This window comes from Gavia stellata, chromosome 4 (assembly GCF_030936135.1).
Source record: "Gavia stellata isolate bGavSte3 chromosome 4, bGavSte3.hap2, whole genome shotgun sequence".
NCBI classification, from domain to species: Eukaryota; Metazoa; Chordata; class Aves; order Gaviiformes; family Gaviidae; genus Gavia; species Gavia stellata.
The window spans coordinates 1,503,044-1,790,269 of record NC_082597.1 but is presented as its reverse complement, the minus strand read 5'-3'; the positions used below and the strand labels follow the sequence as shown (position 1 = coordinate 1,790,269).

The window sequence follows — 287,226 nt, the reverse complement described above, 5'->3', positions numbered from 1 at the left end:
CGGTTTAGCCTCGAAACTGAAACGGGGCTCCCAGCTGCACAGGGCAGCTCTGCCGCTGTCACTGTCCCCTTCCCTGTCCCTGTCTCCATCCCTGTCCCCATCCCAAGCCTCATCCTCATCCCCGTCTCTGTCTCTGACTGCATTCCCGTCTCCATCCCTATTCCTGTCTCCATTCCCATCTCTATCCCCATCCCCATTCCCGTCTCCATCCCCATCCCTGTCCCCATCCCCATTCCCGTCTCCATCCCTGTCCTTGTCCCCATCCCTGTCTCCATCCCCGTCTCCATTCCCATCTCCATCCCCATTCCCGTCCCCATTCCCATCCCTGTCCCCATCCCCATTCCTGTCTCCATCCCCATTCCCATCTCCATCCCTGTCCCTGTCCCCATCCCTGTCTCCGTCCCCATCTCCATTCCCGTCTCCATCCCCATCCCTGTCCCCATCCCTGTCCCCATCCCCATTCCCGTCTCCATCCCCATTCCCATCTCCATCCCTGTCCCCGTCCCCATCCCTGTCCCCGTCCCCATCCCTGTCCCCGTCTCCATCCCCATCTCCATTCCTGTCTCCATCCCCATCCCCATCCCTGTCCCTGTCCCCGTCCCCGTCTCCATTCCCATCTGCATCCCCATTTTTGTCTCCTTCCCCCTCCCTGTCCCTGTCTCCATCCCCATCCCCATCCCCATCTCCATCCCCATCCCATCTCCATCCCCATTCCCACCTTCCTCCCCATCCCCATGGTCGTCCCCATCCCTGTCTCTGTCCCTGTCTCCATCTCCTTCCCCTCGTTGTCCTTGTCCCCATCCCCGTCCCCGTCCCCGCCCGGGCTCTCCCCAGCCCCGCGCTGGCGCTGCCCGCGGAGGGGGGACCTGTGGCCGGGTGAATCGGGGTGTCGAGCGTGGGCAGGCGCCGGCCCCCACTGCACCCCACAGCGGGGAAGGCGTCGGCGGTGACCACGGCCCTGAGCCACCCCGGTCCCCGTCCCCTGGCGCGGCGGAGGCAGTGGCCGAGCGCCGTCTCGGTGCTGTTGGTGCCATGAGCATCCCCGGGTGACGCCAGTGGCCTTTTGGGGTTGGGGACGGGTTTTGGCCCCGCTGGGCCCCTAAAGGGTGCTTGGGAACCAGGGGACCCCCGTGTCCCCGCGCCGAAGGTCTCGGGCCGTGCGGCAGAGCCTGCCGGAGCCCTTGGAGGGGGCGGCCGGGAGCGGGGCCGGGGGGGGGCCCCGGGGGGGGCAGCATCCGCAATGCGGCAGCTCCCAACGTCACGAGCCGGGGTGCGGCGGCTCTGCAGAGGGGCAGGCGCAGCCCCGGGGCCGGCCGGGCCCTGGGCTGCCGCAGTGGCCTTGGGCGGAGGCAGGGGGACAGGGACAAGGGGGGCACCCCCAAAGCTGCCACCCCCTCAAGCCCTCTGGGACGCGGCACCCGCAGGCGTGGGTCGGCGGGGAAGGGCCAGATCCTGCCTGGCGCGGTGCCGGGGCCACGCGGGCCGGCCGACAGCGGGGATTAGGCGAAGCCGTCGCTTTCAAAGTCACGCCAAGGATGGCGGCGGGCTTGGCCTCGCCCGCGGACCCCCGGGGACCGGTGTCCCCACGCCACCGCGGCGCCGGGGTGGTGTCCCCCAGGTGAGGACGGTGCCGCGGCCTCGGGGGCTCCCCTTCCTTTGGGGCTGCTCGGCTGAGCGCGGCCGGGCTTTGGGGGGCTCCTCCAGGCTTTCGGGGTGCTTCGCTGCGGGGCCGGGGCTTCGCTGATGGAGCCCGAAAGGCGGGTGCAGACGGGGGGGCACACGTCCGTCCCCGCCGGCGTTAAACCCTCCACGCTCAGCCCTCCTCAAATCATGGGGATGGCCGAGCCACGCGAGTGCCGCTGCTCGTCTTCGGCCCCAAATTCGAGGCCGGACGGGGTGCAGGGGGTCAGCGGTTGCGTCCTCGAGGCGGGTCAGCTCTCGCCGCCGGATTCGGGGCGCCCCGAGCTCATCCCGGGGCCGCTCGGCTCATCGGGGCCTCGACTTCGCCGACACAAAGGAGACTTTGTGCCTTCCTCCTCCTCCTCCGCCATGGCCGCTTGGCACGGCCCAGCGCTGCCCCGCGGGGACGGCGTCGCGGCCAGCCGGGGGGTTCGCAGCCGTCCGGGGGGGCTTTGCAACCATCCGAGGGGTTTGCAGGCTTTTGGGGGGATTTGCAGCCATCTGGATGGTTTGCAACCGTGAAGGGGACGTTGCAACCTTCCGGGGGGGGTCTGCAACCATTTGGAGGGCCTGCAACGTTTTGAGGCGTTTGCAATGGGGTTTTTTTTGGGGGTGTTGCAGCCAAACAGGGGGTCGCAACAATTTTTAGGGGGTTTGCAACCATTTGGAAGGGCTGCAACCTTGTGGGGGGGGTTGCAGCCATCCAGAAGGTCGCAACCTTTTGGGGGGGGGGTTGCAGCCATTTGGAGGGTCTGCAGCCATCCAGGGGATTTGCAAACTTTTCGGGGGTTTGCAGCCATCCGGGGGGGGTTGCAACATTTTGGGGGGGGCTTGCAGCCATTTAGGGGGTTTGCAACCTTTTGGGGGGGTCTGCAACCGTCAAGAGGCTTCCCAAGTTTTTGGGGGATTTGCAGCCATCCAGGGAGTTTGCAACCTTTTGAATGGCTTGCAACCATTTTTTTTTTGGGGGGGTTGCAACCAATTAGGGGGTTTGCAACTTCTTGGGGGGGGGTTGCAACCATTTGGAAGGTTTGTAGCTGTCCAGGGGGGGTTGCAACCTTTTGGGGGATTTGCAACATTTTGGGAGGTGTTGCAGCCATCTGGATGCTTTGCAACCGTGCAGGGCAGGTTGCAACTTTTTTGGGGGGGTCTGTGACCATGCAGGGGGGCAGTTGCAACCTTCCGGGGGTTTTTGCAACCATCCAGAGGAGTTGCAACCTTTTTGGGGGTTTGCAGCCATCCGGGGTGTTTGCATCTTTTTTGGGGGGGCTGCAACATTTTAGGGGGAGGGTTGCAGCCATCTGGATAGTTTGCAACCATGCAGGGGGGGGTCGCAACCTTCTGGGGGGGTGTGTGCAACCATCCAGGGGCTCTGCAACTATCTGGGGTGTGTGACCATTTGGGGGGTTTGCAGCCGTCCGGCAGCATCCGCTCCCTGCAGACCCGGGGCTGAGACACCCGCGTAACCTTGCAAAGGCGGCGGCTGGGAAATGGCTTCCAACGCCGCGTCCCGGCATCGCCTCGGCCCCATCCCGCTCCGGCGCATCCCCGAAACTCCCCGGTGCTCGACCAGCCGAGCTGGGGACCAGATTTCTTTTTTCCCATCCTCCCCAGAGAAGCGACATCGGGGCGAGCATCTCCCTTCGCTTGGCGGTTTCCGAAGCATTTTTGCCGGTTGATAATTTATTCCCTTTTTTTTTTTTTTTTCCCCATCACTGGTTGGAGGCTGGAGCCTGTGCTGGGGTCGTTCGGCTCCTGCTTATGGAGGATTTGGGAGGAAATTAAGGGAAAAATAAAAGGAAGGTGCGAGCTCGCTACTCCTGTTCTGTGTATGGCACTGGTAGAATTCACTGTGCAACCCCGCGGTCAGTGAATTACCATAGGGCCATAAACAGAGCAGAGAAAGACCCGCGAGCCCCGGCGGGGCCGTCGCCGACGTCGCCTGGCCCGTTTTGGCACTAGCACATTTTTGCTTTTATTTGTAGCTTTTGAGCAATTATGTGTAGTGCCAATATGGGAGGAGGTGGAGAGAGCAGCGCCGGGGTGGGTGTGGGGGGCGGATGACCACGGGCGCTGGGGATGGGAAGGTGGAAACCACCCCGAAGTCGCTGGGGTGATGGAGGGATGGCCCTCAGACCCCACCCATGGGTGCCATTGAGGGGGTGTCCATCCCAACGTGGTGTCCCAGCCCGTGGGGACACCTCGGCCAAGCCGTGTCCCCGTGGTGGCCATCACGAGCAGGATGGGACGCCCCCCCCCTTGTCAATTCCTGGACCACGGCGGTGGCATCGCCCCGGGGTTGAGCCAAGCATCGCCACGGGAGTCCGCAGGGGCCACGCGTGGACTTTTCTGGCTGGACAGGTGAAATTATATTTTTTTTTTTTCCTATTTTTTTGCAGCTTTCCAGGTCTGGCAACGTGGCTGCACACCCCCTCCCTCCCCTCCCCATCCCTGTGCCGGGGTCTGGCTGCTGAGACGGTGCCGGTGGTGCCAGCGGTGCCCGGCCCCGGGGCTGCCTTTGGCAATGGTAGAACTCACACTGGTGCGGTAGCAGGATCCGGTGGTTCTAGACTTGCCAACTACAGCCCCGGGGAACCACCACGGACATGGGCCCCTGGCACCCATGGGTGCAGCCGGGCACCCTGTGCATCCCCTCCCACCCACCCAGGGCTCTGCTGCCGGGCTGGGAGGGTGCTCATGGGGGTCCTGCTCCGTCCAGTACGGATTTGGGGTGAATGTGGTGTGTGTCAGTGCACACGCGATACCGGGGGGGGACGGTGATGGTGAGCCCCACCCTGAGGAGGGGGGTTCAGCACCCCGGGGGGGGTCTCCTTGGTGGGGAGGACGGGGACCTGAAGGATACCGGTCATTGGAGCAGCGCGGCCGCTTGTCCCCGGGTGACTCCGGGTGTTAACGACTGATCCGGCCCCACGATGCGGGCAGGGCATCTGGGGGGGGGGATTAGGTGTCCGGCTCCTGCCCCTGGCCCTGGATCCAGCCCATGGCCCTGGATCCGGCCCCAACCCAGCCCCCAGTTTCTGGGGAGGGGGGGACACCGGGGCCCCGGTGAAGCAGCTTGTGGTGGCGGCTGCCGCGTGTCCCCTGCCTGTCCCTGGGTGCAGGAGGGATGGTGACAGCTTTTACGGGGGACAGGGGATAGCATGGGAAGGGGGCAGCTCTGGACTGACCCGTTGCGGGGTGGGGGGCTACGCATACCCCCTTCACCCCCCCCCATCACCCCTGGGGCTGGGGGGGGCGGCTGGTCGGGATATGTAGGGCAGCGCTGGGTGATTACGGGGCTTTCGGCGTAAGCCCGCGGAGATTGGATCACGCTGGATTAGGCTGCACGCTCAAATCATCCTCCCTGCGCCGGCGGGGGGGTGGGGAGGGACGGATGGGGGTCCCCATCGCCCTCCTGGGGCAGGTGGGGGGGCTGGGGGTGGGGGCACAGACTGTCCCTGTGTCTATCTGTTCATTCATCCATCCGTCTGGTCATCCAGCCAGCGAACATCCGTCTGGCCATTCATCCAGCCACCCATCCATTGTCTGTATGGCCATCCAGCCCTCCGTCTGTCTGTCCAGCCGTTGAACCATCCATCTACCCATACAGCCATCCATCTGTCTGTCTAAGCAGCCAGCCATTGCTCCATCTACTGGTCCATCCGTCTGTCCATCCCTTCGTCTGTCCATCCATCCAGCTATCCATCCACCCATCCGTCTGTCTGTCCAAGCAGCCAGCCATTGCTCCATCTACCAGTCCATCCATCTGTCCATCCTTCCGGCTATCCATCCACCCATCCATCCGTCTGTCCAAGCAGCCAGCTATTGCTCCATCTACCAGTCCATCCGTCTGTCCATCCATCTGACTATCCATCCATCCACCGGTCTGTCCAAGCAGCCAGCCATTGCTCCATCTACCAGTTCATCCGTCTGTCCATCCACCCATCCATCTGTCTGTCCAAGCAGCCAGCCATTGCTCCATCTACCGGTTCGTCCATCTGTCCATCCATTCATCTGTCCATCCATCCATCCACCCATCCATCTGTCTGTCCAAGCAGCCAGCCATTGCTCCATCTACCAGTCCATCCGTCTGTCCATCCATCCGGCTCTCCATGCATCCATCCATCCATCCATCCATCCACCAGTCTGTCCACCTATCCATCTATCCATCCATCCATCCATCTGTCCAACCAGCCATTGATCCATCCATCCGTCCGTCTGTCTGTCCAACCAGCCATTGATCCATCCATCCGTCTGTCTGTCTGTCCAACCAGCCACTGATCCATCCATCCGTCCGTCTGTCTGTCCAACCAGCCATTGATCCATCCATCCGTCCGTCTGTCTGTCCAACCAGCCACTGATCCATCCATCTGTCCGTCTGTCTGTCCAACCAGCCATTGATCCATCTGCCACGCTGTCCGTCCATCTGTCCTTCCCTCCCTCCCCTCAATGCTGGGCTTCCCCCCCCAACCAGCTCAGCAATGGGGCCCTGCCCTGAGGGGGGAGCAGGGGCGGAGCACCCTTCCCACGCCCCACCCCTCCCAATAGGTCACACCCACACAAGAAGCTCCACCCCTCCCCAAAGGCTCCACCCCCAGCAGGCACCCAAAGGGGAGCTGGTACCCCCCCAGGACCCCCCCAGGACCTGCACCCTATTGGGGATCACCCCAAACCATCCCTGCCCCCCCCTCCGGCCCTTCCCAGCCGCAGCAGCCAGGCTCATCCTGAGCCCCCCGCCAGCACTTTTGGGGCCAAATCCTGCAATTTGGGGCCAAATCCTGCATTTTGGGTCCTGCCTTGGGCAGAGCAGTGCTGGGATGGGGTGGGGGGTAGAGGCAGCAAACCCGCTGGGCCACACACAGGAGCCCCACGCTACGGGACCCCCCTGATGCCCGGGGGGGCCCCCCCACCCCACAGCGCCCAGGCTGGGGAGGGGAGCAGGATCCGGCCCCACCAGCCTCTCCCCAGCCGGGAAACACAAAGCGAAGCTTGCTGGCGTGCCGGGGGGAGCACGAGCCGCCCCAGCGGGAGGTCCCGACCTGCTTATTAAAGACCGATTAGCAAAGATTAAAGCCTGGTGGCAGCGTCTGCCGGGCCGAGCCGCTTCCCCCGCGGATGTGCTGCCAGATCCGGGGCACCTTCGGAGCACCCCAGCCCAGCCCGGGGCTGTCCTGGGGTCCCCAGGGGTACCCCCACCCCGGGTCACCCTCCTGGCAGACGCAGCGTCTTTCACGTCTGGGGACATTGATCTGCTCCCAGCTCAGCCGGGGATACCCATGAGCATCCATGGGTGCTCCAATAAAGCAGCCACATTCCTCCTTTCCTTCCTTCCGTCCATCCTTCCAGCCTTCCTCCGCTCTTTTTCTTGCCCCAGGCTCCAAGAATCCCGCCGGATTCACCGCGCCGGAGCCAGCGCCATGGCCATCCCTTACCAGCGTTCAAATAAAGCTGCTGAAACCCATCGCTGCGCTTCCCTGCTCCTCCTTGGGTTTGCACCCCGGTTTGCCACGGCTGACGGAGTCCCGGCTCGGCCGTGGCTGCTGCAACGGAAAACGGAGGAATTCAACCCAAAGGGCAGCTCGGCCCCTGGGTGGGAGCGCGGGGGGGATACTCAAGCACCCCCATGGTTTCTACCCAGCTCCAGGTTGCTGCTGGAAGAGTAAAAAGGAATGAGATAAATTGCACAAAGGACGAATTAAGCCCCAAAATCATCCTGCCTCGCGGCAGGGCAGAGCGAGGCGGTGCGGGGAGGGCTGGGGGTGCAGGACCGAGTCCCAAAACACCCACTGGGTAGGGAGGGATGCCAAAACCCCCCCAAAATACCCCAAAACAGGAGAGCCGGAGGCACGGGTAGACACATCTGTAACAATTTATTGAATGAGGCAATAATAGACACTGGGAAAACAAGGGGGGGTCCATGCTCTGCTACTTGCCTGGTTTTTGTCTTTTTGGGGGGGTGGGAGGGCAGGGGGGAACCTCTCGGACTAAAAGAACGTCATTTCACCGCCAAAGAAACACTGACTTGAAAGCCACCGACATCTTCACGACGACAATTAAAAAAAAAAAAAAAATTAAAAAAAAAAAGAAACAAACCAAAAACGAATTGGAGAACCAGGACTGTTTCTATGGAAAGATCTCCCTCCCCTCTTTAAAATACAGAAGAAATGTATACAAAGAACATCTGATATTTTTTCCATATAAAACAAGTAAATACAAGAATCTGAAAACTTCCTCGAAGGCGGAGCGAGATGTGGAAAACTTCGTTAATGGCCACTTGGAAATAATAATAATAATAATAATAATAAAAAAAAGAATTAAAAATTAAATACCATGCACAACTGCACGCGTGGCGGGGCTGCGGCTGACGGAGGGGTCGGCCGGGCGCTGCCGCTGGGGCGCAAGGGTTTGGCCCGCGGGAAAGTCAAGTAAAATTTGGCCCCCCGAAACACCCCCCGAGGCCTTTGTTAAACCCTCCTGGAAAGGTTTTTTTGGGTGATGGGGACCGGGGGGGGGTGGCTTGGAGGGTTGGGCGGTGCAGAGGGGTCCCCCAAAGGGAAGGGTCTGCGCTCGCATGCCCCCCCCGCTACCTTCAAGCGAAGCTTTCCTGCAGGAACCGGACTCTCCGGGGATGGGCAAGGGAGGACGCGGGGACCGGGACGAGCCCGAGGCGGCTCTTTGGCAAGGGAAGTCCTGGGAACGTGGCGGGCGAGCCGGGATGGGGGGGGGATGCAGCCAGAGCCCCTCTAGAGGCGTTTTCACTTCGGTCTAGATCCACAAAAACGGGAAATAATAATAATAATAACAATAATAATAATAATAAAGAAAAAAAATCTAAAATGGCAGGTACATTTCAAGAGCAGAGAAGTAAGAACAGGTCTCCAGTGTGCACCAAGGGGAGCCGAGCGGCGCGCGGACGGGATTCTCCGCGGCAGCGCTTGCGGTCGTCAAAGGCAGAGGTGGCCTCGCTCGCCGGCGCGGGGAGGGCGGCAGTCGCGCGGGCTCCTGGAAGAGCATTATCCCTTCAAGAGGTTGCCAACCCCCTGCAGTCACACATGCATTTTTTTTTCCCAGGAGAGGAGCCTTTTCCAAACTCTTTTCCTTTTTTTTTTGTTTTTTTTTGTTTTGTTTTGGTTTTTTTGTGTGGGTTTTTTTTTTTTTTTAATATAAAAGTCCACGTTAAAATCTTTGAAACCTAATTTGCCAAGTGCGGACGGCGGAGGGCCGTGCCCGGGAGCAGCGGAGGAAGGTGCCGGCGCAGCCCGGGAGCGACGGCGATGCTGCTGGAGCGGTTTTGGCCAAGGGTGTCCGTGCTCCCCCCGTGCCTTGGCCCCCCCCAGGCCTCGCCCTGCTCGATCGGGGGGGAATGGGGGCTAAAGGCTTGCTTTGCTTTGTTTTAAATCTCCTCAGAATGAAAGTCCCATCACAATTTGGCTTCTCACTCTTACGAGAGCAGAGTGGCGCTATAAAAATGCACTTAACACACATCCTCTGCTAGTATTATTTTTTTTCTTTCTTTTTTTTTTTTCCTTTTAAAAAAAAAAAGGTTAACAAAACCCTTTGCTTCCAAAGCTGGGAGACTCAATGCCACCTGATTGCATCTCTGGAGAGGCGTAAAAAAATTATTCGCATAAGAGACGAGAAAAATCACCATGATCCTGCTCTGGGCATCGTCACTGTTCCAAGGTCACCACTTCCACTGCCTGCCCGTCCATGGTGACGGCACTGTCCGCTATCCTCGTGGTAACGGGTGCCATCGCCACCTGAACGGGGCCGTTGCCTTGGGCCAGGCTGGTCACCACGGTCTGGTACATGCTGACGGGGATCTGGACGAGACCTGTGGAGACAAAAAAATAAATAGGAGCAGGGTTGGGAGGGAAGGAGCGGAGCGAGACCGGCACGGGGGATGCAGTTGGCGTGGAAAAGCCGGCGATCGGGGAAGACAACTGCTTCCCGCCCGGCAGTGTCAGTGCTGGTGTAATTATTCGTGGCTCGGTGGCCTCGCGGTGCCGGACTCGCCTGCCGTGCCGGACTCGCCTGCCGTGCCCCCATCCCATGCGGCACCAGGAACGGGATGGGGTAGGGTTAGGTGGCAGCACGGTGAGCTCAGCCTGCACCGCGGGGCTGTCCGGCGGCAGGGAGAGAGAATGAGGTTAAGGAGGGAAGAAATAAGAAATCTTTGGTGGAGGAACCCAAAGATGATGCTGGGATGGTACAGCAGGTACCTGCACAGCTGACATTGTCAAGCCTTGTTTTGCATTTCTCCCCCAGCCGTGAGCGTGCCACCACGCAGCCCGGCAGTGGTCACCCACAGACGAGGAACACACTTCTGAAACGTGTTTTTCCGCTCGATTTGCCCAGAATTGGGAATCCTGGGGCTGAGGAAGGGATAAATTTGGCTTCACCCCTCCTGTGACTCCTCCATCCCCTGTAACTCTACACGCCACTCGAACACGTTCCCACTTTCGCGGCACGTGAGAAGGATCCCGTCGCTGTGCAGACCACAGACCACCGGTCCTGTCCGCAAGCCCCGGTACAGCTGCTGGCTTCTCTCAAACACGATTCGCTTCCTCCAGCTCACTCTCCATCCCAGCCTGGTCCTTCCGCCTTCGCACCGAGACGGGCAAAGAGCAGCGTGGGACCAGTGAGCCCTGGCTGAGCCATACTGGTTCCAGGCACTGGCTATAGGCACTCACACACACACATATATATATATATATGTATGACATACAACAGAGATAAAGGAAAGCAAACCGAGTTTCTCAGCCCTTCCCCACTTATGGATGGGTCTGGCAAAGTAGGAAACGCCTTTTTCCCAAGGGTGGCTCAGCTACAGAAAGGGATCAGATGCCCCCGAGCTGAAGCTGGAGCTGGCAAAGCTTCAGGCACGTTTTTGGCCACGGAGGAAAGCACCGCTGTGGCAAACGTGGTGAGTCCCAGTTAGCTAGGTAACACCAACCAGGGCGACGACAAAACGAGGCCCCCTGAGAATATTGTGATGTGAATGATGAAAAGAGGTTGAAAAAAATAGCAAGGAGCAGTGGTGCTGCTGGATACAGTCAGGCAGGGGAGGGGGAATAGCAAATCCTGCAGGCTGGCAAGATAAACTTCATCCTTCTACTCAGATATTATCTGCCTGTACCCACCACTGCCTTTTGGCTTGGCAAAGCATGATTCAGACAAGCAAGCCTGTAAACGCTACCTTGCACACGACACTTCTGAAACTATCTGCACCTCTGTTGGGGAAAAAAAAAAAGATTTTAGAGGTCAACAAATCCTTTCAGCCAGCAGCACAGGATGGCCAGCCCCTGAAACAGCATCCAAATGGTTAAAGATAGCAGGTTCCTGACCCAGGCTTTCCCAAAAAAGCAGTACAATCTCTTTTGATTCAGGTTTCTGTGGCAGGGAGCAGACCTCTGTCCTGTCAAGGGCACTCGTTTAATAACACGAGGCGGCAGAGCACAGCTCGGTGTCCTCAGATAACTTACTGTACAGACAGGAAAGCTTACGAGTTAATCGTGCTGACCAGGTGGGTGACCCCGAGGGAGCGCATCGTGCTTTGCAGTCCTCCGACATCCCTCTTCTTGGGATCTCAAAGCGCTCGCAGGGTAGGAATGTTTTGTGATCCCCCCAGCCAAAGGGCTGCCCCACGCCAGAAGGGTTAGGTCCACGTTCCTCCGGTTCACGGCCCAAGCAAGGAATCGCTTTCCTGGTGCGATGGTTCAACACCGATTACTACAAACGGTGTGGAGTCAGGAGAAGGTACAAAGCTCCCGGGGTGCTTTCTAATAGACAAGAGTTTTAGGCGACAAAACACTGAAATGAGAGCTCACGCTCAGCCCTCTTGAAGAAAATCTCCTAGCAGACCCTTCAAGGAAACATAGCACATCCCAGTTTAAGCAGGTGGTGGCACAGACATGGAGATCTGGCCTGGGATGCACCTAAAAATCCCCGCTCCAGACCAACAACCCAACTAAGCCCTTTGGGTTACTTGGGTTGCTAACCCGAAAGAGGTTGCTGGAGCTCTCAAGTGATACTCTGCTACCCATGGCCAACCCAAAGACCAGAGCCACCACTACCCTTAGCGACGTTAAAAACCCGATCCCTCCTTGCTGTTCAAATGTGCACGTTGGCCAGGCCACGGCTGCTGCCAAAAAACGGTGAGATGTGAAGACCCAACCGGGATCTTCTTTGGAAAGGATGAGTTCACGTCACCCAAGGCTTGGCCAAGGCTGGCCACATCTTGGAGCGCGCGGAAGAGCAGGGAAGTCTCCGTGAGAGACGGCGACATGCAGATCCCTTTCTGCATGGGATTAAACTAAATCGCCTCAGCATCTGACGTAGCGGCCTTCCTGCCAGGGGTGGTAACAAACCAAAGGAGGAGAGGGCTGGAAAGTCTGCTGTGCATTAAAGCAGAGATGATCGCCCTTGGGAGAGAGACGATTAAACTACTGAGATACTGTAATCAGGTCTAGGATTGGCCCTGCGCTGCATCTGCTCAGACCTGCACCCTGATTAGCCCTAATCTAGCTGGCATATGTTAATCTAAAGCATGGATTTCAGACCCTTTCAATTGTATTAAAACCAGGAAATCCATTAGACAAAAAACCTCCAACTTCGAGTCTTTGAAAAATACGTATCTGCAAAGAAAGCGGAGCCGTGCCGGGGTGCTCTGTGAGGAACGGGACACGCAGGGAGAGTCCCAGCTGAGTCAGGGAAGAGGAATCCCGTCGGATCCCACACGCAGCTCAGACCTGCTCCTGCCTGGGGAGGGACGGCAGTGGAGGTGATGAATCACGCACCAAGCGACGCAGACAGTGTCCGCGGGCTCCCGGTGAGCGGGAAGATGCGGCTGGGCTGTGCGTTTGCTTTCCTTCTGTGAAGCCACCCAAAAAGTCCCTCTGGAAGGAGCGGTGGGTGAGGCACAAAGCCCAAGCACCTCCATCCCCCTGTGAATCACCTCTTCTTGGCCACCAACCTCACCTACCTGCCAGCACCTCCCGTCCTCGGCACGGACGAGGAGCCCGCTCCAGCCGGACGGGCGCAAGGACAGCATCTACGCAGGAAGCTGGGGCAGAGCCAGCACCGAGGTCCTGCCTCTCACTTACCGGCAGCATGCCAGGGAAAGATTTTTTTTTTGGTGGAGGATCAGCTGGCTTTGCTAGGAAGGAGGCTGACAGCCATGGAGGGGAACGGGTGCTGCGGCAGGACACGAGGGCGGCCAAGGGAGAAGGAGAACCACGGCAGGCCTTAGGGATTGAGATGGCCACCATGAATCAAAGGATTAAAGCCGACCGACTCAGAGACGGCTGCGGCTGTACTCTAATGCTGGGTCAGACTATATTAGCGGCTGCATTTTAGCTGGGGGACTGTGACAGGCCATAGGAGATAATGAAACTCCTGCTGTTTCAGCAGAGAAGAGGTTACAGCTTACGGAAGAAGAAGGGCAAGGGCTACGCTCTACCTGTGACCAGAGAGCCACGGGATTCAGAGGCCAAAAGTCATGCGACGGCTGATAGAGACATCTTACCTAGCATGGAGGGCAGATCAGCAGCAGCATAACAACCACCTTTTTGATCCTAAGTTGCTGGTGACTGCATGAAACCATGGCAAAGGGCTTTGGGGGAGAAGGCCAGGTGGGTGGGACGATTCAGTGTCCTGGGAATTGGTGTCCAGGTTCAGCAGTGCCCTGGACATCCAGGACAGTCGATGCTCAGGGGACTGGGGTCATCAGTGCCAGTTTCTGCCTTGCTTTAACACCTCTTCACCCTTGAGATCAAAGCAAGTGCAGCACGAGGAAGAGATATTACCGGAGTCTCCAACTGTTGGGCACATTCCCAATCCTTCAGGATCTGGAATACTGTCCTACTCAGCGACAAAACACGCGCCTTTTTTTCCCCTGATATCTAAGGTTGAGTCCATTCCCCAAGGTGCATCCTTATCTCCTGTTCAGTGTTGAGTAAAGTGGCTCAGGCCATCTGCTAAGGTGCCCAAAGTATACAGATAGCCAACCAGCCAAGCAGATCCACTCCTCAATGCCCCAATTCCACGAACTGGTTCTTTCCTGACCGTAGATGAGGTGAGGTTTACACTACCCTGGCTGCTGATACAGCCCGGCGCTGTGTCCTTTGACCACACCTGGAGACCAGTGCCGAGGACCCATTTGTCAGCATCCCATAGGGTTCCATATCCGATAAAGCTTATTTAGTGGATATCTCATTCCAGGTATGAAGCAATCATACCAGATGTGGATGGAAGATGGGCTGGAATGCGAACGCAGAACCTACCACCACAAAGGTACCGTCAGTGAAGAAACCGTAGCAGCCCAAGGCAACCTCGGACAAAGCTCTGTCTGAAGTTGGACTGTAAGCATCAGGTTGTGATCTGGCAGCAGATGGTATGAGCGGCTTTGCTGTCGTATGTCCTGTGAATGCTTGGTATGCTCTCATTACGGCGGCAGCGTGAGTTTACAGCTGGACAGTCGGGTTCTGCAATCCTTGAAACGCACCCTGGAGTAGAAAGGTCTTCACTGACACCAAGACAGGAGTTGTCTCAACTGTATGGACAATATGGACATTCCGTGTAACGCTTCTGAAAGCTTAGTCCTCACGTTAAACGCCCAAAGACACGCAGGATGGCTGGGAGAAACTGAACAGTGTGTAATCTCGAGGGACCCCTCAGCTGCCAGTCACTCAGCGAGAGAGAGGTGTCCTCTTCCCAGCTGAGATGGGCTCCTCCGGTGAATGTCGTGGCATGGCCCTCTACACCACGGAAAGACTGAACGGCAGGACCTCACACGTAACGTTTTCTGCATGGAGCTAAACAGGAACACGAGAGCAAAGTCCGGGAGGGTCAAGAGACAGGAACCAGCCCCATTCTTGACCAGACAACAGCAGCCACTGTCATGTGTGGAACATCAACTCAAGAAAGGAAACAGCTTCCTGTTCTTTCAAAAAGTGCAAAATCCTCTTCTCAACTACAACAGAGAGCTGACCTCCTGCCAAAGCAAACTCCTGTGGGAACAGCCTCTGGGAAGGGAGGGTTGTGAGTAGCAAAAGGCAAATGGAGAAGCATTACCATTTGGCTCCTGCATCAGGGAGCCAGGAGCCTGAAGCAATGCTCAGCCCTGCTCCGCGGTACCGAGCCAGCCTAACCCCAGGAAGAGTGGGAAGGGGAGATGGTGCAAACCTTTTCAACATACCTTTGGGGAGGCTGATGAAGGAAGAATTTAAGAGGGATGCTGTTAGGAGAGTTGAGTTTACGGTTGTAAAAGCTGTGAAGCCAGAAGAAACACTGCTCTGAGTGCTGAGCACGGACGAGTAAGGAGCACAGGTCTGGAGACACCAAGTAGCACAGAAGTATTTGCTCTCGGGATTTCTTTTATGGGGCAAAACAGAAAATGCACAATGACTTCAGCAATCACCTTGGAGCCCTTGACAGAGCATAGGATATCATCTGTCTTTTTAGCTAGGCGACATAATCTTATAAAAAAACCAGGACCTCGACGGAGAGCTGCATGTCCCCTTCCAAAAGGACTCCACAGCCTGCTTTAAATCAGCATATGCCACAGTCAGCCGCAGCCGGCGCTGCTCTTGGGGATCCATGGGCACCAAGGAGAGAAAGCAGATCCAATGCGATGGATGCCAAAGTTGATACATCTTGGTCTGTTCTCTTGGACACCATGAAGGGGGTAAGTGTTGAAAGTTGTCCGGTTTATCATTTGCTTTGAACATCTGCAAGCACTGCAGAGTCAGGAGACGACTTTTAGCAGCCTTACAAGTCTCCCAGATCCCTGCTAGTGCTCTGAAGGCCTTACAGTGCTCATGCCAACAATGGAGAAGGCTAAAAAGAGTGAAATTTTCCATTGGATTTTATCGGCCGTTGACCTCCAACTCACTCAGAGGGTTTTGCTTGCTTCAGTCTTCTCAGCTAGCACGGAGGGAAGACTAGTAGAAACTTTGCTTAGGAGGATCCTGCCATAGCATTTCACAGTAGATATTTCTGCAACTTCTTTTTCCCCTCCTCCGGAGGCACGGGGCTGAGCAATCCAACCGAAATTCCTGTGCTCAGGAATGCACTACAGGGCCCTAGCACACAGCTTAGCAGATACCATCTCATTGCTACATTTTGTTCAGAGCCAAAGGCGACTTTTGAAGACACGATGGAAGAATTCTCGCAGACAATTCAAAATGACCAGTGTGTGGATTTTAATGCACAAAACTCCAGCGGGGAAATGCATCGCTAGATGAAACATTTGCCCTTGATGGGCAGCACAATGAAAGGGCACTGGGCATGCTTTGATCTATATACATAGGATAACCTGTAAATAGATCACGACTGATGCAGATAAGTAGGGAACAACCTGATTGTCTTTTCCACAGTAGGACAGAGCAAGATACGAGCTTGAAGTGCAGCATGGAAAGTTGCACTAGATATTAGAGGGAGGGTGGGAAACCCAGACAACCACTAAACATAAGGTCAGCGAAGCTCTGGAGCAAAGTCTCCATCACTGGAGGTCTTTTAGAGCCAGCTAAGACTGATGCTGGCTCAGGCAAGGGGCTGGCGTAAGTGATCATTTGTATTCCTTTCAGCCTGGTATGTGAACAAGATTTTGCAGGCTCCATTTTATGCAAAGAAGCTTTGGTCCACTGATGGTAGAGTCACCAACAAGCAAATCCAACACAGCAGTAGGATAATACTGGACGCATCGGTTGGCACTAGAGGTATTTCTTGACAGTAAACTTGGTTTGTAGTCAACCACAGGACATACCTCATTCTCCCAGCCATGTATAATTTCTTTGAGCAACATGGCAAAACGGGAGGGACTCTGTTACGCTTCACTGCTACCGGTTTTAAAACGGACAGTCATACAAACAGGATGTTGAGCAGCTCTGTCCAGCTGTTCGCAGTCACATATGTGTTCTGGCAACATGGCAGGTATCGTTGCCTACAATAAAGGTAGAACAACCACCAGTACTTCAGTAACTGCAGAGCAACTGTGTCCTTCAACTGAATCCTGGAGCAATGACCATTCCTACCCTCAACAAGACAGGGAAGTGCAGTGCTGGAGACTACCTGGTGTGTTATTGTTAACACAACAGAGCACTGTTCAGCATGCACATTAGAAGCTCCCACAACAGACTTTTATTAAATCCACATTGCTTTGCATGGGAAACTGGCTTGCCAAGATTTCCAGAAATTATCATCTTGACCACCTCCCTTTTGGGGGACTAACTCGAGAGGCCTTCAAGAGGGGGGAAGGACAGGCAATAGGCATGGCCATGTATCTTCAGAAAAACAAAACAGATCTCTGTAACAAGTTTAAATCACACCAGCTAAAATGAGTGCTCTCAAAGTCATGTTACCCTGAAAAATCCTCTGACCGTAGAGAAGAAACATCCGCAAACTAAACGTGTCCCTTAAGATACGAGGTGTTGACATGACACCATGGATGGGATTTCACCCAAAGTCAGCTGCAGAAATCAAGCATTTCAGGAATCCTACCACACTCAATGGTGACAAAGGAAGCAGAAGACATCTCTTAACACAGGCACCTACTTTAAGATAAGATGGACTGTCTTCTGAAAGCATTCCCCCCTCTCTCTCTCCCCTCCAACTACTGCTACAGCATCAATGACTAACTCAAATTAGATGTCTCTTAGGACAAGATGATAACTGGAAGGAATTTCACCATCAGAAATGGCTTACTGACAAATCACAAAAAGCCCGTGCAGTGATTTAAGCTCTGTGAACTTTCTAGGCACACAACAGTCACAGCTCTTCCCTACACATCCTCTGTGCCATTCATTTCAAAACACAAAAATTGTTTCACCAAATGATAATCTGAAAAAAGCTGCAGGCCTTATTCTGCTTGCTGACCATAAGCATACCTCAAGACCATCCACCATCTGTCTTTTCAAGAGCCATTGTGGTCAAAACCACAACAAAGAGAAATGTAACAAGGCACCTGAAGTTTTGACAGCAAAATTGAGTCATGGCAGCTCGCAGACGGAGCGCTAAAGCGAATGTTGCAATCTAGCAGGTTACATCATAGCCTTGACTTTTCCTTAGAACAGAAGATAAAGCACAAGAGACAAAACAAGATGCAACATTTCCGTCAACAACTGCATGGGAGGTAGGAAGGACAGCCCTGGCGCCATGATTTCCTTCCCTGCATCCAACCCACCTCCATGACCACATCTCAGTCTCTCAGACTGTCCAGACTGTCTCAGACTGGGCATCACCTACCTTCTTAAATTGTCAGTGACTTGTTCTTTCCTTAGCCTCGGCTCCTCTTGTTCTGTTTCAGTGAGCTTTCCTTCCCTGCTAGTTCAAAGCAATGGGAGCTGCTGTCTCAGTGACCAATAAAGCCTGGTTGATCTGGGACCTCCAGCCCTATGCCATCAGAAAGGCACGGGCCAGGATGCAACACCATGCTTATTTACAGGGCTCATGCTTCCTTCCACTCATTTAAGCTTCAAAGACTGCTAGATGCTTGGCATTTTGCATCAACGTGTTGTTTTAAAACTCAGTTTTGGATGTTCGTTTTTTATTTATCCTCAAGTCTCGCTTGGAGACCAACCTTCCTTCTCTAGCTGCGAGAGGACAGCTCATCCCACTAGCATCTTTGATATGTTTCTATTTTCTTCCTCTCTACAAGGAGGGGAAGATCACAGCTTAGCCAAGATCTGAAACACCTTTGGCTTCATCTCCCTTATTTCTTGGTCTTTTACCTTCGCCTCTACGGCAGAGGAAGGCAATCCATCCTCACAAAGGGACCACCCACTTACTTGTGGCTCCTTTCAGCAGACCATGGCAGGGCAGGTGTGTCTGCACCTCCCACTTTGTTCAATAATTGTTTTGTTTTGGGGTGTTTTTTTCAGAGTTCTTTTTAAGTTGCAGTACTTTGAGACAAAAACACTGGGGCTGGGATTCCTGATTTACAGGAGTCTGTTGCTGGAGGCAACAGCCCAACCTATCAAGTGACATGCAGACCGGGACTCAGCTATGCTCATGGAATTATCTCCTCTGAAGCCCCAGTATTTCATGGAAAGAGGAAGACCCCAGTGAGCCAACCTGATACCCAGACTCTTCCTTGGCACAGCAAAGACTCATAGTCTTCACGTAGTGGTGACAAACGCCTCCTTCACCGATGACACTTCACAACTGCCATGCACCTCTGTCTTTGCAGCCCTTTCCTGACATACCAGAAGTCTTCCATCTACAATCATCTGCAGCGAGGATAGTAACATAAGGAAAAACTTGCAATTATTTTTAACATTGGAAATGATTAATCTGAAATCCAGGGTCTTCCATTTCATCCTCATTTGATGTAGCTGAAAACTCCCATGGAAAGGGTGTTGGGGAAAGAAGGCAAAGCAGCAGTCGGGTATCCTGAGAGCAGATTAGCTTCATGCCTTCGGCCCTTGTGTCTTACATAAGGTTACCTGTCCCTCCCTCTCCCCTTCGTGGGGTGTTGAGGATGAATTTAGAGCTTGATAACAGGACCTGGACATCAGCTGAGGCAGAACAAAGCTGTGTCTGTTCAAGCTCCATTCTTACCTATACCTCACACACGTGTGCTGGGTCCCCTGGGTAAGTCACTCTAAACCCAAGCCAATCTGGGGTGTAGGAGAGTGGACAAACACGCGAGGAGTATATGTGTCTACCTGTGAAAAGAAAGGTTTTTACTGGACTCCACAGATGAAAGCTTAGCAAATAACCCTTCTAAGCTTCCTTGATCGTCTGGCTTTGCTGTGGAGTGAAGGGCACGCCTGATAAGATTAGCAGTCTATCGTGGTCAATCATGTATATAGGAAACATAGTTAAAAATAGAGAAAGTACAGCAACGCCTAATGTCTGCTCAAGTTGGGATTCGCTCTCCTTACGATCTGTTTTCTAGACAGAGCAGACAGGCGTTATCAGCGCAAAGCTTCTCAGAAAGTAGAGACAGGCAACACCTAAGAATAAATTAGAGTCTCCTTCTCTTATGAGAAATCAGATACTAAACCGATGATTGGACAGGCGGGCAATATAGCACCTTAAACTTTCTAGACAATCACCTAATAGGGATCCCTATTATATTTTGCCATAAACACTTTACTGACTTGCCTGCTATGCTCTTAACATCCACTGGGGCTCTTCCAGAGGAAGAATTGCGTATCGAGACTGATTCTTATCCCACCTTTAAAAACCATCTTCAGGGTCCTGTATTTTCTATATCGTTTTAATTAAAGGCTACTGTGAGAATGAAGGCAGGGTACCATCTAAATTTGATAAAATGTTATATTACTGGAATGACAAAAGTCCATTTTAGAATAAAGTCATTTGAATTGAATTTTTTTTTTAAGCACTGAAATATCACATATTCTAATGAAGTAGATAACTATTTGGCAGAGTTTCTGCAGGAACAATACTCTGGGCATCCTTGCAAATCATAAATAGCGTGCAAGGGGAATGCAGTTGCATGTCAAAAGACAAGTGTGTCCACAGCCCAAAAGCTGGTGGTCTTCAGCTGGCAGAAGTGTCCGTGGTCACACACACACACAAGCTCTGGTATCTACCCTCCCGTGCTGTGCGACACGCAGGACAGCCTACTTCTTTACTTAGGTTTCTGCTACAACGTTCAGCCTATAGTTTCTTAAAGCTGATGGATGGTGAAAGTGTATTTGTGGGGTTTTCTCTCCTTTGCATTGCTGCTTTAACTCTGCATCGTGTCCGTGACCTTTAAAAAGCCAAATTTTACAAATCCAAAAATCACAACATCCCCACAACCCCACCCAGCACCACAGTACCGTTGCCTGAGTGTTATTAAAATACAGGCTCTGAGCCCAGCTCTGTCCTGCTCCTCACTAATTCTTTACTTAAGTAACAATTACGAGAGAGCTCGGCTTGCGTAAGGCTAACAGGATTGTGCTGTAAGATATTAGCACACCCCAGAGGCATGCGCATCTCTACCCACCCCCCCTGAAGAACAGTGTCCAGGGCTGAGATGGCCATTACAGCATGCCTGGATGTAAATATATATCCGACGTCTGATATCTTCCCCTTGAAAGTGTGAAAGGAGGGGAAAAAAAAAAAAAAAAGACAGACAGATATAGCCCCTTTAACCCCAAGAAACACCACATAGTCAGGAACCTAAAGGAACAAGTGGCAATACCGACGACAGCCAAATCCCGTTATTCCAAACTACCACCACAAAAATCCACTCACCTGATGAACTCTCTGCTAGGCTCCACTTGCAACCTGAATAGTCTGCTGCTAGGAAGCCTGACAATAAAATGCAAGTGTAAAAGGCTGAACAAAGGCCAAATACTACAGTTGGGGAGGGGTGTGCAAATAAGTGGGGTAATTACTGTATTCATAGGAAACACATCCTTTTGCTTACTAAACGAATTAAAAAATTCAATGTCCACATATGAGTAGAAAATTCAATGTCCACATACGAGTAAGACCCCAATATTAGGCAGAGTAACTTAAATATTCCTACCTCTATACAGAACGTTACGTGCATAAGTGGGAGGTAGAGTAAGTGGGAGGCAAGTATAAGGTACTTCCAGATATTTGTTCTGTATTTTGCAAATATTTAGATGAATGGCTTAATTGGACCAGAGAGGCCCGATGAGAAACGGCTGCACGGAAGTGAGAGTAGTAAAATCCATCTCGGAGAAGCTAAGGCCACCTCCAATAAAGCTCTCCACTATTCCCCGAGTAATGAGGGATGAGAAATGAATGAGAAGCAGAAATGGCTGCCAAAGTGGCATTTCTACGTATCCCAAGAGCACGAGGCTAGCAAGTTCATGAAATCCAGGCACTTGGCCTCATTGGTCTCTGGAAGGAGCTCAATGTATTTTTAAGGCTACGACAGACTCAGATCTCAATGAGTTTCACAAGTTCGTACGCTGCGCAATAGATCACATGTGAACACGGACATTAGCATATACTACAGAGCATTTAGCACATGGAGATATAAAGCAGCTATTGTTCTGGCAGTAAGGTAATCCGTAACCAGATAGTCTCTGGCTTAATCTAAAAACCATTTTCCCAGCATTTCGCTGACTTGTTCAGCGGGAGCCTCTCTGCTACAACAGAGCGCACATTCATGGCCAACGAACGGGTCCAAAGTGATGGTTCTCTCCCCAAGTGCCCCACTCCCGGCCCCTGCACCTCTTCGCTGGGGGAAATCGTGGTCTTAACCCAAGAGAGGTGACATGAACCCACAGCCAAGAAAGGTGCGCGGCTTTTGGAGGAGGACAACGCCTTGGGAAGGCGTTCAAAGCTTTACCTTGCAGATACAGAAAGCTGCAACTCTGGTGTCTCTGCGGGAGCCTTACCTTACGCTAGTTCCCGCACTAGCTACAAGGAGGTAAGCACTCTTCTTTTTTCCTCGGGGGAAAAAAAAAGGCTAGACACACACCTTAAGGGTCCTTTTTTCTCTTCTTCAAAGCAGACCCTGCAAATCTAGCTATAAAAGCATCCCTGCTACAAACCAGCACACACCCTTGTTGCAATGGTGTTAAGCGTCACAGTGCTTTGGTGTCTGCAGCCTGTCTTCTGTACAGGACAAGGGACCCATTCGGCACAGATCCCTTCCTCCCTCTGTGTAGGACCCGGCCCATCCTCAGCAAGGTAGGCAATAAATCACGGCGAATACACGACTCAGACGTGGAACGTATCGTGTAAAGAGCAAGTTTTTACAGTCCACATTCCTCCTTTTTTCGTACACCACCGTCTTCCACTGCCCGGGCTGCGCGGCAGGTGGGATGGGTTCCCACCTCTCTCTCCCAAGAGTACTTATTCTTGGTATGCTACTGCCTCTGGCAGATTCCTGCCTTTTCAACTCTGCACATCTGTTGATAAAAAAAAGGAGCTTGGACTCTGGCCTGGTAACTGAAGGCACAGAACATTTGTGCATCTGGGCAGAGCCCGAGCCACGCAGGCTGGGTGGTAGGAAGCCTCTCCGCACGCCAAGAGAAGGCAACGATGGGCGCAGGGAGAGAAATGATCACGCGCTTTGCAGAAACCAGGGGTCTTCCAGGTGTTTTCTCCCTGCGGGTCTCGCCCCGGGAGCGCAGGGGCCCGTAAAGGGGAGACTCGTGGCACACGGACCCGCGCGGACAAAAACTGCAAGAAGAATCAAGCAGCCGCATGTGTAACAGCCTGTCCTGTCGCTTCCCGGGGCAGGACGGAACAGGTCGGAAACTGCTTTCCGAGAGCAAAAGGAGCTGCGGCGGCTGGAGAATCCCTTCTGCTTTGCAGCTGTTGTGGATGATTCAGACCGGAGTCCCGCTTGCTGGCTGCGGGAACGGCTGCTCTGGCTCAGACCGCAGGTCCATCCGGACCAGAAGCGAGAAAGCACATCTCTGACAGCAGCAAACAAGCAGAAAGCCTAAAATCCGGCCAAGTCCAAGTCCTGTTAATCTGCCGCAGGACTTCAAACCTTTTAACGCTTAACTCCGATTTGGAAGTGCGACTCGGACCCTTTTTTGCAAAGAAAATGTACCAGGAACCTGCGAGAAGATCTGGCAGAGGACATCGTAAGGTATCTGTGGGTTAGAGCAACAGGAGACAACTATGGGCCAAATTCACTGACGGTGTATAATTGAACACAAACACCCCCAGATGCTGATCCCTGTGACTTCAAAGGAGTTGAACACACTATATTTATGCCAGCAATAAAACTCAGCTTCCATTAGCTATACATTCACCATTTAAACGCAGTGGTCCTGTTGTGCACACACCAATTAGAGTCCCCTAATGCTTGGGAGTACAAAGCTTTTTTTTTTTTTTTTCTTTTTTTGATGGGAAGAGGTGGAAGGGAAGAGATCAGCCGGCTCAGGGGAATAGCAGAGAGCCTTTCACTGCGAGGTCTCGCATTCAAATCTGTCATAGGCCAGCGGCAACAGATGGCCACTTCTGAAGGCTGTTCTGTAGCTTACATGAAATGCAGGATTGTCTCAGGCCACCGGTGGACAAGGTATTGAAGCCACAAATATGCTGCTAGTGGTTTCTGGCAGAACTGGTAGAGAAACCGAGGGATTACACGGGTACAAAGCAACTGCTGCCTACCTGATGAAAGGCACCTGGAGGGAACTGAGGCAAATCGCTGGCAGCTTACAGCTGCTGCTGCCTGCACGGGGCAGGAACCTCTGGCTGCACAAGCCTGGATCTCGGGCTAAGACTGCCTGCTTTAGCTGTCATCAGCTCCTCCGACTCATCAGCACCAGCTCCCGTTCACTGAATGTCCCTTCGGACATGCTTGAGGTTTTGAAACTTAAAATCACGGGGGAAAAGGGAGATGAGGGAGTTCAGGGATCAAGGAGGCAAACCCATAGGGACGGAAAGTTTACTACGATCTGTAAGCTTGATATGGGAATAACAAATAATACCGTGATTATTTTTAAACCAATTCCAAGCTAATGCTCCCTCAGTCTTTCCCTTCCCAGAGCCTCTGTCTTCTCCAGGGCACACTTTAACTTTCTGTGGGCAGGTGGCAAAAAGCCCACCAGTGACTGAGGGCCACTGGAGCAGAAGGGGGTCCCCACAAGCCATCAGAAAGTGTTACTCAGAAAGGAATTCGTACACGTCAGGGAATAAATGAAGCCAAAGGATATAGGGGGGTGGGAGGAACAAGTCAAATTCAGGCTTAGAAATGCCACCTCTGGTTTTGGAAAAGATTCCGAGGAAACCACTTCAGGAGAAATTGCTTTTTTTCTTCTTGGAACCTGTTTCGCAGCTTCACGTCGACTCCCAGAAGCACATGTGTGCTCCTGACCTGGGGAGCATGCTTTGCAGCGGTGGCTGGTGTGGCTTCAAAAATACCAACCTGCTAATGGACTCGTGCAGCCAAGGAGATAGCAGCCTCCCACAGCAAGCAGAAGCCACCGTCCTGCTCTCGTGTGCTGGCCTGCCAGGGTCTGCAGCGCGGGGAAAATAGGGCGATTCCCCTGCAATCTTCCTGCACAGCTGTTTACTAGCTGCGGATTACCGCTGTCACATGAGCTGCTTTACAGCAAAGCCAAGCTGTCTTCATGAGCTGAGAAGGTCACTGGGAGACAGGGGCCTCCGGGGACAAACACACCGCCCTCTACTGCGACTGTGATTTATTTCCCAGGGGGACACCAGGCAGCAAGAAAAGCGTTCCCGACTGGTCAGAGGGCAATGAAAAATGGTTTTACCTTCAAGCTCTTTGCCCAGCTATCGTTAGGACTCACCCAGTGAAAGGGGAGAAGACGGATATCCCCCGGGGTTAGTCTCACGCTGTCCATTTGCCAGGCTGCAATCAAGGTGCTGGAAGGCTGGAACGGTCCTTACAGTGACAAATTTACCTTCTCTTCCTTGTGTGCCCACAAGCAAGGGCGTCCCACCAACCTTTTGGACAAGGCCACCCAGTGTCACCAGCCAAGGGATGCCAAGGTGGAGTTGCATCTCCCCAGGCTCTCGTGCAACCTGCTGACGCCTCAAAGCACAAATGAATCAATCCTATAGCACGAGATGTTGTCCTCTTCAAACCCAAAAATCTAACCGCTGAACGTCAGGGCCAATGAAGAGGAACGAGTTCCACTTGGAAAAACAGACGTCTGAAGGTCCAGTGTGTGGCCACTCGGGAAAATGAATTAAAACCTGCCATCTTCATCATTCTGCCATAGGCAGGTCTGGTGGACAATGAAAACATTTCTGCAAGTGAGATCGCTCACAGGCTCAGTGGTTGAAGGACGAGGCTCTTTACTATGCCCCAGAGGCAGAAGACAGATGGGGTTGTGCTTTTAGGCTTTAAAATCAGTCCCTGCTACAGAGAACCATACGAAGAGGATAAATACAGCCACAGAATGATCCTCTAGACATGCTCAGAAAAAAGCAATAGGGGAACTCAGGAGGTCAGACCCTGCTAAGAAAGCAGCTGAGGCTGTTTTCAAAGAGGGGCAGAGAACTTTTTAAGGCAAAGAAAACAAATAGCACCTTGAGCAGTTGGGAAATGTCTCTTCGGCGTCGCACACCCGGGAAGTGGGAACGCACAGTCCGAAGAGGAGCACAGAGTGGGGGAGGCTGTGCCGGGAAGAGAAAGCGCAAGTAACTCCGCAGGGATGAAACTTTGGTCTAATACACAGGACTATGAGCTTCGTAAATGGAGAGATATGCAAACCATGCCTCAGTGCGCTGAAGAGCTGTACTTGGGGAAGCCCCAGCTCGTAGCTTAGCTTACAGGGTATTTCTCCTTCTAGTGGGGTGCCCGGCGGGGGGGAGAGTTCACAAAACCCATCTCATTTCATAAGATGCCTCACACAGTAACAACAGCTTGCTGGGATTTCAGCCAGCTTCCCATTTGGATCAGATTGCACCCTACGCCCACTGACAGCCATTAAGAGCCTGGAGCTCACAAACTGCCCTCGGGTCAGCCGAGCCTCCATCCATTCAAAGCCCAGCAACATTTTCCACAGCTCTCCAGTGTACAGCAGGAGAGGGTGGCCTGATCCAGCCGAGCTCACAGCCACAAGGGTACCTGCTAGGGAAGGCAAGAACTGTGCCCTGCTGTCATGAAACAGCAGATTGCAGCCCAGTTCTGCTGTGACGCGGGGGCGCAGGGGGATTAGGAAGCCCCTCTCCATCTGCCCTGATTCAGTGTAATCACAGGCTGCTCTTTCAATTCCCCAAGCCCTTGAACGGTGCAAGGGGTAAAAGTGGCACGGCACAGGTAGAAAAACAGCAACGACATCCCCAGCTTTGTCTGTGGTCGCAGCACTCACCCGTCACTACATAGATGGGGACGAGGGGATGCTACTTCTCTAAGCGGGAGGCCAGTCACTTTGCAAGCTAAAATCTACACTGAAAGATGCTACAGCTGCTCCACAGCATAGACCATTGCCCATCCTTACCCCCAGGCAGCAAGGGGTCAGCTGGGATCAGCCGCAGAAGAAACGGTGCCCTACAACTCAAGACGCAAGTCTTGCTCCACTCCGGGAAGTGGCTCGCCACGCCAGTGTGCAAAGAGGGTGAGCTGGGACGTCTCGTTTGGGATTACCTGGAGGAGCAGAAGAATGAGCAGAGATCGTGCCAGCAGGGTGAAGTGAGGCAGCTCTTGGTTGTCTCCTATCTCCTGTCAAGATGGAAGGTCTTCCAGAAATGGGCTACGATACCCAACATCTCACAGGGCTCAAAAAGCCGAGGTATGGCTGCCACACTCTCAGCATAGGTTTGAATAAGTTGTTATTACAGGCAGAATCCATCACACATGAACTTCATCCTGGGAGCACTGAGAAAGGAGCAGCAAAGCAGAGGCTGGTTTCGATCTCGGCTTAATCTACCATCCACTCAGTTCAACACTTAAGGGTTTGAATGCTCAGATCCACAGTCAAGCTCTGCCAGCATAGATGTGTCCAGCAGAAGTGTCAAAAAGCTGCCTTCCCCAGCCTGTGGTCCTTTCACGAGTACCACCACCCTATTTGCGAAGGTGGTAGGAGCCCCATGAAGAAGCTCTCCTGGTACAGCTCTGCCAACCACGCCTCTGACCTGGGTTAGGCACGGAGGAGGAGGCCTGGAAAAATGACTCACCAGCATCTGCGATGGGTCAGAAGAGCGATGCAGAGCTAGACAGCTTCACAGAGCTGGTTTTCTGACTCCACCTGTGCCCTTTTCTTTAGGCCAAGAGCTATAAATAAAACAGCATCACACTGAAGATGTGCAGCTTGTCAGGTGAGCACCTCCCTACCCCAGCGTGGGGCCAAAGCACCGATCCCCAAACGGCGGCACTAATGAGGTCTGCTTGCAGACAACACTACACAAATACCTCCATCCCTTCCCATCCCGATTCTTGGACTGGAAACAGTGGCAAGCAAAGAAACCGTCCATCCAGTTTTGTGCTTCCAGACACGCTAAGTATACTGACTGCCATTCCTTTCCTGCCTGTATTCAACCTCATCTCTTTTAGACAAAAGCTTGTCAAAGGGTTAGGATACCCGTCTCTTGCAGGCACCCCAAAACCGTTGTTGTAACCAAACTAACTGGTTTAGGTCCAAAGTCATTCTCAAATATCTCAGTCTTACAGTCAGGGTGCATATACATTACGGGGATTAAAAAGCCCCACAATATACCATCAACAAAAGACCCACCCCTCTCAAGCAAAATCCTATACATGTCTCAGTCATGCATTAGTTAAAATGAGGACTGTACTCCATAAAGATGACCAGGCCCCTTCCTTCTCCTGCTGAGCCTCCACCACAGTTGAGCAAACGTGGAGTTGTGCAGAGCTGCCCATCCCCATCACCTTACACAGCCATCAGGCAGAACGCACCTTCTCCACGAGCAAAGGTGATCTCCCACCATCCAGCGAGCTGAGAGCCATACGCCCTGTCACCCCCCAGATACCTGGATTCAGGGATGTAAGCATGAGGGGACCAGGAAAGCTCAGGACCTCAGTAATGCGGCTCTCAAAGCCAAGTTGTTGGGGACTTCATCACCATAAATTGAAACAAACATCTGGAATTTAAGGTGAACATTGGCAATGGTAAAGCCAAATGAAAAGTCTCCTTTAGAGATGGAGAAAAGCAAGATCCAGTGAATACAAATACATGCCACATATATCACTTCACCTGCCAAAAGGCTTGGCCTCTTTTCAGTAAGTGTGGCTCCTTCCGAAGCCACGTGGATTACTGAAGGACTGTGAGATGAAGATGCAGAAGCCTGGACAAACATCATATAAATACACCAAATAAATAGGCTTCAAATTCAACCTAGAAACACAATGAATTTCTAGTCAAGCACCACATTCAGAGCATTCCCAGCCAGATCGACTTATTACTCTTTTGTGATGAAGGGTCACCATGGGAAGGAAGCTCAATCTTGGGGAATGTGGGGAAGCAACAACCCTAGGCAATGAGAAAATAGGGTCACTGCTGCAGGAGGAGAGAAGCAGGAAAGCCATGCCACAAAGGCGCTTGTTGAAACACATCTCCGTAAGGAAGGCTACGGAAGACACCAACCCTGTCTGCTTCCTTCAACCCATGTTCATCCCCAGCCCATGCCCACGCTGCAGCTAAGCCAGGGCACGGCGGGAACAGCACCTCCCGCACCCAACACGCTCACGTTTCCATCCTTCCATGAGTGAAGCAACCACGTCCCCTTTGCCTTCTCAGCCCTGAAGATCTCGGGCCAAACATTCCTTAAAATCCATCTGACTCAGCGAAGCTGAGCCTTTATAAGGAAAAAAAAAAAAAAGAATGTTTTCTTCCCGACTGCTGCCCCCAAGACAGCTGCGTTTTGGCACTAGAGCGGATGCATGTGTAAAACGACTGGGATCCCTCAAATACAAAGCTTCCCAACACAACAATTCAGAAGACAGATCGATGAACACAGTGTCAGTAGATCTGAATTTTCCAAGAGAAATTCAAGATCTTAAAATTAAAGCAGAAAGAACTTAAGCTTTCTGTTACGATCGCAAAGATGGGAACTGCTTTAGGCAGTAAGACCAGAACTGCTTTAAAGTGTTGCAGCAGACATCAGGCAGCTTCTCTTTTTAAATTTATGGATAAAGAAGAAATCCTGCCCAGCCTGAAGTCGATACCAGTCCTGCTTCCTCCTCCAGACCAGAACAAAAGGGAACATATTGCAACTATGCTGAGAGAGAAGGGCTGCTGCCTATTTCTTTAAATGTAATGTTAATGCCTTGTAATCAGCTTTAATTTTTAAACAGACCCAGCCCTCCTGTCCATTTCCCCTAATTCAGGACACGTGGAAGGTAAATGGCCTATGCTTAAACCGGGACAGCATCAGCTGTGACAGCTGGAGAGCCTGTAAGTCTCAACTGCCTGATAACAGGAATGGATGTCAAAACTCACCAGGGGAGGGGAAACGCGGAGGGCGAGGGAGGTGCTGGAGATGCCGTAAGGTCATCGAGAAGCTGGGAGATAAGGCCAGATGGGGCATGGCTCGTTTACTGGATGGAAACTCACTGAAACCAACAGGACTTGAAGAAATGCTAGAAGTGATCAAACAGCAAAGGACTTGGCAGTGACACCCTACCCCTAATGAAGTCGGCTTCCCTTTCTGTTGCCTTTCCCGTCACAAACACACCGAGGAGGAAAGACAAGTGTCTTTTAGGGGACAGCAACAGATCAAGCCAGGAACTCAGCAACTCCTGGTGTCTCCCCAGGATGTTGCCTTCTCTCTTTGCGATCTCAAAGGGATGTTTCAGAGCTAAAAAGCAGCCTGTAGCCTTCACGTGAGACTTGGACACAGAATAGGAGCACAAAACCACCCAGGAGACTCTCCTTGCGCTCTTCCGACACAGCTGACTTTGCAAAGAGGAGGCCTGCGGTACATCACGAGTACTCATCATATAAAAACTTTTTCCCCCAAGGAAATCAAATGACAGAGCCATAAGCCTCCCTACCCCAAAAGCCAAACTGTACCCAGAAATAACCATTCTGTGTCTCCATCAAGGGACTTACCAAGGTCACCCAACAAGCCAAGGGAAGCCCTAAAGCCAGCAGCACTCAAGTGCCGCGGCGTCCACCTCCGGCCTCCTGCTCTACTCAAACAACCCAGGCAAACTGTCTGCGCTGCGTTGTGCGAAGCTGGCTCCTCATAACACAACTGCACGTTGGCGTAGGTAGCGCCTGGTTAGTTGGATCGAAGGGAAAATCTGGCCACCAACGCAGTATGAGAGGGACTTGTTTGAGCCACTATTTTTAGCCCCGGCTGGTGGGCAGACAAATCCTAATCGTCAGCCGCCTCGTCATCAGTCCCAAGATGTCAAACCAAAGCCGCACAGCACCCGTGACAGCCCAGCATCAGAAGGACAGCCTGAGCCGGCTGCACCGCCAGCGCTGCCCAAGATTAGTGCCCAAGAGTAATGTAGGGCAGCAGCAAAAACCATGAGATCCATCATGATGGGTTTAAAGCGGCAAGGCAGGGCAAGCCGTGCCAAAGAGAGCAGTAATCATCTGTGCTGGTAAGGTCCAGTGCAAATGGAGCAGCCGTCTTGGGTCTTGGAAACACTGTTGGCACTCATCGTGCTAGAAGAGACCTAGCAGCACCACGCTGACTGTTGGCATCAAACCTGTGGCTGGTGTCCCACAATTCCAACACCGCATATTCCTCACCACCCACACCGGGGTTCCCTGGACAGCCAGATGCTGACATGGAATGGGTGCAGACGCAGAGATGGCTGAGCTGCAGTCAAGTACCCCCTAATCTACAGGGGACACGCAGGGAACTGCTTGTACTCGACACAGAATAAGCTCGTTTTAACTGAGGCTTACGCCAATGTATTTTACTCAGAGTGCATCACGGCCCTGTTGCTGACAATAATTCATTTATGCACAGTAATTCGTCCTCTAGCAAACACCTCTCCCTGTTCCTGGACCTGCTCAGTGCATGCACCCAGGAACTCACACTCATCCACTTCAGCTCTTCTTGCTGGCTGCCACCGGCCTCTCTTCTCCCCTGTTATCTGAAACACATCTACAAAAATTATTTTCCTCACTTCCCCTTCAGATTGGGATTAAATCATACCTGTTTCAGGGCAACACTTCATTAAAAAAATCTGTTCCCACCGGGAAGACCCTACAAAAAGCTCGACTCTTTCCTTCCTGTCCGCTTGGATGCAAGCAAGCTGATCTGCACTTTGCCAAGTTGCTAGCGACTCGTTTGGGTCCATCTTCCCTAAAAAGGGGATCCAACAGGAAAAAAAAAGATTTATTTTAAAGACTGACATTTGCAGCAGATCAGCCTCCAAGCCTCCCCCCCATTTTTTTTTTTTTCTCATGCAAAAAAGCCACCAGTTACCAGCAGATCAGTGTGCCGCACCTCCCTGTCCCGAGGCATCCAAAAGCAAGAACAGGCAGTTCCCTCCGCTGGGTTTGCCCGACACATTTCCCTCTGCTTTCACGCTCTCTACGAGACGTGCACAGCCCAGAGAACAGGATCTCGACTCCCACCTTCCCCTCCTGGATGTGCTTTCAACTGTAAACAGCCTACACAGAGCCCGACGGGACCGGCAACCGCGCTCCAAGCCTGGAGGTCTCTCTGCTGCCGAGAAGAGGGTTCCCCATCTCCCATCTGCGCAGCCGAGGGTGGAGACAGGTTTCCACCTGACACCTTATTGATTTCGTGTGGGAAGCTCGGCAGCCTCACCCAGAGCTGAAGGCTTTTCAGCATTTAAACTGCTTCTGATATAGAAATCGCCAACTGGAACAGCTCTTCTGTGCAGCAAGTGCCCCATCACCCTAAATGCCGCTATAGGCTTGTTTATCCTACGCTAACTTGCAAGATATGCTCCTGTACTGACGCCTTATTTCCTCTGTTTGCGAAAGCAGAGAGCTTGCTAATCCTCCTTTGCCCACGTCAGAGTCCTAATGCTTTCCACGGGCTTCCATCACAACTCGATAATCCTGGCTCGCCTCCAGCTGTAAGCACGGCTCCCTTTGGTCGTATTGAGAATTGGGTTTGAATTTTTTGGATGAGCAGGGGGATGGAGAAGGGCAAGACTTGCTGTAGGCTCCTCTTAGTGCCAACCTGTATGGCTGCCATGCCACCACCAGGCACATCAGTGCTCCCAGGAGCCTCTCCAGCAGCACAGGGAGGAGATACGTCAGTAAAGGGTGCTTTGGGGCCAGGAAAAAGAGCAGCAGTTGCCGCACGTGAGGACCAAGGCGGACAAGCAAGGATCCACTGAGTCTCTGCAGTGCCTAGCTCAGGTCTGTTAAATCAATTCCCTGATCACAGCTTGATTTCACATCTCCCACTGCCACTTCTCCTCTTACAAACACCAGCTCTTTCCACCGTGCCTCTTTCCGTGCACTATTTTTGAACCCCAGCTGGGGCTTCGAGCACACCACCCCTCTCGCCTTCAAACCGGCTCTTCAGAATGCCGCACGCTGCGCACAACCACAATAACCCCAGTCTTGTGACGACACCGAGACCATTAAACCAACCTTCCTTGGGCAGGGAGTCTGCTCTGTCCTTCAAGGGCAGCACTGCGCACTGCTACAGCCCCGCGCAGGTACTGCTTAGGCAAAAGCTTCATCAATATTTAAAGATGAAGCCAGGAAGCCCGTAGCCCAAGCAGCTCTCAAGCCCCCGATCAGATCAATGTCAAACAAAAGGCTGCGGTATGAGGATGCTCCAAGCGAGCGAGGCCCAGACTGCAGGCTGGCACTGTCACCTCTCCTTCCCAACGCAGATTGAGTTTCTCTCCTCCGGCCCCGGAGGGCTGAGACGGCTCCAGCACCAGCCCATCACTCGGAGCTGCCCATTGCGCACACCGAAAGCAGCCCCAGAGTGCACAGTTTCCTCTTACCGGAGCGTTTTCAGTTTCCAGCTAACTTCAGAAATCGGTGCTGCTACAATCTCCTTCACTTGCTTTGAATATTTCTTTGCTTTAATGCCAGCCACTTAAGAAGAAAACATCTGAGGCTCAAACCATGGGGTCATCGGTTCCAGCATCCCGACTCGGAGCAGATGCTCCAGAGTAGCAAGAAAACCATAATGCACTTAGCTAGTTTGACACTGCATGGGAGCAGGAGATCTTATTTCCCTTAGCTATAAATGTAACCGACCACAAGATTATCCACCGCCCTTTTGCAGTTCAGCCACGCTCCTGGGCTCCCTACTCCCTGCAAGACCGAATTCATCCCTAGCTTCCGAGACATCCACAAACATGCAGAAGTTGCCTCTTTTTAGCTGTCTCAGTTCTCTTGTGTCACTTGATTATTACTCAGATGCCAGAGAATGGATGAGAAAAATACCATATCAAGATAGAAACAAAAAATTTAAAGAGAATAATTACTTCTAATGGCTAAAATCAGGAATGAAACACCTTACCTGACCTCAGGCAATTTTGTTAAGCTACTGTCTCCTTTTTTCTATCAATAAGATAGGGATAAATTTATGCCCCTTCCAGGGAAAGCGGCATGGGTAAGGGGTTGGAACCAGAAAGGACCTACAGAAGGGTAAGAGCATTCCTAGAGAGAAGCATTTATTGGAAATATCAGCAAATTAAGACACTGCAAGCAATAGCGAGCAGGGGGAATTTGCTGGTTAATACCATTATGGCTCTGGCAGTCATTTCCCCCCTCTCATTCCTGCAACCAATTGCACCGAATCGCTCCCTGTTTCATCTCCTCCTGACAGAAGGGCACGCAGAGCGGTTTGTCCCCACTGCATCAAATAACCGAGCACCGGTGTCCAGGAGGATGCTCACACTCACACCCTGGGCTTCAGGGTACGGAGCAGGCAGACAAATCCTCCGCGACCGTGCCAACGCTGAAAATCCATCTGCTCTCCATCCCCAGACAGAGACAGCAGGAATGGATACCAACATCTCCTCCATCCCTGAGGGAGATATATTAGCTGGTTACGTAATAAAACTAACAGCATGGCGCTTCCAAGGACTACCGCGCCGACAAAGCCCTTCCCCTTAATACCACCGGAGATTAGAGCAAATCGAAGAAGAGTGGAAACAAGGCGAGGGGCTGCGGGCGAGGTTTTGCACAGAGGAAAATGCTGCAGTCTCTCCCCTTAATGCACTCTAAATCCCATCTGATTTCCAACTCTGCTGCTAGGGAAAAAAAAAAAAAGGAAAGGAAAAAAAGCCTAGCCTGCATTAAAATGACATTAATGCTGGATGAGTGAGGTAGAGTGACTCAGGAAGGGTGTGGAGGAGGAGAGTTGTTTAGGGGAAGCATCCAGAGGAATCCAGACCATGAAAGCATTTTGGAAGCAGACCAAAAGGAGCCAGGGGTGCAGATCTGCTAAAGGACGCTACCGTGCTTTTACAAATCTGATTAGTTGCTGGTTTTGAGCATCCAGGGTCAGATCCTTCCTTTGATAAACACACATCACTTATCCACCTCATGTCAGGCTGCCGGCAAAGCGGAATACAACACAACCCTACTCTTCCCTCTCAATATCAGATGCATTCCCAGCTCTGAGGACAGGGTTTTCACTTCATTTCTGCTCCCTCTTCAGGCTGGCTGACTCCACAGCAGGAGACATCAAGTCGAACACCCCGAGTAAAATTACTCTTCCCTCCACTGCCCCGGTCTTGCTGCAAACTAAATATTGATGGTTTAAAACAAGCGCGTTCCCTATGAGATGAGGATTTTGATGGAAGTCAAACTTGAGGTCTCACAGAGCCAGATTTCTGCTTTACGTGCGAAGTGACAAGGCAATAAGTCGTCGCTCTGCCACCCGACTGCAGGTGCCTGTTCCCCCTTTGACAATTAGAGTCCGAATAGCCCCATCCTCAAGGTGACGTTTCTTTACAACTTCACACTCTGCATCCGTTTTGAGCTTATTTTGACACACCGCCTTCCATTTCAACGAAATAACCAGCGAGTTTCATCTCTGAACTGGGAAAGCATAGTAAAGGCATCGGGCAGAAGTACAGCGCAACGGGAGGCAGTGGATGAGCACCAACTAGACACGTTCATATGTTCCAGTATCATCTCTTGAACCAGTTTCTATGAACTTACTGTTTTATTCACTGCGAACTTAGTTTGAGTAACTGCAAAAGTCACCAGACTTGGCAGAAGAGACATCCAGATAATAGGTGAGAAACTCTACAGAGAATCCCTGGAACTATGACTGACTATGGTGGCAAGATGGAAAATAAAGCAGGAGGCAAACAACCCGAGGCTGACTGCCGAGGGATGACTGGAAGCTGCCACCCGAGCAGAAAAGCGACAGTTGCTCAAGAGCAGCCACCAAGCACAGAAAAAAAGTCCTCAGAAAGGAAGGGAGTGAGTAATAAAATGTACTCTCTGCCACTCCACAGTGAAGCATTTTGGAGATGAGTTTATTATGGCACTGACTAGTTGTGTTAGTTGATCAAGTCCGGTCCTCCCTGTGCTAGGCACTGTACAGATACAGTGCGGAGAGCATTTTCCCCCAAAAAAACTAAGGCTAAATAGCAAGCTGGCAGAAGGAGGAAAAGAGCAGAGCCACCAGCACTACGGCAGTAAACAAGAGGTTAGTGCTACCATTTTGTTCTGGGCTTTTAACCTAGTTACTGACCATCTGCAGTGAGGCAGAACTATTTTACTAGCGAAAATTTGACATTTCAAGTAAAAGAGAGGAAAACCCCCTAGCTAAGAGCAAAGAAAAAAAACCAGAGAAAGTAAAAACTTTCCAGCAGCCTTACCATTGGCATCTTGGACTCCGGTAAGCGCTCCTACTGCTGCTGCAGTTTCACCAGATAGAACAATTTGTCCTCCACCTTGAAGAGTGGCTTCAGCAAGCGTGGCTACTGCATGGGCAGCTGCTTCACTGCGGGCACAGGAAAGGAGAAAGAAGGATTAGGAAGACCAAACACATAAGTAACTCCACTCCAGTAGCATTCATTTTAACCAGGCATCGTATGTCAAGAGAACAAATCCAGAAAGGAGGGATTCTTACTGGGCCCAGACGAAGTTATCCAGAGCAGAAAATCTGCAGTGGAGGAGGAATACACGGGAAGAAGCTGCTTCCACCGGCTTTTTTCAGCTTGCAGATCCCTTAGTCGGAACATCCCTGCCTTCTTACCTTCACATCCTTTTGCTTGGGACTTTACTAAAAGCTTTTGGACAATCCAAGTAAGTTTCTGGTACAAAACTCATTCTTTTGGCACTGTCACATTTCGAGTCTCTACAGATTTTAGAACTCTACCCTTCATTACTGATTCAGCGAGTTCACCTTGCACTGAAACAGGCCCAGAGGTTTACCATTACCAGGATCACATCAGCAGCTCTGTATTTAGCTAAGATGGAGTATTTCTCCCCAGCCAAGTAGCTTAATAATTCTTTTTAATGAGTGATCTGTAGCTTAGCACAGTATTCTTAAATTTCTTCATATGAATGAGGTCAGACCAAAGGTCCTTCTAGTGCAGCAACCCTGCTGTGAGAACAGCCAGTATCAGATATTTAGGAAGGAGCCTGTATGATCCTTCCCTTCCTACACTCTCATCTCCCGACAGTCGGGAGTGTATTGATTTCCTACATCAGAGACTGCATCTGGACCATCAGGTTTGATTTACCTAATCCCCTTTGAAACCCATTTATACTTTTTGCTTCCACAACATCCTGTAGCAATGAGTTCCACATTTAATTAGATGCTGTGTGAAGAAAAATTGCCTTCTGGTACTCCGAAAACTACTGCCTCAGTCTGGCTGAGCAGCCCTTAAGCCTGATATTGTGAGAAATAGAAAATAACTGTTCCCTTTTTGGTTTCCTCATGATTTCCTAGACTTCCAGTAATCTCTTTCCCAAGCTGAAGAGCCACGGTCCACTCACTGTGCAAGGACTCTTCTTGGCTTCTGATTGCTCCTGTCCTTTCCAGACTTTTTCTAAATGTAAGACATCTGTTTGAGGGGGGTGACCATTTCTCACACTGTTCAAGACGCAGACACACCATGGGTTCAGTCCAGGGGGCTAATCCTGGCTTGTTCTCTATGCATTTCCCTGTAATTCCTAATATTCAACTTATTCTTTTGACAATATCTGCTCAGCAGTGATAAAACATTCCTGGAGGATAGTCCCCTGAATGCTTTCTGAACGGTAACTGGTAGCATATCGTTCCTCATTGGGTATATACAGGAGATATTTCTTCGTATGTGCATCACTTTGCATTTATTGACGTCATATTTCATTTGCCATTCAGTTGCACAGAATGCTGTGCGCATCCTTCAGCAGCTGTCCAGATTTCTCCGGACCTTTTGGACAACTATTAGCTACTTCTGGTGACCTACTGCTAGTCATAAAATTATTCCAAAGCCACCTCCTTCCTGCAGCTGAATCTCCTAACATTTCTTACCTTAATGAACTAAAAAAGCAGGTATTTTCTTTAGCACTTCCTGTGGAAAAGAGATTGAAGGAGCAACGTAGGAGCTTCCCCTAGGATGCTTTTAACTGCCCTGCTCATTCTCCAGTAGACCAATTGACTCAAATGTTTTCCAAGTACTTCCTACTCATTCTTTCTCTTTCCTAATTTCCTGCTTAGATGCCGTACACTTTCCAATTGTATTCACTGCGGGTGCATTTTCATTTCTAAATAGCCCCTCTGTCTCTCAGAGTAGCTTAAACACTGTCAGCAAACAAGAATATTTTCTTGTTCTTCTTTCTTACTCCCTTTGACTAATGTCTCTTCTACACCTGCAGCAATGGGAAGGCAGTTACACTGCAGGAAGGCCAACTACAACACAGCAAACCCGGGCATACGCATGGATTTACCGGTGTAACCCTGTTTCCCAGCACTTACTTGAATCCACTTTCAAGGGCAATCGAGCATTTTAATAATCTGTTACGGTTCCATCCCTGAAAATAGTAATGATCTGCGGCATAAAAGCTTTTTCCAGTTACAGTGTGCTCCACAAACATTAATTGGTTCAAATCAATGAATTAATTACCTACCTCCACTTTGCCCTCTTTTACTAGAAGGCCTAATACTTCCCATCCTCAAACCTGACAGAGGTTGCGTCATCCATCATGTCATGCTGTTGCCATATGTGCTGCTCTATACGGGACTATGAAAGACTCTGCACTCTGTCAATAACCATTGGAACAAGATTCAGAGGTGGCAGCTTTCACCTAAATTAGGCATAAGGTTTCCAGAGCTGGAATGAGCCACCAACTTTCAAGGACCAGAGCCCTGCTGAGATCTTCCTACAGGCAGGGGAAAGACCGCAATCCTACAGCTGAAAGCTACACGGAGCATTTTGTGACAAAGGAAAAATTACACCTCTTCCACGTGGAAGGGTGTTGGAGGACAGTCACCTAGAAAGGTCACCAGCACTACCATGGTCAGCAGACAAAGAGGGCGACAACAAGCCGGGAAATAACACACAAGGCCCCTCATTCCCACTGCAATGCTGCTACAGCCTTCACATCGCTCCTGAACTACAAGCTGTTTGAACGGACTTACCACAGGGCTTTCCTGGGTATAAACAGAGCTGATCCCCGTCTTGAGGCACAGTAGAGACTAAATGACTTGTTGAAGGCTCTTCCATTCATATCTCCTGGGAGACTCTCTTTAGTTCTAACAACACTTCTTTTTATTAAAGATTCGGAATTTCTTAAGCTAATACAGGAAAAGGAACTGCTCACTGCAACCTTAAGAGCTAAAACTCGTAGTGATGGGATGAAATTAAATCAAAAGCACGCTGGTGTTCTAGTCCAGAAAATCTTCTTAAAAAAAAAAAAACCACACAGAAAAATCTATTGCTTGGAAATGTGCAGGATAAATCCTGCAAGTTGGATTCCAGGAGATGGTTTTTTTTCCTGCAACTCCATGCCTAGTTACTTTAGCTGTTCTTCTTACAGCATCCTAAAAAGATCACTTGTTTTTAAAAAGCAATTTTATAGTGAAACTATTAGGAAAAAAGCCTACTTAACCAACCTCGTACGGTAGCAGAAAAGAACACATCTGACACACCTGAATATGGACCACAAAGAGAAGAAACAGTTCTAGGTGTGTTCGTGATTCAGTTGCAACAGCAATTTGGAAGCAAGATGTTGAACATCCCCAAGATCAAGGTGGCTCCTTCAGCAATTTGTGTATATAACGAGGTCTTGGTGCTTTACTCCAACCATCAGCACTTGTGCCTTGTCCTAACCCATAGCTGCTCAGTCAAGCGTCTAGACCAGAATCCTGATTTGGATGAGGAAAGTATTTTGTCTACATCTCAGCAGTGTGAAACCTCCTATGCTGCTGGGGTTGACGCCGTGTTTCCTATGGTCCTCCTGCTCTCTCAGGGTGCAGCTGCGGTGTGCCACAGCCATTTCCAGTTTTTAAGAGCAGCAGGCAAAGTTTAAGCAACTCACCAGAGCTGAGCAAAGACATTGCTTCCTGCTGCATGGACCTGTAGAGAATTATGCTGCAGATCTTGGTAACCTGGGTACAACCAGAAACCTAAACAGAGCTTGTTCCAAGATTAAGTGGCAGCATTACTATTGCAGCTCATTCACCTTCTACTTCAGAAACACATTTGTGAGAAACCCCCAAAACAATGACCTCTGGAAGAGATTCTGACTTCTAAAGAGAGACCATACTGCTACACAACAGGGAAATTCAGCCTTAGTCTTTTAGTAAGAATTCATTAATAATACTGAGCGAGACCCGGACCAGCATACTCAAAAGGTGTGATTAGCACATCATGACTCTTGCTTGCTTAGCAAGCTCGATTCTGTAACTGGACCCTTGCGGTGCAAAGAAGATCATTTAGAGGGTACAGTTACTACCCATCTTTTCCTCTTTCAGGAAATCTCCATGTCAGTGTTCTTCTATGGTTAGAGTGGAAATCAGGAACTATCCTGCAGACACCTGGACACGGGCTGACACAGGAATTTGCTAAGGAAACGTCTCTACCGGGACTGTACACGGTGGTCTTTGCACCCCTGGAGTGAAAACCTAGAAGGAAACGTCATGTACGCGTGCTTCAAGCCTTCATCTCTCACCCATACCTGTTGAGTGCCATGGTAACAGTTGCTCCTTGTTGCATCTCCTGAGATGCTGCCACTGCTGCTTCTGCTAATGATGCCACCGCCTGCGTGGCCTCTGATGCCTGCGTCGTCTGGATAGTCATCTCACCCCCCTGTAGCGTTGCCCAGTTCTGCTCCACCTATGGGGAAAAACAAAAAGAAAGGCCCTAGGATTGGACATCATCCCATGAACGGATGGCTGCTTCCTAAAATGAAAGAGCCAGATAGTTTGAAGAGGACTTTGCAGAATCCTGCACATGCTCGGACTTTGAGAGACAGGTAAAAAAGGGAGGGAGCCTGGCATCCACCTGAGAACATTGTTGGACACTACAACCCTCTATCAGCCATGAGTGAGTTTCTATAGTCAGGCCCTTATTTTAGTTGCTGTTCTCCATATGTTCAACCTCCAAACAAAAACTCTAGTTTTCTCACACATGTGGAAAGCACACCCCATAAACATCTGCAAAGCCCTTCAACCTCCCACAAATCCCTCTTGTCCAGCCACATCTGCAACAAAACGGGACAGTGTTGATCGTTGCTGTACTTGGATCACTGCCTGCCAGCCTGGGCAGTTTATTAAGTAGCTGCGTTTCCGTGGTGCTGGAATCCCAGCGTGGATCACGTCCCCCAGGGAAACAGGCTGTGCCTGCTTCACTGGTTCCCATCCACTGCACCCATCCGCTGTCATTTTGGGGAACGGTCCATGTTCCCATTCAGGATTTATTTGTACAGCACTTGTGAACTCGGATGGGTTTGAGCCAACTGGAATTTCTTTGTGTTGCAGCAATATACTTAATAAAAGAAGATGGCAGATGGAAAGTACTCTGTTCATATATTTCAGGTACTTTCAATTCCCTTACTTCAGACTTTTACGCAGATAGGTTTCATGCTACTTAAAGTTCACCCAGTCTCGGTTGCTCATTTTCCACCTCGCCCACATTTCTCCATTTGGGACGTCACAGCTCATGAGATAATGAGTGTATGACCACAAAATCCACCAGGATGTGAGCTAGAAATACGCATTGGACCCAAAAAACTAAAGAAGTAGAGGACGAAGGCCCATCAGCTGACAAATCCTACCGGCTGCTTTGCAAGATGAAGATCTTCCCCCACCCTCCCATCATTGTTCTCATCCCCATAAATGTTTCAGGCCGCTCACCACCTTGCTGAGACACACAAATAAGAATGCCATAGAAAGTGACGAAAAAAAAAGCCCTCAATTTGTTAAGATGGAGAAAGCTAAATAGTCCGTAGAAGCAGAGCTGGCTCAAGGCTCCCCATGAAAGGACAAGTAAATTTTGTTGCCTTTGGGCAAGAAAAGGGTTAGTCCCATCACAGGATGGAGAGGGAGAGAGAACCTGTCGCGCTCTCACTCACATCTGCTATCACACACTCCTCAGCAGCTGCCAATCTGGTTTTCCAGCACTTGGGCACAGGCAAAGCTGGCGCTCGTCGTAGCTCTTTAGCCATCCCCAGCCGTCTGACGTTCAAGGCAACTGCTTCATTCTCCTGTGCCCAGAGCTGACCCTGGGCGGAAGGATCCAAAGCAGGGAGGAAGCAGTGAGATAGTGCATTGCGAAAAGGAGAAAGGAAGTTGATTTTAGAGAAAGCAACATCTTTTAGGAAAGATGCAACCAACTTTGAGTGCCCAGAGAGGAAGAAGTTGCAGATGGTAGAGATCTCGAGAGAGTTGGACTGAGTTTGTGGTACTTGTTAGCCATCCCAAAACCAAATCAAAGCAAGCCCGAGCTGGGAAAGGCACCCTTCCCACCATCATGCAGAAGACATACATTTTTTCAAATACATGGCAACACACATTTGAATGATAAGGCAGGTCTCCACTGTGACATACAGTGCCCCGCAAAGATGCTTAAGCTGTTGCAGAACAGCGACGGAGTAAGGCCTGGAAAAGAAGTGGGGATTGTCCAGGCTTTTCTCCACACTAACACGAAGGTTGTGCTGCTGAGATCCTAGTGAGCATCCCTGCTCCATGCTGCTTGGCATCCTATAAACATATCTATTTACTCAGAGCTAACTCAGATCTTCACACAGCAAGAGATGGCAGGACAAAAACATCCCTAGAGAGGGTGCCAGCAGGCTGTGGATCTATCTGTGCGGAGAAACAGCACCCATCCCTAAAGCAAGTTTACTTTTGTATCTTTATTTTACCCAAGATATCGCTCAGACGTTGCGTTCAGGTTAGAAATTAGACGCCTGCATTCCCCCGGTTTCTATTTGTGCCTTTGAAAAATTTCTTTCAGCTCTCAAGAGATACAACCAGTTCTTGAAAACCCTCAAAGCAGCTGCAAAGCACTTCAGGGTCAGGGCCCCAGAACCAGGCTGTTTCACTACGGGTCTGGAGCAGAGCAAAGCTGTTCTGTGCTGCCATCTGTCGCTGTGACCGCCCCATCCACGCACAGCCTGTCCGGCCAGAAATTCTGGCATGCGAAGGGGCAGAAAGCAACCTGCAGCCTGGTTTAAAGGTGGGTTTGGTGGTAGAAAATAGGGTAAAAAAAAAAAAAAAAAGAAAAAAATCTTTGTTGTCTTGAAGGAACGTTCCTTAAAACACACACACACAAAAAGTCATTACTTGATTAAAAAAAAAAGTGGAAAAATAAATGTATGCAAATTTGAGTGTTCAGATTTAAGGGCTGAAACGGCCTGATCGAGTCCTTAACAGAAACATCTTTGCCAAGTTGTATAGCAGCGGAAGAAACTTTCACAGGAAATGGAATCATAAGTCCGCAGTGTCTCCTGTTGTCTCTACACTACCGTGCATTTATACAGTTCTCCCCGGGATACACTTGCAAACCTCCCTAAAAGCTGCAGCAAAGGAACAGTCCCATTTTGTCCAGAGATCACTGGCCAAAGAATCACAGGATTTGCGCACAGCCATGCAATATCCTTTGCTAACCGCAGGCTCAAAATATCCCACGCATTGCTCCCAACCTTGAGCTGATGAACCAGCACCCAGGATCGACAGCACGTATGAAAGTTGCTCAATACGAATACACAAATGTGTACTTGTGTAGGTCATTAAGTCTTTATCTGCTACAGCAGATCTCATAAAATAAATAATCTATAGGAGATATCAAAAAATGTATGAGAATCAGAACTGAGGCTTCTACCATAATTGCATTCGTACAGTCCTGATTCAAAATGACAACAGTTCAGCCCTTTCTATATAAAATTTCATACCGAGTCTTGTGTTCACAGGTATGTTAACCCTTAACACTGCAGGGTGGGGAAGCAAGGCTTGGTGTTTTCTGTGACCACTTAATTCTAGAAAATACTTAGCTTTATTGAAGTTCAGATAAGACAATTCTGGTTTGTGCACCATGAGCATGACCCAGGTCCTTACCTCTCCATCAGTCACTGCAGAATAATTGACTTGTGCGACGGTAACTGTGGTAGGCAACTCGGAGGCATCGGCCAGCGTGGCAACTGTAGCACCGGTGCCAACCTACGGAAGTCAACAAAATGCAGTTGAACACCTTTGTTATTGCAGGAAGATGTCCCCATAATTCAGGCAAAAGGACACTCAAATGCTCTCAGATTAAAAAGCATCGGACCCACAGCAAATAATAGTAATTGCAGAGCTCGCAGAAAATACGGAGCTGTCTCAAAGGGCTTGGGGAGGAAATCACATGCTAGAGCCACGTTAATCTATGGCAGCTTCCAGAACGGATACGGCCAAGAAACAAGTTTTGCACAGCCCTCATCCTGTCCTCTACATTCACGTAGGAGACAGAGTCCTTGCTGTTCTCCCAGCCTCGCAAAGAGCGGCTGCGGGACACCGCTGCCATTCCCAGGCGTGAGTGTGGTGCGCAGGTGGAGCCAACACGCTTCTCCCACGGGGTGCAAGTCACTTAAAAAACCACCGAGTAGTCCTGGATGAGAAAAACCTGCACATCAGCCCTCATTTATAACACTCCTTGCTTACCATTCACTGGGTCTCTCGTCTCCAGGCGCCTGGCAAACATTAGTTCATCCTCAATAGCCCATTGCCTTTGGAAATTACCTTTTCCCCATTTAACAGCTGGGAAAAGACAAAGGCAAGGAGATGTACAGCTTTGTTTCTAAGGAGAATTAAACCTATAAATGCCAGAAAGTCAGTGGGATCTCAGGTGCCCAGCACCTAAAAGAACACTAGTCAAAGGGAAACGTACGTTAGCAAGGTGAGCAAACAGAATCAGCTTGGCAAGTCTGCCTGCCCTTGGTGGGGGGAACAGAAAGCTGTAACAATCACTGAAAAGCTTTCATTTGGGAAAAAAACCAACCAAACAAAAAAAAAACCAACAAAACAAACCCATCCACACACCATGTTTTTATCTTCATGGTTGTGAGACGAGAACAGCCAACAGAAAATGATGTTTGAGGCTTCACTAAAAACGCGATGCTCAAGAGGGACAAACCACTGGGTCAGTTAGGTACGACAGGGCAGTGGTGGTTTGGAGGCAGGGGCACAGGGGAAACCGAGGTTCAAATCCCCTGCCCACGAGGAGCTCTTGGGAATTTCAAGAGAGCACTTAAATTTTTGACATCCTGAGCTGCCAGAACCTGCCTCCCCACACGGGGAACACAGGGAAAAGAGCAGCACTGCTCAGCCACTGCCTGAACGCAGCCCCTTCTGCCCTGAATCCCCCTCTGTAAAATGGTCTAAGAGGCATCCTTACCGCAGAGGGCATCACAAGGGTAAATATCTATTTGGTGTGTGTAATATATATATATTACATTTTAGGTGTTAGATCAAGAACAGGGGGAACAGAAATACCTAATGCCGTAGAATAAGATACGTTTCATGCCATTAAAGAAAAGCAGTCCCACCACCTCTCCTCCCATCGCTCCATCCCATTGCCACCACAGGCATTGTGTGGCTGCACGATGAACTGTATTTGTTCGTAAATGGGTTTGTTAAGTCCAGGTCAGATCCCTGAATTGCTTGACCAAACAGCTGCAGAAATGCTTGTACTGCCATAACAGGAGAACAAGGGATGGGAGTGGGAAAGAGAGAGGGTGAGACTGCTTCTTTGGGTGGGAGCACTGGGTTAACAAGCCTGTGGGCTAAGACATACAGATAAAGACAAAATTCTTGAAGGACAAGTTAAGCTACCAAAAGGAGTTTGCTCTAAACCACCTCCCTGACACAGGCAACTCAATCCTGAGTCAGCCGTGCTGGAAATGGAAAAGCCGGAGGGTTTTGCTCACCTGGATGAGGGACACGGTGCCATCAGGGTTACTGAAGGTTTGTACCACTGTCTGTGATGGCACCAGGTGCGCTATACTATGTGTGGTCGTAGTCTGCTGCTGTGTCTGCTGATCCTCAAAGGCGTAGAGCAGGTCTTCGCGCCCATGCTGCTTGTAGCAGTTCTTCACGATAGTCCGCAACGCTTGGGTCCATGACACCTACCAGTAGAATCAAAAGGGGTGAAGAGTCGGCATAAAGAGATTTTCTGAACAACTGCAGTGCTGCCACTGCTACGATTCGCATGCTTCTCTTTACTGGGTTTTATTGGGTGGTTTTCAACAAATTCTCAAACAAACTAAAGGCCCCCAATTACCTAATTCCTCTCTTCTCATCCTCCACTTTACCAGAGACTCAGAAACCACCCTGGAGAGCTACTGCATTTCTGTGTACTGACACAGAATGAGCCCATCTGGCCAAGGGAAAGGGAAGTTTCTCAATGAAATCTATTTTGCCAGCTTTCAAGGAATTCCAACTAAGGGATTGGGGTCCACAAGTAGAAAACCATCCCTACCTAGGAAACACCGACTGCCACGGCACCATTTCCAGCCTCGCTCGGCATCCCTCCCCACCCAACCAGAGCTACACCAGCCTGCACAAGTCCTGCCCCTTGCACATCCTGGTAGCTTTCTTTGATTATCTTTGTGACAGGTTGGTAGAAATATCATCTGCATACAGGATCCATGGCTGTAACTGATACCCAAGACTTTTTCACCCAGTTCTCTCATTTTTTCCTGGGTCCACTGCACATCCTTGACTGCTTCCCTTTAAGTACAAAGGTCCCGGCTGCTCAGGATGGGACAGTATCTCTTCAAAGGCTTCAAGAGGCTGCGATACAGACTCTACGGTAAATGACCTGCATATTTAGAGAGTAGACTTGTCTTAGGCTGGGTAGGCTGCTTCGTAAGGCCACAGAGGCAAGCAGGTTCTGCAGCTAGCAAAAAGGGCACCCGCTGCAGAAAGAGATGTGGTTCAAATACCTGCTTGTCACACAACCCCAGCAGGGACAGAGCAGATTGAAGATTACGCCTCTCTCATCTCATCGCTCTCCCAGGTATAACGTCTGACACAAAGTCAAGAGACTACGACATCAGCCCTTCCTTCTGTCACTTGAGGGGAAAACTATTCCCACAAAAACTGTTTGCAAGCCCCTGCGCTCAATTTGAAGGCGGACAGACATGGGATACACACCCGCTGCTTCTGTTCCTCCGTGCGGACATCGCTGCGAACGTTGGCCCATGGAATGTCCTCAGGCCACCAGATGGGCTTGCAGCTTTCCTTGCCCCAGCCTGGTTTCCCACGACCCGTGGAATACTTCAGCATCTCAGGGATGAAAGCTCGCAGCTGTGCCTGGAACAAAACACATAAAAGGGTTGAGAGGTTTTTTTAGGAACTCCTATCTCTGGTAGTTTTGAGGTGCATAGTACAAAGTTATTACATTTAACTTCCATCCTGTTGGAACCATCAGCTGGAAGAGGCCTGAATGCCTAAGGAAGATGGACAAATACCATCTTCTCCCAAGACTCAGCTGAGAACAGCTTAGTAGCATGTGGAAGAGCAGAAACAAAATTAAGTCAGCCAATTGCAACAATAAGGCACAAACACACACTGTATTAACACACTTCATGGTTCAAACGCTACCATGAAGAGAGCTAGCCAACGTGAAAGGGAGAAAAAAAAAAGTATCAGAATAAACACAGAAAAAACCACACTCAATGTCCCCACAGAGACAGGAACTCAGACGTGAGCTGACGTACATTTTACACAGATGCTGCAAAGAGGATGGAGCTTCAGTGAGCTGCTTGAATGCAAAAAAAAAAAGTCTCATACATACACTTCTCCACCCCTGCAGAACATAACACACACTGGACTAATTTTCTAAATCTATTTTTAACTTTTGCCACAGTGGGAACACCTTTCAGCCTGATTTTACTTCTCCTTAGCACCCACAAAAACTGGTCAGCTATTGACCACCTTTACCATCAGGAGACAATACCTTAAAAATAGACTTGCAAAGCAAATCGAGCAGACATGTCACCAAGAGCAAGTAATATCCCTAGCGTTATCAAAGAGAATACAAACTCACACAGGGTTTTATGACACATTTGGTTTTTGTACTGGGGACCGCCTGGAGCCTCAGGAAAAGGCTGGTTCAGCTGCAGAAACAGAGCAGGAAGAGAAGCAGAGCTCACGACCACATATGTCAGAGAAAACCATGTTAACTTAAAGCTCAATAGCTGCATTTAAGAACACCTCCCTGCATCCTTTCAGAGCTTTAATAGCACGTTATTTGAGCTTGTGACAGTGCCACTGCGAGTCCTCGGGCCACCTTACAGCCCCGAGACACGGGCACGTTCAATGCTCTGGGGTGCAGCCATGGAAGAGCACGCCGGGGCCAGCATTGATTGCTGCCACAGCCACGATGTGGTCCCAGCTAGCAGAGACACGGGTCAGCTCGCGAAGGATCCTCTGCCATAAGATGTCCATTCCTCCCAGCCACGATCCTGCTTGAATGACATCCTGGTTCCAGTCTGGATATTGTATCCTTTGGCTCCAAACTGTAAATCAACTCATTTACCAGCTGCCTTTTCCACGTTAGCATTGGGAGTACGTACTAAAGTCACCTCTAACGTCTGTTGGACAAAGGAAGGGAGGAACGCTTCAGAGGAACAGGATACTGCAGATTGTCCCTGTGGTCTCTGCAAAAAGCCTAAAGCCCCTGAGCACACTGCTAAATGCACTGGGACCTGCAGCGGCTCTTTTGGACACAGGACTGCTCTTCAAAGCCACAGCCCAGCTGGAAGATGTAATGTAGGCCCTAGCTTACACAGTTAAATAGAAAAATTGAAGTGTGTTTTGGTAAAAAGAAAACAATTTCTTTGTATGCATGACTTACCCCATTGCATACAGTTTGCAGCAGCGGCTAGGGACTTTAAAAGCCATAAAAATCCCGTATACTTGTGGGTCCATATAGAGCGCATCTGCTGCACACCTTAGAAGAATCACCCCTGCTCAGAGAAGCAGCTGCATTTCAGTTCCTCCACTCCATGGACATCCTGAGCTATCTCAGAGAAGCCGTACCAAAACCCTGAATTATAAATGGAGGCACAAAAAACCACTTTGGTGCGCTTTTTCCCAGCCCAGACCAAGCCTGTCCATGACGCACCTTCCACTGCAGGGCCAGCAGTCACCCTGACGTGGTTCAGGATCCCCAGTCGAGGTCCCATTTATTCAAATAAACCTGCTAATGGCATTGAGTTGCCTGGTGCAAAAACAGTTAAAAGCTCCTTTCCCAGAATTGCTATCTGCAAGCCATGCTCCTTGTTACCAGATGGATTAATTACGGGTCCTAGGGAGTTCAGCGGCTCAAGCTACTCAAGGCACTTGTTAAGGAGGGTTTGCCTTTAATCCGCCAGGGAGACAATCAGCAGCAGCGTTACAACCTGCTCCAGCGTTAGGACTTCTCTAATTAGTACCATAACGAGACCTCACCCAGGCAGCTTGCAGGGCTCTGGCACAGGCTACGGCACTGAGACAAAGACCCCGCATCTCTCGGGGTGCAGCTGGGAGGAACCGGTGTGACCACTTGAACCACGGTTCTGCTGACTCCATCCACGAACCACCCGAAAATCAAACCTCTGCTAAAAAAGACAGCAGCACACTCCAGTTTGCATGGTTGTCAGCTCTGCAAAGGGCTCATATAATCTCGAGTATGGAAGGGCTGAGAGAAACTATAAGAAATGTTTCTTTGACACCCTTTGGTACACAGACAGAGTGTCTTCTAACTTTTAACATTAAGCTCAAGTGTTAGTGGTGGTGAGCTAATTCTGATTCTACCATAGGCAATAGCCCAAAGCACAGACGACTGCACTGCTGGGCACAACAAGTTGTCCTGCATGCAGAACACCAAGCAACTCTCCAGTCTTAAGGTTTATGACCCGTTAAGGAAAGTGATTTCTAGAAGAGAGCAAAACCTGTGGCTGGGAATTTTCTACCTGTCCCCACAGCTCAGCCTCAGGATCTCCAAAAAACAGCACCTGGAAAAAGCAAAGTCGGGTCCATGCAGGATCTTGGCTGCACCTCAAAGTGGAAGAGGGCAAAGCAACAACTGCAGCAAAGCACCCGGGTATTTTTTTCACTGGCCTGTCTTTTTGCAACAGCCAATTTTAGACTAAATGTTCTTTAAGTTTAAAAGTTCCAATTAATGTTTAAAGATTCAGATTAAAAAGCCAGGCATCTGTCAAGGTAGCAACCAAGCTGTCACCATGAATTTCCTGCTATGAAAACCCACATTGCCCTGACCAAACTCTGCAAGGTCTCACTGCCGGGTGCTTTCTGGCAGGCAGGATGAGAGCAGGCTCGCCGCTCTCATAAATTCATCACAGCAAAGACGAGGTGCAGGGTCAGCCTGGGTGTCCTCAACAAGAAGCAATAGCACTCAGCAGATGCCGCAGTTTACGCCTGGCCAGAGGAATCAAACCCAAAATTAACAACCTGGTCATCAGTGCAAAAAGCAGGAGGTGCTCTGGGTCTCCCCACAGAAGTGTCTGCTCACAGATTTACTCTTTAGGCAAATCTTTCTTCTCTTCTACCCTGAAACCGTGGTCAAGTCCTAAGAATGAGTGACTAGCCCTAATGTTTCAAAGGGGCACACCTGGGGACCAGGCTGTCCTTCTCAGGATCACCACCTCCTAGCAGAGTTTGGAGATCTGAGCACTGGACATGACTGCTTGTTCTTGCTCGAAACGAGGCGCGTTGAAGGCTCTGAGCTTAAATGCTGTAAAAGCAGGCAGCTGCCTGCATGACAGTTCAAAGTATACACTCATCCCTGCATCGCTGGAACAACCATCCAGTGCCAGAGCTCAGCTGCACGGGGGACCCGATTCCTAATTCTGGGGTGCCTCCACTGCAGAACAAGAACGATCCCTCTGCCGCATGCCAACGACCTGCTGCGAGAGCAGAAACGCAGGCTGTCCCCATACCACACCTCTGACATGGACCAGAAGGGAGCACCAGCAAATCTCGCACCCGGGCGGTGCGGTCCAACACTGCAGGATCATCCCTGCCCCTCCGTGGAGAGGATCTGACAGCTACAAACTGAGCTTAGGTACCATCTTTTGGTGCTTGGCTTCTCCTGCATATGAGCTGTCACGTACATAAAGATACCTGCGATTTGTGCTAAAGCTTTTTGCAGGGCAGTATGCAAACCGACTTCAAGACGGTTTTTGAGAGGCCCAGATAAACTTTGTTGGCTTGTATAAGCAGACTGCAAATCATAGGGGCATATTAAGGTTAAAAAAAGTCAGATTAAAGGACAAATCACCTGTTCAGAAAAGCATAAACAAATTCCAGTGACCTCGGTGAGAGCTGACTGAAGCATCGACCTCAGCATTACCCAATATTACTCCTTAATCATATCAGCGAGCAACTGAGAACAAGTTTAGGGTCAAACTCAGGTCTGACGTATACTGTCAACGTAGCCAAAGTCCACAAAGCAACGAGATTTCTCTGTGTAATGGCTGCAGGGTAAAAGCCCCACTGCAATACGATTTTTTTCTGCATGGCCAAGGTGGGTGATGCTCTCCATTCGCAAGTTTATAGAAGCATCTTTGCTCAGGCTTTATTTCCCTCAAGACCACCAGGGAAGCAGAGCAATTAAAAGGAGAGTTATTTTCATCTCCTCATTGAGGAGCTAACACTTCTACCACCTGCCTGCTGACACCTGCAGCTGCTGAAAGCAGAGGCCTCGTTTTTCCACTCCCTGTGACACACCTCTTAATTGTGCTGCCCAATTTATAAATATTCCGGTTTTCCATACGGCTTTGTGCAACTTAGTTAAAAAAGCTCATTTCTTATTAGCAAATACAAAGAACTATGTTGGCAGCTCTGGTAATCAAGGTTCCTACAAAAAGATGATGGCACTTCTGGCTGCGCAACAGGTTGCAGCAATGTAGGAGTCAGAGTTATCAACCACTTTCTCAAACAAATGTATTTCAAATTGCAATTGCGGCCAAAAAAAGCCAGCACGGTGTCCTCATCATGTTCAGCGTATCTGTGTTTTGTTTCTATTTAAAGTTTGCCCCCAAGTCTGGCAAAAACTATATAGCAGCTGGATGCGTTCAGCAGCAAAATCATCTCCTAAGCACCACATGCAGCATCTTACTCCTTGAAAATTTTACAAGACCTGCTGCGTTGTGAAAATCCACCCAGGAATCTGCTGTCCTGTCCACTAATTCTAGCGCTGTGTCCTCAAGTGGCCTGCAGCCATTCAAGGATCTCAAAATTTTTTAAAGACATTAACAAAACATCACCCCTATACGAAATGTGGGGAAACCGAGGCAGCGCAGCACTGGGTGCCCACAATACGCGCACACACTACAGCGCCTGGGCTAACCAGGACAGCGATGGTTAGCCGAACGGGGCACAAAGAGCGTGGACTCTGTCCACAGCTCAGGAGAAACCTTCTTCACAAAGCTGTTTTGAGTTATCACACTGCAATAAAAAAGACGAGGGCTACTCCTAACAAGATACTTGTTTTACCACAGTGCAGCATGAGAGGACTTGAAATAAGAGGCTCTACGTTGCTACGCTGTTGCATCAGCGGTTTGCACGCTTGCTGACTGAAAGCCCTGCAGAACACAGAGAAGAAAAAAACATTTCTCATTTAACGGAGCTACAAGAAACCTGGGAACACAGGAGTGTTGGGGGAAGGAGGTGGGTGGGTGGGGAAGCCCTGCCAGCAGTGCTGGACTGGAGAGCTGCTTCACACGTGGAAATACGGAGCGATCAAACCCCAGGGGCAACTTGGCTCGGCCAAATCTTTGTGCAAGGTTTCCTAAAGACCAAGGCCACGTCATGTTTGGAAGAAAAAAGCTAACCTTATTTTTAGCTTAGCATGAAAAGTATTAGTATTTTATTCATAGAATTCTAAGGATATTAGTATTTTATCCATAAAATAGAAGCAGAAAACACTTCAGCAACCTTTGATGTTAAAATATTCAATTTCCAACTCTATCACAAAAAATAAACAATATGCATTATAAATCCAGCTGAAGGCTTCTCTGAAGTGAGAGCTTGTCACTTTTATTGCTGCTTTGATGGCACGTGCAACACTAACAGCCAAACAGTTGATAGATCTTTTTATTGGCCCTTTTATATGTGCACATATTCTGCGCACTGCAAACCAGAGAAGTTTCTCAGATGTGTTACTGGATTGCAACAACCTTACATCCTGATCTCATTCATCCACACTCATTTCTCTCTCTCTCATTTCTTTCCACCACTCCACAAGCAACAGCTCATTTGCTTTGTTCCTTCCTCAGAGCCCACGTGCTGTGGGTATGAGCACCTCCAGCTTCACTACTCGTGCCGTGCTCGGATGGCCTCCCTCCGCCCGAGCAAATCTCCACACAGATGTCTCCTTCTCCTTGTTTTAAGTCCTATGCACTTCTCTTGCTGTTACTCAGCTTAATTACTACAATGATGAGGCCATAAAGAAGTCAGATAAACTCAAGCATTTTGTTTGCCAATACAAATGAACTCAGAGCTACATACCTGTGATATTTTGATGGCCTTTCATTTTACTTTAACAGTAAAACGTTTCCTTTTTTACTTTCCATTTCCATGGGAAACTGTTAATGATACAAAACAAAAGCTGCCTGTGAACAGCTCTTGCAGATACCACCTTTCACTGTGGTTTAAAAATCTGGCAACTAAGTTTTGCCTTATGTTGTCGCTGATTAGGAACATGATCTGTTATCAGCCAAGGCACAGCAGATTTCTTCGTAAAATTTTATTAGATGTGTGAGCTTGTCTGATTCCACCTAAGTAATGGAAATGGTGTTTTGACCAGAATGTGATCTTTCTGCAGAGCACAGAGGAAATCCACACATCTTTTCTCTACTGCAACACCTCTTTGTATGTTGCCCAAAGCCTCCGACCTTTCCATCTTGCTACTCCCTCGAATAAACTAGCTTTCAGCATTTGAAATTTGTTGTGGTGCTGACTGAGTGTATCCAGAGCCTCCTGCAAAACACGCTCGCCTGCATTCGGGTCCTGCAACCCAGGGGAAGGAGATTTTCCTACAGATGGTCCCTCCCACACCACGGAAGCTTCCCTGGGGGGTTCCCTCCACTTTCTCCTAGCAATAAGAAGGTCAGCAAAGGGCTGGACCTGGAAAGAAAGGAAGTCCCACACATCTCTAGGGCAGATGACTTCCTGTCTCCATCAGAAGTATCTCACTCAGGGTCTGATCTGGAGTTAAACCACCAGCAAAAGTTCCCTTCTGCTCCAATCCACAGCAGAAAACAGAGGAGGGAACGAACTAGAGCACACAAGAAATGTCCGAGGAGGATAAGCCATAACGGTACTCCACAAGCAACCTTCCTGACCTCAGTGCCTAAAAATCACTGCAAAGTGCAGAAGAAATAGCTACCTTGTTCATAGTTTATGGGAGGTGACAAAATCAGCTCAAAGGGGAATGCTCCCAGCAGCCTGAGCTCTGGTCCTTACCAGCATCTCCACTGTTTCATGTAGAAAATAAGCACCAATAACAAAGCTTCACTTCTAACTACTATCCGAGCTGTTACAGTCCCACGGGAAAGAAAAGATCAAATGCATCCCCTGGAGATATAGACATAAGCTCCACTGCAAAACAACAGGACGTGACTGCAAGATGCCAAGTCTCTCTCTCTGGTTCTGCCGTGTCTGGTTGCTTACCTGGGTCATCTTGTCCACCGAGACGGGAATGCCATCGATGGTGAGGGGCGGCAACTCTGAGTTAACCTCCTGAGGCGCAGGAGCATGCTCCGCTAGTGCGGACTCCAGGTCTTCCAGAATCATGCTCTTGTACTTGCGTACCTGTGGGGAATCGTTAAGCTCAGGTAAACAAGGTAAGGAGCACCAGGAGAGGCGAGGGCAAGGACGCAGGGCCAGCCACCTTCCCCAAGGTGCTGCAGAACAGAAGGAGCAAACAACGCCACAGCTGGCAAGAAAAAATACCCACTGGCCCCGAAGACTTGGCTGCATCGAAGAGCTGGTGATGAAACATCAAGTAACATTGGCAAGTAGAAGTATTTACGGGATTAAAAGAAAAGTTCTGAAGCAAGACTTATCATGGTCAGGATCTGCTCCATTTACCGTCTGGTCTGCAACAAGGTGCAAGCACTGACAGCCAAGCTGAATTCAAACACGTCATCGCTACTTGCTCCCTCTGATTTTTAATCCACGATATTCAACCCTGGTGAGATGTGCTAGGCAAGCATTCATGCAGAGAAGACGGGACCTCAGTGCTACCCTCATGTCCATACACTCTCAACTCCCGTTTCCAGGGTTTTAAACATGACCTTCAGGTCACTACCAGGCTTGCAAGGCTGCCTTGAGCAGAATGAAACCTGCAGGGGAGGTGAGCAATTTATCACATAGCTTTTCCTACAGACACCTACCACATTCTCCAAGGGTGCAGCACCAAATACTTTAAAGACGGGATTGGGTTTGGAGGGTGAGATGCACAGAACGATGGCCTGCTGCCCTACTCTGGTGGTGTACTCATCCAGCGTGGCTCGGAGCTTCCTGAAATGGAGATATAAAACAGTGAATAGCTATCAGCTGAAAATCCTGTAGAAACACAACCCTTTGCATTGTAAACTCCCTTTCTTAATTCTACCCGTTCTCAAACCAGGTGAGAAACGGAGCCCCAGCTGGTCAGATTAGCCACATATACTGCTTATTCCTCCACTCCCGCAAGCCTGCTGTGTTCCCTGCAGTCACCCTGCAGCTCAAATATCAGTTCTTCTCCCTTCTCTCCTTTTTCCATTGATGTAAAAAGTAAAGAGAAATCACCAGAGCAGCAAAGCTTGGACAGCAAGAGTCTGCATATCCACCCTGTCACCACCTAAGTGTATTAGCAATACAAAACCTGTAGGGTAAAGAACTTGAATGATTCAACAAAAGAGGACCACAAACACAGGTTATTTTACATCCAGCCTCGTAACAGTGCGTTGCAATTCTCTAGTACTAAAGTCCTGCTCAAACCAGAACTGTAAGAATTCAACCTACAAGTACAGGACAGGCAAGAACCAGAAATATTGCAACAGCTCAGCACAGAAAACACAAGTATTCAGACACCTGCTACATCAGCAAGTCCCTTCGGAACGACCTCTCTGTAGGAAGAAAATGTTCCATCATATACTTTCCGTCTCTTATTCACTTTTAAGCAATGCAAGAGAAATGTTGGCAGAAACTCATAAAGCAAGAGAGAAGTAGCGGTTATCACCAGATAACCTGAGCACTCCATAAAGTGACAGTTTAGTATCTGCCTTGGTCATTTTGGAACCTGCTGCTAGTAGCAGGCATGTTGCCAAAACGCACCAACACCAGCTATGCAGAGATCCCAGAATCACAAATTGTAACTTCCCACTTGATTCACAGTGGTGTAAAAATCAAGCACAAACATGTTAAACTGATCACAGTGCAAAGAAAAGATGCATTGTCAGTATCTTACGTGTAGTAAAATGAAGTACTTGCGTGAAGGGAGAAGAAATTATTCCTTTACAGAGGAGTTTCTTTAAAAAGATACTGTTGATATTTCAAGAGAAAATAATTTGCTCTTCAGAAACATTGCAATAAACATGGCTGGATCAGGAGAGTTGGGGGAAGGAGGGAAAACCATTATGGAGCTATTAAAAAAAAAGGGAGTCTACTCCCAGGGAATATTATTTAACACTAACCCTGCTCCACTTCGTTCCAGTTTGATCATGTGCAAAGCGTATTGTGGAACTCAGAAGATGAGTAAGCAGACTATAAGGAAACCAACTTAATTTCTCACCAACTTTACACGAGTTAGAATAGGAGAGAAGGAGAAAAGACGGAACTCTGGCCATCACTATTTCAGTGCATTAATGTGTGTGCAGGAGGAAGCCAGCAAGTAATGGGGCGACAAATACTCAACTCTTGTAAGATGAACTGTTTGGGATTTAATTGGGTTAAAAAGCAAAAACTGCCTTATTCCAAAACCTAGGAAATAGTACCAGCCAATATTTACAAATGTTTCCTGAAGATGGAATCGCAGGTGCTCCCTCCAGGCTTGCGGAAAGCCTGTGCAGTCACTTCAGCACCAGTGCTCCTAGGTGGCCATCAGGCGGGCAGACAGCCTCAGAGCACCTGTAATGCAACACCTGAAGGGCTACGGAAGTTTGTTGTCTACACAGCAAGTTTCTAGAGGCAAAGAAAGTGTTTTAGCTCTGGCAGGCATCTCCCTCGATTATTCTCCCCCAACACCACGTGCTACAGGCTGGGTCAGTCTTCAGCACGGAGCTCACACAACAGGCTCTGCTGGCAAAAGAAATTCAGGTACACACACTCTAGATTTATTCACAGGAACGTTTCATAACGCAGAACAGACTTTTTTCATTAGATAGATAAGTTCTTCATGCCACTGCAAAGCTGGGATATGGCTGTAGCTCCAGATTCTCTGGCCAGCTGCTGTTAAGCCCACTATGAATATCTTCCAAGGCAGTGTTACTACAACAGATTTAACTTGTGACCAGCTGGGGTTAAAACAGAATGGTGGATCCCGCCAGAACGGTCACATCAGTCCTGGTGATCATAAGATCACATTAAAGATGATTAGAGCTGCAATTTAACCCATTTCTGCAAACTAAGACACAGCTCTTAGGTTCCAGAAAAGATGCAACGAAAAAAAATCCCCAAGCCGGGCAACTTCTGGAAAGCACGTGGTCTCACCACGTACGGCACAGGAGACAGATCGAGGATGCAGAGAGAGGTGTCAGAGCGCAGGCGGGAGTCCTTACCGTAGCAAACGCGTCTGCTGCCTCTTGCGGATTGACGGGTTGGATTCAAAAACGTGTGGTCGCTTTCGTTTTTTACCCGTTGCCACGGCAGCAGCTGCTGCCATCCCCACAGGGCCTGGAAATCAAACCACAAAGGGTGAATCAGCGCACACAGCTCAAGAACTGGCCAGAAAGGACATTGCCATTGCCCCCCGCCCCAGGGATGGGTCCCAAGGGCTCAGCTCAAGGGCCTCCCCACTGGATGGGGGTGACCCGAATTCCCTGTTGAGCTCCCCAGCAGCCAGGCTGCCTCCTCTCCAGCATCAGAGAGGTATATCGAAAGGCTCCATTCCCCAGACTGGCAAGTCCCAGCCCAGTCCCAGGTGAAAGTCACATATTTCAGTCCAGAGTTTTCCATGCAATGACATAATTATGTATTTTGTCTTCCAAACACACTGAAAAACTCTCAAGTATGCCAAGACTTTAAATAACTGACTGCAATCGAGGAGGTCCCGGTGGCAGGGGAGAAGAGACCGGGTACAATGCCATGAATCCTGCTCAGCATCAACCTCAACTACAGCATCAGGAGTCCAAGGCTTTCCCCAGGGATTAAGTACCAGCTCTGATGTGAAAGAAATTGTAAATCCAGAGTCACCACAACAGCCCCCTGAAGAACAGCGGGGACCGTGGCAGGGCAGTGCTATTGCTTTAGTGATCAAACTCTAGACACAGAATCTATGTAAGGGGAAGTTTCATTAAGTTAATTGGAAGCAAACCAAGTAACATGCAGTGGATTGTGCTTCTATCGGTAATCTCCAGAAATGAGTGCAGGGTCCCAGGCAAAAAGCCCTGGCCCCAGGCTCAAGGACTTGCCTTTGACTCCTGAGCAGACCTCAGTTGCTCTGTGTGTAGTTTCTCTATATATCAGAGGTGAAAGATCACATCAGGGGCCATAAAAGCACTATATTTTTGTGTTTAACAAAGATGCAGCTACTGGATCAAGAAATCCTAAGCTACCCATCAGTGGAAGCTGGTAGATGATAACAAAAGTAGGGTCTGATTATATGTTTTCTCTAGGCAGCTGCTCCGGGAGACGGGACACTGTAATGGACAGAGCTCTGGGCTAAGGCTACAGAGCCAGGTTTTGTTAATCAGTAACAAACTACCTGAGCGCTACCCAGGGCGGGCACAGCAAGCACTGCTGCGTACTGCTCCAGTGATCCTGTGCTGGGGGGGCGGGGGGGGAAGATATAAACCTTGATGGGGCGGGAAAAGGAAAAAAAAGAGTATGAACCTTGCCTTTTGGGGGATTGGAAAAACATTCACTCTGGAGAAGCGAGGAAGGGCAAGCTTTGGGCTGGATGTGCCAGACCATGCCACGAACTGCAGCCGCCTTCCCTAGGGAAGAGGGGCAGCTCCCGGCTCGGGGTGCCTACCTGGCCAGGGAGTAGAGGGGCACCAGGCAGCCCCTGCACCAGGAGGGCTCGCAGGCAGGGGAGACCTCGAATCCTGTGTTCAGTTTTGGGCCCCTCACTCCAAGAAGGACATTGAGGTGCTGGAGCGTGTCCAGAGAAGGGCGACGGAGCTGGTGAGGGGTCTGGAGCACAAGTCTGATGAGGAGCGGCTGAGGGAGCTGGGGTTGTTCAGCCTGGAGAAGAGGAGGCTGAGGGGAGACCTCATCGCTCTCTACAACTGCCTGAAAGGGGGTTGTGGTGATGTGGGTGTTGGCCTCTTCTCCCAAGTGACTAGCGACAGGACAAGAGGAAACAGCCTCAAGTTGTGCCAGGGGAGGTTTAGGCTGGATATTAGGAAAAACTTCTTTACTGAAAGGGTTGTGAAACACTGGAACAGGCTGCCCAGGGAGGTGGTGGAGTCACCCTCCCTGGAGGTATTCAAGGAGCGTGTGGATGTGGCATTGTGGGATGTGGTTTGATGGGCATGGTGCTGTGTGGTGTTGGGTGGGTTGGTTTTTGGTGTGTTGTGGTGGTTTTGTTTTTTGTTTTGTTTTTTTTTGGGGGGGGTGGGGGTTTGTTTTAGGTTGGACTTGATGATCTTACAGGTCTCTTCCAACCTTAGTGATTCTGTGATTCTGATTCTGAGGTGGAGTCACCATCACTGGAGGTGTTCAAGGAACGTGTGGACGTGGCACTGCGGGACATGGTTTAGTGGGCATGGTGGTGTTGGGTTGGTGGTTGGACTTGATGATCTTACAGGGCTTTTCCAACCTTAATGATTCTGAGACCCACCAGACGCCCCTCCTGCATCCACCACTCAGGACTGAAAAGCTTGTGTGCAAGAAGGGAAGGAGGAAAAAAAAAAATCCTGCAGGAGCTAAGGTTGGGAAATTAATAAGCAAAGGGTGTGGGATGCCCAGTGGGGTGGTGGAACTTCACAGGTTCGGTCAAGCACATCAAGAGCTTTCTTCCTTAAATAAAGTCTGATAAGGAGTCAGACAAGTCTGCGAGTGCTTATTTATCACTGCATTTTTCTACTAGTGAGGTAGATCCACTACAAGGCAAAGCTGAAGGGCATTTGGCAGGAGCTTCACCAGAAGGAGTTTGTGAATCTGAAATATTTTCCCACTCCAGATATGCCAGGACCCTTGTGGCACCTCCTTGGGAGAGACGCCGAGCATGTGAGCTCCCTGGCTAAGCAGGGTTGTGTAGCAGTCCTGGGTTATTTTTGCTGTTGTTTATACGGGCCTGAAATAAATTTGCTCTTTGACATAATTCAGTATTTTAGTTTTGGTTTTCTGAGGCAGCATTTACCAGGGACCTTTTTTACTGTACAAACCAGTCTCTTGTTCCCAGTACCTCTACAGTACACGCAGACAAAATGATGTAAGATTCAAGCAGCCAGCAGACCTTGTGAACAAGCACTATTAAAGCCGGGGCAATAAGGAAGCAGTCAGAGCATCCTGTGACGTGACAAGATCACCCACCACCCTCAAGCGCTGTTTGTGACCTCTGCACAAACGCTACGTCAGGCGAACGACGCTCGGCATCCCGCTGACTTTACCTGCCGCGGCCAGGTGGGCAGTGACCTCGTCGGCAGCCGTGGAGTTGAGGATGTCAGAGTCATCGTAGGAGGTGTCCTCCGGCGAAGACGGCGAGTCTTCGTCCGCGCTTAGCATACTGTGCTCTGTGTAGGTGGCCACATGGACCTGCTGCACCTGCTGGGCCACTGCGTGGGCCTCGATGGTGGCCATGTGCTCTGTTTGGGTCACCCCGTGTTCTTCCATCAATAGCTACTGTCAAAGGAGACAAAAATCACAGGACAGGGGTTACTGACACTGATGCACTGTAAGGGGGGGCAGCCAAAGGTTTCTAAGCCAGCTAAGCGAGCAGGCCATGACCAAGAAGGAACAGAGATTACCTCCCCCAGTGGCAGTGGTCTTCTACAAGGGGGAAATAACGACTACACCAGGAACCAGAAGACGAACTTGAAGTTTAAGAGTTTTGAAAAATCCACACTTCCAAACACCACAGCATAGCACCCAGAGGCAGTCACCCTTGCTGGAGGAAAGGTCTTTAAGGATCTTGTATAACCTCAAGATTATGTGCCCCTCACCGACTACATATTAAGAGGTTTGATCAATGCTGGAACTTATTTTTGCCACTTCAAGACCTAGCTTTCAGGAGAGATGCTCAAGGGCGATAGACAGTCTCCCTCCTCCAACCTCAATAGCTCAGGACACAAATGAGGATGCCAGTATAGAAATTTACTGCGTTCTACAGACCACTTTTGTCGCATTACTTGTTTAGAGTCCGGAAGCAGGTAAAATCATTACAACCCAAGCACAAATATTACATAAAGTGTATTTATTTAATGCATCTAGTGGTAAACCACTGAGCAAAGTAGCTGCTTACACAGTCAGCAGGGCACTGGACCACACACCATGAACATAAATCTGCGCAGAAGGAACAAAACAGGAGGTACGCAGATATTTTCAGTGCGTGTCTACCATACATTTGTGGAAAAGGAACAGCACATCCTTAGATATTTTCAAATCACATTAGAAGAATCAGCACATCAACCCTCAAAACCAGACTCCCCCAAACCCTCAGGGTAGACAGCAGAAGGAAAGAGATGACCAGCTGTAGGGGGCAATAAAATATAGCCAGCAAATTCTGACCCCGTAAGTATAGCCATTGAATTAAGAGCTCTTGATTGACACCCTCTTCATGGAAACCTGTCAGCTTGTCAGGAGGGGACAGCTAGGAGCACGACTGCGGAGTGGTCTCAGATACACGGCTGGGTAACTGCTGTATGAACTCAGGCAAGCCGTGCCATCACACACAGCTTTGTCCTTCAAAAGCTTACAATAGTGTCTATTATCCATATCGTGCCAGAAAGACATGACACTTTGCAAATGATCAACACGACAAAAACCTCAGCCTGGCAAAATAATCAACAGGCTTCTACTGACCATAAAAAACCCACATCCTGATGACCAAACCATGGAACGCCATGGCAGGATTGATGAGAAACTGGGACCCAGACCAGGAGAAAGCACTATGTTAAGAGGGTTATTTTGACCAAACGAATCAACAGCCATACGCAAAGAAGGAGCAACTAATTGAGACATGGCAAGAGAGGCTATTACAAAGGTGGGATGCTCCATGGAAGAAGCAGAGAAGAATGGAGGACATCTCAGCTGAAGCTGCTAAGAGGTGGGCAAATAGGAATAGAAGATTAGGTGAGAGGCAGAAGGCTGTTAAAGGAGATGACCAGAGTGTTGCTCTGAATTCAGGAGAGAGCACGAAGGGACAAGGCATGACCAAAGCTGTGGAGGAAGAAGTATTTTTTGCAGCAGCAGAAGCTCAGAAGCAAAGAATTGGTTGCCGTAGTCCAGACAACAAACAGACGAAAAGGTAAGGTGGGGAGTGACCGGTATTTGGATGTATTTATTTCTACCTCAAATCTACTGACCAAAGAACTGAAATATGACAGATTTTATTTTTTTTTCCATCACCAGCTGTTTTTTAAAGGCTTGTTTCCACATGCCTCAAAATGTCTTCTGCAACTCAGTGAACTGAACATTATGGACATTTATAAAACAGCTCTTCCAAAGGCAGTTCCAACTTGAAGATACCAAAAATAGGGATGCAATTATTTTAGAGAGTCCTGTCCTCAAAACAGGACCCATTTGCCACATTTTACTTATGCACATCTGTTTTTACGAAACAAAAGCTGCATCTCAAAACGCAGGGAAAATATTCCCAGACAGCACTAAGAGAAAGCTTCCCGTTCAAATGCCAGGGGCATGTATTTTGTTGAACAGGGGAACAGATGAAGTTTCTGATGTAGCAGCAGGACCAAGATATTGAAAGGAGACCTGGAATGAGCCAAAGTCTGTTGTGTACGAAGTCAAAACACCCATTACCATGAGAACAACGCTGCATACATTACCGCAACCAAACCATGCTGGTCTTGCCCGACTTCAGCCACACAGAGGGTGGTTGCAATCCATCACCTCATCTGGACTTGCCCTGCGAGCCAAGACTTTTGCAAACATTGTGTTATCCCTGAGATGGCTGTGGGCAGGCAGTCAGACAGCCACCCTCTTGCTCAACAGATCAAGTTTCCCAACCATCACATCCTAGGGTTTAGGATGACTTAGCTCCACGTATTCATTTGCAAAATGAATTCTTTCTTTCTGCAGCTGCCCTAGCAGCCTTTGTCTTCCTGAGAAGCCAAATCTGACCTAGACGTTTTGGCACGGTTTCTCACTTACTAATACAAAGAGATCCAGCTGGATCTTTCCAAAGCCTTACTGAACTTTCCAAAAAAAGCCAAAACCAATCTCCAAAGCATTTCGTCCTACTCAACTCTGTCTGGTTAACTGACAAGTCAGAGCTTAAGAGGCCAAGCTCCTTGGGGAGTACCAGCCTCCCTCCGCTGACCCACAGCAACCTGCCTTCTAACACAGACATCGTGGCTTCATAGTTAAAACCCAGAAAAGGGTCCGGGTTACAGAATCCCTTTATTTTCCATGTCTGTCTATGGCTGCTTTCTCTCCAATGCTATACACGCTTCTAGTAACAAGAATCACATAAAACGAACGGCTTCTACTAAGAGACTACTATTTCTACACGTAACACCAACGTCATTGTGGAGCATCAAAGATAACTCCATTAATTTTGACATCTTCATGGGGGACAGAAGCAGAAAGGAACTGCATGTATTTAGGCAGCAGATTTTCATCCACAACATGCCAACAGTGCTCTAGCGCATAGCTATATTCCAAACGTTAGGGTGATACTGGTTTGATACTGGTTTGGGTTTCCCAGTTGGCAAGAGTCTGTTTGGTCAAAACCAAAGACCTGTACTCCCAACAGAGATGGGAGGAAGGACTTGGTCACATATTTAATTATGCAGCCGGCTGGTGTGTGATGGAGGGAAGCATGTTCTAGCCGCCAAAACAAAGAATCAAGTATCAGGATACAGGTCCAGTACTGGAAACTACCCAGATACTACGATGACCGTAGCACTAGAATCACCCTCTGTACTGGGAAGGCTGAGGAAGAGCTGCATCTCCTGTGTTCGCACTCCCACTAACGTTATGGCCCCAAGAATTTGAGTTTCTTGTCCATGAAACACTAAGAGATCCCCTAAAAGTTCCTAAATAGTATGGACGGGAAACTAAATGCAATTTGGACCGTGAACAGATGTGTCCGAGCTTCTGTTTTCTACCCAGGCATGCGCTAGAGGAACTCAAGCCTGCGGGACAGCAGAACTGCTGTTGTGAGACTGTTACAAACCTACTGAGGTTATGGCTAAAGTCAAATCACCTTCAAACTCACAATCTTCCCTAAAAGGCTGCTAGAGTTAGATGTTGCTGTTGTCCAGCCCTGTTTACAACTCAGATTGTAATATTAGAACCATCCAAAAATAGCAGCAATTCAAATACCACCAGTAAGGAAGGGACTAAGATGCTGAGGCACATTGAAGCAAACTGAAAATTTCTGGTTGAAAAAAAAAGTATCAGCCATAATCTCCTCCCAAGGAACTTATTTTTCCATCACGATAGAAAAATGGGCAAGGAAAAGAAAAATAAATAAATAAATAAAGCTCAGCAGGCCAAGCATTTCCCAAGCCACCATGCTTTTTCTGAAAGGCTATACTGCTGCTTTTCTCAATGGAGCAATACAACTTGAAGTACTTTCCATTAAAATAAAAAAATGTATTTATCCACAGAAAAATATGATCAGAATACAACTGACAAAGCGTAGTAGCCTTTTAGCTCATCAGGAGACAAGACTGCAAGACAAGGGATGCTTCAGATATTGCTTCCTTCAGACGGAAACCTGTTTGAATCAAGAGGCAGTCTACACTCGATGCCAATAAAAACAATGCTTTTTTATAAATAAAATTGGTAGTAGACTGAAAGTATGCATTTCTGAGTCAGCAAGCAGACAGCTGGGTAAGCAACATCAATACTCCTCATGGGCAACTATGCAAATTTAAACACACGTGCGTTTAATCTAGTTTTTACAGGCACGCATCCTGCTTCAGTGCACGGCGCCTGGTTGAATTTTGGCATTTTTGGAAACAGTTACCTATGAGCAATGACAGGGATAATCAATAGCAAGGTCATTGTGTTCATTTAGAGATGAAGTCCATTTGATTCAAACAAGGTCTGATAACCATCAACCTAGGACAAACTCTTTCCTCTCTCCACCACCTCCCATTGAAAGGAGGCCGAGGTACGTGCTGCAGCGTACGACGGTCACTTGCTTTCTTGGTGGCACTGTCGTATTTCCTCACTCTTAAGCTTTCCTGCCTGTACAAAAGCAAGTATAAGCTGGAAAAAAGGCAAAAAACTACTAGAGCTCTTCAGTAAATGGCACAGCCTGCCCAACTGTGCACACAACAACAACACAAGCTCTAGTAATTCATTTCCAAGTTGTAACTTGGATTAATTCTAGTTTAACCGGAGAGCTGGCGTCATTCAATGCAGGTTTTCTACTTTTCTAACTCCTGCGCTATTTTCATACCTGCACATTTTCCCCCCAGAAAATTTCCAAATGTCTCCAGAATGATACACTGAAGAGCATGAGCCTTACCTTTGAGTGTTGACACCTTGGGTAGTTATTCATATATCCAAATTATTCCCAAAGGATTCCTGATACAAGTCAGGCTTTGTGGGCAAACACCTTGACTGGGAGTTTCTGCTGGTGATTACCAACCTGTCGATACTGTTGTTGCCCTGGCAGCAAAGCATCTCTGTTATGCATCCAAAGGGTCCACACTTGGATGTGAACAGGGATTCAGGCACAGGGGATGAAAGGGAAGTTGTTCTTGATTAATTTTAGAGATAAGCATTCGTAAGTCCAGAAAAGGAAAGTTTATTCCTGTTTTACTTCAGAAACCAGAACAGTTTCAGGTGTAAGGAAACCCTAATGATATGATGATGCCTGCAAAGACATTCCCTGGTAGTTGTAGCTTAGTCTGCAAGCCTTGGATGACAGCCAGAAGTATTTTTAAAGTCATTTAAAGTGCTTAAAAAAAATATGAGGATAAAGTCCCTCTCATCACACAATGCAGTTGCTTCATCACTGTGTCAGAGGTTCCTTTGATGTACTGTCAACTATGATCAATGGCTGTTGACACCATCATTGGAAGAATACCAGATGCAGGAGGAGTAAAGCAAGCTAAAATAGCAGAAGCCATACCATTCAAACCAGCAGAAAACAACAGAAACTGAACATAAACCCCATAAATTCTACATTAAATCTAAAACCACACAGATTAAAATGAAGGTCTCGTCTGCTCAGGGTAATCTGTGGGGTGAATATGAAGAGATATAACTCAACCAATACCAAACCACGTGGGTTATCCTACTGTAGAAATTGTCCTCTACCACCGCCATCTAGTTTAATGTTGCCTCATGGGTGCTTTAAACTGAGCCAGAAATAAAATGTCCCCACCAGAAAAAATGATGAGGTACACCAGCATGACTGGAAAAACTCTTACACAGAGAGGGCCTGGATTTACTTTTGTCTTTTAGACCGCTGAATTGGTTTTATTTCAGATGCTGTAGAAGCGCAAAACACTGCCCACCGAGACAGTCTCAACTTAGGGATGAGCATCTCATTTATCTGCTGGCATTTTAAAATCATGTGGCCATTTTTACTAACTCATCCAACCCAACGCCTAATTCATCTGAAACCCTGCTCAGATTAATGATAAATAAAAGAATCACTGGGTCTCACTTCTTTGGCAGTTTAAATAATTTTAAAAGGATGCAAAATATGGATTATCTGAATGAAGACTGAAGGAAAAGGGCTGAGACCCAGAATATTTTGACAAAATCACAGAATCACTAAGGTTGGAAAAGACCTGTAAGATCATCAAGTCCAACCAAAAAAAAAAAAAAAAAAACACCACCAAAAAACCCCCAAACAAACCACACCACACAACAACAACAAACCACAACACACCAAAAACCAACCCACCCAACACCACACAGCTCCATGCCCATTAAGCTACATCCCACAATGCCACATCCACACGCGAGTCCTGATCCGCGCTCTCCCACGCGTGCACAGCTCGCTCTTGCCATGTGTGTTCAGATCCCTCCTAAGAAAGCAGCCACTGCACGAAAGATAGCTCGGGGAACACAGGGGCACAAGTTTTAAATGAAAAGAGGGTAGATTTAGATCAGACGTAAGGAAGAAATTATTTACGATGTGGGTGGTGAGACGATGGAGCAGGTTGCCCGGAGAAGTTTTAGATGCCCCCTCTTTGGAAGTGTTCCAAGGTCAGGTTGGAGGGGGCTCTGAGCAACCTGATCTAGTGCAAGATGTCCCTGCCCATGGCAGGGGGGTTGGACTAGATGGTCTTCGAAGGTCCCTCCTAACCCAATCCACTCTGTGATTCTATGATTCTACCATTCTGAAATGAGGTGGGAAGAGCTAACAGCCTCGCCATCATCCAAAACACCAAATACAAAGTTCTTATATTCAAGTTTTGCAACCAGGCCTTTCTTCTGCTTGGACGTTTCGGAGCTCACTCAATGAGCAAACCTCTCTTCCATAAGCCAACACCATACAGCCCAAGAAGTCACTGTGAAAAAGCGTGGGTTGACTTTCTTACAAAACTTGCTGCTTCTTCCAATAAAGAGTTTTGTATTTTCTTTGCAAACAATCCTGGTTGTCAGAATTCAGGCTTCATATTTTCATATCAAGAGTGAGTCACTATGGGTAGAACACCATAAGGGAAAAGTTCACCTGTATTCTGTAACAGCATCCACATAAAAATGAGTATGACATTTTATAACTAAAATGCAAGAATTAGCAAACCACCAATAGCAAACAGAGCGGCCAACTCTCATGCAACCTGCTCAGTGTGCTGTAGCACCACCCTTCCTAACTAAAAGTTCCGGGAAGAATGAAATCCCATGCCGGCCAGCTGCACGGCACTGCTGTGCAGGGGAACTAACCTTACTTGACGGATGCCCCGAGCTTAAGCAGCGGCTCTGCCTTCTACAGTGATATGAGCAAGGATTACACAGGAGGAAAGACAGAGGACTTACAGACACACATACTTTTTCAGAATCCACTTTATAAGTGATCAATGTCACCAATTAGTTTAATAGACACTTTAAACCTTTCCAGCTCAGGATATCATCCCTGTACTCGTTTCAAGCTGGTCAGGTCATCGATCCTCTTCTCCTCCTAGCGATGAGACTCCGGAGAAAGGCTGCATTACATGACCCACCTACTGGCCTTTGAAGAATTGGCTTTGAATAGCTGAAAAGATGTTAAATGTAGATGATATAGGAGCAAACCAGATGCTATGGGAAGCCACACTAACTACCAAAAAAAAGAGGCAATAAGCTTGCATCTGCTTGTGTCTCTGAAAAAAGCCAGCCAGCCAGCCTTCATCAAGCTTCTCCTCATCCTCCTTTCACCTAAACGTCAGGGGGGTCAACACCTAAACCTTCAAAGGTGCGTGCAGAGTCTAGGCTGGCGTCCACAGAGGCCCGGCTCTCCGCAGCATGGATGGGTTGTTTAAAAAGGTGCAAAACAGCCTGTAAGCTAGTGACGGACCCACGGAAACACAAAGAGCTGATGAAACAAACACTGATGAAGCCCCATGGCCTTCAGACGCTCTTGTAGCAGAGGGTTTATAAGGGCATTTTCCCCAAAGCCATGCCTTGTATTCAGCATACTGTAAAGTAAGCAGAAAGGAAGAGACAAGCCAACGTTGTGGTTGCTCGCTTGGCTCAGGGGACATCAGATGTTCCTGGGTTTTTTTTATTTTTATTTTTTTAATTTGCTTTGTTTTTTTAAATTAAGCAATTTAGAGGACTTACTTGAAGGGGCCAATTCTACACAGCCACTTTCAAGAATAATCCCTCTGCCTCATTTCCTAATTTGTTTCAAAGGAATGGAAACACTCCTGATTTTTCTTTCCCAAACCATTTTCTGTTTGATCCCTGCACTATAGTCAGTACCAATTCCTTATCGACAACCCTACTCCACACAGGAACTTGGCACGTAGTACTTTGTCTGGCACTACACAGCACTCGAGACCAGTGTAAAAAGAAAAAAGAAAAAAAAAAGGAAAAAAATATTCTGTCTCATCATTCAAGCTGGTCACCCTCCTCATGGTTTTAACTTCAATGAAATGCTACTCCATGCTTGGCAAGCGGAGTTTTTTCAAGAAAATGTGCAACACCTCCTCCCTTTCTTCCACTCTTTTTGTAAAGTTGACAAGCATCTGGAGTTTAATACGCCCTTAATGGATTCAAGCCTCCGCTGTAAATAAGTCGTTTGCTTTGCATTAAACAACCGGCATCACACTGGCACTTTTGTTCTCGGAGGCGATTGCGGAGAGTTAATCAACGGGGCTCCTGTGATCCGGGTGTGTTAATTCTCATGCAGCAGCTCCGTGGGCTGTGTGCGGGGTGGCTGCTGCAGCCATCAGTCACCGCCTGCTAAGCCCCTTCTTGCAGCTCTCCAGTGGTGTTCAGCCGTGCAGAGCAGCACCTCTGCTAGGAAATGGGCTTCTAAATCAGGTTATAGCCATTTGCTGCTCAGTTTGCTTTTCCCCTTCCTCTAGCTTGGAGGAGAGCCACGGTGCTTACTCGCTAAATGCTGCTTCTTCAACGATGCTCAGCATCACTCTCATGCTTGTCCCCATCCCTTGGCCATCACAGCGAAGCAGGAGCAGAGTTTCCCAGCGCAGGTTGCAAAGATGCTGGTGGTGGCACGCCGGGCTTCACACATGCAAAGCATGTGCCCCGCTGAGCCCCCTTCCTCACTCCTAAGAGCCCACAGTTTACGCTGTAGTGGGTAAGGTAGACCACACCACCCCGATTTATTTTAAGAACTACCAACTGTTTGCAGCTGCAACAGCTCATCTGCCTGCCTGCCACAGCGACCATCAGCACCCATGTCATCTTGTGAGATGGAGGGATCTAAAATACCTTTGATGATCCGGGCCAAGGTGACATGAAGGAGTTTTTTTCGGTTAACTAGGTTTCATACTTCATGTATTCAATCAGATTAAAAAGCACTTCCTATGCACTTAGTACATAAGAATGTTTTATTTAAAAAGCTATTTCAAACTTCCGGTTGTATGTCTAGATAAACTCCAAATCCCCTGCAAATACAGCCTGGAATAATTCGTAAGTGAAAACTGATCCAGCAAGAAATAAATCATTTGCCATTTACTAATAAAATCAAATCCTGTTTGAGTGTAATTATACCTTTGAAATTGTCCGGTACTGCTTTTTGCTGTTCTGGCAGAAAGCCCTCTATGCATTTTTTTAAAGCGAGTACATACATCTTGATACAGTTGGTTTCTAATCAGCTATATATAACCATATATACTAACCATGAAGAACTAACCTCATTCAGAAACAGCAGCAACACAAACCAAGAGATCATACACCATGATTTTCACGAGGAGCCACGACTGAAATCACTGGTGTGCATCAAACCTCGTTAGTCTTGTGAGACTTGTGTCTACCCTCCGATTACAACAGCCAGAAACGCTCCCGTTTTGATAGCTCCTGAGATGGTCTGAATTAGAGGAGCTGCCAGCCTCCAGTTGAGGGGAGGATAGAGGTCAACCTCTAACAGCGGAGAGACGGCCAGTCTTGGCTTGGTGCTGTCCTGGCTGCATTTCTCCTCTATCTGGGCCAACGCTGGCTGGTACCTGGAAGCCACATCTCGCGCAGAGATGTCCACCTCCCAGCCAGGCCTAACCCGCACGGGCACAGAGCTCGCTCGCAGTGTTTCCTGACGATGCTGGTTAAGAAACCACTTCCAGGTGAAATGGGAGATGGCAGGAGGTCTGTGCCAGCTGATTACAACGGCACTGGCTTCTGCGAGTGCAGCCTGCAACCAAAAGTATCCAAGAAAGCCCCCATCTCCCATCACTCAGCTGCGCTACGTACCGGCAAGCAAGACCCAGACCTTCTCCTGGTCTTTCCTCCATGGGAAGACAAGAAAGAGGATGTTCACGTCCTCCCTAGCAGGAGGTTTCACACTCCCGATAGCAGAGACTTGGCTCTTTCCATGATGTCCACCTGTCAGGTTGCATTGGCGTCTCTCCCTGGTTAAATATTATTCGTTAATTCACCTTCACGATAGACTTGATACCATTCTTGTATAAAATTGTGCCTAGAGGGAATTAACACTGCGGGTTTGATAAGGAAATAATGCCATTCCTCAGGGACAAGATTAATATCTTAATTATTATGACAACTCATTTAAAATGCACATTTAAATCCAAAAATCCTACTTTTCTGTGGCTACGGAAAAAGTCTTCCCTTGCTCATGGAGAGAATATGCTGGCCTATACCTCAATCCAATAAAAAATGGCTTTTTTTCTGGTGAAGCTTGTGTCACTCTGGAAGCTGTGCAAGATTTTAGCTGGGACTGACTTTCCGGGACTTGAGACATTGCCTCATGTCAGCAGCAACAACTGATACCGTGCACAGAGGCAAGATAAGACACGCTAGTTTACACCTCTCCTATCAAGACTGAAGCGAACATCTTATTTCACGCTGCCTCACAGCAGCACGTGGACAGTTGCCTCATGTCGGCAGAGATACGGTAACTCAAGCAGTAAGAGGAAATACAGAAACCAGCTCTCGTTCCAGAGCGTCCTCCTGTGGCATAGTATTAGTATAATGATCCTTTTAATTAGGATGGGAAAAAAATCCTTATGCTACCAGACTCAGCATGAAAAGACCTAAAATGAAATTGATTCTAGAAAACAAAACCAAAACCCCTTCTATTAATGTGCTCTTTTTATCAGCATCTCGCATAAAAGAGCAAACACATCATGCTGCAGGAAAAACTGCATACACAGAAAGTCTGGAAAAGAAGCAAATAGGATTTTACACAAATTTATTAGGCATACAAACTCCTTTTTGCTGCTGAAGTTTCTGCTGAAAGCCACCATTTGGCAATGCGATAGGACATTAATTTCATGACGTACGATGCAATTTGCAATGGGTCCTTTTTGCAGCCTAGCTTCAGGTATTTAGCACCAAACGCCGGCAGGAAGCTATGGGCTGAACGTAAGGATGAGGTGGTTTCTACTCGAAGACTCTTCTCAGGCTTTGGCACGAAGGTGATGGCGAGCGTGAGGAGGACTCCACCGCAGCGCTCCACCCAGCTACGCAAGGCGCGCTGGAGCAGACGCCTGGTCTCCCTCCTGCCCGGCAGGAAGCAGAAGCAGCACATCAGAGGGAACATGAAGCTCTCCAGGAAAAAAAACCCACCACTTTTAAATTACCCCAGCAGCTGAACTGGGCTGGACTGGCTGCCAAAGCAGCTTCTCTTCAGTTGCTTGCCTCAACCAGTTCACAAGGAAAGCACAGCGTGTACATGCAGAAGGACTCCACTTTTTTAGACTCCACTCTTTTTTCAAATTTTAAGCAATTCATGTAAGTTAAAAAAAAATAAATAAAAAGTACTACGTGGAATCAGTCCTCCCCATGAAGACACCAAGAAAAAGGTTAGCACACGTTTAACGTTCAGAAACCCACGGGAAGGGCATACCACCACATCCCAGCCCATGTCAGCTGGCGAGCGTAATCCAAAGCTGGAAGTCAAACTACACCGTAAAATCGTAAACCACAGGGTGGAATTCTCATTTAGCATTCCTGCGCTTCCCCCCAGGCTCTGCAGGTTTCACGTTAAGCATTTGGGGTGCAATACGCAGAGGTGACTCTCCCTTACCAGTAACACCTCGGGCAGAACCTTCTTCCCTAAAATTTTTTGCAGGATGTGTACTCTGACATGAGGCTAGGAAACATAATATATGATAAATGGCATTCTCAAAGATAATACTTTATCAACCTATATATTCTTTCATTTTATTTAAAGAACCACACAGAAATACCTATTTCAAATTATGTTACTCTCCAGGCATAGCCCAGAAGTCATTTTAACAGTGTGACACGAGTTAGTCACCTCTAGTCAATACAGCTTTTTTATTTAACACGCAAAGTGGTCTTTTAAGAATTACTAACCCAATAAGAGCAACTGACAAGAGAGCTGCTATTTGCTGATGGCCGACAGCATTCCTGGCACTGCGCAACGGCACAGCCCTCGCCCCAACAGGATTATTGCCTAAAAGACAGAGTGCAGCCCTAGCTGGCTGCATTAAGGTGCAAATGTTCTCAGTTTTAATCCTCTTTCATTGAGAGAGAGAGAGAGGATTAGTGGTTATGCTGGACTACCACAGAAAAATATAATGGAAGCGTGTTTTACCTAGAGATTCGAGCGAAAGGGTGGTGATGCGATGTGCCACGGCCTCGTCTAGACCAAGACTCAGAGGTGTAAGTATCATGTTAACTGCAATGTCCAGCACGGACAAGGTCCGCTGTCTTCAACCTTGGCTAGATGGATCACCTGAAGGACTTGGTCCTCACATCGCATTAATTCAACAGGACTAGCATATGGTAAAGGCAGATGACACAGCCCAAACCACATTTAATTATCTAACTTCCACCCTAAAATGGCAAGCCTGGCCCACCCCTCGCTGATGGTTCTGTTAACGATGCAGTCTTCAGAGGGATGCTTAATACGGTCTGATTGATCCTAAACCCAGAATGAGTTACACCAGTATGACTGTAGCTGGTTTTAGGAGGGGTGGTACCACCTTAGCTGGATGAGGAAGGGTACAGGTATTCAACCTGTGTATGCAGAAGGTCCCAGGCAATGGACTAAGCACTCATAAGCTGTCCCAGACCACAAAAAAAAAAAAAAAAAATCTCTTTCTCCTCTTGCAGTTTTATACTTTTACCCTTTCAATTCATTTGCCCTTCGATCCTGCATGAAGCCCGCTATGCTGTGAGCAAACAAACAGATTAGGAACCCAGGCCATTCTGTCTTCCAAAAAAATAAAAAAAATTAAATCCTGTAGGGAAAATACACACTATGATAGCCGTTTGTTTTCAAGATCTTATTCTACCTAAGTTTGGGTTTGGTTTTTTCCTACAGCTGTTTAAGAGCAGGGGTTGTGCATTCACAGGTCTGCAGTCAGCTTCTGATGTCAGCTACCACATCTGCATTCACACAGGGAAGAATCTGGGGATTCTCCTCCAGGCTCACGAAAATGGGTGTCTTGGGTTACCCTGAGGTGCCCTTTAGGGCATCTGAGGTGAGAGAGCACAATGAGGCTCGGTTCAGTGCCAGTAAAAAATGGGATACCTCCTCCCCTTAGCACCTGGAACTGGGAAAAAGGAAAGGACAGGTTTCCCTCCCAATGGTTTCCTGAGGTTCAAGAATACGTCTGCTTGCCTGCCCTGCGAAAGACTGCAGATGAGGAAGAAAAACTCCCCAGCTAAACCACTGGAAACTAATGAGAAAACACCCTGAAAAGGGAAAGCGTCACCTGTGTTAACAAAGCACCAGGTATGCGAGAAAATCCAGTGCATGTTACATTTGCAGCTGCATATTGTGCAGGATTAAGATTCGTGTTTTCCGGAAAAAAGTGCATCTACAGCCCAACTAGATCAAAGAGATTTGTCTGTGAGTTATTTGAGTACCTGCACACTGGATTTAAACGCTGGTTCAAACATTTTTCTCTCCGGTATTGACAAAGAGCCTGTTAAGCAGGCCACCGTGCTCTCCAAGCGTCCTGCTTAGTACTCAGCTGTCTTCCACACAGGCAAAACTGAACACTTAAGACCCAAGCCATTTGTTAAAAGATGAAGCAGGCTTACAACAATCCCACACATGAGTACATTCGCTAATACTCTTCTTACGAACCATGGTTATTTCCTTCTGTCTTAGTCTGGGAAGGGGCATGGGTCAGTATGGCTCACAGGAGTACTACTCCACCAGAATCTCAAACTTCCCACGCACATGGAGAACATCCGAGTTTGAGCCATCGTGGTTTTCCAGCCCTGACCCACCTTAAGTCAGCACTCAAGCGGGGCTGTTCCTGCTTTGAATGCACAGTACGATATGCAAATCCTGTGGGAATTCAAAGTTTTTCAAGTCCCTGCAACACACAACCATGTATCTGATATACTGAAAATGGACCACGGATTTTTATTTGCTGCTACATTTTGTACTTTAGATGTCTTTCACATTTCTTCACCACCACCTCCATATGCTTCTCATTATCAGGGTTTCAGTATTACAGCTATCACAGGAACATACACCATTTCCTTCTTGAGCAAGAGACCAAATTTACTGATTTACCTGCCCATTGCCAGGAATGCTCATCATGCAGAATAAGCCTGAAAAAAACTAACTTGCAACCCAAAGCAACTACGAAAGAGCTTCGAATCAGATAGCTCCTAGGGAGGAAAGGGATCAGCACTATTTGAAGTCCCTTCTCCTTCGAAAGGGAAACCAGCAGTTAAAGGATTTTCTTTGTGCCCAAGAAAGTGGCTGCAGGAGCAGCAGGAGACTCTAATGGCTGATGCCAAAAATAAACTTATGGGGAAAAGAATTAATGTACACACCATTGCTCTACAGAGGACGTTGCAAGGTAAATAAAGCATGGAGACTCTGAGGGTGTGGTCTTGCAAGTATATTTGACTCAGACTACGGGGAAGTTTTCCAAGCCTCGAAGTCATCCCCATTTGATTACTTTAATTAGATGGTTATGTAATAAACAGTGGGAGGGACTTAGTTTCTTTTGGGTTGCGTTTCTTGACCACACTGGTTACAAGCAAGGATGCTCTACAAATGAACATATACTTTCATGTTTTTCTGCTTATGTATTTGAAGTCAGATGAATTTTGTAACATAACAGTACTGAAAAAGTTGAGTTACCCTCCAAGTCGCTACCAGTCTGCAGCATCTGAGCGATCCATTTATTATTTATAGGCAATCCAGACAGCACACAGAGCAAACGGATAAAATAATTCACACATCTGCCTTACACACAGCCTCACAGAGGCAGAAAGTAATCAACACCCAACAAAAATAATGCCAGTGAGGAAGCAGAGGCTCAGAGCCCAGCACCAACAGCAGAACGCACCTCACCATGCTCCGTACTGAGGAGACACCTGCTTTCATCCTCCAGCACAAAAACAGGCTCTGTTACCCAGTGAAAGCAGTACTGTCTCCAAGAAAGGATGAAAAACAGGAAGAAAAGGAGACGCTGGACTTCTCAATCCTATGAAGCCAATGCTTGGATGGAATACACCTTCCATCCAAAGAGTCTTTGTACAGCTACATCTTTCTTACAGGAGGAAAAAAAGAAAAAACACAACCTACAGTATTTCCTTGACATCAAAACGTCAATGCACATCAGGATGCCTATCACTCTCCTACGTGCTCCACCAAATATAGCCTCCACCTCCCCATTTTCTATCCGTCAATAAAAGGGACGCCTTTTTGGAGTTTGGCGGGCGACTCATCCACAACAAAACCAGACCAGCCTCAGACAGAAGTCCCTGCCATAAAGCTGAATGCATCAGGCGATCTCCAAAACAAAGCCTTGATTACTTGGCCACCCTCTCCCAGCTCCCCTCTTACTAACGCTCCTGGTGAGAACACAAGGTCTGCTCCTAGTTATAAACTGTGCTATTCCTGGAAGGATAACGGGCTCCAGTGTTTTAGCGAGTGGTGCCATTGCACAGGGAGGAATGACTCCAGCCAACCTTCCCCAACGGGCCTGTCTGACTGGCAACGGGTTTAACCCCACCAGTTTTTGGGACAAAGCAAAAGCAACAGGGCCGGAATCAGCAAACCACCACAACTATCGAACCCCATTGCAATTGCTGCAGTGGATAGAGAATAGACCTGAATTCTCCCCAAAGCAGGATGGTGCCTGGATGGTCCAGGTTTAGCCTGGACAGGTGAGGGGTTCCTGCCACCCAAGGTACAAAGCCCTGGCAGCGTGCACGACTCTGGACCTTCAAACCTTTCTCCACACTCTGTTGCTAACAGTACAACCTTTACTTCGGAAAGCAGCGAGAGTTTCTGGTGAAAGCTTAAGTTTCAGGCAGAAGAGAAGAGATGATGTTAGTATGTTCAGCATTTTATGGTTTGCAATACTTGAAAAACAGGGTGTTTGCTAGGATATATTTACCTGGTTTAGATTCACACACAAAATGAGCTGATGAAGAGATTCACAACAGCTGACACACAAATTCACTCACTAAAGCAAGTGACAAACAGATGGGGGCAACGGCGCGTATCTGCATTCAACAGTGGGAACGTGAGAAACTATTAAACTGATCCTCTGACAAACAACTGCATTCAAAACCGTAAGAGGACGGATTACCTTTAAACACAGAAAAACGTTGCCCCAGCACCGAGACCATGCTAGAGACTACGTGCCGCCTGACTCCTTCACATGGAGGGTCTTCAGCGGTTCGTGAGACTTTCAGCAGGACGAGCCTTACTGAAGATCTGGAAGAGCATGATAACCAGCAATAGAGCTCTGAATCTGGTGTGAAAACTAAACTGGAGTAAGTGGAAACTTTTATCCTTAATTTTGATTTACAATTGGCTGTAGCCAGTCCTAATTTTAGACAAGCGTGCTTAACAAATGGCTATGTATCAAAACGCTAATGAAGTTCATTAGAGGAGAGCCGCATGAGTCACAATAAGTATCTGCTTCAAGTGCCACCTCAGCACCATTTTCCATCTTTCTACTACTGTAATTACTACACAGTAAAAGTAAGATCCCCACCATGCAGCAGAAGTTATTTAAAAAGACAAGGGGGTGTATTTTAAAGTTATTTTATTAAATAACTCAAGCACTGGGTAATCAGTAATACAAAAAATGTTAACTGTATTTTTTTCCTATGGCTCTACTTCAGAAGCAGCAGTAAGAAAGATGAAGTCCGAGGCTGAATTTTGCAGTACTTCTTGCATTGAAAATCATCAACACAAGCTGATTCCTACCAACAGCACACAACGCTCTTATGTATAACAGTCTGTATTAAATTTTCTTGGTAAAAGGTAAACAGGGGCATGGCAGAGTCACTGCACTCTGCTTCCTTCCTAGAGGATACTCTTCCAGATCCGAGAAGGGCAAGGCAAAAAAATAATAATTCCCAAAGCCTTCAAGAGACTGAGAAGCTGCATGGAAATCTCCCTCAGTTGGTAAATGAAGAGCAGGTGGAAGCAGTAATGGAAATATTCCCAGAGCATGTACATGTACATGGCAGCAGAAATCTGACATGATGTAGCCTAGAAGCGAGATTTATAATAAAGGCGGCCCCAAGTGCTCCCATCCTGGGCTCCTGAAGTCATTTGTGGTTCTTTATTTTCACTTACAAGGCTGAAATCTTCCAGGCTTGAGATTGCCAGAAGTGAAACTGTCTGGTTTAAATCTAAGAAAAGATGATTCAGGCTCCTGAGTGACAGAAAAATTATGAAATTCCAACACTCGAAGTAGTCCTCACGCCAAAATACCTGCAGTCTGAAAAGTTGACATCTGTGCAGCCGACCAGTCACGGGGCTTTTGTCCAGGAAAGTTGAGACTATTAATTGAAGCGCAATATTACAGCACGTAAAACCCCTGCGTGGCAGCCTTAGTCAGAAGCAAAGTGGCCTTCGCCCACCGTAGCTTAATCCTCTATGAACAAGTTTATGCCACGCATTTTCCAGATGGAGCTACAGAGAAGGGCAACATCCAACCGATACGGCACACACTAAGGGCTCTTGCTGGTATAGCTGGTTTTAGCCAGGATGGCTTATTTACTTCTGGGGTGAGGGTATTTCTTGTTCTAGCACACTGAGCAGCACAGTTGGGATGGCACAGTCCACATCCACACCATAAACTTGTGTCAGGATAACTTACACGCTCATTATACAGAGCAGAGCCAGGCCAAGTTACTTCTAAAGAAGCATCCGTGCAGCACAGAAGGTACAAAGCGAAACGCCGTGAGTTCATGGGGTCCACAGAAAGATTTCAATTCAACAGAAAGGCAGTGCTTTCACTGCTCCACGCCAAAAATCATACTGCCTACACAGACGCGAACACTGGCTCTATCCAGACTGCCAACAAACGACGCTTTACAAGACCCATGCTTCATTCCACCTATGTAACGTGAACGTACATAAGGCCACACACTTTGTAAAGCACAGATGCTATTGCTGTACGTGAAATTGTAAGAACTGCATAAAACATGTACTGGACAAGGCAGAGGGTTCCCCAGCTCGCTGTACTTATGGCACATGCCTAAGAGCCCACGCCTCATTCATCGTAAAGCCTGTACATAAATGATGCGAGACTCCTGAAAAACAACTGCGATACAATAAAATACAATAAAAACCAAATGCGATACTCCATAAAATAGTAAACACATGTGGAAAATTACATGAGCATATGACATTATTTAATTAAAAAATACACTATGACACTTATCCACGATGGGTAAGATTAAAACCCTGAAAATAGAGTTAATATAATCCTGACCTTTCCAAAGTTACCATCGCCATATACTTCCTCTTCCCCCCCCACAATGAAAAAAAAAATTATGGCTCCCAGTTTTACCATAGGCATGAAAATCTAAATTAAAAAGATGAACACTTTCTCTCTCATCTATTTCCCCAGCATTAGGGCATTAAAAGTTCAATATAACAGGTTTTAAAAGTGAACAACTATGATGCAGATGAATCAGAAGACTAGGTAACACTACTGCTAAAGTGAGGATGAACACAAGTTGCCATGATGTCACAAATGAAACTCTGAAAAATAACAACTGCACACAGCCACCACAACACTGAAAATACTCTCATGGTGTCCGGGACACGGGAAGAGGGTCTAAAACCGTGCCTGGACAGCTGCAAGGCTAATGCATTAGAGACAAAAAACAGAACAGCGATGCCCTTCCTAAGATAAAAATCCCAAATTCGGGAAATAATGAAGACGGTTCCAGTGGAGGGGGAAAAAAATAAAGCGGAGATGCAAACCTTGAAGAGGGGCACAGAAAACATCTCCCCACGTTACGGGAATTATCTGTAGCTGCGAGAAAGCTAAGGCTTAGTAACCCCACACATATGAAGACTTTTGAGCCGAACACTTCTGCCCTGTAATTATTATTTACACTAACCAGGTCCTGAGCACCTCAGTCATGAACCAGGTCTCTCCTGAGCCAGATGTTGTATAACCCAAGAACAAAGAGACACGACTTATACCCCCTTTTGGGCATATTAGGGCGGGGGGGGGGAATCCTGCTCGCGTGATTAACAGCATTTAAACTCGCTGCCCTCCCAGCAGCAGCCCCGCTCCCCAACTCATATACAGAAGGGCAGCGCCGGCCCAGGACGCTGCCACAAGGCATCCATTTGCAGTCAGAAAAATAAGAAGGAAAAAATTAAATAAAAGGAGAAAAAAAGAAAAGGGGGGGGTGGGTAAAGCGGGAAAGAAAAGAGAAGGAAAAAGCGAGAAGAAAAGGCCCGCAAACGGCTGCAGCCGCGACCCAACTTCGCTCCCCGGAGCGGGACGGGCTCAGGCCGGGGCCGGAGCAACCTGCTCCCGCTGCCTGCACCACCCGCCTCGGCCAGACGCGTGGGCCCGGGGCCGGCCCGCACCCGCCCTCCCTCCCCTCCCCTCCCGCCGCCCCGCTGCCCCCCCGGGCGGGGGCGCTCGGTCCCCCCGGGCTCCCCCGGCCGCGGCCGGGAGAGGCCCCCGGCGCCCCGCAGGCCCCGCGGCCGCCGCCCCGCCAGCACCCCCTCCCTCCCTCCGGCGGCCGGGCGGGAGCGCCCCGCGGCCCGCCACCGGGCCGCGCTCCCCCCCCCCCCGCCGCCCTGCCCGGCGGGGCCTAGCGCGGCCTAGGCGGCCCCGCGGCGGCGCTGAGGGGAGGCGCGGGCGCCGGAGCCGGGGGTGCCTGGGCGGCCGGCGGGGGCCCCCGCGTTGCTGCGGCTGCGCCGGGCTGGAGGAGCTGGGAGATTGCGCGGTAGGACACTCACCTCAGAGCGGCTGCGCTGCGGCGGGCCTGCGCCGTGGAGCCTCTGCCGGGCGGCGGCCGGGGAGGGAGCCGAGCGGGGACGCGGCGCGGCTCGCCCTGAGCCGCCGCAATGGCGAGCGGGAGAGGCGGGGACCGGCGGCGGCGGCGGCGGCGGGAGGAGGCCGGGGGGGAGAGGGAGAGAGGGGGGGAGGAGGACGTATGGCGTCATAGCCCGGCGCCGCCGCCATGATGAGGAGGGCGAGGGCCGCGCCGGGCGGAGGCGGCGGCGGCGCCATGTGCGGGAGGTCGGGGCGGCGGAGGGGCGAGGGAGGAGGCGGCGGCGGCGGGGAGCGGGCGGCCGCCGGCGCCATGTTGGGGAGGTCGCGGCGCCTCTCCCCCGCGGGGAGTGGGGGCGCCGAGGGGCCGAGGGGGGTGCCGGCGCCATCTTGGGGAGGTCGCACCCATTCTCCCCCTCAGCCGGGAGGTGCGAAGGGGCTTCGGGCGGCGGGCGGGAGAGCCCTGAGGAGGCGGAGGGACCCAGCCTGGGCTGCAGGGGACCTGGCGCTTCAGCCGAGCAGGCTGCGATCTCAAATCACGTTTTTCTGTGGAAAAAGCCCATTTAAAACCATCCCAGCCTGCTGCTGGCCGTGGCTTTTCCGCCTGCACGCCGCCACGTACCGCCCTGGTGGTTTTGGGGTAGGAGAGACCATATTGCTGAGCTAATCTGGGTTTAAAAAAAAAAAAAAGAGATCAAAATAACACGTCGGGAGGCCGGCGGGGTGTGTGAGAGGCCATCTGTTTGTAGCTGTAAATCTTTGCCCACTCTCGGCGAGGGCCGCCGGCTCGAAGCAGCTGTGGCTCCTGCACCGGAGCTCCTCCGAAACGCAGCTTGGTCTTGTGCCGAGGGGTAGGGTGTCCCTTCTGCACGTAAGAAAATGGTGATAAGACCGTTAGCAGACTGACCGCCTGCTTTCTGCCCTGAACACAAACAAGAGTCCACAAAGCCTCTCATTTCCGCTACTGCCCAGTGGGTATCAATGAACTGAACTCAGCTTTAGCCCCGCTAATTACCCTTCCTAGTATATGGAAGCTAATGATTTCTTATATTATCGTATTAGGGCTCAGAGACATCTATTAGGACCTTCTTCTGGGGGAAGGTGTTCACATTTGAAGGCTGCCCCTGTCCCCAAGCAGCCTGGGGTTTCAGTAGGAACCTGAAATATAAAGGAGGGGGATTTAAAACACAGAGGGAAAAGGAGATGAGGGAAATAATAAAAATGGGTATAAATCTGTGTTTTGTAGGAGGGAGTCTTAAGATGGGACTTGATGTCTGATGCACTGAAGCTGTCAAATTTAAGATGTTTTTCCCCACACCTAAAGAATGACATAGAAGATACAGTGAGAACAGGTACTAGGAGAAAAGTTAACAGAAGCTGGTTAAGAGCAGCCTGGAAAGCAAAATATTTTCAGTAATATTCCTTCATTAAGGATCGTATGTGTTTATTGTGCACTCTGCGCTAGATACCTGGTGGGTCAAAAATTCAGTAGACTTTTATACTAGGGTAATCATAATTTTATTTTTGTTGGCATAAAACGTATGTAATTTGTTCTACTTCAGGACATCAGCTTACCATCAGTAGATGACTTCTTAGGGCAGGAAGTGATGACCGTACTATACCCATCTGAAGATGCAAGAACGTGGAAAGCACGGTATGGAAAACAAACGCTAACTGGCGTGCCTCGTCTGCAGAGCCACCCGAGGCAATTGGCATGCGCGTCAGATCAGCTGGGGATTGACTGTCCGCTCTTCAGAGTCACGCTCCAGCTGTCGCTTCCACAGTGCCCCTGCATTTTTTTGGGATCTTTGCTACCACATGCACGCTCTCACAGCATGTTGCGGGGAAAATGACACCTCTGCTTTTCATGTGAATGTCATCTTAGCCCGTAGACTCGATCACCCTGAGTTTTGGATGCCTCTGGATTTCTGTCATTGGCCTCCCGTAGGTATCAAACATGGATCCAGGCCAAATGACGACTTAGGCCAGTTGCTGAGATGAATGTAACTTTTGCTGCAGAGCCGTGAAGGTGTTTTGGCTGGGACTTGCTGCTCTGTGAAGACCAGGGGGTGCCTTGCCAATGCAGGCAGACATGCGGAGGCAGCTGATGCGGACTGTAACAGCAGTGGAATTCCCTTGTGCTAATCAGCAGTTTTGGAGCAGGGCCACAAGCACCGAGACCTGGGACTGTGCCACCCGACAGGCCTGGTATAACCCACAGTGACCCACAATCTGTGCTGGAGGAAGGTCACTTCCAGGTACATCACAGGAAGGCAGATTTAGATGAGCCACCAAGAAAATTTTATATTGGTAGGACGTGATAATACTGGAAAAGCTTTGGGACACTCTGGAGTCTCCCCCACTGGAGGTTTTAAGAACAGGTTAGACAAAATACCACTCAGGAATGCTGTAGGTATAGTTGCTTCTGCCTCAGGGAGAGGGATGGATGACATGACGTCTCGGGGTCCCATCCAGGTGCATATTTTCAAGGCCACATGTTGCTGATCGGTTTGGAATGAGCAGAGCAACCCATGGGCTTGTGAAAGTGCACATTTATGAGTCAATGGCTGTTGAGCGTGCTGGGCCTGGGGCTGGCACCCATGCTAATTTTCTTCTGCACCTCTCAAAGTGCTCTTAGTTACATGATGAGAAGAGTGCAAACAGGACCAGAGACTCTTGGCGGGGAACAGCATGGACATTCATTTGGGATGTACCAGAAAGGTCCTCCAGAGAGGCAACAATTCCCAGCGTGAACAAACTAACTCTCTGAAAAGCTGAACATCAGCACATGTTTCCCCAGGTTCTTATGGAGATCCAGACTGCGCTGTGCCATAGACCCATAATCCTCCGTGAAAAGGGTTGGGAAAAGACTAATTGCGAATGCAAATGTACATTTGGCCAGCAGAAGGGTAGGGAGTCTGGCTTGCACACCCATAGGAATGCCAGGGACTGGTTAAGACATGCCGTATCCAGCATACAGGGAAAGACAGGGGAGGACCAATGATGCGCGGTGGGAAAAGGGAGCTCTGGTGACAGGGCAGGCCCAGAAAGGTTTACCTGTCCACATCCTGGGTCTGGGAAGAGAAAATGTGGAAGGGATAATGTGAGGACAATGTTATCGAGTTACCCTCCGGATGTGTCAGCTCAGGTGCTGCGAGGCCACGGCATAGAGGTCAGAAGACTTATGTGCAGGCTGTTTTAGCAGATCACCTCGTCTTTGGTTGGTGACTTCTGGGACAGAACAAGAAAACAGGTGAGTAACAAGGAAGGATTGTCTAGGAAAAGATGCACAGGAAGGCATAAGGGGAATGGGAGTGCCTGGGTCAATTAGCTGGCTCTGCTTTGTAACATGGGTGGATTACTACCGGCAGCATAAGTGGCTTTTGGGCCTTGGCCAACAGCCTCAGACAGGTCTGGCCTGAAAGTGCCACCAGCCTTTGGTCACAGATTTTGTGTGTTTTCAGGTGCCACGGTAGGGTACATGCACAAATAAGAGCCCTAGGTGAAGAGCCCCAGCTCCAGTGAAGACTTTTCTTCTGTGGGAGCGTGGCTACATTACAACTAGAAGGTTTGCAAGTGTGAAAAAGTACTACTGACTCTTAGGGACCACAAACAGAGATTATGTTTTTGTAAGGAGATGAGACACGTGCCCTTGCTGGTGTATTTAGCACATCTTATAGACCAACCAGGTCAATCCAACACATTGCTCCTCTCAGCTAAGCCAATGTGGGCAGGAGGGAGATTTCTCCAAAAAGTGTTTCGGAGACACAAGTGTAGCTTTAGGACTTCCTGAACGCACCAACTCTTGCTTATATGACAACAGACATTACAGCAAATAAGAATCTGTTACCTTCCTAGGTTTATATGGGAAGGCTGATCTCTGGCACGCTGAAGATGAAGGAGCTACACATGGTCGTGCAGCGGAAGACACGTTCCTGGCAGCAATTCTGCTTGCCACAGAATGTCCTAGCTGCCTCAGAGTTAAAACATCTGCTGCCTGTTGGCACTCTTGGCTGCCTGTGCTTGCAAGCGATGGAAGAGGTGGAATCCCAGACGCCTGGCATCTTGTGTCATCGGGGGAGAAGAAGTGGATGGGTCTTTTTTCTTTCATACAGAGTTTTTATTCTCATCTTCAGCCCATAGAAAAGTAACTGATTCACCATATTGTAAACAAAACACCCTGATGATTTAGCAGGGCTAACTGAGCAGTTTTTAAATGTTCGTGGTGCAGACTGAAGGGGAAGCCTACGGACACAGCTGCTTGGCCTTTTCCTTCTCTCCCTCTTTTTCAGATTAAAAAAATTGCATCCGTTGCTTTCCTTTAATGTGAGTCTTTGCAACAGGGATTGTTCAGTAATGTGCAATAAACCAGATTTGCACAGCTCATAAAGAGCCAGGCTGGTTTTCATTACTCTGGGGAGAACGTTGATAGTGCAGTGAGTTTGTTATAAGTAGCCTTGATTGGGCTCTGGCTGCCACAGCTTCTCTGGAGCCAGATTAGACCAAAGCCGAGTCTGAGTTTTGGGAGGCTTCCTGTGATGAAAAGCTCTGGTATAGTTCATGTAGTCACCAAAATCTACACAGGTGCAATCATTCTGGAGACCTGCTACTGGTAGGATAGTGGATTCCTGCGGCATCCCCCAGAGCCTGTTAGGGCTCTGCAAATACAGATTTCTGGTCTTTCATCTGAATACCCCCTCTCAAATTTAGATTCTTACACCTAGTTCTCCACCTTTGTGCTACTCTATATAATGACACTCCTCAGATATTTGCAGCTCAAATGTAGTTTGGTCAAGTTCTGCATACACTGATCTTGCCATTTTTCTGCACAAGCATCTAAAGTTGTCCAGTGTTACAGTGCAACATGGGACAGAGTGAAGCGGATAAAGATAACATGTGATTAGCCTTGCCAGGTATGGGAGAGAGAAGGAGGCATTTTCCCATATAATTCCAGTTCTCCAGGCTGCTTATTATTTAACGTATTTGATCTCTTGCCCAGATTGCCAGTAGCTCTGTGAAAAAGACACATCCAGGGCTTTTTTTCTCTTATTTCAGTTTCAGCGTCATGAGAGCCATCTCAAGACCAGAGTTTCCAGTATGGCCTCACTGGGCTATGATGCCATAACTCTAACTGCAGAGCTTACCCTTTTTTATAGTTCTTTGGCATCATCACCCAGAGCCAGCTCACGCTCACAATTGCACCAGTGAAAAACCCTAGTATGGAAAACTATCAGGCAGTCAACAGTTAATTTCAAGATTTGTTTTCCTGGACCATAATAAATGATTTTAGGGCTCTGCTGCCTATTTTTGAAGTTCTGTTTTGGATACTCACCTGGACTAGCTCTGGGGCAGCGTCAAGCCTCAATTTCCCTTAGGAGCAGGGAGGGTTACAGCAGAAAGGGGATCTGTGCTACAGACTCCGGAGACCTCGATTCTCTCATCAGCAGGGAGAAAGGTTGCATGCTGTGAAGATCTAGAAGATACCCAGCCGGGGGCCGAGACCCTTGTTTTGGCATATGATTATACAACAAAATGGGGTCTGAATGTGCAGCAACACCAGCGATACATGACGTATCTTGGGGACAGCAGCTTTACTTCTGGTTTCTTTTCTGCAGCAACTAGTAACCAAAAGCAGTCTGGATTTTGGGCTTGCACCACAGCAGCCGGCCTCTTCACTGCTTCTCATAACTAGTGATTAATTGTTTCTATTCTGCCAGGACCCAGAGTATTTAGAAATAAAAGACGGGAGTGCTGGATGAATGCCATTCTCTCATCTCTGTGAAACAGCAGTAACAACTACAGAGAGAGAATGGCACGTAAGAGCCCACTTAGGCTATTATGTATAGCTTTTCAGTGCCCATTGCAGTGTTCCTTGCAGCTAAGCACCAAACTACAGTAGGTTTTACAGCAAAAACAGTTAATGGAGAAACAAAGATGAGACTAAAAAAGGAAGAAATGAGCTGGGAACTTCTTGGCAGGAAGGCTTTCCTCTCCCATCCCCACATTTTGCCTGAAGCTTATTTTCAAACACACTGGTGAAGATTTTTATTTTTTTTAATTGGTTCTTAGGATAGAGGTACCCTGAATGGAGTATCTAATTTCCATGCTGAGGCTTGTCCTCTACCAGCACTGCGCTGCTGCTGGAGCACTGATAATCCCAGTCCTCGACTGTGGGACAGAGCTGGCAGGGGTGGCTGTGGCCAGCACTGCTCCAGCAAGCCTGGGAGCCCAGCCCCAGGGTGACACCTCCTTAGACTAGCTACCATCTTCCTAACACGGACTGTAGCATACAGTGCTTCCAAATAACGAGCTGCTGCAATGCCTTTTGTACAGGGCTGCGAATCCACTCTTTGTGAGACACTTTTTCAGGTACAATCTGTTTTTCTTAGGGAAATAAATTCCCCAAGCAGTCACTGAAGACTGATTACTCCGAGTTGGATATTTATGATTTGCTTTTCTTCATTATTCAAGGCAATTTTGTCTAAACTGCCTAACAGGCAAGGCAGTTTTCCCCTGGCTGGGCCAGCCGTCTGAACACAATTACACTTGGCTATTATTAGCGAGGGTGAGCAGGGCTGAGTTTACAACTGTGCAGGAGTGATAAGCTCAAGACGACTGCGCTTCCTTTCCAAGGAACTGTCTAGTTCTGCTCCACTCCTCCGCGTCTGAAACATCACTGTGCTGAAGTCAGGAGGTATTTTTGTTCTCTGAACAGCGATGCCCAAAAGGCGCAGGCCGTGTGGTTTCCTTTTAACGGAAGATTAGACAGAGAGTATCCCACACAATTTTACCCTCATCATCCAAGACACTAGGGTCACAGAACTTTTCTGATACCCCTTTTTATGGTCTTTAGCTCAGATTCCTTAGGACCCCCAAGCCATGGCCATATTGGTTTCCCTGGACTCATTACTTTGTGAAGAACTTATATTTCTGTATCCACACTAAATTTGAATTTGCTTTTTCAGTATAATCTTATATATCACAGAGAGTGGGATAGATCTCACTAGATGCTCCTGTACCTAAACAAGACACCCGGGGCTGCTTTAAGCCTCTGCATACGTTTAGTCAGAGGAGTCACATTCTGAACTGCTCTTACTATATGAATCTAGACTAGTCCAGGCATTGATGCAGACATTTAGATTTAAGGGAGATTAATCCCATGACTCTCAGTTTTATGACTCTCGTGTAGCAACATGTGAGAAGAAAAACTGCACGTCGGAGGTGTTAATTGTCACCTTGTGCTGATGAAGCAGTAGCATTGTGAAGTATGGAGGAAAGCAACAAGAATAACAGGTTTAAAAAATGTAACATAGGAATGAAAGGCTGAGAGTAGTGCACTTTCTTACCCTAAAAAGCTGAAAGGAAGGAATTTTAAGAGAAAGTAGACATAACAATCTTCACTTCATGAAAGATCATTGTAAAGACAGTGATGAACTGTGGCTTATGACTACTGCTAAGCTCAGGACTAGCACAGCTCTGCCACATGTAGGCATGGGAACAGTCCTGGAGCTACCTGACAGCTGAACGACCCTGGGACATTTCAAGAGACACTGAGAAGCTTGCCAGAGACACCCCCAGGAGGTTGCCAGTCTGAAATCTCACAAACTATTAAAACCACTTTGTTCTTCTCTTCCAAGTAAGCTTGCAACGCCAGGTTGTGAAGAATTTTTAAGACCTGCCAAAGCATTGCGAGAGACCCTAACTGTGGTTCTAGGCAAGAAAAGCGAAGTATCAACTGCCAATGTAAGAGCTTGAAATGTTTCCTACTCTGCTATCTGCAGAGTAGTTCTGGTGATGGCAACAGAAATTATGCAAGCCACATGCATAAGACAATGGAAAAGGATGAGGAATCAATAAAAGCATGTATATTTCTAAGAAAACAGAGCTTCTCTTTGGACAGTTACCAAAGGGCAAGCTATAATTATCAGGTACTCCCAAAATATGATACCCATTTTCAGAAAGTGCCAGGCTTCCTGGATAAAGTATCTCAGGAGCCAAAACAACAGGTGACAGAAGAAGGACTCTTGCTTTCAAGGACACCATTTCAGACCATATCATTTGAGATGAGTCGGACACCACAGCAAGCTCAACAGTTATTACTGGAATAAGACAAAGAGCCTCATGCTTAGAAAGCTCCAACATACCCCGGCAGAAGATGCCTGTTTCACTAGGTCTGGGAGCTTCAGCTTTAAGTAATAAATAAAGCATTTCTTACCTTGAAGAAATGAAGCACAAGATGAGATTACAAAATTGAGATCACTGGAGGAGGCACTTCTATCAAGAGCATTAGAAGCAGCAGTGATTTCATAATGGTCGGCATTTTCTTCCTTTACTTTCTTCAAGCATCGGATTGTTGCCAGTAAGCAGATTGCAAGTCACGTCAGAAGCTTTAAACCAACCATTACTCTCCTTCTGAAGCTCCCTCTTGAAGCAATGGATGTTGCAAGATAGTTCACTTTCCATAGAAGGCTCATATTAAGAAAACTAGGAACATGATATCATTTCTCTACTTCACTTATGATCCATGCTTCATTTCTGCTGTCTTAGGGGCTTGATAAAACCTGCTTACAACCCAATCAAACTCTACAGACATGAAATAGGCATCCTCAACAGGCCCATCCCCTTCTCTGATGTGAAAAATCCATTTTATACATGCAAAGCATTCCTTTCGTGCTCCTCCACAACCATCTCTAGTGAAGGATACATTAAATCAAGGATGGGAAACTCCCAGCATCATCAAAAGCAAATGTCACAGAACAGAAATTCTCTCCACACATAAACTTATCACAGTTTCAAGGAAGTTGGTCAGCCTACATAACATTTTGAACTGCCATGAAAAGAAACCCATAGAAGCTATCACAGACAATGTTTTGTGTAAACAAGAAGGGAGCCAGATCACTCCTGCTATGCAATGAGCAATCCAAGTAGTTGTAACTGTATTCAGCACGTAAAGTGCTACGTCACGTACTATGGTAGTACATCCATCAGTTTGCATGACGATTTGGGGTCAGATTTATTCTACAAACATTTTTTTCAGACAGAAAGAGTCAAAAAAGTCATACATGGTAAATTTTTTTTTTCCGGGAACGAAATACTTTAAGGAATGAGCGGTTTGCCATAAATGTGACAAAGAAACATCAGACCTTTTGGTCCAGAAGTGGTCGTACCTCACAAGCCTGTTTCCCATCTCCTTTTTATCTATAAGGAGATCCCAGCATGGCTAGCTCAGGCAGAGATAGCTATGCTATAGACGTGCAAAGCAAGGTGAGATGACCCACGTTTAAAATCTCTTTCAAGTGTGTTGACCATATCGCCACTGAGAAAAACCCAGCAGGAATAATTATTGTAATTAATTGCTTAACCAATACAACTTTCATTCAAACATCGGTTTTGTAGCTTCTGATTTAACATCGCATGGAGTACTCTTCTCCCAGGCTGGTTAACTTTGTACTTCACAGAACAGGCACATCCTATTAAATGATGTGTAAAAAGTGCCCCCAGGAGATGTATGACCTATTTGAATCACCCTGAGAGAAAGGAAGATTTTCTGAAGTTAAATGTGATTTCCAACTTGCACTAAACAGCATTAAGTATTTTTGCTTTCTTCATATAACCTGTGTACTCCCGTCTACCTGCTAACATTAAAAAAGGGTTTCCTTTTAGATTGTAGGAGCACTTGGCCTATCGCTCGCAATTTCAGCTATTAAAAATATTCTAACATCCAGCAGAAATTGCAGGTGACCTTTTAAAGCATTTGGTTCAAGAATTCCCACCAAAATGCAAACCACTCCCTTCGTGGCATATAATCATGGCCATTCCGAGGAAGCCATTGTAACCATGTGTTGCATTAAATATTTTCCTCATTTTTCTTAAATATTTCTCTCTTTTAGTGCCAATTACAGCTAGAAGACAATTGGGAGAAATGCTGATACTAAGCCAGTCTTTCGCATAAAAAAGATTTCATACTCAGTTTACTTTAGCTTAGTTGTTAATAGATCAGACCTTAACAGTAAATTTAAAAAAAAATCTCTTTTGGTTATGTTTCTCCTGAAGTCATATAGCAATAACCTAAAAGAAACACTGCAGACTTAAAGGACTGTATTTTATTTTAAAAGAATGAAATATTTCTTACCTTTAATAAAATTATGTGCAGCCTAAACCAAAAAAGTCAAGGAAAAAGGTATTTTCTCCCCAGGATTCTCTTATGACTAACCTGAGGGTCTGAGGCTGTTGGGGTGGGAAGGCAAAAGCATCTGCAAGAAGCAGGATTCCAGAATTCACTGAATACCTCCAGGAAACTACCAGTAACTGGATAATTATATAGTGGATAATGCACTAGGCTGTAACAAAACCATCCCAGTATCTGAAATGGAAGATACCAATACTTGCAGGTGTCATGGTACCTAGACAGCAGCACATCTCAGAGAGCAACCATTTCTGTAAGTTCTAATCTTTTGATCCTTCTGGTCTTTTGGAAGACAATTACTAGCAAAAGAGAGGGGGAAAAAATGACTTATGCCTTTCTTTAAAATAAACAGCTTGAAAGAGAAAATAAACATGGGATGGTTGGAAGGGTTTTCTCATCTGTTGTCAAAGAAATGAATGGTAACTTTTCAGATACACTAGAAAATAAACAGAAAGCTTATAAAAAAAGAAAGTAAAATTGGACTCTTTTTGTTCCTGGCAGACATCAGAAAAGGCAGTGGGGAACCAAGACAGTGAAAAACAAGCAAGTAAGACAGGAGTTAACCTACTGAAAACTTTATTTATTTCTGCTGACACTATTTAGTGCCAACATCTAATATGCCTTTTGGATGAAAGTTTTTCATTTAAAATTCACCACAGTAACCTCTTCATTATGGAGATACCATTTATGAGCAAAAGAGTCCTCAGCTGTCCTCCCCTGAAGATGGGAAATAACCGCCAGGGGATTTCTTAAAATGAGAAATGAGACAAAAGGATACATGCCACTTCTCAAGCCTTTCTTACCTGTCCTAAAGATCCACAACTGCTTTTCTTAATGTGAAAATAACGTGCTAGGAGACACCGGGCAATACAGAAACACTGACTGAAGGAAAGAGTAAAGAAGGGAAGATGCTCACATGCAGCTTGAAATATTCTAATACCAAATGTGGTGAATAATATCTTTTTTTAAACTTTTAGTGTATATATATAGCGATCACTCTCAGCACATAACAGTCCTGTGACTCCCCTCCTGACCACCGTGCCCCACCCACAAACATGCACATCAACATCCAGTGTATTTTTAACAGCGGGGCTTTGGTGTACAACTTCCTCCAGGAAACGTTAACCTCATGTACCCAAAGCAGCACACTGTGCACGACTGCTCGGTAACAGCAAAATGAAGGAAGCCCTAATACTAGAAAATTGTAACTCCCTGCAAAAGATGACACACGTAACGCTGCGAAGTTCCCTCACACTGTGCCCATAAAGCAAAGGGCCTCTCCAGCTTGTGGTTTCCCCTCAAAAGATTCTTTGCGGATTTGAGCAGAACAGGCTTTATTCATCGTAAACTCACAGAATCATTAAGGTTGGAAAACACCTGTAAGATCATCAAGTCCAACCATCAACCCAACATCACCATGCCCGCTCAGCTTAGTTGTTCTGCGCCCCAGCAGGCAGAAAAGCCCATCGCAGAATCAAACTCTTACAGGTTGTGATAAAACAGAAATATCTGCAAGTATCCCACAGCAGCAGAGACTCCCTGTAAAGTCACGTCCACCTGGGCCAAAGACTCTCCCTTAGAAGCCAGCAGCACAGCCTGCGACAATCTAAAGCAACACAAATGGAGAATCAAGCCATTTGAAGTCCAAACTTCTCTTTAGAGATGTCTGTTGGTCTTTATTAACCACCAGGGAGCCTGAACTACATGCAAAATTGAGATGATCAAGGCATGAGAGAGGTAAAAGGGAAAAAGAACAAAAAAAAAAGTGTTTCAGTTTTCAGTTTGGGATGGTTGGAAGGGTTTTCTCATCTGTTGTCAAAGAAACGAATGGTAACTTTTCAGATACACTAGAAAGCAGAGTCTTTGTCCTTTGCACTTCGCTGGTCACCATCTGGTGTGCTCAACTGCATCATGCAGAAATCAGATTTTTTCATTTTTATTTTTTAAAGAGAAAACATATAATGATATTTCACTATTTGTTCCAGTAATTTTTGCATACTAAAACTTTGCTTTAGAGTCTTTAAATCATTGTAGCTCCAGTCTATCACAGATAGAAAAATGGCTTCGCTTACTTATAACCGTTGTATCGGATCAGACCGCCTGCCTGTCTTGCGTGGCACGCTGCCTCCCGCGCTGGTCAGATAACAGCTGCTTCAGAAGAAACTGCACACGATGCTGCGATAGGTAGCTGGAGAGCAAGTTGCCAGAAGGAAGTTTCTTCCCCAAACACCTGCTCTGCGTGCAATTACTGTTAAACCACATTCTTCATCTTGGCAAGAGAGTGTACTGCCCTTCAACTTCTTCTGCAAACTGACCCTGGGACCCAAACTGACAGTGATGGTGGGGGGCTGCCCCCCATGATGTTAAGCAGTTCGTACCTCAGTGCTCAGAAACATTTGTCCCTTAAAGCTCTGTATAGTAAATATATCATACAAAAAGGGAATGATTTTTTTTTTAATTTATTTTTTTAAATGTTTCGCTCGAGATGCTAAATACAAAGGTCACAAGACATCTCTTGCTTTAGAACACTGATACTTGGAGGAAATAGTTGCAAGTATATGCTGTGACCAGGGACTTCCTGGTAGGCGATGGGGAAGGAAGAATGTGAATAAATGCTGAGGAAGACACGTTGATGCACAACATAGGACAAATTGGTACTGCAAACCACATCTCTGATTCAGCAGAACATGCCAACTGTACGTTAATTAGCAAGGAAACAGGATACCCACCGTGATTTTCTGGACATGTAGAGGAAACAAATTCAGTGTAGTGCAGTAGCCTACCATAACGACAGTAGTTGGCCTACAAGCAATGCACAAAACTATGATTTTAACTGGTCAAGACCTCTTCATAGAGGGACATTTTAAGCTGGAGAAACAGCATAAGGCTTTACAGGACTTTATCGATTTGGGTCGATCACATTATAACTGACTGTTTTGTTATCCGTAACATCAAGTTACCGGGAAGTCGGAAAGGTGCTGTACCTCCTCCTGCACCTCCTCCTCAATCAGAAATGGCCTTGAGAGCCAGCTCGCTGCTCTGCCAGCTCAGCACCGCAGATGTTCAGCCCTGAGAAACCAACTGAAATTCTGATGTGATACTTCCTGTGCACGTCACAGTGCCGCTTGGTCTAAAGAGCTGTCTTGCATGCTCACAGCCCCTCGGGCATCCTAGAGAACTGGGACATCTCCCCTTATAATAGCTCTAGCCCATTGCAGATTCTCTCTTCCCAACTCTCTCTCCAAGATTCCAACCCTTTTGTATTCCTTCCCATCTCTCCACAGCCTGCATCAGTTCAGGACACATCCTCGCCCCTCCCAGGCACTCTACTGCATTCTTCCAGTCAGCATTAAGAATCTGGGAGAGATGGACAGCTTCGCTTGACGTGCTGCTTCACAATTTACCAAGGGCTGCATTAAACACGTGTGGAGGAAACGGAGGGAAACAACTCTGAACTGTAGCACAAAGCTTGTGGTCTCTAGCCAGGATGTTTGGACTAAGACCGGTTACTTTAAGGGGAGACCTGGTGGGGGGTTCATCGTCCCCTCTAACTGTGTAACACAGCATCACTGGCAACATCTAAGGTAGATCTCCAGATTTTCACTACAGCCAAAGGAGAGCTGGTGGTACATTCCATGGAGCTTCAAGTACTGCTTATCTGAGCCGTTTCCTTTAGAACAAGGTGAGTCACCCAGATGGCATCACACTGAGGGCTGTTGACCCAGAGAGCGAGCGAGTGAGCACTGGGTGACTCTCAGACAGATAAGCTGATGTTACAGAAATCATACTTAACACTGTCAATCATATTATGGTATCCACTTTCTGAGCTCAAGTTTCTAGTTAAACCAGCTGGAGGTACACAAACGCTGTTGGGGAGCCCGTCCCATCCATAAAAGAACGGCAGCGGTATGGGTAAAGCAAACCCCACTACAAACCCCTCAGACTGCTGAGGCACAATGCTTTATTCCACACAGAACTGGAGGGCGAAGGGCCACAGCTGAAATGACAATGGTGCAGTGTCACTTAACCATTTGTCGCTCTAGGCTTGAGCTATAATAAGAGTGTCTTTGTACGGATACAACAGTGATTATGGCAAAATGTTTGAGCAAAACACTGCAGTGGTCACTACGAGTCTAATTGGCAAAAAAGTCTCTTCTTCACCAGGGAGCTTGGTTTTCACCGAGTCCTTTGTTTTCCAGCCACCCAGTTACTTTCCTTTCTTCCCCTTCTTTTTGGGGGAGCCAGGCCAGGGAAAGCCCCGGAACTCCAAGCAGGCAGGGGCATTGTGGCAGATGTAGTAAGCATTGAGCATGGCAGCTGGGCTGAGGATATCCACTTCCTTCACCACCTTCTTTGCTTTCTTTTTGGAGCTTTTGCCTTTGCCACGCTTGGGTTTGCTACTTTTAACTACCTGCAGAGAGAAAAGGACCACAAAACCACTCAGTCAGTCCTGTATCTTTATGGTCTCGCTTCTGGGTAAAGGATCCCAAGACATCCCGGAGCAGCTGTTTCATTGCATCTTAGTCCTGGCTCGCAGTATGAGCTCAGAGCCCCGCACCACAGACTCCTGTACTTTGTGGTGATTTTATATACAGACTCACAAGCATTAATACACTTTAACCAAATCCATATTTGCTCTATAGGCTGTAAGAATCTTTAAAGTCCTCAGGCAGGGCTAATTAGTGTTCCCCTGTGCTTCTCTCTGGCTAAAAAAGGTTTGTGCACAATGGAAACCATGCATTCTTTCCAATTGATTTTTTTAATTAATGCATTATGATACAATCCTAAACCAAACGAACCCTATGTTGTGTGTTCATCAATTACTGTGTGACTACTTGTGACTCTGGATCATAAACCAGGTCTCCCTTCGACAGCTGTGGCCTTTTCAAGGCTCTGTGATAAAGTTGCTCTTCTACCATTAGCGGTAACACAAATCTAGGCAGCAGCTCTGCCATTCTGTATGTAGGAAGGAGGTATTACCAAGACTCACCCAAACCCTAGAGCAGGCCAAAAAAATACTCCTGTGAACTCCAGCTGATGAGCGCTGGTGCTTGAACACCCAGCCTCTTGCCTCTGAGAGGGACTTGCCAGAGCCTGATTCATTCCCTGGATTGTTTTCTCACCCATCCTGGCCACTCCTCACAACAAGCCCGGAGCGTGTCTGCGTGGAAGACGCTGCCTCCAGGTATTGAGCAACAGAAACCGGGTCAGGGACCCAGAGGGATCTCATTGCTGCTGCTGCGTAAGCAGGGAAATGGTGATGGCAACATGGAGCCAGAAGGTGGGCAGTGTCCCAGGAACACCGAGGATGGAGCGACCGCTACTCCCAGAGAAAAGGCTGAACAGGAGTGTTTACGCATCATGAGTGACTGAAAGTATTTGATCTCTGGTCCGATGCCAAAAGCACTTTCAGTACACACTGAGTCACTTCATGCATCTGCCCATCTATTTCTGTTATTTGCCTGGTTTTGCACGCTGTAATTAAACGGATCCAAGCACTTAATTAGAAAGAATTAGCACAGGTACAGCCAGAAAGGCCACATCTAACTATCAGTTGGGCATAAACTAGGAGAAAGCAGTATACATAGCATATTTTTCGTGGTATCAATTCTAAAGAGTCCCTTTACAGCTCAGTACTCTTAAGTGCCAATGAGACAAACATTTGCGCTCTGAGGTATGAGAACACAGTCAGGGTGTTCTCTCTCTACAATCTTCAGAATCAGCCAAGACCACAATGTGAAGGAATATGTATGGGTAAAGAAAAGAAAAAGTTGAGTTCTATATAAAACACAGAGAACCACTATCCACAGAAGGAAAAAAGAAAGAAAATACAGAGTGCAAGCTGCAGCTGATGGCAGATTGTTTCCTAAACCTTCAGTCACGCAGATTGCAAACTACTTGAACTCAGGCATGTATTAGAGAAGGCGACAAGCCTTTTTTACAGACCTTAATTGGATAGAATTTGTTAAATACTTCATGTGCTGGAATGTGCACACTTCACAGAGTAGATGCTTATGTCAGATTTTTCAGCCAGGCACCTGAATCACACTCCCTGTTTACCAACTCCCAGCAGGGTCTCTGGCAGATTTTGTGAGCACAATTATGTTCCTGGTCAGAATCTGGCTTGTAGCTGATCTTTCAAAATAAAAAAGGTGCTTAGAGGTAAGGGCAAACTGTTGTCATAAGTCTGTGGCGAGAACCAGGGAACCTCTTTTTTCTAGAGCTGCCTCACTGCTCCTGCTGTCCCTCTGCAGCAGATACCTCTGACCTCCAGGCTTTAAGTGTTCTCAGTCGTTGTCAGCAACTGTCTTGTCTTCTGTTCCCTGTCTCTCATGAAACGCGGCATTGTTTCAGTCAGCTGCAGTCAGCTCACACGTTCGAGCGCAGCCGAGAGCAGGGGTTTCCAAAGCGCAGGAAGCTAACAAGCTACAGCACAGCATCGCAAACGCCATCAGAAGCAACACCTTGTGCGTGTACATGCACATACAGCGATGCCGGAGCCAACGCTTGGCGCGCCAGCTGACGACCCTGGGATTTCTTATGGATTTGTCAGGCAACCAAAGCACATGTGACGCTGAACAGAGCGCAGTTCTTTCTCAGCGTGTAGAGGCAGGACTCGCACAGATCAGACTTCCCACCGTGATCTCTTTTGAGTTTTTAAACTACAACCCAGCGTGACACCTGAACGCTCTTCAAAAGTACTGGGAAATCCATGTTTGTGCAGTATTTTCATTCACCCACAAGCAATAAGATTTGTGGCTTTATAAGATGCGTGCAAAATTTTACAGCCTGTAGCCAAGAATAGCAAGAAAAGCTAAAAATCAGAATCAGGTGCATACTTGCACAGAACATAAATTTGGGCAGGTCAGTTTATGGCCTGCAGCCTTGGGAAGGAGCCTTTTGGATATTAACTCCATTTCCTTTTAAAGCGGTATCAATACACGTCAAAAGAATCAAACCTGTATTACCATGGCCAAGTCCTTTTACTGAGCAGAGGGACTCCACATCAAGCCCTGAAGATGGACCCTGCAACACACAATCACTCAGTGGGTTACATACTGTATCACTCCCCCTAAACTTTACAGTTAGAGGGGGGAAAAGAAAAAAAATAGTGAAAGTTTTGCTTGCAAAAACAGGTCGAGGTGTGCCATACCTAAAAGCGTTTCTTTGCAGACAATCACCTGTGAAGTCATCTACTAACTCCGCCAGATTCCAGGACTCTCAGCTTTTCAGCAAAAGCCCTTGAGATTTCCTCTAACAACGCAAGACTAGACAAGGAATAAAGGAAAACTTGAACCTCAAACCGGCGTCAGCGACCTGCATAAGGCACTTGCCGAGCCCCGAGCTCACGGCAGCGCTGCCGGGCTGCTCCAGGCCCACCTCACCCACCGAGTCCCATCCCTGCTTGCAGGGCACCCCGTGTAGCATAGGCAGAACCTTACCTCCCTGACTCCACAGCACGGGCTGAAGAAACGAAGCTGTGGAGAGCTTCCCCCACACCCCCCGCCTGAAAAGACAACGAGTTCTCCACAGCCTTTCCCCCGCCGGGTGAGAGGCGCCCGTCCCGCGGAGACACAGCGCTCCGGAAATAAAACCACAACGCTTAAGCGCAGCCCACCGGAGCTCCCGCTCTGCCTGCAGCGGCCCCGAGCACTGAACAGGTCCCGGTCCCGGTCCCGGTCCCGGTCCCGGTCGTAATCTTCCCCTCACGGCCACCGCCGGGCGCGGCCTCCCCTCGTTTACCTCCCGCGCCGCGTTGCTATGGCACCCACCCCCGTCTCCCCAGCCCACGCATGCGCAGGGGAAGGCGGGGAGGTGGAGAGGGGCGGGGGCGACCGCTGACGCACCGCCCCTCGCCCAATCCGCCGCCGGGGGGCGGTGCGCGCCGCGCGCCGCCCGCGACCGTTGTGGTCGCAACGGCCGCCTCAGGAAAAGGGCGGGAAAAGCTTTTCCGGGGCTGAGGGGAGCTGCTGCCGCCGCCGTCCCGCCCTCCGCGCCCGGAGGGAGCCGGGCGAGAAACAAAGCACAAAGGGGTCTACCCCACCCACAGCCGAAAGCGACAGGTTTTTCCCCTCATAGGGAGGGGAAAAAAAAATACCACAACAACTTACAGCTGGGAGGAGGAGGGAAGGAGGTTGGGCTTTTCAAAGGTTATGGGAAAGACTGGCATTCGGTAGGCTTTTAAATGAATATTCGCGTTATTCGTGGGCAAAAAGCCTCGAGTTGGGAGATGTTAGGCCTCGGCTTCCTGCCTCTGCTGGGGAGGCGCAACCCACGCCTTCATCCTCTGTTACTGCGGTGTGAAAACGGGGGGGTTTCTCTTTGTTTAACCAGCTGACCCAGCGTCCTATACCGCAGAAATGTTCTTAAAAACAACTCTGCTTTTGGCTCCTTGGAAAGCCACAGTTTCGCACAGCAGGCACCAAAAACTACACGTAATAGCGTTTGGATGTTTTCAAGAAATCCCTGTACAGAGATTAAAGCTAAGCCGAAGTCTGAGACCCAGGGGAAGCAATGGAGGTGGAGGGGTCGGAGGGAGGAGCAGGCAGCTGAGGGGTTCATTTCAGTGCCCTGCACCTTTTTTAGACACAAGTTTTTTCACAGCCTGGGCACTAACGCTCATAAATACCCTTTTTTTTAAACTTTGGAGAAAGGATGGGAGACAGGTGTCCCCTCTGTATCCCTCAGCACCAGGCTTTCACTTGCAAAGTACTAAAAATGAAAAAGCACAAGTGAAAAATATCGGTAGGAGCTGAATCGCCTCACAGAAAAAAATAGCTCATAATTATACCATTGTCAAATCCCAACACATCAATGAGTCTGCCTAGATCATAGTTTTATTTTTATCTCAAACATTAACCTCTCTAAATCAGCTTTCTGCTTCGTAAGCCCATAGGATGCACTTTGTCATATTTTAAAGCTCTTCTTCCAAATTTTGGCATGTAGGAGCTTGGAGGGGTTTTGATTTTAGTGAGATTTCCTAAGGAAACAGGGTTTGCACTGTCACACAGGTTGGCCGTCAGCCCGTCTGCAGTAACTTCTGAGCCGGCTGGCCGATTCCAACCAATATTGGCACAGAAGTAAGAGTTCAAATATATGAATTTCCTATGTGTTTCATGAAAATCATCAGATGCACGGACTGTGGGAGAAAGGCTCTATTAATGTCTCTGCTGAGGAAACGTCAACCAGCTCAGCCTGTCTCTGGGCTGTTTGGCAGAGACATGTGGGGAGGACAGAGTGGTATTTCAGGGCAGTGGGACATGAACCTGCAGGAAGACAGCTTTGTTTCAGACGGGTTAATTTTAACAAATAAAGAATTCTCTTAATTTTGGGAGCTGGAGGCTGTAAAATAAGTTTCAAACATCAGAAAGGCTCATGATTGTAATACAATGGTAAGTACGGAAGACCAACGTGTAATTTCTTTTTTATAAAAAGCGCTTTTGGGAATAGTGATGCCTTTACTTTTTAATTTGCCTATTGGACATAACAGCTCTCCAGCCTTTGTTTTCTCCCCTGGTATGAAGTTTGTATATATTATAGTTTGTTATGTACAGACATTTAAATAAATAAGCATTGGAAGGGACTGTGGGTAGAGGATTGTAAATCTGATTCACAAAAATATCCAACCATCTTTCCCGCTCTTCCTGGCAGCCGCAGAGATCGTTGGGTTTATTACAAACACAAATTTCCATCTCACGGAATTATAATGATTAATAAGCATTCACCCGTTGCTTTGGATGCTGTGAGGTGATGCGGTGGTTAGAAGGCATGTGGATTCTGTAAAGGAGTTTTTTTAATACTAACAGAAGAGTGAACATACTTGGCTACAAATGTACAAGTACTGAAGGGGGACAGAACAACTCTGTAGTGGCGGAAATGTTTGCAGGGACAGTATTTCAGCATGAAAATAAAAGTGGATATAGAGAATGAGCCAGACCAGTGACTGAGTAGAATAAAGTGCGGCTTAATAAACAATGATCAGAAGAACTCCTAGAAATGAGAATAAAAGAAATGAGAACAACAAAGAAAACAAGAGCCCAGTGAAACACGAAGAGAAATAAAGGTATCGGTGAAAGAAGGGAAGAAGGAGGTCAGGAGGAAGCGTTTGAAGGAAAATAATTATCACTGCCTGTAGATTAGATATCAAAAGAAGGCTAAATGGCAGGAATGAGTGCAACAGCAAAATGCATGAGGTGATGACTAGAGGAGGAGCTCAGGAATAGAGAAAGCAAAGAGCAAAGGCACTCCTTGGCAAAGTACACGCCTACTGATTATCTCTTTTATCCAGAGGGAAAGTTGAGCCAGGAGTGCAGGTTGGATGGAGAAATGGGACCAGGAAACTTTGGAAATAACACCAGCTGGGTCATCACCCAACATCGTGGCTACGTGTGGGTGTTGGCAGAGAGCAAGATGCTGCTGAGGAGGATGTTTTGAAAAGCAATTTTGAAACACGGAGTGGAAACCATTAGACTGACTTGCCTTAAGCAGAAAGTGATTGAGTTAATGGAAAACACCATTTTATCTTTCCAAAATAATGTGTTTGAGTGCCTGACCAGCTGAATGCTGTTACTGTGAACACAATGCAGACCTCTTTCTCAATCCAGTGGAAAAAACTTCTCTGTTGTAATCTGGACATGTTACACGTTTTCAAGAACAAGCGATAAGACATTCAGTGTAGCAAACATACATCTCATATTATTTTACTTAAAATGGATATTTTGTTTTCTCTAGAAAATACCAGCCGCCTTGCTCTCGTGACTGTTCTCTGTTGCCGTGAGTGGGATCCAGGAGAGTGTGCTATTCAGAGGGAATTGCTTTCTGATCAGTGGGGAGTATCAAGCTTCACTGAGGCTAACGAGCATGTTATCTCTCTTCTACTCAGACTAAATGATGGAGCCGCTGAACTTCTTTGTATTTAGTGATGAAGGGAAACGAGGGATACTGTTACCCTGTCTCATAGACCAAGCTTGTCAGGGCAGCGTAGAAAACCAATTGCAGAGTAAAGAGGTTCCTTGCCATTTGAAAAGGCGCAGGGCCTTGGTCTTTGGTTGTTCTAGGCATGTCTGTGGTTTGAGTCTTGTTTTCAGTGGCTAAGTTTACTAAACCAGCTCCCATTCTTCCTTGTGGTGCTCGTTTCTCTCCCTTTCCTGTCTCTAAGAGGCCATGGGCAACTGAATCATTTAGCTACTTGAGATTAAAATAGCCCTGCCAGAAGAACATTCACTGCTGAGGAAAATCTCAGAGGAATCCTGGTACCTGATCAGAAGGAGCCAAAAAAGACAGCGAAAGAAGCAAAAGAACCAGAGAAGATAGGGAAAGGCTCAGTAGCGTGGCTCAGAAAGAAGGTCTGCAGATTTTTATAAGTAAAACTCTTTGGAGGGAGTCTTGGGAGGGATAATGAAAGAAATAATAAAAAAAAGTGATTTTTACTGTGTTTAGGGAAAAATTATTTTGTGTAATTTTTATTAACAAACCACATGGCATAAAAGAAGCAATCATAATTATACTCATTATCTCCTTTTAGCAAAAGCAACTGGCAAGAGACCACATTATACTAACTATTGAGGCTAGAAAGAAGTAACAGCAGTGACAAGCGTGTCTGAAATATTAGATCGAGGAGACAAAAATTAGCCTGTGCAGTCAACTGTTGTATTTTGTAAAGATGCTTGGACCTGGCTGAAAAACAAGCTACTGTTTACACATGCAAGGCTTGTGATAAATAATTAAGGGAAGTTTCTGCAAACTAAGAGTATAATAAACCTGGCCTCATAAAGTGACTGCTGTAGTTACAATTGGATAAATAAAGAGCGCTTTAGCTCTGGCAGCTGTCAGGCCAGGACAACTCAGTAACATTTTTATGGAAATATTCACATAAGAGAAAGGAGGGATATTAGGTTATGGTCTTTTTCACAGAGAGAGAGAAAAAAAAATGTATATACGCAGCCAGGGGACCACATCCAATTGAGAATCAAATGACTACTGAGAAATGGCGGGGGGGGGAACATAATGTCTTACGTTCCTTACGCCAACAAATTGATAATACCTTTTTTTTCAGAAGTTGTTCCATAAGCTGTGGAATCAATGAAAGCCAGCGTCATACAGATCCGCGTCCTTTCCCTGCAGCGCTATGCAGCTCAGCCTGCTTCCCCCTTGTCTTTTCCCAGCACTAACCATAAGCCTTCCCCATGTCCTGCAGATCAGAGTTCCTCTTTCCCCCAACCCCAGCGCACGAGGCAGCTGCAGACTGGCCCCACCACCTGCCAGGCACACGCAGATCCGCCAGCCATCACATGGGCGCTAACTGGCCCGCTGCTTTCTGCCAGACCAAACGGATCACGGCTGAACTCCCCCTGCCTTTGCCTCCGTTGGGGAGTTAATAGGGTCGCCCTCTACCTAGCTGCCAACTTTCACAACTCTGCAAGGAACTTCGTATCTTTGAGGCCTTTTATCCTTCACTCAAATTTGCACGAAATTAGCTAACCAGTTTGAAAGTTGCTTATAGAGGACTGAGAAACTAACAGCGTAATTGCATATGCCTTACATCCCTAGGAAACAAGGCTAAAAATAGAAGAATGTGTACTGAGGTACTGAAAAAAAATGACTTACCAACAGCAAAACTTTCAGCAACCTCCTGTAGGCTGAAAAAAATAAAAGCTCTGCATATACCATTTGCAACAGAAACTGAGAACACTCAAGCATTCCTGGAATCAACAGTTATGTTTGGGGTAAGATAACAGATGTAGTTCCTTCAGCTGTACAGAAACCATTCAAAACTTTGCTCTGAAACTTTCTTGCTGTACATCAAAACAATTTTTCCGTAATTGCTGCCTTCTAGCTTTTTTGAGATTTTTTAAGGAGAAGAAAATCCTCACTACCAAGCGAAGAAGTTTCAAACTGCTACCTGCTTGCAGTTTGAGGAGTGCAATAGCAGGATGGAGTCTTTTCTAGTACTGCTAGAGAAGCAGCATCTGGGACTGTCCGAAGTACCTGTAAGGGAGTTTCCTAGAGGGGCCTTAGTTAACATACTGCTCAAACACCTCGAGGGAAAGTCTTTAAAGTATTACGTTGTTTGAGTTACCCGCATCTGTAAGTGGAATAAACTTATTAAAATAGAGATTCCCTCTGTTCCTGCTAAACTGGCATTTCAACCCCACAGCTGCTCTGCAGAGTGCTGTGCAGTCCGTAGCGAGGTGGGCAGTTTTTGTCAGTGTGAACTGAAACCCACGTTTTCCGGCGTTCCAGAAGATACCCTCACTAAACATGGCACATCTCAATAGAAGTACAGTCTTTGTGACAAATAAATATGTGATGAGACACAAATATTTAAGTTAAAAAGTGTACCTTTCCCTAGTTATTTTTTTTATACAGAGGTGCAGGTTTTGTATAGAGGTATATCTCTAGGAAGCATAACTTTTGGTGGCAGTGGTGGAAATAAATAGTATTCAAAGATAAGTTTATATCATCCTCTACTACACAGACATTCAGGTAAGATTTTGTATTTCTATTCTCTAACTCAGTAAAAATAGAAGGCACTGAAAAGCCCTGGAAACCTTATATGAAGCACAATTTAAATATAAAATGTACATTGTGTATGTACTGGTTATTTTTTTTCTGACTTAAACGTTGTGGGAAAGAGACACTTGGGGGTGGAGGGGGAAAGTTTTGAGCCAAATGCCAAAGTCTTTTCTAAGTTTCTGATTTTTAATCATTCATTCATTTCCTTTTCCCCTTGAAGAAACACTTACCTTCATGACCTTAGTTTATTAAGACTAAAAGGATTTAGATACATTGATAGTACTTCCTTTACATTCACACTTAGTTGTCGGGGAATTAGATTGTTTTCTAAATCACTCTAAAACAGAGAATACTGGATGAATCATCAAGCAAGGGGTGTAATACGGTTAACCAGAAAAAAACATTCCATACTCTTTCAGTGTGGGGTCACCATGTGAAGGAAGGAAAAAAGGAACCAATAAAGCTGGAGAGGTGTACCTTGTGTCAGGATACGTGATACCACGAAGAGGTACAGCTAAATTCCCAGGCCCTGGCCTGAGGGGGAAACTGCACATTTGGTAGGAAAATATGAGACAAAACATCACAGAGAAAATCCTGAACTTTCCAGCTAATCCTGGGCTCTGGACCCTAGTACATGCTGAAAATAGTAGTATTTATACTACATTTCTGCTACTGAAATATTTAACAGACCCTTCAGATGCCTGCCATCTCTAGCTGGGATTTGTTAATTTATTTGTGTTCATTTAATCTTTAGTTTATGTACTACCAGTAGGCTCTAGGGAACATAGGAAAATGCTAGGTGCCATTTTTCAGAAAGAGCTAAAGTACAGATGCTGAAAATTACTTGTCCAGAGCTACAGAGCTCTCCCAGTTTTGGGATCCCTAAAGACAGCACCATGCTTCCATCATAGATTGTATGTCTGTTTTTCATGCCTTGGAGAGGCTTTATTTATTTTTAAATTACTTTTTAAAGAAGCACAAACACTGTGAAGACATCTACAGCCCATAATTCTGTTTTTCTTTTTTAGGTTTCTGTAGCTACATCAGAACAGAACATCCAAAGTATGTCAGACAGAAGGCCTTTCCTCAGCAGTGGGAGAGTGGAGATGGGCACACATGACAGCCAAGTTTATGGGTTGGTTTGTGGGGAATGTTTTTGTCCTTTAAAAAAAAAAAAACAGCAAAGGAAGTGTTTAAATTAATGTGCAGGAAGAAAAAAACTTAAGTAAATGTATGTGCTTTAAAAGTTGCTCTGGTTTATTTTAAACAAAAGCGTATTTAAAAAGGTGAGCGGGTTTACTAATGCTATTTCTTTGAAAAACACCTTTTACAAGCCACATTAAGGAAACATTCTCAGTTTAATTCCACAGCAATAAGGACAAATCCTGTCATAACAAATACTTGTCGTTTTATTACTTGTGTGCTTGATATATCGGTAACAGTACGGCCTCAGTGCTTGCCTGCACTATATTAACACATGCTTCTTTGACAAAAGCCGAACTCGTGGTTTCATGGCCGGGGGGGAAGTTAGATCCAGGATTCCCTATGCTGGACTGATAAAATTTCGTAGAGGAAGGTTATAGGTTGCAGGCTCTGTCATAATACTTAAGACAGTACTGTGAAGCCCAGCCTGCCTTTTCAGCGCGGCCCTCGGGCAGGGCTGTTGGCCAAGGAGAAGGGACTGTCAGCCTGCACGGTACCAAGGGCTGAGATTCGTTCAGCGCGTCAGCCCACAGCTCCAACCAGACACAAGGGTTTCCAGCCTGCCTTCAGCTGCCACCCTCACGCAATGCAGCTTTACCCAAGTCGAGCGTTTGCGTGGACCTTATAGAAAGTTTACAGCTCAGTATGCTATTCATTCTGAAAGCTAAGGAGCACAGTGTCTGCTTTTTCCTCATACAGTAGCAGTAAATAGTTACCCAAAGCACTCTTCCTCCCTGCTTTAAGACTTGGCATGAATATTCCTCCAAATAACCAAAAATCTGTGTAAAAATTAGGTTATTTAATGTGGCATTTACCGTCTCCTCCAGTGTTAGAAGAGCTAAAGAGCAATGAAGAAAGCTATCTGGAAACCTAACATTGCAGTAATTATCTTTCAAAAACAATCAGGTGGCGAGAAATGTAGCAATCAACCTCTACAGCTCTAAACACTGCACAGCTTACCGATCATTTTACTCTAATACAAATGGTAAGTCAATGGGGTGGTGGAGGAAAATGGAGCAGTGAAAAGGTAATGGATTATTATCCTTGGTGAATGATGCAAAAATTGTCATTTGTGGAAGCAAGCCTCTGCAAGTCGGGTTGTGTAATCCCAGCAGCAGCAATGCCAGCCCAGGGACAAGAAGTAATGTTGCCTCTGCTTGAGACCGTCACAGACAGTGCCACATATTTCTTATTTTCAGCTTCATTAGAGAAGCAGGGCAGTTTCTTCATGGCAATAGGGTGTTTGAAGCACATTATCAGACAGCCATAACTGAATAAATGAAAACAAATTAGGCACAGGGTGGGGCATTTGGGAGAGATGAAAACCTTTCACAGTTGAGATAACCTTACAGCAAACTTACATGCGTGAACCAAGCTAAGAGACAGACCTGGACGCCAATCTCTTGTACACTGCTGTTAATCTGGAGTAAAGACCAGATAAGCTCACTCTTGACACTGCCACTAGTGTGACGCCAGAACCTGGTCCGTGGCCTCTGTGCAGGGCCATTGATACTGTCTCCAAGAAGTCACAGGAAAGGGATGACCTCCAAAAAGATGGCAGTTGCATACTCGGGAGTGTCTGGGTAGATACAAAGAGCCGTGGTCTCTTTGGAAAGACTGTAATTTTTTTCCAGCTGTGCTTAAGAACACCCAGGTCCAACATAATCTTCCTTTCCTCAGCCTGTAGCACCTTGAGTCCTTACTGAGGTGGGACTGGGGCAGGTGAAGGTGTCGCTCTCACTGGTAGTGCAGCAGCTCCTCCCAGCGAATGGGCTGGGAAAACACCTCCCGCTCCAGCCAGAGTTCGTAGGAGTAGTGGAAGTCCTCGGGGAGCTCCAGCCGCTGTCCCAGCACGCTCTGCAGGCAGTTGTCCACCGGCGCAAACTCTGAGTCTTGAGGTTTGTCGTATCTCCGGCTGTTGAAGGCTTCAATGTTGGCTCTCAGGGTGCATTCTTCAGCCTGGAAATCCCATGGTCTGGCATCGATATCTACATTGAAGACGAAACAAGGCCAAAGTATTGTGGAAAAAATAACTCTGATAAGGTTTGGGCAAAAGGAAGGATGAAGATTTTACAGCAACCACGGGCCTGAATTGACCAGAGTATTAGCCAGTCAGTTATTCCTAATTATAATTCCTAATCAATTCCCATTATGTATGCATTTTCATTTAATGTATTTAAATGAAATATGTTAAAATAACTTGTAAATTAAGCAGAGTCAGAAAACTTCCTATAGAAATGCCATTATTTCTGTTCTGGAGTGTGCTTAAAGGACTCTCTATAATTACCAAGCTCCTGCTTTTTTCAGAAAGGCCCTGCCACTTTTACTGAAAATCTCCACAGATTTCTGAAGCAGAGATCAAGATTTAATGCATATAGCTAAAAACTGGTGAGCTTATGATGAGCTACTGAAAACAAAGGGTTTTTTTTAAATTTGGACAAATTTAACTACAAATGATGTTGAAAATCTAATAGCTGGCTGCAATAACCATGATATTTTAAACATGTAGTGTTATGTAAACATGTAACGTGAAAAACTCCAGTATTTTGAAAGTTGGTCTTTATGAAGTCTAAATCTATATGAAATAGTCATTTGCTCCATAAAGGTTCAGTAAATTCATTGGCAAAGCTCATCAGTGCTCAAGGGAGGAAAAGGTCCGAGCTGAGTATCAACCCCAATATACAAAGATAAAAATAAACACTCCAGGAAAAACCCTTCCAGATCGTGTCTCTGAAAGCCAAGTGCTTCCCTGGCAAACTGTCCAGGCCAAGACGCAGTCTCTGCTAAGTAGTGAATTGCGCAATCCAGCGTTGCATTATGTTGCTCATTAACTCTTTTGGGGGAAGTGGGACTCACACAACAATTTATCCTTCCGCACCTGTCTTAAAATTTCATTATTCTCACTATTGCCATGTAAATTCAGTTGTTACGGCAAACCCTTGCTCCAGGGCAGGTGACGCAGGTAGTCTTCTCCTCCTGCTATTTTGGAGCATGTAGTGCTCAAGCTGTTTAAGTCACCCAAGGCAGGCAGTATCCTGTATCCCGTTAGAGGCATAAAGAAGCCCTGCTTGCCATGTTCAATCCCACAGGGAACAATCAGCACGCTGAGAAAGGCAGCGACAGGATAGAAATCCCCGTAAAAGAAAGGAAGTCCCCCATCTTCCAGCCTTCCCGCTCTTTGGTTTTTGGGGGAACTCCACTAGTCCTGAAGTGACATTAAAAATAGCGAGTCCAGTTTTTGGTTCTTCTGAATTAGTGTCATAGTGGTATCATGACTATCGAAAATATAACAAGTCTTCAAAAATTAGACTGTATCTTTTACAGTTGAAGTTGAACACCCTAACATAATTATAATGCCTTTCTCCCTTGTAAAAAAGTTAAGATGTTAGGCTTTTACTTCTTACCCTGTTTTCTTTTGAAACAGGAACGCTACCCAGTTTTTCTACTTAATCCTCATTAAGAAGAAGATATGTGCAGAGCAAAAATTTAGGACTGTGTTAATAAGGCACAAAGATATTTTAGTACTTTCTCTTCTTGTCCTACCCTTGGGTCAGTTGTTGCAGCAACCGGGCGTTCTTACAAGGCAATAAGAGTATGTGGTCTGATGCATCCCATGGATTAATACACGAGGAACATCAGAAACTTCGTGATGTCCCTCAAAAAATACAGATTTAGACTACACAAGAGCTGTTTAAACAGACCAGCACATCTAATCTGTGCTTCAGCTTAAGTATTCAGAGTATCCGCGCTGCGGGGTTGTAATCGCTGTTGTTGTTTCTCACGTGTGAGTTCCTCATGCAACCAATTTGCTCCTTCCTGATGGTGCGGAACAGAGCCTTAAGGCTTCTGAAAAAATCCCCAATACTGGCCCAAACAAGTTTATGGGATCCTAACAGGTCATAGGACAAAACATGTCAAACCTCCTGCGTGCCGATTTCAACTGCGCACACAGAGAGGATGCTTCCCTGGCACTACTCACCGTTGCCGTAAGCCCAGTCATCGTTCATGCGGTGCCGCACCTTCTGGTAAATGGCAGACATGGTTTTCATGTTGCTCTTTCTCCACTGGCGCCCCAGGTATTTGGTCTGGATTTTCAACAGTTTGAGGACATACAGCTGCATCATGGCCTGCTTCACCTTCAGAGCTCGTTTCAGTATTGGGGCCGACTTAAAGACTACCAGCATCTGTCAAGAAATGAACACAAATTAACGCAACGTGTTCAAGAAAGCAACACAAGTACTGTCCGCACAGCTTTGGGCACTAACACCTGGGCCACAAACCCCAAGCAGGTAGAACAGGAGTGTTCAACATAACCCACACTCGCTGCAGGGGGCTTAAGAATCATAGAAATAAGTATTACTTGCAGAAGAAAAAGTATTTCTGCATTTAAGGCACAATCTGTGAAAGAAAAATGGGCAGCTTACGAAGCAGCAGAAGCTCCAGCACTGCCAGAAGAAACTCTCTGCAGGGAGGCTGGGCTGTAGAGTCAGGGACACGCTCGAGGTGCAACGCTGGCAGCCCACGGCAGGTCTCAGGGAGACGGGACATCACCTTACCATTGTCCTCGAGTGTTTCCACTTGGTCAGCTTGTTGAGGATCCTCAGCAAGTTAATGCAGGAGAATAAATTTCTCCAGCAAAACTGGTTGTTGTCTCCGGCTTCCTGCAAGTGGAGAAATAAAAGCGTAAGCCTAACGGCAGCGTTGAACAACACCGCCACAGAGACATCCTTGTGCAGAACATCTTTATTTTCACTGTCTGCACAAGCCTTATTTCTGATGGAGAGTGAGCAGTGGAGCTACCTCCTCACTTGGGCTGTCACCGTGCTGCTGAGAAACCAACAGATTCTGGGGAAAACCATTCTGAAAGATTCAGACGTAATCAGCATTTTAACTTGCATTTAGTTTAGAGGAAGAGCTAAGATAAATCACATTATTCTGGCGTGGGAAGTGTATATTGTGGTAGATTTGTATTCGTTGTTTGCAGTCAGAGAGCAAATTACAGCCTAGTGATCACCACTGCTTAGAAAACAGTTTTTGTTAATTATATAAATTAATTCATAAATTACCACATGCTTAGAGGGCATATTACAGACAAATAAAAGAAAATCACGTAACAACGCAGGATGACAAACAGCAGCATTTGTATCAGGAGGACAAGACTTTTCTGTAACAAAGATCCCCTCCGGCTTAAGTGCAGCTGATACATTATTTTAAATATTTGCTAAATGTAAGCATCCGCAGCTCCAGCTTGCGTAAATATTGCCTGTGGCACATTTGAGCAGTAATTCCACCACTACAGTAACTTGCTTTATGTTTGAACAGCACTGAGCGCAGCAGAAGTGTCCCACAAATAATCTATTCGGGGATGAGAGTGGAAACAAGTGCTACTTAATTTATCAGCCACTTACGGCAAGCTACAGCCTTAACAACTCGTGGCAAAAACTGCAGCCTGGTGCACAATCCAGGTTCTGGGCATCCTCGGGAGGAGAGTCTGGGGACGACCCTTCTGTCAGAGTGTCTAATCCAGCTTCGAAACTACATTTACCCAAGAAAATCCCACCAGCATAACGCCTTCATTCTTAAAAGCAAGCACCACACCTATCATTTCAGTAAGCCGGTAAAAATGCTAATGTACGTGTAATTTTTAGAGGCCAAAATGAAAGTGCTTCTGATTAATTTTATTTAATTCTGGGATTTGGTAAAAGCCACTCTGAGAAAATGCACTTTTCTGCCAGTAGAGGCTACTTCTGTGCTGGAGGCTCCCGCGCACACAGCGGAGCTTGAACAGCAGAGCGCTGAGGCGGGATGTCACCGAGGCGCTCACGGATGCTGCGTGCAGCTCGGGGGGAACCAGCTCAGGAGCAGTGGCCGTGCAGTTTCATATCGGTGCCCAGTCCTAATCTGCTCCCTCTTCACCAAGTGGTTTTTCCAAAAAGACCCCAGTAGAATAAGCTAATATCCATTTCGTAGGCAGCTGGATTTATTTTTGTCACCGAGCTGATGTTGTCTCTATAGCGTCAAGTGAGAGTCTTTCCATCAGATTTACGGGAGGATGGGAAGGCTAATCAGACTTTAATCCCCCTTCTACCCCCATCCTCTTACCTCCCCGTGGCACCACGACATGGTGCAGTAGGGGCCCCTGCAGCCCTCTCCCCAAACACGGGGAGCTGGTGGGGAGCGACAGCCCCATGACAGGAGGGCGGAGATGGGGATCGGCAAGGAGTCGAAGAGCCTGTCCCACCACAGGATGGGTGAAGCCCCTGCTACCTCGCTGGGACTGCAGCCACTCCTCATTTACACCATGTGGGGACAGCAGTTACCCCACTGCCAAAGGCTCCCTCCTCTGGACACGGCACTGCTGAACTCGTCCTGGTTTTCCATGGAAGTAAAGCAAACACACACTCCCCTGCGTTCAACCCACTGAAAGCATAATCATCTGTTACATCTGCTAAGAAATGTGTTACGGCTGGGTTGTTAAAACCAGTGCATCAGAGTATTTAAAAAAAAGCTAAAACAACACAGAAAATGTTGGCTGAAGAAACATAAATACGTGCACAAGCATACGCCTCAAGTACCAGGGCATGTTTAATTTCTATTAAATCCTTACATTCAGGGGTATCCTCCCAAAGACAAACACACATGGTAAAATTCAAGTTGGTTTCTGCATATTTTCTAATAAATTAGACTTCTGTGAGGCTAATATCCATGTCTGCTGGAGGAAAGCAATGGGGCACTGTCGTTTAATGCAACAGCTCCCAGACCCTACTGGGAAAGGGTAACTGGGAATATTTTCCCTAAAATAGTTCCGTCTTCTACAGCCATAAAACTTAGCGATGAGCGTAAGGATTATCGTGAGCCATCGGAGCGCTCAGCGACGTGTCGCTAGATGTCCCCATCGGGCCAGGATACGGTCAGTGGGAGCCTGGCAGGGCTGGATGGGCACCGAGCCTGGCCAGGACACCCAGCCTTCGGCAAGCAGCCCATGGACCAGCACAAAACAGGGGATTGACCCCATTGATAAGGAGGGAGGCGATGTCCTGGAGCTTTCACCCCGAGCAAGCACCCAAAAGGAGGCAAGAAGCACTGGTGGAAAGGCACGTGGGACAGCGGTGGAGGACCGAGCCAGCACGCCGACCACGCGTGACGATCCCACACCCACCCACACCCGTTCCACAGTGGGTTTTTATGTAAATTTGATTTGGCATAATCAACTCATGGCAGGAATTTGCATTGCGGTGGCATGTCAGAAATGCTGTGGCTACAGAGGCAATAAAACCAGTCTCGCTGTTCCGGCTGACCGCAGCCTTGGAGAGATTTGTGAGCAACTTTGGCTCGTAGAAACTAGGGAAAATCTTTCACTTTATTTTAATGATTTTAACCTTTACACAGCTAAGGAAAACAACATAGGCTTAAGATTTTAGCAGCCAGGCAACATGAAATCATCCCTGCCCGGACTGGTTTTGGTCAGGCTCCTTCTTAATGATTCCTGCATCACTTAGGGTCTCCCTTCCCTCTGATCCCCCTCCCTGTTAACCCAGAAGCTTGTGCCTGCTCTGCGCCCTGTCCAAGTCCAGCCGACTCTGCATTTGAGTTATTGTGGTTACGAACCTGCCAGCATTAATGTCTCATCTGTAGTCTGTATATTCACACAGCCCATCACTCTGGCCGGTCTCCATAATACTTAGGCTCCTCTCCATAGGGAATTTGGTTCGTTCCTTAAATCTACTGGCATCTCATGAAATGTGAGAGCTCAGAGCAATTTAAACCTGGGAGGCAATGGCCTCTGGGCAAATCCTTTTAAAAGCAGGCTCTCTTGTTTGGAGAAGCAAAAGGGAAAACTCTAAACCCAGCTATTTTTATGGGGTGCACAACGCCAGCAGTGCCTCCTCCCCACCTCCCCATAGCTGACAGTGAGTCAGAATAGCGATGGGAGGAATTTTCAAGTCTGGAAGGGGAAAAAAAGTCTAATTTTGGAAAGGTTGGGTGTACAGAAAAAGAAGACAGAAAAGAGAAAACAAAAATGCTTCCTCACCCTCTTGCATACAGCAATACTGGTTACAAGGACCCTTTCTGTGCTACTTACCAGGCTTTCTGCAGTGAGCTCGGGCAAATCATAGACTGTACAATGTGGATAATCCAGGACGGAGATGCTGTGGAAGACAGGAAAGAAGGGACTCGTTAAGAATGAGGTAAATATGAAAGGAACTTTTTAAGATGATCTACGTGATTATGCCCAGCAATCTGTAACATCTTCCTTCCCTGTGCCTGGGGTTTGAATTGCAATGCCAGTGCTGCCTTATGCGGCAAGTAGTTTGGATGGGTGGCAATCCCATCTCCAGCGGGCCACGTTGGGCACATGAACCAGCCCGCAGCAGGTGCTGCGCGGACCTGCCTCCCTCCTGCATTTCCGACTGCACAGACGGCACCCAAATGGGCTCCCAGCCTCACCGCTGCCTTGCGTCTCAGCTTAATGGAGCACGTCTATTCCTCTTGGCTCCGAAGCACATCCTGAGTGCATTAATAAGGACTCGAAGGATTTGGATCCATTAAGACATGACAGATTAGTTATTCATATACGTATTTTAAAAAAGGGAAAAACCTGAAACAGATCTTAGGTTAAAATGGAGACATCTGATTACCAGCAAGAAAATTCGCAATGAGGGCATCAGGTCTTTTGAAGCTCTCCAGGCCTATTGCCTTTGTAAAAGTCGCCAATAAAAAAAAAAAAAAGAAAAATGTATATATATAATATGTATGTATACATACACGCACACACACTGATGCTATCTGTGCCCTGAGACGTGCAGCATTCTACAATGAAGCGTGCACCATCACACTGCTTCAGTTCCGGCGTTCCCTCTTTTTTGCTATTTTTTGGTTTTAAATTCAGCAGCTGAGCAAGAAGCTGACTTGTGACGATTGTTGAGTCAGAGGCAATCCAGGATGAGACCCAAGGTTGGGAGATCCCCTAAAACAGGCTTTGTTTAAAGCGTTTGGCCCAGGAAGGACTTGTCTGACCACAAGGACAGATGCTCCTCGCTGGGTCCTACCCATCATAACCCTAAATCTGGAAGCGCCGTGCAGATACAAGCAGGAGAGCTCAGAAGGAGCCAGCTCGGGACCAGGAGTCCCACGGCTCATTTGCTGCAAGTCGTCATTGTGGCATCACTTCTGATACTTCCCGTTGCAGCATCACTGGACTCAGGTCCATACATCTGAACATGACAAAATCCCGTCATCCTTTTTGCAGGGCAGTGCCCGATGTTGTTCGACGCTATCTGACAAACTGGTACTCTGGGCTGGGCAGAACAACTAGACCTCCCTGGATCAGAGCATCCAGCTGCAAACCCCACCTCATTTCACAGGACCATATCCTGCCTGTGAAGCCTCCATCAGAAAGCAGAGGAGGGAGCTAAGTGCTCCTGGGCTACGTTTCCTCCTCGCTTATGTGACTTTAAAGCACAGGACCAAAAATGGAAATGTTTATCAGAAAGAGAATTAATAGATTACTTTCTATTTTTCCATGCGTGCCTTCTCACACATACACAACCATAGCGTGCAGGAGACAGACCAGCTTACACACGTGGCTCAAGAGCAACAAAAAGAGCATCAAAAGGCAACAAAAAGGTTCTTTTCATTGTTCTAACAGCAACATCCCCTGCGGCACTCCCCTCCGAACAGGGAAATCCTACCCAGTCCTACTGAGTTGTGAAAGAGTTGTGCTCTTTCAGTTCCTATGCTGACTTGCGGTAGTCCAGCCAGTCCCTATACACACTCAAAACAGGGCTAGTGTCTTTCTCAAATCAAAAGTAAAAGGCAGTGACAACTAGGCAAAACCTGAAGAAGTCAGGAAAGCTGAATTATAGCTATAAAAAGCAGAAAAGACCTAGAAGACTCTACCCCATCTAGCCTTTTTGAAGCTGTGGCCCACAGGTGCCCGGTGGCACTGGACCACTTTCCAGGAGTCCACATAAAGATGAAAACAAGCCTTTTGTCAGCAAGGGAGATGGGTCTATGTGTATATTAGTAGCCCAGTGAGAGATTGGAAAGCCCCCACCCAGTCCTCCTCATTAAGCAGAAGGGATTTGCTCCCCTCCAGCATATTGCTGTAGTGGAGAGCATACTGCCCCAAGGCCGTGCTAAGGACCAGAGGTCACTCGGTCCCACCACATATTCATGTGTTAGTGTTCCTCATGCACAAAGCCTCCCTGCTCCATCATCTCTGTTCCCCAGAAGTGGCTGTACCTGTTTTTGGCAGTGATATAAGACATGATGTTTTGGTTGAAGAACTTCAGGATCAGCGGGATGCAGTTGGCAAACACCAGATGTTGGGACACGTACTCAAACTGAGGAAGAGAAGTGAAATGGGTCAACGTTAGCTGGAACAACTGGGAGCATCACCTGGGAATGGAAACCCATTTCCAGCCAAAAGCAAAGCAGCCTTGATGGTTTGCTCCTGACACCTCGCAGACCATCTTCCCCTTGCAGAAGTCTGCCGTATAAGGCTTGCATCATATACAGTAACTCCCACCAGCTGGGAAACTCTATTTGCCATAGAGTGGACACACAAACTTTATGGCAGTAGTTTAGGAATAGCTGCACCTAACGACCGCAGCGTAGTTTTTCAAGATAAAAATCTGTGTCAAAACAGTATATGGGGAAATTTCAACTGAAAAAAGTACCCTTACCTTCATACTTGCTTTTAGTTTCTCTCTCCCTCTAAGCATTAAATGGTCTGGATATGTACAGCTGCAGAATACAACAAATCTCTACTGTCCTCTAAAGAGACAGACACAAATAGCAGCAATATCCTATCCTATCCTATCCTATCCTATCCTATCCCATCCCATCCTATCCCATCCCATCCTATCCCATCCCATCCTATCCCATCCCATCCTATCCCATCCCATCCTATCCCACCCATGCCTCTCACTAACCTGCAGTCAACATCCCAAATTTGAGAGCAAAGAAACAGTTTGTTCCTACACGTCTCATCTCAGCCTGGTACAAGCTGTCGACACTTGGTATGCCACCGACAACATGCTGCCGCCGTTATTTGCGAGTGAGTAATCAGTAGTCCCCGCTAGCTGGGATCTGAGATGCTCTCACTGCTTTGAAATGCAGCTGCCAGCAACTAGCAAATAGTGTGTTATATAGGATCGGACTGAAGACAATGTTAATTAGCTGAACTGCAATAATTTGATGGTGTTTCTCTGTTGGCAGAAGAAACACCAAATCTCAACAGAACCGAGACAAAAAACCCCATGACCTGTGTTAGTGTGTAGGTCTGTGCAGTTGCTGCCTCACCGATGCGGCAGCTGGTGAGCGCAGGGCGACCCCCAGCAAAGCCTGGACCAGCCACTCTCTCTGCCACCCTCCGCTGCCCCCGTCGATGCTGGAAGCATCAGCTCAGCCCCCGCAGCAGTTTTTGGGGTGGTCCTTGAGACCAGCTTGGGCACTGAAAGAAATTATGATGGCTCACCCAAAATCAGACACAAAAGCAGAATGGGGGGTGGAACCCCACAGCTTAGCACCAGACTGCAAGGGTCCTCCTGCCATGGAGGAAGAAATGAGAGGAGCCGGTTTGGGGGTGAAGCGAGAAAAATTAGCGAAGGGAAACGGAGAGGAATCAGAACAAATGTAGGATTGTAAAAACGTGGGGTTTTGTTTCATTTTATCCAATCCAATATATGGATTTATATTTATCCTCAGATAAATATCAGTGGACTTCATAACATAGATAGATTTGTATCATGCTGAAACCTTTAAAAAAAAAAAAAATTAGAAAACACTAATTGTTTGACTTGCAGAATGGGTGGAGAACTGGGCCCAGGCCGCAGCTCAAATCAGTCCTCAGTCTTTTTGTAATCAAGGAAAGCTCTCATGCAGGTGCAGTTCGATTGGTGCCATGCAGATGAAACAAAAATCAGATTGCATCTAGGACCCAGACCTCCAGGCTCTGTTGAAACTGGAGCCCCAAGAACCTGATCCTGCCGAGGGACAGAGGAGCGGATTAGTTGACCTCGTGAGGTACCACCCAGCACTATTTCTGGTCATTAGAGATGAGACAGAGCAAAAGAGGGTCTTGTCTGACCCCCATCCCCTTCCCCCTTCTGCCGGGGAGGCTCATGCTTGTGATATCTCCTAAATTTTAACCTGATCAGCCACAGCGTGAATTTTTCCAGAAGTCTGAAAATTCCTTCCACGTGAGTGGAAACGATCCTGTCAAAACACAGGCAGAGATATATTGCAGGCAGGTTATCCCTGCCCGGGTAACTGTATACAAATCCTGGCCTGGGGCTAGGGTTCACCACTACGGAAAAGCGATCTGCAGCTCCTCTTGGAAACCCCTCCTGCAGAGGTCTTTTAGGAGAGGGTCTGTCAGGACACACCGGCTTCAAGACCACCTTGGCAATGGCCAACCCCTTCTCTACGCTCACCTGGTAGATGTGGTTCAGCTTGAAGTGTTTGAGGAGTAGCAGCAGCAAAGCCGAGATGCTCTTCACAATGATCTCTTTGTGTCTGTTCACGTCAATCCCCAGTTTCATGCTCTGAAGAACAGTGATGCTGGGTTGGAGGGAAAGAAGGCAACAGCACAGTGGGTATGGGAGCAAGGAGGACTAAGGGACTGTTGAGTTCTTATTCATCTGGACAGGTTCTACATAAACAGAGACCTTCGCTTCCCTCTGGGACTTCCATCTCCATCTCCTCCTGTTTGGTGACACCAAAGTGCATTAAAAAAGGGAAAAAAAAGCCAATTGCCCTCCACCAGCAATCCTGGGGGAGCAGTATGAAGGACACCTACCATATGCTCACGTATCTTTATGATTTGTGTCAATTAACATGATTTTATGATTTGTGTCACTTAGCTAGCAGACCACAGGGGCTGCCGACTGCCCTCAAATTGTTACACTCCTGAAATCTGGCATTCACATCCTTGGTTTTCACCCCTCTGCCCTGGCAGCAATAGTAGCTTGCACCTATTCAAAGAGACGTCCTCAAATCTGGAGCCCCCAAACCTATTGGCAAACCCCAACTCTCCCGCTCGGTCCAAGACTTTGTGGCAAAGCTGGGATGGCTGGTGGCCACCTCCTCAAGGACTTACGGCATCTCTTCAGGCAACACGTCTGCCAGGATGTTGATGGAGTCGGTCTTGGCTTTAGAGGTGGGCGCTGCAGCAAGGAGGATCTTCAGCAAAGCTATCTGCAGGGGAGGACAGGCGTGGAGGGATGCTCCCAGGAAGGGGCATTCCTTCCTTCTCCTTCACTTGCTGAAGCTGGACAACTTCAAGCCAACTCTATAGGGTTTCACCAGCCCAAGCTCCGCTCACCGTGATGGACTGACTATGCCAAGGCTCAACCTCTCCTTTTATACCCTGGACAGACAGGCCAAGTGTGGGGAGCACGGCAGCTCTGTTTCAGCCTTAACTTAAGGCATCATGAGCCCCTGAGCTCTAGTAGTATGGATAAAATAATGCAAGGGACACCTGGAGCTTAAAAGCATTTAAATGCGTGTTTGTCTCTCCCTACAGACAGAGTGCACGTGACCCAATTAGCGTCTTAGAATCACAGAATCACAGAATGGTTTGGGTTGGAAGGGACCTTAAAGATCATCTCGTTCCAACCCCGCTGCCATGGGCAGGGATACCTTCCACTAGATCAGGTTGCTCAAAGCCTCATCCAACCTGACAACATAGCTGAATTTCAGGACGTGCATTGTATTCCTCTAGGAATCTCTTGGGGCCGTGAGAAGGCTGCGAGAGATGTCCCTGTAAGGAAGGTCATAACCTACAGACTCTCCACAGTTGAAATAGCTGTTGAGAGCACAGCCATGTTGGCAGAGACCTGAAGGCTTTACCACCTTGTTTGCTGAGCCACGTAAAGCACGATGATGGTTTAGTTTGGTTCCTGGCCCAGCGAGCCATCACGCTCGGAGATCAGCGTGATATCATAACGGAAAGTTAATCTCAGCAAGAAGGACAAAGGCTCAAGGGACCAGTGAAGTCCGTAGGTTGGTTCTTGAGGTCAGAAGTGAAGGCGCCTGCATCAATGCGCAACACACTGTTGGTAAATACTACAGCTCACGCAGCTCAAGAGAGGACGGGGGTCATCCCCAACTGGTTCCCTTCAGCAGCTGGAGGGCAGAAGCCAGTTTTGAGCTCCCACCAATGTGGAGGACTTTGTTCCTTGTTCCCATTCCTCCACACACATCCTATTTTCCAACCACTGACCTGCCTCCAACTATTTGACCGTGTCCCTGGGTATCTATACCCGTTGACCCTCGGAATCCCTCCTCTTGGACTGTACTTTCCACCCAACTCTGCTCTGGATTCCCAATAAAAATCTCACCATTCAAGTCCTGAACACACCCCAGCAGCCCCGTGCTGAGCTCTGCAGCTCACAGATCGGCACCATTCCCCACTCAAAAGCTCTTCTTTACTTTTAAGAAACAAGGGCTTACCATATACTGGGGGAGATTGTACAACATCGCTCGATACAAGATCTCACAAGGGGTTTCTTGGACTTCCTCTTCCCCCTAGCACAGAGAAACATTAGAAAAAAGGGAAAATTAAGTATTTCTAGTCCACACACTCGAGACATGTCAGTCACCTCCATAAAACCCAGCTTGAGGACTTAATGATGGACATAGCTGCATGCTGACTGCAGGAAGCTCCAGGCCTTTCTCCACTGCTACATTTGATCAAGATATGGACTTCTAGAAAAAAGAGCATCCAAGGTGTGTCCTAAGGAGAATGTATGGATTTCTTTGACACCTTGAAAATCTTCCACACATCTATCTAGTGATGGGGAGCAGCAACTTCTTACCAGAGACAGGGGGCACTTCTCCAGCTCCTCCTCATTCTTGATCTGGATGTCTGAGATGGAAACGTACTTGTGCTGGCAAAACACACAGACAGAGGTAGAGCAATGTCACAACTGAAGGATGAAACACAGTCAGCGATGACATTTGCTGATTTCGGTAATAGCCGAGTTAGATGTATAGGTCACAGCAGATAAATGGAGAACTGATCTTTGTGTGGGACATCCCTCTGTCCCTGAAGCATCTACGCATCGTGCTTTTGATTATTTCCACCTACTCCTTCTAGGATCTCTCTGTAAGTAAATGGAGAGGGACAATTGCCTCCAAAAGGCAATTCAGACCTTAGATAGGGTCAGTTGACCTATGAAGGTGTCTCACTCCACGTGAAGAACTGCAGGAGCCAAGGCTGGCCCTGCTTCCCCCTGGGAACAGCACAGGTCTGGGTGTGTATGTCCAAACCCAACTCTGGAAGTCTGTCACCTTCAAAGCACAACGTGGCAAATGCTCACCAGGACATAGCAACGTTACACCTCGGATAAAGGGAAAGTCCAAGTGTTGGACAATGTACTTGGAATTGCAGTGAGGACTCAGTTTTTTATTTTTTGCCCCAATTCCTGCAAGAAGTTCCAGAAACTTTTCCTGTGACAACTAACAAGCAGGGACCCTCTTACTGCCTCCAGTAACTGTGTTTCAGCCAGAGGTTAGACATGAGGATCCCACACTGCCCCTCTCAAGCTGTTCCGACCTTGACTGGATTCATCAGGTGGACTTCCCAAGGCAGAGAGAGCAAGAGCTCAGACCAAACGGGTTGCTATACATCAGCTGAAGAGGAGCAGAAGACTAAAGTCACGTGAAACATTTACTGTGGGCTGAGAGCGTACATCTGAGGAACGCGAAACTCGTTATAAGTGCTGTATCACAAAGTTTATGTATATGAGACTTGATGCCCTGCAATCCCCCTATGGCCCTGGTGATCTTGGCCAATGATTTCCCCACTTCCACAGGATCCCCACGGGTCTGGTCCTACCTCAGAGCATCTGCTGAGTGCCAGGGAGCAAAAATAGCAAGGGATGGGGTTAGACAAGCTGACTGCTGCTCAGCAAGGCTTTCTGGGCTGCTTCATCCAAGTGCCGTGCATGGAGCCATCATCTTACCTGCTTCAGTGTCTTCACGCTTTCATGGATGGGCCGTGGTAGCCCTATCAGGGTTTCAGTGTCTCTGTGCAGGATGAAAGAAGGTAAGTACGAGGCTGAGAAGAAGATGTGGGTTTAACCCTTCCATGTCATACAAGGTAAAAGAGGGAGCCTGTAGTCTACTGAATCTACTGAACACATCCCAAATGGGTCAGGAATTGGGAGAGGTGTTGGCATGAGCTGCCCGCCCTCCCATCTCCTCCCCAGCAAAACCTGCACAAGAGAGGGGCGATGTCGGGGTGAAGAACTGGGGTGAAATCAGGTCTCTGCGTGGAGCCAGCGTGAGCCCAACACCGTACCTAAAAACGAATATACCCTGCTGGGCCTGTGCCAGGGTGACTCTGCACCCGCAGCTTGATTTCTTCACAAACTGGGTAATTCGCTGTGGATACCAGATTGTCCCAACTCCTTCCTGCATCAAACCTGTCTCTAGCTTGGGCCAGGGGTCACTTATTCTGGGCTAGGTCTGATTTTTAATAGAAAGAGGTCCTTGGAGACCAGCATCTCCAAGAACATGTTTTTATACCACTGAGTGCACTGCTGAAGCCCCAGCAAAACCCAGCGCTGCACCGCATCGTCTCGAGCATGCCTTAGGCTGGTTGAGTTGAGAAAACCTAAGCTCTGTGGACACCTCCCACCAGTTAAATTGCACTGATGGGAGCTACGAGACAGACTTTGCTGGACCTACACATGTAACACTCACTGTCCCAGCGTGAATCCGATGAATTTGTTCCTGCTTGCTTCCAGGAAATGCTCGATGTCTTTCTGTCTGATGGAGCAGCAGAAAAGAATGAGAAGGTTGGAAAATAGATATATATAAGATCACAGCCTACATTGCTTGGAAAGGACAGCAGCGTCGGACCAGCGAGAACTTTTGAGCTTTCTAGGATTGATTTCTAGAGGTCTGAATAGCAGCAGGCTAGAGCCACCATTGCTCTCAGCGGTTGGGAGCAACGTGAACCAAAACCATTTGTATTTGCTGTGCAACACCATGGGAGTATGCAAATAAATGGAGAGGAGTTCTCTACAACCAGCACCTTTTTATCCACCTCCTGTGCTCCTAGCACCTGCATCTTCAAGTAGCATCTGCTCGCTTTGAGCGAACAAATGTTATCTCCACAGTCTGGTGGAGCACGTGCTGCTCTGAGAGAGCAAGTTGACATCTTGTCCACCTTGGGCATCTTTCATGAGAACTGGTCAGGGTCTCAGCACTACAGGTAGGACATGATCCGTGAGCCAAGCTCTCACTGGCAGAAAGAAACCCAGCTGGATTTCCAGGCACCAGCCAAGAAAAACACACTTAACCCTGTCACAGCTCCCACATCAAAAAGATGTATTTGCTCCTGTGTTTTAAAGATACTGGATTAAATCCAGCTTTGGGTCAACATCAAAAACTCACATGGATTAGAGGGAAAGGGCCAGAGGTTTTCACCCTCTTTTCCTACTGCTCGCCCATATCATGTGTAACAGAACTGGTCTTAGGAAGGGAAGGCACCAACTTCTTTATCCTCAGATGTTTTTCTCCAGTTTTTCACCTTAGAGCAAGGCCACTCAAGAGGGCTTCATCTGGCAACACGAGAGTCCCACTCAACAAGCAAGAGGCAATGTCATTAACCAGTTCCCAAGATGGTTAGCCTAGGACCTTGCCCTACTGAGATCCAGTGGTGCCAGCTGGGAAAGCTGACCCTGCTCCCACAGCGCTCCAGCACAAGCCTCCCTCCCAGTACAACCTGGGATGTCCAAAATGGAATTGCCATTTATTGGCCAAGCTTGGTTTGTAAAGCCTGGGGAAGAGCTCAGCTAACCCCAGTCCAGAAAGGACCAACTGAGACAAAAAAAAGAAGTGGAGTCACTTCAGTTCAGCCTCCCAGAGGCCAACAAACATGCCACAGACTGACGCTCAGCCTGCAATGAACTCCAGGACAGGTAGGACTGGGGAGGATGGCAATGACACCAGATGGTTTTACCTGACTTTGGGGGCCCAGGGGAGCCCTTTGGGGAATGACACCCTTTCGATAGGCGGGCGCTGAGCGGGCATCACGGGGATAATCGCATCCCGCTCCATCAGGTCCAGTTCCCCCTCAATCCCGCTGTCCACATCATCGCTTTCCTCTTCGTCGACTCCTGCTTCATCGTTCTTGAAGGGGTCTCTCTCGTTGTAGATATCCAAACTGTCTTGCTTCACCAGGGGCTGCAGCAGAAGGGGAAGGAGAAATTCAAGTCACTCCGTGGATTTCATTTTCCTCCCAGCCACTGGCACCAGACTTCTCCATCCTGGAAGGCTCAAGCTCCCAGATGTTCCTCAGATGAGGAATTGCTTCCTGGCTGTTAACACCAGAACCTGGAGAAGGAACAGCCCCCTCTGTACCTCTAACCTTGCTGCTCTAGGAGGTGTGACCCCATTTTCCATCTTAACTTTTGGAGCTACCTTCCGACATCTCTCCCCTAGCAAAAGAGGCATTTTCGTCCTCGGACCATAATACAGCAACTCCAAGAGCGGAGCTAAAAAAAGACAAGCTTGCTGTGAGCAGTTTGCTCCTCGGTGCTTATCAGCCCTTTGCCATAGGGTCAGGATGTCCTCTTGCTTCCTCCAGATCAAATGCATCATGGAGCTGATCTGCCACAACTGAAAACAGTGGATGAAAAACTGGACATGACCCAGCAATGTGACCTTATTGTGGACTTTCAGTACTTAAAGGGGGCTTATAAGAAAGACGGGGACAGACTTTTTAGTAGGGCCTGTAGCGATAGGACAAGGCGTAATGGTTTGAAACTAAAAGAGGGTAGATTCAGACTAGATAGTTTGAAACTAAAAGAGGGTAGATTCGGACTAGATATGAGGAAGAATTTTTTTACGATGAGGGTGGTGAGACACTGGCACAGGTTGCCCAGAGAGGTGGTAGATGCCCCATCCCTGGAAACATCCCAGGTCAGGTTGGACGGGGCTCTGAGCAACCCGGTCTAGTTGAAGATGTCCCTGCTCATGGCAGGGGGGTTGGACTAGATGACCTTGAAAGGTCCTTTCCAACCCAAACCATTCTATGATTCCATGAAACTGGAAAACACAGGAGCACTTGTGGGGAAAGGGAAACATGCTCCCGAGCACAGGCTGGCTCCCTGAATGGATGGTGGTCCCCACTGGAAGAGCATCCTGGGCTGTGCACCAGGAGGATGCGCCTGCTCTTACCCTCCGGCTGCGGTGACCACGCTTCTGCTGCTGCTGCTCCATGAGCTCGATGGAGTAGGTGGGAGGCGAAGCGGCGCGCATGCTGCGCATCACCTGGATGCTGTCCTCCGGCAAGGGCGGCAGCCCCAGCTCCTCCCGCTTCCTCACCTTCATCGCCTGCAGGGCTTCAAATCCACCCAGCGTGAACTAGGGACCAACAAGAGAGGTGAGAAAGCGGGGAACAGACGTCGCACCTGGACTGCATGGCTCTTCTGGGCTTCCAGGGGAGCAGCAGTTTGAGGCCATCAAACTGGAGAGTTGAGGATGACAGCAACATGTCACTGGTTCGTTCTCCAGACTTCTCCCCCACTCCCCATCCTCTGCATGGCTCAGCCCACCCTCATGCCAGAAGGAAGTTTGCCTTGTGTCAGCTTCCTGTGCCATCCTAAATAACCTCGTTACGGTTGGACTGACTAGTGGGGAACATCCAGGCTGCATCAGCACTATTCCCAAAATGACCGGTTTCTGGAAAAAGGAAGGGTTTGCACCCACCAGCAGCACCTTCCAGAGCAGGAGCAGGACCTTCTTCATGGGGAAGTGTGGAGCGTGGCCACTGCAGAACTTGGTCACCATCGTGAAGAGCAGAAGAGCAAATGGCTCTTCAGTGTGCACAGGGAAACCTGGTGGAGAGAGGGACCCGGAGCAGGTTCAGAGCAGATCCCTCCTGCCTGAGGTCTCCCCGCTGGTCCCGCATGATGAAGGGACCTCGTTAGGGCACAATGAACTCTGTGACTCACTCAGCTCCATCCTGAAGGTCTCCCGGCAGGTTTTCCACTCGGGAGGATCTGGCTCCTGCTCCACACGGATGTTCTCCACCATCAGGTACATGACACTGAGCAGCACCCTGACGGGACAGCACGGCAGGGAGGTGACACTGCCAGCCAGAGGCCACTTGTCCCCAGAGGCAGTCCCACAGCCTCCTCCCGACGTGCTAGCAGGGGGCTGAGGGCGGCTACCTGAGCTCCGTGCTGTCGGCCAGCGAGATGGCCGGCTTCCTCAGGGCACTGCTGCAGGCCTGGCTGTTGCTGCGGGAAAGGGGACGAGCTCAGTGCCAGCCACTGGGCACGGGCTGCTCCTCGCCTCGACCCCCAGCCTACGTCTGCAGCGGTGGAAACACCGCGCTGGGGGACGTGCCATGGCTGCAGCACCTCACTGGTCCTCGGTGAGGAGGAGGAGGAAGGAGAAAGAAGAGGGCAAGAAGGATGGGGAGAAAGAAGATGAAGAAAAGGAGGGCGAGGAGGATGGAAGGAGGCAGCAAGGAGGATGGGGAGAAAGAAGAAGAAGAGGAGGGTGAGGAGGGCAAGAAGAAAGAATAAAATGAAGATGAGGACAAGGAGGGTGAGGAGGGGAAGGACAGCGCAGGTCCTCTCACTCAATCTCCATGTTGAGGAGCTCCAGGAAGGCGGTGAAGGTTCCCAACCGGTACAGGAGGAAGCTGTTGTGCCGAGACCAGTGCAGGACATCGCCTTCATTATCGCAGTCTCCGAAGACACCTGGAGAGGCCCGAAGGGAGGCACTGGTTAGGGGGAAGCTGCCTTTGAAGCCCTGGAGCACACGGGACCATCCCGGGAAGGAGCTTCACTGCACCAACCTGGCACAACCCCAGAAGAAGGCTTCTGCCAAGCCCCCATGCTGAAGCCAGGAAGCGGATACACGGCTGCATCCAGAAATGGGGGATGTGGTCCTTACCCTGTGCCAGGTAGAGGATGGCCCGTGCTACTTTGAGCCGCTTGTCCCTGTTGACCACCTCCAGCCCATCCAGCAGGCGCATGACATAGGCCTTCTGCTGAGCCCCGTCCAGTTCCAGCCACCTCCTGCCCTGCACTGGAAAGGGGACACGACAACCAGCCGGGCACCTCCCCAGGGGTCCCGCTCTCGCTGGGGGGACTGCCCCGAGCCCCGGGGTGCTGAGCCCAGAGCTGGTACCTTGAGCGTGAAAATCCTCCTCGAAGCATCTCCTGTTGGTGCTGAGCTCAGGCTCCTCGGTGTAGCTGTACAGCTCTGATGGAGAAAGGGGTCAGCAGGGACCCAGAGGGGTTTCACCACCCTCATCATCACCAAATTCCTCGTGGGGCTCTGAAACACCCCTATGCACCCGAGGAGACGTGGGGCAGAGACCTGAACTTATCCCTGAGCTCTTCTGCAGTTCCGAGGGGCATCCTGGAGCCACCAGTGCTACCAAATTCATCATTTTCATCCCCATGTCCGGGCTGGGCTCTTCCCACACTCCTGCCCACAGCAACGGTGCTCAAGATGCATTTGCAATTTCATAGGGGTTTTTTGGGGGGATAATTTTCTGTCCCAGTTAAGCCAGTTTGCAAAGGGAGGGACTGCAGGAGCACCCGGGCAAGACCTGCCCTGATTTCACACCCAGCGGCTCGGATATTTTGGAACCTGCAAATAGGGGCTGGACTTGGATGAACATGTTGTGCCTGTTCCTATATAATTCCTACCTGTTCCTAAATAATTCCTATAGGTCCTACGGTGCTGAGCAGCACCATGGGGGACTGAAAAGGTCCTGCAAGGGAGGAAGAAGGATCCCTCAAAGAAAAAAATGTGTTTTAGCCAGGTCAGCTCGAGCAGCTGAGACACACGCAGCTAAAAATAGCCCCTTTGCTGGTCGAGATACGCTCGGGACCCCGAGGGTTACGGGGCGGAATCAGCCAGAGTCGGAAGATACGGGTCGACGACTCGACCCATCGTGACACCCGCAAGAAAGGGTGACGCTTCCCAGCCTGGGCTGTGCCACCGGGCACGCCACCCGTCCTCCCACCGCCTGCACGCCTGTCATCGCGTCCCGGATAATTCGGAGCGCGGGGTAATCCCCGTGCCCCCACACGTCCCTTTTGCTCGTCCCCGGGGAGTGAGTGGCTCTCTATTAATAAATCCGTCTTGCTCTATTACCGCAAGGATGATACCACTCGATATCCACCCCCCATCCCGCTCGCCCGACTCCCTGAGGGATATTTTTTTTTTTCCCTCCCCGCGGGCACCTATTAATAGCAACGCAGCACCCAAACGCCGCTTCACCTGCTAACTCGGAGCCGTGGCCGTCGGCATCCCCGTATTCAAACTCCAGGTTGGGGCAATCCACCGAGCCCTGCGGAGAGCGGGTTGGGGTTAGCAGGGGGCACTGGCACATCCCCACGGATATTTCGGGAGGTAGGACGGCTGCCAGCACTCTCAGTCTTTGCATTAAAGCTCCTCCAGCTGCTGGATCTCCCCACTCCTCCCCTGCGGATGAGGAACTGGAGCATGAAACTTCGCCGGAGGATTACGGAGAGGCAGGGAGCGGGCGGCCGCAGCCAGACGACCCAACGCCGGCATTGCATCGCGCCGCCGTGCCCCAGGGAGGGAACACATGAACGGATAATCAACTAAATTAACATAATTTCTCATTCTGAGTCCCAGCATCCCTTTTCGGCAGGCGGGCTGGAAGCGATGCGCATCGTCACGATTAATATTGATGACCCCGGAGGATGCACAGCTCCGGGCTGAGCCCGACTTGCTCAGAAACGCTGGTTTCTCACCCAATTTTTGCAGCCAAGCCGGCGGGGCGGTTCGGGGAGCTAAAGCCGACGAGGAATTTGGCGAAGCGCGTGCAGTGCTAATCCGCTTTGTGAGGCCGAGACAGAGGAGAAAAGCAAACCCCAAATTCACGGGCAGGGCTCGGGGGCCATGACTTGGGCACCGTCCCCCAGGCAGGAGGGACCCTTTTTGGGTCAGCCGTCCCCAGGGAGCCCCTCGACCTTGGCAGGGAAGCGAGGTCGTCCCGTCCTCTGCTCACAGGGGTCCCTCGGTGGCTTTACGGTGGCCGGGGACATCAGTCCTGGGCCGGATCCTGGTGACCTGAGCCCAGTCCTGCTTCCCCAGCCTGGCACCCGCGAAGCCGTACGGGGCAGAGCAGCGACGGTGACGCAGCCCAGGGGGGGTTTAGTGGTTATGTTATTTGGGCAGGAGGGGTCAGGGGTGGCAGAGGGGACTGCGGCCCCCAGACCCTGGTGAGTGGGGGGTAAGGGGGTGCCTGGAGGGTGTTGGGGAGCCCAGGGCCCCGCTGGGACCCCAAAAGCCAGCTGCCAGCCCTGGGAGTGGGGCAGAGGCGTGCCAGTTCGGGGGGCAGCCTCCCTGGGGACCTCCACTCCGGGCTGGGCACCCCTCACCCCCGCAGGACCCCACAAACCCCCAGGTCGGAGGGGGGGGGCACCCTCAGGACGGGGACCACCCCCTCCCCCGAACCTCGGATCGGGCCCCGCAGGACCCTCCACCCCCGGGACAGGGACCCCCACCCCCGGGACAGGGACCCCCCCACCCCATCTGGGCTCGTCCCCCGCCGAGCAGCGGCCAGAAGGAGCCCCGGGGGGGGGGGAGTGGCACTGCCGCCCCCCGCCCTTACCTCGGACTCCTTCCGCTGGCTCCTGAAGAGCTCCCGGCTCTTGGGCTGGGGCTGCGCCGGGGGCTGGGGCTGCGGCTGGGCCGGCCGAGCCCTGCCCGGGGCCGGGACCGGGGCCGGGACCGGGACCGGGACCGGGGCCGCGCCGCCCGCCGCCTCCATGCGCTGCGCCCCTCTGCAGCGCCGCCGAGCACGTGGGGGCCGAGCCCCGCGCCCCCCCCCGGCCCCGCCCCGTCCCCACCCATTGGTCCGCCGCTCCTAGGGGCGGGGCCCGAGGACACACCCTCACCCTGCCATTGGGCGGAGGGCGGGGCCAGAAGGGCCTCGGGGTGGGAAGGGGCGTCCCTGGGGGCTGGGGGGGACCCGGGGGTGGTGGGGTGCAGGGACGGGGGGGGGTTGGGGTAACCCAGGGGGTGCCGGCAGGCTTGGGGGGGGTGCAGGGGCGTGGGGTACCCTCGGGATGGTGGGTGCTGGGAAGAGGGGGTGCGGGGGGGGCATGGGGTGTACCTGGAGGTGACGGGTTTTGGGGGGCATGGGGTGCCCCAGGGGTGCTGGGAGCGGGAAATGCGGGGGGGGGGGGTGGTTATGGGGTGTCGCTGGGGGGTGCGGTGGAGGATATGGGGTGTCCCGAGGTTCAATGGGTTAGGGGAGCAGGGGGGGGGGGCTGGTGGCTATAGGAGGTGCCCGTGGGGCTACTGAGGGTGCGGGGGGTGGTGGCCACGGGGGTAACGGGGTGCTGGGTCCTGCTGGAACCGGGGGGGGGCTGCAGCTGCCCCACTGCACGCAAGAGCCACGGGTCCCCGTTCCCCAGGCAGCCCCCCAGCATCACCCCGAGTCCGGCTGTCCAAACCCCCGGTACCACAATTTTGGTTAAAAGCAGCTCCCGGGGGCCTGGGAACCAGGGGTGGGAGAGATGGGGACTTCCCCTCCCTGCTCCGCGCCTCCCCTCCCTCTCCACCCAATATTGGGGGGGGACACAGTTGTTTTTAGGGGCGACCACGCAGCGAGGTGCTGGACGCCTCGTCTTGGTGCCGCTCGTGTCCCCCACCATTCCCCAGCCGCTGGAAAAACAAAGTCTTGAGATCGGTATTTCCCTCCGCCGCCCCAGTGGCATTCGTAGCGCGGCCGCAGAGAGGTGACGGATGGGGAGCAGAAGAGATAACGGGATTTTTCCGGCACCGCTCAGCCCGCTTGCCCCAAGGACAAGAGCCAAATCAGCCGCCTGGAGCCCAAACAGCCCCGGCCGCCCCAAGGACACGCGGCCGCCGGAGCAGCTTTCCCAGCCGGGTTTCCTACGGCAGCGGCGGGAGCTTGGGGCTACGGCATGGTGCCGGGTTTGGGGACAAACTCCCCGTCCCTCACCCCCTCGTTGTAGCCCCCCAGCCCAAAAAATTCCCCATCTGCTCCTGCCAGACCCGAAAGAGGCTCTGGAGAAGCTGAGTTTTCCAATGTTTTATTTGTGTTTTGAGATTACAGAGTCTTTATTGCTGATCTAATACAATCACTCAGACATTAATATTTAAAACATCCTTTTGAAAATGTTACGTTTGCAAAGTTTTCGTTTCCTCACTGCAGGCTGATGACAGGTTTTGTCTCATTATTTCTAAAGTTCAGAACAGAATTAATTTCCTTATACAATTTTGCTGGTGTTACCTAAATCTCCTTTTTCCTAATTCTTTAAAAATGTGTTACATTTAAAAAAAAAAAACCAAAACAACCCATTACACGTTTAATTTAGGGATGATCACAGAATATGATTCCAGATTGATTAGGAAAATGCCAAGCAAGCAAAAAAGCTTACAGAAGAAGCAGAAAGACATGGAGAAGAGCTTTAAAAATCGAGGTGGGAAAAGCCAGTTGGGATTATATTATTAATTGTTTTTCTTTTTCTCCTATCTACCTGGAAGATAAAACGGGCTTAAAAATCGGCACGAAAGAATTCACGGATGAGGACAGCACCACCGTATGCTGCACAAGCGACGGACACGGGGGAGGTAAGCGACTGCATGAGCTGTACCGAAGGGTCATGCGGATGGAGAGGGATTTTCCCGGGGCAGAAGCGGCTGCAGTTGGGACACCCGTTTTCCAAAAGCTGCTTTGCTCAACGTGACCCCGCAACCGCGTTTCACCTCGACCGAGAGCAGGATTTCACGCTGCGCATCTGCAGAGAACAGGAGAAACTCTGGGGTTCATTGGCTGACGCAGATCAAGGTAATCCAGCGCGGGGAAAGACCCGAACGTGACGTTTCAAATAGCTCAAGGGACTCTTCCCAAAAATCTCAGGATCGGGATAAAATTAATGAGTGAGTAGAGATTGAGTTTGTGGTTAGTGATCAGTCTGTGATGAAGTCTTCTCAAAGGCCTAAGGTCTCCTCAAAGTCTCCTCAAAGCACTAACACGTCTCCTCAAAGCGCTAAAACGTCTCCTCAAAGCGCTAAAACGTCTCCTCAAGGTCTTCTCAAAGCACTAACACGTCTCCTCAAAGCCTTAACGTCTCCTCAAAGCCTTAACGTCTCCTCAAGGTCTTCTCAAAGCACTAACACGTCTCCTCAAAGCCTTAACGTCTCCTCAAAGCCTTAACGTCTCCTCAAGGTCTTCTCAAAGCCTTACTTCTAGGCTTTGAGAAATTCCAAAGAGAAACTTGGAATAAGCAAGCACACGATAACGTTTGCTCCAAAGACGAGCAGCTTGTGGGCAAGCTGACTTCAGACCTCAGCATCCAGAGCCGCGAGAATTACTTGGCGGCAGAGATCGTAATTCCACGTTTTTTCCTTTCTTGTGCGTGAACGAGCTGCCACAAAAGTTTTTTCATGACGGCAAAGAAGTCCGCGAGGACAAAATAAGAATCTGTAGCTGATGAGGGACTCGGGTGCCAAAGCAGCAACCACAGGATAAAGGCTTTTGAACTCACGGGGTCAGGCAATTTTATTTTAGAAAGACCACGTTCTCCATGTGAACCATGGAAGTGACTCCGATGAGACATGGAGACTTGGAAAGTCACCTTGGTGAGCGTGCCGTGCTGTCCGCAGTGTTCAGGCGGGACATCCTGGGCTAAAACAAGTTAACTATGGCAAATTTGTTCTCCATCGGCTCTGATGCATTAAGATTTGAGGTGACTGAAGGGTTTTAGTGATGCTAAACTCTTCCCCGCGCACAAAATCAGGGTGGGGATTACTCTGGCGTACGTCTCTCACACTCAAAGGGGATTTCCAGATTTCATCATACAAATACTACTAGAAAATAAAACTTCAAAGATTTCCAACGAGGACTGAAATTCAGCTGGAGAAAGACCTCACATGGACATGGGTCCTCCCAGCCGGGATGGCCGACGAGCTCTGCTTGGGTTTGGAAGAGCTCCCCGAGACGTGAGCAGCATTTGTCGGCGAGGTTGCAAGGCTCTTCCACCAGCGCAGGCATGCACCAGGCTGCCCTGTGGCCCCACCGGGAATATGACTTTGGTTGAACCGTAGGAGGTTGGCACTCGTAACGTAAGCAGCGGGAAAATACTGCGGAGCTGCGAAGAAGGGAGCGGCGGTGGGTCCTACCCCACTGCCACCACGTCCGTTAGGGTCTGCCTCCGAGCGGGCACCGCTCTGACCTTCCGGCTCCTACCACGCGCTAGGGGCTATCCCTGGCTGACGCTAACGACCGGACCCTTCGTTACAGCTTTCAGCAGTGCTAAGGCAAAGTTCACCGACTCGCTGGCAGAACCGTCCCTCGGGCAGTTCGGCAGAATGACGAGAGGTTTCCCCAGCGATCACCGGCGAGATTTACCACTTCGCTGCCAAGGCGGCACCTGGCTGGTCGGCAGCGCCTGGAGCAAACGAGGTTTTTAGCTGCGTTGTCAAATGGCATGAGAAATGCAAACCCGGCCGCCCTCTGGCCGGCTCTCACGGCTGCCGGGATCCTGCTCCGCTGGAAGAAGCGCTGGGATGCGAAGGACACCAAAAGCAACGTGCGACCTCGAAGTCGGATCTCCCGTCGTGCGCGTCGGATTAACGGTGATAACGAACTATTCCAAGTACATCGCAGCGATTCGATTCCACCAGCTTCTTCTTCACCTCCCCCATCCTCCCAGCCCCGAAAAAGAACAACCCAAGGAGAAAAATGAAACAAACGGAAAGAAATCCACCGTCTCCCAGTCCCGCGGCAGTACGAACACCAGTGGCAGAGGCCGCATGTACAGTATTCTAATTTAATAAATAAATAACCTAAACACACTGTCTACTATGTGAGCAAGCCCGGCTCTAACTTAGGAAGCTTGCGCTGTTTCATCCTGTACAGTAGTTGAGAAAAGACTTGGGTTCTTGTTCCTCGCGATTCTCCGGGATACGGCGGCAGGAACTTAGTATCTGGGGAAAAGAAGAGAAAATGAGGTTTTGGTGAGCCAAAGCTCCCCCAGCATCAACACGGTGTATTTTGGGAGGGGTAGACACCAAGAAAATAAATTATTTAGAAAGGGACTTGGTCCTCATCTCCTCCCCCACAAATACCACATTGTATTTAGCCGCCTGCCTGCCCTGCTTGAACGCCGCCTCCTCTTGCTTCGAGTGCGGGAAGGAGAAAATTCAATGGCGCCTGATTGACTCGGGGACCGAGTCCCAGCGGTTTGCGGCAACATCGGCTCAGAAAACGGGGAGGATGCACTGAAGGTACAAGGGTAAACGCCTTAAACACCAAAGCCTGGCTCCAACTGGCTGAATTTATTGCGAAGGCTCCCGGTTAGACTGGGAACTAAAAGTAGATAATTCATATCGCAAACGAAGCTACATGTAAGGAGAGAGAGGTGCTTGCTTTAACGAAGGAAGCTGTTGAGCTGCATGGGGATGAAGTCTAACTGCCTGTTGTATCCGGAAAAAGAGGCTACATGCACCTGGAGATCTCCTCTGACCTCCCGTCCTACGCACCTACACATCAAAATAGGGAACTCTGGAAGACTTGACTCTTTGCTTTTTGTATCTGGAGGCTTAAATTCCTGCAGGACACCAAGCCAAAGCTATCCGAGTACACCTCCACTCCGCGGTGCACGGGGAATGTTTGAGTCATCGTCCCTTGATGCAGGGGATTTGCCGTGACCCTCTACTTATCCCGATTTCTCTGCGCGCGGGACAAACCACGCTCCCCGCTAGGTTGAGACTACAGCCAGACACTGAAACCGGGCAAAGAAAATTGAACCGGAGAAAATTCCTCCACGGGAGGGCACGGTGGTGCAGCAGCACCATAATAATTTTGCACGTAGCACAGGGCAGGAAAAAAATAAAGGTCAGGATCTGGAAAAACCCACTGAACCCCAAAACTGGAGCATTTTGTTGCGGCGTTGCTCTTGCGTGAGCGCTGAAGAACCTGCGTGCCAAGAAAATGCCTTTTCCTGCAAGAAAAGGATCTGGGCTTCAACCCCCTGACAAGCTGATCTGTTTGTACAAAGCCATTTCATTTTCACGGTAAAAAATGCGTTGCGGTGTTGGCTACAAACCTAAGCCTGGAAAGGGAAGCGATCCAGGGGCTCATATTGAAAATGATTATTATTTTTTGGGGATCAGCATAGCCCGCGCTGGGGGGGGAGAGGTGGGGAGCTGAGCCCGCCCGAGCAGCCCCCAGCGCGAGGGACGAATGCTGCTCTGCGCCACCTCATCCTTCGTCAAACTTTAAAAATATAAAGCTGTCATCTGAGTTGGCCGGATGGCATCGCTCTGCCATTTGCCACGTCTGGGCGACAGCTGCTGCCAGATACAAAGGGCTCGTGTCCTGCCAAGCGCTTTGCGTCACAGCTCCAACCGTGCCATCCCCTTCCCGGCCAGATCACTTTCTACGTGGCGATGGGAATTATCAGAAAGCCTACGGTATCTTCTCAAGGGGAGCAGTGGGATTAAACCCCATCCCCTCTGTCCCCCCCAACGCGTACCCCACACTCATGGCAGTAGAAAGGGAGAGGTTGAGGAGCAGCACCTGTAGTAGTTTGGTTTGAAAGGTCCGTTCTTATTCAGTCCCAGGTATTTTGCTTGTTCATCCGTGAGTTCTGTCAGGTGGGCATCGAACGTGGGGAGGTGAAGGCTTGCCACGTACTCGTCTGAAACGATTTCAAACCTCATTAGTTATGGAGAAGGCAACGAGTCCCCTCCTGCTGTGCACCAGGTCCCTTCCCCAGCTGGGAAAGGCATCACTCCTCACGCCTTTGCTGCTAAATTGCAGGACTGCTTTTCACCCTGAATGGAGAAAACGAAGGCTCTTGTCTGTTTTGAGTTAGAGGGGAAAACCTTTCCCTGAAATACACTTCCAGCAGGACTCCTGGGTCTGCTGCTGTGTTACGCCGTACCCTTGGGCAAGCTTGGATGCAGGAGCCACTGGACATTTCTGATAGGTGACACCTAACACTCAAGCTACGAACAAGCTGCACCTGGTCTCAAAAAATATAATTAACACAAAAAAACCACCAGTTCTGCAGCAAAAGCGCGGTCAGTATAGCTTGTGTCCTCAGGAGGGGGTTCTGCTGGCAGAGCTGTTGGTCAGGGACTACGTGTCTTCGCAGCCAACGAAGGCAGCTCTGCTGGCAGAAGCCCTACCTGAAAATCCCCCGCATCAGCGCGGATGGACTCCTGCGGTCGGCCAAGCGCGTCAGCCTGTTTTCCCCAGGTGGGACCGAGAAACAACGTGTCCAATTTAGCGAAGAGCCCAGAGCCAGTGGGAAGAACTTGCCGGAAGACCCTGAGCTTGGCAGGGAGGCAAACAAGAGAGCCCAGGAGGCTGCGATGCCCTGCCGTCCTCAGCCCAGCCTAGCAAAACATCCCATCTGTTCAATCTCAAAACTGAAAAAGAGAAAGCAACGAGTACATCTTTACCCATTTTCTTAGGCAGCAAGTACACATCTTGCTTGTAGCGGCCTTCGGGAGCGTTGTAGAGCTCTATCAAAGCCAAAGCCTGGATGGAGAAGACACTTAGGTAAGTAACTGCTGCCCGCTATGGAGCGAGATGCTGCTTTCAACTCAGCCCAAACCCTACTCGCCTGCGTGGTGGCAGTGATGGACAAGACGAAGGTGGGGACGGTGGAGCAGCTCAGGTTCAGCAGGCGGCCCTGGGAAGCAAAAATGGGTTGTTATCTCAACACGGCACCAAAAACCAGTTTAGAACCCTACAGAAGGTACCAGAACCACCGGTGAAATGCGTCCCTCCTGGGATGAAACACCATTTATCACATGCACTTGAATCCCAAGATACTGGTTGTCCCTGTGACTCAGTAAAATGTTTTAGAAGTGAAAATCTGATAAAATACCCTGTGGGAGACACCCTGGAGTGGGATAAAGGAAAACACAGGAGCTTTTCTGCGTTCCAGTAACTCATGGGCCAAAACAGAGTTACACCAAGCCTTTCAACCAGAGGGACCGTTGAGCTGCTGAGGCCCGAGGACGTGATTTCTGGACGCACTTCAGCTCCACCGCTCATCCAGCCCTTGTTTTCTTCCTCCGCAAGCAGAGAACAGGTTGCAATTCCTGCTCCTTTGCCTGCAACTCACCTCCGCCAGAAGGACTATTCTCTTCCCGTCTGGCCAGATGACATGGTCCACCTGGGACCTCACCCTCTCCCAGGTCAGCTCGGGTGTACGCAGGCTTGCCTGAAACACGGTGTCAAAATAGTTAAAGCACTGGCAAAAGATCAAAACCCAGAAGCTACATAATAGGAATGAAAAGAGGAAGCAACTCGCTGACATTGTCCTGGGCTTATAGTTTCCTTTGGGTCCGGTCGCAGTCCCAGACCAATGAAACCTTTATGAATCATAACCTGGAACTATTTTTATGATTACAATACATCAAAGCTCCAGCAACAACTATTGTTCAAGCTCTTCTGGCTGAAGAGGATTCACGGTCACCAACTAAACTGTGCATGGCTGCGGTCACTTCTTTCCAGCACAGAAAATGGCTTTAAACCCACAGCTTTGGCTGAGCAATTCTCCACTGACCTTCAGACAAGACTCTCCTGTTTTTCTACTCATCTCTGAGCACAGACGAGCAGATTTCAGCACCATTCGGCACAGCGCGGTGGGGTTGAGCGTGCTGCGTTGCACCGAGCTGAACTCTTGGCTGGGTCTTAATGGTATAATAACACAAAAGCAGAGGGACTGGGCTGGAGAGGGCGATTCAGTGACTCTCTAGGGGAAGGAATGAGGCTGGTGGAGACCAGACGCTGTGCTAGAAGCTGAAACAATTTGTCTGGCTCGCTGGCATCGTTTGGGATCGCAGGAATGATGACGACATGGCTGCCAGCGTCTGCTGAGACACGGGGAGCGATGGATTATTTTATCTCCTCCCAGGTGCTTGCTCAAGCGGCACGGGTCAGACACGGCTGCCGAAGGGTCCTGAAAGCACTGTCATCCCACCCCGTGCCATCCCTGTTCCCGACACACGTCCCTGCGCTCACCACATCGATCTCGGTGTTGGAGTGCCCCATGTTGCAGACGATGCAGCTGTTCTTCATCCGATCCAGGTGTTCCCTGGTCACCACATTCTTGTTGCCTGCCAAACAGCGATATCCGTAATAAATACCCATGGTCACTTTCCCCACCTTTTTGCCTTTTCCTTTGGAAAAAGATGGACCCGATTATGGGGTGCGCATCTCTGACGACCCCTCCTCCTGCCTCGGGGACCGCGTACCTGTGCAGGTGATGACGATGTCAACTTGTCTGATGACTTCATTGAGTTTCACAAGCCGGAATCCATCCATGCTAAGAGGAGAGGGGGGGAAAAGTAGTCTGAGAAGCAGCAAAACCATGCCAAAAATAGAAAAAAACCCATCAAGTGATTCTCAGATACTCATTTTAACTTTCTAATGACAGACTGGAAAACAGCAAGGCAGTATGCGAAGGGCCGGGTACCCCAAGCCATTAGGAGGGTTTCCGGAGTCAACCTGGAGGATTTGGGACTGTTGTGGGCAGAAGTGAAAAGAGATTTGAGGGGGTTCACATTTTCTGTCAAGGCCTCCGCATCTGCAAATCTCCATTTGCAATCGAGATGGCTTTTTTTAAAGCTGCTACTCCTGCAAAGTATATCCAGAAGATGCAGATACGCCCTCCTGCTGCAGAATCCTTTCTGATATGGATTTAGATCATCTTAAAAAAACCCCAAACACTCCAAACCCACAGATGCCTGTCGTTAACCTTGCAATCCATATTTAGGCACCTCCACGGTCTTTAGAAGTGCTGAGCACTCAGCAAGTCTTTCCTGACTTCACCGAGCAAGGTGTATTCAACGCATCGGATAACAAGGGCAGGATATTTTTTAGGATTTGTTGACAGTCCTCCCGAGAACTTACTTCTGTGACTCTCACAAGCCGCAAAATCATAGTTACTATAAAAAAAAAAGTATTTTTTTTCTGCTGTATGTCCCATTTACTCTGTTTCCCACCCCCCTGCAAACTCCTTACGAGAGGGGCCGCACGGTGTTGCCTTATGGGGAGTCAGGGAAGGGGTTGCTGCAGACGACCAAATTCACAATTAAGGATGCGGGTGCTGGATGTGCCACTTGTGGAGGTTGCAAAGCAAACTGAAAGTTGATCAGCTCTGCTAATTAAGCAGGGCTCATTAGTTTTCTCACCGCGATAACCCTTTGAAAGCTTGCTGTTAGGAAGAGGCTGCGGGTTTAATAAGGCTCCGGGCGTTTTTGGGACTCTGCTTTCATAGTCACGTCCCATCTCGCACCTTGGGATGCAGAAGCAGCATCTCTGCACCAAAACAACCTTTACCTGGAGGAAATGAGGTTGGGTATGATTGCAACATGCCCGTGTGAAGGGACAGCCGTGTGCTTTCAGCCCTGCGTCGGGGTACCGGCATTAGCAAGGAGAGGTTTGTGAGGGGCAGGTGATCACAGAAACCAAAATACCCCTCGGGTGAGGTGTGTGCACAGCTCAGTAAAGCTTGAGTTTGCTCTCCAAAGGTCGCAGTTCACTCCCAACATCCTTTCAAGCCATATCATTAAACTCTTTCAAGCCACATGATTGAACTCTTGGCCACCGTGGTTATGACTATGGAAGCTGGCACGTGGGATACAGATAAACTGGGTGATGCTTTAGTGCAGGAACCCTTTTCTGGCCGTAGGAGAGAGCTGTGGGTCCCTCTGAGGGTGCAGAGAAGCCACGAACCCCTCACCAGAATCCCTCTCGGGAGGGACCACTGCCAAGTGGTTTCTGGCCATGGTTTTCCTGAAAAAAAAGCCTAAAGAAGAAGCCGGGCTCAGTGCAACTGCTTACCACGCCTGGAGGGCACAGATCGGATCGATCTCCGTCACATACACTATGGAGCCCATGGCCTTCAAGGCAGCACAGCAGCCCTTTCCAACCTGGGGACGGAGAAGAGCACAGAGGAAGAGTGAGATGCCGAGAGCTCGGAAGACGCCGAGCATCAATACGTCCGCGGGAAGCGTATAGGGGACGTACAACTCCGGGCGTCTCTTCTGCAGCCGCAAGGCCCTTTGTAACCCTCTTAGCAGCTCTGGTTGCATATACTCAATTCTTGGGTGCGTGAAATTCCTGGATTTGGAGTAATCTAGGCCCTGAGTCAGGCCCAACTTAGCTAAGAGAGGCGCTAAAAAAAATATAAAAGTGCCGTTGATTTTGGTCCCAGGGAGTTCTTTTCCCCCAAAACCATCCTGGTATCTAGAAAGCACCATGATAACAACAGATTACACTTATCTCAGGGAAAGTTTAAGAGGCTCTTGTAACCTTTACTCTATTTAGGAAGCTTAACGGTTTAATCTCTGAGGGTTAATGAGCTTCAACCTTTACACAGCACATACGGTGCAGCTCGCAGGGGAATTCAGGGGAACAGTTAAATGACCGAGGGTTCCCAAAAAATGCGATTACATGTGAGAAAATTGTCCCATTTCAGCTCTTTGGAAAAAAAATAAAAGAAACCCAGTACAGCACCCACAGCACAGCCCACCATAACTGCTTCCAACAAGAACCCTCAAAGGGTGAATATCCCCATCCTTGAGAGAGGATTCCTCCATTTGGGGGTGAAAGCACAGGGGTTAGTCAAGATTAACTTCTTTCTTGACCAGCTTCAGCATGCACCGCTGCGGCTGCACAGTACATCTGCAGAACCCAGCCTCTGAATATTTTAATATTATATTAAATAGAATATAACATATAAATATTGTCTATAAATATATATACATAATATTAACATATAATAATATCTGAATATTTAAATGGTCAGATATGAAAGATATTCAGAATACTTAACACTCATGTATTTTAAGATTCATGTTTGGTATCTGTTTAACACTAAAGAAATATACTGGAAATCATGGAAAAAAACCCTTCAGTTTTGGCAGACCCGTTGGGTTTGAAGCTACCTGCAGATGCAGAGAAAAGCCACGGGGACAGAAAAGCCCCGTCGGATAAAGCCATGCAGAGGATGCGCCCATTCTACATGCGGCACCCGCACGTAAAGTATGAACCCCTTACCTCCCCGTAGCCACAAACCACTACTTGCTTCCCTCCAAACATCATGTCTGTTGTCCTTTTAAGGCTAAGAAAAAAAGAAAAAAAAAACAATTAAAGGCCAGCAGTAAGATCTGTTCCACTGACGACGCTGTGAAGGACAGTGGTCCTCAGTTTGCTAAACACCATGGTGGTATCCTGTATCCCTGAGGACACCAGCAATTCTGGGTGCAGAGAGGACCCAAAAAGCACCTAAAACCTGACTTTTTCCTTTGGCAAGAGTGGGTGCTACCAGTGAAACGCAACAAAGAGGACGGATTTAGCGTTTGGATCCCTTTTCTGTTGGTTTTCTTTGTTGGATCCCTTTGTTTTGGTACTCGACAAATATTTAAAACGTTTTCCAAAAATATTTCTTTCTTAAGGGTTTTTTTTTAAAATCAAAATGCCCCACAGAAATAACTACAGAAGAAGCAGGAAAGTGGTAATTCACTGCCAGAATCCCAGTGCTTTCCACAAATAAAGCGCTCCTTTCCACTCGGTTTCCTTCTGGTTTCTCCCTAAGAGTGCCCTACATTAGAGGCTATTTTTAGCACATGAGTAAATAGGTTAGCAGTGCAGGGAAGGTGAAATTCCCTTACATTTCCAAGAGAATTTAGATAAAAACCACAGCAGATTTAATTGCAGCTCTGCTCAGATTTCCCGTGGCCCTGTTTTAGATGCCTGGGCCAGACTTAACTCAAATCCCAACTTCCCTACCCATGAGGTCCATCATCCATCACAACTGAAGACAACAAGATAAAGGAGATTTTAAAGATTTTGACATTTCTTAGCCACTGACAGCACCCACTACGCATGGAACACGGAGCTAAAAGTTGCATCATCGGACACTCAAAATCTGGGGGCAACTCTTGACCAGGCAGCTGACCCCCACGACAGAGGCTGCCCTGCATGTCTTGAACCCTGTGACCACAGAGCGGAGGCATGGCCATAATAAAGAAGGAAGGGCTACTTAATTAGAAGAATTACTTCATCAAGACGTTTTCATAGAATCACAGAATGGTTTGGGTCGGAAGAGACCTTTAAAGACCATCTAGTCCAACCCCCTGCCATGGGCAGGGACATCTTCAACTAGATCAGGTTGCTCAGAGCCCCATCCAACCTGACCTGGAATGTTTCCAGGGATGGGGCATCGACCACCTCTCTGGGCAACCTGTGTCAACGTCTCACCACACTCATGTTTCCCGTTATTGCTTCTAGCAAAGTCCAGTTAGCGACGCGTTGCATGTTGGAGTACGCTGCTCCACATCACAGCTTCACAGATTGTCCGTACTTTGGAGACCAGCTGATGATTTTGATTCAACTTTTCCAGTTTTGATGGGCAGGAAGAGCAAGAAACCACTGGCTGTTTGCAGTGCCAGCTTCTGTAATAAAACATCGTGGCATGGAAGAGCCAGATACCATCACTGCTGAGTTGACAAGGAGCCCCAAATTTAGTCTTTTAGAACAATGTGTGATGGAAATGTGGAGAAGAAACTGCACATGTTGCAGATCACCCAGGGAAGCGTATTCACTGGTTTGCTAACTCATATGGCACTGGTAGACATTTTAAAGATCATCTTCATGCCCGTGTGTTGGGACACATAGGTTTTACAAACATGAGTCTTCTTCACTTCTCCTGGTCAAGATGACCACTACCAAGAAGACCACTTCAAAGCCGAGGTGACAAATGAGGCACTCTACTACAAATCCCACAAAGATTTGGAAGAAAGGTGTTAGAGCAGAGTCCGTCATCAACAGGGAAGCCTAGGTCTCTGAGATCCTCTGGTACTACCGGACTGAAGGCAGTGGTAGCACAGCTGAACACCAATAGCACTGCCAGACGGACTTTGATTAAACAGAAGGAGTCATTTCTACGTCGGCAAGGAACAAGAGAACTGCAGATCTCGGGACTTGTTTAAACGTTAAGCCATACCAAGTTATCAACATGAAAGAAGTCTTTTCTCTTGAAGTAGGCTGTCTTCTCCATGGAGGGTTTCTCCTCTGCACCACAGCTACCTGGCACAGCGCAGGGAATCTTTTCTCTGGTAGTCATCTCACCAGCATCAATGCCGGTCCGGAAAGTCAAATTTGACCGTGCTTCTGTGCTTCCTTGTCTGCTGGGACCACCACCAGATGCAGTATGTCATAGTCTGAACTGTAAGAATAAAATTTGTCCTAATCTCGCTTGGCTTTGACAAAATTTGGTGGTGGAGGTGGTGGAGACACGGACACCCAATTCCATCAAAATAAAGGAAAAAAAAAAGGGAGTGGGAGAGAAAAAAACCCCAATCACTGAGATTTACACTCTCAGTGTAAATCACAGCTTCAAGTATTTTGCACTGCATCTCAAGACCAACAGTCTCAGAAGGTACATCATGTTCCTGGTGCCCACGTATCCGTCAACGACTGATTCCTGTCCGATCCTAAAAAGTACAGCACCATCAGGATGCTGCAGAGCTGCTCCCAGTCCCACGGTCTGCCTGCTGGGATTTTTTTGGGGGAAGGGAGCACAGAGTGATGCAAACACTCTTCTGCTTGCTTGTATGGCATGTGGCTGTAAATCCCACAGGATCAGGGTGGGGAGAGGTGGATAAAGCAATCATCATCCCTGTCATTCCCTTCTGCACCTATTTATTAAGCCCAGCGGAAGGACAGGGTTTAATCCTCAGACTCAAGTCTACACTTTGGACACGCAACTGTTACGGCATAAAGTCTTGGTCTACCACAACCTCTTCTGTTTTCTTTCTTTTGGTTTATTGTATATTCACAGGAGAGGATAAAAAAAGGAAACTAGAAAGGCAAAAAATGTTGTGATGAAGTAGTCGGTTGACTCACAGACACGCAAGAGACACAGATGGGTTTTATCCTGATGCCACAAAGGATGGGAAGGAGTATCGTAGCCATATGTGAGGACTTCAGAAGTCCTCACACAGGAGTACAAGAAGCTGCAGGGCTTGAAGACAGCTCCAGTCACGCTCACAGAGAAGAGAAAATGCGTGCGAGTCACCTACACATACAGAAGGGCAACATCATAAAGACACAGTGAGCTCCCTTGAAGGGCACTGGGAAGTGTCTTACATCACCATGGCTAATAAAATATTTGATGTGTCTTCCACACACACTGCGAAAAGACAAGACATACTTTCCACAAAAAGAGGAGCAGAGGCAGAATTTAAGTGATCTGCCCCATGCATACACGTAGCTGGGTTAAAAATATTGAATCCAGACTTCTAGAGATGCTAAGGTCTTTGCTGCAAGATCATTCTCCTACAAACACAAGATTCAATGTGTGCATATGTTTGTAGAGCTTTACGTACAGTTGTACAAATAAGTCTTAGGACCTTCTGACCTGTAGAGACACAGCTGCTGTCTCAAAATGCCTTGCAGATTCCCATCTATGATACAAATAGGATGGACCAGAGGTAATAAATGGTCTAAAAGGATCTAAAGTGGCAGGTAGGACAGACCCACGGACCCCGTGGGTCTGACACAACCCGAGCAAGGGACGCAGCCCCATTTGGGTGGCCATGTACGTACCCGTCTAGGATGGACTCTCTGCAGCAGTACAGGTTGTCAAACTTCTGCTTTGTGACTGAGTCATTGACATTCATGGCTGGGACGCAGAGCTTCCCCGCTTTGGACAACTGGTACAACCTGTTACAAATACAGGAAGAAACAGATGATCAATGGAAAAATATTACCCTACGCTCTACTGTTGTGTGCTCTCGAGGACTTGTTTCGCTGGAGTAAGCAGTACCCATCTGGAGGGTCAAAGATAACCGCTTAATAAGGAGCTCCTTATTTCAGGAGGAGAAATAGCACTCTTCCTTCCACAGACGTTCGCACCCGTTTCCCTCCCCTACTGAAGAACTACCAGGTTGGCCAGAGGCATTTCCCAAAAAAGCCAAATAGGAGAGATCAGAAAGTGCTCTAGACTCCATGTGCCTCATAACTGTTGATATTACAACCATCCTCTGATGTCCTCAAAAAGACAAAACCCCCAAATCCTGATTCAGATAACATAAGATGAGAGCTCCTGTAATTCCTCAAGCTCTTACAGCTCAAGACAAAGAGAAACGGCCACAGAAGAGTAACATTCACAGCAATGTGAAGCTGCTGCGATCAACACCTGCCACAAAACATCCATTTGAACAGCAGTAGGAGTATAATCACCAAGATGTAGTACAAGAAGTAACCAGAGCAGGGAAGACACCAACCTGACCTCCTGCTTCTGAGAGCAGACTGAACTGGCAGAGGCAAAACCACTAAAAATGAATCTAAACGCTACACTACGGCTATGAAGAGAATCTGAAAGTCATCTTCCCTGCTCCAGACCTGGGGAAGGAGAACCTGCTCCCTCGGTCAGTCTCTACAAACCGCCTCCAGGTTTCTCTCCAGTCTCACTTTGTCATCTGGGGAACCTCAGTCCCCACGTCGTCTGTCCCCTGGAGCTAAGGGGCACGCGTTCCCCGCACGCACGCATCGATACCACCAACCTCAGAAAACAACCTTGCTCCTGGCACGAGACCGCGGGGAACTATTTTTAACATTGCTTTGTTTTTGCCAAATGGGGAACAATTCCTAATGCTCAAAATATTATCAGGTCCTTTTCTTGACCCCACTGGCTGCAAACCTGAATCAGTCACTTCCTTGTTTCAAATATTTCGTTTCCTTGTTTCGAGGGCTGCCCACACCTCTGACCAAACTCTCAGCCAGCTCCAAGAGCTGCAGCCGAGCCTTTCTCCCTGCAAAAATAAAGAAAAAAGCAGAGTCTGCTGCAATTCAACTCAGTCCCCTATTTTCTGTCACCTGTGAAACCATTAACGCCACTGGAAAAGCACCTCTGATGATACCTTTCCTAACCCTGGGAGCCACGTCTCCCATCACAGTTCTGCTTCTGCGGCAGACCAATGGGTGTCACTCAGTTATACGGCTGCATCTATGTGGGTCTCCCTTTCTCCCAACTAGAGACTCATTTCCTCTTCCCAAATCTCACTTCTTCCCATAGATTGAGTTTAGGACTATGCTTTTGTCCATCTCCAAAGCCCACCCCTTCTTGTGCAACACCCTTACCCCGTCCTTTTTTCATCTGCAAAACGAGGTGAGATAACTATCGTCCCTGTTTCCCAGCTGGAAAACCAAGACCTTGTGTACTTTTTCCAGCTGCACAATGGTCAGTCGGTGCTTCTATTCCTCGTCTGAAATTCAGAGCAGTAGCTCCATATTGCTTTCTCTATACGAGAGATTTAAAACAGCTCTTATGGAAAAGCCAAGCCCAAGCTGAAGGAAAACCACGGAGCACCTAACAGGAGGCTCAACATTCAGCTGATTCTGTGGCATCTTACAGCTTGGGGATCTTTTGCTACCAGTGCTCTGAGGCAGAAGACGCTTTTGTCCAAACATCTCCGTGCTCACAGTCCAGCCTGTCCCGTTACCTGTGGACACCAGTCACGCTCTCCTCTACTATCCCCTTGATCTTCTTAAACATGTTGGGATATTTCTTGTAAATCCAGTGAGTCAGATCTCCTCCGTCATCCAAGATCTGTAATAAAAACGACGACAAAGTCACTGCTCCGAAGATCCAGTAGGGCCTGCTGACCCCAAAAGGGTACAAGGGATAAATCACACGCTCAAATCATTCCTAATCAAGCCCATGTTTTGGCATCTCAAATACCACATCTTGACAGCTTAGGTGAGACTACTCTGCTTGACTATTCAGCACAGGAGTGCTGCTTCATCGATATTGTGCCAGAAAGGCAATAGGTCAGACAAACACGACAGACCTTGATGTTTATAATGAGACCAGGGGAAACACAGAAAATTGCTGTGGAAGCTCCTCTCTCCCCATCGCCCCGAAGCACAGAGGGAAAAAAGGCTTTGAACTATACACAGTCATCAGCTTTTTTAATATGACTGTTAATGGAGCACAGAGGAGGACTGAGGAGAAGGAGGAGGGTGCAGAGCCACTAATGCCAATTATAATGCAACTGCATCATAAAACACTGCGTATTAAAAATAGTGAACCTCTTTTAGACAACAGCTTTGGGTCTGTGCCCATTTCATCTGGCTTTGAACCTCAAACTCAGAAGTACGAAACTCTTCTTTATCAGATCATGAGTCTCCCGAGCCACCCATTTCCTCCTAATGACACATTTCAGGGCGGTGGAGAAAGCCAGAGACTTACTGCTTTAATAAAAAAACATTAAAGATGAGCAAGTAAAGGTGCCCTTTGAAAAAATGCTGTGGAAAGGACAGACATGAAAACGATTTGGTCACAGAAATCTAAAAATTGCAGTGAAAAGAGATGTCTGAGAGCTTGTCTGTTCTCTGCTGGTGTTATAATCATCCAGCACAGGGAAATACCTGGTAATGGCTTTAGACATGAAAGTCGTTAACACTGCTAAAAGTCTAACACGTACATCCAGATACACCTTTGCATGGGTTGATGTATTCAGGAATTTTTGTGACGTGCTATAGTGTTGCCAGGACAATCAACGACTTTAAGCCAAGGCTTATTTTTTACCTCTGTAAGTACAGAAACTCTGATAATTACAGAATATGTCACTGCTCATGATAGCCAGTGGAGTTCATTAAGAGATTCGTTGTTTGTGCCCTACACACCTTCCTCATAATGAACGTGGCCACAGTCCCAACCACTCTGGGTCATCCCCTGCTACATCTCAGCACACAGCCACACCCGAGGAGGGTGCTGAGCTCTAAATGCTTCAAAGAGGGACCCACTGGGGTACCATAAAGAGGTGTCTGGGAAAGAAGGAAGGATACAAGAAAAGAGAACCCCCAAAGAAGTGCATTTCCCCACGTCCTCCTCCTGCCACCCAGGTGGTCTCAGGTGGCCCAAGTGGTCCCCAAGCAAGGTGGGAAATGTGACAACCCCCATTAGACTCAGACTCAAGAAAAAACAGGGAGCAGATTTCACTGGGTGGTAGGTAAAGTGCCAAGGGCCTGTGCTAACTGGACAGGCTGAGAGCACGTTGCCCCATGTTATTATTATTATTATTATTATTTATTATTATCATCATCCTGTTCGCGTGTTCCCTACACCAACATCAAAGACTTCTGACTGCATCATCATCATCCTCCTCCTCTTTGAATGTTTCCTATCACCATCATCATCTTTGCATGTCCCCTACACCAACGTCAAAGACTTCTGACGGCATCATCATCATCCTCCTCCTCTTTGAATGTTTCCTATCACCATCATCATCTTTGCATGTCCCCTACACCAACGTCAAAGACTTCTGACTGCATCACCATCATCCTCCTCTTTGAACGTTTCCTATCATCTTTGCATGTCCCCTAGACCAACGTCAAAGACTTCTGACTGCATCACCATCATCCTCCTCTTTGAACGTTTCCTATCATCTTTGCATGTCCCCTAGACCAACGTCAAAGACTTCTGACAGCATCACCATCATCCTCATCCTCTTTGCATGTTCCCTACCCCAACGTTCAAGACTTCTGACTGCCAACCCGGTCCTTATTAACCTACTGGTGTGGCGTGCAGGTGTCCTAAAATACAAACGTCAAACCTCGGCAGAAGCATCTCTGCTCGTTGGCCCGTGGTGGAGCTCATCAGGGACCCTCTGCCGCACGCGTCTGCCGCTCTCCCACCCAGGAGAAATTAACACTCCCACCACCCTCCTGTGGCAGAAGCCCCACTGCGGGCACAAAGACAACATTCCTGAGCTGTCACGACACGATGTGATGGAGCCACCACTCTGACATCTGTGGGCAAAGAGTTGCTTGGAAATGCTACGTACTCTCACAAACTTTTTCTCTCTAAATTGCATGATTTTCCACTGAAGATGAATGCTGTGGGTAGCAGCTGCTCCTCCACGAATGTCTGGAAAGCACATGGTGTCCTGCCAGAGCAGAGCATGCATCCTCCATGCAGATCCCACTCTTGAGTCTCCAGGGAACCCCCAGATCCACCTCCCGTTCGCAGGCTGGGAAGCGGAGGCAGGTAAGGGTTAAGAGGGCTGAGAAGCTCTCCTGGGCCAGCTGAGGTAGGAATTCAGCAGCCTGGCTCCCAGGACGTCTTCATTTCATTAATCCCCATTTAATAGGGCACATAATCCTCTTTTTAAGAGAGAATTCTGGGGGTTGGCAGTTTCCTCTTTCCTAGGAGGGCAGGCGATGACAAAAAACCCCAACAAATCAATAGAAAAACTGGTTTTTGATGGAAAGTCACCTTTGTGTGGCAGCCCTGAACGGCCAACAGCAAAGCCCGTGGTATGTGCCCCATATTCCTGCAGTTTTCTCAGCTTTACACAAGTTATTTGCCTTCATTCGAATTCTTCCCAGGCAGATTTTTTTTCTGGGAAAAAGCCTTTATTTGACATGCAAAGAATTTTTCGTACAGAAAACCAGCAGTTCTAGATGTGAGCCTTGCTCTGCCTCTCGGCGCTGCTGCCGCCTGACGCCCACCGAGAGGCACGATCTGCAAACCAACACTGCCGGCTGCGGTTCATCAACCTCCCTCTTGATTTTGGCACTTTCATCTTGGAGCAGAGAATGCTGTAAAAAACATCTTCCTATCAGCCCGTGCCTGCAGGGACATTTCTCTCTTTGGAGATGGGATCATCCTCTGACCCAAGCACTGGGAGATATCTAGTCCTGCTCCTCCACAGCAATACTCACCCTGAATTTTTATGATTTTTGATTGATTTGGTGTATCCGTTTCCCGTTGGTAGGTGTTTCTCTCTCAGTGCTTTTCTCTCCAAGTAACCAATTTCACATTGCTGTCTGCACAGAAGGGCTGTGACTTCTCACTCCCTCAGTCCTTCCATTTCATGTTTTCTCCAGCAGAAAATCTCTGTCTCTTCCATGAAAGAAACTGGTGTTTCAGGGTGTCATTTTACAACCTCTTTAAACCCATCTAAGAGCATGCCACCGAATGTCTCGCCCTGTCCCCCTTCCAACTCTGTTGGGGCAACAGCCGATACGGTGGGGCTGATCTCGCCAAAACCAAGCTGATTAGAATTAGCTAGGATCAGCTCAACAACATGATTGAAAATAACTCGCTACAGAAAATGACTGGTGAAAACACAGGGAAATAGCAGGAAGGCATGGTCGGACACAGCATCGAAATCCCACGGCAGCAGCGTGGTCCTAGATCACTTTATGCTGCACCAAACCCTCAGCCCTGCAGATTCAGTATTTTTCAGAAAAACCCCTCTGAGCCATTCCTGTCCAGACACAGCACTCCTCCAAAGGTCTGCTACTCCCACCGGAAAACCCCCTGTGTCTTTTTTTTGGAGACTCTCAGTATTCGTGGCTAACTGTTCCCATGGACTAGCGCCACACAGAAGCCCAAACATTGAATATTCAGATTTTTGGACTGTAAGACATCTCTATATATTTGCATGGGAGAGACAAAGTCAGCTCCATCACCCCTTGCAGTGCTTTCCTGGACGCAGGACTGGCGGGGGCCAGCGAAGCAATGCTAAACAGGACTCCTGGGGTGTATCCCAAGCCCTGATACTAAGTCAGCGTGACTTACAGCAAGCTGCTGAACTACTTTGACCCATTTTGCATTCTCTTAAGTAGAAATAGAGATTGCATTTCTCTCTATTGAGCTTGAAGATGCATAAGCCTGGAAATGGAGATGCATTTCCATGCTACTTTCCTCTTGGATCAACAAGTACTGGTTGGATACTTATGCTCTGAATTACTCTGCACTTTATAAGAGTCCAAATTGATTTATTTCTTGCTGGACAGAGATAGGCATGTTACTAAACCACTTTTCACAGAGAGAGAATTTCCCACCTGATCACACCGTGGCATGTAGCGCTGCACAGAAGATCTTTCAAAGCACTGCGTGGCCGCTAATAATCATCAATGACACCAAAAGGTATCGTTGGCATTTTGTTGAAGGGAAGAGAAGACAAGAGATAATTCTTTACTGTGAGGGTGGTGAGACACTGGAACAGTTTGCCCAGAGAAGTTATGGATGCCCCATCATTGGAAGTGTTCAAGGTCAGGTTGGACGGGGCTTTGAGCAACCTGATCTAGTGGAAGGTGTCCCTGCCCATGGCAGCGGGGTCAGACTAGATGACTCTTAAGGTCCCTTCTAACCCAAACCATTCTATGATTCTATGAAAAGAAGTCAGATTTGGATTTATGCAAAGGTGATGGGCTGCCAGGAGCAGCAGGTTAGAAACCAGGAGCTCGGACTCAGTCCTACAACCTGGGGACGTATCTCCTTGATTCAGGATATCAGGGGAAATTCTCAGTCTCGAGAACAGATGAGAAAAATATGATGCATGCTCTGAAAAGTTGCCATCAGCACAGGGAGCAGCGTAGGTCCATCTTGCTTCAGCCCTGGGACTGGAAGGACTGGAGAGGCTAATTTTCTCTTGCTTCTTCGGCCAAGTTTGCCAGCTCATCTCTTCTGACATAATCATATGAAGAAGATCCTTTCCACACCTGTTCTTCACCCAGTGTCCAGCATTGTATTTTTTATCTCTAAAAACGTGGACTTCCAAAATCTGGCGTGCAAATCTTTGGGAACCGCTAGATCCGACGCTTTTGGTGCTCCCCAGCAATTATTTCTGTGCTGAAACTACACTGATGGATAGAGATACATCACAGAATCAGGAAGTCTGAAAAAGACCCTGGGAAAGCATAATACGCATATTCTGGTACGCTGACTTCCTCAATTACTGACACTTTCAGTGGCAAATTATTCCTCAAAGAGAAGAAAAAAGCTATTCTTGTGTCTAGACTCAGATTCGTAGCTTGGGGGTGGATTTTTTGACATTCACAATTCTTTTTAAAGGTGACAGCGAGGAAGTGAGCAGGTGTAGACTGGAAGGGACAAAAAAACCCACCTCAAACAAGCTGATACTGGCAAACAAACAATACAGATACATGCCTACCTTCCACCTTTGATTACTTTTTCTCTAATTTAGACCATAAGCTCCAGGGCTCAAAACCTGTCAGGAAGCACGATGAAAACAGTGCATTTGACAGCTGTAAATTATTCCGCTCGCCTAGTTCAGGGTTCTCTGTTTTCCCTAGAAACAAGGGCAGAATAAACTAGCAAAGTATGGAGTTGGGCTACCTGGGGTTTTGTGTTCATACAGTGAGGACATCGCCTAAAATCTATTTTTTGTTCTGAAACAGAAGCCTTGCCTAGGTAAGAAAAATCACATCAACCAAAGCTGTGAATTTAATCAAATATGGTAAAATGGATGCAACCCCTTTTCAGAACATACTGATTTTGAGTCATGTTTTACTGGCTAGATTAAATCAGTTTGGTTTAAACTGTAGCAAGCTACTCTGGAAGCAAACTAAGCACCCGATAAACTTTGCACTAACACAGCCATGCTTATTTAGAAAATAGTTAAACAAAAACTTGCTTGGTAGGCAAGATCCACATGCTGAAGTCATTTAACCCACCTTCTCCCTGACTTTACACCTGCAAGACTGAGATAAGTTGATTTCCTGCATTGCGTAGTTAATTGTAAAGCACTTTGAAGGTAAGTGCTGTGTTGGCACCAAGCCTTAACTGCTAAGTTAGGTTTAAATTCAGGACGAAAACACAGACCAGCACTAAACCCTCTTCCTTCTCCCTAGAGGACAGCTACCCATGCTTCAACACGCGCCAAGCATTTTACAGTCGGCCCCGCCTCACCATGTTGGGCTGCCATCCTTCAACATTGACACAGCGATCGATGCACCACCAGAAGTCGTCTTCGGATTCTCCCTTCCAGGCGAAGACGGGGAAACCTGGCACAGAGAAGGAGACGGGTGCTAACACAGCCTTAGCAGATCCCTTGGGGATCGGCTCTGCCTACGTCCACGCGTGATGAACCGGGCTCCCAACGCCACTGCGGTCTTGCTTGCAGTCTGACTTTTCAACATCTACCTTCTAGAAGGAGCTTCAGAGATATACACTGAAGACACACACTGAAGGCAGCAGATAGGAGTCAGCTTTAGCCTTCCTAATTTCTTCCTCTCCCCAGAGAAAAATCTCTAGCCAACAGACAAGAGGGCAACGCACTCTCAACAATAACATTTATTTGCAAAATCAAGCTTTTGCTGAGAGCTAGATGTCCTACCTTCCTGTTAGGCACGTTAGCCACAAATTTACTTGAATGTATTCTGACTCATGAGCAATTATTATTCAGCTTCAGTGAGCAAGACCAGGTAACAGGCAAGCCAGTGGGTTTGGTTTCTTTTGGTGCTCCCAGCTGTCACGGTAAAATACCTGTCCTTGCCCAAGTAAAACAGGATTTGAATTAAGGCATCTCCCCGGTGAGCAGCAACATGGACAGCCTCTGTTCTGAGAATTATGTCCTCCAAAAATTCTCTCTTTCACCCTTTTTAACCGAAGTTATAACTCAAATTTATAGAACTGAAGTAAAATATCTTCATTTCTTTTAGGAAGATAACTTTCAGGTTTGCACAGCCCTGATGCCCAATAATATGCATCATCATCAGTTGTACTACGTACTTTTATACTCCAGAGAAAAATCATTCTAAGATTTTCAGACCAATGGAAGGGATTGATCCTGTGCTGTTTACCTCCTACAGGTTTATTCTAAATTGAAAAGAATTAAGGAAAACAACTAATGATGGAACAGTAAGAAATCTTTTTAAAACCAGAAAGAACAAAGAGGGTGAAGTTTCCTACCGCTCTCAGCAAGGGCAGCAGCCACTTCATTAAGAGTAGAGTAGATGTTGCACGCAGCCCATCGGCACTGCGCACCCAACGCGCCAAGAGTCTCCATTAGGACCTGGATTTAAACAAACAAACAAAAAAATCGGAAAGAGCAACGCAAAGAGCAATATACAGCGCAAAGAGCAATATACAACTGGGATTAGTATTTACTATTTTATGGGAAAGCTTCTGGGGGGTATCTGAAGTTGGTTTTAAGCAGCATCAGGGTCGTTAGAGAGTTGCACAGAAAACAATTTTGCAATGACTTCTTTTTTTACAATTTAAAATGGATGAAGTAAATAAGAACTTCAAAGTATATTATATTTGCAGCACATATATGTGTGGGGATATATATATATAAAAACTGTTCGGTGTCTATTTTAGAGGCTAAGCAGAGAAAAATCCCTGTCTAGAGTTTATTGACGGGCTCTTACAGCTGTCTGGGCTGTAATGTGCGTGCAGCCCACGATCTTGGCCCCGGCCAGTGGCTTCTCTCCCTGAGCTCTCTTCCTCAAAGCCATCAGCGCAGGCATTTCTGAAAGGCAAAATAAAAAATAAGTCCATCAATGCGATGGAAAGAGGGATGAGCACAGAAGAAACAGCCAGCATCACTTCTTGCCCCCCTATCTGGTACACTTATGAATTCGTACAGCTGTGGCAGCTTCAATAAAAGCAAAAACGTTGAGAGCAGGGATCAAATAAGTCATGGCACAGCTGAAAAGGACCCAGTGACCCTCTGAGGTCTTTTCCTACTATTTAGGATATAGCATCATCGCATTTTCAAATTTCTACCTGCGAATGCCCAGGTGAGGCTGGAGAAAAATCTGCTTCAGACTGAGGAGGACTTGGGACTCGCTGCTCTGATCAGCCTCTCCAATGTCCCTCCAACTACCTAAACAGTGCATTGCCTTTGCTACGGATTTTTGGAGACAATCATGCTAAACCAAAGTTGTCTAATTTATTTGATGGATTTTATCTTTTCTACTGATTTCAACAAAACGCATTTGACTATAGAGTAGTCCTTCAGTAGCTGGTTGGTTGGAGCTACACGGCACAACCCTGTAACTCCTTTCCATCCCCCACAAGATCCCATAAAGGTTTTCCCATCTCTAACAGGAATGGTGTCAAGAAATCACCAATATCCTGAACCTCGCAAGAAGAGGGTTTGGGGGAAGCAAGAACCCCACAAGACAGCCTAGGACAAGGTGGAGTTTGAGGAACACGCCCCATTTACCTTGTTCAGCAATTTCAATCTCTCGGCGCCCAAATTCTGCCTGCTTTATGTTTTTCACACAGAAATCGCTGCTGCCTTTGGAGTTCTTCTGCTGCTTGTCTCGGGGGGAGGTCTCATCATCAGAGCTGTCTGTGTAGGAGGCAGCTGGAGGAAGAAAAGGAGGTCAGAGACAAAATATTCCCTAAAGCCAAGCCACATGCAGTGGAAGGGAGCAGATGATCTGCTGAACGTGTCCATGGATGTGCTTCTCCATGTGCATGTGTCAACTCCCTCCGTCCTCCGAAGAGGGATCTCCTCTTCTCCTTACAATAACCATTTCCCCACAGTCAGCTTTTATCTGCAGTGACCTCCTCGCTCTCATCTACCTCTACTGCAACACCACACTGGAGGGAATTAGCTCCAGTATGGAGCATGTCCCCCATGGGCTCATCTCCTTATGCTTTGCAGCTCCTCTGTGGCCTTCTCCCATCTCTCTTCCCAAATGTTAACCCTTTACAGCTTTAAAATAGCCAACAAAAATGCCTATGAATGTTTTCAGTACTTCCAGAGCATTAAGAGTTATAATTTAAGACAGGATAGATACAAGACCCTATTTAATTTTAAACAGCAGCATGGTGGAGCCTGCTAGTTAATTATTCTTCAGTTATGGTGGTATTCCCAGCCCTTGGATTTGCTCAATTTCAATGTTACTCATTAAGGGCAAAGTCCACAAGTTGCTGCTTGGGAGGCTCACGTGGGATGGTAGGAAGCATCTTCTTCATCAGGAGGATAACACCAACAGGTTGCCTGGAGAGTTGGTGGATCTCCATCCTTGGAGGACGTCAGGAATTGGTTAGAGAGAGTCATAGCTAACCTGATCCTGTGCTGGCAATGTCCTTCTCTGAGTGGGTTGGGGGCGAGACGACCTTGGTGGTTCCTTCCAACCAACATCTCTGTACACCTACAGACAGCTCAACCCAGCCCTTGGATTTTCCCCTTCTTTTCTATTAGAAATAACAAACGCTTGGAGATGTATTTAATATTTTGCCTTTCTGGAACTTCTTTAACTCCTCCTCCCTCTTGCTCTTTTGATAAGAGAAGAGGAAGAAAGATGGCACCACCTCTCTCTGTAGTAAGGAGCCTAGAGGGGACAGCAAACGTACGGTCTCACAGAATCAGATTATACTTCTTGTTTAAGACGATATATGGCTCCTGGGCATGGATGTGCATGCGAACACAGAACTAATTACAGTTGCTGTCAATAACTGTCTTCCTTTCCTATCAATGTCCTCCAAACTTTTGGTTAGGCAACTAGTCTATGGCAGATGACACATGGAGATTTACTGAAGAGCCCTTCATGGAGTTAGAAATCCCCCTTTCCATTCATTTTGTTTACTAAGATCACATGTAGAGTCCATTTTTGATCCGAACAGTGATGAATTAGCCACCACTTCTGCTCCCAGTTTATCCGGATCAGCTGAAGAGACCATTTTTGCCATGTTTTCCTCTGGAATATGCCTCTATGTGGGAGACCAGACCTCTTTCATCATCTAGGACTGGCATCAGCAGTCAAAGCAACACATAAGGCTTGGAGAGGAACTAGAAAGCATCACTCCTCTTTCCTTTCCAGAGACAAAGCACCTGGAGTGCGGGGCTCTTGGTCCAGCTGAGCTCCTCACCACCACCATCACCACTACCACCACCTCTTCCTCCTCCTCTCTGGCAGGAGTCACACCTTAGGACCCAACTCAAGAACCTCATCCACATGGTCATCCCCCCTGTTCCTCATGAAATTGCCCTGAAGTTTTACTCCAAGTCTTTACTCCCCAAATCACGTGGCGGTTCTAAAGTGAACACAAGACCTCACATCAAATGAATTGTTACAGCAGAGGAGAACCACCAAGGAGGAACAGCAAAATCCATGACAGCCTCAGCGGAACTGGCTGATATTATGCATCGCTAGCAAATGATGTGCATGTGTGAAGGCATCACACATGATGATGAGCTCTCTTTCTTTCACAACACCGGAAAAGAATTGGTTAAATCTTTACCTAGGAAATGTCGCATAGTCAAACTCAACAGCTACTGGCTTTGGGTGATGTGTTGCTGCACGTGTGAGCTAGCTTCTCTCCCAGGCACAGTCTGCAAGAGGGAATGATCTACACCAAACACCCAAGGGAGTTGTTCAACCCAACAGTCAGTACAGAATCCCAACTTTCTACCCCAATTCTGTGCCAAAGGGATTGGGTAGCATGAAGGGTGAGCGCTTCTTAGTGTCATCGGAAGAATGGCATGGTTGAACCCATGGTCTTACCACCACCCACCAGTGCTCCCAAAGAGCTGCAGCTTTCCAGAGGCATCCAGACCTCAAGTGAAGACTGATACTGAGAGCCCCTTTGGAAAACTTGGAGTAAAGGCAAACCACCCCTCTACCCAGCGTTTCAATAGCTCTGTTAGCATTTTCACACCAGAAACTCAAACCAAGGAGTTAAACCCTTCCCCCCCAGCATGGCCATGGGTTTGTCTTTCCTACAGCACCCAGCAAGCTGATTACTTTCTCTTCTGGCTCACGTGAAGTGCTTGAATGAACCCAAGGAAAAAAAGCTTAGCGCTGCCACTGTCGGCGTGCCAGGCTCCCCGAGACCCGCTTGGGTCTTAATCCGCTTACGGAAGAGAATTACGCATTGCTGAAATTTCTCTGCAAAGACTCCATCCTCAGCAGGGTGCGAAAGGCAAGTCCAACCCTGCGAACGACACGCTGATGGCAATATATTTCTGAATTTGTGTTCACAATCCCACAGCAAGCTCTTGAAGGACCAGGAGCCTGGCTTAGTAACAAAAGAGCACCTTATATAATACCAAGCTCCTGTATATCAAGGACTCCAGAAGGATTAATTAGTTAAAGGAGGATTATTTCCTTGAAGACAGCTAATCTGTGCAGAGGTTTCTTTAAAACCATAGATCTTGGTTCTGGGGGCTGAAAGTAATTTTTTTTAAACCAAAAAACCCACCTAGATGTTAGCCAGATTTTCATGCACTGATGGTTCTTTACTGTTACATATGTATAATATCTAACAGTGTATATAGCACTATGGTGATTAAACTAATATTGTTAGTGTAGTATAATAGCATACTAACATATAATAGTAAATGTTGCCCTTGCTTTCCTGTAAAATGAAAAACAAGTACAGAAAGGAAAGGATTCCTAGCACCTGTAATCTAGTAATTGGATTAACCAATGGGATAGGCAATCTCCTAAATATCATCTCAGATCACCCAAAAGTTGATTAATGAAAGCTTCGTAACTAGGGTTGGCGTTCCCTACCGCCACGTAGCATTTGAATATAAACTGTGTTAGTTCAAAGAGAAAGACGTGAAAACAGCTGCAGGTCTCCGGCACTGTTATCCAGTGGAAAAATGTTGGTGGGGAAAAGGAGACATCTGCAGCCGACGTCCTAACCCAGCAAAGACCATGTCAGAGCCTAAATTCAGCAAAGGTTAGCTTTGCTACTATGTTAGATGAGGATCCACTCTCATCTGTTGTACTGGCATCGGTACAGGCAAAACAGCGGCAACCTGCCCCTGTTACAGCCCCACTAAAAAGACAAACCTTGTTTCTTTTCTGCACAACCTTTTGAAAGTTATGAAACAGCACGAGGATGAAGTCAATCGCCTTTAAGTAAAGATATTACTGTTCTAATCTCATTTCAGTGCCCGCATAACGTGTACGTGGTGCATAATACACAATGCTGAGCACTTCAGTATTCAAAGCACTGGGCTGATATAAACCGCCTGATGCCCAAAAAATCTTTGTTCGAGCAGATAACAATTATCTGAGTTTTGCAGAAAGGGAAAGAACAGTTACCAAAATTCAAGCGATTTGCCCAGCCCAACGCCAAAACATCCCCTCAACTCCAAAGCTGAGCTGTCAGGTCGGTGCCTTTCCCTGGTTTGCAAGAACAGATGCCGTTAAACATGACACCGTGTCCTTGGGTATATAAACCACTCCCAAACAGCACAGAAAACAATGAATTTCCCCGTTGAGAAAAATAACTCGTTTTAAATGAAGTGGAACAACTACAGAAAATGGGTGGCTTATAGCAAGGGTAATGAGATACGAGACTTTTACTTCTAATTGGAAGAGTCAGATCAGCACAGATCGTTAGTATTTTCATTCTTTGTACTTTACAGTGACCAAGTGATAAAGTTTTTGTGTTCAACAGTGTCTCTGATGGTTTTTCATAGAATGACAGGATGGTTTGGGTCGGAAGAGACCTTTAAAGACCATCTAGTCCAACCCCCTGCCATGAGCAGGGACATCTTCAACTAGATCAGGTTGCTCAGAGCCCCATCCAACCTGACCTGGAATGTTTCCAGGGATGGGGCATCGACCACCTCTCTGGGCAACCTGTGTCAACGTCTCACCACTCTCATTTTTCCCGTTATTGCTTCTAGCAAAGCCCAGTTAGCGACGCGTTGCATGTTGGAGTACGCTGCTCCACATCACAGCTTCACAGATTGTACGTACTTTGGAGACCAGCTGATGATTTTGATTCAACTTTTCCAGTTTTGATGGGCAGGAAGAGCAAGAAACCACTGGCTGTTTGCAGAGATTCTGTTTCCACACCCAGGCCTCTCTAAAACAGCATCGGCATCACTAAAACAGCACCGGCACCTCCCCATCATTTTAGGCAGAGATGCTGGCACGACTGCCTTCCCACCAAGCACATCTCGGGGAAGAGTCACTTGGGTTTCGCTCACTTCTTCACTCATGCCTACCACCTCCAAACCTTCGGACCTCCACACACCTCTTGCGTGTCTGGAGAAAAGTAACAAAGCTGGTGAGGGGTCTGGAGCACAAGTCTGATGAGGAGCGGCTGAGGGAGCTGGGGTTGTTCAGTCTGGAGAAGAGGAGGCTGAGGGGAGACCTCACCGCTCTCTGCAACTACCTGAAAGGGGGTTGTGGTGAGGTGGGTGTTGGTCTCTTCTCCCAAGTGACTAGTGACAGGACAAGAGCAAATGGCCTCGAGTTGCGCCAGGGGAGGTTTAGGCTGGGTATTAGGAAAAACTTCTTCACTGAAAGGATTGTCAGGCATTGGAACAGGCTGCCCAGGGAGGTAGTGGAGTCACCATCCCTGGAGGTATTTAAAAGACGTGTAGACGTGGCGCTCAGGGACATGGTTTAGTGGGACTTGGCAGTGTCAGGTTAACGGTTGGACTCAATGATCTTAAGGGTCTTTTCCAACCTAAACGATTCTATGATTCTTCCCCTCAATTATCATCTCTCTGCTCCTCATGCTGCTTCTTTTCCAGCCTTTTCACATCCCAGGAGGCCTTAATGGGTTCTTTAGACTGTGCTACTGCTCAGCCCTAGAAGGAGAATGACAAAGATCCACGCCAAGAGGTGCTAATGGGATTTATCTACCCATCCTGCAACCGTCCTGAGAACAGAAGTCTTCCGTCTTGACTGTCAGCCTAGCAGCTTTCATTAGGGGGGAAATATACTTGCGCAAGCTAATTAATTGCAATTGCTGATGCTTTAGCAGGAGATGCTAAGTGCAAGGGGTGGAGGAGAATTCCCCGAAGTTGCTCCAAGTTCTTTCAGCTGTGAATGGGGAGCAAACATGATGACGTTAGCCAGGCTAATCAGTCTTTAAAAATGACAGTCATAAAACATACCCTGATGATTAGATATCAGATGGAGTTGTAAAACCTGTACAAATGTTGTATTAATCACAGACCTGTATTAGAGAAGTCTAATCGTTAATGCCAGCTTAAAACACGCTACCAAAGGTGATAACGTTACAAACATAATCCAGGTGGCTTACAAGGTGCAAACAGAGCCCAGGCTGACGTCTCTCTGGAGAGGACGTGGCATGCGTTGTTCCTCAAGTTCTCCTAAAAGCCCTTTGTGTGGGAACGCAGCCACTGCAGGGGTGATGGTCCACCCAGATTGTCCCCAACATTGGGGTGGGCTCCTCCAGGCTTCTGGAGGAGGCTCCGGAGGTTCCTCCAAGCATGCAAGAAGCAACCCAAGAGCCAGGAAAGGAGACAGAGAACAGTTGTTCGTTCCATAGGAATGAGGATGAAGCCATCGGACTGTGCGTGGCTTTCACTGTTCATGTGTGCAGGATCAGATCACAACCTCCAGCAGTGGCATCTTCTGGAGATGGGCATCTGCCTCTGCCAGGAGCAGAGAGGACCAGATAACCACGACTTTTCCACCAGTTACCTTTGCTCTTCTAAACCAGGGTTGCTGAGGACCTACAAGCTTTTCACGTGTTTCATCTAGCGTGTTTTACACGTAGCACACAGGCAACGATCTCTGTTATAGGCAATGCACTACTGCCACAAAGCCACCTCGTCTAGATCTGCTCACGTTCGTCTTACATGGGAGGTTTCATCCCGTTTGCTCCCAACACGTACCATGACAGGACAGGCACAAGAACAGGGACCTTCCCTACAGCTTCAACAGTCAAGACCTACTAGGACTTCACACGGGCATCAACTTGAGCCGCAGTTGTCAGCTACATCCACCCTGTAAAACAGGCAAGGGACTGGTCTGCAGTGCTGGGGCTGGCCGGCGCAGCAGAGCTTGGCTCACATCCACCCATGCACACAACTGGACGGCGTGGACAGCCCTGTGTGAGCCCATGGGCTCTGTCCTGCTTCCTTCAACAGCAGACACGCAGCTGGAAGCTGCAAGTGGGATATGGCCAAAAACACCCTCATACAAGCAGATGTGGGGGAACCACCTTCAGATTTGATTTTCGGCCACAGGCTTTCAGCGTGCAGAATGAGACTCGTCCATGGCCAGCAAACTCTGCAACCAAAAACCAACCATAGCTCACAGCATATCATCCACCCCAAAACAGAATTATTTCTCTTATACACAAGGTATCCAGCTGAGAGCGTCAGGGTAGGATGCACCTCTGAGCTCTTGTGGTCTCTGATGCTCCAAACTACCAGATATCTGCCCAGATACTCCTCAAATATGCTGTGATCTGCCAAGTATCCAAAAAAACGCATCCATGTCATGGACAGGTGGATCCATGTCATGGACAGGGACTAAGCAAAGGACTGTGGTGGAGCCTCACCATGAATGCTCCTTATTCCTCATGGCTCTGGCATAAAGCCAGACCTCTGCAAGGTCTGCAACCAGACCTTGGCCACCAACCTGAATATCCATCTAAGAGCTCTTGACGGTACTCCACTGTGAGTTTTGGTTCACGTCACCAGAAAGGCCTGATCATTTGCCTTCGCAGTCATGAGGAACAGAGGAATAACACCTCCTCTAGTTTCAAGTTGCTTACATCTTCACTCTTTGCAGCCTTGTGATGGAAGCTGATTTCTTCTGCATCTTCTTCAAGGGGCCAGGACCCGTAGGGGATCAGATGCATTAAGACTCCTTGAGGGATGGGGAATTGGATCCAAATTCCTTTTTGCGATGGTCTCAGCTAGGACAGTAGCTGTAACATTTCAGGTAGCAAGCAGCATTCCCTTCAAAGTGCCAAGGATCCCGGATGAACCTGAACAATTTGAGAGCATCCCTGATGACCTCTCCCTATTCCTGGAAAGCCACTACCCTCATAACCAACTCCTGAAGTGACATAAGGTCTCCAGCACAGTAATGGTACTTAATGACATATTCAGAGACAAAGAAAAGAGGACACTGGAAGGTGAGGTATGACAGTGGTCCCACCTGGGTGTTACCGGACTAGGGTAAATTTAGCCAAAGGTGCCACTTGGGTGCATAATGTTTTACCGAACGGGCCAGTGATGTTCCTATATGCTGGGAAGTGTGGTGGCACCGAGTTTCCTCAGCACTCTGTGGTCACAGTGACTTATTTGCTGAATAAACTGATGCTACAGACTGTTTGTGAAGTGTAGGGCAGCTTCGCCTTCTTCCCTCAAAGCCAAGGTAAGTTTTAGCAGTCGTTCTCTCAAAGCTCCACTCTATCCTGTAAGGAAAAATGCCAGTTTCCACCAGGAGACTTGTTTTCAGGACTTTCTTGTGCTGCCCTTTTTGCATCAGCTCTAGATGTTAAATGTTTTAGAAATCAAACATTTAGCAACCAATGTTGAATGTTTGATGAACGGGGCACTCAATGAAATTAGTCTGGTTTTCATGGGGATTGACCGGGTTTTACAAAATCTTCATGGACTGCTCCAGAAATTAAGTTTCAGTTATCTACACTGAAAATGATGCATACTCAAAGAAAACAGAACCATTTGAGCACCTATGCAGGACAAAAAAACTGTGCTGTGCCACATTCTCAAAGGAATGAGCCTGCTGCCGGGGGGACCAGAGCCTGAAGGTTTCTGGATAGCGCTACACAACCACCAAATATTAGTCCAGACAAATCAAGCTGCCAGAACCAATCTTCATAAATACACCCGGAACTTCAGAAGAGCCCTGAAATTTAAAATAAAACCTAAAAATCCCAACGAATCCAAGCTCCCTCCCCAGTGAGTTCTCGTAAGTAGAGCTAGCAAGACCAAAGAGCAAGTCCATCGCTTGCTAGAAGTTTCATTTCACAGATTCCAGCAGGAAAAACACGGAAGACACATGCATGGCCTTCACAGGTCACCATTGCTCTTCCAAACACTCCAATTTCATGTGCAACGGGTGAGTCCTACAGTGGAATCCACATGGATTTATTCAAGAACGGAAAGGGAAGATGACATGCAAGCATGGATGCAACAGAAACAGTGTTTTGCTGAGCCTGGAAGGAAAAGGAAAGGGCAGAGAGGAGGAAAGTCAGCAGCAATTGCACACGAGGGTTATAAGGAGGGACTAGAAGTGTTAAGAGCAGCAGAATGACTTAATTTTCCATCCAACTATACATGAAGATGGAAAAAAAAAAAAGCAACAACCCTCTTTCTGTGCCTTCCCTCCAACACTGCTGACTACACAGCAGAACTGGAGATCCTTGAGCTGCTGCAAAATGCAGGACAAACTCTGTGGTCTGCAGAGATGCTGTAAGAGGATGCAGCTGATCACAGAATCATAGAACATGTTGAGTTGGAAGGGACCCATAAGGATCATTGAGTCCAACTTCCTGCTCCTCGCAGGAGCATAACTGTCCCTAACTTACATAACTGTAAAAGATTTCACTTTGCTTTTAAATAATCTTAAACTTTTAATTATGACAATAAGTAGGAACAACCAATGCAGTGATGGCACACACCTGAGCTGTAGCTATCTGTCGAGGACTGCGAGATGGAGCGGGAAAGTGAACGGCGGCCGATCTTCGTCGGGCGCTTGTTGAATTCTTGCTTTTGGTCAGCAAACTGGATCTGTTAAAAGAAATTAATCGTTAAGTCAGATGTAAAAACCCAACAGTCTGATACAGAAGATCAATCGCAAGAACCCAAAGCCTTGAGCAGACACCGACACCATCTCAGTTTCAGGCTGAATCGCAATTCCTATTTAACTGGGGACAGGGCACACGAAATTGCCTACTTTGTTTAATTTCAGCCCCTCCACCAGACGCAGCATCGACACGCTTGTCTTCTAAACACCTGAAGCTCCTCTTTTCAGCACACAAATTAAAAAGCTCTGTCCCCATTACACACAAACTTATTTTTCCAAAATGCTAACGATAAGGGTTATTCATCGTAAGGGAAGCCCCATTAGGACCACCCAACATTTGCAGAGCTGATGCGGGGACTGCCCTACCCCGCGATGTTTATTGTGGTGACCAGTGTGAGATGGTCCCTGTTTGCTGTACAAAATACAAAAGGCAAAAATAAAACCAATTCAAGTAATGAATGCCGCTTGCAGCTGCACTCTATTAAGAAACATTTGAGATTAGGTACATCACTGAAGACTGTTGTAACTGTCGGGAGCATGGATGCCGGGAGAACACAAGTATTTAAGAGTATTATATTTAAGATTAAGAGTACACACCTTTATACAACAAATCAAGAAATGAAGGATAAGGAATGTAAATGAAGTGATGTGCAGACTGGAAAAATGCAACTACCCAAATTGGAGAGGAGGAACCAACTATCATTTACGAGCAACACCTACAAAAATACCACAGCAATGGATGCAACACCAATATCTTGTAGCATTTTGCATCTACCCTCTCTTTTTAATGGAGCTCATCTCATTGCAACAAATTGTTGTGGATGACAAAGAGCAACCTGCTCAACCCAAGATGAAGAATCAAGCCCGTTTCCATTTCAATCATCACCAAGGAATGAAGAATTCAGACTCTCCAGGAACGTTTGCAAAGCCCCAAGACTTAAAACCGAGCACCCCCAGGCTCAGCCCTGCCTGTGTTACGGCTGCGACAACTGCCAAGCCGAGAGATAAATATTTATTTTAAGTCAGCAAAGCTGATCTGCTCCAAAGCATGCAGAGGACAGAAGAGATAAGTGAAGAAGTGTCACTTTTATCCAGGCACTTTTAAGGGGAAAATGACATTTAACATTGGTATTTATAGAACAGGCTCCTGTTGGTGGCTTCACGTCTTCCCTGGTCAATGCGTTGCGTGGAGGAGAAGAACCTCTTTCTCCAAGCTTCGTTTTACTCCTGCCCTTGGTTGAAAAGAACAGCAAGAAGGCCAAATAATCAGTATTTCCTTCCTATAAACTGCCCAAGTCCAAGTTTTCACGTAAACGAAACATCTGCCCTTACAGATGATTATTAGTGATTTTACAGTAGAAACTCAACCCTTCCGTGCCCCGTTGACGTGCACCTCGGGTTGAACTTGTCTCAACGCTTCTCTCCTCACATCAGCACCAGCCTTCAGCTAGTGACCCCAAAGGGCTTCACGAGCATCAGGCACATTTCAACAGACGCTAAAACTGCTCAGAGCCCACCTGCCTTGCCCAAGGGAGACGGCGCATCTCAAAACCACACCAGCAACTCAACATCCCTTTTAACCCTCTCTATGTAGCTACTGGGCCATATTAAGCATTCAGGAGAACAGGCTCATTGTTTTAGGAAATATTATTTTAACTCCCAGTGCTCATGCTTTGTAAGCTAACCACGGACGCTCCCACCTCGTTCACGATTCATTCTAAATTTCAGGGAAATTGGAAACAAAACTTCCAATTGCAAATTTCCTTGGACTTTGCTACGGACATAAACTGACTCAGTCTGATGCAACAGGGTTAAATATTTACATCTCCAAAATACTAAAAGCCATTAATTGAGTCTATTAACTAACCCCTTGGGGTATTTTGAGAAATTAGTTTCGTTTAAAGAAGTCACCTAACCATAAAGAATTTGATCCCATTCTGGGAACTCAAATTCAAGCTCAGTGGTTTAAGTAGCAGCACTTGACATTGCACTGGAGACGGGCTGGTGATGCTATAGAGCTGGTACCTGGCTTTTTGGGCCAGTAAGTGAAGGAAAAAGGTGATGGGGGTCTCAGGCGGCTAATTCTGAGTCCCCTGTAAAGCCAAGTCTGAGCTGGCCCAGGGACAGCCAGCCCAAGCTGCTGGGGAGGAGGGAAAAGGACCTGGGAGAGGATTTGCAGCAGCACCTGGAAGCTCTTTTTTCTGCCCATCTTAAACCAAACAACAGAACGACACCGGATCAGAAAACACACACAGGGGAGAAAAAAAAAAAAACACGTCAAACTTGTATTACAGTCAAGAGTTGCGCCGCAGATTAGCACCTCTGATCCCGGTGGGAACGGGTCTTTGCACACACCCCCATTTTTTTTTATTCCTTTTCTAAGAAGCTGCTGGCCCAAAATAACTTCTTTTTTTTTTTTTTTCATTTAAAACAAATCCCTCAACAGCTGAGCAGCTTCATCAAAGCGTCGGGTTATTTGTGCGAAACGATGCTCTCAGTAAAGTGAGATACGCTGGAAGTCTAACAAAGGGTGAATAATTTGTATTACAGTTAACATTTTCCTTTCCCATGTTATCTCTTCAAGGACATCCAATGCAACTATTTCAAGTGACACGGTAATATTGATAATTGCATTCACAGCTCTTGAAGTACCTCCATGTGCGACATCAATAGGCAAGAACATGCCAAAAAGCAAAATAAGTCATGAACCAAATTAGGTAGAACTAGAACTAAACTTTATAATAAACCCTGCCCTAAACCACTTCAAGGGTTTAAACCCTTTAAATGCTGCCACAAGCTGGGTTTAGCTTTAGCCGAGCATGGCTCTGATGGGCAAGAGGTGGAAGGAGGCATCAGAAGAGCAGAACGTTGGGAAGAGATGTCTGCCAGGTCAAGGCTAAGGTCTGCTTTTAGCTAGCATTGACCCTTCACCAACATCTTTTGACTTTATCCTTCGAACAATAGAGAGAGCGGGCAGGAATGGATGCTGGAATTAGATTTGAGACATCACCTTCACCCAGTGCTAAATTTTGTATCGCATGGACGTGTGAAGGGTACAAAGTGCCATCAGGAATATACCCTTAAGCCAGTTTCCACAACTCATCTTCATTTTAGAGTTGATATTTCAGCAATACACACTCAATCCAGCCAGAAGGAGAAAACCAGACCTTGCTTACCCAGCCCAAAAGTCTGGTTTAAATCCCTACCGAATAGCACAAAGCAACTGATGGCACAATACGTCGCGTTCCAGCCCGGCTGGAAAGATGGAGGCATTCGAGACTGGGACGAGAACAGTGATTTGGTTCCAGGTTGAACTTGTTCAGCTCAAACTGAAACGCCTCTGAAGGTAACAGCCAACTTTGCACGAGCTAAAGCTCAAAGAAGAGATCGTGAAGCCTTTGAGAGCTGCAGCTGCTTGGATTTAGGAGTCCAACCTGCTCTGCAGTTACACAAATGCCGCTGCTTTCAAGCTCCAGCAGGAAAAGAACAATTCAAGCTGAAAAACCTCACTTCCAGAGGTACAAGGGGTTAATGACTTCTAAATGCAGGTGTGTGCTGATTGCATTTCAAATGAGCTAAGTCTCACTCCACCTGGGGTTTCCACCACAAAGAGCCACTCTACGCTACTTCACCAAGCAAAATAGTCTCTCCAGCTGAGGTTTTCCTGGGCAATCTCCCTGCTTGCAAACTCATCGACTTCTCCGACACGGTGCTCCAAAGAACAACCCCAGAGCAACGTGTTCAGCTCAATGCTTCGTCGTTTCAAACCTCCTGCTGCCGAGAGAAAATGAAGAAACATCCTCCAGAGACTGGGATTTTCTCTAAGCAGGGGATGCAGTCAGCTCCAGAAATAAGTGATTGGGGGGAACAGCAAGGAAAGGAGGAAAAAAAGGGGGTAGAAAGAAACAAATGTACTTTTAAATAGAAAAATTATATTATGGTACTAAAGACTGCCCTCACCTGGGCTTTAATCCCTGAATCTCCGTTCACGTTGTATTTCTTCTTGTTCGGCATGACGGCATCACCGACAGACCCTCCGCACCGTCTCCCGCCAGGACAGGAGCTGCCCCCCCATTTATACCTCCCAGCCCCGCCGATCCCGATCCTGCCCGCTCTGGTTTCAGCTGCGGGGTGGAGGGAGAGGGAGGGAGGGAGGGAAGGGGAACCGCTCAGATTTTCAGACTCCCTTGTTTTTGGCAGGAAAGGACCCCAAGACTTAATGAGGCGTCCCGCCGAACAAGTCCTACTTCTGTTTTATGTTGAATTACAGCGTTTGCCTGACCTCTAGACAGTTAGCGGCAGTTTTTAACGTGGCCTGGCTTGTGTGTGCATAACAATAGCTTATTTATATAACCAGAACATTTCCCTGCTCGCTATAATTAACTTGCTAATTAGGCTCTTTTTAACTTGGGTTCTCCCCCCCCACTTTCTTTTTTCCCCAATGTCAGATGATTACGTTAACAGAGCCTCATTAGAAGAAAATTAACTAATGAGCAACTAAAACAAGGAAGGCATTTGTTAGATGGCAAAGTGTTTTTTAATTATGCTGGTCCCCACTCCAGCCCCCATGGCAGCAAGTGCATACAGTCCGTCCTTGGAAGGGTCCGGACTCCGACACCCATCCTGCTATTCCCACGTTCCTCTTAGAATCATCAAATCCTGGAATGGTTTGGGTTGGAAAGGACCTTTCAAGGTCATCTAGTCCAACCACCCTGCCATAAGCAGGAACATCTTCAACTAGACCGAGTTGCTCAGAGCCCCGTCCAGCCTGACCTGGAATTTTTGCGGGGATGGGGCATCTACCACCTCTCTGGGCAACCTGTGCCAGTGTCTCATCACCCTCATCATAAATAACTTCTTCCTTATATCTAGACTCTTCCCACCTTGCAGGTACCTACTGCAGCAGGAAAAGGGCTGCGGGTAAGCCCAGAGGGATGCTCGTGCAGCAGTAGGGTTTGGGGAGCGCGAGATGCTTTGCTACCAGTGACCGAGCAGATCAGATGCAGGACAATTTATTGTATTTTTATTTAGTGGTTGGAGCTGTTATCCAAAGAGTTCTGTCCCTGACAATGTACCCAAGACAATTCCCATAGAGAACTTCAACATCTGCTTCCAAAGAAGAGGAAGTTGGGAAGCGACGGGGCATCGCCAATTGACGTCAACACCAATTCTAACTAAATATGAAAAACAAGCTCCCCCCCAGCTCCGTGTATTATTATATACAGCTCCTTTAGAAATAATTTACCACTGATTTGATATAATATTGCTCCTCAATAGTTGTCACTGTCGTCCAGTGGATGGTACACCATGATGGGGAAAATGCTGCCAGGGAAACATTGCTTGCTAGCGCTCCTCCAAAGCGTTTCTGCAGACAAGCACATGCCATGATGGTATTTTACATGTCCATAGCAGATTTCAAGCAATCCACTAAAAGAGTAAATATTTCTGGGCTATATGAAAGCTACGCCTGCTTTGTGAAGGGGAAAAAACAGAATTCCCAATTTTAATGAATCTGTAGAGTAATTGGAAAATGGAAATATGAATTATTTTCAATATGGAAATTTGTCAGGAAATATGAGACTGGGATTAGCACCATTTGCCTCAACTGATACTACAGCCAAAGTTGTGTTTTCAAGGTAAGTTTTTAATTTTCAACATTATTGATGATCCTTTTAATGCAAAATCCTAAGGGAGTTACTACTTTAGTTCAGTGTAAGTTAGCTAAAAGCCTTTAAATGGGTATGAAGCTCACCTTGACTCTACCACCAAAGTACAAACTACTTTTCCAGTAGGCTATCACATCAAGATACTTCAATCAAATAGCTTTCCCTGGGGCGGGGAGGATGTGTGGAAAGCCTTTTTTTCAGTAAAGACTGAGTCTAAGACACTAAAATTAAAAACCTCTATTCTATAAAAATGCTAAAAATAAAGTTCTTTCCTGCCCCTCCAGTCCACAGCTCAGGTATCTCCTGCAAGCCGTATGTCAGTTGTAACCTGGCTCAATCTTCAAATAAACCCATGAAGAACCACGTTTAATCCTAGTAAAATCTGAGTTATCACTATAATTTAATAAACCATGCATGATTAACATCTGCTATTTAATCATGGTTGGAGACCAACCTTACTGCAGCCTCCCTCTGCGTTAGTTTAGCCATGCCGTGGGCTTGTAACATTTTCTACTCTTAAAAAATTGCTAAATGAAACCTTAAAATATTGTAACAGCTATAAAATCCCCCACCACTTGTGCAACGTGCAAGAGGAACCATCCTTCTACATTCTGTGGACTTTTAAATTTTGTGAGCGCAGCGTTTTCGAAGTGCTAGCGTCTTAAATTTATTCTTAGCCGTGGATATTTTATTTTTTTAAAGGAACAAAGGGATAAACCAACAAGTTTCTGTGCAACTAAGTCGCACCAGCTCTCCGGCATTGCTAACAGCTTGCAAATCCACCTGCAACAAACTTGGGAAATAAAAAGGGAGTTATGGAGCTAATTAAAATCCATCTATTCACGTGTGAAACTGCAGGTCCAGTTTGTGGTCTTCAAGAGCTGCCACTACTTGGTTATTCATGTGACAAACTGCCTGGAAAGTCTTTTCGCAGTGGAAAAACTTCTCATCTAGCTACGATGCCAAGTGATAAAATGAATTTCTAATATATTTTTTTTAAACGAAAAAGGGTAAAGATTGCAAGGGAAATAATTTTGCAGCTGTGACTAGAACGGAGGGGACCGACTCGACTATTCTGATGTTCCACCAGCGCCCAGGGCTTGCAGCTCCCAGACCAAACCTCCTCCTCCTGCCCTCTCATCCCTATTCATGAAGGAAAAGCTGGTTTCCTCCAGCACTCAACCTGCCAAGCCAGATACTTCATCTCCTGCTCCACTTTCACCCGTGAAACCGGAGATGTGTATGGAGACACCAGGTGTTGGCATCTGAAAGGCAACCCGCTCCCCCTCCGCGATATCAGTGATGCCTGCCTTCCCCTCCACCACAATGTGAGCTCACTCCGTGCTTGAAATGATCTGCAAGCCTCAGCTTCATCGTTTCTGTTCTCCTAATGTATCTCCTGAGCCTAGATCATACCGCTTCAAGAAAGGGACTGTCCAAACTTATTTATTCCATAGTTTCGCATGCCTTAAATTAATATGTAATCCTGACAATGCTGCTCACTGAGGCAAAACTTTAACTGGAGCTCAAAGTGTTTAAGATTCCAGTTCTCCAGCCAAAAGGTCACACGGAGACAGACTCCGGTATTAACACACACGTTTAACCCTTTGGCATCTTCCTTCTGAAAAAACAGGTTGAGAATGTGCAGGTTATGGCTGACTTTACCTACAGGACTTGGGACAGAAAGGATGGGAATGAAGAGTCACCCACCTGGGCCAAAGCGGTTTCCGTGCGTGTGAGAAATTCAAGCCAACGATTCCTGAAGACCACCCACCAGTGGTGGATCTGCCACGCTCTGCAAACTCTCAGCCCAGTGTATTTCTAACTCAATTTCGGCATTGGGCTGAGGTTGTGTACAGTGCAAACATCAGACCATGGTCCCAAACGTCTTAATTTATTATATTTTAATAGGACTCATACAGATTTCTGTCCTCAGACCTCCAGGACAATTGCTAATGAGGACCGAATCACGGTCCACGTCTATCAAGCCACTGCTCGCATTCTAACGGCTGAGACTCACTCTTAGTCTACCTCTTTTTTAAAAAAACAATCCTCTAAGGCCCACAGCAGAAAAGCTGCAGGTGGAAAACCTGAAGATAAAACTAAAAGAAGCTCTTCCAGCATCTTAGCGCTTATTGACATAGAGCACGCTTCCATGGTAGCAAAGAGCAGCACCTACATCCAATGCATGGCGAGAATGAGCATGGCCATCCCTACTGCTGTAACCGGCGGGAGCAGGAAGGAGAAATCTTTAAAAAAAGAAAATAACAAAACACCTAAACCAGGCAGCTCCAGTGGGGACAATGGGAAGGACAAGGAAGAGAGAAACCTTCTCCCCGAGCTGTGAAACAGACCCCTTGGTCCACCCCTGGCTCTGTTGGTCACAGTCCCGTGACAAGGCAGGCAAAAGAGGAAATGGTTATTTCCATATCCCTTCAACTTGCAACAAAGGGGCAACTTGTGTTTTATAATTTTAAAAAAAAAAATGTAGAATCTCAGAAGTCAGAGATGGAAAACACCTACTGAGTAATCAGGAGCCAGTGCTTCATCTCTAGAAGTAAGTGCATTTATACTCGGCCAGCATCCCATGTGGTCTTACAGCTCCTTCATACGCCTGATGCTACGAGACAACCCAGGAGCACAAGCTTTCCCTAGAAAAACTGTTGACCGTTACAGCGAAAGCCTCTCCTGTTAATTCTCTACAGATTACTACTAAAGACTATGCAATGAGAAATTATCTAAACCATCGCTCAATTACACAATCTGAAATCACTGAAACCTTCACAAATAAGACGCCAAGTCAAAACAGCAATTTCTGCCTCACACACTCACTGGTTGCAGGATTTCAGACAACTTTGAAAATTCAGAATTTCCCCTTCTTTTGATCCCATCCCCGCAGTGATGAGAAATTCACGTGCCACAACTGCACACAGAAGTTTTTCCCTGACTACTGCGGGTACAAGGGTGTTCAGTGTCAATGTTAAATCCAAGGTGTAGATTATTTGAAAAATTTTTACCCAATAAGGGAAATACTGTCACCCCTAATTTGGTTCGCAGCAGATTAAAGGACTTCAGCTTGCGTTGTCGCTCAGGCCTGCAAAACTCCAGATCTCCGTCACAGCTCAGGCGCAGTTCTGCAAAACCAAAATTGACCTGCTGCAGATCTCCTCCCGACCACCAGAGTCACAGAATATGGGAGAAACTGTATTTTAACTCACTCTTCTGAGAAGCACTGCAGAAGGGATTATTATTATTCACTAATAATACATTTTTCAATATTTCACAGAATTACAAAGGTTGGAAAAGACCTGTAAGATCATCAAGTCCAACCACCAACCCAACCCCACCGTGCCCATTAAACCATGTCCCACAGTGCCACATCCACACGTTCCTTGAACACCTCCAGTGACGGTGACTCCACCACCTCCCTGGGCAGCTTATTCCAGTGTTCCACCACTCTCTCAGTAAAGACATTTTTCCTAATATCCAGCCTGAACCTCCCCTGGCACAACTTGTGGCCATTTCCTCTTGTCCTGTCACTAGTCACTTGGGAGAAGAGACCAACACCCACCTCACCACAACGCCCTTTCAGGCAGTTGCAGAGAGCGATGAGGTCTCCCCTCAGCCTCCTCTTCTCCAGACTGAACAACCCCAGCTCCCTCAGCCGCTCCTCATCAGACTTGTGCTCCAGACCCCTCACCAGCTCCGTCGCCCTTCTCTGGACACGCTCCAGCACCTCAATGTCCTTCTTGTAGTGAGGGGCCCAAAACTGAACACAGCATTCGAGGTGCGGCCTCACCAGCGCCGAGTACAGAGGCACGATCCCCTCCCTGCTCCTGCTGCCCACACCATTTCTGATACAGACCATTATTTGGTTAATAATAAGAGGTGTACTGTAATAAATGTAGGACCTTGGTAAGAATGTTAAGACATAAAAGACTGCTTGAAATAATGACCTTAAAGATAATGAGCATATTAAAGCTTAAGCTAATTATTAATTGGAATGTGGTTGTTCACTCCCACATTGTCCTGAGAAACCACATAAAATACAAATCAGCCAGGTTAAAAATCCTAATTAAAAACATTGCTAAAGGACATAACCCTAAGCCCTCTGTAGATGGAGTTCGATGCCACAGCAGCTTTAAAGCATCTATAAAAATCACACTTCCACGCTGCAAAAGAAAATTGCTACGGCCATAAGAAAAAAAGGTCTATTTAAATAACATTTTTGTCACTTGGTCCCGAACCCAGCAGCACCAAATTCATAAAGGAGAAAATTACGGAGGGGGACAGATCCGTAGGGAGAGGTTTGTTGCTTGTTTTTAAGCAGAACTTCGTATTTTTACAATTAGTAGCAAAAAAATCCACATTTGAAACAATAAATGAAGTTGCATATTATGCGAAGTTTTTCACTGCTAACCCTTAAATGCAAAATTAATTTTCTCACTGTTGATATAAATATGCCGTAACTTGGGTGAAAGCTGAAAGCATTGCAGTCTATAAAAAATAAGCAAGAAGCAGAACAATAAACTGTCATTTTACAAAAATAAAATCCATAAAGCTTAGGAAAGCGATAGTGGGGGTACATAAAGTTGGATATTAGAGGGGAATAATGAAGTTTGAATCAAATCACCATGCATGGACTTCTAGATAAAAATCAAAGCAGGAAGAATACTTTTATAGGAGTACGAGAATACCAATTCTTATTATAGTGATCTAAGTATTTTTAGAACTACCAAGAGGGATGACTTCAAAAACAGAAATGGAAGCTAGGAGCAGAAACCTTGGAAGATATAACAAATATTGATACAGAATTTCAGTGCTTTTGAAGTATCATGAACATATTTGGACCGTAAGAACTGCACAGACCCTCAGGGGACACGTGAAGCCAACCTCCGGACACGCAACCTTCCGTCTTCCAAGCGCTGCCTGCTTTTTGGAGCAATGTCATTATATTTTCAATTGCTTTGGGAATTCTTTCCACCAGAGAAGCAAAGCAGAGAAAAGTGTATTTTAGTATTTGCTGGCATCTATTCTAACCTCTTTATGAGCAGCACACGCTGCCCTGAAGGGTGTCTTAGGTTTTAGAGGTTTTATTCCAATAAAAGAATCTAAATTGATGATAAAAAATTAAAGTAGCTGTAAAGACAGTATCTGCTGTGCCGATCCTGATGAAATTCAAAGGCTCCTGGAACACATTGCAGTTTCTCCTACTCCTCCTCCCCACTGGTCCCAAACTGCTATAAAAATTAGTTCTTAATATAACACATCTGCAAGACTGGGTGGCCCATGGGGGACCATTCCCTCCATCACTTGACCATTTTCAATTAGGCAGCTCACGCCAAAGAACGATGTCTAACTGTCCTTGTTAATACTGGACTTTAATGACCCTTGTTCCGGCTAAACACCATCGTATCCCAACGCAGAGCAGCGAGATCTGAAGCTCTCTCCAGAAATTAAGCAGCGATCAGCTGGCTAGGTGCTGATTAAAATAAGAAGCTAAATAACTCACCATCCACTCGGGCACGTGGAAAGCAGAGGCGCTGGCATTGCTGTTCCACTTCTCCATAGGTGAAACTCTCCACGCTCACATTTATTTGGCAGATGGGATGCAGCGGGATGCACCAGCCCAGCAGACCAAGCCCCCCCGTCTTGAGCTGCTCACCGGAGGCTTCGGTGACTGAATCTTCTCCCAGCTGAGGTCTTCGTTATGAACCAGCCTCGTTAGCCAAACGTACAGATGCGAGACGGGCAGCTCTGAAAGTTCACTCGGTTCCTCATTTCTGTTCAAAATCCCGTGCCGGGTGAAGCGCTCAGATCCAGCTCGTTTTTGCAGCTGTGATTTCACGCCGACCCCAGCTCTGCTCGACGTTTGAGCCCAGAAGAAACGAGAGCAACCTCGCCGTGGCGTGGAGGAGACGTCCATCCATCGCCTGCCTATGCCCCTAGCCCTGCGTCACCAAAACGCCGATACCCTGGTTGACACAACAGCAAGGTCAAAGAAGCACACCTATATTTAGAGCTATAGGTCTCCTGGAACGAGGACTATACCTAGCACCATCAGGAGATCATGCAACTTGGAACAAAACAGCATATGGACACTTCTAACACTGAACGGCTTTTGTCTTCAAACTCAATATAGTTGGAAATGAACTTCATTATGCCGTGGCCATGCGCAGAACCAGATAAATATTTTTAAACGATTTGCATGTAGCCCAATCTCAGGGAAAAGCAGGGCTGGAGCAGGCTGGCAGGGCTGCAGCTCCCTCTGCTGAGCACGCTCAGCCCTTGCTCTGCAGAAGGGGAAGAGGACGGAAATAAAGATTTTGTAGGCAGAGCGATCACAAAGCGATCTCTTGCTCCTGCAAAGACACACTTCCATGGCCAGCAGCTCCACAACGGCCTGGGATGCAAACAAAGCTTCGCCACTTTGCAGGGCTGAAGACTTTAAGTTGAGGTTTCAACTTAACTGAAACCTCTCCGGTTCACTCAAAATAATGAAGGATTCCACCCTCAGGAATTAATGAGCCATCTGTGACTATTTTCTGAGCCCGCTTTGGTATTTTATCAGTACATTTCCACCTGCAAAGCGAACAGGGCGAAGTGAAGGTGGGGCTGGCAGCACCTCGCTGGAGATGCTCACAGAAATCCCCCTTCTCTGCCGGGAAGGTCTGGCAGCTCATCAGCCCGCACCAACATTTCCTTGCTTTACTTCGATTTCACTCAAAGGGTTTTATTTGGGGCAATAGTTGACACAAACCTCCCTTCACCAACTTTCTCCTCCTACTCTGGTAGCCGGGCGAGGAACTTGGCTGCGAGCCACCAACTTGCACACCAGCGGTAGACACGTCCCGTTGGGCTGCCAGCACGCTTAGATGGACAGGAGAAGTTTGCAGGTTCCCTTCCTTGCTCTGTTCTCTCATCACGTAAACAATTTAAACACTGGAAATTTTGGAGTTTGCTGTTTCTGGCTAAGACGGGGTGGCAGAAGGCTACGGGTGAAAACAAGTTGAAGAGGTGTAACTCAAATCTTCTGGGCAAACACGACGCAGAACCCAAGTTGAGTAGATATATTTTGTCTGCATCACCACCTAAGTTGATTAGCAGAAACCGGGAAAAGTTTGTTATTTTTTGGGGCAATATTTTCACACTGTTGACAAGATCACCCTTCCAGATTGAAAGCAGCTTCTGTTCAGTGCTGCCTTCAAGCCTTCAGGCCATTATATTCCTATCTCCAACCAACATTAAGCTTAACTTGAGCCAGAAAAAACCTCTTTATCTAGGCACTTCCTTGAGCAGCAATTCGGCCAGCTGCGGAGGCTGGTAACGTCCCCTCCTGCAGCAGGAGGCACGGCAGTGAACAGCAGTCCCTCATCGGACAAACGTCTCGGACGTTCCCACCAGACCCAACACACCACTGGGCACCAGATGTACGGCTTTTGCACAGCACGTATGTTCCCGTATAGCCAGCAAAGCGCTTCCCAGAGCACTAGCTGCCCCTACACGCTGGGCATCCCTGCCCCAGGTGGCTCCACTACCTTCGTAGCCTGAAAGCAAACCCCGTACCAGCATCCATAATAATTATGCCTTCCCCAACTCCTTTTTAAGGATCACCATCGGATGCCGTGCACCCTACTTTTATAGTGGAGGTCGTTCCTTAAAACAGCTGCTGCCACCACCAGCCCCAGTGATCTTCAGAGCCTGCTTTGCAACACACAGTTGTGGGCAGCCTTATCTCAGGTGGTGGCTGTATCACAGAACCATTAAGGTTGGAAAAGACCTGCAAGATCGTCAAGTCCATCAACCCAGCACCACCATGCCCACTAAACCATGTCCCGCAGTGCCTCGTCTACACGTTTTCTGAATGCCTCCAGTGACGGTGACTCCACCACCTCCCTGGGCAGCCTGTTCCAATGCTTCACCACTACTGTAGCAACAAGACAAGGGGTTGTGGTTTTAAACTAAAAGAGAGTGGATTCAGACTCGATATAAGGAAGACATTTTTTACGATGAGGGTGGTGAGACACTGGCACAAGTTGCCCAGAGAGGTGGTCGATGCCCCATCCCTGGAAACATCCCAGGTCAGGTTGGACGGAGCTCTGAGCAACCTGATCTAGTTGAAGATGTCCCTGCTCATGGCAGGGGGGTTGGACTAGATGACCTTTCAGATCCCTTCCAACCCAAACCATTCCATGATTCTATAATAAACAGGGGCTCATATTACTGCAAAATTAACCTCAAAACCATATCATACATTGCTGGTGTCACAGGTGAGCCAGCTTCAGTTTTGCTGTTAAATGAAGAGGGTTTTGGTCATTTGAAAGACAGATCTAACCCTCTATGTACAGAATTTGGCTTTAAAAGGACAGGCACCACAAAACCTTGCCAAAAATACTGCACCGGCACAGCAGGCTGCAAAACTATACATAGCCTGGCTGCTGTAGACCCAAGGGACAAATAGTTTAGCCTGTTTGAGTCACCTTTTTCTAAACTAAGGTAAGAACCGCTCAGGATTCACAGTTTCATGGTCCCCAGGTGAAAGACACAGCGGAAGCTCAGTCTCGTTGACTACCCACATCTTTGGCGTAAGCCCTGACGTCTACTGACTTACTGACGCTACAGACCACGGTAACGTTCCCAGCTATTGCTCAAACACATCTTATAGCCTTCAAAATACTTAAGAAACACTGAAAATTAACCCTCCCTTTCAACAAGTTAGCAACAGCACTGATTGGTAAAGGAATTGTCGAGGCAGCTAATATTTAGAGGTTGTTGCATAAGCTGGCAGGTCTTGCACAGACGTTAGGTAAGCGGACAGTGAGGTGGACAACTGACTGAACTAGCCCAGAAGGTTGTGACTGGTGGTGCGAAGTCCAGCTGAAGGCCAGTCACCAGCAGCATGCCCTGGGGTCCATACCGGGGCCAGGACTGTTGCACATCTTCACTAACAAGCTGGGCAATGGGGCAGAGCGCACCCTCACCGAGTCGGCAGGTGACAAGCAGGAGGAGAGGCTGATCCACCTGGACAGCCTGGAGAAACGGGCAGAGAGGACCCTCATGAAGTTCAGCCAAGGGAAATGCCAAGTCCTGCTCCTGGGGAGGGATAATCCCGTACACCAGTACATCCTGGGGGCCAACCAGGCTGGAAAGGAGCTCTGCAGAGAAGGTCCTGTGGTCACCACGTTGACCGTGAGCGGCAATGTGCCCTCGAGGCAAAGGTGGCCACCATTGCACTGGGCTGTGTTGGGCAGAGCGTCACCAGCAGGAGAGGGAGGTAGTCCTGCCCCTCGGCCCATCACTGGCGTGCTGGGTCCCGTGCTGGGTTTCCCAGGACAAGAGAGACAGAAACACACTGGAGTGAGCCGAACGCAGGACCATGGTGATGGTTAAGAGAGTAGAGCATCGTTCACACGAGGAGAGGCCAAGAGCTGGGATTGCTCAGCCTGGAGAAAAGACGGCTTGCCTCAAGAGGACTTGAGCAGTGTGCACAAACACCTGATGGGATGGGATGGAATGAACAGAGGGAGCCAGGGTATTCTCAGGCACAATCTGAAATACAAGAAATTCCATTTGACCACAAAAAAACCCCTTCTTTACTGGGAGGGTGACCCCGCACTGGCACAGGCTGCCCAGAGAGGTTGGGGAGGCTCCATCCTTGGAGATATCCAACACCTGACTGGATGTGGTCCTGGCCAACCCGCTCTAGGTGGCCCTGCTTGAGCATGGTGGGCTGGACTTGATCCCCTGAGATACCTTCCAACTTCAACCATTCTGTGAAGTTTGATCCACCTCTGCTTACTAACAAAAGGTTCAGATATGTTAAACAGCCAGTTGTTCATTTTTCAATGAAAAAATGCATGCAATGCAAACCTTTAAAGTTTTGGACAATGTCTTGGATCAGGAATTTCAACAACATATTTTTCTTCGAAGAACAAGTGTTGTGTCCCCATCGCTTCTCATGCTGGGCCTTACAACCTTGTTTTAGCAAATGAAACCTAGAAAACATGGGTAATGTATTCTTGCCTGCCACTATTTAAGTTCTTTTTAAGTTTGAGATTAAATGAAGCTTTAGCTCAGAATGAGTAAGCCAGGATTTGTTTTCTCCTTCTCTAACACGATCCCTTCACTTGAGAGGTGAAGACACAGTGAAAACACATTGAAGCAAATCCTGTCTGATGCCACCCAACGTTTAGCTGCCCGTGGATGGTCGTTTCTAACATCCATGACTCAAATCAATGTTTATTATAAAAATATTTTAAAAAAAGATACCAGTACTGAGCTGCTCAGAAAGCTGTACTGTGCTAAGCACCCAGTTCCAGGAAAAGTGCGAACAATCGGAAAAAGCTTTTAAAAACCTACTTCAGCAGGGAGATGAAATCGTCACCAGGCCAAATGAACCAAGGACACTCTTTTGTTTAGTAATATGTTTCATAGCAGAGAAAAGAACCAGTTCAAACCCCAGTGAATACACAGCTTTCAGTTACTGAAAGCTAAATGGGACTGAAGCCCTGACCAGAGAACAAGAATTAGCAATTATTGCTCGAATACCCAGAAATATGTGGCTTGCCATTTCTGCTGAAGAGCTGGGTACAATTTAATGACTTGCTTGAGAGTTGTTGCAGCAGAAGCATGAAAACAAACCAGCCCTTGAAAGTGTGCCAGGCTGCTGGAAGAACAAGGAAACAAGAAATTAATGCAAGATGAAAGGTTGCAAAAGCCCTGCGCAGACACGAGGGGGAGCAAGAGCCTGCAGAAAAACCCCTAAAGTTTAAGCTTTGACATATTAAAAAAAATGGTAGAAAATTGAGTGGCTTTGAGGACCACCCAGTTTTACATTCAGGCGTTTGTAGAAACTTCTTCCAACCTGCAAGTGTGATCAGCTGCCCGGGAAATTAATGCAGATTGGCAAGAGATTAATAGGCTTTGCCTAAGTAAAAGGTGAGATAAGGAGTCCCCGAGCTGACACTAACACAAGCCTGTGTATCCCCATCAATGGCTCTAGGCACAGCTCATCTGGGACATGCCTGCAGACAAAGCACGTCCCCTTCCCTTCCTATTCCAGCGAGGTATTTGCTATCAGGTAGACTTAAACCCCACTAACTTCTTGTTCTGAAACTGTTCTCAAATTTTCTTAAATCCCGATCACGCCCTTCGCCCCATCGTGGCACAGCCCAACCAACTGGGAGATGCCAGCGCAGCAGCACTCAGCGAACGTTGGGCTGCCTCTGCTCTCCCATTTCTGGTTTTCAAAGCGATGTTTTCCCAAATGAGTTATACATTCTCTAATTTTAAAACTTTCTGCCAAGCCAACATCAGAATGGTCTTTATAGGAGTTATAGAATTTCTGCAGAACTTCTCAGTTTTATATAATATCAGTTTACCACGAATATTACTGCAGCCCAGACTGCTAAGACCACGGACAGAGGATCTTGCAGCATCAAGCTCTTCAAAGACTCGAGCAGCGGTTTCTCGAACATGTTTTCAGTCGTCCTTGCAGCTGTGCGGGTACAGTGGACCAGGGAACGGTTCCAGCTCAGGACAACAACAACCGATAGAAAAGATACTTGTTATTTCTAACGCAGAACAGTCACTGCCTGGCCCCGCAGGCAAGTGTACAAGATGCTGCATGATATGGGCAGCGTAAACCAGCACTGCCGGACTGCTCTGCTCCCTTGTTTTTCTGGTAGATACGATGTTTCTGAAACATATAGACAAGTAATCCTCTTCACCATAGGGGAAATGGAAAACAAAATAAGCAAAAGTAGATTTGGAAGGCTCTTGCCTTTACACTTTTCTGTGATATCTATAAAATCTGCTGATGTCAGCTCTTCACCCTGTTCAGCTATTAGAAATACTTACTGGGAACTCATTTTATTACTAACTTATTCCTCTCCGTCAGCTGTGTTTCACCCTTCGCCTTCCAGGCAGCCCAATTCTTGAGTATTTACAATGCTGTTGACTATCTGAACCATCAACTCAGCTTAGTTAACGTGTTTGCAGAAACTAAAGGCTGGATTTTACAGCAAGGACCATCTTCCAGGCAGGCATAGCTCCTGGCATCAAGTTTTAGTTATAATGGTGTAGGTATCGTGTATAAATTTAAATACAATGGTCTAGGAAACATGTTTATATCTAAAAAAGAAGATGTTAGATTGCACATGGGCTTCGAGAGACACAAATTATTTAACAGCTAAAAATTTGTTAATAAATCTGTTAACGTCACCTCCCTTCCTACACAGCTCTTCCTAAAAACCGCTCCTAAAGATCTGAGCAGCCTTGGCTGCTGCCGAACCCCGAGCAGCCTCCTCCCTCTTGCACCAAAGAGGACGACCATTGTGTCGGCGCTGCCACCCGTCACAACCCCGGCAGCGTCTCACCACGCCGCTATAACGAGCTCTATAATCAGCTTATGCAACCACCTCTGCCGCGTTCCCCGCAGACCACGCATACGGTACAACCTGCCTGGGCACATTCAGATGTCCACTCTGTTCACATCTAAGCCTCCTTTGAAGCCCTCTCTGCTGCTGCGCTGCTCAGAGAAAACCCATCCATTTGTCTACTTTGCTGCTTCTCCTCCGGTCATTGCCTGCTCGGCCTCCAGCTGTAAACTTCTCCAAGTGAGGTCTTCATCGTCGTCAGTTTTTGGAAAGCACAAGAGCAGGTATTCATTTCTGCAATCCTGTGAAATCGTAGGGACTTGAACTTCCAGCTCAGGCAGGAGCTCCAGGTCAATCCGTGAAGAAAGCGTTGAAGGTCTGTGCAACCAAGGGGATGAGTTTACTCAAGATTAAACATCGTTTCAAAGCACTCTCGAACGGGAAGATTGTCAGCTGCTCGGCATTAGAAGTTAAATGAGTGTGTTGGCGGTGCTGAGGTTAAAGAACAAATGGCAAATTAATTTGTGCTCTCCTTTTTCTTTCTTTTTAAATAAGGAGCATCCAGAAGCATAGCTAATAGTGTTTCAACACAGACCTGCTTCAAAAATCAGGCTGTTTACAGATCCTGCTTCTAGATTTTATCACCAGAGGAAACTTCTTTCAAAAAAATTTATTTTCCCCACAGGGCTTCAAATACCTCAGGGACATGCAGACTTCTGCAGCTGAAACCATGACCCAGTTCAAGCAGACTGTGGGTATGAAGGAGAAGGTAAGGCAGCACCATATGAATTCCTGCCATTCTTGAATTACAGCATCACCCCTGCTATAAATAACTTCAAAATATCATGTCTCTGATACTACGAGTAAAAGACAAGCTGGCTGGAGCAGCCAGGGACAAGCACCTATCCCTGAGGAACAGCCTGGAATGTCTCTCCATCCTCTTGGGAGCAAAAAGGCACCAGCAGCGCGGTCATGCCAGCCAGCCAGCTTGAATGTGTCCCCTTTTTAGAGTACAGGAAATGTAATAGATATTCCAGGAACAGCCTAAATAACGTATTTTCTCATTAACAGAATTAAAATGTGTTCCAAGCACTCCCTGAAGAATAAAATATCTGCATTGTGTAAACCGGGTGGATCCTCAAGGAGAAAGAGGCATTTTCTTAACTCACCTTTGCCTGCAGGCAAATATTCACCAACTCCTATGAACTCGATCATGCAGAGACGTCTCGCTTGAATAAAAAGCAAGGGGTAAGGTCTTCGACAGCTGGCAAGTTTCTATGAACTAATGAAGAATTACAAGAAAGCAGCCGTTTGAGTTGGAGTTTGAATTAGAAAGGGCTGAACTGGAGAGAACGGCTCTTCCATGGGTTACGCTGTGGAGCACCAGCTTTTAAACAGCTTCTTTAACAAGGAAAGTGAAGCTCAAAGCAAGATTATGAGACTCAACACATGCAAACGCAGAGGCCATCCTGCGTCTACATTTCTCGTCAAGATGGCCACGCTTCCTATTAGAGCAAGATGAACCGGGGTCAGATCCAAGCTCACGATGACATTTGCGCTCTCTCGCAGGAAAAGCGCCAAATACGAGTCGTATTTCTACTGGAAGACTCCCGGTGTTGCTTACAGCACAAAAACCCAACAGGAGACTTTCCAGACGAGTAGTGGTCTTGAGAGAAGACAAAATTTTTGATGTGTTTCCAAGTGGGCAGCCACTCAAGGAAATGACCTTCCAGGAGGCAGAAGAGGTTGTCAAGAGGCCGTAAGGAAAGAGGTGACAGATCTGTACGGTCCCTTGTAAGGGCACAGACCCAGTGGTTTTACAGGACACTCCTTGTTTTGCTTTCGTTTTTAAAACACATAAAATTGCTCCTTCCCAGGTCTGAGCAAAATGTTTAATTTCCCCACGGTAAGGATGGGTTTTGGCACCGTAGAGTTGAGCATCAGTCTACCTCCCCCAAAAAATTAACCGCACATTTTACATTTATTTTTCTTCCAGGGAGGCAAGTACAAAAATCCTAATCTGCACGAGAAAGTTAGGTTTGAATATTCTCCTCTCCCAACACCTGCGCAGCAATACCTGTCGCTTACTGAGAATTCAGAGTCTTCTGTAGCTGTACAAACAGCTGCTGCATACCAAGAAGATGGGAACCGTATCAAAAAAGAGGATAATCAGCTGTCTTCTATATGGGAGCTCTGCGCCTGCAGGAATGCCAACATCACAAACCCAGAAATAACCAAAAAATTTAAATATTTTTTTTAATTTGCTCTAAACCAGGAGAATGAAAGGGCACTTGTACCAGTGCGGTCTTTGACAGCAAGATTCATTCCAGTGCATGGATGACAAAGGGCTTGCTGTGGCTCAAACATGAGCAGGAAGATTAATGAGGAGGTCCAAAGAGAAAAGCCATTTACACATTTCCGAAGGCAACGATGTCATTCAGAAACAGAGACACCAAACAATTTGAGCCTGTATGTGTGCGGTACTTTGGAAACCCCAAGCAGTAGGTGCATCCCATCCCCTCCCATCCGTTTGCAAACCGCTCTGCATTTTCACAATACGTCCACAGGCATCGTATGGCATGAGGAGAGACATCATCTGCTTGGCTGGGAGAGGCACCGTGGAGAGGACGGTAACCACAGCAGAGACAACTCCTGAACCTTTGAATAAATGGTGTATCAAACCAGCCTTCAAATGGTCAAGTGACAAATTTTGATCACAAGCAAACTGAAAGCCAGCAAGCCAACCGTATCCTGGGCTGCATCACAAGCAGCGTGGCCAGCAGGTCGAGGGAGGGGATTCTGCCCCTCTACTCCGCTCTGGTGAGACCCCACCTGCAGTACTGCGTCCAGCTCTGAGGTCCTCAGCACAGGAAAGACGCAGACCTGTTGGAGCGGGTCCAGAGAAGGCCACAAATATGATCTGAGAGATGGAACACCTCTACTATGAGGACAGGCTGAGAGAGTTGGGGTTGTTCAGCCTGGAGAAGAGAAGGCTCCGGGGAGACCTTATAGCAGCCTTCCAGTACCTGAAAGGGACCTACAAGAAAGCTGGAGAGGGACTTTTTACAAGCGCATGTAGTGGTAGGACAAGGGCAGAAGGGATGGTGGCTTTAAACTGGAAGAGGGTAGGTTTAGATTAGATATTAGGAAGAAATTCTTCACCATGAGGGTGGTGAGGCACTGGAAAAGGCTGCCCAGAGAAGCTGTGGATGCCCCATCCTGGAAGTGTTCAAGGTCAGGTTGGATGGGGCTTTGAGCAACCCAGTCTAGTGGAAGGTGTCCCTGCCCATGGCAGGGGGGGGTTGGATGATCTTTAAGGTCCCTTCCAAACCAAACCATTCTATAATTCTCTTCTATGATTCTACAATCTACCTGTACTGGATCCACTGGAACACTGCTACAGGTCAAGACACTGATTTTTATTATTTTAAGATGATGATATACTATAAAGAGTAATTTCTATTTCAGTACACTTAGATTTCCAGTTTTACTAACTTTTTACCTTTACTACCTTGTAAATGGCACGTATTTGGAAATTATTTTAAAGTTTATCCATCTATGGAAATATTTTTGGAGCTGAAGCTTTGAACTGGAGCTTACATTCATGTGTGGGTCCACCAGCCTGTATGATCCTGTTACACAGTCCCCACCATTTGCCTGACTGTCTCCTCTCTGCACCAAATTAACAGCATCTTTCTCTCCCAGGGGAAACAGGCTAAGGGAATAGATGTGCTCAGAGTATCAACAGACATGAGATGCTCGGGGACTTCTCAGATATTGGAAAAAATGTGAAAAGGAAAAAGAACTAAATATTAAATTTTCAATGTGGAAAATACCAGGGAGTGAGAAGTCACCCGGACTGGACTGAAGCAAAATGAAGAGCTCTTCCAGAGAAACACGTGACTACAGAAAATATCCTAAAAATGCAGAGCCTGCCTTCCCAGCAAGGCTGTCAAACCTAGAACCACCGGGGTCATTCAGGAACACAGCCGATCATTTCCTTGCGGATACGAATACTAACCAGGAGAAGAGCCTGGCTGGAGGATGTGAACAGTCCCTGCTCATTGACTGGCAAGCAGGAACTGAGCGGGTTGATTTCTAATGGGGGTGTGCATATGTATCTTCACTAAATATTGGGCTTTTTCACCATTCTTTGTATTGCAATCTTACACGGGTTTATGGCAATTAAGCCATTTCATCTACATTCAGTATTACTACCAGTGGTGAGATATTATCAAGTCCAGACGGCAGATTTTACATCACTTTGAACAGTGGCCAAAACCCCCTGAACGATAAATTTCTGTTAAAATTCAATTTGGAGAAGAGGCAAGAAGAGACGAAGCGGGACAGGAGAGTAAGGAAGGCAACACCGCTGCAAGTTAGCACCTGCTTTAATTGACCAAGCACTTCTTTGATACAAAATTAAGCCACAACAAACCCACCACACCTCCTGCGTGAACCACCTCACCGAAAACTTGATCGATCAGAGGAAAAATGCTACTAGGGAAAAAAAAAATTAAAAAAGATAGCCCTATTATGTTCATTCACTTACAAGTCTAAACCAGTATTTTATATACACCACCCCGGACAGACTGACCAGTTCTTTGAAAATATGCTAAATAATTTCTGCTATCTTAAGGTTTTATCCAGTGGATGTCAGCTGAATCATTTTGTTTGTCCCCACCCTCCTACTCGTGTTATACGCAAACATTTCTACTTTAATTCTCCTCCATTAAAAACCCGGATGAAATCTGCAGTAAGGTTCACATCTGCTCCACTCCTGACTACCGTGATGCATTGGGATTATCTTAGAGGACAGATTATTTCATAGGCTTCAGATAGAACCAAAATATTATGCCTTTTAGCAGCAACCATTATATATACTATATATATATAGCAGCAGCCATTGTATATAGTGTGTCTGTGTACATATCTATAAACATATATATAAAATACCCATTTAATACCAATACCTTGTAATCTCTCACGCTCCTACTTGCTTCTGAGAGCAGTTTTAGGCAAATGAAAAAGGCTTGGTTTTGCTTTTTAAAGCATGGTGCTCATTATTTTATATGTGAAGTCAGGCTCTTCAGTAATTCAACGTACGTCTAAGTTCTTTCACAGCCTCTCGTCTTTCAGAGTTCAATGGCCTTCAGAGATCAATCTGCAGTTTATTTGTGGAGACAGAAGCCTGATTACTAACCTGTCAAAACACAGATCCTTTTAAGAGCCAAACAAAGACTTAGTGGAGCCACCCGTACGGCCAACTTACCTATATTTTTACTGTAATCTCTTATGCACTCAACGACATGACACTAATGGTTATTTAATCAATACATCTGCAGCGTACATATGTGTTTTTTAAAGTTAAAAGGGATGCAGACCACTTCCAGTTCTACACATCGTGAGAATGACTTCATGAAAGCGGGACATCAAATTCAGTATTTTGCCACAGGCACAAAGGAAAATTACTTTGAAAGCTTTAGTCTAAGCTTGTTTTCTGCACTAAAAATCCAACTATAAGACAGTTTCTACTTGGAAAGCTTCCTGTGTGGGATGGTCAAGCCAAAATGACCACAACTCTGTTGGTCAGAGTGGTAAATAAGAATAGAAAGCCAAGAACTCACAATATTTTGGGGACATAGCAACAGCCAGATACAAGCTCAGTAGCCCCTCGTGGAAGGAGGTGTAAGGACCACATACGTGTAAGGACAATGTACAGCATCTTTCCCACTGCATTAGTTCTCATTAAAATATCTTCTAGGAGGTGGGTCTTATTAATGGTGTAAAAAAAGTCCTTCCAACAGGTGATCTGAAATAGCAACGGACAGGTTACAGCTCATCTGTGCTTCCTCAGCCCTTGTCATCATCGCTTTTTAAGCTTTCTGCAGTCTGCGTTTCAAGTTGACAGAGCCCCAGCGTCGTATCATTTGGACAAGAATTAGAGATGTAAACTTGGGAGAGATCTGGAAGTTTTCTTCAGGCTTTGATGTGTGGTGGGGAAAGGGAGGTTAAGAAATAAAAAATAAAATTAAATTATCAATCAAGACTCCTGGGCTCTCTAAATATCGCTGCCTTACCTGACTGCCCCAGCGCTAATGAGAAGATGAACTGGTGATTAGATTCAGAAATTATGGGCTCCACATTTGGAAAAAAAATGAACACATACGCAGTTGATAAGCGCAGGGGGAACATCTCTCAAAATCTGAGTGGTGGGAAAAGACCCCAAGCTGATAAGAAAACCATGCCCTGATCCAACATCAAACCCAGAACTTGGGCATTTGAGATGCAAAAGCTTCCCTGCTTGCACACTAGGAGCTATCAGGTTAGCAAGTCTTATTTATTCCTGTCTCCGTGTGTCAACGGCTCAATATAAAACAAAGCCTATCTCACTGAGTAAATCAGCAATACACACAGAAACGTCACCCAGAGGCACCCGTCCCTGCCAGCAGCGAGACGACGGCAGCAGACTGACGAGGTTGTCTGACTGCAGACTCACTCCGGCTTTCAGCATCCCTGAGCAATCCCACCTCCCACGCGCGGTACCCACGGCGGCAGGGCTTCTGGGGGAACTGCCGACGTGCCAAACCGGTGCTGGAAACGCCGCTCCTCGCCTCGCGCGAGCCGCTCAGCTGTCAGCCAACTAGGGAAAATGAAGTTAATGAGCAAAGCTTTAATCAGTGGACCTTGGTGTAATCAGAAGCAGAGCCCCTTGAATATGTAATGACAGGCCGTCTCTCCCCGACTTTCTATTTTCCCATGGGAAGAAAGTTACAGCATCTCAAACGGGAAAGAAAAAGCCTTCAAACCAGAGATTAAAGATTCGTGTACACAAATGCAGCTTTTCTCTAAGCACCAGTTCATCCCACACGTCCTCCCCTGGGCAGAAAGCAACTGGACCATGGGAGATCCAAGAGCAGGATCAGCAACGTCTGGAGTAAGGAGAAGAAACATGTTTGCTCATATAATATTGCTGTTTTGCTAATAAATTTACATAGTGACACACCTCATTAACTGAGGAACAGTTTTATTCAAGTTTGTGGCAAATAAAACCAAATGCTTATCTGAAATCTACCCAAAATTACGAGGGTTTATCCCTGTGCCCTTGCTTAGCCTCTGCAGGTCAGGGCTTTCTTAGAGCAGAGCCGCGGGTGCTTTTTCCAGGCAAGATGCTCACGAGTTTTACTCCACTGAATGTCCAGACCCCACCCCAGTTTAAGAGTCTTTCTAACCCTTATTAACAGGCCTTTAAAGTTCCCTCATCACATGGAGATTACAGTGGTCAGCCAAGAGCGCAATCCCCAGCTGGTGGATGTTAGGTCTTCGCTTTCCCATGGTCAAAGCACACGGACTGAATTTGAACAATCTCGACCCATTTAGTCTCAGGGAGTCTACACTCCACCCCCGTTAGACATATTTAACAGGTATTAAAACCAACGGACCACTGAGCCTGACCTCCGTTTAGCACACCTAAGCCAAGTCTATAAACCTGTGGTTGGCTAATGCCCATCTTCCTCGGGCAATTCCCTTGACTGCTTACCCTGAAGTTTAATCCCATTTAAAATTTTGCCTTATAAACCACTAGACGATGTTTTTTTCCTGGCTTTAGTTTGGTCTGAACGGTCTCCCTGCAAGCGTACCTTGTCATTGAGCTCCTACTGAGTCTTCTCAATAACCTCAACAAAATCAGGCTCTCGGCATAAGGGAACTCCTCCAGTACCTGAACACCCTGCGAGCCTCCTGGGACGCACCGTGGGTTAACTGCTGCTATCAGAAATAAAGATATTTGCAGAAACCATGTTATCAATACTAGAAACAAAGACAAACCGTTCTCCATTCCTCCCCAGTTTGTATTCTTTAAGGCTTGAATTCAAGCTTTCCGTCACAGCATTCATTTGTAGGTCTTACCAGTTTTCTTGCCCACACTGACCCTTTTTAGAGTCACTGTGATTAACAAAATACACGTCTCCTCCCCTCCGCCCATCCATAGCTGCGGTCTGCAAGCGCTGTAGCCTGCATCAAAACTTGAAAAGATCTGGGTTTGCACACAATTCTAGGGGTGCAGAAGGAAAATGTAATAATGACAGGACTACTCTGAAATCTACCCACAATTTTGAAGCCATTTTATGTTTATTTTCGTATTTTAAACAATTTTATTTGACGATTGGACCCTTCCCATTACTTGTGACTTACGGAAAGCCCTGGCTATTAATTGCTCCTAACGTCACCGTCACTCGGTGCCTTCTTAGCTTGCAGAAATTACGATATAATTCAAGCGATCTTCATCTTCCAGCACTGGAAGCGAAGTTACAATCCAACCTAGGTAGTCCTCTTTTGCATGGGGAATGTCTTTTTGCCATTAAGGACAAAATACTCCATCACAGGAGTTAGCCCCATGAGTCATTAATTGTATGTTACCTTCTGTAGACCAATCCTAATGACATTACCTTGCTACCAAGCTTTCGGACAAGCCTGAAGGTTACCTGAGAAGAAGCTGTAAAGAACAGAGCACAGTATGAATTTGAAGTATAAACTCACTCTATTAATACAAAGTTATTGGGGGAAAAAAAAGACAACAAAACCCACTTGGTACAGAATAAACGTGCTCTGAGAGGGAGGGAAACAGTTACTGTAAATTAAACAACCTAGCGTACTTCTTTGTACTTTCTCCAGGTTAATCAGGCCTCAGTGAAATCAAGTTTGACAAGTGCTATTAACATCCGTTAATTTACGCATTTTAATCATTTAGCATCCAGCGCAACGCAGAGAGCGACGTGTGTTGGCTACGACCAGTCCCGGAGGAACAATAGCTGTTCGCGAACAATTTATTAAACGCGCCTTGGTGCCTCGCTCCACAGAAAACCATTGAAAAACTCTACCCTGCTGTTAAACATTAATTTTTCGTAACAACCTCTCGGTTCCAAGAGCTGACATGGGATCACCATACTTCAAGGTCCGAAATGTTTTACGCGGCTTCCTTCTCTCTGTATCCTAAGCGGTCATGAACGCAGCCGTATTCAGCAACGATGCCACAACGTCCAACTCCAAATCTGACTAAAATACAGTTTCATTGACCATATCGAAAATCCAACTTTAATAGCAAGTGAATTATTTTAATAATCAGATTTACACTCCTCGTTTTAAAATAACTGCATTGCTCTGGATAACAGAAACAGCAGCGCATTTCTATCGACTTTATAGTGACTTTCTACTCCGTTTTGTTTCCTACCTGTGGCTCTCAAGGTCTGGGATGCAAACGCAGCAAAGATTCACCTCCGCTGCAATCTCCTGTCCCGTTATTCAGTAAAACACATCGCAACCCACACTTAGCGAGTTATTTTAACAAAATCTAACTGGAGTCAAACTGAAAACGAAGGTGTTCTTTATACTTGGAATTATTAAAGAGCCATTATCAAAAAGTGCGTAGTCAAGAGCCCTATTAGCATTCTTGCGGAGCCGACACCCGAGTAGGAGCAAACGGGAGCTCTGACTCACACCAGTGCAACGAGGACTACAGAAAGCTCAAACGAGATGAATAAATCCAGCGTTATAAGCACAACAGAAATCAGAAGTGCAGGTAAATCAATTAGGCATTCTTCATGTGTATTAAAAGATCAAGAAGAACATTTAAATACATGTGAGGGACTTAAAATTAGACTAATGAGGGATTACTAATGATTTCTCTCTCTCAAACGAGAACACTCTGACAGTTTAAAAGGCAAATGCTTTATTATTTTGTACGTGGGCTTAGCATTTACTCCCACACTTAGGAATGGGATACACGGAGGTGACAGGCATTTGAAACACGTGAAATTCACTGCGTACGGATTGAGAACTCTAAAGGAAGCATCGAAATTCACTGAAGAAACCTTTCTTCATCAATATTTGGAAAATAATAAATTGATTTTTTATATATATATATACACACACATGCACACACACATAAAATAGCAATTGCATTGATATTTTTACCCTTCCATAGCAAAACCCCCAAACAGTTTGGGCTTCTCTTTAACAAAGCCAATGTGCCCTTGTATCAGTTAGATTTAACGAGAAATTGTAGATTTATCTCTGTAGCCGCGCTTCTGCCAGCAGCCCCCCTTTATCCCTTCTCTGTTGCCCTCTCCCCATACATACCCGTCTAAATGCTGTTATTATAGCACAGCTCTAATTTGCATCCCACTGGAGGACCAGCCAGCAAATTAAGTCAGTGCACGCTGTCCCAACACATGGCTTGGGTTTCTCGGGCTGGATTGGGTTTGCTTTTCGTAGAGACAGAGAGAAGACAACTTCCAAAGTACTGCCTGTCCTCAGCGACAGCATTGCTCCCAGGAAACAAATCCCTTCCAGAGACTCATTTTGGCAAAACGAGAACCATCGCCTCTGCGGCAGAAACAAGTTGTCTCCAGAAGCTTCGGATGATAAACTTGTTTAAAGCTTAGATGTCATTCAGACTTGGAAAGGTTTTTTTAAAAATAAGCCATGCTGTCAAAGCTAATCATCTCCCCTCCGTATTTTTTTTTTTTTTTTAAATAAACATTAGGTCCCAGAGGCATTTCATGAGCGGTTTAGGAAACACCCACTGCAACAGCAGGTCCCAAGAACACGGGAGGCTTTGGCCCTATATAACCTCAGAGACAGCAGTATCAGTTTACTATGCTGAAGCAGCAGCAGGATGACTCTTGCCTGCCCTGGCTGCCGTAATACAAAACTCAAATCGCAGCCTCTTCAAAACGGGTTTTTACCCAAAGAACGACATGTGCGGCTTCTGACTGTGGGAGAGCAAACGGCACGTCGCGTGCAGATGCTCCATACGTCGAGGGTGCTGCTGACTTCTAAGCAAGGACTCGTTTCCAGAGTGACAAGAAGATGAGATCACAGAGCTCAGACACTAATATTGCCCTTACAAAAATGAATAAACCATAAACGGCATATATTATAGACCGTGTAAGGGGATACTCCTGCAGATGAGATGTCAGCACTATAAATCTTGAATGACCCAACAGGATATTCAGTGTTCAGGCACCACATACACCACCTTGCATCTTTCAAACGCTACCACCACCCCGCAGAATAATGTAGAAGCAATCATTGGCTTAAGGGAACTCTAATGACATTTTTAAGCTATTTAACCTTTACTCTCTTGGTTTAACATAGCAATAATCCCTCCAGGTGAGCACCGCCTTGTACCTAACCTATGTGCGTTTGTTACTGCAGGCCACCCATCAGTCGTGTTTAGCTCTGGCACGGCAGCAGCTATTATTGATGTCACCGGGCTTTCATCGTAAAACGCAGAGACAATTTAACATACAATAAAAGCCGGCATCAAACCGAGCCGACAGCGCGCGTTTGTGTGCGGGCAGCAGTGATTATTAGCATAGTTATTTCTTGCTCCGCGGGACACAAGGAGCATCCTGCTTCGCAGGGCTGCAAGAAATCCTACCCTCGCCCAGGTGCCTCGTCACGCATTTCAAAGCACTTCATCAATTTTCTTTGCTTAACCTGTGACTTCGATGAACATACTGACATTTCCCCTTGGAAATCCAAGTTGACTCGTGTCCTTCGTGAAGGTATACTCTTTTAGGAAGGAGAGGCGTGGCATTCTTTTCGGAAGGAGAATTAAATTGGGAACCCAGCCCTGCCTTTTCCCTCTCTCATCTGAGTGAGCCCAAGCGCCTCCAAAACTGGGACAAAAATCTCAGTATGGACTCTGTTGCTTTTGCATTTTGTAACAAATAATTTTTAAAAGTGTTTTTCCACTTCTTCTACTTCTTGGGTATTTCTTTATTAAAAGGAGCAATTAAAACACATTCCAGGCAGGGATGAAAGGGACAGAGAATCTATCATGTGCACCTCGCAATTACTTATAAACAATTAAAACTTTCTTATCAACACAGTAAGAAAGTCTTAAACTCTTAAAACTTGTCTTAAAATTCTCCTACAGGGAGATGGACATTTCCTCAGGATCGCCGTGCTTGCTTTAACAAACTAAACTGGATAACGGGGGGACAAGGCTGGCAGGTGGGGGTGCCCAAAAACTTAAAACTGCGTAATTAAATGCAACTGAGCAGCAAGCACACACCGTTAGCAAGTCCTGAGGTACGTATAAAAGCGAATTAGCAAACATCTGTCCTGGAAACCAAACTGAGATTTACAGCACACAAAGCTTCCCACCTCCAGGGACAGGAGAGGTATCAGGATCTGAATAAGCCAGCGCTGTGCTGTCACACAGATGACTTCACACATGAATTTAGATATATAAAAAAAAAACCCATCCCAAAACCAAAGTAATTTGCCCATTTGCTTCACATTCCACAGGGGGAAGAAAAAAATTGTACCTAATAATGGAAACAACTTCACTAACCAAGCACAAAGAGTGCTTTATAACTTCTTCCTCACAAAAATCAAACTAAAATGAAGCTAAAAATCAAACTAAAATGAAAGTCTACAATTATAACACTAGGACAGAAGCTTTCCAGTCTGCAGGAAAAATTATGGTCTATAATGTTGAAATGGCACATGAGATAATACTCCTCATCAGAAAGCTCAGAGGAAAGCTTACGCTGCTCCAGATGAGAGGTGGAAACCATTTCACAGTTTGGTTTGGAAGATCGTATTTTTCTTTTTTTTTTTTTTTAAATAAACTCCAGAGATTACATCACTGGGCACCATGATTCATCAGGATCAGAAGCAGAAAAAAAAAAAAGGAAATCAAATCCTGAAGCAAGCAAGCCTACTCCTGTCCTCCGCGTGCCTTCTCTCCCATCTCTCCGTTGTTCATATTCTCTCCAAACACAAGGGCTCTGTGAACGGGTCACTGGGAGCACAATCGCCGCCTAAACCCTCATCATGAGGCCGGCAGGTCAAGGAAGACATTAAAGTAATAATTTGGGGAGTTGTTGCTGCGTTCAAGAGTTTTCACTCCAATTATTTTAATTGGGAAATAAACCAATGCACAGGATTTCTGGTTAAAAATGCAGCTATTGCAGGTTTGCTGGAGCTGCGCTACGTAGCAGCAGCACAACGCACGTAAGAAAAGCCAGAGCGTGTGTTCCTATCAAAACCGCAATGGATTTCCTCACTGTGTTCTCCCACCTCCGTTATTATTCGGGTAAAGGCTACGCACGCTGACAAGGAGCTGAGCGGAGGAGTAATCACCGCCTTCCCTTCCTCCCACGCAGGACGACAAGTCCTCCTCGCTGCCGCAGCCTGGAGCCTTGCATCATGCGGTTTTCCAAGCAGCAAAAGCACGTGCGGCAGCGTCTCGGCGAGGTGAGGTTTTGCCTGTAACAGCCATCAGTCGCTGCCTCTCGGGAGAAAGGGGAGAGCATTTTGTAGGCTGCAAGCAGGCAGAGAGTTACACATATTAACGTTTAACTGCTTTAAGGCAGATTTAGTAACGTGTGACGCTGATTGCTTTGAGTTCTGTCTCGAAGATTGCTTCTGAAAAATACTAGGTGCTAAGCATTGGTTTTTAATGAACCAATGATTCAAAAACATTTTCCTGAATACGCTACATGAGCGGCTTAATCATCAGAAAAATACAATCCTTTACTGCATCAGTGTTTCCCAATCTTTCAGCATCAATGAACCATCAACCTTCCAATTTTTAGGCCAGCAGACAAACTTACAGCTAAGCCTCTAATTGAAAACAGGAGCAGGAGCGCTCTGCCACGGATCACTTATTCGCAACATCACGACCACAAGCACAAGACCTTTGACAGCCACCTTCCATTTTAAAGTGGGGTTTTTGCTTTTTCTCCATTTGCATGATCTCCAACATTATTTCAAGGCAGGCGAGAAAAGCGCTATATAGCACTCCTTTCGATACTTAAAGGGGGCTTATAAGAAAGATGGGGACAGACTTTAATAGGGCCTGTAGCGACACAACAAGGGGTAATGGTTTTAAACTAAAAGAGGGTGGACTCAGACTAGATATAAGGAAGAATTTTTTTACGATGAGGGTGGTGAGACACTGGCACAGGTTGCCCAGAGAGGTGGTAGGTGCCCCATCCCTGGAAACATTCCAGGTCATGTTGGACGGGGCTCTGAGCAACCTGATCGAGTTGAAGATGTCCCTGCTCATGGCAGGGGGGTTGGACTAGATGGTCTTTAAAAGGTCCCTTCCCACCCAAACCATTCTGTGATTCCATGATTCAAGTTAAAACCGATTATGTTAGGTCACCTTCTGCAGAGCACCAAGAGCCTGCAAACTCTCAAGCAAAAAACAAAAACCCCACGGACTTATTTGTCCCAATAGCGCTTGCAATTTAGGTGTTACATAGACAATTAGAACTGAATCGGGGATTGCAAGGGAAATTCTGGTAACAGCAGCAATGAGACTCACCGGTCTCAGTGCTGCTGGTATTACTTTAGCCCCCAGAAGTGTCAGTCAGATTGAGATCTCACTGCACATCGCAGCAGGCAGTCGAACGCAGCGGGTACGTGGCTGCGTGACCCAGAGTATCCATTTCCACATGTCAACATGGGACAGCTACATTACACGCTTCGAAAAATCAGTAGATTCCTTCTGGCTCTTGTAAATAATTCCCCTAATGCTCCATGAAGCAAAGAATATTGTACAGTTGGTTGCACGCACAAGGGACCGTAGCTGAAAGGGGATACCCGATGTGACAAACCAAAGGTTTTGTGCTGGGTGGTACATGCTGTTCCCACACCTGCAACAGAGCAATATTCAAAGATTAAAAAGCCATACCGAGACCCAAAACACTGCGAACATATTTAAATCAGAAACTCTTTTCAGCTTTCTTCCCCACTTAAAACTAAAAGCATGTAATAATTTACGGGATAAACACTAAGCAAAGCTTCGCTGATTCTGCGCACAGTGCTTTTCAGCAGAAGTACTTTGTGCCCTTTTCCAGAGCTTCCCCTAACCCTGTGGTCCCCTCAAATCTGGTTTCCTTCCATCTGCTTTCCTCTGTGAAACTGTCCCCCCTTGTGTGCTAATAAAGATATAATCATGAAAAAAGTCACTACAAAAATCGAGGAGGTGCTACACATACCAGTTCTTAAGCAAAAAACTACTGATAGGAGCTAAATGCCTCCCTTCGTTTGCATGGTTTTCATTGCAACACATGCTTAATTTAAGCATGATTTCCTTGGTTTTATTGAAAAGATGTTAAAACCCACAATTTTTGGCAGACTTGGGGATGCACACTCTTCCAACTACAGCTAGAAGCGCTGATGCTATCACCTCTAGCCGCATACTAGTAACCACCCCAGTAGAAGTTAGCAGCCCCTCTGGTCTGCCCAGTGAAATATTTCTTGGGTGTTCCTAATCCGAATTAGTCAAAATGAGCTAGAGTGATTTCTGTAGTAGGTTATTGCTGAATTAGTTCATTCTGACAGAGGCCAGCAGGGTCAGAAGGAAATATTTACATCCCTGGATGATGTACGAGACCCTGAGCAGTTTGGGGAGACAATTTCAGTCCCTGACGGAATTTGCAGTCTTTAGAAAAAGCAGTGGATGGGGGAACAGCACACACAAACACGGCAAATTAACGTGCATGGCAAGAGTTGCAGCATTAGTCATACTCTGCTTGAGAAGGGGCTATTAACTGGGATATCTATCTTAGAAAAAAATCTGTACACAGCTGCTACTTTATCGGGCCAAAATTGTCTCGATTCTCATCTTTTTTTTAAGTGGGTATTTTATAGAAGCATACAATTCTGAAACCTACATAATTTTAAGGCTTTTCGAATTTTGAGTGTTACCGTTGATTGAATGGGTGGCTCAGTAGGATCAACGAAATAACTCAAAGGATCTACTTCTAGGCTAGGATTTTGCAGAGGGAGCAAATGCTCCCTGAGTTCTCCTCCTAGCATTACCGAGCCCGTAGGAAAAACAAGCGATGCAGCTTGCTCCTTCTAAGCTCAGCATGTCCCAAGCCTCAGTTCCCTCACCACGACCTGCACGTGTGCATGGAAGCGGCTGATCTGCTTAAGGAAAAAACCCCAAATGTATCACCTCCTCTTCTTGCATCCCCCTTTTCCTGGTGTGCTGCGGAGCTACAGCCGCTTGGACACCAGCGGGAGGGCAGAAGCAGGTATCGCCTCAAGAAAGAAGAGCTCCTTCAGGATCATACGTAAAGGGATGTCTTAAACACACATCAGGGAACAATGTAGAAAATGTATGGTTTGGCAGTTTAATGAACCCCACCAGCTGCGGCAAGCAATCCGTCTGCACCTTCCTCTGGCAAACCCCTGCCTGAGGAGGAGGGTAAGAAGCCTTTCACAATCCACGTACCGAACACAAAAAGCTTCAGAAACGTTCCTCAGCTGCACGCAAAACGACGTTTTCTCGAGCACCGATCAGTCAGAAGCATCTCTCGGTTACATTAGTTATGAATGCATTTATAACTCGTTGTGCCAGAACACTTTGTTACAGCTGTTGAGGGATAAAAAAATAAACAAAGACTCAATACACCCTTTATGACTTTCCTGATCATTAAACACTGGATGCTGAATATGACATCTTAGTTTTCTAATAGGGCATGTTACACTTAATGACGTTAAAAATACAAACCTGGATGGTGGATCATCGCCTCTATTCTCCCTAGCTCCTGTCACACACCTTCCCTTCCTAAGCCCCTTTCTCCCAGTACAAACGCACAACTGGTCTGGTGCTTCTTGGTTGGGTTGGGTTCCCCCCCCCCAAATCTGGGTTCAAAAATAATTCCCTCTAGAATACTTTTATTTTTCCCTCACCCTCAAAGTTTAAAAGATCATGCCATTAAACGAAATTTCTTCCCTTTTCCTTCCCTCACTTTTTTGGGGGGCAGAGGGTGTATTTTTATTCTACTGCTTCTAGCAGTTTTAGAGCTTTCCTTTTATAATCATAATGGATTTTCCCATCAGTTAGGTTTCTGCCTTGTTTTCTTCCATACAACCCGGTACATTTTTCATATTTCTTAGAAAAAAAAAATTATTTAAGACGCATGAGAGATGGCTGCATGGCACACTATCGATAAATCTATTTTGAGACTCTGTCTCTGGTTTTGAAGGGCAGCTAAACTTCCCCCAGGACCCTGGCCAAGTCAGTCGGTTCGCCACATTTCCGCTTCCCCATCCCTAAAGTGGCAATACCATAATAATTTCTAAGAAAGCACAAAGCTAAAGTCTTGAGGAGTTTGCAGGGCTCATCAGAGAACCTGACGCAACTAATCTCACTGCAGCTCAACTTCAGATCAGTCACCATGTTTAGCAGCACTCGTAAGAGCTTGCCTGGACATGGGATTTAACGAGTACGGCAGAAGCAAAATTGAAAGGAGCAATTTAAAAGCCCAAAATTTCTCAGTAATACCGGTTCTAACAAAGAACGTCCACGCATTTCACTGCAACCTACCGAGATAATGGAAGAACAAGTCTGAAGAATCAAATGTGGGTGGGCTTAAAGAAAAAGGGAAAGCCTAGTGAAAAGTCCAAGCTAATGGAGGATGTGGGAAGAAGGGCAATCAAGGCTGCCTTCAGCTGCCTCTGCACAAAAAGGTTAAGAGCTGAACCATTTGGAATCTCAGGAAGTTTCTGTCTATAATTTTCATGATAGAAGAGAAGGCATCTGATATTTATTAGGTCGACTAATGTTCACACTTGAGGTAAATAGACTTGCAGACTGATTCAAGGTCTTCAACTTTAAAAAAAAAGGCTGCTGAACTATTTGTAATACACAGAACAAGGCAACCATGTTACACAAATATCATCACTACGTAAATGCTAGATGAAATCTGACTTAAATGTAGCTCATGGCCCTTAAATGTTCTTCCATCGCCGGTAGAGAAGAGCAGAAGCGTCCCAGCACGCACGGCTCCAGCAGCCCGGCGGAGCGCATTGCTTGAAGGAACTCAGCTGTGCACTGCGACTTTCATCAAGATCGGGAAGGTTTGTGCCAAGAACGGTATGACGAGATATTTGAGCTCAGTCAAAATCACATCAGAGATCTCAGGTGACGTACCCTACCTTCCAGATGACTGGAAGAGACGGCCATGCCTCTATCGCTTCAAATCACCTGGGCAATCACTAGCCCTACCTGAACGCGGTTCTGCTTACGCAATATTAGAAGCTAAATTTAAATGCAGCGAATAGAGACATCACGAAAGATACAGATCCCCATCTGGTTAACCACAGTAAGACATACCATAAATAGGAACATAGACGTAATTCCCTTCAGATCCACAGAGACACTACCTCAAAGCCAGAGGTTTAATTAAGTCAGGTCTCACACGGTTCTGCTGGAGAACGGGAAGTGCAAGCAAGGCATTTGTCCCGCATCCAGGGTGAGAGGTTGGGGTATACCAACAAATCATGCCAGGGATGCCAGCGCCTCCACAGTGTACAGCTCTTCCTAGCAGGAGTTACGGCAGGCTATTTTGGGTATACTTCGTATAAAAGCTGCCAGGGTTTTCTGAACTTATTCTTAGGTGAAGTTCATTTGATGCGGGCAGATAGAGAAGCCAACTTTCTCTATGTCAAGGGTTGTCAAAGAGCTCAAATCGAGCAATCAAAATAAAAATAATCCACCCAATTTCACTAGTATTATGGCACATAATAAAAGCCAAGTGCATCACTTTGAGCTAACCACACTTTGCAGTGTTTCCATTCGCAAAGATATATGGGCCTTTCATAAGGGCTGCTTTCAAAATTTGGGATTAGGTTTTCAATATAAAACTGGACTGAGCCAGATTAAAGATTTGCCCCCGAAACACTGATCTGAACTCTGTGCAAGACCAAGCTCACATTCATGCTCATTCTTTTAAAAATTACATATACATTAAAAAAACAATAATGTATTGTTTACAGAAACAAAACAGCTGGTAGAAGCCAAAGCCAACAACAAATGAGATAAATTAGAAGGCCTTTAGATTAAAACCATCAAGAAGCTGAAGCCAACAGAAAAAAAAAGCCTAACATTTCACTTGAAACCGCTCATTAGAGCAGCAAGAATCACATAAAGTATATGCAAGAATATACCATGTAATTACTATGCAAAGGCAGACTCGCAAGACACTCCGCTGCACCGGGCAGAGGAAAGGAGAGGAGGGAGAAATGCCACCTAACTTATTTTCTGTACATACTGGTGGGATCAAAGCGTGAGCGATGCAGCTAACCTGTACAAAAAGCTTACTCTGAAACAGGAACAGTCGACGTGGATTTGCACAGCGCTATGCTGTGAGAGAGCTGTGGTGAAGATGATACTACATAATGTGCTTTACAGACACAGGTGAATGGTATACAGGCTAAGAGAGCATAGAAGGGAAAGGAAAATTAAGGGAAAAAAAGCCCAGATGACCGTGGTGGCATGCTGAGGAGTCCCTCAAGTTTTCTCCGAGCGCTAGATGCTGTGCCATCTACCAACGCAGGCACTTAGCCCAACTATAGGCTTATTGGATATTAGGAAAAATTCTTTCACTGAAAGGGTTGTCAGACACTGGAAGAGGCTGCCCAGGGAGGTGGTTGAGTCACCATCCCTGGAGGTATTTAAAAGACGTGTAGACGTGGAGCTCAGGGACGTGGTTTAGTGGTGGACCTGGCAGTGTCAGGTTTACAGTTGGACTCTGTGATCTTAAAGGTCTTTTCCAACCTAAACGATTCTACGATTCTATAGCACAAGGCAGCAGGCGGCAATCGTCTACCCTCTGCCCACTGCCCCAGGACAGCTTCAGCAGAAGAGGTCAGAGCTCACGAAGTCTCTGGCCATCTCCGAGCACTTTGTACGCACAGATCCCATCAGCCGAGCTGCGTTTCACTTCCGTGGTTTCTACCAGGCATTTCCTCGAAGTTGCATTAGTCTGTCGAAGGACCTGTAGAGCTTAGGGCTGTGTTTTCGGAAGAGACTTCAACACTTGAGACAGGTTACCTGTTAAAAAGCATAGGGTAGCTCTACCTTACAGGGAACAACGTACCCTTTCCCTCTTCTGGATTTGCAGAGTCAAAAAGCAGCTTAAACAGCCAAAAAAACCCAAGAGGAGGTGGTGTCCTAATCTTTGGAGCAAAGGAAATGAATAGTAATAACCAGCTGTTCAACAATAGCAGCACTGATTTATTATTTAAGAGCTGTGAATAAAGGCATTTCCAGATTTTATCTAACTTTTAAAAAATAAAGTAGTACTACAGTGACCTTTTTTTTTTTTTAATAAAGATCTAATCAGCAGGCCTCAACAGTTTCCTGAAAAAGCAGCTGAAACTGCTTTTCACCCCCATTGTTCGTGACTTTTCCAACAGCACTTGCTCTGGAGAGGAATCCCGGATGCAGCGCTGTATTTCAGCAGACTAACCTCCCTAATTACATCTCCCAACAGTAGCTCTTAATTACACTCCACTCCTGAGCTCTTGTTTACTCGACTGGGGCTGCAGCAAGACCCTTACAAAACCAAGCTGGTTGTTGCAAACACTCCACTGTCTTGCTATCAGCCCAGAAAAAAAGAGACCAGGCTTTGGATACGTCCTGGAACATCCTTTAAGTCATGTCTTCCACGTTTATACCCAATATAAGGTTCATATCTCAGTTTAAGTCTTTAGGATCCACCACAACGTAAAAATACTACTTCTATATTGAGAAGCACAACAAAAAAGGCCAAATCCTTTAAAAAAACCCACAAAAATATTTTAAAAATGCATTTATAATTTGTCTAAGGCACTCAAATCGTACGAATGTGCTATAATCTAGACCCCAAACTCTCTACATATGCACATACATGGAATATCAGAAGCCGGTTGCGACAATTTAGCTTCTCTGAATGGTTTCTCATTAATGAAGACGCGTTCTCTCTTCTAGAGCCACGCTTCATTTATTGCTGCTCCAGATTTCTTTGGAAAACCACTATTTCAGGGGCTTTTTACTACTGATCTCCACCTTCATCCTAGAAATAAGTTAATGTTCCAAGTCTGAGACTAACTTCATCTTTCTCACCTGATGAAGAACAATTTCTTACTTGGAGCAGTAACTTGCAAAGAAGTTTTACTGCCAGAATTTTTACTAGTAGGCAAAACAGGCACAGCCATTTGGATCATAAGAAGAAAGTCACCTCTTACCTAGCCCCAAGGTCACCTGCTCTCGGGATGCTCTCTTCAACAGCTCATTTCCTCCTCATTTGTCTTTACTCAACTAAGAAAAGGGAAAGGATCACATCTCCATGCGACTTTTCACAATCCCATATTCTTGCTAGAGGATGCTGTTCATCTACTGCCTAATTTCCCTCATCCCGTTTAACCCCTTGCTTCCAGCCAGACTTCAAGGATTTAATTTTCACTATACAAATCCTCTTTGTCCTTTCTCTGTGTCTGGGCTTCCTTTTACTCGTCACCTAGCCAAGACGCTGATCCAGTCCTTCACAGATCAGTCACTGATACTCTTACATATGTTTTTTCCTTTGATAAGCCTCATCAACTATTGCGTATGTGTCTTCCAAGACAAAAATGCTATCAGTTTAGCACAATAATCCAAATAATGTCTGAGCTATAATAAAAAGCAGCCTGTAATTGTTGTATACGAACGAACTGGAGCGGTTCTGCTGGCTCAGCAAGTCCGCAGCCTCCGGCAGCTGCAGGCACTGAGCCCCACCATCCTTTCCATTACCTGCTCAGGCTTCATTTTAGGCTCCCTCAGTCCACACCATCCTGCCCTGTACAAATTCCTCTCGGCATTATCAGATCTGGCTTGTTCACAGCACTAAAACTCCATTCTGCCCATTAAAACAGCAATGTGCCCTTGGGGCCAAGAAAGCCAACAGCATCCTGGGGTGCATCAAGAAGAGTGTGGCTAGCAGGGCGAGGGAGGTTATTCTCCCCCTCTACTCTGCCCTGGTGGGGCCACATCTGGAGTACTGTGTCCAGTTCTGGGCTCCCCGGTTCAAGGACAGGGAACTGCTGGAGAGGGTGCAGCAAAGGGCTACAAAGAGGATTAGGGGACTGGAACATCTTTCTTATGAGGAAAGGCTGCGGGACTTGGGTCTTTTTAGTCTGGAGAAGAGAAGACTGAGGGGGAGCTTATTAATGCTTCTAAATACTTCAGGGGTGGGTGCCAGGAGGATGGGGCCAGTCTTTTTTCAGTGGTACCCAGTGACAGGATGAGAGGTAATGGACACAAACTTGGTCACAGGAAGTTCCATCTAAACATGAGGAGGACCCTCTTTCCTTTGAGGGTGGCAGAGCACTGGAACAAGCTGCCCAGAGAGGCTGTGGAGTCTCCTTCTCTGGAGATACTCAAAACTCACCTGGACGCATTTCTGTGCAACCTGCTCTAGGTGACCCTGCTCTGGCGGGGGGGTTGGACTAGGTGATCTCCAGAGGTCCCTTCCAACCCCTGTCATCCTGTGATTTGTTGCCTGCATCGGTATGATGCAGGTAGATCTCAGTTGCCTGACAACACAATGCTTTACAATTTACCTGTAGGTGTATCAGCCAAACAACACACCTCAAGAACAGTCTCAGTGTCTCAAAAGAATTAACAGCCTGGCTAGTCCTTACTGTTCCAAATAGGTTGGGGAAAAAAAAAAATCTGCAAACGAGATGCAAGTCCCATTAAAAGGCAAAGCAAGTTTTTGTTCCCAACATTTACACACAAATGAGAAGAGGTTCATTGCACTGACATTTAAATGTACATACTTTTAGTGGAAAGAAAAGGAGGAAAGGTGAACGTGAACTACAGCACACCAAACACCCTGACTCTGCAAAGGGTTAAGCATGTTCAATTGCCCACTTTAAGAGCGATGCCATTAATACCCAGGCATTTCAAATTAGACTTTAAATCTTTGCTGGATTTACATGCCAGTTGATGAATCTGTCCAACTGCCCCAAAGGGTCAGGAACTGCTTCAAAGCGATATTTTTCTCTTATACAGGATTCAAACTTTGGTTAGTGTTGCTTCCTACCTCTGTGAAACCAACGTCTCCATCAAACAACATATAGGATCAAGGGCATCCTATGATAGAAGAAACAGCCAAGCTGATTATGTGTTGGAAGAAAAGTTAAACTCTGCTATATATGTTGGTCAAATACTGTTCTTCAGCACTTTCCTAATGCACTAAAACCTTTTATTTATGTAGATCTTGCAAACAAACATTATACTGATGTGAGATCCAAGAGACAACACCACTTGTTGCTACACGAATAGACGAAAATGTCAGTTTTCAGTAAAGAATTTGTACGCGTGTCGTTAAAATCCAACCTACTACAGAAGAAGTCTCCAAGAAATAAAGCAGCTGTGCAAAACTGATTAAGAAAAAAAAAGTTACTCCTTAACCCAAATGTTCCTTTCCAATCTCGGAAGTTCTATCTTCATACGAGTATCATTGTCTCTTCATACGAGTATCATTGTCTCTTCATACGAGTATCATTGTCTCTCCTTAAGGGCTTTCAAAAAAATGAAAATTAAAAGAAATGCCAAAGGCAAAGTGTTTTCTCCTCCAGTATTCAAAAACTCCACAAAAGCTAAAAGATGGCACACTCATTACGAGACACAGGATGAAAAGAAAATCACCTCCCTATTTCAGTCTGTATCAACTACACCGTTAAGTCCTTTTCTGCTCATCAGCATTTTCTCAAAGCTTTCGGTAGGAAAAAACCCCAAACCCCTGTTATCCAAGATCACAGCTGTAATAGTTTGGCCGTAAAAAGAATAGAAGAAACAATGAAAGTCTGGGAGGGCTGGCCTTGAGACAAAAGTTACTAAAGCTAATGGGCGCCACTGCCGCATTACCCATAATAATGCATTTTTCTGCAACCAAAATATTCAACAGCTTAAAACGCATTTTAGAAATTTACATTGTCGCTCCCAATTTAGACCAAGCCGCAAATCCAGATTTTGCTCGAAATAGGCTAATAACAATAAACGCATTACACTTGCCCTAGCTGCCAATGAACCAAATGTTAAAATTCTCTTTTCTTTTAAACTATTAGAAATCCCAAGCCAAGGGATCGTGCTCACAAAGGAAGGTACTGAAATCTGCTATAAACAACGGGGCTTTGCCGTGCAAAACCAAGCAAGGACAGAGAAATTAGAAAAACACTAAACTTATTCTCAAGCCTATTTAAAGAATTAGATGCCGCCAACATTTAGAAGATACCCAACAGATGATCCTAAGGTTTTACAGTCCGAGCAGAGGCTCAGCTCTGCAGCAGCCACATTATTTTCCTCCAGCAAGCTCAGCGGGTGGCAGCCTGCCATGCAGCAGGTAACAGCCACCTCACCGAGAAAGCTGGAGATGCCGTTCCATGGGCACGTCCCAGCTGGTTTGAGTGGAGATTGCTGCTGCCGGAGCAGCCACAGCCTGACCCTGGCACCAGTGCTACCCTTTGCAGAAGGGGTTGCACCAAGGAAACCGCTTTGCCCCTAAAAAAAAACACCTGAATGAGTTTCCCAAGTCCATAATTACCTGAACAGGGACCAGAGCACGCTGCCGGGTGGACAGGTCTGCAGCTCAGTGGCCAGCCTTTGAGTAGATGTGGAACTACAGCTGGGGAGATGTTCCATAGCTAAATTCATCTCAAGTCTAGACGAAGCCAAATGTGGGCTGGTGGGTATGGCCATCGCCCTGCTTCCACCGACACTGGTGCTCCTCTGATCTCCACTGACTCAAAGAGCAAATCAACGGAAAACGTGATGTTTCTGGTCACACCTTTCGTGAAGGCAATGAAAAAGGCATTGCTATTCAATAATCTAAGCACACACTGAGTACCAACTGCAAAAAAACCAGTATCTAACTCATGATATACTATCAACAGTCCTTATTTCTGTTTCATTTCTGGACTGTGAACGTGGTGCTCTCCAGCCAGACGTACACAACCCCCAGGAAGCTTTGCTAGCTCTTCTGCTAGGCTTGAACCATGCAACACATCAGAAACCACTGAAAACTCCGCAAGGACTCGATCTGTCTGCACATGGGAGTGTTCGGGATTACCCACTCCGGACTAGCTCGCCACGTGGTTATCGTTACTGAGAACGAGAACACCCCCAAATGCATCCTCAGTGCTAACGCACTTTAAAATTTGTTCTACTTTAGTAATAAGGTGGCTTAAACGCAGAAAAGTTCTAACACGTTTTTAAACTGGTTTTATTAGCCAAGCCACTGCGTTTAGTAGATGTGCCATCTTTCCAAAAACTGAACAATTCTTCAAAGTGTTCGTGAAGTAACTTCTTTTTATACCTTGCTTTTATACTTTGGCTGGTTCTTCAGAAAAGGAAAAAGCACAAAAAAAGCTTTGCAAAACTTGTTTCAACGACACTTCACATTTTGAATTTTGACAGATGTCAGATGCTTGCTATACCAGACACAAAAGACTTATTCAATTTTATGTTTTTTCTTTTGTAATTTTAACTGAATTTGGGGCACACGGCAAGGCGCGGAAGAGCAAGTCCACTGTGGGCTAAGCCTCCCAACGACGTTTTCTGTCAGCCATCAGAAGGAAAACTGCAAAGTATCACAAGCAGATTTCAAAGTTAATGAATAAGCAAATACTTCCTAAAGCCATTTACTCATGTTTGTAGATAATGATCTCACTGTGCTGGTTTCAGCTCAATTATCCTTTTGAAGATTCTCTTTGTTGCCACATAAAAAACAACCCAAATGCTTTTAAAAATATTAAACTATTTTATAGCAAAGCACAAGTTTTATGGTTAAGGCATCGGAATACACAAAGCACCATTCAGGAGAGACTGCGGTCTGTACTGCTGTGATGAAGAGCGTGCCCAGCAGTCACATTTATCGCAGAGACTCCGCACCTCGGTGCTCAGAAGGTTCCACCACTGCATCCACACGACGGTTAAGCAAGCCAATACTTGGATGAGGAGGTGAAGTAACACCTTTTTAATCCAATCGCTGTAAAGCAAGCCTCAATTAGAGTGGTTTACGTTAATACGCATCCCTGTTCTGGCAGGACTGCTAAAGCTGTTAAGAAATCCACGGGGTGAGTTAAATAACACCAAGTGACCCATTTCCCTCAAGAGGTACTTGCTTCAAGTCATCCCTGCGAAATGCCAAAGCACCAACTGTATTTTCATCACAACTGATTTAAATAAACACAGTTAAAAACCAAAACAATCTTTGGATAAAGTAATGGGAGCCAAAGCAAAAAGTTGATTTCTCAGTCTTCTGGCAAAAAGGAAAGCTGAAGCTTGTTTTTAAAGGCACTTATCTGCCTGGGCAGCAGGTTACAACACCGGCTTTACATTCAGCTTTCCAATTAATTTGGGGGAGGAGATAAAGGTCAAGACAATAATATGAAGTTAATGACAGTTTTTTTTCATTCTCAGGAATAGCTGATAATCAACTCAGCTATCAAATTCTTTGATTTCTCTTTTCCTAATACCCTGACAATCATCGGCAGGACAGAAAGTATTTCAGTTAATGAGATATATCAGCCCCAACTCATTAACTCCTCACTGCTCTACTCTCATTTATTTACTTTGCCAGCATCTTCAATGCCAAGTAAGAACTAGAAAGGAAAGCGCTCCATATGTTTGCATGTGGCAGCTGAAATAGTCCGATCAATGGTGTGAACTTAAGAAAAAAGTTAACACCAAACTGGTTTCAGAGAAAGAAATTTAAAGGAATTTCTTTTGTGAAACTGTATTTGTGAAAGCCACCTGAAGCTATCGTAAGGCAATGTTTTTAACCTGAGTCTCCACAGGGCACCGAGGGAAAGCAAGTTCTGTAATCAGGTAGTCTCACAATGAAGGGTTTGCACCGCTACTGCAAAATCTGGAAAAGGTTGAAAGTCAGCACTGTAACATCACTTTTTTCACTGAAAAACAATTCACATGCCATGTCATCACAGGCTTTTCATGCAGTTCTTCCGTGGGTACACATTTCTGATTATTACTCTTGATCTGCTTCAGTTACCACAAAATTGATTGACATTCAAAACAGCAAATTAATAACATGAATTCATTATTAATAGTTGGTTCCTTGCTATACCAGGGAAACACTGGCCGCACAGATACCAAATTTAACACTATTATTCTTAATACAACGGAGAAAACAGGGAGTGTCATCAGGGATAGCACCCCCAAAGCTCTCCCTCTCGACTGCTTGGGCAAGAAATGCTGTTTCTTGGAAGAAACAAATAGACAACTGAAGTGGAAATAGAGGACAAGCGTGTTGGAAGGTCAACCCAACCCAAGCCAACCACAATCCAAACACCACAGCAAATAATGCAAATGGATACTGGAGTAAGAAGGATTAATGGTGCTGTAGCACCACAAATCTTTAAACAAAATCCCTCAAGCTTACAAGACTAGAAAGCTTAAGATTTTTGCTCAATCACTCAACGGGACAAGTGTTAAAAATCTATCCACCGATGTGTAGTGAGAGGAGAACCCCACGGCTCTCCCCTGAAGGCCTGCTCTCACGATGTTCTACAGCTAACACATGCCTTGCATCTTCAGAAATTTGGGAATATCATCAAGCACAGACTCTGAGCAGCGAAGGTCTGCAAAACATCAAGCCTGAAGTGACTAATTACCATACTATGCACAGAATCTTATAGCAGGTTCATCACTATAGTTATGTGCTTGCCAATAATGTTAATTAGATTTCTCTAAACGTCCGTCAAGTTTGTTTTCATCTCCTTCTCAAAGAAATTAATCTTGCCTTTGGCACCATAGTTGGTTTATAGAGCAGTTCTGTAATTCAGGTGCTGCTGTGTATGTGCAGGAGTGGGGTTTTAACAACGATGCACAGGGAATAGCATGAAGTCAGATACCCAACAAGAGTCTCCCCCACAGAACAGCCATCCTTTCCGATAAAAGGATTTGACAGCACCAAAGCTCATCAAAATATTCCTTAGAGAATTGCAGGAAGAACTTTAGACATCCTGGCACCAGGCTGGGGAATGCCTTGAAGAAAAGGATCGAGACCCTAAATCTGATTTGATGTTTTATAGAGAGCTGATAAGCAAACTCAGTGTTTTCACAGCAGACTGCATTTCTGTGCAGTTGTGCTGTAGCATTCAGCATCAGCTGGAACTTCCTAGGGGTGAGGTTTCATGTCCAAATAAAACCTGTCAGCTGATAGCAATGAGAGCAAAAATTCCTGAAGCCCTGAGTCTTGCTGTGTTAGGAACACCGGGTGTGTACCTGTACCAGGCTTATTCTGCTACTGTTTTCCCAAAGAGCTTGCCACAACGCCAGGTAGCCTTTTGAAAGGGTAGCGCTGCTGAAGCGCTAACATAAATGCGGCTTACACAGCTAACGCAGCCTCCATGCTCTAAGCTCCTACTCATCATCCTTCTATTTATCATACCGACGCGAAACGTTCACGAAACAGTCTTCGGTGAACACGGCCCATTAAAAAGAACTGCAAAGTCATCACACATCCAGTGATAAATAATGTCTTCTGGCAGGGAGCTAATACAGGATAATACCTTGTTTTCTGTAGCAGCTTTCCCTCAAATAGAATATACGGTCTTGATCTGTAGAAAGATCTTGCACAATCTTCTCCCTCTAATAGTTAAAGCGAACTCGGGGTGATGCATGGCTCGAAGTGATCCTCCATGGGACAACATAAGAACCTCTCTGGGAAATAAAGAGATAGGGTTTTCCTATCTAAAGAACTCCCTCTTTACCTGCTATGGTTTTCTACCCTCTTTACATGTGAAAAAGCCCAGCAGAGGCATTCGGACAAGACCACCAGGAATGAGGCTGTTTGGGGCTATCAGTAGTTTTCAGGAGAAACACCGAGTGCTCCTGCAGACGCTGGACGTTTGCTCAGTGCGCCAGAGATGCCGATTTTCTCTTTTAGAGGCAGCAAAAGGTCATCTGGCAACAAAGCTAAAACTAGCCCTCGACCCAACTGCCCCAAAAGTGCATATATTTTTAGTGAGTGGAGTTCGTCAGCTTCAGTGGGCAACAGGGAGAGATAAAACTACGATTTCGGTTTCCTATTACACACATCACTTACAAATGCAGACAAAAGTGGTAAGGTTTATTACATACTGGTAGCTATGTATTACGATAATTTCTGCAAAATTTAATTTTCAAAGACAAAGATTTATAGAAATGTGCGTGCTGACGGAAAAAAATCCTACAACATAACAGCTCATCCTCCCTCTAAGATGCAAATGCCATTACATATGAATCCAACACAGAAGATGCTACCAAACAGAAACACGCCCTGCTCTGCTAATAAGAAGTCCAATAAATGCCAAAAAAATGCCAGTTACCACAGAGAGATTTGGATGCGTTTTGGACAACACTGAAAAATCACCTCTCCCGGCACTACATTACAATGACTTGTAGAGATAAACAAGAAAGGTAGACTTTCTACATAAAGATAAGAAGGTGTGTTGGAGAGGACCCAACCAAGATTACCCTGTTGTCATCTAATGAACGTCTCTGAATTTCTGTAGACTGCGTCTCATTCTTTGTCCTTTGCCAGCCTCCCTGAGGGATAACGCTCACTACAACACCAAACTTTTGGAACACGAGACAATTTTTCAAACCTTCTCCCTGTTCTCATGAAGAAGTATCGCCTCTTCCCCCGCTGTTGTAGCAGTTATCTTATGCAAGTTGGTTTTGCAAATAAGAATATGAGATTGCAGTCATTCAAACATAAAAACCCATCTCATCAAAATACCCCAAACCCATCAAAACCAAAACTCTTCTTGAAGGCTCTTCCAGTGGTACTTCCCACCACCATCTTCCAGAACCTTAAGTTTCCTCTGCTATTGCACAAGCAGAAGGAAAATGTGCCACAGGACACTCAGCCCGCAGCACGATGCCAGCATGGTCAAAACGCATTACAAATGGGAAGAAAAAGAACTATTAGAGAAATTTCATCACTCATTTTTAGGTAACAGGAGAGTCAAGCAGCTGATACAGTAAGGATCTGGACTCTTTAAAGGAGCAAGAGGGTCCATCTCAAGAAGAAATGTATTTTGGTTCAGAACTCCATTAAAACTGTATCTTTGCTGCACACAGAAACAAGAGACATTTTAATAAACATGCTTTTCACTCACCTGGATGTACACATGTAATCGTGCCTTAAGGGGCGCAGTTAACTGTGACATTAATTCTTTAAAGGGTTTCCAAGAATTGTTAAGCGTTGGCCACTGTGCCAGTGTGCAAGTGTATTTAAGGATTATTTAGTTTATTTAAAGGTTCCTCAGAACATGTGCTTTTCTTGGAATACAAAGGCAGAGCTTAAGCTCTTCTTCCCCTTATTTCTCAAACCTAAATATAGGTGCTGCAGAACGTAAATTACCGAGTCCCTGAGCTTTTAAACAATTGTTTGACATTTATGAGAAAACTCCAACGCTCAAAACCTTCCAGCAACACCCTTTCAAGGCTCACAGTGCAATCACTTCAATTGTATAGCTAGAATTTCTTAAAGCAGTTGATATTAATAATTCTTCTACCGTTAAATAACTCTATAGTTAAAGACCGACAAGTTTCTGTCCTTTTCTGTATTTTCACCATTCCAAGACACAAAGCTTTCGCTGAAGCAAAGATGTTCCTGGAAAGACATGGCAGAGAAACGAACATTTGAGAAACACCCAGCTCATCACCACTAGATACACTTAAAGAGAATCAGCTGCTACAAGGGTAGATAGAAACAAATAAAAATTAAAGTCAGTGTTGGCCCTTCTGTCTTCATTCACATCCTCTCTCCATCTTGACTTCTCACTCTCTCGTTTGTGGCTAAAGGCTTTGGTTACTGCTTTATGCTTTCAACGTATTTCTGTTAACGGAAAAAGTGGCTAGAGACCACAAAAAAAAGGATTACCACATATTTAGCTAGAGGTTTTTCCTTTAAAATGGAATAGGTGATCAACAGACTGTTGTGCTATATTCCTTATGATTACAAGCGTTTGACTCTGCTTGCGTTGGCCCACAACTGGCAAGACCAAGCCACAGTTTTGGGCCAGATCTTCCATTTGCAACTCAGCTTTTTAAGACCATGGAAGTTTTTCTAGCTATATTTGAAGGAAGAATTTGGTTCAAAAGCTTCGTGCTTTTTTAGATTTGCTATTGTTTAAGCGTGCAAAGGATTGCGTGCTCCATACTGACACGCTTTGAAGACAGTTTTGGGTTTTTCCCTAGCATACAGCCACCTACTTACGTAACAGTTTTTGCAAAACTAATTTTAACGCGAGCTTCAGCTACAGGCTCTAATAACTGCACCTGTAAGGCATGCATATATTGAGTGTGTAAAATAGCAACTGCACATTGAACAGAAACCTTTTACAAGAGATGCCTAATTCTTTCTTCTAAAAATTATTCCCTTAGCACGGAGAGAACATTTATGGCACACTTACAGGCTTCTGAAATTGGGGTTTACATTGGAAATACTGATTGAACCATCAGAGTCGAGACCAAAGCAGCAGACGCTGCTGTAACAAAGCTACAAACCTCAGAAAAATATTTTTCTGAAGTCAGTATCTGCCCCCCAAAAAAAAAGCCATAGATGAAGCTGATATACCTACAGAGAAGACCCATTTCTCTACATGTCTGCGTAAGCACAAAAATTTGCTAAAAATGAGAGTCTGGAGGGGTTTTTTCCTCCATTTTCTCTTCAAGTTTGTCAAAGTCTAACATTTCAGGAATGCAAAGGACAGCATTTTGTCAAGTCATCATCTGGGACAGTGAAACAAGAAGAGAAAAGAAATCTCTAGGCTCGAAAGGATTGAAATATAGGGCACGACTTTGTTCTACTGGGATTTTATAATCTAAAAATACAAGATCACTTGAGCAGTGTATCTTCTCTGAAATTTCACTTTTCTAATAAGCATATCCAGTCTGCTGGAAGCTAATTCTCCATGGATTTCCTCATCTGCCGACTGCACCACAAACACACGCCTCATGGCCAGGTTGTTGCGAATGGCCATTTTGGGGATGTCAACTGCTGCTTGAAGCAACTGTTCCCTACATTTGTGTGAAGGCTCAGGCCAGAGGAAAGCTCGGGTAATGGTTTGGGTTGGAAAGGACCTTTAAAGACCATCTAGTCCAACCCCCCTGCCGTGGGCAGGGACACCTTCCACTAGACCAGGTTGCTCAAAGCTCCGTCCAACCTGACCTTGAACTCTTCCAATAAGGGAGCATCCAAAACCTCTCTGGGCAACCTGCTCCACTGCCTCACCACCCTCACAGAAAAGAATTTCTTCCTAATGTTCAAGAATCTTTAAGAGCAGCTTTCTCTGCAGGCCTCAGAAAACCAGAACAGCTCAGAAGTGTCACGTCTCAGCACAGCCTCAGGGAAGGCAGTGGACTGCAATTTGGAAAATGGCACTAACAGAAGAAAGAAAGAAAAACCCGTCAGAGATGGCACTCCTGGTTCCAGTTTTTCAACAACGTACTCTATACAACCACCTCTTTCCCAATACCAACTCCTTCCTACCATAGCTCTATTAGGAGAGACTTACATATTTTCTTTTCTACGTTAGGAAATAAAAGCTTTCCAAAGGCCAGAAAATCTTGTGCCTATCTACTGGTACTGTGTCCATCTCAAGCAGTATCACCCACTTCACAGCCTCCATAAGTCTAGTCTTAAGTTGGCTCTGGAAAAACAATGTCGCTTTCCTGAGGAACACAACGATTTCAGAACACAGATGGAGCCATTTTCTTCGGGAAACCATAATGTGATTATTTCCAGACACCTCTGCTTTGCATTGTAATTACATCCCCAGCTTTTGACACTCCAAATCAGAATAAAGGAAAAATAAATAAAGGAGGACATACAGTTTCACACTGAGCCAGCCAGCTTCACGTCTTCTGTAGCATCCTGAAGACTCAGTGCTGCCCCAGCTCCAAATAAAATATTCCCTTTACTCCTCCTAGTTTCTTTAATAAAATTTTAATTACCCTGAAGGCAGTTACGGCTGCATACGAAGATGGATGCCTCGTAATTAGTATAACAGAACACCAGGACTATTGTCTAGCCACATTTTGTAAGTCTGAGAAGATTCTATTGGGCAAAATACTTTGGCAGCCACATTTTTCTGTTTTATTTTCTTAAATCACTGCAAGTGTCAAGAAGCAGGAGCATTTATCACCCCACAAAACCCCATGCGACACATGGGCAGGCTCCTTTCCTAATTGGAAAGTTATTTACGTCCAGTTTGCACTCTCCTAAAAGTCACCTAGGAAAAGCAAAGACATTACTGGCTTGGATAACTGCTCTATGTGGCTTAAGCACAGGGGCTCTTCCAACAGTTCAGCTATACGTCTAACAGCCCAGGCTTCAGGACTCATTGACGATGGTAACCAATATTTGCAAATGAATCCAACAAGAAGCTTTAGAAATCCATGGCTGAATGGAGGAGAAGAAAATTATATGGAGAACTACCGGTGGAATTATAGAAAAATTGATTACATGGGTTATTTCCAGTGTGGAATATCTTTAAACCCTACTCTTGTTTAGAGCATAGTTTGGGCTGGTGGCAACTTTCATTTGGAGACTTTACATGTCCGAGTTGCGTAAAGTGGTAAGTTCCATCTTCATGACAAGCATTCACATCACAAGCCTCAAGTTGTCTCCGTGGCACTTGAGCTGCCAATCTTGACAAGGCTAAAGACTAAACAGGTCAGGGGGAAAAAAAAAATTAAAAAGAAAAATCAACTCTTCTATCCCCCTGTGTTCACCAGGTAAAAACAAGAACACAGTTCACAAGGATGCTTAATTTATTTCATAATGATTTGTTTAATATTTGCTATAAATTGGACAGAAATCAAGAGACAAAGTGAAAACCAGCCACACACAAACTAGTGAACAAGGAATGAGCTGTTCTTTTAAAAACTTCGATGTGGACTGGTAATAAAAACCCCAAACTCCTAGGTGTTTAGGTAGCTAGAGGGGAAAAAAAAGTGACTTCTGACAACTTCTTCAGGTTAGCTATTGCTAATATCTTAATAAAACAGAGCTATTTGCAATCAATGGAAGAACAGCACAAGCAATGTGGCACCAAGATCTAGAAAGTCTCCAAAGCCTTAAGTGGTAAAGCCAGGATCATTAGAAGCAGAAATTGCCTTTTGACAGCTAATAACTTAGGCTTTTTTCCTAAAAATAAAGTAAAATAAAATAAATATCAGACAAGAGTAGAAAATAGATAAGAAGATGTTAAGGGTGTAGGAAGCCTGACCAAGAGAGGAAAACGCAGGCTAGGTGTATCAGGAGGCCATGTCTGGAGTCCAGGATGCTACAATTGGATCCACATCTTGCTTAGCGCTGCACTAACAACTTAAGAATACTATTGCCCTAAAAACAATTCAGACATGAAAATTATGTATGGAAGAAGCAGGGTCAAAATACTAGAATGAAGTCAGTTATTAAGGTAGCTTCTATCCAACTACTTAAACGCCATCCCCAAATACACATTTAAGAGTTTCTGCTTTGCTGGAAATTGAAACAAAAGTGCATGTACCCAAAAGCCGGGCAGATTTTTGAATTAAGGTGAAATTCAAGCAAAGCCAAATAGCTTAAGGTATCAAGAGAGCTCGGCTGATGCCATTTGTTCAGAAAACTGTCCGTCACCTGTGCTTTGCACGGAATGGCTCCTGATAATTTTTAAAGGGAGTTTGAACCATATAGTTCACATGGTTTCTATCTAAAAGGCCCGTTTTGCTTAGCTCCTTTTCTTACCGGGACTGTGCTGTTTTAACCTCAAACACAGACCAGATGTAAGGAAACCAAGGTGCTAGAGGACACTTCTGAAGGGTGACCTTAGCTCCGTTGTGTCTCATAACTGACCAGATCATTCTCCAAGAAGCCACTTCTTGCTGAAGCATCTTGTTCATCAGCTGTGAATGGAAAAGTGTTATATTCAGGCATTACTTGGCTTCTCAAACTGCCACAGCAATGATGCCCTACAATGTGTTGGCCTCTTTTCAAAGTGTTGCTACACTTTGCCCCCTTCTGTCCCTCCATATTCATGAGAGAAATGGACACCAGCACATGGGTCTAAATAAATCCGGGTCTAAATAAATCTTATGACCTGGGGTGAGGCAGCTAATTTAAGTGATTCCTGAGCTGTCAGTGGAAACAACCCAGATCTTTGGGTTAGACATCTCAATCCTGTTCTTCCAAGTCCCTAGGGAAGTCAGGCCCCCAAAGCATACAAAGCTCTGCATCTCCAGTCCCGACTTGCAGTATTCCCCAGCAAAAATCTTAGGTAAATTTAGGTCACCTGCTCTGCCTTAAATCAGCTCTAAGTTATTTTAAGACCCAAATATTAAACAGACTGCATCTATATTAAAGTAGCCACCTGCATACCCAAAGCCGCAGAGAATACAATTGCTCAACACAAACATGGTCCCTACTGTGAAATGATGATTCAAACCTTAGTGGCATTAAAAAAGCTAAAATTTGCAACCTTGATTCTGCCTGATGTAGCAGGACATGAGCAGGTCTCTGCTGGGTACTCTTTCAGAGTCTGGTATTCTTTTGCAGGGCTAGATATTTGACAATCTAAATGCATTTTACATGGGGAAACATAAACAAAAGGAATAGGATCGGTGAAAGCCTCAAAACAAACAGGGGGTCAAAATCTTTACAGTGACTGACTCAAGTTCCACTCTGATGTATTATAATGCACTTTACAAGGTGCCTTTTAAGTGGTTTTCTGCTCTTGTTCTCTCCATTTTATTTGTTTCTGAAAGACGTTCCATCACACTTCGTTTCCTCTGTTCAAAAATTTCTCAGGAACTGGATAAAGACAGTGTAGTTTGACAGCTCAAGAACATTACATGTATAAAAAGCCATCTCAGAACTGAGTCAAGGCTGAACTTATCACATAAGAAGAGGCAGAAGGAAGCTGCGTGCAAAGGAATACCTAGTATTTCAAAATTGACATTCACCTAGAATATTTTTTGATTCTTTCTGACACAACTCAAAACCAGATTTGTCTAAGACCTGCCATCCTGATTCGTCATCCTTGTTGAAGAGAGCTGGTTTTTTAATTCACTGACAGTTACTCAGTAGTCAGCGGGGAAACCATAAAGACTGGTGTCAAATGACTTCAGGGATACCGTAAAATCAGCATGATGGATGAAGTTATGAGGCTGCTCGATCCAATCCAGCAGCTCCGTGGCACCAAAAGGGAAAGGTTCCTCTTTCTCCCCACTCAGCCTTCCTCCTCCTCACCATGTAGTACTTTGCTCCGCATCCAACAGATCCTTCTGCGAATCCACTCAACTCAGCCCAGTCCCACCTTCATCCTCCCCACCAACCCTCCAACATTTTTTTGCAAGGCTACCTAGTAAAATCAAGGAACAACAAAGCAAGGAGGAAGGGTGTGGAACCACACAAGTACAAGTGAGATCTCCTTCAGGCAGCACTAAGTGGCTGCGATGATTCAACAGTCTTGCCTAACTTTAAGACGCAGAGGGAAGAAGGCTCTCACTGACAGAGGAGAGTGGTTATTATATACAGATTTCTACCTCGCCTTTCTGCCCGAGGTCACCATTCCCACAGGAGACTCGGCAGAAGCTAGCGCTTGCCAGCACTTCAGCAGCATGCTAAGTTAGTATAAAATATAGCCCAATATGTTAAATTGACATCGCCTATGAGTCACAGCGGCTAAGGCACATCCATTCTTTCACGATACCTCCAGCAAGGGAGAGGGACGGACAGTTAAAGGCAGTTATGTGTCTAAATGCTTCCCAAAGAAAGGCAAAGCTTATCTAACAGGGAGACATGGATGCTCATTTCTTCCCACGCTCATCTCTTGCCATGCCTACAAAATATTTTAAATTTAAAAATAATTTTAACCCCCCCCCCCCCAAAAAAAAACCAAAACGTCAACTCCTTCCCAAACCCAGTTAAGGAAGTCCAGAGAAACCACCGAAAGAGCAGAATTCATCTGATCTCAAAGACGAGATCATTTGATGTAATCCGTAGCACCTTTCATCAGATGGATGAAGATGAAGGACAAATTTCAAGATATTTCCAAGGGTACTTTTTTTTTTATTTGTTTGGGGAGAACCTAAACTCCACTTGATGCAGGCCTGTGGTTCTGCATGTAAATCTAGAGCAAGGCTGCCTCCCTACAGTTCAATAACGAGACTAAAGAGTCCCTTTAATCAATGCCACCAGTACTAACTCACTGTTCCCTTAGACAAATGACAAAGAGCAGGAAACAAAGAACAAATAAACAAGAAAAAAAGCAGCTCAGAATCCCTAAAGCATAAAAAGACCATTGTCTGGGTTCGGTTTTGGCCAGGAAGCTTAGCAGGTCTGCACACACCTACTCAGTTTTGCCACTGGGTTACTTGAGGAAGAGTATCCAAAAATCACGTCCAAAAATCACCTGATGAATCAGCTAAAGCGTTACCGTCCGAACTTCAGTCCTTCCTCATGCAAGTTCCTAAAACACATTTTTTGTCAGACTTTTCATTGAACTGACCAGAAAAACAGCATTTTTGTGTTTTACAACCACTGTGTTAGCAGCTAACTTCTCTCTAAAGTCAGACGAGACAACAGAAGAGGCAACGTGGAAGTTATATCACGAAGAACATTGACTGAAAATGCTTTACATGTTCAGACGGTCCGATGACTCATTTGTGGTCATTTTGCTGCATCTGCTGCAGAGAAACCAGAATATGTTTCAGCTTATTTATATTAAAAATAAAAAGTCAAGGAGAAAACAAAAAGCAAAGCACAGAAAGTTCTTGGCATTTAGAGTTACCCAGCAGCATCCTTACTGCGGTGACCAGATAACTAGCTTCCTAACCCGAAAGTCTCCTGCGGACAGTGTCTGGGCGCTGCCTTCCTGTAATCGTCAAAGGGCATGAAACCCAAAATAATTCTTCAAACAGTCCAGCAAAGCTTTGCACTGCACGGCATATTTCAGAGGCTCTGCACTGTCTCAAAGAAACTGATTCCACTTTAAGAGAGTCCCACAAAAATTACATTTATAAGCAATACATTTCAGAACTTCAGAGTTAGAGATTTATGCCAGACTCTTTTATGGATGTTTCAGTCATCACCAATTTAAAAAATAAATAAATAACTGGTTTAGAACTAACTAAACCCTTTTTCACTCAGGGGGCTGTTCCCTTTTAAAAGCTCAAAAGATATCCTGTGTGGCACAAAGTATCCTGGAACAGCGTCAGCACGGTGCAGCTGGGAGCAAACTCTCTCCACACCCAAACGCTCCTTCCCATCCTCTCAGGATACATTCACCCTTCCCTTGAACTCTTTGGATGTCCGGAAATGAGTCCTGAAGAGCGCGTTGGACCGGGGTTTATACGGGATGGTGGAAGAGCATGGGTGTGAGAACTAGCGGGTCGGCTGGCTGGCATCCAGGCAAAGTAAGAACAGGCAGGAAGCAATCTGGAGCGTGGAATAATTCAGCAGAGACACACAAGCGTTTCAGGAGACAGAGCTGGAAAGGCACAAGGAGTTAGGGTGAGCCGCCAGACAAAAAGCTCTCCCGAAGCATCAAGTGGATTATCATTTCATCTATCTTGTAATTGCAAATGGTCTTCAAACAGCACTGTACAAATCCAGCACAGAGCATGTGATAAACATTCATCCACCCTCAGATCTGCTTGTAAGAGATAACTGATACTCTCATTTTGTAAATAAGAGAAGAGTACAGATAGCTAAAGCAATTTGCCCAAGGTCGTCTTAAAACCACAAGATAGCTAAGTTCAGAGAGTCACGTGAAGATTTTCTCTTCCTCTCTTCCCTACTTCCCCATTTCTAAAAGCCTCTTCCTCCCCCAGAAACTAGTGGAAGGTTTCCATCCTGAACAATGAGAGTTTACAACCCTTTTTCTCTGCCATCTGGGTGAGAACCTATGCTTGCACATCTAGTCTTAAACCATCATGAAGTACAGACCACAGAAAAATCTGTCTTGCACAGCGTTTCACAAGTCAACGGACCAACACAGAAACAAAAGGCTTTCAGCGCTGCATTCAAGGCTCAAGAACGAGCCAGGAAAACAGTAACTGAAGTGTTTTTTGTGAAAGCCTCCTTCCATTAGGAACCGACACTTCAGCCCTTCTGTGCCTGCTGGTGATGAAGAATGAACGATCCCGAGCAGCTCCCTTGAAGCAGTTCCCTTCACAAAGACATACATCAATGCAGCAAGTCTGGTCTGCTTCTCTTGGTTCATTCGGTTTTTGTTTGGTGGTGGTTTTTTTTTTTCCTGGGGCCAGAAAGCAACTTCTGCCTCCCAGCACCTCTTCTGCTGTTTGGACCACCTGAAGGTATCTGGAGGTCTCTGAACCCGTGTACACGTGCAAGTCCTAATCTACAGTCAGGCAGCTTTTCTCCAGCCTACATATGCATAGGCTAACCACCAATAAGCCTTCTGGGCTCTCTTACGTGTACTGCCTTTGTCTGATCTTGTTTGTTCGGTAACCACAGAAACAGTTTTAAAAACTCGATGAGCAGACACACAACCTTCAGAGACCAAAGCTTCAGGCTTTGTTTCCATTTAGAAAGGCCCATTTGGCACCCACTCATCTGCTCCTCTCTTTGTTAACGCTGCCGGATGAAGGACGCGCTTACCTCTTAAGACGCTCCTCTTGTACGCGTTCCACACAGACCTGCTTTAAGGGAAAACGCTTCTTGTTTTTCTGCGTGACAGCTATCCAACTCCCTTCTGAAGGCTTCCTGCACTACTGCACATCTTCAGTGCCACTCAGACACACCACAGCTTCAGATACAACCTCACGCTATTTTACAGCAGAATTTGTTTACCAGTGGTCACGAAGGTGTCAAAAAGCCCAAGTTGGAACATGAAGATTGCAGCACATTACAAAAGAAATGCCACTAATAAGAACCTGCTCTACTTTAACCATGGCTTCCCCTGCAGCCGAGCTCCTTTGGCACCCATGACATGCATAACGCTGCTCTTGATATCAGTAACAAAGCAGACTGCAACCATACAAACACATTCATCTACAAAACATCACTCATTCCTTTATTACTTTTCTGTTCCAAATCGTTCTCATTGCTGAAGACTCCCCAGAGACCCCTTACAGCCTCCCTCCTCTTCCCCGCCAATGCAATTGCCTTATCCCTTCACACAACCCAGCAACTACTGTTAAAACAGCCTTCACTACACAGATGGCTTTTTTGGACTTCTCCTCTACCTCTCAAGCGATGGGGATTTAACATAAGAATTTCAAGCGAGATTTGAAACTAGTTTAGATAATTTTTTTTCCCCTTCTTTTCTTTTCACTCCTACTGCTGTATCAATTTGGACCATATTCAGCTTAAACATTATGGGCTACAGTCTGTATGAAAGGTATTTACAAAATAAACTTTGTGTGTAAAGCATTTCCCAGTGAGATGAAGGCTCCGTTATCGTGTCCTTATGGTATCTTTCCGTCCATCAGGAATAGAGTTTCCCACAGAAGTACCTGAGCCTGCACATGACGGGGTCCTGTCTCCTTGCATTCATAGTAGGGCCAGAGCCAGTATAAACATCATTTTCAGAGGTGGCCTGCCAACAACTCCTTTGAAGACCAACAGAGAGGGTCTCTAAAACACTCGCATCCTACTCAACATCTAGAAAGTCAGAGAAGTGCAAGCCAACATCCCTGAGATAGTGAACAGTGAGGGGTGGCAACCCAGGAAATAAAAAGAAATAATCCTCTTTTTCCCCCCTGCTTTTCTCTCCCCTCCTTCCTTTCCTCCAGATGCTGACCAAGACACAATTTATCTGTTTGAAAACCATCTGTTTTGGGCAGACTAGCAAAGTAGCTCTTCCACAAATGGAAGAACATTTAAAAATTAACTGAGGCGTCACCAGCAAGGAATATTAGTCAATACAGAGAAGGAAGAATGAGCGATTGAACAGGCACTGCTGAACGTGTTAAGAGAAATTTCTGGGTGATTTTCACTTAAAAGTAACACAAGGTGCACATAACGAATAGGTTAAAAAAACAGGAAGAAAGCTTTGGGTTTTGAAAGTGCAGCTTATATTGAACAACAGTTCAATACCCCAAGGTTTTCCTGAAAATTCACACAATGACTAGCTTTTTGCCCCAGCCTTGACATTTAAGGATTTCTCCACCATTATTCCTCTGTGCCGCTCCTCTGCCTTCCAGCGGTATAAACGTCTGAAGCAGCCATTGCCAAACTCAAAATAACAGCACTGAACCACACTGTTAATTTTGTATTTTTACGGGAGCCAGAAGTTGGTATAATTAGCCTGAATTATAGGAACTGATTCTCTGCACAACCTAAAGGAACCATTAAACAAGACAAGAGTCAGCTGTGCTCACCGCCGTAAACCCACATACGCATCGTCACGATTACTCAGAAAACTCAAAGCGATTTGGTACACGCCAAGCTCTGCACTCCAACGGCATCTGTACTCAAGAGCCGAAATATTTCGGAAAGAAACATTCAAGAAATGAATTTGAGGGAGCTAACAGTTTTTGCTTTTCAGAGAAAAAGCAGCAGACGAGAACGGGTTGGCGAGGCTAAAGGCTCACAAATGACGCACTCAAAAACCGGTACGGTCACCCCAAGTGCCGGGGCACTAAACATTTTACATAACACCGTGCCACTGCACAGGGCAGGAATGAATGCAGCAACGCGTACACAGGGACACACACAGCCTCGCTTCCCAAGGAAGCCTATTTTAATTATAATGGTTGCCACGGTTACTTTAATTCCATCATCGCTCCAAGTAGTCTCACAACTCCAACTCCACACCACTAATCAGGAATCTTGCATAACATTAGCACTGAATAACCCAATTTAAACCAACTTAAAAGCCTGGATTATTGCAGGGGATGTTGACGCAAAAAGAAGGAAAAAAGGGGAAAAAAAAACCCAGAACTGTTTTGTTCAGGGAACTGCTTCTTCTGTATCCGTTTCCAACAAGCACTCGTCACTCTTATCCATGTGGAAGCTATGGATGAGCCCAAGCCAGAGCAGAACCAAAATTAAATACGAGTTTGTTTAGTCCAACATGGTTCCCCTCAATCTTCTTATAAAGGAAAAATAAAAGTACAATGACGTCATATCAAGTCAAAGGCACCGAAAGACTTGCTCCTAGTTATCGGGAGACTAAAACAACATGGCAGTCCTGGAGTATCAAACATGGAAAGTTTGGCACAAGAGTCTATGAGCTGCAGGAAGAGGTTTCAAACTGCAACTTCTAAGTTTCTCCTTTGACCACTGCCCATAGCATGGCTGGCAAACTTGTGTGGAAAATACTCCTGTAATTTAAACACAGCTGTAATAAGCAAAGCTGACCTTAGTCTAGACAAAGAAACTCCCTGAAAGCTATTCTAGTCTTCCTTTTGGGCTTGCCTATAAAATTAGGCAAGGAGTACCGATCTAGCTAGTTCAGGGGAAGAGATCAACACTACACTGTTCCGTCTGTAGTCCTTAAGCAATTCAAACACAAACATCTCGGCGTAGGACAAGTTAGATACCCAACACCTTAGGACGTAACAAGCAAAAGAAATCTCTTCCCGCTGAACGAAGTCCGTCTGGATCCTCTCTCCAGGAATTTTCAAAGCAGGACTCCTTGAGACTGAGGCTTTCCACAGGCACCCATCCAGTGGTCAAGCATCAGGATAGTAGAGCCAAATATATTTCTTCTCCCTATTAAAATGCGTTATTTTCTTCTTCACTTAAGCTATTTCCCCCTCATAACCTTCGGTCTCTGAACTTCTCCTGGACCTACAGTATTTATGTCTGTATGGACGCTCTCCCAGGTACAACAGGATAAGTTCCATTTCTTACCCTGGGGAAGCGTAGGAGATGTTACATTTCACCTTCACAGCCTTAAATGTCCAAACCCCAGCATTTTTCCCAAAGGCAAAACAAGGAGCAGCAAAATTTGACCTTTAGCGGTATCAGCTTTGGTCATCTACCCTGCAGACTGTACCCTGTAAAGTCGCCTACGATCCTGCATTAGCTTTAAAAGAGGCAGCAGAAAGAGAATTTTTTCCACTGTTCGCAGTATCTCATTAGAGATAATGTAGATACAGAAGCCGTATACATGCTCCTCTGCTCCTGAAAAATCACCAGCACAGTCCTAACTGACTTAAGCCTGGGAACCCTTTGAGATACAGTTTGTGCCACACTCCAAAGGCACTCCTTTGACTTAATTCCTGCACAGCAAACAACGGAGGCTTTCAAAAAGATTACCTACTTCACAGTGTCCCACAAAATCCCATTTTCTACAATGTCTTCTAACTCACGTGGCTAGGGATGAATCCCATGGATCAAAAACTGCATAAATGACTGAGCAAAATACGTTATCGTTTGATAAACAAAGCACAGAGGAGAGAACCGCAGGAGCTGGCAAAGTCTGCTATGTGCAACATAATGCCTTCAGTTAGCAAACCTCAAAGAAGAAATTAAAAAGCATTTCTAGACTATGCAGATACCACTAATTTGACCGGAGCTGTGAACACCAGCAGCACTGGGGAGGTTACCCAATAAGGCAGGACACTGCTCCAGCAAGGATATGCAACAGTAGTTTAATAGACTTCCCCTCCCACAATTCTCGTATTGAAGCCTAATTTGTTCTGCTTATATTGTGCCCATCTATGCATTATTTAAACGCACTGCAAAGTCAGACAACAAAAATCAGGGATAGTCTGGTATTCAGCACTTCTTCCACTATTTATTTGGTTGCTTGGTTATTCTCCTCTCCAGAGTTTTTTTTCCCCCCCACCAGCTAAAATTCACGCTTACGTTAGGAAATAATGACGATGGCAGGAAAGCTAAGATGGTAACAAAACCACCCGCCTGACTCCTCTGTTTAAGCTTGAAATAAGATTTTCCATGCAAGAGTGCCGATATTGCAGCAATACTTAACAGCAGTGTTTAAAACACTGCAGTCTAAAATACCTTCATTCTAAGCTGCAGCTCTCCTGTCATCAGTCTCAGTGGCAGCAGGTTAGATCTCAACATCCATCAAAGCACAAGAAATAGACCACAGCGGTACTAATAAAGCAGAAGCAGAGGAAATAGCTAATACTCATGCAGAGCTCTGGCATGCTATTAGTGCTTTGTTACTTGATAGCTAGGAATCTTTCATTTCTGACCATGTACAAAATCACTTTTAGCTCTATCAGGTAAGTCACGATGACTTCTAATATTTGATCCAAACACAGAAAAAGGAAACCTGTTTGGAAGGATGCAAAACGTAGGATACTGAAATGAAGTCACTGCTTTACGACAAGGAAGTGTTGCTTGTTTGGCCTTCACAGCAGCCCTGAGCCCAAAAGACCACAGGTTCTAGATAAGGAAAATAGCTGGATAACAGAGGAAACGGAAAGAGACAGTATTAGCTGATATTCCAGTCCCTGGGAGCTGCGTTCTAACATGAACACCTCAGCGCTGCAGGTCCTCCTACCAAATCCTCCACCTCTGTCCAGACCAGGGTATCAACCGCATTGTCTACCTGCTCCTTTCCAAGCCAAGACCTTCAGTCTCCATACTCCATCTCCTTCCATTTTATACTCCTGTATCAGAAAAAGGATGAAAATGGGTTAGTTGAGTGCAATAGCAGAGCAAGCTGCATGCTAACGTAGCTTCCAGCTCCCCCTGCGATGAGGGGTGTTAGCACATCAACGTCCTGCCATCGTCAGGCTTCTGTTGGCATCCGACAAAGGAGAACTTGAAGAAGGATAAACGGCAGCTTTGCAGATGATTGCACCAACCTCCTTCAAAGCACAAAGGCAATATGGAAGATGCGGTTCCAAGGAAGCCATTTCTGCGTTAACAAATGTCTGCTGGGGGTTGGCATCAAGGATGATATTGGAGCATTGACTTCCCAAGGAGAAGAGAGCAGGAGACTGGAGAAGAGAGCAGGAGACTGGAGAAGAGAGCAGGAGACTGGAGAAGAGAGCAGGAGACTGGAGAAGAGAGCAGGAGACTGGAGAAGAGAGCAGGAGACTGGAGAAGAGAGCAGGAGACTGGAGAAGAGAGCAGGAGACTGGAGAAGAGAGCAGGAGACTGGAGAAGAGAGCAGGAGACTGGAGAAGAGAGCAGGAGACTGGAGAAGAGAGCAGGAGACTGGAGAAGAGAGCAGGAGACTGGAGAAGAGAGCAGGAGACTGGAGAAGAGAGCAGGAGACTGGAGAAGAGAGCAGGAGACTGGAGAAGAGAGCAGGAGACTGGAGAAGAGAGCAGGAGACTGGAGAAGAGAGCAGGAGACTGGAGAAGAGGTCTAAGAATACAGGTAAATCCTTGGTGGAGCGGAGACAAGAGAACTTGGGCACGGTTACAGACAGCCCTTGCATAAGCCATCAGGGAAATGACCTTTGCAGCAGGATTCTGGAAAGAGATTAATGGAACAAGATGATATTTGTCAAAAATCAGGTAAGGACACAGTAACTGATAGCTAAGAGGAAAGCCTGGGCTGGCTTTTACTGCACAGATGGGCTCTCCAAACGCTCTCAGACACTCTTCCCTCCTGAAGGACGGGTGAAACCTGGACACAGACAGGCAGGGAGAAGAGCCAGAGCGCACTCAGGCAACACCTTTGTAATCTCTCCTACCAAAAGAGCCATTTCCACTAACATTAAAGGAACTGAAAAGTTACATTCAGCTACCAAGGTCAAATAAAACTACTAACTCTGTCCTTCCTGAAGGCAAATAATTTTTTTCCTCCTACCACTTTCAAAATGAGACCAAACTAGGTTCACTGTAAAGCTCTCCAAGAATCAGTTAGTCCCTACTTTTTCCTACAAAAAAATAAATCTTGAAATTACACATAAAAAAAAAAAAACACGACACATTAAAAAAGACAAATCCACAATGAATGCTCACTTCTTGACATCTTCACTCCCCTTCAGATTTAAGGAATTAAGTATCTTTCAATGCGTACAGAAATAACAAAACACAGGATTTGACACCGACTACAATAATGTCTTGAGATTTACTTCATTTTCAGGTCAGTGCGATTCAAAAGATAATCCATTTCTAACAGGTTTGTAGGCCAGAGGATGGGCTAGAGTCCAGGTTTAAGCTAACAAAGAGAAAGCATCGCCTTACAGACAGCAAAACACACGCCCAAACCCAGACCCTAGCAAAGCTTACCTCTTGGACCAACCTGTTTGTTTCTCTTTCCCTCTCCCGGCTGGTTTAAAACACAGCAGCATGACATATCACTACTGTACGTCTTGACTTTCAAAAGCAGTCTAGCAGAAGACTAATTCTCAAAACAGTTACAGCAAATGTCACTAAGTCCTGTGAACTTCTCACCTCCTCAGCATGCACAACACATGGCGAAAGCAAGCGTCCGCTGAGTAGCACACAGGGCATGAAATAAAGTGACAGTTCATCGGCTATCTACTTGCAGCTTCTCAGGCTGTCTGCCTGAACTTGCCAAGTGGCTTATCACAGTCCAAAAAAAAAAAAACCATACGAAAATAATACGTGCGCTCAGTAACTCTGAAATACTACCCCTCGCCTTCTGGCCTTCACCCTGGTTCACCACCTCTACGACCCACCACCGCCTCCGAAGCAGCCCAGGGGAAGCTGAACGGATGAAGGGAGCACGCAAACATTTTCATTTCTATCCCATCTTTCATCACGGGGAGCCAAGTATCAGCCTCAAGGTACTCGCTAAAAGCACATAAAAGTAATAACACCTTAGGCACCTGAATCAAATGTTCAAGAGAATCAGCTACTTTTTACATTACTTGAAAACAAAAAGGATTTATTATCGACTCTTGAAATCTCACAGACTAACAGCAGATAGCAAGACTGAAGTGGGATTCAATGCCAGTGAAGAGTAGAAAAACTACAGCAGTTTAGTATTACAGAAAGCCACTTCAATTAATACCTAACTGGTCGATGTGAAATGCTGGAAGTTACGGCAGTAATCTCTCATCCCAGAATGCAGAAGGTTGGTTTTAAAAAAAAGAAAAATCCACATCAAACACATGTTAGTGCATTCTGCAAACAATAAAAACAATCTTAGCTGATACTGAAAAGGATCCAAGCAGATTTCCCCACCTCCATAAACACTAAATTCATGGAGAGAACACCGAATCTGAGTCAGCAAGCTTTTGGGCAGCTGGAAGGGAAGCTTGCTGGGAACAGACTCCAGCATGAACTGCAGCAAGCTGTTTTCCTAAATTGGTTCTTGAGTCATTTTTATGGGAACAGTCCATTCCCCGGTTTTTGTCACATAACTTCAGGATTAAGTGTCGATCACTTGACTTCACAGAGGTGAAGTAAATAACAAGCAAAGCTTCCTAACTGTCAGATGAAGGCATGTTCATAGTTCTTCTATTTTTTAAATACTCGCTTTTGGGATGAAATTTGAAATAGAGTGGTTCAGCACTTCTGGGCAGCTAACTAATTTTTCAACTGACTTTCCTCTTCTTTCTGACACTCATGAAAAATGCAACTGGCTGCCTATTTAAGGCTCTGTCATGAGGAAAAAAAAAGATACCCGGAGTTCCAACATTGCCACCCCTGCAATTTAAAGTAAGGTCGGCACACAGCAGCATCCAAACTTTTCACACAGCAAAACGCTAAAAATGCTATTGGAAGAACATTAAGGCTGGAAAGCTGGCCAAAAATAAAGAATCCCAGAAGTAAGGTTGTTCACTCAGCCTGAAGTCAGACACGCTGCAAGTTAGCGCACAGACGCTATTGTGTTCAGACGAACTTTCCTCCATCAGTGGACAGGGCACGGTTTCAGGGTTGGACTTTGCTGATGCTTTGCTTCCCCTGTTGGGAAGCTGCAAAGCGAACAGAGAAGGAGGCAGGAGACTTCACGAAGAACAAGGGGTTTTGGTTAGGCTGTTAAATGCTGCCCTACGTAATTAAATTCCGTATTTTTCTCCTGCCAAAGTTGCTATAGGCAAGTCTGCGCAGGCAGGTGCAGACAGACTGGAGCTTAAGCTGGATGGGGAGAAGCCAGCTCTGGTCCAGAAGCTGCACAGTGGTAGCGTCAGCTCAGGCACAGCGCTGCACTGATGCATCCCAAAGAGAACAAGACGTGAAGTGACTCAGACCTGACCAATTCAGCATGTGCAGAGCAAACGTGGGTCTGCCTGCATCTGTTTAGGCATGTCTTCAGCAATGCTAGGCTGTAAACTTTTCACAGCTGGCCATTAACTGCAAGATCATCATTTTTTTCGTGGCTCGTGATCCAGAACTTAGAAAAGTGCTGAGCACTCACAGCTCCAACTGAAGTCTGTGGGAATTACGCTTCAATAAGAGAGTGCTATTTAATAATGACACAAGGGATCTGGGGAAAAAGGTCAGATTTTTTCCACTTAGTAGCGGAAACCCCAAACATATTGACAAGTGGTCTTAATTTCAGTGCATCAATACCCCAGCTACAAACCTGAGACGACGCGGTGCTATCTTGCAGAAGCAGAAAAATACTTTACGAAGCGTTCCGGCGCTATGGTGAGCTTTGAGGGTGCAGAGGAATGTTAATTCTAGGCTCTCGCTCATCCTTGCTCATTCTCGAGCGCTCCAACGTTACGTTTGCAGAACAGCCTTTCGTCTCAGACGTAAAAAAACCACAAGCACGACCATGTCATTCAATTCTCAGAAAAGTCCCTGCAAATGTCATTGACTTCAGGGAACTGTTCTGCTGGTCACCGCGTCTTCTGGAAGGTCACAGGAAAGCCTCTGCTCTCTTTAACAACCATTTCACTTGAGACAGCTGTGCATATTTCTACTATAATAAAAAGTATTTCAATACATATTTATATAGTTACACATGTATTTTCCAAGAACAATACTATAATAAATTAAAAAACAGTTCAAGGTTCTCTCTACAGCACAAACTGTATGAAAGCTCATGCTTAGGGAGAAGCACTGTAAAAATCAGGATACCAATTTAATCAGCTTCATGTACACTTTTGCAGAATAAGAAGTAACAACTTCTGATCAATCTCAGTATTCTTCCTTCTATAAATTATATTTCGGAGCAAGCAAATGTATTTTGGATAAGCTGCACCTACAACAAATATGAAGTTTCAAAGTTTTGTTAGGAAGCCAGTAGTTCATCAACAGCTCCGTCTGCAAGGCTGAATGCCCGCTCTAGGAATAGCTGCACAATTTTTTGATACAAAAAAAATGCCAAGCCAACATACCTAGATAACATTGGCCTTCCCAAAATATAACTAGAAACAAAAAATTAAACATTTTCTAAAGGTACTCAGCACACAGCTGGTGGGCACAAGCACGAGAGCAATTACTGCTTCAAGGCCTTAAGCAGGGAAACAATCAGTTAAGAAGAGTTCTCAAAAAAAAAATTAATTTTTTTTTAAATCGTTGACCTCAAAGCTCCCTGAAGAACTACTATTTCATGTTCCTCTGTCCTGTTTTCTCACTTACTGACTTCTCCCATTTCAGAGTTTGGATTAAGCTTAAAGCCCAGGAAGTCTTCCATTAATCCAGTACACACGCACTGAGTTTAGGTTTCCAGAACCAACTTTGCCTCTCCCCGCTGCCTGCGGCACACCTGCGAGCAGGCGCTGCCGAGTTTCTCCACGGCTACAGAACAAGAACGAGTAAACAGAATTTACTAAACCTTCACTTTTTACCTCATCGCAAGAGCTCATCTTAATCCCGAGAAGACTGCTTCTAACAGAAGAGAGGATTGCTGTTGCAACTGAAAACACGAACAATTTTTCCCTTTCCGTTTGCAGCCTGCATCAGTGACTGACAGCGACTGCTCCTGTGGAAGTCTGGGTGAAAGGCTCCCCACCTCTGTCTGTATTTACAAACCTCCTATCAGGAAAGACCCTGAACTGACATCGATAGCCATTCGATAGGAAAGGAAGAAATTAACCTAATTATGGCTTCTCTAGATCAAAATGGAGGCATTTCAGTGGGATTTGTTTGCTACGAATACCTTGAACCGCAGACCTGAGCATAGAGGATTTTGCCTTAATTTTATCCTTAATTCACCCTTTTCCTCCTAGTCAGTTTGTTGCTCGTTTGAAGCCCTAGAACCTAACAGTTTTGCTGGTACGTAAAGCAACCAGCCTCCAGTATTCTTATTTAGAGGCTGGACCTTATTTCTCGGGCTGTCTCTCTTCCATTCATCATTTATATTTTGTAACTTGCCTATAGCTCATCTCTCTCTATAAGAATTTAACCGGACGCCAGCCATCGCACTTCGGGGAGGAGGTTTCCTTCACATGACTGAGGTTCTACTCTTGGATCTCTGCCTTGAATCTGCAAAATTGAAGAAGAAAATAAAAATCACAGAAGAAAATTAAGCGGCTAGTTTTTGTACCCTACCACTGCAGTAGCTCTACAGAACATTCGGAGCAATTCTATTCTTTCAGTTTTTAGTATTCTTCAAATTTAACCAATGCTGCAGGTCACTCAGTCACACGGAGAAACCTGCCTGTTATCTCTGCGCTACCTAGCTGATTTCTTTCTTTTTAGTTTTATCTCCACCTCTTCCTTGTTTGAGTTAAATCACCGCATTGTTTTACAATTCACTAGACAGAGTTAAAAAGAAAACCTAAAAGGTCAAACACGGCTCCGAAAGTCGTAATTGCTTTACCTTGCTCATCTTTCAAGCGTCAAGTCAGGACCGAAGCTAAGACTACGCTTTTAATTGCTTGTAAATTCAAATACCAGGTTTCTGTCCCTCCAGGAAAGATACAAACACAAAGATCATTACACGTTTCAACATTTTATTTACCCGAGAAAGCAACAGAGGCACGGTGCCGCAGCCTCCTGGCACAACGCAAGTTTGCCGTTCACAGTTACAAGGTTTGAGGTATCCTGAACCACACCCCGGCTTCTCATTTCCACATCATTACGTTTTATAACCTGCCATCTACTCGCATCCACAGCCATAAATTTTCTATCATGTTTTCCCCCCAATCTTCTTTTATCTTCTCTTCTGTTCCTGAGCCTCCATGCCAAAGGCTGACATATTGATCTTTGTACACGGTTCCAAGCAGTCACACGCAGGCACCGTCTAAAATTAAACTGCACGCATTCATAGGGAGACAGACCCACGGGTTTTATACGTAATAAAAGAATATGGCCTCCAATGATAAGATTTTACTAAATAGCATCCAAACCACACTCATTACAAGCAGCACTTGGGAATTCAGCCTCGAGGGAAACATTTATTACCTCGCATAAGTGATCACTAGGGGTTAGAACGACACCGAAAAAATAGAAAGCCAACGCACAAGCACGTAAGAAATCCGTAACGGAGCACACCACCTGCCAAAAAAAAAAAATCCCCCTGCCCCACAAAACGATGTGGGAACGTCACAAGGAATTTACACACATTTACAAGGGAAAAGCTACACTTTCATCGCAGGCAATGAAATCTGCTGGGAGTCAAGGTCAGAATCATCATTTAGACAAGCCACATGAGAGTCATTTACAGTCTTAGCAGACTAAAACCTCCCATCGCGGCTCACCAGTCAGGTGATGTGCCAGTCTAGCGAGCACCAGGCATTTATTTTGATGTAATCCCTTCACCGAAGAATTTTACAGCGAGGAGTTTTAGGAGGGTTATACTCAAGCAGTGACATTACACAAGGATGTGCACCTGGTTACCCTATACCTCTACGCCCTGCTTTTTCTGCTTTGCCCGCAGACAAAAGCCACAGCTTTCTGCAGCCACTGGCACTGCAGAGGCGGCGTAGCTCCAGAAAAGCAAGCTGTGCTCTGCCCTAGCCCACTAAATGAATCAACAGCACTGACAAACCAGCAAATCAATCCCTCCCCGTTCCAAAACCTCTCTTTTAATGATGCTAAGGAGCAAAAGAACACAGCTTGAAATTCAAAGGAATAAGCTGTGCTTTCCGTACTGAGTGGCTGGGACAAAAAAGAAAAAAAAAATAACCTTTCATTTTGTAAATCAGTATACGGTTAATATAAAACTTTGCAGCTACACAACTGCTGTCGTTTAAACTTCCCAGCGTGGTGGGAAGCCTTACTTGCTGCGTAGTTAAGAATCATTAAACCAAGAAGTGCATCTGTTGAAGTGTATGTTCTTCTCTCGGCTAAAGAAAGAGGGGTACAGAGTTATCATGCCAAGGCCGAGATCACCCAGCTAATCCATTTGGGAGTCTTAATTACAGCCCCTTACAGGCTCCCACCCCAGGCACACTAACGACAACATTTCCAGAAGTTCTGCAACTTTCAGCCGCTTTGATCTGGGAACACCCTAAGAATTAACACAAAACATAAGCGGCCACAACCCCCCCCAAAGCCAACGAGTGATCATCTCATCACCAAAACACCGTTCAAATCTAAAACCGTAAACAATTTGTGTGACTCAGGGCCCTGACTCACATCCACGGATAAGTTTAGCCCGGGACACCTGAAACTGTTACTCAGCCCCACGGCTCACCTCGCCCCAGGAGCGGGGACGGCAGAACAAACCACGCATCTCCTGAGTCACCCCGGCCAGCTGCCGCCAGCACCCCGTCACGTTAGCACGCCGGCAGCAGCCGCGCGGAGTGAGGACTCTCACTGCGGCCGAGCCAATTCGGCATCCAGCTGCCGCTGGGGAGGCATTGCCATCCCTCCCATCTCCACCAACCTGCTCGTGCCGCTTCTCCCACACCATTCCCGGCTCTTCCTCGACCCCATGTTGGAGGGAATCACGCCAACAGAAAAATAACCCAACTTAAAGCGAGGAATTTTAGGCAGTTTTGAGCTCTCTGAACTGCGTCATCTTGGAGCCACGTGAGAACCTGGCAGGAGGGGAAGGGGAAAGGGTCAGAACACGCAGTCAGAGGCAGGAGAAGATCTGGACCACGCCTGAAGCTCAGGCCGTCTGCCCACACCGCATCCACAGGTCAAAGACGCACTCACCAGCCCTTCTCAGAGGCAGCGAGCTCTGAAGCGTCACCAGACGAGCAAGGGTCGGCTAAATCTACCTGTGTAGACGCGTGTAAAGGTCACAGCCACATCCATTAGTCAGAGTTAGCTGTAAAAGTCAAGTCCAATGTCATCTCAGAAACGAGGTCTTCTAGCCATTTCCTGAGCGCGCGGATCTACAGCAAGAATCCAAAGAGAAGAAAAACGTGATTACGGAGATCTTCACCTAGATCTGATGGGAACCACCTCTGCAGGTATCACGAAGACAAGCCCAGTGCACTCAGCTTTGACCTCTGGGTTTGTCAGAGTGCCACCCTTTCTCGTGCGAGCAGGTGTGCAAGACGGTAGAATCAGGACTGTACATCAGCTGTAATATTACAAGAAAATGAAGCGATTGCCTAAATAAGTAAAAATACAAACTTGCAAAGTTGTTAACACTTGCTAGTCCGGGCACATCCCCACTCTATCAAGGTAAAACATTAATTAGCCCACCTAAAGGTAGACAGACATAAGTAAAATACTAAGCCAACATAAAAATAGTTTTAAAATGAGAGTGGCATTAGAGGAAAGAACAGTCACGGCTATTTACTGGGACCTCTGTGCTTGTGTCAGAACTATGAAATAAACATTAGCTCACACATTACTTAACACATGTTAAAATTTCAAAGAAAGGAAAAAAAAACACCACACCAGAAAAAACAGTACTTTTAATACATAAACCAGTCAAGAAAATCTACAGAGATTTTTTTGCCCAGCAGACACTAAGAACTACAGTTTACTTGGTTTCACTATGAATTTCATATGATCTTGCTTACGTATCTTAAATAGACTTTTACTTCAGGTACTAAAGCAAAGTTCCGCTGGATTTCACTAAAAAAAAAAAATTATCTGCTTCTTTTAGACTTATTTTTGTACTAAACCTTCTTTCAACAGATGCTTCGGCTCTGCGGGCCCAATTTTTCAGTCACAGGACTGGGAAAAATTTTATGGCTACCAAATCTGGTGTTTTATTTAAATAACATGACTTCCTAAGAAACGGCGGAAAGGACTCTGGATTTGTAAATCTGGTAAATGAAATGCCTAACAACCTCTCAAGTCACTGGAAAGCAACAGTACGGGGCGGGGGGAAGAAAGAGAAGGAACAGTATGTACTCCCAGATACCCTCTATCAACACATCTCGCTTCCTTTAGCAACCAGACAGATTGTCAGCTCCTAAACAAACTCCTCACCCAAAGCAACGGGAGCCAGCTGGGGAGCTCTGCTGCTCCGTAAGCTTGCTGGCTGTTCCTCCCGCAGCCAGGTTTCTCCTGGAAGCCTGGCATCCTTTTCTCCTCTCTCATAAGGCACCTTCTGCTGCTATTAGGAGCATCCAGGGAGAGGGATGCAGGTTCCTTCAAGCTCTTTCAGGTAACAGACCCCATCACCCACCACCCATACTCCCCTTCCCTCCTAGACTTAGCGATGCAAATGTGTCATCTAACGCCCTGCTCCTCTCGCCAGACAAGAGCTGGACTTCAGGAGGGGGGTGCAAGGAGACACCCTTTTTGTTGTTTAACAAAAAAAAGAAAGAGAGGGATAAGGGAGGAGGAGTTCAGAAGTCTTAAGCACACTTGAGAAGAAATACGGATGCCCTGAGGGTCTCTAAAAGTAGAGAGACTGGATTAGGATATCAAACTGAGAGCGCTCCAGACACTGCGGACAGAAGTCACAGTCTTAAAAACATGTCACAATCTTAAAAAAAAAAAAAAAAAAAGTCCTTTACCGAGGACCTGAACCCCCCCAGCAGGGATTTCTAAGGGGATGAAGGAACCCTCGATCCAGACTCTCTCCATGGGCAGACCTTGCCGTACAGGGACGCGCTCCTTCCCACAGAGTCTCTAGAAGAGACTCCAGCTTCAGGGAAGTCACACAGGAGAAGATCTGCGTTATGGGGACAAAAATCCGTCACTCTGGGCCTTCTGAAGGGAGAGGAAATATTAGAGCGACAACAAAAGAGGATGGAAGTCCAGCAATATGTCGATGAAGCCTTCACCCCAAAGGTTCATGAGTAGGAAGGTTCCCCTTAGGACAGGGACACTTCTTCTCTCACACTGCCCAAAAGGTTCTTGCATCACGGGGGAGAACTTCTCCCAAGATTTCCGAAGGGAAGGGTGCCAGACACCAACAACTCAGGTCGCTCCTACCCAGGAATCTCTGTGGAAAACGTGCATTTCTCTACAGCCATCCACGGAGGGGGCCACATGCCTCTATAGGAGGCTGTATCCATAGGAGAGTACACATATCCCCCCCTTTCAGGGGAGTGTCTATGTCCGTGGGTGCATCCACCCAAGGGACATGGATAATGCATGCGTGTATCTACGTGAACAGGTCAGAGAGTGGACTTAACCACATCTATAGGTGGACACTGGTATGCGCATAATCTGCGTATGCAAAGGCATGAGGATGCCTATACCCGACACACACGGGGCTGTCTGTGTGCATCTGAATGCATTTCTGTCTATAGGGACGTCTACATCTGAGCGTGGGCTGACGTGCAAAGCTACAAGCTTGTGCCTGAGCACGCGGCATATAGGTGCCTATACGCACAAAGGTGCTGCTTTGCACCCATACGTAGGCATCCAAGGATGTACCTTGGTGCGTATATGCCTACCTCTGTCAGCGTTTGCACAGCTATAAACACGTGTATGCACACCTGTATCCGTACATGCGTACTGATAGGTGCACGTGTGTGCACCTGTTTGGATCCCTATAGATATTTAACCTCGTAAACTTGCAGGTATACTTCCCCTGGATGCAAAGGTATGCGTCACGCATGCATATAGCTATAGCATATAGACACCTGTATGTGTGTACGCATCTATAGGCATGCTGGTATACATACCAGTATGCATTATGTAAGCGTGCACACCCACCTCTGTGTCCGTGTACTTACCTCCAGACACGCAGGTTCACATATACACAAGCGGATGTATAGCTACGCCTGCGTATTCCATGTCTAAGTACAAAAGCGGTTGCAAACTCGTGCATAATCAGCTACGGGTACTCCTGTATGTGCATACATACCTCGGGGGTATATATACCTAAACAATGTACGTATCTAGAGGTTACGTACCGGTGCATGTAGCACACCCGTGGGGCAGACGCACGCTTGGGCACATGCTCACAGGTCAGGCACGGTTCGAGGGAACGGTGCATACCTGCCACGTCCAGAGGCGCGCGCCCAACACGCACTCGCCGGGCAGACCGTGGTCCGCGCGTTCCCCGTACACCTCGACGGGCAAGCGCCAGGACGGCGGCACCCCAGAGGACGGGGCACCCCGTGCAGACCCACCCCTGGGTGCGTGAGCGTGCACCCAGCAATACACCCAGAGGCACGCGTGCACGCTGGGTACGCCTGATTAGCCCTCCCGTACTAAGGGGATGGGCACCTCTCCGTACATTTTTATCTGGTGCGTATGAGTATTTCCAAGCCAGCAGATAACCCCGGGGACGTGAACCCGATGTGAACCCACACACACCCGGGAGCTCAGGTACCTGGCACACGCTTTCCCCACGAACACTCCCACACCTGGGTGTGCGGAAGTGTGGTGTACACACACCCGGCGTGTACCTACGCTCCTTGGCGGATGCGAGTGTGTAAGCAAGCACATACCCGACGAGGCAGGCACGTCTCCGGGCACGCACACAGCCGACACGGACCCCCAGGGCAGGATCACGCTGGTCACACGTGTCCGTGGGCATAGCCACGCTCTCTGTGTGCGCACCCCACGCTGACCCACCGCGCAGAGGCACACGGGGGGACAAGGAGGGGATGGGACCCCACGCCCTCAGAGGAGCGCGTCCCTGAAAGGTGGCCACGGGAGCCCCCCCCACGGGCCACACCGACACCCCACACAGGCGCAGCGGGGACCCCCACGCCGGGAGGGAGGCACGGCCGTGTCCCCAAGCAGCGGGACGGCTCCCGCTGCCGGGTGGGGCGCGCGTGCCCGTCCCGGGGAGGTCCCGGCGGGGGTGCGGGCTCCGCGCTCAGCGGGACGGGGCGCACAAAGCCGCGGGTGGGTCCCCACGGCCGGCGGCGGGTCTCCTCCCCCCGAGTCGTGTCCCCCCCCCTTCCCCGTTACCTTCTTGACGGTGCGCGGCGCCTCTGTGACGGTGCCGTCGGGGCTGACGAGCGCCTCGGCCGCGGCGCCGCCGCCGCTGTCGCCGCCGTCGCGGTGCCGGTGCTGGGGGTGGTGCGGGTCGCTCCGCTTCATGGCCGAAGCCTGAGGCACCTTGACGGCGCCCGGCGGCAGCCCGGCGGCGGCGGACAGCCCGGGGCAGCCGCTCAGCGGAGGCCGCTCGCCGCCGCAGGAGGAGGACGCCGGGGCCGGGGCCGGGGCCGGGGCCGGGGCCGCCTCACGCTCGGCGGCCGGCAGCGGGCAGGGGGCCGCGGCCACGCTGTGCCCGGGAGGGTGAGCGGCCACCGGCTCACACGGCGGCCCCGCCGCCTTATCCATGGGGCCGCTCAGCTCCTTCAGCTCCACGGCGGGGGCTGCCACCTGCACCGACATCGCCGCCGCTGCCGCCGCCGCCGCCTCCGGCTCCCTCAGGGACCGCCCGCCCCGCCCCCGCCCCCTCACGGCGCGCGGGGCACGCCGGGACGTGCAGTCCTCCCGCCCGCCGCCCCGCCCCTCCCGCCGCCCCGCCGCGACTACAACTCCCGGCAGCCTCCGCGCCGCCCCGCCGCGCCCCGCCTACCCGCGCCCCCCGCCGCGGGGGCGCCTGGGAAGTGTAGTCCGGCGGGGGCCGCGCCGCCGTCCCGCCGCTGTCGCCCGCGCGGGGCAGAGGCGCGGAATGGCGGCGGCGGGAGGCGCAGCCCCGTCAGGGCCGGCCGGCGCCGCGCCCGGGCTGCGGGGCCTCCAGCGGCCCCTACGCCCCTCGGGGGCGGCCGGGCAGCGCTTGACCTCCCTCCCTGTGGAGAAGTTTGGGGTTTTTTCCACGTTTCAGCGGAATTTTCTCTTCCGGCCGGTGCCCGTCGTGCAGGGTCGCAGGCCTCTGGGCACCCCCTCAGCGCAAGGGCCTGGGCCGGGCTGCTCTCCCGGGCCCGCGCCTCCGCCACAAGCAAAAGCCTTGAAAACGAGGGGCTGAGATGTCCTGGCAAGGCGAGCGCGCCATCAGAGAGCCCCGAAACTTGCTGTCCTGCCAGGTTCTGCCAGCCCAGGGAGCCCCTTTGTGGGCCGGCCTTTCGTCAGCGGCCTTCCTACAAACAAAAGCCAGAAACGAGCCGCATTTTTCTAAATCCAGTTCTTCTGGAAAGCTCCTCTTAAAGAAGGGGAATTCAAACCCATCCTTGTTTGGGGTTTTTTATTATTATCGTTATTAGGATTGACGCAGTCTCTCTGGGCACAAGCCAAGGACCGAAGCCTGCGTGTTTGGGGCTGTGCGAACACAGAGCGAGCGCAACGTTCCCATCTCAAAGGTCGCGTCCGACATGTTGGGCCGGTTAGAGGCAAAAGGACAGTTTCTCGATACCGGAGGGGATGTGATCAGCCAAGCAGGATGCGGAGAAGCCTGGAAAACGGAGAGGCATGAAATACCACAAGCTTGAGTGGAGTTTCAGGATCCACCAGAAATGCCAGAAGTTAGAAATGCGCGGGACAAAACATTTGGCAAGATTGCGATGACCGGGAGAGTTTCCGATTCCCAACTTAACACCTGCAGCCCGCTACCTTTGAGTCACTCGCAAGCCCTGGGCGAGCTTGGTGTTTGGGATAAGCTGGCTGCGAGATGAGGCACAGGGAGAGGAGAGGAGGAGCCCACAGTAAACCCCCTCAAAATCAGGAGGCAGAGGAGCGATTGAGGGAGAGGGGCATCAAAACCTGAGAAGCCGAAGGAGGATTTCACACTTGGAGAGGAAGAACCTGATGACACGCTGCGTTGGTAAAAACTCACTGAGGACAGGAGGAAAAAACAGTTTCATTATGTGCCAGGGTGGCAGCTGGGCTGGAAAATGCCTAGGACGGAGGCAAGGAGAGAAAGGGCTGTAAAGCATTTAATGGGCTCCAAAGGCAACGCTGTACCAGAGGCGGCAGAGAGGACGACGGGAGGAATGTGTGAGGGGGGTTGAAGTTAAAGGCAAAGAAGCACATTACTTTGTGCGTGGAAAGTGCCGGGGAGAAGTTCCCGACTTCACTGAACTAATGCCATTTCCTTACTGAACTGAAATCAGAATCTGCATGTGGGTTTCACAGCGCATTTCTCCCTCTCCCTAGGATCAGAAAGCTCAATCTCAGGGCAGATTTCAGTCTCAGAAGGGGCCTTTGAAAACAAAACTTTTTGAAAGCTGCTGTGGGAGGGATTTGAATTTGTAGCCGAGGAATATCATTCCCCTTCGGTATACGCTGCATGTTTCTTACGGCCGTAAGACAAGAGCAGGCTCCTGCAGCGCCGCGGTTCTGCTGCACAGTAGGGCTTGTGCCGACCTGGAGCCCCGCTCGGCAGCGCCGATGCTCAGGGCAGAAATCCTCCAGATGTTATCGTCTCCTGATGCAGCAGATCCCACAGTCTGACCAAAAAAAAAAAAAAAAAAGCCCGGTTGTTTTGCACACACCCAACCTGGGGGGAATCTGCTGCTCGGGCAAAATCCTGACCCTGAGTTTGGTCCTTCGTGCCATCTACACCCCAGCCGTGCATCACCCACCCGGCTCAGTGTATGGTCTTCGCTGCACTTGCCCTGCTCGCCTTTTAAAGAGTGCAGTCCTCAAACGGGTGTACCAACAGGGATGGCATTTTCCTGGGAAAAAAGTCATATATTGATCTCTGCACACCCAAACACCCCAGCGCCAATCGGACTTGCCTCTGTCACGTCGGGGCACAAACCACTGCTTGCCCGCTGGGCAAACAGATGATATTGCGTCTCGCCAGAGATCCAGCAAACCATCCGCACAACCGGCGCAATGTGCTAAGCTGGACTTGATGATTTATCTGGAAAAACAACGGATATCAGGAGAGGAAGGGAGAGGCCGTTTGGTTAGGGAGGGTTGAGAGTTTCGAACAATCGGGGCTCTGTGAGAGCGACGCCAGCGGTGCCTACGAGAGAGGTTCGGGCTGGCTCCTTCCCCGTGCTGCGCGTGTGGAAGACGGCAAGAGAGGCAGGAGACAGGCAGCGAGGCAGGGCTGCCTTTGCCTGAAAGGAGATGTCAGAGAAAGCAGCCTCGGAAAGGCGAGACTCTTTCCCTTGAGAGCCGTGGCTGCGTGTAGATCTGCTCGGGAGATTGACTGGTTTCTCGTACCAATGATGACCGCAACAAAATTAAGCCAGAAAAGGAGCAAAATAGCTGCGGTTTCTCCCGGAGCCATAAGGGCAGGCTCAGCTGTGGTCTCCAGCCTGTTTCGCCTGTGCCTGACCTGCTGGCGTGGAAATAACCTCTTTCCCGGACGGGCTGGGGATGGGCACGCCGCGCGTGGTGGAACCGAGCTGGAGCCAGTGCAGCCCGCAACGCCCGCGGTGCTGCCGGCCGGGCTCGGCGTGCAGGATCCTGCTTTGAAGGGACTGCACGGCGTGGAGCAGAGGCAGGGCACAGGCAGATGCCTGCGCTGCCTGCGAACCAGCATACATAGACCCCCCCAAATGAAGCGTGTCGTAGCCCACAGGGGAGGGAAGAGCGAGATTAGACACCGATGTCGGACATTTCATAGTTGTCTCTGTCCTCTTTGCTTCCCCGGCACGTGATAGCCCGAGAGGGAAGGATTCAGGAAATACCCAGGCAGACATGGGTGTGCTCTGGTGCAGAAACCCATGCTTTGATCTTTCACAAACAAAGAAAACACGGGTTTTTCTCCACCAAAACAGCTGCAAAATCGAGCGTGGCTGAGCCGTTCGGCTCGTGAATTGTCATATTGCCCTGAAATCCTCCATCCGACCACGCCGCGCCCTGGGGAATGGCTGGTGGTGCCGGGCTCCTGCCTGGGAGGAGACCAGGCTGGTTACTGGGTCGGCAGAACCCCAACCACTTTCACGGTCTGGATTTGCCCGTTCCTGTGATGTTCAGTCCTAAAAGCAGCACTGGAAAATCGAGCCAGCAGCCGGGTGCGTGCTGGGGTTAGCGACGGAGGGCAGGACTGCTCGGCGTGGAGCCTCTTCGCCTCCCCGATCCCGATTAAAAGCAGCCGAGCCTCTGTTAACCGGGATGGTTAACAGCCCCACAGCACACAGTGATCCAGCCGCAGAGCAGGGGAGCTTCACCCAGCACCACTGCAAAGGCTGAGCCTTCCAGACACGAAGAAAAGAGGGAAAAAGAAGAGATTTATATGGAAGTTTTTAAATTCTCTAATACCCTACCGTAAGCCGACAGACAGACACAGCAGTCGTCTTGCCGAGATATATATAAACCCAAACTAGAAGTCAATACCACCCTGTAACACCACATCTAATTGTACCTCCTGTACTACAGATACAAATTTAAGATGATTCAGCCTATCGTTTAATAGGAGCAATCCCATTTTACTGCAGCTATTGATTTGTTCCGGCAATATCCCTGCGACCAGCCTGCCCTATCGTAGTTCTCATTCATTTAATTATGGCAAAGGCAACCAGATGGCCAGATAGCGCCGACGTTTGTCCCCGGGGGCGAGCGGTTAAGTGCATTCACAGCGAATATTATCCAGATTCCTCAAAACCTTGCCCAGATGAACGCTCTCGGGGGTGTTCGGGGAGATGTGTGACCCCTCCCCATTTTTTATCTCCTCTGCCTCCCAAAAGCGCTTGAATGCAGAAGAGGGGGACAGGGGTGCACGGGCGTGTGGAATTCCTCTCCCCGCACCCAATTTTCATAAAATCTTTGCGATCTTTACCTGCAACTCTGCAGCCTCTCTGCCGAGCACAGCTGAGTACTGTGCCGGGTAGATGCCTGACAGACAGACAGATGCATAGGCATGTAATCGTACGAGACTCATTTCCTTAGGAAATCGGCTTAAAATAATAACTGGAAGATATTAAAGCTGTTTCACAATGGGAGGGCAGGCAGGGGGAAGAGGAAAGGCTCTTTGCTCCTTTGTAATGTAAAGTGGAGCCTGAAATATTGCTCCTCACCGAAAGGGAAAAGGATCATAAATAAGAGGATGGTGTTTACGTGTGACCGTTTGAGCTCTTCCCTCTCTTTTCCTGAGGATACTCGATGTACAGCTGGGGAAATTAATTGGGTTTTGCCAGCCAAGGAGCTGAGCAGGTGACGCTTAGGTCACCGAAGGGAGATTTGTCCCTTGGGACCTTAAAACTTGCCAGTAACCTTCCGCGATGCTAGAGGAGCCAGAGGGAGAAGATGCTCTTGGGGAAGGGTTCAGGGGATGAGGCGCAGGGAGCAGAAGCATCCCGAACCCCAGGGCGCGGGTGCTGAGGATGGAGGGGATCCCGCTCCCGCCTTGTCCCTGTCCTTAATTAAACTGCCCCAGGGGAGGCGTCTCCTCCCATGGGAGCTGGCTTGGCCACCGCGGGGGTCTCCGGTCCCTTCCCCGGTCCCGCGTCGCACACAGTGTGTGCCGCCGCAGGCAACCGCACGGCTTTCGCCACTCACATTAGCGGTTTCCTGGCTGTGGGTTCCCTGCGAGCGGCATCGGGTGGGGAAACCCATGGTGGCAGCCGGCAGCTGCCGTGCTACCCGTCCCTGTTGGAGCCGAAACGGTGGGAGAGGCAAAGCAAAGGCACCTCCCCACCTTCTTATTCTTAATTCTTATTCTTAATTCTTATTCCCCTGCAGAACCTGACCCCGAGCACCCACAGTGCTAAGCAGGACCACCAGCCGCTTTTGAGTGAGGATGCTCAGTGCTCCCAACTGGGTGCCAGGGCAGGATGCTCCGGGCACAGCGGGCATGAGAAGTTGGGCTGAATTTATCCCGTGCCCAGCGTTTCATCCCTTTTAACCAGGATGTTTTAATCATAACCCTGTTTTTAATGGCGGGTTTTGGTGGTTGCTTCTCATTTTTCCCGCTGAAGCAAAGAGCTGGTTCCATCTTCTGAGCCCCTTGCAAGGAAGATGGGGTGTTTCCCAGGATAAATTCTTTTTTCTTCCTTAAAAAAATGCTTCTTTGTCCCCCTGTGCCAAATTGAGGGGGTTTTCTTTGTTGTTGCCTGGGGGAAAACATAACGGATGTGGCAGGGTCAAGACGTCTCCTGTCATTTCTAAAATTAAATATTTTAGCTTTTTGTTTCAAAACGGCATATCATTTAGGAACAGCTGCTACAATTAGTTTTTCTTTTAAAAAAGAAGCTCCCCAAAAATAAAATAAATAAAGAGAACCATTTTGTTTCGCCTCAGACGAACCAGCCTTTACTGTGGCTTCCCGCTGCCCACCTGCCCCAGTGCAGAGCCCTGCGATGGCAGCGGAGCGGGTTCGGCTTATCCCGCTCGCCAAAAACCATCGGGAAAATGCAATTTTCACTGGCCATTTCCACCCAGATTTCAGAGCGGGGGCTTGGTCTCCGGGATAACGGAGCACTCGGATGCCGCGCTCCTAGCGAAATAAAAAAAGGACACTTTCCAAAACCGGCGTTTGTCACCAACGGCACCATCCGCAGAGCCCATCGCCCGGTGCCGCGGGCAGCAGCGGGTGCCCCTGCACCCCACTGTGACCGAGGCAGCCAACAGCACCCCGAAATTTGGGCCACCCAATTGCGGGTTTGGGGATATTTAAGCCCGTAGTGCCATCTGCTGGCAAGGGGCCCCCCAGCCCCCCCACTTTGCTGGCAGCGTCCCCCCAAAACAGTCCCCATAGCACCCGCAGACACTTCCAGCCCCTCGCACTGACCTTCCGTGGGCAAAATGGCCGGGACGGGGGGTTTAAAGCAGTTTAAAGCCGTCTTAGGAGCAAGGACAAAACCCCACACCGTTTCCCCGTGCTCGATACCTCCCCAAAGAGCCCAGGGCAGCCGCTGGCAATGGAAACTCGGCAAATTTAATACTGATACAGGAGGGTTTTCCTTTACACAGCAAAAAATTAACCCGTGGAGGTCACCGGGATAGCGAGAAAGCCAGGAGCCTACCAGGATTTCATAAAGATGTGTACAGGGATAATGGACAGATACAAAACACCAGCAGGGACTGGAGTCCTCCTACCTCAGGGCTCGGCCGGATTCACTGTAACTTGGTGGGGTTTTTTTATTTATAAAAATAATAAAAAGCTTTGCTCGGGGGGTTGGCGCACCCGGACAGCAAAGGCGACCCCGGCTCGCCTTGCGCGCCCCAGGATTTTAAAGTTTCATTTGTTTGGGTTTTTTTTTTTTTTTTGCATCGTGGCTTGGGGAGCGCCCGTGCACGCCAACGCAGCTCCCCATCTCCCACGGCCGGGGACCACCATCCCACCAACCCTCCGTTTTGGGTCTGGTTCAGCTCTCTGGGGAGCTGGAAGGCACTTTGGGACCCCTGAAGAAATAGAGGAGCACCCAGAAAAAACAGGTGCACCCTGGGGATGCTGCTGCTGCCCCGTGAGGGGGTTCAGCTCATCCTGCTCTCGGCCGCAGCACCTGAGCGGAGGCCATGCCCAGCCGTCACTTCTCAGTGTATTATACAAAGATTAAAAAATAAAAAATTAAAATAAAAAACCCCAAAACCCTATTGGCACAAGTGTTTGGAAGCTCTACGTACCATCTAGCCGCGGGTGGGGGCAGAGGGCGAGCGAGGGGTGTCAGTGGGTCCCAGTATGCCGGGACGCAGGACAAAGCTCACCGAAATCTACCCTGACCTATGCTCGCCCGCTGCCTGGTACCGCTGTCCCGGGGGGGCGGGCCACCCGCTCCCGTCCCCGTCGGCGGCAGTGTCCCCCTTGTCCTTAAATCCCTGCAGGACCTGGGTGGGGTTTGTTCCACCAACACCCTGTTTCTCTTCTTCCAGCGATGCCCGGGGGACACCCCAAAACCCTTCTGCCGGCGTCTTACCAGGCTGGGATGTGCAACGAGTCTGTCTGGGTGATGTGGGGAGAAATGCCCTCCTCCGAGGGGAGGAATCAGTCATGGCCAGGCTGGAGGGATGCTCGGGACCGGCCCCGGCGGGACAGGGTGGGCTTCGGCGTCCCCTCACAGGCTGCCCAGGCTGGATGAGGTTTCGGGTTTCGCCCCAGGTGTCCCCGTCCCCTCGCATCGTCCTGCCGGGCTCAAAAGTCCGAATCAGCGTCCAGCAGCTCCGCATCCACCAGGTTGGTCCGAGAGTGGATGGGGGCCAAGCCGGCCCGTCGGCCCTGAGTCCTTGGAACCCCGCCGCGGGGCAGGGTGCCAGGATCGGGGGGCCAGAGCGGACCCCCGTTGTGCTGCCAGCACCCGTTGCTGGGGCCAGGGCTCTCCTCCTCCGGGGACCCGCTCTCGGGGCAGAAGGGGTTGCTGATGAGGTGGAAGACGTTGGCTCTGCGGCGGCTGTCCCACGGCCCCCCAGCGAAGGCGGCTTCAGGCTGGCCGGGCGGGAGCCCCTGGAGGACGTCGGGGGCGAAGGCGACCAGGCAGGGCTGGGGGGGCAGCCGGGGCAGGCGAGGGACGGCGCTGGGGGCCGGGGGGGCTGCGGGGCCCCCCAGGCAGCGCTCGGGGCCCGGGCACACCTCCTTCTTCTTCTTCCTCCGCTTCTTCTTGCGGCCACTGCGCTTCTGCAGCTCAGGGGAGACATCGGCCTCCACCACCCAGAGGTTGGCCCTCTCCTCCAGCGGCACTATGGAACACGGGATGGGGCGGGTGAGAGCGGCCGCATCCTGCCCTGCGCCCCCCCCGTCACCCCCAGCCCCCCGGTTCTGCCTCCCCGCACATCCCCAACACCCCTCAGCCCGGCTCGTCCCCCCAGAGATGCCCCACACGGTCCCCAAGGACTTGCCAGGTGTCGCCACGGGTGTCACAGAGATGTCCTGGGGCAGGATAGCCCCCCTCCTAGCCACCATCTTGGTCACGTGTTGGGCCCACGCTGAGGACACGTCGGCCGACGGCTCGTTGATGTCAAACGCTAAACCGGCTGCAACAACAACAGGGGAGCTCCGGTCAAGGGAGGGGACGGTGGGGACCCCGGGGTGCTGCCGAGACGGCCCCCACCAACGGGCACATACCCACGGGGCCATCGTGCGAGACGGTGTGCATGCTGAAGGACAGCTCCTGGCCTGGGTCGCGCAGCAGCTCCTTGCGCTTGGAGAATGCCTTCGCGATCATCTTGCTCTTCTTGATCCTCTTGGGCTGGTCGTCACTCTGCCCCGTCAACCTGGGGACACGGCGGGTCAGAGCAGGGACACGGGGTGGCCCAGGCGCAGGGGACACGCCACCCCAGGCATCGCAGCTGCGGGCACGGGGGACCCTCCCCATCTCCCTCTCCCACTCTGGACAGGGACACCAAGGGCTGGGGACTGCGTTGGATGGGTCCCCCGGGATGGAGGTGTCCCACAAACAGGACACGTGACACCTGCGAACCGGGAGAAGCCACCCCGTTCCTGAATCACTGTCTGCTGCGAGCCCGCAACTGATTGAGCTGATGGACAAAAGTCTGGGGACGACCTCCAACATCTCAGGATGTTGGATGGGGCAGGAAGGGTCACACGGAGCTGGGGTGACATCCTCGGGGGTCCCACCTGCACCAGGTGCGCTTCCAGATGAGCAGGGTGGCCTTGGTCCAGACCCAGGTGCTCATGGAGACGCCGGTGCCGAACATGGCGAAGAGGTTGATCTTCTCCACCAGCAGGCTCGGCCGGTTCTTGATCTCGCAGTCGGGGATGGGCTTGTTGGTTTGCGTGGCGATGGTCACGTTGGCCTCGCACCTGTGGGGACAGATGCCGGATGGTGGCGGTAAGGAGGGGCTCACCCAACGACACCCCACAGCTCCGCAGAGTGGAGATGTGGCGGCAACGCTGGTGGGGGACACAGGGCTCTCCGCTCTGCGACGTCCCCCGCTAAACGCGAGGTGCTGGGATGCCACCAGCGTCCCACTCGCCCTCCCGTCCCCGTCCCACTCACAGGACGTATTCCCGAAAGCTGCGCTCCCACTCCGCCTGGTTGAAGAAGTCATAGAAGTGGCAGCCAAAAGTGATGAAGACGAAGCCGAAGGCCAAGAAGCCGAAGATGCCTGGAAGAGCAGTGGGACATCCCTGGTTTAGCCAGACCCCAGCAACGCCGGGACAAAGGGGCCATGCCACCGTCACTACAGCTTTGTTCCCCACTGCAGCCACCCCCGGGAAGGTGGGATGGGGCTTTCTGGGTTCAGGGGACAAAACGTCCCCATTCCCACTCAAAATCCCATGGAAATGGTGCCGACGGAGCCCCGCTTACCCAGCCGCAGCATGGTCTCGTTGATCTTGCTGGCCGCCTTCTCGCTCAGCAGCCCGGGGTGGTTGCTCTTAATGGAGAAGAGCGTCATGACCCCTGCGGTGGAGGGACGAGGTGGTCAGGGTGGGAGGACACCCACAGTGCCCCCGTCCCCGCACCGGGGTGAGCGCGCACCTACCCCGGATGAGGAAATAGCCCCCCACGATGAGGACGAGCCCGATGGGTGCCAGGACGAAGCCGGCCCGGTAGCGGTAGTTCTTGTACCCCACAAAGCAGATGCCGCTGACAGAGTCACCATCCACCTGGCAGAGATGGGGATGGGGTCAGTTGGCTGTGGCCACCCCTCCCCGCACACGGCACCCTGGCAGGGAACCGCCAGGACACGGGATCGTGGTCCCATTACCTGCGCCACGGCCAGGATGGCCACGGTGAGGACGAAGGGGATGGACCAGGTGATGAGGTGGAAATAGGAGGTCTTGCCCAGCAGCGGCTGGTAGGTGGTGCCCAGCGCCTTGAAGGAGGTGTGCCAGGCGTAGGTCAGCATGACGAACCAGATGACGCCCGACATCAGCGAGTAGTAGACGATAACGAAGATGATGACGCAGGAGAGCGTCTCGTTGGAGCTACGGGGGGAGGCGAGACAGGAGTGTCACTAACCTCCACGAGGGGACATGGGGGAGGAAGGGGGTCTCTCCTACCCTGGGAGTGGAGCATCCTCCACGCTCCCAAGAGGCCAGGACACCCCAAGGGCCCTCCTTGGTCCCGGGGACACCTGGGATGGGGACGAAGGTGACACGTACGTGGGTTCCCCCAGCCGCATGGTGCCGTCGGCCCGGCACACGATCTCGTCACGTGCACCATCCATGAACTGCGCCAACCAGCCGATGCTGCCCACGAAGAAGCAGGCGTTGACGTAGAAGAGGATGACGGCGGGGTAGCGGTTGGAGTTCCTCCAGTCGGCGACGAATGTGGCCTGGCATGAGGGGGAGAAGGGGACAGGTTGGTGTCCGGTCCCCTTTTGGGGACACTTCCCTGTGTCCCCCCGCGCCTCACCAGGGTGAAGAAGGTGCAGAAGATGGTGACGGAGCTGAAGGCGGCGATGTAGACGTGCATCTCGCGGTGCTCCTTCTCGGTGAAGAGCGGGTTCTGGCACTGGATGCCGCAACCCTCCACGTCCTCATACCAGCTCTTGGGGTTGTCCGTCCGCACCAGCGGCGCCTCGCACTGCCCTGAGCTGTTGAACTTGATGTTCTGCACCTCATTCTGCCAGAAGAGAAGCGAGGTGGTGAGGAGGAGGAGGAGGAGGCGCCCTCACGGTGAAGGCTGTGCTGCCGGAGTGGACATCGTTTCCCTGCGGAGGGCTGGGAACAGCCGGCATTTCCCCGCTCCCGCTGCCCCATGGGGATTTGGAGCCCATGGCAGCGTGGTGGGGCATCCCCCCCGCGTCCTCCCTGCCCCCGTACCGGGCATCCCTCCGGGAAGCGGTCAGGCGTGCACTTGAGGAAGTCAGGCCAGCCGCGCTCACGCTCCACGATGGTGCAGGGCGCCCGGGTGGCCTGGCAGAGGGTCTGGCTGGGCAGCTCCACCTGGCCGTCCTCGCACTTGGGCATGTAGACGGCGCAGAGCAGGGGCTGGATGACATCCCAGCAGCGCGGGGCGTTGCGCAGGCCTGCGGGGACAGCGCCGTCACGGACCCGCATAGTCCTGTCCACCCACCCTGCGGCCCCACGGGGACGAGGGGCGGGATGGGACAGGGCAGTGGCTGGCTGCGGTGGCGGGGAGCACTGGCACCATCCGCCCCGGCAAGTCGGCACATGCAGCACCCAGACCCCTCTGTAACACCTCTGGGGTGCCATGCCCGTCCCCAGGCGCCTGCTATACTGCTCCCCCGCTCCCCTGCTATACTGATCTCCCTCTATACTGCACCCATCCACGGTCCCCTGCTATACTGCTCCCCCCTTTATACTGTACCCAATCCCAAGTCCCCTGCTATACTACACCCATCCCTGCTGCCCTGCTATACAGCTATCTATACTGTACCCATCCCTGCTCCCCTGCTATATTGCTCCCCAACATACTGCACCCATCCCTGGTCCCCTACTATACTTCTACCCCCTATACTGTACCCATCCACGGTCCCCTGCTATACTGCTCCCCCTCTATAGTGTACCCAACTCCAGGCCCCTTCTATACTGTACCCTGTCCCCCAATATATTGCTCCTCTCTATACCGTACCCATCCCTGGTCCCCTACATCTACCCCCCGATACCGCACCCATCCCCAATCCCCTGCTATACTGCTCCCCCTCTATACAGTACCCAATCCCAGGCCGCCTGCTATACTGTGCCCATCCACAGTCCCCTGCCATACTGCTCCCCCTCTATGCTATACCCAACTCCAGTACCCTGCTATACTGCTCCCATCCTGGGTCCCCTGCCATACTGCTCCCCTTCTATACTATACCCAACTCCAGTACCCTGCTATACTGCTCCCCCTCTATACTATACCCAGCTCCAGTACCCTGCTATACTGCTCCCATCCCGGGTCCCCTGCCATACTGCTCCCCCTCTATACTATACCCAACTCCAGTACCCTGCTATACTGCTCCCATCCCGGGTCCCCTGCCATACTGCTCCCCTTCTATACTATACCCCACTCCAGTACCCTGCTATACTGCTCCCATCCCGGGTCCCCTGCCATACTGCTCCCCCTCTATACTGTACCCATCCCCTGTCCCCCACCATACTGCTCCCCTCTATACTGCACCCGCCCCCAGCCCCCTGCTATACTGCTCCCCCTCGACACCGTACCCAAGCCCCCTCTATACTGTACGCACGCCCTGTCCCCCTCTATAGCGCTCCCCGGGCCCACCTCCAGCCCCCCGCTACAGCCCCCGCCCCAGTGCTCGTCCCAGGCCGTCCCCAGACTCCAGACTGTGCCCCCCCCCCCGCTATACCGCGCTGGGTCGGGGGTTCGAGCCCCCCCCCCCCGCCGCCCCCCGTCCGTACCGGACCAGAGCAGGAGCTTTCCGTGAGCCTCCTCCTGCGAGGCGGAGTCGTCGGCCAGCAGCGTGGAGGTGGCGGCGTAGGGCAGCGCCGAGCCCAGGCAGGCACCGTAACGGAGCCGTTCGCAGGGCGCGGGGCGGCGGCAGCGGTCGGGAACGGCCGAGGCGTTGAGGAAGGGGGCGGCGGGGCAGCGGCGGCCGCCCAGCGCCAGCGCCATGCCCAGCGCCAGCGCCCACCGCCACCCGCCGCCCTGCGCCGCCATCCCGGCCCGCACCGGCGCTAGGCGGGCGGCCCGGCCCCGGCCCCCGCCATGCCCCGACGCCCTTTGTTGAGCTCGCCGGGAGCGGAGCGGGGCCGCTCCTCCTCCTCTTCCTCCTCCTCCTCCTCCTCCTCCTCCCTCAGCGCGGCCCGGCCCGCCACGGCCCCGCGCCCCCCGCCGGGGCGGGCTGAGGAGAGGCGGCGCGGGGGGGGGCGGGCAGCGCGCTTTTGAGGGGAAAAGTGGCTTTTTGTGAGGAAAAAGTTACTTTTTTTTGGAGCGGGCAGGGAGGGGAGGAGTTTTTGAGGAGGAAAGTGGCGTGTTGAGGAGGGGGTAGCGCTCAGGGAGGAGGGAGAGGGTTGTCCTCCCGGGGGGGGGCTGCTGGAGGAGGGGGTAAGTTGGTTTGGGGGGGGGAAACGTTGGGTTTTGTGAGGTGAAAGTTGGTGTTGGGGGGGGAAACGTTGGGTTTTGTGAGGGGAAAGTTGGTGTTGGGGGGGAAACGTTGGGTTTTGTGAGGGGAAAGTTGGTGTTGGGGGGGAAACGTTGGGTTTTGTGAGGGGAAAGTTGGTGTTGGGGGGGAAACGTTGGGTTTTGTGAGGGGAAAGTTGGTGTTGGGGAGGGAGAAGTCGCTTTTGGGAGGGGAAATGTTGCTTTTGGAAGGGGGAGGAGTCGCGCTTTTGGAGGAGAGAGTTTGTTTTTTTCGGAGAGAAGTTGGATTGGGGGGGGAGAGAGGAGAGATTTGGGAGGGGGGAGCTGGTTTTGAGGGGGGAAGGTCGCTTTTTGAGGGGGAGAAGTCGGGCTTGGGGAGGATAAAAGTTGCTTTGGGGAGCAAAAAGTTACTTTTGGGGGGTAAAGTTGCTTTTTGGGCAGAGAAGTCACTTTTTTGAAGGCGAAAAGTAGTTTTTTAGGGAGATAAGTCACTTTCAGGGGAGGAGAGTTGGATTGAGGGGCAAGTCACTTTTTTTCAGGGGGAAGGTTACTTTTTGGGAAGGAAAAGTCGCTTTATGGAGGAGAAAAGTTGCCTTTGGGGAAAAAAAGCCACTTTTGGGGGACAAAAGTTGCTTTTTGGTGACAAAGGGCACTTTATTGGGAGACGGAAGTTTCTTTTTTAGGCAAAAAGTCACTTTTGGGGGGAGGAGGTTACTTTTTGGGAAGGAAAAGTCACTTTTTGGAGCAGAAAAGTTGCCTTTGGGAAGAGAAACCACTTTTTAGGGGAAAAAGTCAGGTTTGGGGGGAGAAAAGTCAGTTTTGGGGGACAAAAGTCATTTTATTGGGAGAGAAAAGTTTCTTTTGGGGGATAAAAGTCACTTTTTGGGGGGAAGTTACTTTTAGGGGAAGGGAAGTCACTTTTTGAGGGGAAGAGTCACTTTGGGGTGGGGAAGTTGTTCTTTGGGGAGCAAAGTTACTTTTTTGAGGGAGAAGTTACTTTTAGGGGAAGGGAAGTCACTTTCGGGGGACAAAAGCCATTTCTGGGAGGAGAAAAGTTGCTTTTTGGGGACAAAAATCCCTTTGAGGGGGGAGAAAAGTTGCTTTTTGGGGACAAAAGTCCCTTTGGGGGGGAGAAAAGTTGCTTTTTGGGGACAAAAGTCACTTTTGGGGGAGAAAAGTCACTTTTTTGATGGGGAAGTCACTTTTTGAGGACAAAAGTTGGTTTTGGGGAGGGAGAAGACACTCTCCGAGAACAGCTACTTTTTGGAAAGAACTTACTTTTGGGGGGAGAAGTAGCTTTTTGGAGATGTTTTGGGGAGAAAAGTAACGCTTCATGAGGAGGTGTCATTCTTCGGAGAAGCGATCATTTTGGAGGGGGGGGAAATTGCTCTTTTGGGTGACAAGCCACATTTTGGCCGGGGGGGTGAGGTGGCTTTTTGGGGGAGGAGAAACTGTTTTGAGAGAGAAGTTGCTTGGGGGGGGGAACGACGACTTTTTCAGAAGTTGCTCTTTTGGGGGGAGAAATCTCTTTTTTTGAGGGGAACATCACTCTTCAGGGCACGGAGCGGGGGGAACAGTTTTGGGGTGCTTTTTCCGGGGATGCTGGAGGGGACCGTGGGCAGCCGGGAGCTGGCCCTTGGCTGACGTTGGGGCAGGATCAGGCCACTGCGGCCACCTCGGTCCCCAAGAGGCCTGTGCCACCCTGGCCAAAAGCCACCGGGGGGGCAACAGCGGGGGGGGGCAGAGGGGCACGGACCCACTGGCGGGGCCAAGCCTGAGCCCCGGGCTCCCTGGGTGCCTCCCGGCCGCGCACAAAGGGCTGGGCGCTGGGCCGCATCCCGACTCCCTCCGCGGCGGGGCGGCACGGGGGGACCACCCAGCCTGAGGAGAAGAAAAAAAAATTAAAAAAAAAAAAAACACCCAAAAAAAACTCCACCCACGGTTTGCGACAGCTGCGAAAAGCAGCAGCGGCGAGGCCGGGGCCTGCGATGCTGGGGGGCAGCGGCAGCCTCCCCAGCTCACGGCCCCCCGAAATTTTGCAGGGTCTTCCCTGAGGAAGAGGAGGGGGGAATTCAGGTCCCCCCCCTACCCAAAGTCATCCCCCAGAGCAGGGCAGCAAGCACCTCTCCAAGCTTTCCTTGCTGTGGGGTTCTCTACTGTCTACTAGCTGGCTGTGCTGCCCCTCGCCCCCTTCTCCCCCCTTGTTTTGGGGCCCCGCCGCTGACCCCCACCAGCGGAATACTGTTGAGATGTCGGGGGCACTGCACGGGAAGGGGCTGGCCTCGACCCTGTCCCCACCGAGCCCTCCCCCAGAGCCACGGCCTTGTCATGTGTGTCCCCTCCCTCGGTGATCGAGGCACCCCTCCAGCACAGCGCGGCAGAGATCCCAGCGTCCGGCCTCTCCTCTCTTTATTCTCCATGAAAGCAAAGGGAAACGTCACAACCGGACACCGGCCCCACGTCCCCACGAGAGAAGGGACGCAGGACTGCGCCTGTCCCCTCTGGCCGTGCGGGGCTCAGCACCCCTTGGAGGGGTTCAAGCCCCCCAGGGCAGAGACGGGACCCCCGCCCTCAGCTAATGAAGCACCGGTGGGTGCACCCATCCCTCCTGTCCCTTCTTCCAGGGTGGACAGGCAGGTGCTGGCTCCTGCTCCCGGATGGCGAGGGAAGCCCTCGGCTGTCCCCACAGCGACGGAGCCGACGGGGTCTGCAGCGCCCATCGACAGGGGGAACGTGCCCACGTCCAGAGCCAGCCTTGCCTTGGGTGAAGGCAGCTCGGTGCGTGGTTGAGGAGAGGATGGACGGACAGACAGACACCCATCTCCAGCACAAGAGGAGATGGGAAGCACGTCTGAGTGCAAACCTGCTTCGCGCACGACCTGCGCACCAGCTCCCAGTCCCCCCCTGGACGGACGGACAGACAAGACGCAGCAGTTCACCAGGGCTGGTTCAGTCCCCCAAACAGGGCGCAGCAGCACGGCATGTCCTGGCCAAGCTAGGCACCTGCTCTGGCACCGGCTGCCAAAGCCACGGAGTCCCCGGCATCCCCACAAGTCCCTCTCCGCAGCACAGCAGCCATCGTGCACGGACCCTGGCATCCGCCGCCTGGTCCAACCTCCCTCTTCTCCGACAAAGCCCCTTCAGCTCTTCCTACAGATGCGGGGTTTGGAAAGTCACTGCTGAAGTCCCGGCTCCCTGAGCCTCTGCTGCGCTGCGGGGATGGACGCCAGCACTGCCGCGATGTGCCGGGGCTCAGTACCAGGGGTCCGCCCGGTGCTGCTGGTTGTAGAGCTGCAGCTTGATCTGGTCTCTGATCTGGTTGATGAGGATCTGAGCCAGCAGGATGCCCACCAGCTGCAGGAGGAAGGCGAGAGGAAGGCGAGAGGAAGGCGAGAGGAAGGCGAGAGGAAGGCGAGAGGAAGGCGAGAGGAAGGCGAGAGGAAGGCGAGAGGGGGCACTGAGGGACGCTGGGCAGCGTCACCCCGCTGTCCTACGAGCGGGTTACCCGGCTCTCGACTTTTGCACTGCTCCCCCCACCCCAAATCCTGCCCCGCCTCCCCGGGGTTGCAATTAAGGCACCTCCCAAAGGAGATGGAGAGCAAAGCGGAGCTGCAGGACTGTCCCTTCTCCCCACCCGTCCCCAAGGGAGGGACGCCCGGTACCTGGGGGACGGCCAGCCCCAGGGCGATGCCCCCCAGCAGGAAGAGGTTGCTGTGGATCCAGTTGACCAGCTTGTCGATGCAGCCGTTGGTATAGATGAAGGCGCTGGCCTCCAGGTAGCTCATGGCCTGCATGCCCTGCCCGCACATGGTGTTGATGACAGCCTGGGAGGGGGGGGGGACGGCACACAGAGGGGCTGGGGACAAAACGCACCGGGCTGGAGGAGCAGGGGGGGGCCCTGCCTCTTGGGGGGCAGCTGTGGGGCAACTCTGCCCTCCCCTCGGCGCCAGTTGGGGTGTCCCCTTGCTCTGGACCCGGCCCGCCCTTGGTGTCCCCAGCCTCGTCCCTCCACAGGCTCCCTAAACACCCCCAGCCCCCAAAAGGGATCTGCCTACCTGCAAAAAGCCCCCCCCTCACCCCACAGGGGGAATTCACCCCAACCCCACCGCGGCATCCCCAGCCGGGGTTCCCCAAACCCGGAGGGCAATATGGGGTCCCATACGTTGCCGGTGGTGGGTTCCCTCTCCTGGGGAGGGGGCTCCAGGCTCAGCACAGCCCCGAGGGATGGGAGGAGAGGTGCGGCACGGGGGTCCCCCAAGGATGCCTGGGGTCCCCCCAGGACACCGTCCTCACCTGGTCTGCGTCCCGCAGGCAGCAGGAGAAAGGCACGGAGCAGCGCTCCCGGCTGGGGTTGGCGGCCGTGCAGTTGAAGTACATGTTCTGGGACCAGTCCTTGTAGGAGACGCCCCCGCAGCAGCTGAACTGCGGGGAAGGGCGCGGGGTGCTCAGTGGGGAGGGGACCCCGGTCCCGCCACGGGGCAGGGGGACAAGGGGGCATGGGACCACGGACTTCACGGGCAGCAAGTGACGGCCCTCCCCAGCCCACCTACATGCAGCTCGCCCCATCGCCGCTATCTCTAGGGATGAGCAATCGGCTCCCAGCAGTTTTAATAGGCCCTACATAAACACAGCCTCCGACAGAGACACTGAGGAGTGTTTCTTTCCCCGTCCCCCCCCTTTTCATCCAGGTCTCCCCAACCTCTGCCTGCCCTGGCAGGGCTTCACCATCAACGCCAAACCCTCGTGGAGGAGCCACCCGACGTCCTCAACCTGGGGAACCCCCCGGATTTAAGCCTGACCCACAAGCGGAGGGAGACCCCGGCCCCCACCACGCACCTCCTTCTGCCCGAAGTCGATGAGGTTCTGCAGGTCCAGGTCATCCCGGTAATGCACGATGGCACCGTTGATGATCTCGCTGACCTTCCCGCGCGCCTGCGAGGCAGCAAGCGCGTCACCCAGCGGGACAGGTTTGGGGTCATCCAGCCCCCCCCCGCCCCCGGCAGTACCTTATCGGAGAAGACGAAGCCCAGCACGCCGGCCGCCAGCTGCAGGAGGAAGACGATGGTCAGGCAGACGGAGAACTGCGGGCGAGAGGAAGGTGATGGCGGGGGGGGGGCCGCGGCAGAGGTCCTGCGGTGGGTGGGGCGGGGCACCCCGGGAGGGACCCGCCGTCCCCGGGGACTCACCGCCTGCAGCAGGCAGATGTTCTCCCGCAAGGAGCCGACGCAGCCGCAGAAGGTGATGAGGAAGGTGAGGACGCCGACCACCACGAGCAGGATGGCGGGGTCCACCGCCAGGCAGGCCAGCGCCGCCTCTGCCGCAGCGAGCTGTCACTGGCAGCCCCCCCACCGAGCACCGCAGATCCCCCGCAACCCGCTCCCCCCGGGCAGCCCCTGCCGTCACCCCCTCGTCGGCAGACGGGCACCCGCACCACGGTGCCGGCTCAGGACCGCTCCCGCTCTCCCCCAGCCAGGCAGGGGGGCACTGAGGAACCTCGCTGTGTGTGTGCCCCCCCCGCTGAGCCCCCCAACCTCACCTGCGTGCTTCAGCAGCCCCCCAACCTCACCTGCGTGCTTCAGCAGCCGGGCGTAGACCCCCACCGCCACCATCACCATCGAGATCATCTGCAGAGCAGGATGGGGGGGGGTGAGCCGCCACCCCCCCAAGCACCACCACCCTCCCGCTGTGGGGGTCCTGGCTGCACCCCCCGTGGAGTCAGCGCTGAACGTGGGGCACCAGAGCCGGACCCGCTGCCTCAGTTTCCCCTTGTCACCCCCATGCAGAGCCGGCTCAGGGCGCTCCGGGTGGGACAGAGCCCACCGCGAACGGCCCCGGCGTGTCCCCACCTCCCCAGGGAGGTCACCTTTGTCCCCACCAGCCCTTCCCCGCTCCGGGTGGCTGGACCTGGGGACGTAGTTTGTCACAAGCGAGAAACTTCCTCAAAAACATGATTTCAAACACTGAAACGTCCCTCAAAAAAAATCCCAACCCTCCAAAAAATCCCCCCAAAGATTAAAAAAATCCCCCAAAACATTAAAAAAATCCAGAAAGACCCCAAACCATGGAAAACCGTGTGGCTTCCACGCACGAGGCGTCCCCGGGGGTGGGCTGGGGACAGGAGGGGTCCGTGTGTCCCCCGCTTCCCTGCTCGGGGGGGGGGTTGTCGCCTGCACGGGGCCAGGATCGGGCCCAAAGGCCGTTGTTTGGGTGGCGATGGCACCTGGTGGGTGGGTGGGTATCGTGGGTGTCCCCCCAGCGTGTGTCACCCCCGTGCTCGGGGGCTGCTGGTGGCCCGGGGGGGCTCTCAGTGGCCCTGCCTTGGAGATGGGGGGGGCGGGAATGACACCCCCAAAGGGCTGTGGCACCCCAAAGGCTGGGTTTGGGGTGGGGAAAGCCACAGGTTGGGGGGGGCAGCCACTGCGGGGGGCACCCACGGGTGACACCATGAGCAAAGGGGACCCCGAAAACCCTCGGGGGGTGGGGGAGCCCAGCCTCCACCCCCCCAGCGATAAGGGGGCGTCCCGGGGGGGTTCGGGGATGGGGTGTCCCGAAGAACCCCCGGGGATGGAAGGGTCCGGGGATCCCGGTGGGGTCCGGGGATGGGGGTCCCCGGTGACCCCCGGGGATGGGGAGTCTTGGGATGGGGGGGGTGTCCCAGGATCCGGGGGGGCCCCAACGAACCCGCGGGAATGGGGGGGTCCGGGGATGCGGACACTCCCAGGGCCCGGGGGTCCCCGCTGAGCCCCCGGGATGTCGGGAGGGGGGGCGTCCCCGGGGGCCCCCTCGGGGATGGGGGTCCCGCCCCGATCCCGCACTCACCCAGAAGAGCATGTTGAAGAAGAAGAGCACGTACTTCACCACCGGGCTCACGAAGGAGAAATCGTCCCCGGGGGGGGGGCCGCCGCCGCCTGCCGCCCGCCTCGCCATGGCCGGGCCGAGCCGAGCCGAGCCGAGCCGAGCCGAGCCGAGCCGAGCCGGTCACCGAAACCACAGACCCCACTTCGCACCCCCGAGGCGAGCGCAGCCGCCCGTTCATTGGCCCGCCTGGCTCACTCTGCCTTCCCATTGGTGCCTCGCCCCGTCGCTCAGCCGCCGTTTCCTCCCTCCCCCCGAGCGCGGGGCGTCACCGCCGCACCTGTCCGCGGCGCCCCCGGTCTTAAAGGGACAGCGACCCCCTCCTTAAAGGGACAGCGCACCCGGGTTTTCAACCACGAGATGAGCCAGGTCGGTCCCGAATCCCTCCTGGCTCACCCCGCAGCCCCGTCTTCCCCAAAACTGCCCCAATCGTGCTGTGTCCCCCCCCCGAGACCCCCAACTCTTGGGGCGATGGATGCGTTTTATAATTATAATTATAATTTATAATTGATTTCTCCCTCGGGAGGGACACGAGGGGACAGCTGGGACCATCGCGGGGACGACAGGGACACGGGAGAGCCCTCATCCCCGAAACACGCCCAGCTGGGGAGATTCGGGCTTCGGCTCAATCTCTGACCCCAAATTTACAGAAATCACCCCAAAACGGGCAGTGCCGACGCTCCATCCCTGGCGACCTCGCCGACACGGGGAAGCGGAGCGTGAAACCCCAGCGATTCCCCTCTCCGCTGCGCAAAAAATGGGACGCTTTGGTGGAGTTCTTCATATCTGCCTTTATTTTCGGGTGTCCAGCGGGACCCCCCCAAATCCGGCGGGGAGGAGGAGGAGGATGAGGATGGATGGATCCTTCCTCCACCACAACGCTCCCCTCCATCCCCTCCACGCTCCATCTGCTCGCCTCGGGACGGCGAGGAGGCTGCGGGTCCCTTCCCGAACCAGATCCAAGTTTCAAATCCCGGGGGTTTTTTTTGCTGAATTTTGTTCCCCCTATTTTTTACATCCCGCTTTCGGTTTTCACGGCTGGTGTGGGCAGAGGCAGGAGCCATCGCCTGGTCCCACCACCGTGGCGTGGCCGTGCCGTCACGGGGAACGGGTCCCCTTTGCTTGGGGGACCACCGCCCCCCTGTTATTATTCTATTTATTATTCTATTTATTAATATTTATCCACTGTGCCGGGGTTCATCGAGGCTGGAAAGCCCCAGGGAGCAGCTGCCGGCCCCGGCGCAGCTCTTCCCGGAGGAAGGCGAGACCTTCGGGTGGAGGAACTGAAACCAAAAAAAAGTCCCCTTCTTGCGTTCAGGGTCACCGAGGTGCCACCGCAGCGATGGCACCCAGCCCGTCTCGCCGAGGAGCTGCCACCCGGCCCCGGCTGCGGGTCCCACTGCCCAGGGCGGCGTTCGCTTTGGGTGCTGCTGGAAGAAGCCCCCGGGGTCCCGAAAACATGTCGGTTGATGCCCGTGGGTCTCCGGAGAGCCCAACCCAGGCAACCCACGAGGTCTTGGTGGGGTGGAACGCTCCCTGGTCCCCACAGACGCGCATCTGCCCCGGCGATGAAGAAGAAGGTGCCCATGCTGGTCCCTGGATGCACCGTCCTCCCGTCATATCTACACGTCCGTCTGCCAGACCTGTACGTCCTCCCAACAGATCTGCATGTCCACGCATCAGATCTGTGTGTTCACCCCTCAGATCTACGTGTCTCCCAACAGATCTACATGTCCACCCATCAGATCCACGTGTCCACCCATCAGATCTACGTGTCTCCCAACAGATCTATGTGTCCACCCATCAGATCCACGTGTCCACCCATCAGATCTACTTGTCCACCCATCAGATCTATGTGTCCACCCACCAGATCTGTGTGTCCACGCATCAGATCTACGTGTCTCCCAACAGATCTGTGTCCACCCATCAGATCTATGTGTCCACCCATCAGATCCACGTGTCCACCCATCAGATCTACTTGTCCACCCATCAGATCTACGTGTCCATCCATCAGATCTACATGTCTCCCACCAGATCTGTGTGTCCACCCATCAGATCTACGTGTCTCCAAACAGATCCACGTGTCCACCCATCAGATCTACGTGTCTCCCAACAGATCTATGTGTCCACCCATCAGATCTACGTGTCTCCCAACAGATCTACGTGTCCACCCATCAGATCTATGTGTCTCCCAACAGATCTACATGTCCACCCATCAGATCTACATATCCACCCATCAGATCTACGTGTCCACCCATCAGATCTGCGTCTCCCAACAGATCTACGTGTCCATCCATCAGATCTACATGTCTCACATCAGATCTGTGTGTCCACCCAACAGATCCACATGTCCACCCATCAGATCTACGTGTCTCCAACAGACCTGTGTATCTCCCATCAGATCTACGTGTCTCCCATCAGATCTGTGTCCACCCATCAGATCTATGTGTCCACCCATCAGATCCACGTGTCCACCCATCAGATCTACTTGTCCACCCATCAGATCTACGTGTCCATCCATCAGATTTACGTGTCTCCCACCAGATCTGTGTGTCCACCCATCAGATCTACGTGTCTCCAAACAGATCCACGTGTCCGCCCATCAGATCTACGTGTCTCCCAACAGATCTATGTGTCCACCCATCAGATCTACATGTCCACCCACCAGATCTACGTGTCCACCCATCAGATCTGCGTCTCCCAACAGATCTACGTGTCCATCCATCAGATCTACATGTCTCACATCAGATCTGTGTGTCCACCCAACAGATCCACATGTCCACCCATCAGATCTACGTGTCTCCAACAGACCTGTGTATCTCCCATCAGATCTACGTGTCTCCCATCAGATCTGTGTCCACCCATCAGATCTATGTGTCCACCCATCAGATCCACGTGTCCACCCATCAGATCTACTTGTCCACCCATCAGATCTACGTGTCCATCCATCAGATTTACGTGTCTCCCACCAGATCTGTGTGTCCACCCATCAGATCTACGTGTCTCCAAACAGATCCACGTGTCCGCCCATCAGATCTACGTGTCTCCCAACAGATCTATGTGTCCACCCATCAGATCTACATGTCCACCCAACAGATCTACGTGTCCACCCATCAGATCTGCGTCTCCCAACAGATCTACGTGTCCATCCATCAGATCTACATGTCTCACATCAGATCTGTGTGTCCACCCAACAGATCCACATGTCCACCCATCAGATCTACGTGTCTCCAACAGACCTGTGTATCTCCCATCAGATCTACGTGTCTCCCAACAGATCTCTGGGTCTACCCCTCAGTTACATGTCTGCCCATCGTATGTATATGCACCCACCCATCAGATCCACATGTCCACCCATCAGATCTATGCATTGACCCATCAGATCTATACATCCACCCATCGGATAGACACATCTGCCATAGATCGGTGTGTCCGCTCACCAGATCTACGTGTTGACCCGTCAGATCTATACATCCACCCACCAGATCTAATTGTGCGCCCGTCAGATCCACACAACCACCCATCAGATCTATATGTCCTCCCACCAGATCCATACGTGCCCCCACCAGTCCTATACCCCCACCCACCAGATCCCCGCGTGTCCCATCCCCCCGCCGCCTCTTCCCTTCCAGTTCCCGGAACCGCCCTGTGACAGCCAGGCAGGAAAGGGAAGTGAGAGCCACGAGCGTCCCCGTCCCTGTCCCCTGCCCACGTGCCATAGGGGTGTCACCCCATCACCCACCCCCCTGCAGGGAAGGAGCTCCCCACGGCCACCGGCATCGAGGGGTGGGGGGGCCCCAACAGGGACCCCTGGGACATCCCACCACTGGACCACTCGCCATCCCTGGTGACGGTGACATTTGTCTCCTTCCTACCAGTGCCATCCTCCCCTGATCCCGTGACGATGGTGGAAAGTGGCTCTACGATGTCACTGGGCAGGTCCCCATGGATGTGTCCCCATGGATGTCTCCTCATGGACGTGTCCTCATGAACATGGCCCCATGGACGTGTCCCCATGGATGTCTCTCCATGGATGTGTCCCCATGAACATGTCATGTGGACGAGTCCCCATGGACGTGTCCCCATGGATGTCTCCCCATGGATGTGTCCCCATGAACATGTCCCCGTGGACAAGTCCCCATGGACATGTCCCCATGCATGTCTCCCCATGGACATGTCCTCACGAACATGTCCCCATGGATGTGTCCCCATGGATGTCTCCCCGTAGACATGTCCTCACGAACATGTCCCCATGGACGTGTCCCCATGGATGTCTCTCCATGGATGTGTCCTCACGAACATGTCCCCATGGACGTCTCTCCATGGATGTGTCCCCATGAACATGTCGTGTGGACGAGTCCCCATGGATGTCTCTCCAAGGATGTGTCCCCATGAACATGTCCCCGTGGACAAGTCCCCATCGACATGTCCCCATGGATGTGTCCCCATGGTTGAGGTGGCCCCCAACCGCGTCTTCCTCCATAGGGGGTGGTGCCACCATCCCCCAGACCTGAGGGGGCCCAGGACAAACCCCGTGGCCTCTGCTTGTCCCCTGCCAGTGGTGGCCATGTCCCACCTCCCTCCCTGCCCGCTTGCCCCCCCCGTCCCCTTGCCCACAGTGTGGTCCTGCCGGGGGGACCCCAAACCTTGGTTCGGCCCCCCCAAGAAAGGGACATCGACCCGGGGACTTCATCCTGCTGCACCTCAGTGTCCCCAAATCCCACAGCCGGGTGGGGGACAGGGTGTTTGGGGGCAGGGGACCCCATAATGCCACTCTGCTGTCCCCAACCCAGATGCCACCAGCAGCCTCCATCGGGGGAACCCACAGGGCGTGGGACAGGAGTGGGGTGACACGCACGTCACCGCACCGCTGGGGGGGGCACCCCTCCCTCCCCGGCAGCCCCCCACCAGGCGAGCAGTGCCACCACCGTGCAGGGACGTCCTTCGGGATGTCACCATCCCCATCAGCGTCCGGCTCTGTCCCGGCTGCTGGTGTCCCCACCCCGCGCGTGCCGCAGGGGACCGGGGGGTCCCCGCGGGTGACGGTGACGGGGCCACCCTGGATGGCAGACCCGCATGTGCCGTTCGGGCAGTGGCTGCGGGCGGACGTCACCGTGGCGCTGGGCCTGGCGGTGGCCGTGGTGGCCGTGCTGCTGGCCTGGGGACACGGGGGAAGGAGGGGCGGCGGAGGAGGTGGGTGGCACCGGGCTGGGGGCTCCAGCGGGAGTGGGAAGGGGTGGGATGGGGATGGGGTGGGATGGGGATGGGATGGGGATGGGATAGGAATGGGATGGGGTGGGATGGGATGGGGATGGGGTGGGATGGGATGGGATGGGATGGGGTGGGGTTGGATGGGAATGGGGATGGGATGGAGATGGGATGGGGATGGGGATGGGATAGGATGGGGATGGGGATGGGATGGGGATGGGATGGGACGGGGATGGGATAGGATGTGGATGGGATGGGAAGGGAATGGAGATGGAATGGGATGGGGAAAGTGATGGGGATGGGATGGGACAGGATGGGAATGGGGATGGGATGGGATGGGATGGGATGGGATGTGGATGGGATGGGAAGGGAATGGAGATGGAATGGGATGGGGATGGGATGGGGATGGAATGGGGATGGGATAGGAATGGGATGGGGTGGGATGGGATGGGATGGGATGGGGTGGGGTTGGATGGGAATGGGGATGGGATGGAGATGGGATGGGGATGGGGATGGGATAGGATGGGGATGGGGATGGGATGGGGATGGGAATGGGATGGGGATGGGATGGGATGGGATGGGATGTGGATGAGGATGGGATGGGATGGGGATGGGATGGGACGGGGATGGGATAGGATGTGGATGGGATGGGAAGGGAATGGAGATGGAATGGGATGGGGAAAGTGATGGGGATGGGATGGGACAGGATGGGAATGGGGATGGGATGGGATGGGATGGGATGGGATGGGATGGGATGGGATGGGATGGGATGGGGTGGGATGGGATGGGGATGGGGATGGAATGGGGATGGGATAGGAATGGGATGGGGTGGGATGGGATGGGATGGGGTGGGGTTGGATGGGAATGGGGATGGGATGGAGATGGGATGGGGATGGGGATGGGATAGGATGGGGATGGGGATGGGATGGGGATGGGAATGGGATGGGGATGGGATGAGAATGGGATGGGGGTGGGATGGGGATGGGATGGGATGGGACGGGACGGAGACAGGGATGGGGATGGGAGGGTGTGTGCAAGCAGGGGGTGGCAGGGAGCCCCTGAGGGCTCCGCTCTGTGCCGTGGGGCGGCAGCTTCTTGGTTCTCCATCGCGGGTGGCTGTGGGCAGAGGCGGAGGGGCAGTGGCCGTGGGAGCCCCGAGGGGTCCCAGGGGTGGGGACGCTGTGGGGGGCCTGTGCCCGGGCCGCCGGGGAGCTGGGTGGGCGTGGGGCCGGGAGTGCCCGGGGCACACGCGTGTGCGTGAGCCTGCGTGTGTGCGAGCACACGCGTGTGCACAGGGGCGGGGGCTGCTGAACTGCTAAATCGGGGGTTTGTGCATCCACCCCCCGCGTGGGAGTGCGGGGAGGGGGGAGAGGCCACTGCTGTGGGGCCAGTGGGGACGGGATGGGACAGGGATGGGGACAGGGATGGGGACGGGATGGGGATGGGGATGGGACGGGGACGGGATGGGGCGGGGATGGGGACGGGGATGGAGATGGGGATGGGACGGGGATGGGGACGGGGACAGGATGGGGTGGGAATGGGGACGGGGATGGGGACGGAATGGGGCGGGAATGGCGACAGGGATGGGGACAGAATGGGGCGGGAATGGGGACAGGGATGGGGACGGGATGGGGACGGGATGGGGCGGGGATGGGGACGGGGATGGGGACAGGGATGGGGACAGGGATGGGGACGGGATGGGGACAGGGATGGGACGGGGATGGGGACAGGGACGGGGACAGGGACAGACCCCCCCGCACCGGCCGCTCCGCGCTGCGGGACCCGGGCACGGGGCGTGGCCGAGGGGCGTGGCCAGGACCGAGGGGGCGCGCCCAGGCGGTGGGGGCGTGTCAATGGGCGTGGCGAGAGGGCGGACGTGTCCGAAGGGGGGACGGGAGGAGGGGCGTGTCTATGGGCGGGGCGGGAATAGGGGTGTGTCTGTGGGCGGGGAGAGGGGGCGTGGCTCTGGGCGGGGCCCTCCTGTCCGGGCCGTCGACAGCGCTGCGCGGCGGGCGTGAACGGGGACCCCACGCCCCGGGACCCCCACAACCGGGGACCCCCCGGGACCCCCCACCCCCAGACCCCACACCCCGGGACCCCACACCCCGGGACCCCCACAACCCATCCCCACCCCACGCCCCGGGACCCCCACAACCGGGGACCCCCCGGGACCCCACACCCCGGGACCCCACAACCCATCCCCACCCGGACCCCACGCCCTGGGACCCCACACCCCGGGACCCCACGCCCGGGGACCCCCACAACCGGGGACCCCCCGGGACCGCACGCCCCGGGACCCCACAACCGGGGACCCCGCCGGGACCCCACAACCCATCCCCACCCGGACCCCACGCCCCGGGACCCCACACCCCGGGACCCCCCGGGACCCCACGCCCCGGGACCCCCCCCCCCCCCCATCCCCACCCAGACCCCACGCCCCGGGACCCTACAATCCATCCCCACCCCGGACCCCACGCCCTGGGACCCCACATCCCCGGGACCCCCACACCCCATCCCCACCTGGGACCCCCCACCCCCAGACCCCACACCCCATCCCTGCCCCGGGACCCCCCCACCCCATCCCCTCCCAGGGACCCCCCCACCCCATCCCCACGTGGGGTGCAGACTGGGGTGCACCGGGAAGGAGGGGGGGCACCCCCCACTCTGGAGCAACGCGCTTTATTTGGGGACTGACGGCGCCTGTGGCGGGTTTGCCCCCCCCGGGCCGCGGCACCGCGGGGTTCGGTTGTCCCCCGATGGGTGGGGGGACCCTGAGCCGCCCCCCGCCCATCCCGCAGGGCCCCAGCAGAGCCCCCTGCACCAAGCCACCGTGCACCCACCCTGCCACCCCACCCAGCACCCATCCTGCCCACCCCCAGGTCCTTGCCCCCCCCTTGCCTGCACCCCTGTCCCCAGAGCATCACCCGAGCCCCGGCCCCCCCAGGCCCCCCATTTGGTGGAGCCAGGGCCGCATCCTGCACCGGGGTCACACGCGGAGCTCCTCCGTGGGGGTGCCGGTGCCCTCAGGCGCTGAGACTCTTCAGGTCACCCAAGGCCACCGCTCCTCCTCCTCCGTCCGCAGCTCCGGCCTCCTGGGCTGCACCCCGCGCCCAGGACCGATGGTGAGCCGGGGCCATGGGACCCCCACGGGCCACCCATGGGCACCCCAGCCCGGCTGCGCCCCACAGGGCAAGGAGCAGCGCCCCGATGTCCCCACACACAGCTGCTCCCATCCCCATTCCTGTCCCCGTCCTCATCCCTGTACCCCTCCTCATCCCCGTCCCCATCCTTGTCCCCATCCCATCCTCATCCCATCATCATCCCATCATCATCCTTGTCCCCATCCTTGTCCCCATTCCATCATCATCCCTGTCCCCATCCCATCCTCATCCCCATCCCCATCCCATCATCATCCTTGTCCCCATCCCATCATGATCCCTGTCCCCATCCCTGTCCCCATCCCTGCCCCATCCCATCCCCATCCTTGTCCCCATCCTTGTCCCCATCCCATCATCATCCTTGTCCCCATCCTTGACCCCATCCCATCCTCATCCCCATCCCCCTCCCATCATCATCCTTGTTCCCATCCCATCATGATCCCTGTCCCCATCCTTGTCCCCATCCCATCACGATCCCTGTCCCTATCCCATCATCATCCCTGTCCCCATCCTTGTCCCCATCCCATCATCATCCCTGTCCCCATCCCATCCTCATCCCCGTCCCCATCCCCATCCCATCATCATCCTTGTCCCCATCCCGTCCCCATCCCCGTCCTCGTCCCCATCCGGATCACCATCCCTGTCCCCAACCTCATTCTGATCCCCATCCTCATTCTCATCCCCGTCCCCATCCCACCCCATTCCCATCCCATCCTCATCCCCGTCCCCATCCCAACTCCAGCTTCGCAAAGGAGCCAGGAGCCGGCGGGAAAACCCGTCCCCAACCAGAATCCTGTCCCCCACCGAATCAGGGGGTCACCGGATGGACCCCCCGCCCGGCAGCACCCACCTCCGCGTCGGCAGCACCGCCTCCCGCAGCGGCAGCAGACCACCACCCCGATGGCCACCGCGGTGAAGGCGGCGGTGAGGACACACACCACCATGATCATGTCCGGCTCGGCATTTTTTGGGACCTCTGCGGAGCGACACAGGGACACGGGGGCGTGAGGCGGACCCCCCAACGACGCTCCCTGCCCCGTGCCCAGGCTGGGGGGCCCCCCAAAGTGCCGGGGGGGGGGCAGAGCAAGGGGCACCGGGCACCACTTAGATGGGGACGGGGCTGGTCCAGGTGACGGAGCCGGTGATGGACGCATCAGGGAATGGGGGGGACCCCCAAACTGGATGGTGTCACAGCCCACCCCGGTGACAACCCGTCCCCCCGGCACGACCCCGCTCACCTGCCACGGCGGGCTGCAGCACCAGGCTGCAGAGGAGCTGCGGGGCGTCGGCGTCGGCACCGGCCACGTAGCAGGAATAATTCCCGAAATCGGGATCGCTGAGGTTCCTCAGCAGCAGGGAGACGCCAGCGGCCCCCGGCCCCATGGCGCAGAAGGCGACCCTGCCCCTAAACCGGCTGTTCGGTTCCTCCGGCGGGTGCCAGCCCTGCTCCGGCGGTGGGTGCCAGCCCAGGCGGTGGCTGAGGACGGGGACGGGGTGGTGGGTGCCAGCCTGCTGGGTGCAGGTGAGGGTGACCCCGCGCAGGCGTCCCCAGGGCCGGGTGCCACAGGGCAGGCAGGCGTCCGTGCCGACGGCCGCCGTGACGGTGATGGGGGGCTGGTCTGCGGAGGGGGGACACGGCAGCGGTGTCACCATCCCCACGCTGGCCTCTCCAATTCCCCCAGGAGCCGTGGGATGGGGACATGGTGGGGACAGGGAGGGATGGAGCCGGTCACCCCCCCTGGGACAGGGGGTCACGGGGGTCCCTGTTGGATCCCGGGTGCTGGAGGCGGGTCGGGGACAGGGGGGAACATTGGGACATTGGTAGGATGAAGCCGGTGGCACGTGGGGTTGAGCGGCGGCTCCTGCCAAGGCCAAGGGCTCGGCGATGCCAAGCAGCCGCCCGGTGAGTCACCACCGCCATGCTGGGAACCGTCACCCCCTGCCCGCCCCTGCCTGCAGGCAGCTCCTGCCCGCAGCCCAGCCTCGCCCCACACCTTCGGGGTCCCCCCGCGCCCCCGGGTCCCCACGCTGTTGCCCCCGTTTAGGGAAGGAAAGGGGGTACGGAGGGGGGTCCCCAGGGAGGGGGGCTCTGCCCGGACCCCCCACCCCGCTGCCGGTGGGTACCTGCCCGGGCGAGGAGGGGAGCCAGGGCCCAGAGCGCCACGACGGGGACCAGCACCATCCTGCCGGCATCCGGACCCGCCACCTGGGCAGCACCCGGAGAAGGCGGTTGCGTCACTGACAACCAGAGGGTCACCCCGAAAGCAGCCCCCCATGGTGAGGGAGGGGGCAGGCACCCCACCCGGGGTGGGCAGGGACAGGCAGGGCACAGCTGGGGAAGGAGGGGCCGGGGTGGGTATGGGGCAGGGGTCTGGGGCAGCTATAGGGCAGGGGACAGGGTGGTTATAGGGCCGGGACATGTATAGGGCAGGGGTCTGCTGTGGTTATAGGGCAGGGTCCTGGGGCACGTATAGGGCAGGGACCCGTGTGGGTATAGGGCAGGGGTCTGGGGCAGCTATAGGGCAGGGGACAGGGTGGTTATAGGGCCGGGACATGTATAGGGCAGGGGTCTGCTGTGGTTATAGGGCAGGGTCCTGGGGCACATATAGGGCAGGGACCCGTGTGGGTATAGGGCAGGGGTCTGGGGCAGCTATAGGGCAGGGGACAGGGTGGTTATAGGGGCGGGACACGTATAGGGCAGGAGTCTGCTGTGGTTATGGGTCAGGGTCCTGGAGCACGTGTAAGGCAGGGACCCGTGTGGGTATAGGGCAGAGGGCTGTAGGGGTTACAGAGCAGGGGTCTGGGGCAGCTATAGGGCAGGGTCCGCAGCGGCTATAGGGCAGGGGCTGGGGCGGGTGTAGGGCAGGGCCGTGGGCAGCAGCCCCCGTTCTCGGCCCCCGCCCCCTCCCGGGGTGCTCTGGGGCCCGGCAGCCCCCGCCCCCCCCCCGCCCCCGTTACCCCCCGGAGGGGGGGGGCACCCCCCGCCCGGCCCCGCGCCCCTCACCGTGGCGTCCCGGCTGCCGCCCGCCCGCCGGCGCCGCGCCGAGACCCCGGGAGCCGCCCCGGCGCCACCGCCCGGCCCCGCCCCCGGCCCCGCCCCCGGCCCCGCCCAGCCCCCGCCCAGGCCCCGCCCAGGCCCCGCCCCGTGCTGGGAAGCAGCGGGGGGAGCGGCGGGGGCGAGCGGCCGCTGCACCGGGGCGGGGGGGGTGGGATGGGCCTGTCCCCCCCCGGCTGTGCCCCCCCAGCTGTGCCCCAGCCAGCGGTGCCCCTGCCCTGCCCAGCTGTGCCCCCCCAGCTGTGCCCCAGCCAGCTGTTTCCCTCCCCATCCAGCTGTGCCCCTGCCCCATACAGCCATGACCTGCCCCCCCAGCTGTGCCCCCCCAGCTGTGCCCCTGCCCCAACGAGGTGTGCCCCATCCATCGAGTTGTGCCCCATCCAGCTGTGCCCCTGATCCACCCAGCTGTGCCCCACCCAGCTGTATCCCACCCAGCTATGCCCCATCCAGCTGTGCCCCATCCAGCTGTTTCCCTGCCCCATCTACCTGTGCCCCTGCCCCGTCCAGCTGTGCCCCCCCAGCTGTGCCCCTGCCCCAACGAGGTGTGCCCCATCCATCGAGTTGTGCCCCATCCAGCTGTGCCCCTGATCCACCCAGCTGTGCCCCATCCAGCTGTTTCCCTGCCCCATCTACCTGTGCCCCTGCCCCGTCCAGCTGTGACCCATCCAGCTGTGCCCCAACCTGCTGTGCCCCTGCCCCATCCAGCTGTGCCCCATCCAGCTGTGCCCCTGATCCACCCAGCTGTGCCCCATCCAGCTGTTTCCCTGCCCCATCTACCTGTGCCCCTGCCCCGTCCAGCTGTGACCCATCCAGCTGTGCCCCAACCTGTTGTGCCCCTGCCCCATCCAGCTGTGACCCATCCAGCTGTGCCCCTGATCCACTCAGCTGTGCCCCGCTCGGCTGCTGTGCCCCACCCAGTTGTGCCCCATCCAGCTGTTTTCCTGCCCTGTCCAGCTCTGTCCCACTCAGCTGTACCCCATCCAGCTGTGCCCCTGCCCCAATAAGGTGTGCCCCATTCATCGAGCTGTGCCCCGTCCAGCTGTGCCCCATCCAGCTGTTTTCCTGCCCCGTCCAGCTGTGGCCCATCCAGCTGTTTCCCTGTCCACCCAGCTGTGCCCCATCCAGCTGTTTTCCTGCCCACCCAGCTGTGCCCCACCCAGCCGTGCCCCATCCAGCTGTTTTCCTGCCCTATCCAGCTGTGCCCCGTCCAGCTGTGTCCCATCCAGCTGTTTTCCTGCCCTGTCCAGCTGTGCCCCGTCCAGCCGTGCCCCATCCAGCTGTTTCCCTGTCCACCCAGCTGTGCCCCACTCAGCTGTATCCCGCCCAGCCGTGCTCCATCCAGCTGTTTTCCTGCCCTATCCAGCTGTGCCCCATCCAGCTGTTCTCCTGCCCCGTCCAGCTGTGCCCAGCGCTGCCCCGCGGTGCCCGTTCCCGTGGGTGCAGCCGCCCCACCCCCCCACCTCCAGCCCACGCGCGGGGCCGGGACACGCGGGGGGGGGTGGGGGGCAGGATCGGGGGGGAGGTGTCCCCCGGGGTGACCGGGCCGGGGGGGCCTCGGGAGGACACCCCCCAGCGTCACCAGTCACCGCAGTTCAGCCGGAATTTTGTACCGGACGCAAAAGGGAGAAGAAGTCGGTATTGTCAGGTCAGCTAAAAGGATACGCATTTATTTTTTATATTATATACAAACTGTATCACTTAATGTCATGTAATGTGATGTAACGTAATAGGCTATAATATAATGCAATGCAATATAATATAATATAATGTAATATCACATCATATCATATCATATCATATCATATCATACAATATCATATAATACAATACATATAATGGAATTTGAATAGAATAGAATAGACTAGACTAGACAGGAATATAATATAATATAATATAATATAATATAATATAATATAATATAATATAATATAATATAATATAACATAACATAACATAATACAATATAATATAATATAATATAATATAATATAATATAATATAATATAATATAATATAATATAATATAATATGGAATTGGAATAGAATAGAATAGAATAGAATAGAATAGACAAATAGGAATATAATATAATATATAATGCAATATGATGGAATTGGAATATGATATGATATGAGATAACATAACATAACATAACATAACATAACATAACATAAAATGGAATTGGAATAGAATAGAATAGAAAAGGAAAGAAAAGAAAAGAATAAAAATCTCTCTATCTATCTACCTATCTATCTATCTACTACAAGTCACTACAAAATTACCACTAGGAAAGCACGTATATATATATATATATTTTTAAAAGACTAAAGCAAATATATGTATATTACAAGTTATTACATAATTCTAGCAAGTGATGTAAGTATGTGCAGTACTGCCCAAAAAATACAATAATAATATATTTTATATTACACACAAAATATGTAATATAATATAATATAATACAATGCAATACAATGTAATACAATGTAATATAGTATAATATAATGAAATACAATGAAATATAATGAAATATAATTAATACAATATAATGTAATGTAATATAGTATAATATAATGAAATACAACGTAATATCATATCATATCATATTATATTATATCATATCATATCATATCATATCATATCATATCATATCATATCATTAGAATAGAACAATATTCTTTCTTTCTATCTTTCTATCTTTCTATCTTTCTATCTATCTATCTATCTATCCACCTGCTACAAGTCACTACAAAGTTACTGCTAGGAGAGTGTGTGTGTGTGTATATAAATACACACATAATATGTGTATATATACATAAATGATTTATATATATATATATATATATAAAAACCCCAAGAATAAAGCAAATATATCGCTATTAGAAGTTATTACAGAATTGCAGCTAGTGAAGCAGGTAAAGACTTGTGAGCTGTTACCTGTGCACAGCTAGAAATATAAATATCGAGATACCGAGATTTCGAAATACATAAATACATAAATGCATAAATACCTAAATACCCCCCTAGATAAATAACCAGATACGGATCTCTCCAGCTCCGTAAGCAGCTAGACGAACACCCGGACGTGAGAGCTGAGGCGTCGCTGAGCCGGGGTGCGGGGCTGGCCGGTGATGGACAAGGGTGACTCCCAAGCTGACGGGTGCCGCCGAGTCAGTGGGGCGTCCCCCCGAGGGTCCGTCCGTCCGTCCGGGAGCCCCCCCTGCACGGCACCTCCAGCAGAGAAGCTCTTCTGGGGGGGTGACGCCTTCTTTCTCCGCTACCTCTCTTGGCGTAGGGCCAGGGGTGGGTGCGGGACCCCGGCTCCTGGGGGGTCGCTCGGTGAGCGGGGTTCCTCCCTCCTGCACCCACCGGGGGTCCGGGGTGCTGCAGGACATCCACCCCCTCCACCCGGGCGGGCTCCAGCACGGGGGTCCCACCAACGCGGGTGGGGGGCTCTCGCTGGCCCCCAAATCGCCGGGGCTTCGGCTCACGGCTTCGTGGGTCCCGCCAGACACAGGGCTTGGTGGCTTTGGTCCCACGAATGGCTGTGTTAAAATTACTATGAATTACTATTCCCACAAATTACTATTCCTATTAGCGACTATTATCGTCTATTATCACTATAGTATAAAATACTATCAGTATTAGTAGTTACTAATAGCAATATTAGTGGTAATAATACAGATTAATAGTGATAATAGAGATTAACAGTGATAACACAGATTACTAGTGACTATCATTGTCTATTAGTAGTAGTAATAATACAGATTATTAGTGACTACCATTGTCTATTATCACTATAGTACAAAATACTATCAGTATTAGTAGTTACTAATAGCAATATTAGTGGTAATAATACAGATTAATAGTGAAAATACAGATTAACAGTGATAATACAGATTACTAGTGACTATCATTGTCTATTAGTAGTAGCAATAATTCAGATTATTAGTGACTCTTATTGTCTATTATCACTATAGTATAAAATACTATTAGTATTAGTAGTTACTAATAGAAATATTAGTGGTAATAATACATATTAATAGTAATAGCACAGATTAACAGTGATAATACAGATTATTAGTGACTATCATTGTCTATTAGTAGTAGTAATAATACAGATTGTTAGTGCCACTTACGGTCTATTATTACTATAGTATAAAATACTATTAGTAATAGTAGTTACTAATAGTAATATTAGTGGTAATAATGCAGATTAATAGTAGTAATACAGATTAATGGTGATGTCTTTATTACAGGTCACTCTAAGTCACTGGTGATGAGCAAAGCAAGAGAGTATTAGAAGTTACTACAAAATTACTACCAGAAAAGCAAATATATCTTGACTATTACTAGTTATTCCAAATTACTACTAATAAAGCAACAAGGGTGCTTATCATTAATTAATTGTACGGCCGCATCTACCTCTAGGTTTAATTTTGAGGTGTCTCCGCCATTTCGAGGTGCTGGCTCCTGCTCTCCCAGCCGGCCGGTTCGTTATCGCGGTGCCTCTGCTCCGTGCTCGTCAAGGGTGTCCCCCGCGCCCGGTTGCGCCGGTCGAGGACGCGCCGGGGCCCCAGGCCAGCGGGAACGCTCCTCGGACGGTGTTTTGCCGCGGGTCGCCTTTACGGTTGCTCAACACTCCACCCCTTGGCCTACGGGCATTTGGGGGTCACCAGCAGTGAGAGCACAACGTCCCTGTGGGTCACCAGGAGTGGGACCATGGTGTCCCTGTGGGTCACCAGGAATGAGACCACAACGTCCCTGTGGGTCACCAGGAGTGGGACCATGGTGTCCCTGTGGGTCACCAGGAATGAGACCACAACGTCCCTGTGGGTCACCAGGAGTGGGATCATGGTGTCCCTGTGGGTCACCAGGAATGAGACCACAACGTCCCTGTGGGTCACCAGGAGTGGGACCATGGTGTCCCTGTGGGTCACCAGGAATGAGACCACAACGTCCCTGTGGGTCACCAGGAGTGGGATCATGGTGTCCCTGTGGGTCACCAGCAGTGAGAGCACAACGTCCCTGTGGGTCACCAGGATTGGGATCACAACGTCCCTGTGGGTCACCAGGAGTGGGACCATGGCGTCCCTGTGGGTCACCAGGAATGAGACCACAACGTCCCTGTGGGTCACCAGGAGTGGGACCACGGCGTCCCTGTGGGTCACCAGCTATGAGACCACACCACGCTTGTGGGTCACCAGGACTGAGACTAGAGCACCCTTGGGGGTCACCAGAAGTGAGACCAAAGTGTCAATGTGGGTCACCAGGATGGAGACCACACCATCCCTGGGGGGTCCCCTGCAGTGAGACCACACCACGCTTGTGGGTCACCAGCAGTGAAACCACGGTGTCCATGTGGGTCACCAGCAGTGAGACCAGAGCGTCCCTGTGGGTCACCAGCAGTAGGTCACAGTGTCGCTGTGGGTCACGAGGGGTGAGACCACAGTGTCCCTGGGACACCCCTCTGGCCTCCTGACGCTTGAGGCGGAGGAGACCTTTCCGCATCAGGAAAATGCCAATGCTGCTGTTGTGACTCCTGAGAGGGTTCATCAGCGAAGACACGAGGGTACCGCGCCCGTCACTGCAACACCGATACACGCAGCGATTTGATACAAGATACAACCCCAAACCCACCACCCCGACCGCTAGAAGGAGACCTAACGTCACTAAACCACACCGTGCCTGGGTTCCCAGCTCCGGTGGCCAAGACCACGGCCGTGTGTCAACCGATGTCAGCGGCAGAGCACGTGCAGGGACGGCTCCTGGTGACGGGTACGGACGTGCTGCTGAGTGGCATTTACGTCGTGTTTGAGTTACAGAATCACAGAATCATCGAGGTTGGAAAAGACCTGTGAGATCACTGAGTCCAACCATCAACCCAACACCACCACGCCCACTAAACCATGTCCCGCAGTGCCGCGTCCACAGGCCGGGATGCCGTTGGCCTTCTTGGCCACCTGGGCACAGTTGTTTAGGTTCGTTAGCGGAAAACCATCGGGTGGTAATGATTAGCACAACGAACATCTCCAGGCTAGAAGAGAGTCTACGCGCTTATGGCGTACAAGGGGATGGTTGCGTTGGAAGTCAAACGTTAAATTTTCAGATTGAAACACAGAGGGAGCGAGACGCGCCGTGGTGCGGGCACCTGCCCGCCGTCGGGGTGGGATCTTGTAGGCGTTGGTGCCACCAAGCCGGCACCACCAGGGTCTTCAGTCGGTGGGCCACCAGCTTTGCCTGGAGTCATCATGGTGGTGGCCAACTGACCACCACGGGTTGGAAGAGCAATTGCATTTCGTTAAGGACTTAATAGGATTGACTGAAAGGGGTTGTGATCGGTACAGTTGGATATGTCTTCTGGGCCATGTATGTCCCAATCGTCGTTAGTGCTCAGCCAACCATTTCTCTGTAAACTGGTGAAAATGAGGACTGATTAAACTACCGTATCGTTGGCAGTCCATATTATTAACACCTCACGTCAGATGCCAGAGTTCCAGATTATCAAAAATATCATCATTTGTAATTGGGGATTATTAGAGGTCCATGAGGTGTCCAGGTGAGGATCGTTAGGAGCTGATGTTCGTTCGTCTCGTTTAAATTGGGTGTGATTGCAATGCGGAGTGTAATTATGACAGGTCCTCCTCCCCGCCCCGGCTGAATTTATGCCTTGAGGTGTTGTAATGCTTGGGAAGGCTGCAGCTGATAATTTGGGGTGCTGGGGAGTAATTGCCTCAAACGAGGTTGACACCAGGATGCTTCAGGGGCAGGTTCTGCTGACCACCCGAATTCGGCATTTAGCAGCGATGAACTATCCCAACAACCTGATTCGTTACCCACCGGAGAAATCGCATTCGTAAATTGAATGATTCGATTGCCATCCCATCCCTGGGAGAAGGGAACGAGCACTATTGCCACTGCCAGATGCAACCTAATCATTATACGATAACGATAACGAGAGGGAAAGGAAATTAAAGGAGTTTTCCCCCCAAATCCTTCTTAATCTGGTACTCCTGGTTTCCCACACGTTGGTTTTGGCTCCAGGCGAATTGCCAAACGAGCGATCGGGACGAAGAATAAGGTCAGTCCAAGGGTCCAGGGAAGACAACCTGAGTAACAGGCGGTTTGGCTACCCACCGCTCGGAAACGAGGTGTTCGTTTCCCTCTTGGCTGACCACCTTCCACGTGGAGCTTCAAAGAGGCGTTTGGAAGGAGAACGGTCTTATTGCAGATGATTAACCTGGACAGTTCGTCCAACGGACAACCGATGAACATCGTTTATACCCAAAGTTGAAGTTACACCATAGTTGCTGTCAAAAGCTTTCCGGATTCGACGATGAAGACCACTCATGGTCTACCGGTTGCCTACAGCAGCGACCACGCCGTCAAGGTGCCGTTGCCACCCGTGATACGGGCAGGGATTGGTTGAGGTTTGGGATTCGCCGGTCCAAGTGCCAAGTCGTGGCTGAGTTTTAAGAAGTCCATTGAGGAAAACCATTGGGCTGGGGATGATGAGGGGTGTGGAAGATCCACCAAATTCCTCCGGCTTCAGCCCACGTGTGTCAATCTTTATTTCTGAAATGTGATCCGTTGTCTGATGGTGTGGAAACCACGGTCCTATGTTCACACGAGCTTGAGGGCACGGGTGGACCATACCTGAACCACTGCCAATCTCTAGCCCGGTTAAAATATACTCCCGTTTATTGGGAGTTCCACATCAGGGTCCTGTAAAATCTATTTGCCTTGAGGACCACAAGTATCTACCATCCCTCAGGTTGTCCTAGGCAGGCACGTAGCCAGCCCAGCGTCACGCCATCAGAGGTGGAGAGGGCACGCCTGTTGCATGGAAGATCAGTATCAGTGCTCTTTTGAGGTCCTTTGGACAAGGGATCTGCTTGCTGGTTCCATCTGGATCCCCGCTCCGTGCCCTAGACCTGTGTCATCAGACCAAGCCGTCACGTCCAAGGTCTCCCCTTTGACCCAGTCATGGTGTGCCATGAGCATCAGCATCTTCTGGATTGCGCTGGGCTGTGGGATTCGCTGGGGAGCAGGAGCAGACTCTCCCCCTCTTTCAAGGATGGGGAACGGGGTCTGTATTTTAAGGATGCATCTCCAGCGATGGGTCCGGTATCCAACAAGGAAGGAGCCAGCAGAGCTTTATCCCACAGTGACCGCCACGATGGGGAACCTTGCCACCCCAAGGTTGACCCACAGCATATGGAAACTCATTGGGCTTCATCGGGAGCTCGTTGCCACAATCCCCGTTGGCATCTTCCTCCGGTGAGTCCTCTACGTAGGCTGAAGGGGTCTCCATGTGTTGTTGGGCCACGGCCTGATGATGTAAAACATCACGTACCAAGAAACGAGGTGCCTCGCCATGAGCTGCGCTTCTGGAGGTGGTCATATAGGGGTCGGGCAATCGTAACGAATCCCGGGACGTGGCCTCGCCAGGATCCCTGCAAGCTCCTCCAAGTCCTGAAGTTCCCAGGAGTTGTAGGAGCTCCTTCTCATTGAAGGGTGACCTCAACTTGGTGTCTGCTGCGAGAGGGAATACACTGCCTGCCACGTTACGCCTAAAAATCAAACCGTTTGGTTGGGTGCCCGTCATCCACCTTCAGGGATGGAGACCCCCCTTCCCTTCCAGATGGGCTGGGGCGTGGTTATACCTTCTCCAGATCTTACCGGAAGAATCCCTTCGGGTTCAAATGCCGCCAAGATGTTGATATACCATCACCCCCCGGGGTTCCGGTGGGATTTGTTGGGCTTACGGACGGGGGAGTTACACGGGGAATGAGTTTGCTGAACAATACCCCGTCGTTCTCCAAGCCAGCGTGGCGTCAGGGCCAAGGTGACGTCGTCCTACGGGAGTCACTTTTGGGTACAGCCCGCGACGGGAAGGCGGTAGACTCCTCGGTTGGCGTTTTATCCGTAGAGACCCCGGGGTTTTGAATCTGAGGGTTTCCCACTCAAGTGTCCAATGAACTTATGGTCTGGGATTTTAATACATCCATGCTTAATGTCTGTATATTACACAACGATCGGCGCGTATTCCGTAGCTTCAGGGTGCGGGGAGCCGGTCGGACCGGCCTGTCCCAAATCCTATTCCTCCAGGAGACCCCGTAAACGCCTCCGTTTTGGGTCTCGCTCCTCTCTGTCGGGGTCTTTTTGTGCCAGATCACTTGGTTTTAAGAGGGGAGCTCCGGTCTCCTACCAGAGTTGGTACTTGTACCAAATTTGGGTCTGGATCAGCCCCAAATCTGTGTTTGGAGCTGGAGTGCGGGATCGGAGGCAGCTCAGTTCTGGGAAAGGAAGGGTCCAGCTCCCAGTAGGTCCCTGGTGTGATACTGGGGTCTGGATTTGACCCTTTTCCATCAACGCATCCAGCCAGAAATGCCAACAGCGGTGGCAGAGGAGCCGGAGGATTAATCCCGGCGTGCCGGCTGCTCTGCGCCGGACAGCAAAGTCAGCAGGGCCGGTGATTTCGGCACCGTGCCTGCGGCCAGCTGGGCCATCTTGCTGCGGAAATCCCTGGCTCCGGTCCCGCCGTGGAGGTGCGTGCGGAGGTGGGGGACACACGCGGGAAGCAGGAAAAGGAGCATCACCCCCAAATCGGGGTTTCCGCTTGCTCGCCATCCCTCGAGCCGAGGCCTCGTCCCAGCGGAGAGGGGGATAGACCGGAGCCAAAGCCCCTTCCCATGGGGCCGGGGGTCGCATCCTGGCCACGGCGGGGATCCGAGGAGCGGGGCAGGGAGAAGGCCCCGGTCCTGCGCCGCTGCGGCAGCTCTTTTCCCGCTGATCCGCCGATCTGCTGATCCCCCCAACTCCGTGTATTCGGAGTGGGGTCAAAAAAAGGTCCGGATTACCCCAACGCGATCCCGTCGGGTGGAAAATCCCGGTTTTCTGCGCACGGAAGGTGCCGGAGCTCTGCGGGCGGGTGGGAGGTCACGCTGCCCCCAGAAGCGCTCCGCACCGCTCCGGCGCCCTGCCGCGCTCCCCTCCTCGCCCCCGACCCCGGGTCTCGTTACCTGCCCCCGGTTTGGGGTGGGATGAGGGTTCCACGGGGGGAGATCCCGTGGGGCACCCCCTTTCCTGAAAAACACCCACCCCGGCGGCTCCGTGGGGCTGAGGCCGGGGGAAATGGGGTGGGGGCAGCCCCGGGGGGGGGCTCGTGGGGGGTCAGCGGGGGACGGTGCTGAGTTATCCCGTGGGGGACACACACACGAGGGGAGAAGGGGACCCCACGGGCTGGGAACGGCGGCGGGAAGGGGGAGCGGGACCCCCGCGGGCCGGGCTGCTGGGAGCAGTGGGAGTAAGGCACGCTGGGATGAGGGGACTGGGGGCGACGGGACGGGCTGAGGGGGCCGGGGGGGCGGTGGGGCCCCCCCCGGGCCCGGCCGAGCCCGGCGGCTCCTTCCCGCCGCGCGTCCCTTCCGCGTGGGGCCGGGCGCACCCGGGCCGCTTTGCCCGACGCACCCCCGGAAACCCGGCGGGACCGTTCCGGGCGGGGCTGGCGGCAGCGCTTGGCGGCGGGGGAACGGCGGGCCACGGCGGGCCGGGCCGAGCCGAGTTGGTGCGGAGGGGAACGGAGCGGGTCGGAAGGGAATAGGGCGGGACGGAAGGAAGCGGGACGGAAGGAAGCGGGACGGAAGGAGGCGGAACGGAAGGAAGCGGAACGCGCGCGGCGGCGGGCGCGTGTTTCCGGGGGGGACCCGCTGCGCGGTTGCACCGCCCCGTCCCGGTACCGGAGCGCGCAGGAGGAGGAGATGGCGGCGGGCGGCGGCGGCGGGCGGCGCTGAGGGGCGGCGGCGGAGCAGCCATGGAGGGCGGCGGGGGCAAGCCCAGCCTGCAGGTCGTTTACCAGGCCGTGCAGGCGCTCTACCACGACCCCGACCCCAGCGGCAAGGAGCGGGCGAGCTGTTGGCTGGGCGAGCTCCAGCGATCGGTGAGGCCTGGCGGCGAGCGGGGCGAGGCACCGGGACGGCGGCGGGTGGGGTTGCGGGGAGGGGGCGGCCGCCCTCGGGCCCGCGCAGGCCGGGTGGCTTCGCCCCCCCCCCCCCCCCCCCGAGCCTGGCCGCGCCTCCTCGGTGCCCGGTACCGGCGGGGAGGCCCTCGCTCCGCCGCGGGCCGCTCCCCGGGGCTCCATCCGGGGGTTGTTCGGGGAACGCGGCCCTCCGAGCAGCTTCGAGGAGCCCCCGGCCCGGCCTTTGTCAGCTCCCGCCGCGGCTTTTCTTTTCAGTAACAGGGAAGAGGTGTGTGGCACAGCCCTCGCGGCGGCTGCGAAGGAGGAAGCGGCTGCGGAAGGTGTTGGGGAAGAATTCGGGGCTCGCCCCGACCTTCTCCCGCCGCCTGAGGTGAGGGACCGGCCGGCACCCCGGGAGGGGGAGAGGCATCGCCCTCCCGGCCCGGTGTCGGCGGGAGAGGCCGAAGGCGTCGGAGGGGATCGGTGACGGGGCCAAAGCCCCGTTCCTCCTCTCCGGAGTCGGTAAGCGGCACACGGCGAGCTCCTTCTCCCCAAACTTCAGCCTTGAGACTAAATCTGGGAGCCAGCGTGTGTTGTCTGGCCTCGCGTTGTCTTGGTGGAGGCAGACGCCTTCCCTCTCGGTTCTACGGCTGGGGGTGACTTCGTTTTCTCTCCTCTCCAAAGCCTATTGTTTCTCCTTGGCGTCTTCGGTACCGGTGCGTCGCTCCCCGCGCAGCTCTCCTGCCCTTTGTGGCACCGTGGCGGGGAGTTTTCCTCCTCTGCTCATCCCCCGAAATCTTCGGTGCCTGCCGACGCCTTCCCAGGAGAAGCCTGACTAGTTTTATCTCGCGCGCTGTGAATTCTGGAGGAGCGAGTCTCCCGCCCGCCTCCCTGCTCTGTTTATCTCAAAGCCTGAATCCCGTGGAGCGGAGCAGAGAGTTCCCCTCCTCAGCTCCTGCAGTGCCCTCCCGAGCAGGTTTCCCAGAGCTCCCTTCAGCTCCATCGGCTTCCCGCCGCCTGCTAAATCTTTAGACCGTTTATCACCACAAACTCCTATTTCCCCCCCCCCTTTTTTTTTTAAATTTACGTGAGAACACCGCGCAGAGTTACACCCCCGGTTACCACGAGAGTTCGCAGCAGCGTTCGCTTCCGCAGCTGTTTTACTAAGTGAGGAAAAACCCCTCAGTCGGGTGCGTGTGTATTTAGATGGCCGCTTCCCTCGTTTGCCCCCTCCCGGGAAGGGGGCTTCACCCTTCAGAAAGCGCTCGGGGAGAATTTGGGTTCCGTGAAGGGGCTCAACGCCGATCGGCAGCGGGGCCGAGCTCACGGCGCTTCTTCGGTGGGTCTGAGCGCCGCCGGCTGTGGTTATGCCCATCCGAAGATCTCCTTTCAGTTGCAAGAGGGACGTTATTATGTCAGAGATGATTCCTTGTGCCAGAAACAACCCAAATCTGTGGTCGCGGCAGTGGGTGCTCGGCGTTTGCTGGGTGAGGCCTCCTGGTTGCCGCATCCCTGCCTGAGGGGGTCAAGAGCAGTCCGAGGACTCCGACTTCTGTGCTGCGTTAGTTAACGATGCTGCAATTAATGCCGTGCCGTTCCTGGGGTAGATATCCGTTTCGCAGCGTGCTTGAGGGGTTCCTGGTCAGATGTCGGGGCAAAGTGGAGAATCAGGGATGGGTGAGGGATGCAACGGGATGAAGAGGATGGATTTCACCCGTACTCCGTGCCGGGACGGGAGGCTGAAGGTGGATCCTCTGTGTCAGAGGTCTGCGGGCTGCGCTCTGGCTGCCCACGCCTGGTACAGACTGCCCTGTCAGAAGGCGAACTTGAAATATTTGGGGCTTATTTTTATTTTTTAACACCCTGACCACCCGTAAAGATGGGATCTCTCTGCCTGTGGAAAGTCTTGGGGTTTGTTTTGCGCCGCTGTGGTTTCTTTGGGCTCTTATCTGTGTTGTCCAGGTCGTTTTTAAAATAAATCGCAGGTGCCCTGACGTGGTTTTAGCCTTTGTGTTCCTACAAGGCATCTCTCTGCGCTGCTCCCCTCGGCTGGCTCCGGCTGTCGCAGACGGTCTCCCGTGGCTGAACAGACAGTTTCTCTGCGCGGCTCCTTTTGTCCTGCCACGTAGATAAGCGCGTGCGAAGCACCTCCGCTCTTGTACCAGAAAACAAAGGGGATCCCTTTGCTTTTCAGAAAGGAATCTCTCTCCTATCTCTTCTCAAGAGAAACGCCTTCAGAAATCCCTTTCCAGCTCTGGACTGACTCTGTTGTATGTACAAGGGCGCTTTAAAGGCGAGCGGCGAGCTAGCTCAACTCCAGGTTAACAGCATTTCTGCTTCTCGCTTTTTATTTGTGCTTATTTGGCCCGATCCTTCCAGAGATTTATTTCCCGGGTCTAAGGATTAATTCCAGTTATTTTCCAGACTTTTGGGTGCTCCGGGACGCAGCTTGAGTTCATTCAGCACCTTCAGCTCGTTTAAACTACTCTTTACTGAGTTTATTTCAACTTTCAGGCGCGAGCCGGAGGAAGGTGAGCACTTTTGATAGCGTTAACATCATCACAGATAACAAATTTGACTTGCCCAAGGCCTGGGGGCTGTTCAGCTCCTCCATTTCTTGGTGAGAGAAGATCACGACCGCTTCAGAGAGGCGATGTTGCGAGCTCTGCAGCGACGGTTAACGAGGCAGCCTGGAGCGAGCCGATTCCGCGCGCTCGGTGGTGTTGGCGTGCGTGATTTTAACCCCGTGGTAAGTGGGAGCCCACAGCCGCCGTGGGGTATGAGCATGCCGCGGTAAAACTGCCTGGTGGTTTTACTGATGGGTACGTGGGTGATATTACGCTGCTTCTTAGCAACTTCTCTCTGCAGGTACAAGGTTGTCTGATCCCTGTGCCTAAAAGAAAGCCTGCGATAAAAGTATCGTGTGCAATCGAGGGTGTAAAGCTGCAGGTAGCTGACGGCTGAGGTCTCGTTTAACATAATTTTTTCAGAAAGAAGATAACAGAAGCTGCGGCTGCTTCTTGTTGAGACGGGGCGGGGGAATTGTGCTTAACAAGCAGTGCTAGCGCCGTGCCCGTCGCTGGCGTGGTGCTGCAGGATTAGTGCTGCCTGTGGCAAAGCAGAGTTTAAAAGCAGGAAACTCTTCTTGCATGTGTTGTGGAGTACGGTAAGAGGATTTGGGGCACGCCAGTGAGAGGTTTGCTGATCGATGGGTGCAGGATATTTGCTGGAGCAAGTGCCTGGAAGGTACGTTGGAAAGTAAAGGTCTTTCTGCTGCTTTTTTTTTGTGCAGAAAGACTAAATTTTGGTGTTTTAAGTAGCTGCGTTCCTCCGTACTCATGAAGGCAAACATAAATTGCAGCCTTAGCTGTAGCAGGAGCCGGTCGGCTTGCTTTCAGGTTGGAAGGCCGTTCCCAAAATGAAGGCCTTTCCTCCTAATATAATTCGTTAGCCGTTGCAGCAGGCGCCGTTGAAGATGCAAGTAGTCTTACTATACCTCTATTTTATACATTTATATATAGAGAGAGTTGGTAAATGTATAATATGGAGGTTATCGTGCTGCCCTTCATCCTTGGAGCTCCGTGTCCTCCCTCCCCTCGCAGAGGAGGGAGCTGGGGCAGCAGCGGACGAGCGTCCTGCCCGTAGCTGCAGCGGGTGGCGGGGGCAGAAGCCTGCTCGTGGGACGTGTGCTTTTAGGGGAAGGTGGCTGTGGCTTTTAGGGGAAGGTTGCAAATCAAAATTCCTTTGCTGTCTTTCTGCACCCTTCACCCCTTCTTCTCTCTCTTTAACAACGTGTTCCCGAGATGTGGTGTGCAAGGCGTCATTTATTGACGGTACAACCCCGGCGACGAGCTTCAAGCGAGGATTTTGTGTCCAGTGGTTGACATAAAAATGTAAAAGCAGAAAGCGTGGTGGGTTTTGGTGCTCGGCTTCTCTAGGTGGGTCAGTAGGGAAAATAACTGATTCTCCGCTTCAGCTGTTTGCCAAAGGCGTGGAGTGTCATCTACTGGTCCTCAAAGCAGTGGCTGCGCTGACCAAGTGCTCGCTTATCATTACCATTTTGTAAATAAGGCCTCCTTCTATCTTGAGCTGAATCGAGTCACTTGGATTTAATAACCTGAAGGTCCTTTCTTTGCACTCTCTTCTGTTCACAAACCGTCTCTGTGCAAATGACACCCGTCATTGAATATTTCTTAAATATTCGTTATCAGCCAGGATAGTGCTTGATTAGATGCACGTGGCCAAACGCTAAAGCTTAAACGTTAGTTTGTCTGTGCCCCAATCGCTCCGTGGCGCTGACACGGTGCTGCTGAGGGGTGTCGGTAAGATTCCTGGTAGCGATCGGCTTGGGCGGTTCAGATTTGTCCACCCGCTCCCCCTGCAACGTCGTTTCTCGCCTTTTAACTGCTAATTATTTCAGGGGAAGGAGGTATGCTGTAACAGAGCATCTTGGAAGAGCATCTGTGAGCTTGGCTGTCTCTTGCGCAGCGCTGAAGTGGTCGGCTGTAGGTACAAGTTTACCTAAACCACAGAATTTGAGGGTCGTTCAACCAGTAAAGCTACACTCTATGTTTGGAGTTGCATAAAGACTAATTCCAGACTAGTTGGAGTTTCTTTAGCGCAGAAGAGCCATACCAAATGCAGGGATTAAACTTGTTTCAGATGTGCTCAGCTTTCTGATCCCGATTTCTTAAGTATTTCTTCATTAGCTTGTCTTTGGAGCGGAGCGTGTGTAAAATGTGCGGTGCAGATAAGCAGCTGCGAGCTGGTGCGTTGGGTTTTTTTCAGTGTGGATTAAGTGTAGGTTGTTTTTTGATTTAATGTTGATTCATAAAGTGCTTTCTAGGAGGCGGAAATTATATGTGGCTCGTAGCCAGACAGGGTTCATGGAAGTGACTAATTCTGATATGGATTTCCTTTGATCTGATCCTAAAGTTAATTTAATGCTAATATTGGGTAGAAGTATAACCCCTAATTAAATTAAAAAAAAACCACAACAAAACACCTTTTACCAATTGAAGCATGCTGGACATAATTTTGGAATCCTTTCGCAAACCATTTTAAGGGAAATAAAATCTCGCTGCCCTTGCACCCCCTGATCAGTGCTGCGCCTGTGGAGAAGGGCCCGCAAAATGGACGAGAAACAGGTCGTCTCTGCGAGGAGAACCCAGGAGGCGAAGAAAGGCAGGCGCTCGCTGGCTTCCCTCTTGCTTACAAACACTGTTTAAAGCTTTTTCATTTTAGGGTGATGAGAAGAGAAATCGACGTAAAATCCCTATGTCGCATGCACCAAAGCGGTCGAGGGAGCCTTTGGGTGCCGGTCGGCCGCAGCATCCGACAAGGCCAGCTCTTACCGTCCCCTCCCGAGTTCCTCAAAGGTGTAAAAGCAGATATTAGGGATTCGTTTTAGCGCCTCGGACAGCCTAAATTTGTTTGGTGTTGTCACGTCGCTCTTCCTTTGTACGAGCCTGTGGTTCCGTGCTGCCTGTCGCTTTGAGGCTGGTGTGGGTTGG

General features: G+C 49.2%; 7 protein-coding genes across 9 annotated transcripts in view; 1 reads left to right on the top strand and 6 right to left on the bottom strand.

The window, feature by feature from the left end:
* Positions 1-9,273: 9,273 nt before the first annotated feature.
* NRF1 (nuclear respiratory factor 1) lies at positions 9,274-60,399 on the bottom strand. 2 transcript variants are annotated; one of them, XM_059816815.1, is made up of 11 exons: positions 60,177-60,399; positions 57,180-57,294; positions 54,813-54,939; positions 54,088-54,228; positions 46,561-46,719; positions 45,333-45,530; positions 43,486-43,587; positions 40,107-40,264; positions 35,816-35,940; positions 20,890-20,946; positions 9,274-9,514 (listed from the first exon to the last, which is right to left on the bottom strand). In XM_059816815.1, the coding sequence occupies exons 1-11, from the start codon at positions 60,397-60,399 to the stop codon at positions 9,351-9,353; spliced, it is 1,569 nt and encodes a 522-aa protein (XP_059672798.1). In that variant the 3' UTR covers positions 9,274-9,350. The 2 variants fall into 2 exon arrangements, with proteins under 2 accessions (XP_059672798.1, XP_059672799.1); XM_059816816.1 differs by lacking the exon at positions 20,890-20,946.
* Positions 60,400-94,926: 34,527 nt separating this feature from the next.
* On the bottom strand, positions 94,927-98,394 carry SMKR1 (small lysine rich protein 1). 2 transcript variants are annotated; one of them, XM_059817192.1, is made up of 3 exons: positions 98,184-98,394; positions 97,710-97,767; positions 94,927-95,152 (listed from the first exon to the last, which is right to left on the bottom strand). In XM_059817192.1, the coding sequence occupies exons 2-3, from the start codon at positions 97,710-97,712 to the stop codon at positions 94,949-94,951; spliced, it is 207 nt and encodes a 68-aa protein (XP_059673175.1). In that variant the 5' UTR covers positions 97,713-97,767; positions 98,184-98,394; the 3' UTR covers positions 94,927-94,948. The 2 variants fall into 2 exon arrangements, with proteins under 2 accessions (XP_059673175.1, XP_059673174.1); XM_059817191.1 differs by lacking the exon at positions 98,184-98,394 and adding an exon at positions 97,895-98,000.
* Positions 98,395-105,487: 7,093 nt separating this feature from the next.
* Positions 105,488-129,184, bottom strand: STRIP2 (striatin interacting protein 2; the record flags this gene model as incomplete). Its single annotated transcript, XM_059816027.1, has 21 exons — positions 105,488-107,447; positions 109,439-109,643; positions 110,016-110,120; positions 113,543-113,609; positions 115,705-115,805; positions 117,900-118,026; positions 118,565-118,662; positions 119,920-119,994; positions 120,285-120,356; positions 121,434-121,497; positions 122,176-122,241; positions 123,440-123,663; positions 124,660-124,845; positions 125,191-125,318; positions 125,436-125,542; positions 125,655-125,723; positions 126,071-126,191; positions 126,388-126,522; positions 126,625-126,699; positions 127,729-127,798; positions 129,092-129,184. Coding segments are annotated over 21 exons (2,439 nt in total), but the record flags the coding sequence as incomplete, so codon positions are not given.
* Positions 129,185-130,531: 1,347 nt separating this feature from the next.
* Positions 130,532-239,085, bottom strand: AHCYL2 (adenosylhomocysteinase like 2). Its single transcript, XM_059816154.1, has 17 exons — positions 238,657-239,085; positions 163,647-163,755; positions 154,477-154,620; positions 153,677-153,777; positions 153,216-153,318; positions 152,214-152,308; positions 145,990-146,096; positions 144,092-144,208; positions 140,540-140,603; positions 139,322-139,410; positions 137,731-137,801; positions 137,498-137,592; positions 136,596-136,694; positions 136,089-136,157; positions 135,925-136,003; positions 135,035-135,155; positions 130,532-133,440 (listed from the first exon to the last, which is right to left on the bottom strand). The coding sequence occupies exons 1-17, from the start codon at positions 239,083-239,085 to the stop codon at positions 133,434-133,436; spliced, it is 1,899 nt and encodes a 632-aa protein (XP_059672137.1). The 3' UTR covers positions 130,532-133,433.
* A 7,154-nt stretch (positions 239,086-246,239) lies between these two features.
* Positions 246,240-252,056, bottom strand: SMO (smoothened, frizzled class receptor). The gene is made up of 12 exons (XM_059815989.1): positions 251,798-252,056; positions 250,253-250,458; positions 249,843-250,052; positions 249,590-249,762; positions 249,193-249,412; positions 248,968-249,091; positions 248,793-248,885; positions 248,481-248,589; positions 248,099-248,284; positions 247,586-247,734; positions 247,360-247,494; positions 246,240-247,200 (listed from the first exon to the last, which is right to left on the bottom strand). Exons 1-12 carry the CDS (start codon positions 252,054-252,056, stop codon positions 246,659-246,661), a joined length of 2,406 nt encoding a protein of 801 aa, XP_059671972.1. The 3' UTR covers positions 246,240-246,658.
* A 3,480-nt stretch (positions 252,057-255,536) lies between these two features.
* On the bottom strand, positions 255,537-259,406 carry TSPAN33 (tetraspanin 33). Its single transcript, XM_059817051.1, has 8 exons — positions 259,299-259,406; positions 258,046-258,103; positions 257,666-257,793; positions 257,486-257,560; positions 257,316-257,411; positions 256,773-256,901; positions 256,142-256,303; positions 255,537-255,833 (listed from the first exon to the last, which is right to left on the bottom strand). Exons 1-8 carry the CDS (start codon positions 259,404-259,406, stop codon positions 255,732-255,734), a joined length of 858 nt encoding a protein of 285 aa, XP_059673034.1. The 3' UTR covers positions 255,537-255,731.
* A 22,163-nt stretch (positions 259,407-281,569) lies between these two features.
* TNPO3 (transportin 3) overlaps positions 281,570-287,226 on the top strand; it is a 43,702-nt gene continuing 38,045 nt past the window's right edge. Inside the window, exon 1 of the mRNA XM_059815961.1 lies at positions 281,570-281,695. Coding sequence (XP_059671944.1) covers positions 281,570-281,695 — 126 coding nt within the window. The remainder of the gene's footprint in view (positions 281,696-287,226) is intronic.

Bases quoted from the DNA above. Each gene is read 5' to 3' on its own strand.
- NRF1 (XM_059816815.1), bottom strand. From the start codon at position 60,399: ATGGAAGAACACGGGGTGACCCAAACAGAGCACATGGCCACCATCGAG. The intron at 45,531-46,560 runs GTGTGTATCCCA...TTCTACTGGTAG, and splicing joins CGGAGGAACAGAAGCAGCGG to GTGTCATGGACCCAAGCGTT. The intron at 35,941-40,106 runs GTATGGGTGAGA...CTGTGCCCGCAG, and splicing joins GTTACCATGGCACTCAACAG to TGAAGCAGCTGCCCATGCAG.
- SMO (XM_059815989.1), bottom strand. From the start codon at position 252,056: ATGGCGGCGCAGGGCGGCGGGTGGCGGTGGGCGCTGGCGCTGGGCATG. The intron at 250,459-251,797 runs GTACGGACGGGG...CTGTCCCCGCAG, and splicing joins AAAGCTCCTGCTCTGGTCCG to GCCTGCGCAACGCCCCGCGC. The intron at 247,735-248,098 runs GTGGGACCCCCG...CCGTGTCCCCAG, and splicing joins TGGAAGCGCACCTGGTGCAG to GTTGACGGGGCAGAGTGACG.
- TSPAN33 (XM_059817051.1), bottom strand. From the start codon at position 259,406: ATGGCGAGGCGGGCGGCAGGCGGCGGCGGCCCCCCCCCCGGGGACGAT. The intron at 256,902-257,315 runs GTGCGTGGTGGG...CCTTCCCCGCAG, and splicing joins TCGACTTCGGGCAGAAGGAG to TTCAGCTGCTGCGGGGGCGT. The intron at 256,304-256,772 runs GTGAGGACGGTG...CCCCCCTCCCAG, and splicing joins GCCTGCGGGACGCAGACCAG to GCTGTCATCAACACCATGTG.
- AHCYL2 (XM_059816154.1), bottom strand. From the start codon at position 239,085: ATGTCGGTGCAGGTGGCAGCCCCCGCCGTGGAGCTGAAGGAGCTGAGC. The intron at 153,778-154,476 runs GTAAATGGGGCG...TTTGCCTTTCAG, and splicing joins GATTGAAATTGCTGAACAAG to AAATGCCTGCGCTGATGGCT. The intron at 144,209-145,989 runs GTAACGGGACAG...TATTTGTAACAG, and splicing joins AGCGTGACTGGTGTCCACAG to GTTGTACCAGTTGTCCAAAG.